Here is a 288,358-nt window from a genome sequence, read left to right as displayed (position 1 = left end):
CTGATTGCATTTTAACCTCTAAGGCTCTTGGGAGAGAAAATACAAAAGTTTTGATGGAAACTAAACCTAAAAATCATGTTAAGTTTAGAAAAAAACAGTATGGCACAAATATAATCTAGAGACTGTTCAATACATTTACATAGTGTTGCTATAATGTTTTACTCTTCAGCATTAGAGAATGTTCTATACATGAACACTCTTTCTTGAGGGATGGTGATTTTTGGTACCACAAAAAAATAGATGTATTCTATCTATTTATTCTTCACAAGTAAGCTTCAAGTTTAGCTTACTCATGCTGACATAGCATTCTACAGTATAATTAAAATATAGTTATTAAAATTTGCTAAGAGAAACAAAACAGCTGGCCCATGAAGCACACGGTGACCCTGGCCTTGGCCGCCCACCCTGGCCCTGACTCACCATGAGCCTCTTGTTCCACCAGCCTTGGGCGACGAAGGAGGCTGACTGACTACTCGCTGGCCCAGGGCTTTCTCCTGGCAACCAGGAGGGTCCCATTCGGCAGCCTCCCTCTGGTCCTGAAGGCTAGCCCCTGTCTGGGTCTTAGCTGCTCTCCTTGAAGGCCAGGGAACTCTTTACCTCTTGCCCCAAGCACTCCTGAGCACTACCTCCAGATGGCCCAGGGCACATCCACTAAAGGCCACTGTTCTGGCCACTGGCACTGGGCCACAACTGCCTCCAGAACACAGCAGCCTCTTCATTTCTGAGACCTGCAGACATGACTCCACCTGCTGGCATGCATAGCTGACCGGTCCCTAATGCCATGCCTCATGCTCACGGCTCCTGCTGCCTCTGTAGAAACACTAGTTAACAGTGACCTGGGCTACTCTGGGCACATCTGTGATCAATGAGGCATCTCATACCACAGGACGACACCCTCTGAACTCCATCCTCCTTGTCAGCATCCCCCACCACTCAAGTCCGGTCTCCAGTGAAGGCTGCACTTGGTGCGTCTCAGCCTAGCTGCCCCAGCACGCAAGCAAAATGCAGGATTCCCTCCTCCCGCTTCCTGAAAGGCCCACAGACTGACATTAAGCAGGAATTTAAAAAAACAGTCTGAAGCAAGTTTATCCAGTAGACGGTTGGGGGTGCTACTCGCGCTGTCTTTGAGGCTCTCCTTGGCAGACATCCTGACTGTAAGGCTTTTAGGGCCAGGATCTTCCCAGCTCCCTGTAGGTCACGAGGGGCCACTTCTCCCACTTCCTGGGGTCAGCACTGTCCTCTGTGGGCTGCAGAGCAGGCAGCTCAAGGCACTTGGTTTGGGAAGCCTGGTCTCCCTGCAAAGTCGGGAGGTGTCAGGCTCTAATTGTGGTGACCAGGCCCTCAGTCACAGCTGGGGCCACCAGAACAGAGGGGCCGCCCTTGCTCAGAGGGCGTCTGGAGTCACTGGGGGCTGGGGCTCTGGGGGCCTGTGGAAGTAGTAGGGCTGGAAGAGTCTCTCGTGGCTGCACAGCTCCATGGCCCGGTAGGTGTGTGCGAGGAGGTGGGGGAAGCGAGACGTGAAGTAGCACACGAAGTCGTCAGGGAGGGACCCCAGCGTCTCCCGCACCTCTGCAGGCAGTTCCCGGTAGTGGTGCTTCTGCAAAGAGAGTCGGAAAGCTTGAGAGGTTAGAAAGGGGTTAGAAGGCTTGGGAAATGTTGGCAAAACACCCTTTCATCATGCAAGGAAGAGAAAGAATATGAGTGTTGGTTGGTTTTTGGTAAAGAAAAGGAAAAAAGGTTTATGTATCCAACAATCCAGCCCCATCATCTCGCCTGCTTCCCTCACTCAGGAGGAGGCCTCGAAGCAAGCAAGGCACAGCTGGTCCAGCGGGGGCTCAGGCCTTCTGTGACAGTCAGGACCTGGAGACACTCCTGGTCACCTCAGGAGGAGTAAAGTCGCCTGAGATTGGAGTGTCTGTTCCAGTGGGGTCCCCGCATTCGAGGCATGTTTATATAAGTTTACACACAGTGGCTGTATCAGACAGGGAGAAGGCCCCACAAAAGTCAGTAACCAGAGACCATGAGGGACACGGGCCACAGAGCACTGCTTCTCAGAGCTTCATCTGCACCTACGTCCCTGAAGGGAAAACCAGCGTAAGAGAAGCAACAGTCTGCAGTTTGTCAAGTCCAGCTGAAGCTGCCTAGCTCCTGAGAGATGAGAATGCCAGCACGGATAGAAGATTTATCAAGAATGGATGAAAGGAGGAAGGTGTCGTGTCAGCGTGAGTAGCATCCCCAACCGTCTACTGGATAAACTTCCTCCCCAGTATTTACACACCGCTTACCTTATTTCTCATGGCTCGGAGGAGATCTCTGACAGAACCACCTTTATAGGTCCTGAATTTACGCAGGTCTAGAAAAACATTGAGGGATAAATGGGTAATCAAATTTAAAACTAATACATTTTAAAAGAAAACAATTCCTGGGGTTCTGGGGATTAGGGAGTTGGACTGAAAGGAGGGAGGGGAGTTGGACTGAAAGGTGAGGTCACTCCACACCCAGTCACAGGAGCAGATCCTCCCATTCAACCCAAGGGCGGTGTCCCCTTGAACCCCACCTGGTGATCGCACCCAGATCGGAAATGACCACCTAGAGCACGACACCATCACTCACCTGTCACTCTAGGGAACAAAAATGAAACACACATCAGTGTAACCAAACCATAGAGGACACACCCAAGAAAGTCTCAAACCGACAGGTGGGATCTGGGGCCTGAACAGCCTGGAGCGTCCATTTCCACGTTTACTTCTTGGAAAGGCGGCAGCGGCTTTTGCAACATGCCCTCTCACGCCGCAGTGTGCTCACCTGTCTGGAGGGGGACGGTGATGTTCTCCCGCCAGTCCATCTTCACCACGGCTCTCCCGCCTCTCTCTAACTGTTTCACAATCGGGCCATCCAGGGATTCCTTTTCTATTCTGTCACTCACGTCCTGTGAGAGAAACAAGGGCAGCAGATGATGGACAGTGCCGGAGATGCTGAGAGCTGTGCGACTGGGATTCTGAGTAACAGACGGTCACTGGCACATGAGCCATGAAGGGATGACGGCCCCTAGGCCCAGACTGCAGCCTGCCCCAGAGCTGGGCAGCAGGCACCCTGCCCTCTGCCTCCCTCATCCATGTCTTTCCCTGTGAGCTGCCCTGTGTGTTCCTCATGAAGGACAGGCCCACAGAGAGCTTCTCCATGACAGAGAGGCTTCACAGAGTACGCCTGCACATAGACCATGAACGCATACCCTGAATTTCACATGTGCACACACGTGCCATGTGTACGAAGCCGCAAGTGCAATCTATATCCAACGAACCAAAACCAAAAAGAAAAGGAAAGCTCAGATTTGATGTGCATCCTGTGCTTTGTCTACTCACTGAAACACAGTATGCTCAAGCCCATAACTGGTGGAGGGTCGCCACTCCTCCTTCCAACAGTAGAAAAGACCAGTGAAGCTGGGCCTTCTTCTCCAAGAGGAAACTTGGTGGCAAGAGTAATGGGCTCCAGGGGCTTCTGATGGGATTCAAACCTTGCTCTGCATTTGACTTTGGAAATAAGGAGAGGGTCAGGAAGCACCCAAGTACGGGCCTCTTGAAGTCCCATCAGTAAGACAGGTCGACAGCTGCGGACACAGGGAGTGGTGAGCCCTGCCTACATCAATGTTAAGTAGCCTTGGGAGACCGTTTTCTCAGAGCAGCCTTTTCTATGATGAAGATGAAGCCAGACTGGCTGAATTCCTACTTTACAATTGTCAGAGAAAAGCTGTGGAGAGGTCAGATTGTCAACTTGAGTGCACTGGGAACACACATGTCTGAGCTGCAAAGCTGTTACAGCTAAATGACCTGGGTGGAAGCCAGGTGTGTTTGACAGGCGTATACCTGGAGATACTAAGCATTTAAATCCTGTCCCATGGTGGGTGAAGGTCCCTTTGCATGGGTTTTATTCGTGTTCTGTATTTTGTGATCGAAATGACCTGGCTAGTTTTCACAAGTCCCTGGAAGACATACGGACTTGAGAATTTTCACATCATATCCATGGACACAGTGACCAATCCTTAGGCTATAACATGGAAGACAGCATTGAACTCTCCCCAGCCCGATCCATCTGAATGGTTTCTGAGCCCCCACCTTGGGCCAGGAGGCAGGGACACAGTAGTGAATGCAGTAGTAGTCAAGCACTCCTGCCCTCGAGGAGCTTACATTCTGGGGGCTTCCCTCTGGCCAAGGCCCCAGTCCGACCCCCAGAGAGCACGATGGTCACTTCTGAGTATGGTGCTCACCAAACTGCACTCTGCCTGGACCCAAGGGGAAAAGCACTGCCCCACAAGCCTGCTCTTCGGAGCCACGCACTGGGCAGGAGGCGATCTGGTGAGTTATGTTCAATTCATACATGGAAGACTTTGAAAAACACGTCACCTCTTCAAAAGTCACCTGACATTGTCACAAAGCTTTTAAACAGTCAAATCGCCAAAGGAGTTCTAACTGTGCAGAACCTATTTTAAGCAAAATGAGATCTGGGCAAAGACTGTGTAAAAGATGATAGAAACAAATACAATATAAGAAAGCATTTAAATTTATGACACTTGGGCTGGGCGTGGTGGCTCACGCCTGTAATCCCAGCACTTTGGGAGGCTGAAGCAGGCAGATCACCTGAGGTCTGGAGTTCAAGACCAGACTGGCCAAGATGGTGAAACCCCATATCTACTAAAAATACAAAAAAAGTTAGCCAGACGTGGTGGTGCATATCTGTAATCCCAGCTACTCAGGTAGCTGAGGCAGGAGAATCACTTGAACCCGGGAGGCAGAGGTTGCACTGAGCCAAGATTGTACCACTGTACTCCAGCCTGGGTAATGGAGTGAGACGCTGTCTCAAATAAATAAATAAATAAATAAACTTAAGACACTTGAATGAAATTATATGATGCCTGAGATTTGCTTTGAAATAACCTGGGGAGGGGAGAGGGTGAAGGTTAATACTTGTTGAACCTGAGGGATGAATAAAGGAGTGCTCGTTATAGCGTTTAAACATTTATGTAGTATATATTTGGAAATTCCATAATATAAAGCTTAACAATTATGGCACATCCATATGAAAGAATACTATGGTCATTGGAATTTTAGAACTTTAACATGAAAGATACTTAGAATATCATGTACAGTTGAAAAAAAAAAGCAGGTTCTGAAACTGTATATATGGTTAGATCCCAATTATAGTTTTATATATGAAGAAAACATTAAAACATCAGCCATGATTATCTCTCTGTTTTAGGGTAATAGGCAATTTGTTTTATTCTTTGTCCTTTTCTATATTTTCAAAATCTGAAAAACATTAAATGAAGACTCTGGATAAAGAGAACAAATGTCTCTACCTGGAAGAACTGCAGCTGCTTCTCTAGGCTCCAGAAGAACGGGTGTTTCAGCACGTGCTTCGCTGAGGGGCGTTTCTGAGGATCCATCGCAATCATCTTCTCTATCAATTCACGTGCAATGACGTCTTCTATAAAGCAGGAAAATAAGCAACTCACGATTACCAGTCCAAAGTCACAGGGAAATACCAAAACTTTAAAAAGCTGCATACCCTCTCATTTATGATTCTATTCACAGGAATTTATTCCAATCAAATAATTAGGAACAGACACAAAACCTCAGCCAATGAGGTGAGTCCTCACTGCATGGTTTGTGAAGGAAGTGACTGGGAACATCCAACATCAGAGGCCTGAGTGGATATATTACTGTGCCTCCCTACGCTGGGCCATGAGCTGTTAAAATGCGGCTGTGGCTAAATATGGATTGATGTGGAGAGACATTTAACGTGACGTTGCAAAACATGCATGTTGCAAAACAGGATGCAGGATTTAACCATATTTTTATAAAATATGCATACACGTCTAGATAAATGACTAGAATAACGTATATGCAAAGGTATTAATAGCCATCATTTATCCCTGTATAATGGGACTATATGGGCCTTTATGCTAATCTGTGTTTTCTACAATAAGGAAAATCAACCATAAACAAAACAATAATTTAGTTTAAATTTTTTCAAAAGGCAGCATTGGAGTGTCATGGGCCAATTACCAGTAAGGAAAATCTGAAGTCTGAAAGAAAGACTTGTTGCACCCACACCAGGAGACCAGCCCAGCAGGGTGAGGATAAAGCTTGTCTGTCCCCAGCCCAGCATGGACGCACCTGCTGACCACTGGCCCTCACAAGAGAGAAGACAATTTGTCTTCCCAAATGCCAGTGCAGGAAGGGACCACAGATTATTTAACCCTCATGTCACCAGGTAGAAAAAGAAGGTCTCCAAAAGGGGCTTTGCCTAGGTCACACAAGTAGTTGGTGACCTGGAGGAATCTTGGAGTGTCTCAGCTTTAGAAGGTGGTGCCCCAGGGATAACCCTGCCAACCCTCTACCAGATTTGGCACAAGTCTGCAGGTTCCTGAGGCCTGCGGGGTGAGCAGCTGGGGCGCCAGGGCCTCTGTGAGTGCAGAGGTGGCACCAGCCCAGCTCCGTGGGGCCACCTGAGGCAGCTGAGGAGCTGCTCCCAACCCCGACCCCTGGACTGCTCACCGTGCTTCTCTGGGTGCAAGCACTCGAGGCTGCAGGCACCCAGGAGGATGTTGGCCTGCCGCTGCAGGGACTTGCCAAAAGGGTGGCTGCCCTCAGAGATCACGTAGTAAAAGACGCAGCCTGCAGAAAAGATGTCCACCGTGTAGGTCTGAAAAGAGACATGAGGCGTGAGAGGTGTGGGAGCAGAGTTTTCATCCTCACTCACAGCCAGGGAGGGAGGAGCACTGCTGCTGCTTCTGCCACCTGGAAGGTGTTCTGGGATAATCAGCTGATATACGTGAACTGCGCAGAGCAGTGAGGGGTAACCTGCAGCACTGCATGGGTGTCAGAAGTCACAGTGGAGAAGCTGGGCTTGGAGCCACCTGGAAGCCCCTGGTTCCCTCTCATGTGAGATGTGGACACTGACAGCATGCTCCTCAGGGGTTGTTGTCAAGAGAGATGCATTAGTATGCAAAAATGGTTGCTTGCGACAGTGCTTGGCCCATCAAAAGCTCTCCGGGCTGTTATATATTCCTTACCCCCAACATGAAAGTGCTCACAGGCACAGCCCCAGAAACAAACTATCTGACAAGTTACCAAGGAGGTCATTTTTGATGCTAATCCGAGAAAGCCTCTCACTTATGCCATGAAACCATTCTGTGTCTACAGACGAGCTTCCTTCGAGGGAAATGTACGTTTGTATTTTTTAGCTCATGCTACCTGGGGTGTAACACCAGGGTGGTTCCTGAGCACAGCTCAGGTCCCTGCTACTAGGCCCCGCCTCTGAGATTCTCCACCAGGTGAACTGAGGGTCTAGTGAGAGGAACCAGGGGTTCATTGCCTCCCATGCTGGAGGAGACACACCTTGAACAACACAGCACTCTCAGCCTCACAACAACATCATGAGGTAAGCAGAGCAAATACTTTCATCCCCAGATGAGAATGTGGACAGAAAGGTTACATGACAAGCTCAGGGTCACTGCTGGATGTGACAAACCAGGATGAGACTCAGGTCTTCCAATCCCCAAACCTACCATGCTTTATTCCACCTCACCAGATTTTCCCTTAGGAAGGCGCTGGATTCGGGACAGGAGGAACATGGTCACCACAGCTGGAACTCGCCCCTGATTCCCAGAGCTCTCCGGGTCTCCCACGCCCCCTACACTCTGTGCAACCTGCTGTCCCCAACATAGTCAACACTAAGGTGAAGAGGCATCTTTCCAACCTCCCTGGCCCCAATTATGTTCTTTCCCAAACTTATTGTTGCCACTTGTCCTTGTAATTTGAATATTCCATAAGCTGTTAAACATGAGTGCCACGAATTCTGAGGTAAGCTGAATCTTTAGAAAGACTCCACAAAGGAAAGGGCATGGTTACAAGAGCTGTTGCGGCATTCGGTGTGGTGGATTCAGCTGTAAGGGACTGGGTCACGAAGCGTTAAAAACCAGGCTTCTGCTCTCAAATCGCTTAGGAAGCGTTTGAAGTGTCCAAGCCTCCATGCAGAAGTCATGGAAGTGGTACAGGAGTGTGCTTAATGCAAGGTGGAAAATGAGGACTCCAGTCAGTCAGACCCAAATCTGAAAAGACCTTAGCCTACAGTACAAGATTTCTATGACTTAAGGGCTTATATTACTTGAAGTTAAAATTAAGTGTTACGGCGTGTGTACATGTTTTTATGATTCTTCACTGTAACTGACTTCTTTGATGAACTGACCAGCTGCTGGTCCCCAGTGAGCTGGGTAAGAGAGGACCATATCTAATCCACTCAAGATGGCTGACCTATCCAGGTCTCCATCGGGCAGAGTCCAAGGTGAGCCTCGGCGACCTGTGCTAGAATAAGGTGCTCAAATGTGAGTGCACTCCTAGCAAATGGATGCAGAAGCCAGCTTGAAGGGGTTCCAGGTTGACCAAATTTCAAACAATTTGTGTATCAAAAGAAGTAAATAACAAAAAAAGGATGAAAATGGATTATAACATTAGTTTCAAAATCCTTGAGCCCATAGTGATCAAGAAAAAAAAAAAAAAGAGAGAGAGAGAGAAGAAAGTGAAAAGAAAGCTCTGCTTTACAGAAAAATGCCAGCTAATAATGCAGAAGAATTTCTACTGAACTAAGTACTTCAGGCAAGGGTGATCAACACATGCTAAACCACTGCGTGAGTGACTATCAGTAAACAGGATATCACATTGTGCTGAAGGATCACCCCAAATACTAACAACAGAGGAGGAAATGAACCCTTATGATAGAAAGATCAGCTGTAGCATCACTAAGAGGAGGTGATAACAATCTTACAGATATAATCTGCCATCACATGCTTGCTGATGCAGAGACCTGTGATCTATTCATGCCAAAAACATTTAACTTGAACCTAATCAAGCTTCTACACCTAACTTCTGGTTTCCAGGAAATACGAGGAATACAGAGAAATGTTCAATGTTGTCATGAAGAAACAAGTAAACAAATCAGAATGGGGTATTTTATAACCCACTGCCTGGACTCTTCAAAATGGAACTTCAACATGGAACAAAATATAGGTGGAAAGATGTGTAAATTCCAAGAGACAGAATCAAATGTAATGCAAGACACTTGATTCCATCCTGGTATACAAAACCCAGTAGGTGTCGAACCCAGTAGGTAGCTAAACACCCAGCTCTATAAAAGACATTTGGGGACTAATTGGGGAAACTTGAATATGGATTGAATATGAGATGATGGATAGAAACAGCATTAATTGTTGAGGTGGGATAATGGTATTGTGGTTGGAAACACAATGTATTCCTTAGGAGACACGTGCTGAGGTCTTCAGGGGTGAAGGGTCAGGATGCCTGCTACTTATATTCAAATGGTTCAGTAATAGGTAAAGATAAAGCAAATGTGGCAAAAGTTTTAACAAACGTTGAATCTAGGTGGAGGTACACAGGTATTCATGTTTAACATTAACATTCTTTCAGCCAGATGCTGTGGCTCACGTCTGTAATCCCAGCACTTTGGGAGGCTAAACCTGAGCCCAGGAGTTTAAGACCAGCCTGGGCAAAATAGTGCGATTTCACTTCTAAAAAATTTTTTTCTTTCAATTTTCTCTATGTCTAAAAATTATCAAAATAAGTTGAGAAAACAAAAACATTTAAAAATAATGAAAACTTGAAGTTTGCTCACGCTATGCAAGTCCTGACTTCCCAGTTTACCAAAATTAAAAAGGGGTTAAAAAGTGATTGATTTAGCTGGGTGTGGTGGCAGGTACCTGTAATCCCAGCTACTCAGGAGGCTGAGGCAGGAGAATCGCTTGAACCCGGGAGGTGGAGGTTGCAGTGAGCTGAGATCATGCCACTACACTCCAGCCTGGGTGACAGAGTAAGACTCTGTCTCAAAACAAAAACAAACAAAAAAACAAACAAACAGAAAACCAACCAACCAACAAAACAAACAAACAAAAAAACAAGTAATTGGAAGAATAGCGAAAAAAAGTAGGTAATTGCCCACATTTGCCCCTTTAATCACCTGAACATGAGATGACATAGAAAGTTCACACAGAAGCTCTTGGTGAAAGGACTGCCATTCTCCAGCTACAAGGGCACCAGCCCCCAAACCTGGAATTTAAAGGTTCTACTCCTGAAGATACAATGGGCTGGTTCTGTAGTTTTCAAAGGGCCATAGCCTATTACTCACAGGGTTCTCCTTACAGTCTTCGCTCAGCATCTCTGGAGCTATCCAGCCTTCTGTGCCAGGCACCCCAGATCGGCGGCTGAAGCTGTGCCTGCCCGCTGCCAGCTTCTTGCACAGGCCGAAGTCAGAGATCATGGCCTTGATCTTGCCATGTGCATTGGGCATGGATATGAGAATGTTGTGGGGCTTTAGGTCTCTGTGAACTAATAGAGAACTCCAGATTAGTCCAATGCTTACCAGGAGCCACCCCAGGCCTCCTCCTCCAATGGGGAGTATGTCCTCGTCAGACTCCCAGGATGCCTGCCGCCACCTCCAAAAGCTCTGGTATTCAACTATGTAGGATTCCTCCTCAAATTCTTACACCACTTATCTTTGCTACTGGCGATGTAGCCAAGAGATTGAACAGAAGCAAGGTCCACCCAAGCTACTGGTTAGCCCCACCTGGGCCACTGATTACCCCTACCCGGGCTGCTGGCCTGGTACAGCGCGGCCTCTCACCGATGTTGAGGGAGTGAAGGTGGGCCAGGCCCGAGGTGGTCTGCTGCAGCAAGGTGATGGGCTCCAGGCCGAGATGCGCAAAGTCCTTCTGCTCCACATACTGCAAAAGACATGACAATGAGGTCACGGCACACAGTCCTCAGGACTTGGCCCCTCAGCTCGTTTTCTTTGATACCATTTTAAGAAAGAAACGGGAAGTTTTACTGACAACATTCTGTCTAAATCTATATTTTCCAACAAGGAGCAAAGCTCCAATCTACTAATTTACAATGAGAAAGATAAGAAGGCAAGAAACTCAAGTTCATTGCCTCATATAGGTGAACCTACAAAGGAATCCAAATGATACTGATACAGTTTCAAGGTGAGCCTGGAAACTGAGCAAAAGGAATTTGCTGGATGATCTTAAAGCCTGGAGTTACCAACCGGCATCCTTCAGGCCCACACCAGCCACAACTGAAGATGGGAAGAGCAACTGTCCAGGTTTCCTGGAGGCAAAGAGGGAGAGACATGCCAACTGCAAGCAGACTGCCCAGGCATGCGAGGGGGACCACCTGTTACAACTAGGGGGATGAAAATGCTCCATATTTGACTGCGTATGTGGTTAAATGGGTATAGACATTTGTCAAAATTCATCAAGCTGTACATTTAAAATGAGTACAATTCACTGTAACTTTTTTTTTTTTTTCTGACGGGGTCTCACTCTGTTGTCTACGCTGGAGTGCAGTGGCACAATCACTGCTTACTGCAGCCTCGATCTCCCAGGCTCAAGCAATCTTCCCACCTCAGCCTCCTAAGTAGCTGGGGCTACAGGAGCACAGCGCTAGGCCTGGCTAATTTTTGGTTTCTTTGTAGAGATGGGGTTTCACCATGTTGTCCAGGCTGGTCTCAAACTCCTGAACTCAAGTGATCTGCTCACCTTGGCCTCCCAAAGTGCTATGACTTTATAAAGTTAACAAAATAAAAAAAATAAATAAATCCACCTCTTGCAGGGTGGCTGCACACAGCTCGATGGCAATGTACTGGAATTGCCGGTCCTTCTCCGTGCAGAAGTAGCGGATCACGTTCGGGTGCTCATCTGATTCTCGCAACAGCTGGACCTCACGGTCTGCGAAGCTAAAACACTCGGGGAGGATCCTCTTCACGGCCACATCACGGTTGTCAAACATGCCCCTGCAGGATGAGGAGCAGGAGTTGTGTCTGGTAAGCACGAGTCAGGCTGTGTCAACGAGGTGAGAACCTGGGTCCACAGCATTCAACTACTGCCTCCCAGCCTAGAGGGCCCCGACTGACTGCCTGGTGGCCCCGGAATCATGCTTCTCTCAGTGTGCAAGCTCCCTGGAGGTGGGACTCCAAATGCCTGGGTCACTGCTTTGACCCTGTTGTGCTCTGAGCCTGGCACCAGGCTCGCAACCTGACAGGCAACAACTTAGACACCAGGCGGTGAGGGCAGGGGGCTGGCTAATCCACTCACCGGTACACAATTGTGCCCTCAGCTCCATGGCCCAGGACGTCCTTGGGACAGAAGGAAATTTTCCCAACTATCACCATGCTGGTTTCCTCATCTGGGACAAAACAGGAAAAAGATTGTTTCAAACAGATTATCACCTAAAGAACCTTGAGGTTAACGTGGTGGCAAGCTTCCTGACCTCAGATTAAGAGATGAGATTTAAGAGGCACTGCACCCCAGACTGCTGCTCAGGAAGAGCCTGCCAGGCCCGCTCCCCATGTACACCCAGGGCTGCCCCTTCCCCCTGCCCCTGCATTCTGTTTCTGCCTTTACCTTACTGTGTGATTGCATATCTTAAAACCTTCTGGAAGGCAGGGATTCTCCATAGCGTTTCATATACTTATACATATTTATTGTGATATAGTTAGAATGGTTTAATTTAGTTAACAACAACCACGAAAGTCCACTGTAAAGATCCGCACTGAAACACTCAGGAGGCGGCGGTGGACATGTAAAATGAGGAGACTGCCTGGGACAGAGGGCTCTGAGGTCCCTGCACCAGCTCTGTGCCAATTCCCTCAGAACTGGGGCTCTGACAACTGGCTTGAGCCAACTTCCACAGAGGAAAGCAGATCAACTGTGACACTTTCACACTTGGCCACCGGCTGGCCCTGGGAACTCTCTCCAGCCCAATGGGCAGCTCACCTCTGGTCAGCCGCGACACCCAGCCCTTGTGGAGAAAGACAGAGGGATGGCCAGGGTGGTCCCCAGAAGGCCCTCTGAGGGGGAGATGCCAAGGGATGGGGCAGAAGCCTTCCTGCAGAGACCCCCAGAGTGCCAGTTAAGAGGAGAACACAGTGAATCCCTGAGAATGGCACTTTACAATCTTACGGAGACTCCTTGGACTTCTCAGGAGGTGCTCGAACGAAACACGAAATAGCATCAAGATGGCAGTTGGCTTTACCTCCGTCGTCTTGTTCCAGGGAGGGGCTGCTGCCAGCCTTGGAGGCAGAGCTGCCGGAGCAGAGCGAGTGGTTGGAGGCCCTGGGGGACGTGTTGGGGCTGCTGGTGCCCGAGCTCTCTGAGTATGGGCCAGATGTGTCCAGAAGCTCGCCGTCCTGAGCCGTGTCTCCAGGTGGGTGGAAGGGTAGCTGCTGCTGCTGCTGCTGCAGGAGCTGAATCTTCTCCAGTTCCTTCTGGAACTGCTGGTGCTGGAGTTGCTGCTGCTGATGCATGCTCTGGGAAGAGAGACCCACATCCAGACAAGGGCAGCTGTTCCCACAGGGAAACAAGCAGCTGGGAAGGGACAGGTCCCAGTGGTGGAGGGAGCATGTGTATTTTATGTGACCCCACAGGGCACAAAGAGACCAGTGAGAAGGCACCTGGAGGCAGAATTGCTTTGATGACTGGAGGTCTTTCTGCCGACTAGTTAGATCCTCGCTTGTACAACCCACTCCCCAACCCTAGGAGGGGCTGGATGGCCACCAGGGGAAGGACTGTGTCCTAGGTTGAGGGCTGTGCCAGTTTCATTTGGTTCTAAAATTCTGTGATTTTTATGAAAGTCTGAGAGTTGTTGCAAAGGTGAAACCAAACAGGAAGTACAGGTAGCACGGCTGAGCCGGTGGTGGGTGAAGGCAAGCCCCAGGTTTGCCATCTACCATGTCTGTGTGTTGGCTAGAGGCTAGCGCACAGATGCTCAGTAGTCCAGAGGGGCAGGTGAAGAAGCTGTGGTCTCCTGCACACACACTGCCAGGAGGTGGCAGTGGAGCTGACACATGGGGAGCCTGGCTAAGGTCCTGCTTTCCCCTTTCATCCCACTGCCTTCCCCGTGGCCACATGCCTCTCAAATACCTGAGGATTCATTCTGTAATTATCTGAAGTAGCAGCGATCTGTGATTATCCCTACCCATGTCCGGGAGGTGGACTGAAGGGACTTCTGTGAGCCACCAACCCACCAGAGAGTCATCTCTCCTTCCCTCCACCACGGGATGGAGTCCTGGAAATGCTGCCTACTAGCTGGGTACCCGTGGGGAAAGTAACTTAGCTTCTCAGGGTCTACTTGCTTCCTTTGTGGACAAAAGAAAATCATTATTGACCTAAGAGGTCAATAATGATGACCTCATAGGACTGAGTGAGGTGAAAAGTTAAACCATCAGGTGCGGACGTGCCAATGGGGAGTGCCGTAAAGGGTCTGTCATTCCCTATCCTGGGCGGGTCATTAGCTCCCTGAGCTCAGGTAACAGCATCTCTGAGCAACCTGCTGAAGGACCACTCCCCTCACATATTTCATCCCACCCACAGCCTGCTCCGCTGTGGAGCCTGCTCATTTCCAACTAGGAAGTAATGGAATGGCCATGCTGCCTTTTTCACACAAGCTGATCTCACAGGCAGCTTCTTTTTTCTTCTATTGGTTCTTCTCCCCAGCAGACGTTCTAATGGCAGTTTTTAAGAGAGGAAAGGTCTTCATCTATTATCCTTATTCTTTAAAAATACAGGTAACTATTCAAAATCATCTTTGAGCAAGGCTTATACATCAGCTCTTACTTGAAAAACACTAAGATTTAGGTATCAAATTGTCCTTTTCTGGGAGGCTAGTGTCTCTTTAATTATGTTTTTGAAGATAAACACTGACTTTTAAATGGGGAACGAAATGTGCTGGTTGTTTTTGTCTGGACCTCACTGACGTGAGGCGACAGGCAGAGAAGCCCCAGAAACAGGTGGAGGGCAAAGGGGAAGTGCTGAGCTTTACCAGGGGGTAGGTGATGATGAAGGCCACCCAGCCAATCAGCAGGAAGGTGCTCAGGATGATGGTGGCCACGTCCTTGAGCACGGAGTCCACGGGGGCCTCGGGCCGGGCAGGGGCATGGGCGGGCTTCTCCTCCACATCCCGAGACACGGTGGTAGGTGCGCTTTCTGAAGTCTGGTCAACCAGGTTGATAACCTTGCATGGGAGAGAGTTGCGACATCACTGCAAAATTTGTAGCCAGATACAGATGAGGCCAGCAATCAAGAGAGGCAATCACTGTTTACAAGGATATGGCTGTACTGCAGGGTGTTGTATTTGTTTTAAGCTCACCAAAGATCATGTAGGCAGATAATTGTTGCCTCCTTCAAAGCAATTGCTTTCAGAGACCATGCATCTTTGCAGTGAGGTTATCATTATTCAAAAATAGTTTTTGGAGCAATACTTTTGGCAGGTGTCTTCAGACCCTACATATTTTTTTGGAAAATCCTCAAAAAGGCAAACACTTCCTCCTTTGATGGTAGGTTCAGTATCCGGGAAAACTCTGAAGTCATCTGTAGCAAAGTCTGGTGAAAAATTGGTATTTGATTTAATAATACCATTTCTCATTAAAAGGAAATTCGCACGTATACGGAGACGCATGGCTAGAAAGTAATAAAGCAGTTTTGTGTTGCCTGTAAACTGTCAGTGCAATCCCAAAAATATAATTTATTCCAGTAGTCCACTATTTCTTCAAAGTTTTTAAGAAGCATCAGAAGCGTTTGTTAAAGAAAATTTAGAAGCCCAAAATTAAATCAGATAAAAATGGAGCTTCCCTAGAGTTCCTCAGAATCTCCAAGACTTCATGGAACATGCATTTAGAAAAATGCACTGATTCATTCTCAAATATCTAGTATTCCAGGTATGCAGTTATCATCTGCCCAACAAAACTAACACAGCCTCCCCAGCACATGCCGAATTTCCCACGTGCTTAATTTCCCACACACTCACACCATTTCACCCCTCCCCCAGATGGCTGCCTAGAATGTTCTTCTCTCCCCTTCCAGGTGTACCCTTCTTGTTCGCGTCTCTCCCACAGTGCCTCCCACATTTTGGGGGGTTTGTGGCCTGCAGAGTGTAGAGGAGGCATCTGGGCATGTGGCCAGGGACATCTGTGTGTCTCATCACCATACAGATGCACCTCAGAGTATTTTAATACTTACTTTTTCAAAGACTGTTATCCAAGACTAGATGGTTAAATGTAAAGATCTGACCTCTGGGTGTTAAATTAAGGGCACTGTCTTATTTTCTTCTGTATGTGTTTATTTTCTAAGTGTTCAATAATGAATACACAGGACTTTAATAAGATTATAGGACAATGCTGTTTTAGGAATCAACGTATTTCTCCAACCGGGCTCCCTCCATAGATGATGGTAAACAGATACTGGGCCCTGGAATCTTGAAAGTCCACAATTTCCTTTGTCTCTGGATAAAATCTAAATCTCTCAACCGAATTTGTTGTGCTTTTGGTCTCTGCATTAGTCAGCCATTCTCTTCTTCTTCTGACCCTGCTCATGTAGCCCAGGTGTGTCTCTGTCCCTGGGCCCTCCATGGCAGGGCTGCCGAAGCTGCCAAGCCTGAATAGCTCGCTAAGCCTCAGACGTCCCCTCTTCCCCTTCCCTGGCCATGTTGAGTTCCCTCCTACAGAGCCACCCTTCCACCTCCTCCACTGGCTCTGTGCCCCAGAATGCTGAACTGTATGGACCAAAGCAATGGCCTCCCCAACCCCCCGTCGTTTCTGACTGGGTAAAGCTAACAGGGGGTGCCAGCAGAGGAGAGAGAGGAAGGAGAATGAGGTTGACTTCTGTGGGGCTGCTGAATTCCTCAACTGATGCTTTCAGCTCCTGGTCTGGAGTCCTTTCTACTCCCTCTCCTCTGGCTTTAGGCCAAGGTGTGCTGAGAGAGCCCCTGGAACTCTGCGCAAATAGTCTCAGGCCACTCTCTGGCTGCTTCATAAAACTTCAGGTCTCATCACTTCTTCAACAATTTTTTTTTTTTTTTTTTTTTTTAGCAGTAAGGTCTTGGTATATTGCCCAGGCCGCTCTCAAACTCCTGGGCTCAAGCGATCCTCCTCCCTTGGCCTCCCAAAGCACTGGGATTACAGATGTGAGCCACCAACCCAGCCTTCAACAACTCATAACTCCTCCACAGGGCTTGTTCCAGGCCCTGTAACATGGTTCCTTTTTACCCATGTGAGCCCATTTCCTACTACTCCCTGCTTTGTAGCCTCGGGTCTGGCCTGAGAGCTGGGCACACCAGCATTCTTCCCACCCAGGCCTTTGCCCTTGCTCTACCATCCCTCCTGTGCCCCCTTGCTCCCTCCCCTCGGCCAAATCCTACCCATTCATCCAGGTCCAGGTCTAGCTTGGTCCTGCTGCCTTTCCTGCACCTTCCTTCACGAGCTGCTTCCTATTCCTCTCCACTAGCCCTTAACCACGTATGTTGTTTGCTCTGCATTCTGGTGCATTCCTCTTCCCTTCCAGACTAGGCTGCACGCTCAGAAGGCAAAGTCAAAGTCTAATGCCTCACCTCCCAACACCTAACACCAACAACCCCCTGACTCACTTCCTCAAAGCTCTTTTTCTCTGAATCAGCAGGAATCACATTTTCCCGATGTTTGGGCAGATTGTTGGGGAATCTCTCCAGCATCTTGGTAGACGCAGACAATGGGGTTTCATGGTGGCCTATGAGAGGAAACAAAACCTTGAGTGAGAACAGTTTCCCAGGCTGTGGTGGCACTCAATGCTAAACTTAGGCAACAGGTGCTACCCACTGAGGGGCCCGCAGTGCAAACTCTCAGCAGGACTGCGAGTCAGAGAAAATGAGTGGCAGTTACCAGAAAATTCCATCAAAGCAGGACCTTTACTACTTGATGGCAGAATACAGTATTCCGTGTCTCCTACTGAGGAGCAAAGAAGTGTCCTTGTCATGAGAGGGATCAGGACATTTGGGATGCACCAGACACAAGGCTCATGGGGCTGCATGGGTCCAATCCACAGGTGAAGTATTATGAGGCTTCATTAAAAGTTCAAGGAGTTCTCCTTTCAATGCTTTCCCCTATAACGTCACTCTTCTATGGCTGCCGAATTCCCATCTTGGTATTTAAATTGCTCAGGTGGAGTTCTAGTCCTACTATTACGTAAATGTGAGCTTCCATCTGGGAAAGTGGTACATTACTTGCAAGAGAGCAGTAGGACACACCTACTAGATGGATGGGGCCATAGCTCGCTCCACGTTCATTCGCTGTCCACTACACAACTATTGTATGGCTACTGAGTGAGCATTCATTACGCATTTATTGAGCATCTATTGTGTGCAATTACTGTAAGAGATACAAAGCTGACTAGAATAAGGAACTGGGATTTGATAGGGCTTGATAATCCATTCATCTCTAAAAATGAGTCCACATACTGCCCCAAAGAGCCAGGTCACTTTTTCAGATTAGGCTGCCAGCAGCCTGGCTGACTTTCCTCTCTGTTCTCTCGCCATGAGCAGATCTCACTCTGACTCACATCTCTTTCACCTTATGATCTTTCCATTGTTCCCCTAAACCTATCAAAGATTTCATGACATACATGCCAAGATGACAACAAACAGGAAATAGTCTAAGCAATGTACATTTCTTGATCTGGAAAATTCCTCTTTGATTCCCCATCTTTAGGTCAGTTCTCTATCTACAACATAATATCGTTCTTTAAGGGAAACCTACTTTTGTTTTGAGCCACCACTACTTTCTCTTGTGTACCAAGGAGCTCTGAGACATGCTTTGCTTGGGAGCAGGATTTCTCCATGTGTGGTCTGCCCATTTCAGACCTCTGAATCAGACTTGCTGGTAGGGCCCAGGAATCTGAACGTGAGTATGTGCGGATAACTCTGAGGCTCACTAACAAGAGACCTATGGTCTAAGAAAAGTGAGGTGTTCTTCCACATGCCACGCTGCGCAGCAGTGTTCTGCCCTTCCCACAATACCCACTCAGTGCTCAGAGTCCTACCTGTCTGGTAGGACACCTGCCAAGAGACTGCTATGGAAGGCATTAGCCTGAATCCCCCTAGTCCTCCTGTCAACCTTCTTGTAAACAGGCTTCTCCCGGAGCTGGGCCTTCACTAATATCACACTGCACATGCTGGACCAACCACTGTACAACTTTACTCATGAGACCGCTAAACATTTTGTACAAATACTACCTGGTCTTCTTGACGTATTCATCTATCATTATCTCTTAGGTCCAGACTCCAGAGCAAAAAGCAGATGGCTAGGCCCTGCCCCAGACCTACTGAATCAGGCTCTCCTGGGCTTATATATGCCTAGTTAACTAAGCTCTGATGCCGAAAGCACCCAAGGCCAGGGCCATGGCTCTGGGGCAACCCACAGACCATGCCTCTCAAGCTAATTGGATCCTTGTATTTTCAAGATTAATGACAACCTGGAATATCTTTAATGTTTTCCACAAAGAGAAAATGAAAGGACACATTTGGACACAGAAGGGTCCTCGTCAACAGGAGACACTGCCACAGTCTCAGTGCCATATTTTAAGATGATGAGCTTTGGAGCTCCTCCAAAGAGGCTTTCGAATTGTGGGATCCTTACACTTAATAGATTCCTTATACTTTGCTGTTTTTGCAGTTTTCTTACTTGGACAACCTTTCCATTTTAAAGGGATCTCATTTTACAAGTTAACCATGAAGACTCCCTGCCCCCATATTTTCTGTATTCTCATATATACACATTTCCTTATTCTCATATATACACATCTTCTTAATCACTGGTGGGCAGTCTGTGAGCCCCTTAACTGGCCCGTAATGCTGAGCAGCCTTGTAATTGCAATGGCCTCTGCTCATTAGTTATTTTTTTCTCACCATGGGCCTATTCATACATGCTCCTCCAACTACTTCTGTTAGTAAAAACATATTATTATTTTGTCATCTCCTTTACCTGTTATTTGGTAAAAATAAAATAAAAATGGCTACAAGGAATCAGGATGAAAAAAGAAATGGACCTTGACAATCTATAAAGAAAGGGATCAGGGCTCAAGGATATCTGGTTCCCCCCGTAACACCTGGTTACACACATCCCCACCCACACCACACTGCCTGGCAGATTCTACTGTTTCCTGGTCCCCACATGCTCCCGGCTGCCCCACATCTCTTTTCTAGAGCCCCAGCCCTGACCTCTTTCTCCCCTAGTATCTGTCAGCAGCAAGCACGAGAGGAAGAGAACAGAGAGAATAAACTGCATCGGCCCCTCGGTGCTCCAGCACCCGACTGACCTCCTGCCCTGCTCTGCCCCTACTGGGGCTGGGAGGTGGCAGAACAGTGGGGGGTGGGGCACAGGAAGGGCAGGTGCATTTCAAGAAAACTCCCTCCTGCTCTAATGACTTGGCACACTCGCTAGGAACACAGCTCTTCTCACCTCTGCCTTCGTTTGTCACACTCGCTGCCTTTGGGTGTCATCTCAACTTCTTATCTCTCTTGGGATAGGGCCTCTAGTTCAACCCCTGGCCATTACTGATGGCAGCAAAAACAAGAGAGAGAAGAAAAAAGGGACCTTCCCACACACCTGGGACGATACTGCCCTAGAACCACGACCAGCCCGACTCTGCTGCTCTCAACCCATCCTGGGAATTCATCCCTCCTGGGTCTTCAGCCCTTGCCTCTCAAACCCCTCACCCTCATGCCCACACGGACCCCAAGTTAATTCTTCCATAGAAACAGTCTCAGTTTTCTTAACTATAAAATGGAAATGACGAGGGTACCTACCTCACACAGGGTGGCTGTGAGGAATGAGGAAATGCATTCTGAAGGGCTTAAGGTCAGATAATCATACAAGGTTTACATGATTTAGTACCTGAGTTTTGGAACATTAAACAGTTTTCAAAAACTGACTCAGAAACACAGTTAACTTGTTGATTTTCCTTGGGAGTAAAAATGTCCCAAGGTCTCAGGGGCCAGCCGGGAAAGGCTCTGAGTATAAGGCCTTCCGAGCTGAGTACGGTGTAACTACCAGGGCCAGTGGTTGACCACCAGGAGGCAGCATGCTGTCACCTCTGGCTACTGTGGGAGACCCACTCTTACCTATCAGAAGCCAGTAATTCCTCAAGTAGTTGAGCTTGTTCTTGCTTTTGAGTCCGGGGTCAAACTTGAGGTCTGTGCTGGGCGTGATCACACACTCCCCCTTGTCCCCAATGGTGACGCCATCAGTCTGGGGCCCTTCCAGCAAAGGAAGTGTGCTGCCGCGGGGCTGTGGAGAGGGTGCAGTGAGGGTCAGGAGCCCTGAAGGGAGAGCCGGTCCCATAGCACACCATCCCAGCCACTGTCCTGAAAGGTGAGCGATTTCTAGTGCAGGGCTAGTCCAGGACAGAACCCAAAGGACAAGGACACAAAGGCCCAACTCTGGGCAAAGAAGCTCCTCTCTCAGGATGTGACAAGCTGCACTGATGTCTTTATGGACGTCTTTTCAGATTCTTATGTCTGGGTACTGGGGAACAAGAAGTGTGTGTGTAGAACTCCAAGACACTGTTATGAGAAGCAGACATAAGTGAAGGAGAACGAATGGATATCTCTGTTAGTCACAACTGATGCAACCAACGGGGTGGAATAAAGTCCACCCACACAGCCGGTGCTGGCTCAGGTGCTGCTGGAACTACGACAGAGGCAGGCGCTGTCTGCTCACAGGAGCAGTCACCCAACTCACTGAGAAGACAAGAGAGCCAACCACACAGCCCAAGCATTGCAGGGATCAAGACAAACTGCTAGGATTATGATGCCTCGGACTTTTAGAGACAGAATGTTCGAGGCAGGCTGGTGAGGCCCAAGGAGGCTTGGAGAGATTGCAAAAGCATGCAAAGGGTTTGAGTAGGGAAAAGGAAGAAGAAAGGGCACTTGAAGCGTGAGGTGAGGAGCAGCCTGAACAAATGCCCTGAGGAAAGATGAACAGGAAGCTTGTAGAAGTCAGGGAGAAGGTGTACTTGCTTGGGTCATGTAACTCACACAGAGAAACTAACAGGATGGCAGAACGGCATCGTGGGACTGGATTAAGGAGAGTCATGAACACCAGTCTGGGGAGTTTAGATTTGACCACAAAAGCAAAAGGAAATAATCAGGGATTCCTCAGCTTTAAGAAGCTGTTTCTGTCATGTATCTTTCTTTCAAAGTAGAATGTGTCATGTGCAGAAACTGTTTTTGAGAATTTAAGATTTGTATTTTGCATGCTTAACCCGCAGTATGCTTGTGCATAGCAAAGTCATTCTTTGCTAAAATGGAATAGAAGCAGTTAGGCAGCTGTGAGCCCTCCATAGTGGACTTACCACGACAGCAACTCCCTCGTGTACCATTGAGGGAGAGGCATAGAGGCTGGTAGAGTATTTCCCAACATACAGAGTGGGCCTAAGAGAAAAACAGATACATGCATTCCAGAGTCATTTAATTTCCAGATCCCACAGAAAGGAGGAATCATAACCCCAAATACCACCCACAGGGATGACTGCATTAACCCCCCAGACATGGAGGAAAGCAGTAGGGGTGTGAAGGTGGGGCACTGCCCTGGGAACAGGGCCACAGGACTTTAGTCCCAGCTGTCACTCACTGCAGAAACATGGACAAGCCACTTAATGGCAAGCCTCAGCAAAATTGCAGGGCTGGACTGGACAATGCCCATGATGCCTGCAGAAAGGACTACATCCAGTGGCCATCCACGAGACTGAGTGCTTACCACCACCGCCGAGGCCCCTCAGACGACCCTGTACAACACACTTGCACTCCAGCGACCACCAAAACTACCCCCATTCTGCCCCGTGCTTTCTAAGGATCCTGGAGGTCCTACAGAACTCCTGAGAAACGGTGCTCTACTCTGGATGCCGAGAGCAAAAGGGATGCATAAGAAATTCCAGACTTGGTGAGACTTCTGGTTCCTCAGCTATATAGTCTGTCCCCATGTGGGACATCAGGGAGATGGAAAACGAGGAGAGTTACACCCCCTGGCCCTTCTGCTTACTGTCAAGAGTCCACCTGATCGGTCATCCACTACATTATCTAAACCTCTCTCAATGAATATCTTACATTTGAATGGTGTTTTACAATCTAAATACTCTCTGGCACATTATCGTATTTGATCTTCCACACAACTCTATGAAGTAAGAAACTGAGGTTTGGTGAGTTTAAGTGACTCAGTGATAGGCTAATAACAGGGGGATGGAGAACAGAAGCCTGCTGAGTCTTGGACACACACTGTTAACTTTTTTTTTTCTGATTTTTAAAATGAATATAACCTAAAAATTTAGAAAATATAGAAAGTTAAAAAAATAAGTCTCTTGCATCCCTACCACCTAAGATAGATCCAAACTATACTTATACTGGCAGTCTCTTTCCTATCCCCACCTTTATTTGTGTGTGTGTGGCAGCAGGGGGAGGGTCTTGCCACGTTGCCCAGGTAGGCCTCAAACTCCTGTGCTCAAACAATCCTCCCACCTCAGCCTCCCAAGTAGCTGGAAGTACAGGTGTATGCCATGGTGCCTGGCACCTCCCACTCATGATTTTTATGTAATATTTAAGAATTCTGAAGCTTTAATGGGTGCCCCTCAGCTCTTCTGTTCTGAGGTTTCCGAACGAGGCAGTCGTGGCTCTGGATATTCCTCATGGCTTCAGAGACTGTCCTGTCTTTGGCCTCCCGTGCAGGGCCTGCTACATTGCAATAGCACCAAAACACAAAGGCCACGGCCGCCCTCTCCTTCCCCGAGCTCCCAACTCACGTCAGCTTGCTCTTGGCCTCTGTCTCCTTGGGGAACGGGTACTTCCACTTGGTGATGCGCCCCACCTCCCCAGACATGAAGGTCAGATAGCGCAGGGTCTCCACAGCGACATTGATGTGCATCACCTTCCTGAGACCCTCCCGCTGCCAGACATAAAAGGCCACCACAGGGGAGGCGTAGTTTTGGATCCACAGGACATCCCCAGATTCACTGTCCACGGTCACCACCAGCCCATCACCATTGGACACAAAGTGGGACATCTCTGTACAGATCAAATAAACAAAGCATGCTGAGTCTCACCCCATCTTGAAACCACATCCTCTACTCTTGTGGCAGGCTGTAGTCACTCAGTTAGAGGAAACAAGACTTCTGGAATATTCTCAGATCTCCTCTGAGCAATTTCACTTGTTTCCAATGAACTCACTTAGTCTCTATAATATCAAGACACTGGGAACTGGCTGGCTTATAAACACAGGATAGGATCACTCTCCCAAAGGCAATTTATTTGGTGATGTGCTTTACCATTCTATTCAATAAGTGAGAGTAAATATTGAGGAGAAAGGAGCCAATGGAGATGCCTATTAATCTGGCATTTCATAGCAGTCACTTGAAACCCATCGATCAAACTGAAAGTCAGGGACAGCTGTGGTGGCTCATGTCTGTAAGCCCAAGACTTTGGGAGGCTGAGGTGGGAAGATCACTTGAGTCCAGGAGTTCAAGACAAGCCTGGGCAACATAGTTAGACCCCCATCTCTACAAAAAAAAAAAAAAAAAAAAAAATTTAGCCAGGGGAGGTAGGGGAGTGGTGGTGCATGCTTGTGGTCCCAGCTACTTAGGAGGCTGAGGTGGGAAGATCGCTTGAGCCTAGGAGTTTGAGGCTACAGTGAGCCATGACTGCACCCCTACACACATCCCGGGCAACCTTGCCTCAAGAAAACCCCCCCAAAAACAAAAAAAAAAAACACCCTGAAAGTCAGACCTGAACCACTGACACTGTCCCATGAGATTCACAAAGGAGTCCTCAGAGAAAAACGAAAATATTCTAGGTCCTTGACCAGAAAAGGCAGAGTCCAACTTTGACACCAATGTTAAGGTGACAGAATTGGTTTTTAGTTTTCATTTGAGCGGGGTGAATGTTAACTGCAGAAATAACTAGGGATGAGTCACATTTGCAGAGAGGCCTTGACAGGGTTGTTAATGGCCTATGCTGATTTTACTTCTACTTTCCATGGGCTTGCAGTAAATTCCTTCTGTGACATAGAAAGACTTAACAAGGGGTGTCCTCCTTCCTCTCTGGCTAAGCTTGTCATCATTTTACTTCGGTTTCCCTTCAGACTTCACCAAGGTCCCTGCACATTGACTGTGGGAAGTATTTACGATAAGCCCATGAAAAATCCATGGAAAGAAAGAACCTGGTGACAAACAGTATCTTAAAAGAAAATCCTACTTTCTGGAGCAACTGATTCCACATAGGTCAAAAGTACTGGCCCAAGCTTGTGAAATCCAGCAGAGAGCACTTACTGTAGTCCATGTCGTCCTCGGGCAGCGAGGCTGCGTAGTCAAAGTAGGTGGCATTCCACCGGAGCTCTCGGGTTTTGGTGTCGTACATGGTGATGGTGTATTCTAAAGAACACAGACCAGCCAGCCCATTACCACAGAGGGGCCACAGTACATACTGAGGTGTGGTCCTTATCTAATTACAAACAAATCCTCCCTAAACTGTAGGCCAAAAAGTCCAGACTATCCATTTTGATACAGAAAGGCAATGTGAGGAGAACTGAAGTCCCAGACACATGAGTGAGCCTGGCCGACAGCATGTGGAAGCAGAGACGAGCCACCCCTGCTATGCCCTTGGACTCACGGCTCACAGAATCGTGAGCAATAGAATGGTTGTTGTTGTTAGCCATTAAGGTTTGGGGTGCCTTATTACATAGCAATGGATTGCTGAAAGTAAAAAACTGGCACCTTGAAGCAGGATGGCGCCATTAACAAACACCTAAAGCATGTGGCATTGACTTTGGGACCAGCTGGTAGGTGGAGGCTGGGAGGCTGACAAAAAGGTTGGTGGAGACTTGCTAGTGCAGAGGTGGCACTGCTATTCAAAGTGGAAACGGGGTGACCCAGCTTGTGGAAGGTGCCATGATGAGTATGACTATTGCTTGCAGTAACTTGGAAGACAGAAAAAATATCTAATCAACTCAGGGATCCAACTAAGGAGATTTCCAGACAGAAAGCAGAGAATGTTGGTTTCTCTTAGCTGTCTATGATACACTGTGAGACAAAAGAGCTGAGGAAGAAATTATTCAGCAGAATACAGAGGAAATATAAAGGGTCCAGGACTGAATACTGCTGGAAAAGATTCTCACTATAAAAAACAACTTTAGGGAAAAGATCAAATCCAGGGTACTGCCAGCAACAAAAAATGGGCTCAGGGTAAAGATCAATAAAATCAAAGGTTAAGCTGTAAGATCCTTCTTTGAGACCTCCAAAAGATTTTAAGGCGGCCCCTCATACACCCTCTGCATCAAAGGAGTTCTAAACTCACATTCCGAAGTCTAGAGACTTGTGGGTATGGTTTTTATCTAATGGAATAGACTATAATTTGACACATGGGAAGCTCACATAGTTTTTAAAGGAGTGGTATTAGCATAGACTAAAAGGATCAGAGATAGTCAAATTGAAAAAAAGGGCTTTTAGATCCCCAAATTTCAATGGACAAGGAACAGACTGAGAAAGTAACTGGCCATTTGTTACGGAAAAGAAAGGACTTCTCAGAGGGTAGAACCAAGAGCCACTGAGAGCACTATATTAATGAACTAATCCCAGAGGGCAAAACTGGGCCCTAATGAAGGAATATTCCCTACCCCTGGAGGAGGGGAACCTGAAAACATGTGCCTGGCTAGATTTCAGAATTACCAAGGTCCAATGTGTGATATGTGTTTCTCTTTCCTGCCCTTTTTTGAGTGAACATGTTTATTGCAGCTATCCTGTCTCCGTCTCACCACTGTATGTTGGGTGGGGGATGGGAAGGGGAGAAAGACCCTGTCTCTTTAATTCACAGGTCTCCAATCAAGAGGAGCTACACCTGAAGAACATCATCCACCTCCAGACCTGATGCAGATCACGAGACATGAGATTTTGGGACTGATGCTGGGATTGGATTTTGGGGGTCTTTGGAGGGCGTGGGAGGGTTGTAAACTACTGCAGCCTGAGGGAGGACTGAAGTAGAACATCTCTAAAGGTCACTACCACCAATTCTTCCCATTCCTGTAATATGCATGTTACTCTTCCCATCAAGAGGCCGAATCTGTATCTCTACCCTTGATTCTCAGTTGGCCTCGAGACTTGCTTTAACGAACAGACTGCAGTGGAAGGAAGGTTCTAGAACTTTTGAGCCTAGACCTTAGGAGGCACTGTAATATCCATTTTTACTCAAGAGGGAGCCCGGCTGCCATGTCAAGAGTCCAGGCTATCTATATGGAGAAAGGTCACACGGAAGTGAACTGAAATCTCAGATACATGAGTGAGGCCAACCAAGCATGTGGAGTAAAGATGATGGGTCCTTGCTGAGTCCTTCCTGAATTCCCTACAGAATCATTAACAATAAAACGCTTGTTTTAAGGCACTAAGTTGGGGTGGTTTGTCATGCGGCAATAGACAATGGAGGCAATGGATTTACACACCTATGCACACACATTCCACCTCATGCATATCCCAGCTCCTTTGAACACCACAATTTCACCTGAGAATGACACAAGTTTTATATCTGGATGAAGCGGGGGCCACTGTAAGAATTTACTTGATGGAAAAGGTAAACACATAAATCCTAAGCAGTCACTACAGTTAGAAGCTGGAATACGTGATTTTTACAGTCTAAGACCTTCCACCCATTCCCAGGAGAGCCCAGCCAGCTTCTGCAGGGTCCAAGATTAGTCTCACTGAGTTTTAGAAATGCAGTGCTTTCCCCAACACTTTCAGGAAGGTTCTCTTTTTTTCAAATCCTTGGCTGTCTGAAAGTTTAGACCTAAATGTAGTGCTCAATTGTAATGAATTCATCCTAGGTTTTTGGTATAATTTTTTCCTTCTAAATGTTTTTTGTTTCTCCTTTTAGCTTTAAGTATCGTTCAACAAGTTTATGGCATCCCCGACATGTGTGAGGTGCTGCACACATGATAATGAGTAAGGCAAGTCTCTGCAGTAATGGGGCTCACCCATTCATACATTCAAACATTGAGCCCCTGTTACACATCAGGCAATATGCCTGGTATAGAGAGACAGCAGGTGAGCAAAACAAAGTCGTACCCTCAGGGAACTGATATTCTAGTGAGGGAGGCAGGAAGTAGGCACATAGAATTTATAAATATGCAGTGCCAAGAGTTAAGAAGAAAGAGGCTGAAAAAGGAGGAAAAAGAAAATGGTGCGGTGAAGAGGGTGCAAGCCATGCCTGTAAAGGGACAATGACAAGGGGTGAGATGGCTGTCACAACAGGCTTGTTAACTGCTACGTGTGCCCCTAGAATGGGAGAGCCAGGTGTTCCTGAGCAGGGTGGAGGCCGAGAGGCTGGAGAAGAGGCTTCACAGAGAAGGTGACTTTCGAGCAGAGTTGTGCAAGAAAAGAGGATATTTGCCAGATAGGCAAAAACAGGCATACCTGGTGGAGAGGGCCACACCACTACAAGCCTTTAAAAATGGCACTGCCATTGTGGGAGCTGCAGGCAGTTCAGCTGAGGGAGGACTGAAGTAGAACATCTCTAAAGGTCACTACCACCAATTCTTCCCATTCCTGTAATATGCATGTTACTCTTCCCATCAAGAGGCCGAATCTGTATCTCTACCCTTGATTCTCAGCTGGCCTCGAGACTTGCTTTAACGAACAGACTGCAGTGGAAGGAAGGTTCTAGAACTTTGGGAAACTTTTTTCAGGAGGAGGTGGGGGGATGGAGTCTTACTCTTGTTGCCCAGACTGGAGTGCAATGGCTTGATCTTGGCTCACTGCAACCTCCGCCTCCCAGGTTCAGGCGATTCTCCTGCCTCAGCCTCCTGAGTAGCTGGGATTACAGGCACCCGCCACCACACCCAGCTAATTTTGTATTTTTTTAGTAGAGACGGCGTTTTGCCATGTTGGCCAGGCTGGTCTCGAACTCCTGACCTCACGTGATCTACCTGCCTCAGCCTCCCAAAATACTGGGATCACAGGCGTGAGCCACCACGCCCAGCTAGGAAACTTTGAAAGGAGTGAAATGAGGCGAGAGAGGTGGCAGTCGCATCACAGGGGTTTTTCTGGGCAGTGGTGCAGTTTGGACTGTATCCCTTGAGCAGTGGGGGACACTGAAGGGTCTTATAAAGGAAAATGACATGATCAGACCTGTGTTTGGAAAAAGGAAGCTCTGGCCACCTTCTAGGGAAAGAGGCTGGGAAGCTTCTTCTTATCCCTTTTGGAAACAGGCAGGCTGTAGAAGACAAAGGTTCATTTCTTACCTGTTCGCCCAAGATACAGAAGAGAGGTTGATGGGCAGAGACTATCTGCAAAGGCTGATGACAAGGTCTGCTGCTTCTCCCCAGTCAGGAGGTCAATAACATACCAAATGTCCTGCTTTTTACCTGAAAGGACACAAAAACACATCATCACTTATGCCATATGGAAAAAAGTATCACTGCCAAACTAGCAGCCAAGATGCTCTGTATTGAGAGAGATAGACCTGAAATTCTTAGGATGTCATTTCTAAGGTGATGATGCAAATGGTAATGCAGAGACGACAAAACTTCTTAGGCCCATAGGTCTTATAGTAATTTAATAACCTAATGATGGTATACAAATTCCTCCAAACCTAATAACATAATTACAGTTTCAAAAAGTTCCCCAAACTTTCAAGTTAGATTTTATTGCTTTGATGAGTGGCTTTAAATATGAAAAGTCTTTCCTGTGAAGGGCAACCCTTTTCCCATGGACTGGGATCTATAGAAATACAGAAATGTGCCCAGGGGTTTATCTCCCTAATAACCATCATTCACATTTCTCAACATCCCTACTAACTAGCCCCCACTGAGGGGTTTATCTCCCTAATAACCATCATTCACATTTCTCAACATCCCTACTAACTAGCCCCCATTGAGAAGGATCTACAGTTACTGTTTATGACTATAATTAACTAGTACCTGGGACTGGTCAGTGGAGTTGGTTGCAATCTGATGCTAAGGAGGTCAAAGTTGTCTCGGCCCCTGGTCTCAGCCAGTAAGTTATTCTCGGGCCTCGGACCATACCCCTAATCTTGGTCAGCTGATTATGACAGGCAGACAGCACGGTAAACAACACTATTAAGAAAATCCAAAGCATATGTATCAATGGTATACACCCAACAGCATCCTAGCAATAGACAGTCAGTAGCACCGGCCTCCAACATGAAGGTCAACACAGTCACTGTGACGTGTATATCTCTGTTTTGTAAAGCATGATCTCTGGTGGTCATTCGTATCTTCCTAACTCATTGGAAAAGTCTCCTATTTTGGAGCCTCTTAGAAGCAGAATATTGAGATGCTAAGGAAGGTCACAGAGCCTTTGAAATTTTTTTTTTTTTTTTTGAGGCAGGATCTTGCTCTGTCACTCAAGTACAGAGTACACAGGTGTGGTCATGGCTCACTGCAGCCTCGAACTCCTGGACTCAAGTGATCCTTTTTGCCTCAGCCTCCTCATAGTTGAGACTACAGGCATGTGCCACTATGCCTGGCTCTTTTTTTTTTTTTCTGAGATGGAGTCTCGCTCTGTCGCCCAGGCTGGAGTGCAGTGGCGCGATCTCGGCTCACTGCAACCTCTGCCTCCCAGGTTCAAACGATTCTCCTGCCTCAGCCTCTCAAATAGCTGGGACTACAGGCACGTGCTACCACACCCAGCTAATTTTCTGTATTTTTAGTAGAGACAGGGTTTCAACGTGTTAGCCAGAATGGTTTCGATCTCCTCACTTCATGATCCGCCTGACTCGGGCTGGGATTACAGATGTGAGCCACCACGCCCGGCTACCTGGCTAATTTTTATTTATTTTTAATTTTTTTGAGATAGAGTCTCGCTCTGTCACCCAGGTTGGAGTGCAGTGGCACGATCTTGGCTCACTGTAACTCTGCCTCAGGGGTTCAAGTGATTCTTCTGCCTCAGTCTCCCAAGTAGCTGGGACTACATGCGCCCGCCACCACATGAAGCTTAGTTTTTGTATTTTTAGTAGAGACTGGGTTTCACTGTGTTAGCCAGGATGGTCTCGATCTCCTGACCTTGTGATCTGCCCACTTCAGCCTCCCAAAGTGCTGGGATGACAGGTGTGAGCCACCAGGCTCCCGGGCTATACCTGGCTAATTTAAAAAAAATGTTTCTTCTGTAAAGACAGGGTCTCATTATGTTGACCAGGCTGGTTTCAAACTCCTGGCCTCAAGCAAACCTCCTGCCTCAGCCTCTCAAAGTATTGGGATTACAGTTGTAAGTCATTGTGCCCGGCCTAGAATTTGCTAAAGCTACACTTCTAAAGTTCTAACAGATGTTGCACACATGCCTGTTCTACATGTGTGCAACTTACCCGTGGATCACAACTCTGTTCTCAATGACAAAATCATAATATGAACATGATCTGAAGGTAGAGGGGAACAGAGCTAAGACCATGAACCTTTTCCATCTGGCATGACATAACTGGTTACTTCAAGGACCACTAGAGTTTACATAACTCAGCTATTACTTTAATGGATAGACTGGGCAACTACCATGCTCTTAAATATGTTTAATGAACTCGTTTAAGAGGGTACAGCACAAAGATGATGAGAAGACAACACCCTAAGCAGGCTATAAGTGAATCGCTGGCAGAAGCTGAAAGACCAGATAGGACACAGTGACATGGATGGTCAGAAGATTGTCAGATGTTCCCAGGGCATGGCCCACAGAGAGAAAAATCTGTGCTGATTGTTTCCTCCAAATTCCTAGGCTGGGAGTTCCTCATTCTGAAGGTGTGGAAGGAAGCAAGTGTCCCAGTGTCCTGAGCAAAACCTTAAAAGTCTGGCCTGCACTTGAGACCAGAAATACACATAAAGCTTCTCAAGGCATGAATAGGCAATAAGCACTTTCAGTTCCTCAAAAAGAAAGCTGCTGTATAAATACGCGCTATTATTACTACTATGATTTCAAGATAAATACAGCTCTCCTTTGTGTTGCAAATGTTTTATTGACATTTTGGCAGCAACATGGTAAAAGCAGGTGATCTGATGCTTTGAAAGCTGTGACCCCATAGGTATGAAGGCAGTTTATCTAGGCAAGCTATTAAGTGCTGTTTTATCAAATATTCTGATAGCAGGAAATACCAAGAAAGCCCTATAATTAACAGGCAGAGCCTGGCTTTCCTTTCTTGGCTTAGACGATTGTATTCACTTTAAATTTCATCCATTTGCCACTGGGTATGTTGCAATCTTGGAATCTCAGGACTAAGTCAACACAGCAACTAAAAGCTTGTTAAATGAGTAACCATATTAATGATGTCAGTTCTTCTCCCAAGTTGGGGGAACTCTTTCTTAATTGGTCAGCTGATCCTGGGGAGAACAGCACCTGAAGCACAACCCAGGAAAGAAAGGGTTGGCAAGGCGGTGTCTGTGCCCTCTCTCTCCACATGCCACTTTCCCAGATTCTGGGACTTACATCAAAGAGACACAAGTTTCAGGGTTGGAGACAGGAACTCTTACCCATGTAGAGGATTCCATCTGAACTTCGGCATGGAGATGCCTGCACCAATTCTGGGATGGTAAAAGGAAGTTTCTTCAAAAAAAAAAAAAAAAAAAAAGGAAAAAAGTTAACCAAGTCTTGTGCAATTATTATCATTTTACCAGGCAGTCTGTTTCTATTACCTAATTCTGCTAAAAAGAGAGAAGCACTTTGCAGATGGGAGTTTTCCTAACTGAATACCAAGGAGAAGGGGGCACCCTATGCTTCCACATCTACTTTGTTTTCATTTTTATTTTTTTGAGACAGGGTTTCACTCTGTTGACCAGGCTGGAGTGCAGTGGCGCCATCTTGGCTCACAGCAACCTCTGCCTCCTGAGTTCAAGTGATTCTCCCACCTCAGCCTCCCAAGTAGCTGGGATTACAGGCATGTTGCCACTACACCCAGCTAATTTTCCACGTCTATTTTGACAAGCTCCTAGGTCCCTGAGCTCCATAAACATCCACTCCTTTACTTGACACCATGTGCGGACGCCCCTCAAGGTCTCCTGTCCAGGGTGCTTCCCAGGGGTGACACAAACCTTTTATGAAAATATTTACACACATATGGAAAGTTATATATTCTTTGAAATTCTAAGAGTGGGAGAAAGAATTGTCCTGGCTTGGAATACAGAGCCAGAGCTGGCTAGACTGAGTAGAATGACAGTCCTCTGTAGAGCCCCATGGGAGAGAGCCACGACATTGATGCTGAAGGGATGCAACCTTGGTGCCAAGCTCAAGCTTCAAGGGAAAGGAGAAGTCGCCATTACAGGGGCAACACAAGAGTCTGAGGTGGAAAAGAGTTCTGATGTTTTCTTCAGTAAAAAATTCACTATTGAAAAACAAGAAAAATGGAGGCTTTTGGTTTTAAAGAGGAAGTTAAGATAGGTGCCAGGAAAAGAAACTCGAAGGAATCCAAATGTTTCAACTGCATTTCATCATAAAACTGATTCTTCTGAGTCTACAGCTGTCATCTGACGAGCTCTTTTGGTTAGTGCTCGTTTCAGTATACTTTATTTTTAGAACATTCTGTGTTCTTGAAATTGTTCTATAGATACCTGCTTTTATAGAAATGCCTCTACTGCATGGTCACCTTTTTCTCCAAGAAAGAAAAGATTTCTCTCTAGCTTTAATAAGCAGAGCTTTGCATGCTAAATAACTTGGATTTTCCCATCATCCCAACATTCAAACCAAGCCTCAGAGGAGGAAAAATGCTTCGGAGAGGCTGCAATGACTGGGTTTTGCCACGTGTTTCTGAGAATCAGAAAGGCACTGCAGATCGTCCAGTCTCCTGGAGTCCTGTGGTCTCTGCTTCAAGGCCCAAGCTTGGGAAACACTGTTTCTGGAGCTGCTAAACCACAACCCAGGAAGGAGCACAAGGGAGCGATGAAGGGAATCCTCTTTAAGAACCATCTCCAACACCAGAAGACTCGGCCCTGGACATATTCCTTCACTTCTCCAGGCTCAGTTTCCACACCTCTAAAATGGGGATATCACCCACAGGGCTGCTGAGAGATTCAAATGAGATAACTTATACAACTCACTCAGCCCAGTTTCTGGCAAACAAATTGCTTAAGAAATGAGGACTACAGAGCTGTGGAGAGAAACCCATGGAGAGCAGTGTTGAAGGTGAAATACACACAGCTCTACACAAGCTTGCCCTCCTCCCCTCTGTTTTGGTCACAAAATAATTTTAAAATACCCAAATAGAAGCCCACAATCCACTTACAGCCTAGACAAGTGGTTCTCATCCTCGGTTGCACATGAGAATTACTTGGAAGCTTTAAAAACTTCCTACTGATGCATAATACGCAAACAGTAAAGCACTCATCATCACACAGCTCAGTCAGTGTTCACAAAGTGAACATACCCACGGAACCAGCATCCAGGTGAAGAAACAGAAGCCCCCCTCTCTCTCAACCCCCTTTCTAGCCATAACTCTTCAGGGTAACTATTATCCTAACTTCAAAACAGCAGAGACTCGTTTTTCCTGTTTTTGGCTTTATATAAGTGAACGGCAGTGTGTGGCCTTTTTGGTCTGTCTTGTTTTGCTCAACATCGCGCTTGCGAGTCATTTGTGGTGTGTGTCATCAGACTGTTGGTCCTCATCACTGGACATGCCTCTTCTAGAGTTGATTTTTCCACTCCACTGTGGATGTTATTTGGCCACTCTGCTTATTATAAATGGTGCTGCTGTACATTCGGGCACGTGTCCATTGGTGAACAAACGTGCATTTCTCTTTTGTTTTTTGAGATGGAGTCTCGCTCTGTTGCCCAGGCTGGAGGGCAGTGGCGCGATCTCAGCTCACCGCAAGCTCCACCTCCTGGGTTCACGCTATTCTCCTGCCTCAGCCTTCTGAGTAGCTGGGACTACAGGTGTCCACCACCTCGCCCAGCTAATTTTTTGTATTTTTAGTAGAGATGGGGTCTCACCGTGGTCTCAATCCCTGGCCTCGTGATCCGCCCACCTCGGCCTCCCAAAGTGCTGGGATTACAGGTGTGAGCCACCGCGCCCAACCACAAACATGCATTTCTATTGGGTCTGTAACCTAGGAAGGCATTTCTGGGTCCTAAGGACTTTAGGACTTACTGCCAAACAGTTTTCCAAAACACTTGTGCCACACTGCACTTCCACCAGCAGTAGGTGAGAATCCTGGTTGCTCTATATTATCATGACGTTTTCTTTTTCTACTTCCCTTGTTTTGGCCATTCTGGTGAGTAGCAGTATGGCACTGTGACTTTAATTTGCATTTAATAATGACTAATAAAATGGGACGTCTTTTCATATGTTTATGACCATTTGGATATTCTCTTCTGTTATTTTTCCATTGGGCTGTCTTTTTTTAATGTACCATAGGATTTCTTCATATATTCTGAATATGAACTTTTGTTGGATGTGTTGGAAATACTTTCTGACCTCTTAAGAAGGAAAAGTTCTTAATTTTAATATAGTCAATATATTGATTTTTTGCTAAATTTATAGTGTTCTTTAATATCCTATTTAAGAAATCTCTACTCACTCTAAGATCATGAAGATGGTTCCATTACTTTTTTTCTTAAAGCTTTATTATTTTGCATTTCACATTTAGATGGGTGATCTATCTGGAACTGATTTTATATGTGTTGTGGGGTGTAGTAGTCAAGACTTTTATTCCTGTATGGATACCCCAATTGACCTATACCATTTATTGCAAAAACACTGTAAGCTGGGTGGTGGTGGCTCACGCCTGTAATCCTAGCACTTTGGAGGCCGAGGTGGGTGGATTACTTGAGCCCAGAAATTGGAGACCAGCCTAGGCAGTATGATGAAACCCCATTTCTACCAAAAATACAAAAAATTAGCTGGGCGTGGTGATGTGTGCCTGTGGTCCCAGCTACTCAGGAGGCTGAGGTGGGAGGCTGGCTCGAGCCTTTGAGACAGAGGTTGTAGTGAGCCAAGATTGTACCACTACATTCCAGCCTGGGTGACAAAGTGAGACTCCATCTCAAAAGAAAAGAAAAGAAAAGAAAAGAGAAAAGACAAGAAAGGACACTGTGGTGTCACCTTTGTCATAAATCAGGTGACCATATGTGTGGGCCTGTTTCTAAATTCTCGTATGTGAGGAGCTTTTAAAAAGTCCTGATGGTCAGGCGCGGTGGCTCACGCCTGTAATCCCAGCACTCTGGGAGGCCGAGGCGGGTGGATCACGAGGTCAGGAGATTGACACCATCCTGGCTAACATGGTGAAACCCCATCTCTACTAAAAATACAAAAATTAGCCAGGCGTAGTGTCGGGCGCCTGTAGTCCCAGCTACTCGGGAGGCTGAGGCAGGAGAATGGCGTGAATCTGGGAGGTGGAGCTTGCAGTGAGCCGAGATCGCGCCACTGCACTCCAGCCTGGGCTACAGAGCGAGACTCTGTCTCAAAAAAAAAAAAAAAAAAAAAAAGTCCTGATGACTTAGATCAATTAAATCGGGACCTTCTAGGATTGGGCTCTATGTTCTAGGTCCCAATGCTGTTTTTTCGAATTCCAGGTTATTACAATGTATAACTAAGGCTGAAAACCACTGGTTTAGATTCTCAAATGGAGATGAGGATGGAATAACACATGACTCCCCTAAGGAGTCATTGGAAGGTGGGGCAGGTGGAGACAGCATTTCCCTATATCCCTCCCTCCTAAGGTGAGGGTCACCAGTTAGAGCAAACCCTGTTCCTAACATTACATCCTCCAGTGTATGGGCTGGGCCATGAAAACCTGCTGATCTGCATCCATGTTTCTGAACTCTGGCACCACATTTAAAAGCTCATTTAGGAAGCTCTCTGAAAAGACTGATGCCCAGGCTCCCCTCTAGATCACCTGAATCAGAATCCCCAGGGGTTGTTTTTAAAAGCTCCGGGCGGGAGACACAGTAAGACACTGTGCAGACACACTTAAGGACTGCTGGTCTAGAACCCCTGGAGTACAAAAAGAAGCTAAATATACTCACCGTCAGGCCTTCATTATTCTTGCTTCCAAGTGTATACAGGCTGCCATCATTAGGATCTGGGAGAAAGGCAGGCCTAGAGATTAAATAATAAATATCAAAGATAAATTATAGTCCAGGGCACGGAACAATGTATCAAAGCCACGCGAACCCATGATGGAGGAATAGAGAGTGGGGGGTGGTTGTGTGGGGGTGTATAGGTGAGTATATAAGACAATTCCACCCACTATTCTCTCTCAATTCAACCACAGATAAATAAAATACCCCTATGGTGGTAAACACTATCCTCGACTGGAGAAAAGCAGCCTGAAAGGAAAAATCATACAAAACCATAGAAGACAAATCATCATTTGGTCAAAGCACTCTGGATGAAGGCAAAATATGTGAAAAGGACCCAACAAGTCCACTTTTCAATTTCTACATCAATTGTATACAGAACTTCAGCCATTAATATTTAATAGCATAGCATGGTACATAAACAGGTAGAACAAATCTGCTTTTAGTTTTCAAGAGATATTTTTTGTTTAACTGGAGGCAATAAAAGCAAACTCTAACGGCTGGACATCAGAGAGAACCCGCCAAGGGGACAAATCAAGGTCTCTCCGTCAGTAGCTTCCCTTGAAGCAGATGTAAAGTGGTCTTTTGTCAAGCTAATCTGCTAAAGACTGAACTATAACTACAGTCCCTCAGAAACTCTTGGCTGAATTGTTCCTTTACTTAGGTTGCGCCATCATTTAAGGCTCTTACAGGCGCTATCCAGCTTTTACTCCAACATACGCTCTGCAGTAGCAGGTCACATTCACCTTTTTTCTCCATGATATGACACAGCAAAGAGGAAGAGGTCCAGTCCCCCTGAGGACTTTGGAAGTTTAAGCTCAAAGCTCAACTTGAGTTTCATCTCAAATAAGCCTTTTTAAAACCACTACCCTTCTCCCCCAGGAAACTGACGACCTCCTCCTCAATACAGGCTTTCATCATAGCACCTGTAAGACTTTATATGTCACTCACTGTTATTCCTCAAACTTACACATATATGCACTCCCAGCAATTGGCCTCATAAACACTGATTGAATGAAGAAGACTGAATTTAAGGGAAGTACTGAGCAAATCAGAAAACTTACTCTTCCACATGCGTTGGGACCTGTAGGACTGGATCTGTGCAAAAGAACAACAAAGGCATCATCAGAAACATCCCAAAATGTCAAGATTCCCAGAGGCTTCCCAGGACCAGGTCAAGTTGTACTGGTAATAACTTTCTCCCCCATGTTAACCTACATGGTCTAGTGTACATGAAGGTTATATGCACGTCTGCATCATCATGCATATCTTTTAGAAAACATATCCACAGTGATGCAAATGTAAGCTCTTGGATAGTCACCGAGGCTGGATAGAGAACTGAGACCAGAGCAGAACTGCTTTCAAGAAACTTGCATATAACTGGGGAGATGAATGCAGAAGGAAGAACCAGCCACCACCCACAGTGGACAAGGGGTCAGAGCATCACTATCTGACACCTCAAGGACTTTTAAAACCTAAATCATTACCTTGTCCGATGCCTGGAGTAGCTCTACATATTCCCATTAGGAAAAGTAAAACTGGTTTAAGAACTGACTTTGACTGCATAGCAAATGGACACACCTCTTTGGAGCGGTAATCCTAGAGCCTCCAAGTGTTCGTTCCCTTTGGCCCACTCATTGCATTTCTATAAAATCTAATTTAAAGATAATATAAAGTATAGAAAATGGTTTTTGTACAACGATATGTATGTAGCAGCATTACAAATGACCTACCCAATAATATGGTTAAATTACAGAATGTCCCCTGGGCAAAAAATTAAGGCTTCTAAGAGGGCTAATAAAGTTTTAAGACATAAACAAACCTACGCTACTATGTTCAGGAGAAAAGATAACATTGTACATACAGTATTAATGCAACTATGGGGAAAGGCTTCAATGTACCTAACTAGATGGAAAGATCAAAAATGCTAATTGTATATGATCCTTGTTGGAAATGCAACTCCCCCCAACCTTTTCTATATCTTAAAATTTCTGCAAGAGCAGACATTACTTTTTAAATTGAGAATGTGTTTTTTTCTCTAAGTCAATTTTACATTTGCAGCAATTAATGGCAGAATTCTTCCCTCCCTAGATTTTCCTTGGCAGAAAGCAAGAGGAAGCTCCTGATTCCAGGGGCAGATGGTGGTGGCAGTGAGAGAGCATGAACACTGGCACAGCAGCACCATGTAGTGAGAGATCTGTAAGTCCGCAGGCAGGAGATTCACAGCCATGAGGTATTTCCAGCAACCACAACCCCACAGCCTTGCTGTACACAACTTAAGCTCTGGGGGCAAGAACAGCAAGTATTCTTATATGATTTTGTATGCAGAATTCCAGACTCTGTAGGCTCTGCTTGTGGTGACAGACAGCTGTCCAATCCATCCAATTATTGGATGAAGGAAAATCTTTTAAGCCTTATCATATGTTGACTTTGCTTAAAAGCCCAGCTCCTATACAAAGGCATATGGTGTTCACAATAACAGGTACACACACCATATGTGGTCTGTGGGCAGCAAACAAACAATTCACTAAACCAAAAACACTTTAGGAAACAGGAAGAACTTTCAGTCAGTAAGCATATGTTTATCTTCCCCATTAATCACCTCTCAGTACACTCTCACAAACAGACTGATGCAAGAGACAGGAAATAAAGGCACACCACACTCATCCTACTCAAACAAGCTAGTCAAGGTGCAGTAACCCAGTTACCTTAACACGGGCCTGAAGCCATGCAAGTCAAGAAGAGCAAGAATATCATATTCCGAAGAAAACATGGCAGTAAATGGCATCTTTTTTGTTTGTTTCAGCCACTTAAAGGTATCACAGATAAACACAGATTAAGAAGACGCAGCCAAATTCCAGCAATTCACCAGAAACAAGACATGGAGACCAATATGATTTAAATTCCTGTTCATAACCTGATCTTTGCTGTACAGTGTTTGCTCAGTCTCACAGACTTGTCTTCAGATGCAGATTTTCCTGGTTTTCTATAGTTTAGCCACTGGTCACCTGACACGGAGGCCTCAGGTCCCAGGATGTGCTCTGTACCAGGAAAGTTCCAGTTAAGATTCAGGACGTCGGCAGGAGACAGGGGAAGATTCCTGGGACAACTACATTGGTGTTTAAGAACTGTGATTTTTTTTGCTAGGCTTAGGAGAAGATAAACTCCAGTAGGAGGACCTTATGGTTGTCTTAGCATTTCCCATCCACTCAGTAAAGTAAGTACCTGGAATAAGCCTCTTCAAAGCTGCAGGCCAGGTAAAGACACAATTATTAAGACAGTTCTGACAGAGGCAGACACACTGCTGCTTGGCTTCTGAAATGTAACAATGACCTAATTCTGTAAATGTTTTTCTTTAAGAATCATCTGAATTCAAGATTTACTTAAAAATACTACAGAAAATAATTATGTGGGGGTGGGGAGGACAGATAAAAAAATGGCAGGCTGTTGATAACAGTTAAAGATGAGAAATGGGAACCCTGGGGTGTTATTTTACTACTCTCTGTACATACGCTTAAATTTTTTCATATTAAAAAAGGTTAAAGAGAAAAATCTTCGGAAAGTCAGCAAAAATAACAACAAAGAGCATTATCTGAAAATGTGCAATGAAAGAACAACATGAAAAAGTGGTTTTGATTTAATAATGAGAACGGGTATCAGGCAAGATTCTTGCTTTAAAAAAAAGTTTTCAGCCACGTGAAAAGAAACGCTGTCCTGCCTGTAGGGATGTAAACAAATACTGCTGTAAAATAAGCCACTATCTATATGGGGCCTGATAAGAATAAAAGCCAATGTCACCAAGTTGTTTTACTTTCAGAAAAAAAAAGTTGGGGGGAGTTACTTCACAAGTATAAAAAGTGGCTGTTATGTAAGGTAAAGGTAAAGGTAAGGTTATCTGGTAAAGGTACAGATATGGGAAAATGCAGCTGAAATAAAGGTTTGGTCTCCCGGGATTAACACGGGAAAGAAACAAACCTGCTCATTGATCCCCTGGGAGCAGTCACTGGCCTCAACTCTACTCCCCGGCCCCCATCGTGTGTCCAGCTGAGGCCTGGAATGGCACAAGCTTTATACCTGCAGGAACTGACATCCTGGGTGAGGTCAGGAGATGCTCATTGCTAGGCTATTGTGCTAATCTAAATCACCTCTTTAAGCTCAAATGACAAAACAGACATCCACATCTTTCCTTTGTCCAAGTTCATAAGGGTAAAGTTTTAAACATTTCTGTCCCCAAAAGCAGTGAATTTTGGTCCCCACTGCCTCCTCCACACAGGGAGGAACATTGCCAGCTTCTCCCTTCGGCCTTTCTTCTCACTCAGAGAGCACACGCCTCTCTTTAATTTCCACCCTAACCACAGTGGGGTTCTAGGCTTCCCTCTCCTGGGTCCTCTCTCCCGGGTCCTCTCTCTGGATCAACTGGACACATCCACTACTTCCCACCAACGCCTCAGCCTCTGCTTGCCCAAGTCACACCCTCTGTCTTTTGCCCCAGGCTGGCTTCTACTCCTGACTACCGTATTTTATTGACAGTACCACTATTCTCCTAGAAGACAGCCATGACTCAGACAACACTGTTGACATCTATTTCTCTCTAACACATGCTACCAGTTGCCAAACTCTGTGGTCTACTTCGATGCCAATCATAGTTCTGTGTCCTGTTCCCATTCCCTTCAACACCATTGGAACCCTTTGTCTTCCCTCCTCTCCTAATCTGTGTGGTCTTTGGAATCAGACAAACGAAGGCGTAAATCCTGGCTCTGCCAATCACCAGCTGAGTGACCTTAGCAAACTTACTTAAACTCGCGGAGCCTCAATTTCCTCATCAGTAAGGAAAAAAAAGATAGAGATAAATCAGCCTCACGGGGCATCTCTATGTGGATTAAATGTTTGTCAAGACTGTAAGTCAATGCTTTGACACTGAGAAGAGTGATCCTTTGAAAGGCATAAATCAGATTAAGCTTCTCTGTCACTCAAAATCCTTTGGTGGTTCCCCATCTCACTCAGTGAAGGTCAGTGTTTACACAGTAGCTCAAAAATCCCAAGCAGTCCCTCCCTTTCAACCTGTCACCCTCTAATAATCTCCCACTATTTCTCACACACTCCATTCCAGCCATGCCGGCCTCCAAGTATTCAATAAGCACTGCCAGGCCTGCCCCTGCCTCGGGACCTTTGATCAACTGTTGGCATCTCAGAGAGGTCTCCCATGATCACTTTCTACTGCCCAGGATTTCCAACCCTTCTTCCCTGCTTAATTTTTCTCTATGTCACTTACCACCTCTGTAGTTCTGCATATTTTATTGCTTACTTAATGCCTGACTCTGGCCACTGAGGGTTGGGATTTATTTTTTTGTTATCTGCATCTTCCCAGGGATCTAAAACAATACCTGACACACAGGTGGTAACCAATGTATTTGTTGAATGGAGTAATTAAGTGTCATTTCCTGTCTTAGTCTGTTTGTGTTCCTATAAAGGAATACCTGAGGCTGGGTAATTTATAAAGAAAAGAGGTTTATTTGTCTCACGGTTCTGCAGGCTGTACAAGAAGCATGGCACTAGCATCTGCCTCTGATGAAGGCTTCTGGCTGCTTCCACTAGTGGCAGAAGGCAAAGGGGAGCTGGCGTGCACAGAGATCACAGGGCAAGAGAAGCAGCAAGAGAGAGGGAAGAAGGTGCCAGGCTCTTTTTAACAACCAGCTCTCACAAGAACTAATAGGGTGAGGACTCACTACAGTGAGGACAGCGCCAAGCCATTCATGAGGGATCCACCTCCAAGACCCAAACACTTCCCATTAGGCTCCACCTCCATCACTGGGAATCAAATTTCAACATGAGGTTTGGAGGTTCAAATATTCAAACTAGAGCAGTTTTTTTCCTACTTCCACTCTTACCCAGCCTGGAAATCCATTGTTGATCACTTTTAATAATCCAGCAGATAAGCTCTACTCACCCTGAACCCAGGATCTGCATAGCAGTCCCTGTTCCTCCACCCAGGCTTCTGAGCACGGCTGTAGAAAATACTGTGATCATTTGTGGAGATACCATCATACACAGTATCTCCATGGTGTGGCCAGCTAGGCCCCTGCAACTAGGAGATCCTGGCTGACTTCTGTTCTCACCCCTGTAGCTGATATTTCAAACCACTCCTTGCCTCAAGGTCGCTGTCTCTCCACAAATGACTCTGCCTTCTGTGTTACAGGGGAAATTAAGGGAAACTGAGTGAGCTCGCTGAAACTTCCTACCCTTTGCCTTCTACATTTGCTCAGCTCCACCCTTCCTTTCACATCTCTATAAAGGGACGATGCTTTTGTCTTCTCACTCATAGGTATTTCACACTCACATTAGATCCTGTCTCCAAGGATCTTCAACTCCTCCTTTGCCTGTAAATACAAAAACCCCTTGGCTCTGCCCACTCTTCTGCACAGTCTCCTTTTCCTCCAAAATGCATCCATTTAAGTTTACAGTTCAATGAATCTTGAAAAACACACACAAGGCCGGGCGCGGTGGCTCAAGCCTGTAATCCCAGCACTTTGGGAGGCCGAGACAGGCGGATCACGAGGTCAGGAGATCGAGACCATCCTGGCTAACACGGTGAAACCCCGTCTCTACTAAAAATACAAAAACTAGCCGGGCGAAGTGGCGGGCGCCTGTAGTCCCAGCTACTCGGGAGGCTGAGGCAGGAGAATGGCGTAAACCCGGGAGGCGGAGCTTGCAGTGAGCTGAGATCCGGCCACTGCACTCCAGCCCTGGCGACAGAGTGAGACTCTGCCTCAAAAAAAAAAAAAAAAAAAAAGAAAAACACACACACCCATGTAACTATCCTTACCATCAAGATACAGAACATTTCCATCACCCTAAAACATTTTTTCATATCCCTTTGGATTCAACACTCCCAAATCCTGCTCCAGATAAGCACAAGTTCATTTTGTTTGTTCTAAAATTTCACAAATGACCACATCATAGACACTCATTTGTGCCTGGCCTCTTTATTTCACATCATGTCTTGGATATCCATCCATATTGTTGTGTGTATCATAGTTCACTCTTTTTTACTGCTGAATAGTATTCTACTGTAAGAATTTACCACAATCTGTTTACCTATTTACCTGCTGAGGGACATTTGAGTTGCTTCTATTTTTTTGGCTGGTGTGAATAAAGCTGCTGTGAACATTTGTGTACAAGTCTTTATTTGGACGTATTTTCATTTCTTTTCTTTTTCCTTTTTTTTTTTTTTTTTTGAGATGGAGTCTAGCTCTGTCGCCTAGGCTGGAGTGCAGTGGCACAATCTCAGCTCACTGCAACCTCCACCTCCTGGGTTCAAGTGATTCTCCTGCTTCAGCCTCCCAAGTAGCTGGGACTACAGCATGCACCACCACACCCAGCTAATTTTTGTATTTTTAGTAGAGACGGGGTTTCACCTATTGGTCAGGCTGGTCTTGAATTCCTGACCTCATGATTCACCCGCCCTGGCCTCCCAAAGTGCTGGGATTATAGGTGTGAGCCACCGTGCCCCGCCCTATTTTCATTTCTTAAAACACTTAAGGAGGAGGACTGGCTGTATCATATTGTTTACATTTGGCAAGAAACTGACAAACAGTTTGCAAAAGTGGTAGTACTGTTTTATATTTCCACCAGCAACGTATTAGAGATACCTGTGGAATTTTTAGAATGTTGATTCCTAGGTTCCTCCTCCAGGAAGCTGACTTTGTAGGCAGAGACAGGGAATTTACCTCTATAACCCAAGGTGGGTGACTGAGCCATGCAGGGAAACTACACTGCTCCGAATCCTCTGTTCCACTTTCCTGCCTTCTTACCTTCCTCCACTCACTGCCCTCTGGCCCCTACTCTCAGAATAAGATCAGAACTACCACTGTCAAGTTCCCGTGACCAAAACCAACACTTGCAAATCCTCCATATGGCATCTGACGATGTTCTCCCTTGGACTCCTGACCCAGTCCCACTTGCAACTGCTATGGCTGTCTCAACCCAACGCCACACCCCCAGGACCTGTTCCTCGGTTCACATTCCCCAGATTGGCTGGTGGGTTCCACTTCCACCCAGTCATACAATCTAGAAACTCAGAAAGTCCCCAAACCAGTCCCTTTTAAGTGCACCTCTAGCAGTGATTGCAAATGTTCTGGGTTGGCCCTTTTGAAAAGTATTTAAGGGAGAGGGATGGGGATTACCACGTGTTGATCATTACTGAAGCTGGGCACTGGGTACATGGTTTCATGATACTACTCTCCTTAATTTGGGGTATGTATAAAGTTTTTATAAAATGAAAAGTTAAAAGAAAAAAAGAAGCTAAAAACAGAAGCTATTTAAGGCAAGCATCTGCAATAGGTTGGAGAGAATGGCCTGTTCCTCCTGCTCTCACCTGTGGCATAATTCTGGAAAGCCTGCTCTTCCAGTTGCACAGGGCACAGAGACTGAAGGGAAACCTATGTTAAGAGCATGAAGGACCCCATCAGGACCATCTCAGGCTTCCCTAAATGCAGGGTTGGCAGAATTCGTGAGGGAATGGGGAAAACATGAGGTGATAAGTCAGCTGAACAGAAAAATGTCTTTAATGAAATCAACCAAAATTTAAATAATTGTTTCAAACCAGACTTCAAGATTGATGACCTCTCTCTGGAGGTAGCTCTGGGCACACTTCCTTCCATGTAGGAAGAAATAAGATCCCTTTGATTACAGAAGCCACAAGAACAGGTTGCTCACTTGACTGGAGCTCAAGGAGCCTTGTAAGACCCTTCTCTTCTCTCTCCCAGATGAGCACGGATATTTCTGGAACATACTGCTTTTGCTTTTTCGGTAGAATCTAGATGACCTCTGGCTTTACCACCCTCTTCCACCTTGTTCTTTCTGACCCCATCTGACCACCTTTCTAAGCCCCATAACGCAGCATTGGAAATCAGCTCTCTCTCCTGTACAGCTAAGATATCACCACACAGTTAGGAAGTCCCCAAACCAGTCCCTTCTAAGTGTACCCCTAGCAGTGATTTTAAGTGCTCTGGGTTGGTCCTTTGAAAGGTATTTAAGGACCCAAAGAGCAGAGATGAAGTTTCAACTGCTTTATAGTCTGTGTAATCCTCTGCACGCACGCACCCCCATTACCCACCCCCGCCAGGAGGAAGAGGACTGACATTCCCGCTACTAGTAACTTTCTGTTGAGATGCGCCAAACACATCTCAGAAACAATTGTCAGACATCTGCTTCAGCTGGGTTCTCCGTTAAGTGCCATGCAGGATCAAGAAGGGAGCTTATGGTTTGAGTTACAAAGCTAATATACAAGAACCATACATAACGAACTGCTAGAACATGGGGCATGCACCACAGGCTTTCCTAGGTGGGGACCAGAATACTCGGAGCAGAAAACCCTCATAAAGGCAGCCGGCCCCGAGCACAGGGATGACAAGAAAACATGAGTGAAAACCTGTCACTGTGTTCACGGGACAGAGGACGCAGGCTCAGCAAATGTGACATGTTCCTCCTGAGGAACAACACAAATGAGGCTGGCCTGTAGGCAGTGACACCATGGGGAAGAAAGCCTTGAAAACTTTGTGATGTGGAATAGTCCAACTGGAAGCCTCTAAGAAAAAGAAGAATGTGGGCTGGGCGCAGTGGCTCAGGCTTGTAATCCCAGAACTTTGGGAGGCCAAGGCAGGCAGATCATGAGGTCAGGAGATTGAAACCATCCTGGCTAACACGGTGAAACCTCATCTCTACTAAAAATACAAAAAAGTAGCCGGGCGTGGTAGCAGGCGCCTGTAATCCCAGCTACTCAGGAGGCTGAGGCAGGAGAATGGCGTGAACCCGGGAGGCAGAGCTTGCAGTGAGCCGAGATTGCGCCACTGCACTCCAGCCTGGGCGACAGAGTGAAACTCAGTCTCAAAAAAAAAAAAAAAAAGAAAGAAAAGAAAAAAGAGGAAAGTGACACAGGGTGAGCATCCCAAATCCAAAAATCCAAAATCTGAAATGTTCCAAAATCTGAAGCCTGAGCGCCAACGTGATGCACAAAGGAAATGCTCATTGGAACATTTTGGATTTCAGATTTTCAGATATGAGATGTTCAACTGGTAAATATAATGCAAATATTCCAAACCTGAAAATATCCAAAATCAGAAACACTTCAGGTCCCAAGCATTTCAGGTAAGGGATACTCAACCTGTACAAGCCTCTGAAGGCTAGTTAGACAGGCAGGCATCAAGGCACAAAATGAAGGAAAAAGGGGAGAAGGAATCACAAAGGTGCTACAACAGACAGACCCGAGTCGGGGAGGAGGGACGAGTGAGGAGGGGAGTCAGAAACAGATGGGAGGGAAAAGAGTGTCAGCAAAACGGAGCCCTGTCTAGATAAATGCAGTGGGAGAAAGGAAAGAGTTAAAGGTGACATGGAGATTTTAACCCTGGCTGACAGGTAACAGTGAAACTAGAAAGGCGTAGTCTGAATGAGGTAAACAACTGCTATTTTCTCAAGAATGTGTTTTAAGGTTCTGTTTTCTTATTTTTAAAAAAAAAATTACTGGCAGAAACAAACTCATTCACCCCTCCTTAATTCAAACCTTCAGTCTCCCAAATATGTTTCATACATTCGAGTGGCCCAATTAGGGAGTATTTCTCCCCAGTGGCAGCTCATTCCTTCCCTCCAGAGAAAAAGCACTTCATTAACCTAAGCCATAAACTCCCATTAAAGCTGTTAGGTCCAAATTGTAAGACAGAAAGTCTCAGACATTCTTTACAGTTCAGTTGTCATGAGGAAAGCATTTTTTTTTTAAAGACATCTAATCAAAAGCTACCCAAATTCTCATCTCAGCAGAACTGGAAAAGGATGTAACAAGTTTTCTTTGGAGGTAACCTCCATAAGTCATTAAATGTCACATTTGACAAAGATGATCATGTAGAAATGACCAAGTAATCCAGAAAACTGCCCATACTAAAAGCAGCTGAATTCTACTGTGTTCTCATTCATCTCCACCTTGGCAGAAGTAACTCAGGCCAAAAAACACACTGAACGTTATAATCAATCATGAAGGCACTGAAGACAATTCAACAGTACAGCCTGTGTCCAAGTGCCTCTCAGGATGTCATCACTTCACAGAATTCATTCCTGAGTGATGGGGTGCCATCGAACCAGATGCTCAAAAGTGAACAAAGGGACAGGTAACTAAGTCACAGACAAAATAAGGCACTTTATCCATGTACTTCAACAATCACAACCGTATTCCAACACACACCAACCAATGCTGCAAAGATGACTCATCGGAGCTGAGATCCACACTACTACATGTGTAGCAGCTGCTAAGAGGAGCCATCTGAAATGAGAAATGCATTACTTTGAAGCAAGTCCCAAAAATAAGGGAGGAAAGTGAGTGGGGCTGCAGGAGAACAAGGCTAGTTACAAGCCAGTCCCTGATGAAGCTGAGTGATGAGTACATGGGGGTTCTTTATATAATACTTCTACATTTGGGTATGTTTTAAACCTTCTATGTTTAAAAGTAAAATACGAAAAAAAGAAAGAACCAACACATTTTCAAGATGCTCAAAAGCAAAAACAGGTTTCTCTCACAGTCCCTCTCATAAAACTTAATTTTCAATCCTTCACAAGAATGGAGAGAAAACAAACACTTTCCTTATATTTAAGCAGTGAGGCAGAAAGGTAGATGATGCATATTGTAAGCCTAGAAAAGTCCTTGAGAGAAAACAGATTAGATCTGTTAACAAAACATCATCACTTTCCACAATTTCCCCTTCTCATGTTTCCATTGCACTTCAGAGGACGGATCTCCAACTCTTCCAGAGTCACACACACACTGCCTAAAGCGCAGGACAGAAAAACCAACCACCAAAAGCCATGCAAAACTCAAGATCAGAAACCACAACCGGAAACTGTCATGACTATGATACAAGCAACAAATGATTCATCCTGAGAAGGTAGTCAAGTCCCATCTGTTTCTCAGGACTCCCAAAAGATGTCCAGGCAGAAGAGTTTCTGGGACCCGAGACAGCATCAAGTGCCTTGGACATTTACTGAGCATCCTGGCTGCCCAAAGCCCCAGCAAGGAGGTAGAAATCCACTAGGAAGCAAATGAGAACAAAATTTACAATACAAGCCAGAAGTGCCACAACAGAGGGTGCAGAAAAGCACCTCCAGAACCCAGACAAAAAAGTGGCTCACCCTGCTTGAGAAGCCAGAGAGGCAATCTGGGAAGGGGTCTTCACAGATGAACAGGAGCTTGTCTAACACTGCAGGCTGCTGGTGGAAAAGGAGCATGAGTAAAGGCCAGAGGTCTCCAAGGCCTGGTAAGGAGTTACATGGCTGCAAGTAGGGCACCTGCTGGGCAAGGGAGGGAGCCCAGGGAGTTGGGGCAGGGGGCAGTGAGAGACTATGAACTGCCTTGCACATGCACTAAGGAGCTTAGACTTGACCCTGTGGAGCAGCACTTCTCAAACTAGCAGGGGTGAAGGGCCAGCTATTGAAATGGTCAACCTATCATGGATGATGCTCACACTCCCTATTTGTCCTTTCCTCATCATTCATAGGTAACACACCACACACACTGGCACAGGCACAATGCTACCACTATAGACAACACCAAGAGCATTTCAGCAGGTAGGGTACAGCTAGGTCCAATTGGTCTTTTTGGAGGGTACATCTGAGGGCAGTATGATGAGTGAACGAGAGGGTTAAGGTGGGGAGGGGGCATGGATGGTGGTCAGGGGCTGTTGCATTCACCTAGGAAATGAATGCCAAGAGCCTGGCTAAGGCACCAGCAATGGGGCCAGATAGGAGGAGTCAGGTTTGCAGGGTCCTTCCCAGTCTACATGACAGGGCTTGGTGACCACTGGGCATCAAGGGGGAGGTAGCACAGCATCATTCTATTTTCTCTAGTTTCTAGACTGCTTGGCCGTGATTTTGTCGGCACAGGGAGGAACTGTGGCAAGAGGCACAGGTTTAGAAAGAGACACTCATGTGAGAATCAAATTGTCTTCAAATTTCAAATAACTTTGTTCTGACTCTTCCCTCCAAAGAAATCTCCAGTATTATGTCCTGTTGTGTTCACCTGCTGTATACACAGAACCTAGAGTAGTATCTGGATAGCTTTATCATTTATCTAAATGTCCACTCAAGGGATATCTCCGGAGTCTGGGCCCAGCTGGCTAGGAGAGGAGTCATATTGCATATTTAGCAGATTTTTATGATTAGTAAAGAATGGTTCTAATTTGACCTAGCCCTTCATGCCTACTATTATTGGAAAGGAGACAGAAGATAACGGAGCATGGTTACTAAAGAATAACCTGTAATTTGATGGGGATTTGAGTGTTAAAAATCAGCATTAACTAGTATTTCAAGGTGAGCTCGAGAAGCCCTACATCAGCCCTGGACATACTGAAGAAAGTCCTCTCAACTCCATCAGGCCAAAGCAAGCTAATCTAAAACAAAACGTGATGGCAACATTCTCAGTTTGCATTTGGTCTAAAAGTACACAGATGAAATGTATTCAACTATATTCACTGGTGAGGTTTTAGAGAAAGACAGACTACAGTTACAAAATCACTGCTTAGAAGGATGGCCTCTAAAGCAAAATGTCACAACCCAAATGAGTTCCAGAAAACAAAACGCATTTTCTCTGTTAGGTATAATTTGCCACTACCGTGTAAGAAACCTCCATTTCTGGGAACCACAACACATTTGACTGAGGAACAAAAGCACCTGCCAAACCAACACAGAAAGCCAAAAAAAAAAAAAATGCCCAGTTTGTTGGCTCCTGAAAAAAGTAAACAGCAGAATGAAGTCGCAGGCCTCTATTCTGAAGAACCCCAGTGTGGTGAGTTAAAGGTATGTGTTTGCATCAGCAAGTTTATTCCATTCAACTCTGAAGCCCTCCTTGAGACTCAGACCCAGGCTAGTATCCTCTCTTGTGTGGACTAGTGCAATACACCCCTACCTGGTCTCCCAGCTTCTTCCTGGCCCCATCTGTTCAGTTTCAACACAGCACTTGTTGATCTTGTAAAGTGGAGGTCATGTGCCTTACTCGGCTCAGACTACTACAACAAAATATCATAGACTAGAGGGCTTGAACAACAGACATTTATTTCTTATGGTTCTGGAAGCTGGAAGTCTGAGATTGGTTTCTGGTGAGGGCTCTCTTCTTGGCTTGCAGACAGCCACCTTCTCACCATGTCCTCACATGGTGGAGAGAGAATGAACAAGCTCTGGTCTCTCCCTTCTCATAAGGACGCTCATCCATCCTAAGGGCCCCACCTTCATGATTATCTCCCAAAGGCCCCTTCTCCATGTACCATCACACCGAGGGCTAGGGCTTCAGCTTATGAATGGCAGTGGAAGGACGACACAAATATTCAGTCCAGAACAACAGGGCATGTGGCTCCCTGCCTCAGGTTCCTCCACTGGCTGAGAAAAAGCCAACGTCCTCACGCCAGTCGCTAGGCCCTACACCACCGGTATCCATAGGGAGGGCACAGCTCCCTAGGGAATGCTTGGGAAATCGACAAAGGTATTTTCTGGTGGTCACAGAGACTAGGGGACTGTATAGGCACTAAGTGTGGGGGACCAGGGATTCTAGTGGTCCTGCACAACCAAGGATTGCCCTGCATCTGCACGCCACTCTAATGTCCTGCCAGACATTCTCGCGGGTCAAAACCCTTTACTAATTATCTGAGCCTACAGTCTGTTTTACACATAAGCACAAATGTACTTTTTCATAATATACTGAATTTTCTCCGAACGTAACTACAGTGTAAGGCAGGTAAGGCTATACTTCTTTTGTTTGAATCACTACCAAGAACAGTTCACCATCTTGGAAATCCAGTTGCCATGGCTATGGTGGTAAACTGTCCTGCCCTTGTCTCCATCTGCATCAACAGGCACAGCATTTGCTCATGGGGGGAGTGTCAGTGTGTGCCCGAGCATTTACATGTTACATCCATGTGATTAAAAATTACTTTCCTATTATTTGTTTTAGATTACCCATTCGGTAATATGTTTATTTCTTTTTGAAACTGTGTATATGTAGTTTACTGACTATACATTTTGTTTCAGTAAGCATCTTTATAGTAAATGTTAAGTAAAGGAAGCGCGGGTCCCTCCTGCCCTGTATGGCTGGCCCATCTCTCTCTGAGCCGATCTCCTCCCGCTACATCAACTCTGTGCTCCTCCTCTACCATGCCAGGGACACTCCCACCCTTTTTTTTTTAAGGACACTCCGCCTTTGACCCACTATGCCTGCTGTCTACAAGACTCCCTTGCCTCCTTGAGCTCTTGTTCAAATGACACCTCCTCAGTGGTGCCCTCCCTGTTTAAAACTGCAGACTCGGCCGGGTGCGGTGGCTCAAGCCTGTAATCCTAGCACTTTGGGAGGCCGAGACGGGCGGATTACGAGGTCAGGAGATCGAGACCATCCTGGCTAACACGGTGAAACCCCGTCTCTACTAAAAATTACAAAAAAAACCTAGCCGGGTGAGGTGGCGGGCGCCTATAGTCCCAGCTACTCGGGAGGCTGAGGCAGGAGAATGGCGTAAACCCGGGAGGCGGAGCTTGCAGTGAGCTGAGATCCGGCCACTGCACTCCAGCCTGGGCGACAGAGTGAGACTCCGTCTCAAAAAAAAAAAAAAAAAAAAGAAAACTGCAGACTCCCACCCCAACCTGGCACTGCCCATTCCATGTCCCCACTTCATTTTTTCTCCAAACCTCTTGTCACTACTAAGTAACTGATTTCCTGTTTTCCCACTAGAATGAAAGTTCTATGATAAAAGGTTTTGCGTGTTTTGCTCACTTGCTGTATCCTCAGGACTTAGAGTAGCATCTGGATACCTTTATCATTTATCTGTATTTAACAATTTAGAAAGATGTTGAAATCTTTAGTTATAACCACAAGATTAAAATTAAACTGAAAACTCAGGGTATCTACACATTACTATCTTTAATCTTTGTATAGAAATGTAAGTTAAGGCCACTGGTATCCAGGGCTGAACTAAAACAAGCCAGTTTATTATTAGAAAAACAGACTTAGATCATCATGAATACTACTGGAAATTATTAGGCTGGGCACGGTGGCTCACATCTGTAATCCCAGCACTTTGGGAGGCAGATCACTTGAGGCCAGGAGTTTGAGTCCACCCTGACCAACATGGTGAAACTCTGTCTCTACTGAAAATACAAAAATTAGCCAAGCATAGTGGCGCATCCCTGTAATCCCAGCTACTCAGGAGGTGGAGGCACGAGAATCACTCAACCTGAGAGGCAAAGCTTACAGTGAGCCAAGATCACACCACTGCACTCCAGCCTGGGCAACAGAGGGAAACTCTGTCTCAAAAAAAAGAAAATAAATTATTAAACTTTAATTGGATTTCTCTAAATCTTCCTTTAAGTGTCTTGTAACTCCTCCTCCCTAATCAGTCACTGGATTCTACTGATTCTATTTCTGGCTTGCCTCTCACCCTTCCCATCCCTCCCTGCTTTCCAGGTCTGCTTCCTGTCTCTAGTCATCCCACACACAGCTGCTGGATTCATGGCAAAGCGAGCACCTGTTGAGTCACTCACCTGTTCAATCACATTAACAGCTCCCAATTTCCTGTTCAGTCAGATACAAATGCCTAAGTGCTCCCGTAAGGCTCAAGGTCCCCTTGTAATCCTCCCTCCCTGTACCTGGAGACGTTGCTAAGCTCCTGCTAAACGGGGTCAGCTCCTGCACCCTAGACCTGCTGCCTCCTTTGCTCTTCTCCAGGCCTCACTCCTGACTGAACTCAATTCACCCACCAGGGCTTACCTCCGACACCCTACTTCACAGAGCTTCCGGCCCTCCAAATGGATGTGGGCTTACAGCACATTACTGGTCCCTCTCATGAGTGGTTACAGGACTCCGCTGTGTTGAAGTCCTGTGTTCTTGTATTTTCACCAAGGGTTTAGACCACGGGGTTCTTGAGGACAAGGTCTGCCTTTTTCATTTTGGTGTCCTATACAACGGGGGTCCCCAACTCCCGGGCTGTGGACCCATACTGGTCTGTGGACGGGTCCGTGACCTGTTAGGAACTGGGCCACACAGCAAGAGGTGAGCAGTGGGTGAGCAAGCAAAGCTTCATCTGTATTTACAGCTGCTCCTCATCACTGGCATTACTGCCTAAGCTCCACCTCCTGTCAGATCGTTGGCGGCGTTAGATTTTCACAGGCGTGTGAACCCTATTGTGTACTGCGCATGCAAGCAATCTATGTGGCATGCTTCTTATGAGAATCTAATGCCTGATGATTTGTCACTGTTTCCCATCATGCCCAGATGGGGCCGTCTAGTTGCAGGAAAACAAGCTCACGGCTCCCACTGATTCTACGTTATGGTGAGTTGTAGAATTATTTCGTTCTACATTACAATGTAGTAATAACAACAGAAATAAAGTGCGCAATAAATGTAATGCACTTGAGTCATCCCCAAACATTCCCTGCCCCCGTTCCCCCAGTCCATGAAAAAACTGTCTTCCACGAAACTGGTCCTTGGTGTGAAAAAGGTTGGGGACTGCTGCAATACGGTCTCTCATATTCCAGGTTCTCTAAATACACATTCAATTGAGTTAAAAAGAGTCAAATTCGGGCGGGCGCGGTGGCTCATGCCTGTAATCCCAGCACTTTGGGAGGCTGAGACGGGCGGATCACGAGGTCAGGAGATCGAGACCATCCTGGCTAATGCGGTGAAACCCCGTCTCTACTAAAAATACAAAAAAATTAGCCGGGCCTGGTGGCGTGCGCCTGTAGTCCCCGCTACTCCGGAGGCTGAGGCAGGAGACCGGCGTGAACCCGGGAGGCGGAACTTGCAGTGAGCGGAGATCGCGCCACTGCACTCCAGGCTGGGCAACAGTGCAAGACTCCAACTCAAAAAAAAAAAAAAAAGAGTCAAATTCTTTCAACTCTAAGTTAGAGGAGAAAACAGGTTAACGCTGATGTTTGACTAAGTAACAGGACACAGTTTTGTTGGATACAGATGACGTTACTTGCAGAAATGAAGACTTGGAAAAAAACTACTTCAAGCATTATGTGCAGGGCAAAACAAAGCAGAATGAAGTGGCTCAGGGTGAAGATGCCCTGCCTGGGAACAATGAAACTGAAAAACATGCCCTAACATTCCATAGCCAAAGTGTTTCTCTCAATTCTTGTGTGATTTGCTGATTTTCATCTTTGGACAAAATAGGAAATCCTGAAGTTTGAAGGACTCTGTTTCATTTTAAAAACATTAAAAGGCTTAAATGCAATGGAGATACAGTACAGATGACATTCTTGGAAGCTGTCATAAAACACTCTACAGTCTTCCTGTGGCCACACACTCCTGAGAGAGCTGGTCTTTGGGCTGCCTTAAGTCCCTGCTGATCCAAGCAGGGCCCATGCAGGTGGGGCAGGACGGCCTGTGGTAACCTAGCTGCCATCATCTATGGATGGTAACGAGGTTTGTTGCTGAATTCACAAGACAATGTGTGACCTTCTGACATATGCCAACATTTTTCCATCTAGCATACTGTTTTGGAACATTTTATTAAGGAAGGAAAAACATTGGCTGTGCTCATGAAAGTAATGAGTCACAGAGTAGTGACGAAAGAGAATGATGCTGTTCAAACCCAAACCTCGGGCCAAATGAGATTTATTGCTAGACAGATTAAATAACATAGGTGACTCTGAAAGTCCCAAATCCTGGGATTTGCATGGCTTTATCTGGAAAAATTACTTTGGAAATCAAATACAATTTCCCAGCTATAGGGCTTGACTCTGCTAGTTACCATCAGTAAGAGCAGATCATAACATGGACGTATGGTATGTTAAGTAAGAAACAAGCTCAGTCTTTATTCCCCTCACCATAACAACCGAATAAAATGGTTAACTTGGATGAATGTCAAATCTTACAGCCCTCTGTTATTTCAGCCTCTATAAAAACAAATGAGTAATTTGAGGTGTTGAGAAGATACCTTCTTGTAATTATGATTACAAGATTCTAATCATGAGAACAAATTGAGTGCAGCATGTCTTCATAAAGACCAACCAGCCAGAGCTATTAATAGAAAAGCCTAGAGCCATTTTAACATGAAGTCTAAACAGAAGCAAAAAAGAAAAGCAGATAAAACGTGCTTCTTTAACTGATGCACTTAGTGGATAACCACAGCAAAACTACAAACATCCTTTGAGCAGAACACCTTTTCCTCTCTTGATCCCATTCTTCTTTATTTCTTATTTATTTTATTAGATAATGAGCAATGTTTTCTCTTTCTCCGAATATGTTTCTGTGGAACCAGCTAAGCAAATGTCCATGGTGCCCAAGGCCCAAATCCAAATTACCTTCTTTTAAAGTCCATTTGATTGAGCCTGTCCTCTTGCTGACAGCATGCAAACTTCCATCCAGCGTTGACACAAACAACAAGGTTTCAGGAAGCGTCACTGTGCTGGTACTTCCAAAAATCTGCAAGGAGATGTAGAAGAATCTTCATGTTGATATGATTCTTCACCTTGGGCATGTACAATCACAGAGCCCCCCACCCCCAAGGTTATCCAGCTAAAACCCTCCATTTTACAGATGAAGAAATGGAAGGTGGAGAGCCTAAATTCCCACTCACTCAGGACTAGAACCCAGGTCACCTCACTCTAAGCAGTGATCTTGCCTGCAGACAGGCAGGCTCATGACCTCACAGGACAAGGACAAGAATTCTGAAATAATCCATGGGCAGCCTCCGCTGAAATAAAGGGGCAAAGTATGCTCAGCTTTCTGACTTCCTTCTCTTGGATCTATTCTATTCTCGAAAACCTGATCATCTCATAAGACGTTATGATAAAAAAGAATGCCAACACCCATGCGCACACACACTATGAAATTTTAAAAAGCAAAGAATTAGGGGAAAATGCTTAAAGCAAAATAGGAAAAACAGCTTTCATCATACAAAGAATTTATAAAATAAAACACCAAGATTCCAATAAAGACATGTTATAAAAGTAAATGAATAAAAAGCATAACCCCAAACTGGTCCTCACTTAGAATAAAAATAAAATTTAAATTAAAATGGACCTTTTTTCTCAACAAACTTAAAACAAAACAAAAAACAAAAAAGCTATTTGAAAGGAAATAGCCAAAGGCTGTGAAATTTCTCATCCATCGCTAGTAGCACTGAGAATTACTAGGATCATCTTCCTGGAAAATATAAAAGTGCTCATAGTTTTTGATCCTGTAATTCCACTTCTATACTCTAAAGAAGTAACTCCAGAAATTCAAAAAGTTCTGTGCACAATGATACTCATGACATCCCATTTATAAACACAAAGACTGGAAAGACCCAAATTTCCAATAATATCTAAACAGCTAAGATAAATAAAGACATATGCTCAGTGAAATAATTATCACTAAAATAACACTTGGAAAAATCTACAATATAGAAAAATGCTGATATACATTATAAAGGAAATATAGAATCCAAGATTTGATATCCACTGTGGTTACAATTACACTGGACAGATATTTTTTGGCCTGCCTGTCCTCTGGCTTTGCTAGGAATTATACCCTCATTCCACAGGGTTTCCATGGGAGCAGGTGTGTGCGCACATGCACACACATGGACACATTTGCAGGTGACAGCTGGTAAGGTTTCCTGGATAAGATTTCCCTTTTGAGGTAGAGTCCCTTCAGCAACCCCACCCTTGGAATGAGATTTTCTCCTCCTTTGTCACTATACTATCCTGCAAATTAGCTTTTCCCCCGGGTCTTCAATTAAAAAAACACAGGCCAATGCAACTTGCCTATACTGCAACAGTTTGAATTCTGGCACAAATGCTATTTTTGAAACACAGAAGTATGGAGCATTAAATGTAAAAGGATTGGGGTTATTTGTGCATGGGAGCCTGTTCCCAGAAGGCCCAGCTACTCTCAGTAAGAGCCAGGATGCCTAATTAATCCTTCAAAGCCCACAGGCTCTCTCCAGGGCAGCCTGAGGTGGCAGGAGAAATACTCCGGGGTCCCGTATTCGTTTTCCATGGTGGAGACCCACCAGCGGAGGGAGTGAAATGGTTGCCAGAACTTTGCGCATCCTACCTCTTCGCTTTGCCCAGGGCCAGGGCCCACTCCCTGCAATGGGAGAAAGGATATCCAGCAAGCTGTGTTGCCAACTACCGAGTCTACTTTGTGCAAAGTCTCAAGTCTGAGGAAGAAGAATGCTTTTAATTCCACCTTTGGAACTAGGAAATTAATCTCTGAGTATGAATCGGCTAGGAAAACAGAAGCCTCAAGGGTGGTATCTGCCCTAGCTGGGGATGCAAAGGTCACTGTTTAGGAGTGGTTAGAATTATTTTGGCCCAGAGGGTCCAGATGGTGACAAGCCACCTGAACCAAAGGTACCTGGGCCTGGAGAACTGTGGCCCTATGACAAGGTCACCGGGAGTTCATGAGTAAACTGGCTAAGTGAATTGGGGCTGTCTGCCACCGAGGAGGGGGAATGGGTGTGCAGCTTGGTGTGGATGGCTGGATTATGTTAGGTGTGACAGTCTGGAGGATGAATAAGTGAAAGGGCAAATTATGCATACCTGGGGCCAAGAAGTGGAAATCCCTGCTGAGCCCTCCTCCACCCCTCAAAGTTACCACAGGAATAACCACTCTGTACAACAGGTCTTGTGGGGGCCACACAAAAAATGAGTTAAACTCTGGGTGGCTAAAATGGAAATAAGGCTGGGCATGGTGTCTCACCCCTGTAATCCCAACATTTTGGGAGGTCAAGGCAGGCAGATCACCTGAGGCCAGGAGTTCGAGACCAGCCTGGCCAGCATGGTGAAAAACCATCTCTACTAAACATATAAAAATTAGCCAGGCGTGGTGGCATGTGCCTGTAGTCCCAGCTATTCAGAAGGCTGAGGTAGGAGAATTGCTTGAACCTGGGAGGTGGAGTTGTTGCAGGGAGATTACACTGAGCCAAGGCTGCGCCACTGCACTCTAACCTGGGTGACAGAGTGAGACTCTGTCTCAAAGAATAAATAAATAAACAAGAATAAAGTGGAAATAAGACTTGAGAGAGCTCTGTGAATGTGTTTTCTGCCACATGGAAAAAGCTGAATGAGAAAGACACATAAACAGAAAGTAGCCTGAGAAGAAACATGGCTGAAAAGACTGGGAGAGCCCACCCTGGTTTCCACAGCTCCTCAGGCCTAGCTAAGTTCTTGCCCTTGGGCTCAGAGACACTCCAGTCCTTACAAAAACTTCCCCTCTTTGCTTAAGCCTGTTGGAATTAGGTTTCTGTCACTTGCAACCCAAAGAGTCCCTACCACACACCCAATGATGAAATATGCAGATAGAAAAAGGGAAAAAAAGGGCCAGGCACGGTGACTCATGTCTGTAATCCCAGCACTGTGGGAGGCCAAGGCAGGCAGATCACTTGAGGTCAGAGGTTCGAGACTAGCCTGGCCAACATGGTGAAACCTCGTCTCTACTAAAAACACAAAAATTAGCCGGGCGTGGTGGCAGGTGCCTACAATCCTAGTTACCCAAGAGGCTGAGGCAGAAGAATCACTTGAACCCAGGAGGTGGAGGTTGCAGTGAGCCTAGATCACGCCACTGTACTCCAGCCTGGGGGATACAGTGAGGCTCTGTCTCCAAAAAAAAAAAAAAAGAGAGAGAGAGAGAGAAAGGGAAAACAACACTGCAAAATTATAGCAATATTTCTTCTCTCATTTTTTAAACTTCCAATAATATGATTTGCTAATCTGTAGTGAATTTTTCACAAAGTAGAAAGAAGATGGACACGCTAGCAGGTAGCAGAGAAGCTTGAATTTAAAGAAGCTTCGGCAAGCGCCTAAGTTCCATGTGAAGCACTTTCCACCTCAGGACAGTAGGCAACTCAACCACCTTTGATCGTGAATCTCCACCAAACAAGGGATCAGAGTTTAGAAACACAGGGGTCTCCTAATAAGATTGTACGCGTCCAAGAATAAGAAGAGTTAGCTGTTATTAAAGCCAACAGTATAACCATAATGAACTAAATGCCCCAAATATATCTTATCACAGTATTAATATTTAAAAGGGTTAATATTTACTAAAAGATATCAGTGCTCCTTTGCTACTAGTGGAAGTACTAGTGGAAACAAAAGCCACCTGCCTTGTCTGAGCATCTTGGAAGCCACTGGAAGAGCAACTGTCTGCGGTTGGTTCGTGGATCAAAATAAAACACTAATCACGGCCGGGAGTGGTAGTTCACGCCTGTAATCTCAGCACTTTGGGAGGCCAAGGCGGGCAGATCACCTGAGGTCAGGAGTTTGAGACCAGCCTGGTCAACATGGTGAAACCCTGTCTGTACTAAAAAAAATACTAAAACATTAGCCAGACCTGGTGGCAGATGCCTGTAATCCCAGCTACTTGGGAGGCTGAGGCAGGAGAATTGCCTGAATCAGGAGGCGGAGGTTGCAGTGAGCTAAGATCACGCCATTGCACTCCAGTCTGGGTGACAGAACAAGACTCTGTCTCAAAAACAAAAACAACAACACCACCACTAATCACATGACTAATTCAGTCTTGGAAAAATCTCAAAAATACAAGGTTTAGAAAGAAGCTGAATTTGGCAACTGAGAATTCCGTCAATCACAATGTCTACAGAAATGTCACAAACTATTAAAATTGGCAGGTTGTTCTCCTCTCAAGGCTCTCAACGGTACCAAATCAAAACTCCTGGGAGCCACTCGGAACAGTGTTATTCTCTCATAAGGCAAATAAAAATTACAAATTTTCTGGCTTTTTGCCCTCTGGCATTTTTAAAAGCATGAACATGCCTGAGTTCAAATGTAGTTGCTATAGCTAACATGAATTAAACATGTTTCCAGATGCCTTGTGTGATACTGAGCACAGCTGAGAACTATTTGTACTTGAACAATGAAAAACGCTGCTTCACAAAGATGAACTTGCGCCTTGTTTTTGCCCAGCCATTTCAGTCCTCAGTGCTCACTTTTCTCTACAAGCAACATACCCTATGGCACATGCACTGGTTTCCAGAGAGCCTGAAAATGGAAAGAAAATGTCGAGTCTGCAGATCTGCGTCAAGTTAACAACTATTTGGAATTTGATTCAGTTTTAAAACTAGTAGTTGGGAGGTTAAAAAAAAAAAAAAAGTGGAACATATACTCCTGGCTTTGATGGTGACTTGTAGAAAGTAACCAACAGTAACTGTGGAGGGTGGGAAGGGTAATGGCAGGCATCTAGCTAGCATAGCCTAAAACTAAATATCCATTAGCTAATTGGTCCCCACAGACATCAGACTCTGTCCAACATGTGTCACTTAGCGCGGTCAAGACATCAGACTCTGTCCAACATGTGTCACTTAGCGCGGTCTTTGGTGGTATAAGAGTCCGCCCTGCAGCCCTACTGAGCTAAGACTGTAACAAGAGTCTCCCTCCCATGAAAGCCAACACAAGACCAGCACTGGATCCTGATGTTCAATGTTCTGATTATAAAGCAATGTTATGGCTGGACGTGGTGACCCATGCCTGTAATCCCAGCACTTTGAGAGGCCGAGGTGGGCGGATCACTTGAGGTCAGGAGTTTGAGACCAGACTGGCCAACATGGTGAAACTCTGTCTCTACTAAAAATACAAAAATTAGCTGGGCGTGGTAGCGGGTGCCTGTAATCCCAGGTACTCAGGAGGCTGAGGCAGGAGAATCGCTTGAACCCAGGAGGTGGAGGCTGCAGTGAGATGAGATCACGCCACTGCACTCCAGGCTGGGCGACAGAGTGAGACTCCATCTCCAAAAAAAAAAGCAATGTTACACAAAATCCAGCAGCTTCCCCATTCATAAAATCCACCACTCACTCTGCATTTACTGCAAGATGTAGAAGTGGCTATCAACTGCTTACGCAGAGATGATTGAAAGACACATCACCAACAATTAATCATTCCCTAATACTGTGAATTCAGCTGTTAATGCTCTTGCATTAATTAACTATTTAAATATATTTCAGGTAAGAAAAAAATATTTTCTTAAATGTCTTCTGAAATGACTTCATTTAGAAAAAGCCTTCAGTAAAGAGAATTATGGACACGGGGCACATAGGTGTTCAAACAGCACAAAAACAAATGAAATGGCCTCTAACAAAAAACCACCAGTTTCTAAACCAGCATTTGGGACTGACTGGTCAGGCAGGGAGGCAAGCTCATCAGTGGCTGGAGAACAACCAGCAAAAAACCCACAGCTTCCTGGGCATGGTGGCTCACACTTGTAATTCCAATACTTTGGGAGGCCCAGGCAGGAGGATTGCTTGAGCCCAGGAGTTTCAGGCCAGCCTGTGCAATATAGGGAGACCCCATCTTGACAAAAAAAAAAAATTAATTTGCCAGGTGTGGTGGTTTGTATATGCAGTTCCAGCTACTCAGGAGGCCAAGGAGGGAAGACTGCTTGAGCCTGGGAGGCAAAGGTTGCAGTGAGCCAAGACAGTGCTACTGCACTCTAACCTGAGCAACAGAGCCAGACCCTGTCTCAAAACAAACAAACAAAAAGCACCAGGGCTTGATCTCAGCAGCCTTATCACCGAAGTTTTGGCTTGTTTCCACTTACCACTGCACTGTTGCCCCATGCAATGGTAAGTACAGCAGGGAAGACCCTGCAAGCTCCTTTGAGATTCAGAACATATGAAAGCCGAATGTTCCTTATCAGGGGTTTCAGAAATGCTGCTTTTGCCAAAGAAATGCAGCTTGTCAATTTCAGACATACATTTCAAGAACTGATTCCCAGGTTAACTGACTACCTGATAACAAGGGACAGGGCCAGGCGTGGTGGCTCATGCCTGTAATCCCAGCACTTTGGGAGGCCCAGGCAGGTGGATCACCTGAGGTCAGGAGTTCAAGACCAGCCTGGCCAACATAGTGAAACCCTATCTCTACTAAAAATACAAAAATTAGCTAGGCGTGGTGGTGCACACCTGTAATCCCAACTACTCAGGAGACTGAGTCAGGAAAATTGCTTGAATCCAGGAGGCAGAGGTTGCAGTGAGCCAAGATCACGCCACTGCACTCCAGCCTGGGTGACAGAGAGAGACTCTGTCTCAAAAAAAAAAGGGGGTCAGAAATAAGAACATTAAAATGGCACAGCCTTTTCACCTCTAAGTCAGTGGGAGGATACAGTGTCATGCACACATGTTCCATACCCACAGTTTTCCAGTGATCTACACTTAACGAGGTTTAAAATCTCTGTTCCATTTACAAAACTGGAGCATCTTACCCCTGCAAAAAAAAAAAAAAAAGGCGTGTACACACAAACACACACACACACAGACACAGAAAACTTACGATTGTGAACTAGAGAGTCACACACTTCTCAGATGGCACGTAAATGGATCAAGTCCAACCCAACTGTACATCCCTGTCTCTTTTTTCTTCTTTTTTCTGAGACAAGATCTTGCTTTGTCACCCAGGTGGGAGCACAGTTGAGCGATCAGAGCTCACTGCAGCCTGACCTCCTAGACTCAAGCAATCCTCTCCCCTCAGTCTTCCAAGTAGCTGGAACTACAGGTGTGTGACACTAGCCTGGCCAATTTTTAAATGTTTTGTAGAGATGAGAGTCTCACTACATTGACCAGGCTGGTCCTGAACTCCTGGCCTCATGCAGTCCTCCCATCTCAGCCTTCTGAGTTGCTGAGATTACAGGCATAAGCTTAAAATAAAATAAAATAAAATAATTATCTGGCTGACTTACCTGATAATTAAAAAAAAAAAGACTTAACATAAAAATCTTTTCTACAAATCTCCCCATCCCACCTCCACTCCAACAGACCACAGAGTTTATACAATAATCCGGCTAATAACAAAAAAAAACTTTTTAGGAATATCACACCAATCTCTAGAATTTGTTCAGAGGCTGGTTTTTTTCTGTGTGTGTTTTTGTTTGTTTTGCTAATAGTCCTCTCTGTTCATTGGATTACTGTGTTATTGCATAATCCCAATGCTAGTTGTATTTATTTAAGGTTAAGAAAGCTGCCGGGCACAGTGGCTCACACCTGAAATCCCAGCACTTTGGGAGGCCGAGGTGGGTGTATCACCTGAGGTCAGGAGTTCGAGACCAGTCTGTCCAATGTGATGAAACCCCGTCTCGGCGGATCACGAGGTCAGGAGATCGAGACCATCCTGGCCAACACAGTGAAACTCCGTCTCTACTAAAAATACAAAAAAAAACTAGCCGGGTGAGGTGGCGGGCGCCTGTAGTCCCAGCTACTCGGGAGGCTGAGGCAGGAGAATGGCGTAAACCCGGGAGGCGGAGCTTGCAGTGAGCTGAGATCCGGCCACTGCACTCCAGTCCGGGCGACAGAGCGAGACTCCGCCTCAAAAAAAAAAAAAAAAAAAAGAAACCCCGTCTCTACTAAAAATACAAAAATTAGTTGGGCATGGTGGCAGGTGCCTGTAATCCCAGCTACTCGGGAGGCTGAGACAGGAGAATTGCTTGAACCTGGGAGGTGAAGGTTGCAGTGAGCCGAGATTGCGCCACTGCACTCTAGTCCAGCCTGGGCGGCAAGAGCAAAACTCCATCTCAAAAAAAGAAAGAAAGAAAGAAAGAAAACCATTCCTCCAAACTAAAAATACTTACATAATTTGAGCAAGGACAATAGAATATCATACAATACCACGTGTTCCTCAGTTCTTGGAACCTGCAACCTGCCAACAACAGCCAGGCTGCCTTTTGCAGCGCAGGGTTCATTGCCAGGACTCAAATCTACTGGATGGTTGGCACAGAGGTAAAACAATAAATTGGCATAAGGGTTCCTTTTAGTTGGCTAATGAATACACACTACAGTATTAAAGGTAAGACTTGAAACAGGTATGCAAGTGAGAGAAGGATTATATAACAAAGATTTCCAAGAAATTTTGTTTTACTGCCCAGTTAGGACATATGAAATCTTGAGAACAATTAAAAGTGCATGTCGCTAAATGTAGAATAATGATTTCAAGCGGATTAGAATGTGCTAAGGAATGAGAGCTTATAATTACTAACCTTGGCAATCATGCTTGGAGGTGGGAAGGGCACGCTACACAGGGGAATGTGCCTATGCCAAAGCACCTATCAAAAAAGGCAAGATAAAGTTGCCTGTACACACATGTGGATGTGGTGAGGGGTGCTGTCTAGATGGGTAAGAAAGTAGGGGCTAATAATGAGTAATGACAAATAGACTGGATTATTCTGCTGGCTATAACCGGCTGAAAGCCACAAGATGGATCAGCTGATTTTAAGAAACACCAGTGAGACACTTTCTGGCATGCCATAACAGGACACCAGTCCTACAGGGTTTCTTACACACACACACAAGTGCTCTCTCTCTCTCTCTCTCACTCAACCTGTGCAGTAACACCAATATAGCAGGAAGAAGTACCTCAAAATGGTATTCTATAACATAGACCCTTGAAAGGCACTAAAGGATATTCAAAACAAGGACATCTGTGTCTACAATTCTTCTACTTGCAGCAATATTATCTACCTCAGACGATAAACTCAAAGCCTGGCCATTTGTGATTCTCTGCTTTATAAAGGCAGCCAGCAGAGTACCACTTTCTAATACCATTTCATCACATGGTAGGAGACTGTCCCATCATGGCCAAAAAGACAAAAAAAAAAAAAAAAAATTCACCAAAGCAGTAGAACACTCAAATCAGTGCCCATAACATAAAGCTCTCTCAGTGATTAAAGCAAGCCCTCAGAGTAAAAGTCTCACAATGATCAGGAGGGGCTCAAGTCTCAGCTCACAAAGCACTATCTCTGAAGTTATGTTAAGTAAAGACCTAATTACGACAGATACAAAGAAAAATTGTTTTGTTTTGTTTGTTTGAGACAGGGTCTTGTTCTGTCACCCAGGCTGGAGTGCGGCAGCACAAATTACAGCTCACTGCAGCCTCGACCTCCTGGGCTCAAGCAATTCTCCCTCCTCAGCCTCCCAAGTAGCTGGGACTACAGGCATGCACCACCATGCCCGGCTTTTTATTTCATTTTTTGTATGTTGCCCAGGCTGGTGTTGAACTCCTGGGCTCAAGCAATCTTCCTGCCTCACCTCCCAAAGTGCTGGGATTATAGGCTTGAGCGGCTAGCCTACACAAAAGATTTTTATTCAAATCAAACCCTGTTCCCTGACCCTCATATCATTTACACATACAGCAGCAAAGCACTTATACCCAAATATGGAGATTTCTATACAGCCACCTGAACAGTGAGTAACAGAAATTTCACTACTTTTAGTCTCCTGTCTATGGAAGGACATTCAGAACAGAATTAAAACATCAGCCATAGACACAAACAAAAGTCTTACTGTTTTAAAGATTTCAGTCCACTACTAAGTCATTCCAAATTCTGTTATACTTCGTTTACCTGCTTGTAGGTCAGCAATAATCCATCAACCATACAGTTCCTTCTAACCAGTCTATCGGCTGTTGTGTTTCCTGATATTAAGTCAATAAAGGCAACCATGACATTTGCTTTGGATGGGAGTCAAGTGTCTAGCTGGGATGCAGTAAAGGCCAAGGCCTAACTAAATGGCACTGTGTGGTTTCCAAACTAAGCAGCTGAGAGAGTTAAACTTTCAGTGTTTGTGGCAAGTCTGGCATATGGTGTAATTAACCACCACCCAAGACAGTTAGGACTCTTCTTCAGTTTAGGCTACTATCCTCCTTTAATAGATCTGACAAAAAAAAAAAAAAAGTACCTCATAAATCCACCATATTCCTGAATGGAAAGGTATGCTAATTTCACAATAGGTGAATATAGTTCCCCCCACACTGGTTTTGGGGCCCTGGGCTGAGTGTCTGAGTTCAACCATTTGCAGTTCTGTTTATGTTCATGGTCGCTCTGCCATCCACTTATATTGCCATCATTGGAAGAAGAAATATATCTGGGCACGAAAGGTGCTACATGAAATCCTTTCCCCCGCCATGGTCAGGAAAACAAGCCCTTTTTCTCAGGGTGGTATCAAATCCCTAAGGTCCCTGAGGATCCCTGGGGAGCTAAGCCAAATCCCACATTTTACAGATATGAAAACTGAAACCCCAGGTTACACGATCATTTAGTGGTTGAGCTTTAGAATGCAGGTGTCGCTACTCTATTTTGTTGTCTTTGCTAAAGGGAAACAGCACCAACTGATATCTAGTAACAACCAAGAAATGTATTGGGCTAATTTACTTTAGTGGAGAAACATCCTAAACAAACTAAACTAATACAGGCCCAACAGATTATAAATTTGTATGTGCACCATCAGCCTTACAAAAAGTCAAATTTTATCCATTTGAGTATGTCTACTCATGCGTAGTTAAGAAGTCCTGGCCAGGCGCAGTGGCTCACACCTGTAATCCCAGCACTTTGGGAGGCAGACACGGGTGGATCACCTGAGGTCAGGAGTTCGCGACCAGCCTGGTCAACATGGTGAAACCTCGTGTCTACTAAAAATACAAAAAATTAGCTGGGCGTGGTGGCAGGCACCTGTAATCTCAATTACTTGGGAGGCTGAGGCAGAAGAATTGCTTGAACCCAGGAGGCAGAGGTTGCAGTGAATCGAGATTGCGTCATTGCACTCCAGCCTGGGTGACAAGAGATTCCAAAAAAAAAAAATCGAAGAAAAAAAAAGAAGTCCTCACAGAGAAACCCCAAGGGGAAAAAAAATAATAATAATTTAATTACATACCAACTTTTTCAGTCCTGGTAATAGCAACTAATCTGAAACTGTCAATTTTGCTCTTCACATTTAGTTAGGAATTTCTTGCAGGGGACAGTAGAGTAGATAGGGGAGTCAAGTAGAAAGTGGGAAAATACTCTAGTTAAAATAAAATTACCTACAAACAACTGTATTTATGACATAATTGCTACCCACACTGGCCAGATGTTGCCAAACTTTAGGCTAGAAGTACTAGGAAATACACCTCGAGTTGAGATATCTGGCTTGACTGACTTCTGCCAGCCACGATTCCCACTGTTTGAAGTTGATTTGAGGATCACACACGTCTCTACTGGCCCAGGCCACCATACCACCTTCCTCTCTCCAATTAGCAGGATAATCCTTTAAGTCCATGCGGCTGCACACAACGCAGATCCACCAGTAGGGACTGTTTACTGCTTCTGGGATGTGTAATTTTTGAGATGAAAAGGACCGAAGAGATTACCTTACCCAACCCTCTCATCTCACAGGAAAGGAAATCAAGGCTCAGAGAGGTGAAGTGACTTGCCCAGGGCACCACAGACAGTTAACCATAGACACTGGACTGGAACCAAGGCCTCCGCCTCCCCGTCTAGTCCTTTTGCCCACTATGCCACACTATAATTTCACTACTTTAAATCATGGTTCACTGGGAGCCAACGCCTAAATTACTTCAGGCCTGAAGCTCCCCCTCTGAATCCTGCTGGGGTAGATGAAGATCGGCACTCCACTTTGATATGAGGGTTGGATCTTTCGGATGAGACCAAAATGTAATATTTAGAGTCTCTATAGAAACCCAGTATACCAACTGGCACTGCAAATTATACAGGGAGGGGTCCTTAAAAAATGTTCAGCATGAAAATTCCTGAGATCCCACTGTTCGTCTAAGTGGGTGGGAATAACACACAAAAAAGTCAAAGGTCACAGCCTTAATCACCATAAAAAAAATTCCTACAATACACATTTACCCAAACCAGTCTTTTAAAAAAAGTTTGTTAATTTTTATTTTTCACATTGACATATAAAAATTATTTATACTTATGGTGTACAACATGATGTTCTGATATATGTATACGTTGTGGAATGGCTACATCAAGCTAATTAACATACCCATTACCTCACATATTTATCATGTTTTTGTGGTGAGAACATTTAAAATCTACTCTCTTAGCAATTTTCAAGTATATAATATGTTGTTATTAACTATAGTCACCATGTTATATAATAGATCTCCTGAACAGCCTAGTTCTAATGGTTTTTAAAAATGTCCTTTGATGAAGACGATGATAATGTGGCCACTGCCAACTCCTTTGATGAAGCCAACATTCTTTTAATGTCAGTGCCAAGGAAACGCGCATTACTGATCAGCACAGCACAACTCCTTTGAACTGTAAGGCCCATTTTAATGACCAACCATAAACTGATGGGCCTCACACAGTAAGCTATGACTGCTTCACTTGGTAGAAATAAGATGCTCACACAAAAGAAAGCATATTCTGATAACTGACTTTTTCTTGTCAATATTACATCAGATTTCTGTAATTTCAGCATAGGTTTTCTATTTTCTAGGCTTCTCTGACAGGAGATCTTTATGCATCCTCACACGTTTAAATAGAGATTGGAAAGCACAAGAAACTGCTAGGAAGACTGTGTTGGCACAACCAAACCTTCCGAGTTGAGGCTTGAAAACAGGACTCAGAAACAGGCGCAAAGCATGAGGAACCGGCTAAGAGCGAACAACGCTGCTTTCTCCTGCTTATCAAGTGGTTGGCAGGAAACAGAAGCAGGAAAGAAATACCAACGAGGAGACAGCAAACCTATGGGCTCAAAGAGGAGGACTTTCCAGACATCAAAGGAAGAACTCCCTTGTGAAAAGGGAAAAACGGCTGTCCCAGGCAGGAATGGGCAACGGACTATACTACAAAATATTTTTTAAAAGTTTGTTTTTATTTTTTACATTGACATATAAAATTTATATATACTTATGGTATACAACATCATGTTCTGATATATGTATACATTGTGGAATGGCTAATGGTCTTATCAATGTCCTATACATGTATACATTGTGGAATGTACAATGGTCCTATAAAGGACATTCTCTGCTGTCATTCTCAGTTTTCCCAGAAATCTCTCTTTCTGAAGTCATCACCCTGGTCAGCATTCTGCCTAGCCTGGAAGTCATCCAATCTTTTTTTTTTTTTGAGACGGAGTTTCATTCTTGTTGCCCAAGCTGGAGTGCAATGGCGCGATCTCGGCTCTCAGCAACCTCCACTTCCCGGGTTCAAGCGATTCTCCTGCCTCAGCCTCCCAAGCACCCGGGATTATAGGCACGCGCCACCACGTCCAGCTAATTTTTTTGTATTTTTAGTAGAAACAGGGTTTCACCATGTTAGCCAGGCTGGTCTCAAACTGCTGACCTCAGGTGATCTGTCCACCTCAGCCTCCCAAAGTGCTGGGATTACAGGCATGAGCCACCGTGCCGGGCCACGTCATCCAATCTTATTGACAACTTCTCTAGGTCCCAGAAGTGGACATGGGCATCTGGATTGTGGGGCAAGGTGGCTAAGTTTCCACATTTGTTTTTTCTTTTAAAAACTGAGGAATAACAACATCCCTCTAAACACTAAGAAAGCAAAATAAATATTGAGAATTTCAAAAGAGTTATACAAATATTAAGAGAGATTATTTAATACAGAAAAAATTTGTGGCAGCCAAAGAAATCATCAGGAAGTAAACAAAACTCAAAAACCTGACTACCCACTCTGTCTCAAACCTCCACTGCTCCTCATCTCTTACCCTCATGGGCAGACAGCAATAATGTAACAACTGATGCTAGGAGACAATCAGGAATAATTAAGGAAGAGTTAAAATACGTTTGGCTTGTGGTGTTCAAGAAGGAAGCAGTGGCCAGGCGCAGTAGCTCACGCCTATAATCCCAGCACTTTGGGAGGTCAAGGTGGGCAGATCACTTGAGGTCAGGAGTTCAAGACCAGCCTGGCCAACATGGTGAAACCCCATCTCTACTAAATACTCAAAAATTAGCTGGGCACAGTGGCACATCCTTGTAATCCCAGCTCCTCAAGAGGGTGAGGCAGGAGAATTACTTGAACCTGGGAGATGGACGGTGTAGTGGGCTGAGATTGCACCACTGGACTCCAGTTTGGGTGACAGAGCGAGACTCTGTCTCAAAAAAAAAAAAAAGAAGAAGAAGGAAGTAGAGTGTAACCGCTGAGGAGACTGTCAGTAAACATTACTACATTTTAAGTTATCGGATTGTATTTCAATCATTTGGATACTCACCTATGATGCTGCTACTAAACGAGTCAATAGACACTTATTAAGCTCAATGTAGCTCCTGAGCAGTATAATGTGGTTGTTAAAAGGGTAGATTCTGGAGCCAGACCACCTAAGGCAATCACTTACCTCTCTGGGCCTTGAGTTTCTCACCCATAAAATAGGGATAATGCTAACTAACTTTAAAAAGTTGTTGGGAAAAGCTTCTGGATAGCTGAACACATGGAGGTTCCTGATGGGTAGGGCATACCCCAAGGGCATGAGATGTCCATGCTCCTTCCTGCACGCCTTGCCCTATGAGTCTCTTCATCTGTATCCTTGATAATAAACTGGTAAATGCAAAAGTCACCAACTCTAGTCTAATTGGATTGGGCGACACGCAGACTCTGAGGCCTAGTGTGAGGCTCACACTGTCTGCTCTGGTAGACAAGAGATCATGAGTGCTGGAGAGCACAAACTTGGGTGTGCTCTGGAGGTGGAGGCTTAATCTAGCTGAAAGAAATCTCTGGGAATGGATATCAGAAGATCCGGCCTTAATGTATTTCCACGGTGACTAGCAGGCTTTTCTCCCAAGAAGGTGAGCCAAAGGATGATCTAAACAAAAGCTGTGTTTTAAATATTTAAACAGTTACTGGTTAGTTGGTTCCCTGGCTATCTAGTTGCCAGTGCGGCATCATGCAGTGACCTATATGTTTAAGCTGTTAAATGTGCTACCCCCACCAATAATGAGATAGACTTTCATGAAAACTGTGCAGTTGTGTGGATGTTTGTTTTCATGTTCCCTTAACCACTGCATATTGCCATTGAATGAGATAGATCAGTGGGTATTTTAGGATGAGGTTAAAAACATTTTATTAAATTCAACCATCATTCGAACTACTTTTGCTATCCTGTAACATTAAAAATTATGAAATAAAACAAGTATACATAATTAGTGGCTCCAAGTAGTTGCAGAGTTAAACATTTCCAGCTACAGCCAAATCTCCCTGGTATCTAACACTTTATTTTTCCAGAGCATTTTGCCCTTTATGTAAATCTTTTGCTTTTTTTTTTTTATTGAGACAGAGTCTCGCTCTGTCGCCCAGGCTGGAGTGCAGTGGCGTGATCCTGGCTCACTGCAACCTCTGCCTCCCAGGTTCCAGCAGTTCTCCTTCCTGCCTCAGCCTCTGGAGTAGCTGGGATTATAGGCATGAGCCACTATGCCAAGCTAACTGTTTTTTTTTTTTTTTTGAGACAGAGTCTCATTCTGTCACCCAGGCTGGAGTGCAGTGGTGCCATCTCGGCCCACTGCAACCTCTGCCTCCTGGTTTCAAGCAATTCTCTGCCTCAGCCTCCCGAGTAGCTGGGATTACAGGTGCCCACCACCACACCCAGCTAATTTTTGTATTTTTAGTAGAGATGAGGTTTCACCATCTTGGCCAGGCTGGTCTTGAACTCCTGACCTCGTGATCCACCTGCCTCTGCCTCCCAAAGTGCTGGGATTACAGCCATGAACCACCGCGCCTGGCGACCTTTACCTAAATCTATGCCACAAAGTCCTCTGTGTCCCTAGAATAATTCCATGAGCTTTTAATAAGAAGGTAAATGCTTAAAAAGAAAAAAGAAAAACTATTGCAAGGAGAGTTGAGTCAACATAAGTAAAGCTCTTAGAACGGGCCTAACATACAGTAAGCATCATGTGTCAGTTATTATTATTCATTAAGAACTGTATGAGACACTAGGATCTAATCACAACAAAAGAGATCTGATTCCTGCCTTCATGGAGCTTACAGTCCAATAGGAGACCCCAGTAATCGATAATGACACAAACATAAAATGACGAATTGTAGTAAGTGCCATGAAAGGGTCATACTGGAAACTGCAACAGCATAACAGAAGAAGAGGATCTGGTCTTGTGATGGTGGGGGAAGCACAGTGTTAAAGGAGATTTTCCTGAAGAAGTGATGTTTGAGTTAAGATCTATAGGAATGGAAAAAGGAAAGAAGAATTTCCTGGCAAAGGGAAGAGCCTATGCAAAATTCTGAGACTGCAGAGAATTTGTTGTGTTTTGAGGACCCAGTGGACCAGTGTAGCTGGAGAGAGAAAGCAGAGGGGATATGGGACACGGTGGGGTTAGGGGAGAAGTCCCAGCATGCACTCATACGGAGTGGGCCTCAAGGGTCAGAATCTTTTTTCACATGTCTTATTTGTTATCTGTGCGGCTGAAGGAAAGAACAGGAAGGCTGCTGTTCACATCGTTGTAAAGCCAACCTGGAAGAAAAAAAAGCGTTCCCCCTAAGGTGAGGTGTGTAATACACCAACCACAACCTGTTCACACTCTCGGTGAGTCTCCTCCACTGTTTTCATTTATACTAACATTAGACTGATGTTGCCTAGCTGGTTTACAGCTGAATATTAGCAGAACACATCAGAACTTCATAGGAGAGTGTAGTAAATATGGCTGTTTCTGTGATGAAATGTGGCCATCAGGACAAACCCCAATGCAGGTTTTCTTGCTTCCTGAGACTCCTCATTTGAAGTGGAGCCATTTATCTGGCTAGCCATCACGCATGGAATCAGAAAGCTCCCTCTGAAGGGCTGAGTTAAACCTGTACCTTCCTGTCTTTTTAATCTTCCAGGCTCCCCATCTCCACCGTACCTGCAGTCAGTGCCAGGACTATTTTCATTATAAGAGGCAGAAATCTTGGGGGTACTAAACTTACAGGACAAGGTAAATAATTGGCTCATGGTCTCACATTACTCAAGTAGGCTGGCAAGGACTTCAGGATTTGCCAGTCTCTTCCAGGCACTCCCTGCCTCATACTTCTTCCTGTTGGCTGACTCTTCTATTTCAACTCCTATGTGCTAGTTCACTTACTCCAACCCCGCCCCTAGGCTGGACTCTTATCCTGCATATATACAGAAAGAAGGGTCCTGTTACACACAAGGCAATGCCACCACAAGGCCTATAAAACTCCTGCCTTCAAGGGGTTTGCCGTCTAGCAAGAGAGCCGTGTAATGCAGAAAAAAAGACGGCAAGTTCCATGGCCGAGCTTCCCGAAAGCTGACTTGGCATCATCCCCAGGTCCTGCACAGAGCAGTTCCAAGAGTCTGGGCCCACTCTACCCTGCTCGGCTGTCTTCTTACTCCTTGCCCTAGCCTGTGTCCATATAGCTCCAAAACCTGTTATTTTATCCTCTCAAACTCTTTGGTTTAAAAAAAAAAAAAAGTTCCTCAGGTATCCTCATGAGTCTGGAACATATAGATGCTTTTGAGGTGAATGAAGCTGACAGAAGATGAGGTGGGCACACAGATGCGTGTTCTGGTTTGAGCTCTGGGCAAGTCATTAGATTTCTCTAGGCATGAGTTTCCAATTTTAGAAAGTAAGAAGCCTGAGGTGTGGATGGTGGCTGCAGCTCTGAAGCATGACGAGCCATGACTTACCAGACCCTCATCTCTCCTCAGGCTTTGCTGCAGCTTCTTCTGGCCCCAACCAACCGAAACATGCCCAAAATCCACATAAGAATTTGAGAGTTTAGAAGTCCTGATGCCTTTGAACACAGTCCTTTCCAATCCTGGTCTTGCAACATCTAAGTGTCTCCACTTACCTCAAAATATTGCAACATTAGAAATTAGTAATAATCTAAGTCATTTTAAGGTTCAGGATAGGGAAAAGAAATACCATGAAAATCAACTAATGTTACATGGGACCAGGTAGCTGACTCCTAGGCACACACACCTACTGTAGACTCTAAAACCAACCATCTCCTAAACTGAAAGGGCAATGCCTTTTCTTCTCCCAACCACAAAACAGATAAGTGATTGAACTTTTACCAGGCAATGAAAGCCCCAGAGATTTCCAAGCACTGAACCATCAAGATTAAGATAACTTAGGGTCAGTTTTACAAGCAACTGTGGCTTGGTTCCCAGTTAGCTGAGCACCAAAACTACAGATAAACTTGTTCTTAATCTCCACATATAAAGGAAACCGTTTTCTTCTTTGCAAAACCAGCTCATGGCAAGTGGAAAACGAACCCTAACAGAATTCTAGAATAAGGTCACTGGATTGCTCATAATGAGGCAGTACCTTTAAAGGTCACAGATTCCCCAAATTCGTTCTTACAACTTTCTTACAGCATTTGTTTATCTGGAGATGTTACAAATACTTCTACAATGGCAAAAACAATGTAATCTTATTTAATATAAAAAAAAATACACACACACATACCCATTTGTGTATCTGGAAGCACAGCCATCACAAAAATCAAAGAATGGCCGGTTCTTACCCCTCTGAGTTGTCGGGGCTTTCTGAGAGTTCCCTGACAGGACTTAATGTCTTATCATGTTATCCTTAAAAATCAACAATGTGGCTGGGCGCAGTGGCTCACACCTGTAATCCCAGCACTTTGGGAAGCCAAGGAGAGTGGATCACAAGGTCAGGAGATCGAGACCATCCTGGCTAATACGGTGAAACCCCCGTCTCTACTAAAAATACAAAAAAAAAAAATTAGCTGGGCGAGGTGGCAGGTGCCTGTAGTCCCAGCTACTCAGGAGGCTGAGGCAGGAGAATGGTGTGAACTCAGGAGGCGGAGCTTGCAGTGAGCCGAGATCTCACCACTGCACTCCAGCCTGAGCAACAGAGCGAGACTCCATCTCAAAATAAATAAATAAAAAATAAAAAATAACAACAACAACAACAACAGCAACAATGTGACCAGGTGCAGTGGCTCACGCCTGTAATCCCAGCACTTTGCGAGGCCAAAGCAGGCAGATCACTCGAGGCCAGGAGTTTGAGACCCACCTGAGCAACATGGCGAAACCCTGTCTCTACTAAAAATACAAAAATTAGCTGGGCGTGTTGGCACATGGCTGTAATCCCAGCCACTTGGGAGGCTGAAGCACGAAAATCCCTTGAACCCGGGAGGCAGAGGTTGCAGTGAGCCAAAATCATGCCACTGCACTCCAGTGTGGGCGACATAGCGAGACTCTATCTCAAAAAAAAAAAAAAGAAAAAAGAAAAAGAAAGTAAAGTCAACAATGTTCACACTCAGTCCCTCATATTTGCTCAGGATTTTCAGACACACCTGAGGACTATCAACACCCGTCCTCCAGAAGATTAGACAAGAAACAAACGAGAGTACCAACCTGTATATTACCCCAACACTAAGTGAGGTGGTGCTATTTGGAGTGCAGGAAGGGATCTAGTCTAGGAGAGTACAGTGGTCAGGGAAGGCCCTAGGCCCTATACAAGACAGGTGAGCAATAGCCAATGAAACCACTGTGGCAACTTACGAGGCCTCCGTTTCCGCGCTCTGCTCTGTTTCTCCCCTACAACCCCTGCAGAACTTTATCACCTTGCCACATTCTATATAATGCATTTACCATGCTATTGTCTATCCCAACCAACTAGGTAGAAGTTCCTTTAGGGCGAGGGTCTTTGTTTTGTTCATGTGTCCTAAGCATCTCGAACAGTGCTTGGCATAAAATATGTAGTCAAAAAGTTGATAAATAAATGAACAGACGAACAGATGAAATTCACTACATTCAAGAGCTAGGAAGCTGGGAGGCTCAGAGCAAAGCAGCCCTCCCATCTTCTACCTCCCCATTGAGAGTATGAGGCTGCACCAGAAAAAGAGGTGGCCGGGGGACTAATCACTTTCACCTAAATGGTGATCCTAATTTGGGAAGACATTTGGAAACAGGCTCACCAAAGAGATTTTCTGGTTCCATTGCTTTGTTTTACAGATGAGGAAGCAGAGGGGGAAATAACTCATTTGCCCAAAGTTGCACAGCTAGCTAGTACAGAACCTCCGGACTTTCCCTTATTGAAAGAATACATACAATGTCATCACATGGAGCAAAAACACATATAGAAACAAGATACTAACCCTGTGATTACATTTAAAAACAGCAAAAATGATAAACTCTGCCTATCTGCTCAAGGAGTGCAGAACTGGTCTGCCACTTGGGATTTCCTTTAAGCATTAAGTTAAATTAGGGAACAGCCCTGGTGCTAGAGTCCACATAGCGCTTTCAGGCCAGGTGCCAAGCCCCATTCCGAGGTTGTATTCAAAGAGCAGGCTCCCAATTCTACTGACATTTGTCAACCTGGTTCCAGCAGAGCTTTGGATTTGGTCCAGCCCACTCAATGTGATGCTTGGAAGCAAGTGTCCTCTTGTTTCTAAACCAGCTAATAAGGATCCTCTGAGAAACAACTGAGATGGGTCCATGGGCTGAGACAACTGACTGGTCCTCTCCTGTGTTTTACAGCTGGGCTTGTCAACTCGGCACCTGCTATAAAAACCCTTCCAGGGAACTCTGCCTGACTCAGGCAATGAGGCTAACAGCCAGTTCTCACATGAAAAGGGGAAGGGAGTGTCACAGCCTGCACCCTCCCACCATTTGCTTCCAAAACATACGTTCCCACCCTGATAGGAAAGTTCCTGTTTGTTCACAAGCTTCTTTTTGTGCTTTAACTAACTCACTCCTTCTACAAATCCCTTCTCCTCACTCCCACTGGCTACTTCACTTTTGTTATAGAAGGTTCTTTTAAAACCATGAAGATTATTTTACCCATCAGGGTACTGTGAAGGAACCTGGAAAACAGTATTGTTTTGATTTCTTAAGCCTCATAATATATGGAAAAGGCAATAAACAAATATATAAATAAACAAGCATAAGTTGGGTAACTTTAAATAAACATTTAAACATCTTACAATTCAGTAACTAAACATGTTTTAATATAAGGCCCATTAGTTAAAGCTGACAAAAGCAATTTCAACCATTTGTACTCAAAGAAAAAAATCTATTGGTCTTAAATTACTTGCTCTTTAAAAGTTGAATGATATAGTATAGTAAAGAAAATGTAATATTAGGTTCCTTTTTTTCTAGGCTTTTTTTTTTTTTTTTGAGATGGAGTTTCACTCTTGTTGCCCAGGCTAGAGTGCAGTGGTGGGATCTTGGCTCACTGCAACCTCTGCCTCCTGGGCTCAAGCGATTCTCCTGCCTCAGCTTCCCAAGTAGTTGGGACTATGGGCACACACCACCACGCCTGGCTAATTTTTGTAATTTTTTGAGTAGAGACGGGGTTTCACCATGTTGGACAGACTGATCTCTAACTCCTGACCTCAGGTGATGCCCTGCCTCAGCCTCCCAAAGTGCATGGACTACACACATGAGCCACCGTGCCTGGCACTTTTCTTCTAGTTCTAACACTAACTAGTGGACTCTGTCAATCCTACCCTCTCTGTAAAATGAGCCGAATGCTGTCTCTAGTCTGGTCCCGTGCTCTGCGACATGACTGGGAATTTGGGGAAGCATTTGTTCTTTCCAGGATTAAGCTACAAAAATTACTTGAAGGCCTCATCCTGGCTGCACACCTGAGTCACTTGGGCCTTAAAACATTTTTTATTGGTTCGTTTGGTAGAGATGGGGTCTCTCATTGTTGCCCAGTCTGGTCTCAAACTCCTGACTTCAAGTGATCTTCCTGTCTTGGCCTCCCAAAGTGCTGGGATTACAGGTGTGAGCCACTGCACCTCGCCTTAAACTTTTTTTTTTTTTAAAGAAAGAAAAGATGCTGGCCCCCACTCCCAGAGATTCCAATTTCATTCACCTAGGATGGGGCCTCAGCATAGGGTTTTTAAAAAGCCCCCCAGGTGACTGAGTCATGGCTGGGAAGCACTGCCTCAAGTAACACATTCCTAGCCACAACTGTGGCTCCCAGTACAGATGATTCTCTCACTCCTAGTGGCCTCTCAGGAGTCACGGGCCATTTGCTTTAAGAGAAGAGAGATCTGATTTACCTTGGTCAACAAACTCCTCTGATTCAACTGGAGATCAATGACGATGTTAGGTTCTAGGGGTGACAGCACTGTTTGTTCAGAGAATGTACAGAAAAATTTGGTTTCCATGACAGACACTCCTGCAGCCCAGACAAACAATTATTCCCTCATCTGACATAGAGGGGGGAAATGATCCACCGGAGAATGGTATGGTTTTGAATTATAATTATAAATTAGTCTACTAACAAAGGAAGTCATGTTTAACACATGAGAGGACAACTCTGGGCCAAGGTTCATTTTTTTAACAGTGAAACATCATGCTGAGTGAAAAATGAAACTGACATGGAATAATCACAAACCATTTACCTCATGGGGTTTGGCAATGGAAAAATTAATCTCACTCCTGATAAGAAGAGCCCACCAAAAGAACACTACACACTATGGGTCACGTCCACCCAAGCAAATATCCTGAAAGCTCCTCTAATTCTATAGAAAGACACACAACTGGTGCAATCCCATTAAAGAATATAAAATATAGCTGAAGCAACACCTCCCCCCCCCATCCATACCCACTTGATTGATGATAATACAGCCCCTTGTTTTATTGGTCTTCATCAGTCTCAAAAAGGAATTCAATAAATATCTGCTGAGTGCCCACTACAGTGGTTATAAGCAGCATGCCATGTTAAATGCCACAGAGGATACAACCAACAGCAAGCCAGGGTCCCTGCCTTCTAGGATGAACCAGCAAGGGAAGGGAGACACACTCCCAGGGGCACCTTCCTGGCCCCCTTGCTCCTTCCTTCCCTCATTAGTCTCTTCTGAGAGCTACCTAAGCTAACTTGAATCCCTCCATTGTGGTTTAGGAGCCACAGTCACGGCCACTGTCTCTCTCCTGTCATCATAGACCTGCTCCCTGGTGCCAGAACTGCTTGGCAGGTGGGGCCTCTGCAAAGGCAAATACCCAGAACCAGCATGGTAATGCAAAAGTTTCAGGATTTCTTAGTGAAGGCTGTGACTGAGCCAGACAAGAGAGGCTTTGGTTAAAAGCCTCTAAGGAAAGAACTTTCAGTTTTGTTCTTTCAGACATATGACTAGGCGAGATGTTACTGAAAACATGCACCTGCTTGGATATTATTAGACTCCAAGCAAAGAAATGAGCTTAAACTGTGAATTAGGCTTAGCAGGCTTTTTTTTTTTTTTGAGATGGAGTCTTGCTCTGTCGCCCAGGCTGGAGTGCAACGGCAGGATCTTGGTTCACTGCAACCTCCGCCTCCTAGGTTCAAGCAATTCTTCTGCCTCAGCCTCACAAGTGGCTGAGATTACAGGTGCCTGCCACAATGCCTGGCTAATTTTTGTATTTTTGTAGAGATGGGTTTCACCATGTTCGCTGGTCTTGAACTCCTGACCTTGTGATCTGCCTGCCTCAGCTTCCGAAAGTGCTGGGATTACAGGCGTGAGCCACCATGCCCAACCTAGCAGGCTGTTAATCCCTACTCTTTCCATGATTGCTGGATTTGACTCTACAGTTGAAAATGGTCAATTTTCCTTACGGAGACTCTCAGGTGAAGGCAGCCCATCTCAAAACGGCATCTTCGCACAACTGCAACAGAAGGCCATGATTCTTGACAGAGGAAAAAGAGCATTATCTGGGTATTTTCCTGAAGCTTACAAGAAAGCCTACTGGCCTAGACCGTCTCTAGATCCTTGTCTCATGGCCACGTAGCTTGGTCAGCTCCTCAGGGTATGACTGAGGGCAGCCAGACTGGTTTGTCCCAACATACACACCAGAACATAAGCACTGCAGGGACCGCTCTTCAAAGGGAAGTAGGAGGATCTAGTTTAAGGTTTGGTTCTGCCACTCACACATGACCTTGGACAGGTCACCAGCCCTTGCTGGTTGGCTTTTCCCATCTGTCTGTTCTGGAAGACAGAGGAGGGTAGTAATTTTTTTCAGCTTGGGAGAGGAGGGTAATGCCTGAGAGAGGGTGCCCCAAATACCACCCTCCTAGGTTCTGATGTGCTCATACTGTTACTGAGGGATGTGCATCATATTTCTTATGTGCAGCTGGAGGGGGAAAAAATTGAGACTCATTGGACTACATGGCTGAGAGCCCATCAAGCAGTCTAATGCACTCTGATTCCAGTTATCTTGGGAGGCTACACATCTATTTATACATGCTTCTAGGGTTCAAAATATTTCTGGAATTCTTTGGAAATTCCCTTCAAAGAATATACTTTTGAATCCCCTAAATGGTAAAAATCCTGCTCACTTTAGGATGGATTTCATTTTAATAAATAGTTGAAAATCAAATCCAAGTGTCCTCAATAAATCGTGTGATCAAACTGGGTAATAACTATTTTGATCAAAAGTGCAGTGTGAATCATGTAAAAGTCCTATTAAGCAAAGACTGGAAGGAACTGGAGAATGTTTTAACTTGTATAAGGATAACTGGCTTAAGAGCAAATATTTGTTTTTAAAGGTTCGTTTTTGTTTTAAAGTTGAATTATTAAATAGGTTAGACAAGTTATTAAATTTAACTGGAAATTCTTTTTTTTTTTTTTTTTTTTTTTTTTTTTTTTTTTTGAGACGGAGTCTCGCGCTGTCACCCAGGCTGGAGTGCTGTGGCCGGATCTCAGCTCACTGCAAGCTCCGCCTCCCGGGTTCACGCCATTCTCCTGCCTCAGCCTCCCGAGTAGCTGGGACTACAGGCGCCGCCACCTCGCCCGGCTAGTTTTTTGTAGTTTTTAGTAGAGACGGGGTTTCACCGTGTTAGTCAGGATGGTCTCGATCTCCTGACCTCGTGATCCGCCCGTCTCGGCCTCCCAAAGTGCTAGGATTACAGGCTTGAGCCACCGCGCCCGGCCCCAAATTCTTTTTTAAAGACTGATTTCCATAACATGCAAACTCATGCCAAAGGGTGATTATTTTGAAAGGGACATATTGTTTTAGAAGAATAAAGTCAGGTACATTTGTAGGAAAAGCAAAACAAAACAAAAAATAAACCACCACAGATATTACATTTATTTTTTTATTTTTCCAGGTAGCTAACCTCAGCAAAAGGTATTACTTTATTATCAAGTGGCACTTCAATATTCCTAGGAAGAACAGCCACATGTCTTAAGAACTGCAGCCTCCAAAAGGGACAATCAATGTATCAACTCTGATTTATGAACAGTCTTGAGGCAAAATTTTAAATGGCCTCACAACTGACCATACAAAGAATCTTATCTGCAGGAGGTGGGCAACCCTCAAAACCAGAGAATTATCCCAAGGTAGTTCAGGGTGCTCACGGGAGCCACATCTGCTAGAAAGCTGATCTGAAACCACTGCAAACCAAAGGACCCCACAAGTGAGTTATTTAACAAATCCAAATAAAACATTTTCTCAACAGCTTTTAGGTACAAAAGGTGTCATCCAGAGAACTGCCCTGGTTTATTTACATCTTTAAAATATAAACAAAATGTAAACATTCTGTTTTCATCCAACTTAAAGTCCACACTCCTAAAAGAAAGTGGCCACTGATAAAAGAAAATGGTATACTTGAAACTGCCTGTCATAAAAACAATTTAAGGTTAGTTTTGTGGTTTTTAAAACATTCAATATTGCTTAGGGGCTGGGGGAGAGGGCTGTAAAATACTACATACAATCAGCAAATTTCAATTCTAGGAATTTCCTTGAATTCAAGGAAATAACTAAGTAGTTAAAACTCATTCAAGAGTTTAGCAACAAGAAAGTTCATTACATTGTTACAATTTTTATAATGAAAATGAAAACATCTGTGTAGTGAAAAAAATTTAAAAAATAAAATAAAAACAGCCACAATACCTAAATGATTTGAGTGGTCAAATTATGGTACATCCATTCCATTCAGAGAAATACTATGCAGTCAATTAAGAATAATGTTGCAGAATTAAGTGTATTGACATAGATCTATATGTTTCAGTGTGGGGAAGAAAAGTATTACCTGTAAATATGTGCACAGAAAAAGCATCTGAAAGAACATATGTCAAGCTATTAGTAGATTAGTCACTAGAGAAATGCAAATCAAAGTTATAATGAGTTACCACTCCACATCCACCAGGATGGCTAAAATTAAAAAGATAGGTAATAATGGTTAGGGAATAAGAGACATTGTAACCCTCCTTTATTGCAGGTGGGAATGTAAAACAGTGCAGCTGCTTTGGAAAACAGGCAGTTCCTTGAAAGGTTAAACAAAAAGTTACCATATGACCCAGCAATCTCATTCCTAGACACATGCCCGAGAAGAGTGAAAATAAATGCCCACTCAAAAATTTGTACACGAATGTTCATGGCAGAATTATTAATGGTCCCAAAGCAGAAACAATTTAAATGTCCCTCAATGGATGGATGATATGGTTTGGCTCTGTGTCCCCACCCAAATCTCATCTTGTAGCTCCCATTATTCCCTGTGCTGTTGGAGGCAGCTGGTGGGAGATAACTGAATCACGGGGGTGGGTCTTTCCCGTGCTGTTCTTGTGATAGTGAATAAGTCTCGCGAGATCTGATGGTATTAAAAATGGGAGGCTCCCTGCACAAGATGTCTCGTTGCCTGCTGCCATCAATGTCAGTAAGATGTGACTTGCTCCTCCTTCATGATTGTGAGACCTCCCCAGCCACGTGGAACTGTAAGTCCATTAAACCTATTTCTTTTGTCAATTGCCCAGTCTCGGGTATGTCTTTATCAGCAGCATGAAAATGGACTAATACAATGGATAAATAAAATGTGGTATATTCATATAATGGAATATTATTCAGCAATAAAAAGGAACAAAGTACTGACACATGCTATTATACAACATGGATGAACCTTGAGAACATGATGGTAAGTTAAAGAGGCCAGTTACAAAAGACCACATAATGTATGATTCCATTTATATCTTATATAAAGATGTCCAGAATAGGCAAATTTATAGACAGAAAGTAGATTTGTGGTTGCCAAGGACTAGGAGGTTTGGGGGGAAACGGTATGTAACAGCTAATAGGTATGAAGTTTATTTCTGGGATGATGAAAATGTGTTAAAATGGACTGTGGTGATGACTGCAGAATTCTGGGAATATACTAAAACCCACTGAATTATACACTTTAAATGGGTGAATTGCGATGATAGGTGAATTATATCTCAATAAAATTGTTAAAAATCTACATAGAGGTAATGTTTGGAAAATAAGATAATAGAAGCCTTGTTTTTATTTTTTAATTTAGGCTTATCTATCCTTTCTAAGTTTTCTACAATGAATATGATTACTTTGAGACAATGCCTCAAAAAAAAAAAAAAAACTTCCCCTGTTATCATACAGAAAGCACCAAACCCAAAGTAATTGAAAAAATGAAAATACCCCTTTCCTTATGATCCCTATGGCCACAGCAAGATGACTGGCAGGCAAAGCTCGGCTTATTACCGCATCAACCCTGATCAGTTACAACCCCAGTCCCCAAATGGTTGGGCACAGAAGCTCAAGTTTTTTTTTTCTTTTTGAGACAAGAGTCTTGCTCTGTTGCCCAGGCTGCAGTGCAGTGGTGCGATCTCAGCTCACGGCAACCTCTACCTCCCAGGTTCAAGCAATTCTCCTGCCTCGGCCTCCTGAGTAGCTGGGATTACAGGTGCATGCCACTGTGCCCAGCCAATTTTTGTATTTTTAGTAGAGACAGAGCTTTGCCATGTTGGCCAGGCTGGTCTCGAACGCCTGACCTCAAGTGATGCGCCCGCCTTGGCCTCCTAAAGTGCTGGGATTACAGGCGCAAGCCACCACGCCCGGCTGAGAAGCTCAATGTTTTTCACATGGATGATGGTTTACTGAGGTGCTACTAAAATGACAAATGTGATGGTGTACTCAGAACATTTCCTATCGGGTTAGAGAAGACGTTCTGTGGGGAAAAAGTGAACAAAAATCGATCACATCATATTTTTATACTGTTGTATTTGCTGTATGTTTGTACATGAGCAAAGATCATAAGATAGTGATATAGAGACTGTCTAAAACCAGCTGTGTCGCTCTAAGGCAGGGAAGTTTGAAACCAAACATGGGATATAGGTAAAGATAGATAGAAAAAAAAAAAAAACTGCTTCTGGGAAATATTTCCAACCAGTATGTTTATTATTCACAAACTGTGATTCACCAGTCCTATTTTTTAAGCCAGCATCACACTCTAATCATATTCCTAGGTTACAAGCCCAGAGTTTGTGCATAATAAAAACTGAATCCATTACGATGATACATTAGGCTTTTCTCCCCTATGTCATCTCTTTAGGGAGAACATTTGATTATAAAACCTACAAAATATTGAACCTACGTATTACTTTGGATCCCGAAACCAAAGAGGTTTCCTATGAAAATGAAGCAGTTATCCAAGGATTCTTTCACCTGAAAAATGGAGTCCAAATCTGGGGCAGGCAAATAATGTAACCCTCAGACCCATGCAAGTGACACTATTCCATCCAGACACGAAGAAATTTTTATGTGGTTCACTGGATTTATGCTCGGAAACATGGTCTATTGTTGAACTCTCTCTCGAATAACTCTCAGATACATTTTTCTCCCGTGCTCTGAGAAGCTACATTACTGCAGAAGGCTGAGTAGGCAGGCAAGTTAATGAAGCAATACACATGTGCACAACTACAGTTTAATTTCATGATCAGCAGCCCTGATAACAAACTCAATGAAACATTCTACTTGTGGCCTCAGTATAAACACTTGATATCGCCTATTAGGATAATGAATGCAGGTGATCACTGTCAGAATAAATGATAAGCAAAGACATTGCTAGTTAAGACTCATCTATCAGATTACAGTGTTTCTGTACACATATGATCCTCAGTTCTTGGTGACTTTTTAAAAACCTTCCTCTAAAACCAAAATATTGGCTAAACGAAAGAAATTTGATATATTATAGCTTTTTTAAAAAAGGTACTTTGCCTCACATTGTACTGATCTCTTTGATAACTGAGAGATGTGGCACCTAAACACCATAAAATGAGGACTGCTGACAGTGATGATGTAACACTAACCAACTCTAGGAGAAAGATATAGGTCTAGGAAGAAAGGAGAAACTCACTGACTAAATAAGCACATTCTGGATTAACAAAAGACAGCCTCAAGTGCTTAATAATGCCAATGTTATTGCGTTTTGGATCTGGTAGCCTAAAGTCTCAACTCATAATGAGTCAATGTCTGGCTCAAAAAGACACACACTGAAAGAAAATCACAGTATTGCCTCCAATGCAACAGTTACTCCATCAATCAAAAAGAAACATCAAAAACTATTTCTTGCAGAGGCATAGTATAACATTCAAAAAATGATGACGTAGTGTAAAAAGCATCTTTGGAGGGTAAAGAGAATTTACATTTATTAAGTACGTGTGAAGGTGGTGCCTTCTTTCACGTGTTAGCTGTCCCAATTTCACCTATCAGGAAGCAGTCTCTAAGAAGTAAAATCACGGCCGGGCGCGGTGGCTCACACCTGTAATCCCAGCACTTTGGAAGGCCAAGGTGGGTGGATCACTTGAGGTCAGGAGTTCGAGACCAGCCTGGCCACCAGGGTGAAACCGCGTCTCTACTAAAAATACAAAAATTAGCTGGGTGTGGTGGCAGGCACCTGTAATCTCAGCTACTTGGGAGGCTGAGGCAGAAGAATCACTTGAACCCAGGAGGCGGAGGTTGCAGTGAGCCGAGACCACACCATTGCACTCCAGCCTGGGCAACAAGAGCGAAGAAACTCCATATCAAAAAAGAAAGAAAAAGAAGTAGTAGTAAAAGAATATGCCTAGGGCACAGCTAGCAAGTGACCAGTTAGAACTCAGGTTTGTCTGATTTTATACCCACTGTGTTCTGCACATCACTGTTGCCTGGTTTAACTGCAAACTTTGCTATGAGTTTCATTCACAATTTTAAAATAATAATTTTTACTATGTTAAAACTCTTGAGAGAAAATTCTAGGAGTGAAATTGTGACTTTTTTTTTTTTTTTTTTGAGACAGTCTTGCTCTGTCCCCCAGGCTGGAGCACAGTGGCTCCATCTCTGCAACCTCCGCCTCCCGGGTTTGGGTGCTTCTCCTACCTTAGCCTCCCCAGTAGTTGGGATTACTGGCCTGCGCTACCTGCGCATTAGTCTGGCTAATTTTCATTTTACTTACTTATTTATTTATTTATTTATTTATTTTGTATTTTTAGTAGAGACAAGGTTTCACCAAGCTGGCCAGGCTGGTCTTGAACTCCTGACCTCAAGTGATCCACCCACTGTGAGCCAACGCGCCCAGCCTGACTTTTCACCTAAATAGTAGTTACACTAAACTATAACCTTTTCATAAGGGTACAGAATATTTTATCATGAACTCTGAGAAGTTTGGATTTCTAAATACAAATTGGAAATATTTACACGAACTGAAACTATAGTTCCTACTAAAGCTAAATCGTTATTTTTGGCTCTTTAGCCTAAGTTATTCAATAACCAAACACTAGAATCCAGTGAAAAAGTAGCAAAAGGAAAGATGTGGCAAAGGAAACCATATACACCTATCCCTTGACGATATGAAATGATCGAATTCCATGTCTAACATTTGGTCATTCTACTTACACCCTCATTTGTGAACAGATGCCAGGCAGTAGTTACCAATCCAAAGTGAGATGCTCAAGTTCAAAACCTGACCTTAGTTGTAGAAGTGGGGTTTTTATTTTAAAGAAAAACTTAACTTCCACAAGTTCTATTATAAAGAAAGTATCTACAAATTTTCCTTTATTTAAAAAAAAAAACCACACCAAAAAAAACCCGAATTTGAAAAAGGTGACCTTATTTATTTACTTCGTCTGTTTCCAAATTCTTGTTACTCCAAGAGTACAGACAGTTATTTACCCAAAATGCAAAACCTCCAAAGAGTTCACGCGGTGGCTGGCACGCAGGCACACACATGTCAGTGTTCTACTGGGACACTTGGTACATGATATCCCTATTAAAGAGTACACAGTACGTTTAAAGAGGTCATTAAACAGAACACGGACAAATTTGCCACGCTCACATCCTGAACAATACATTTTGTAAAAAACACTCGCTAATTTAGGTTCTTCAACCAGGAAAAAAAAAAAAAAAAAAACCAAGTCTCCCACAAAATGTCTCCAAATCCACAGCTGAGTGAAGGTCATAAATAGTTAAATGAATGTAAACCAGGCCCTATCATTCGTCTCCTCCAGAAAAAAATGGAAAGACATTTCTGATGACCCCAGGTGCTCTCCCACGAGAAGAGAGTCTTTCATTTGAGGTTCTGAAATGGCCTCACCTCGAACCCATGTGGGATCTTCCAAGAGTGCTATTCCCACAGCTCCACTTGCTCAAGGAAGTCTTGGTGCACAGAAGGAAGCCTGCAGCCTCCCAGTACCAAGAAACCGGCAGGGCAAGTGGCAGAAGCCAGCTCTCGGGTGAGAGTCCTTACTCCCTGTTGCATTCGTTCCCCAAAGTTTTCGAATTTTTAAAAAGTTCAAACACGGATTCGAAGCGCAGGACAGACCCTTCCCCTGGATCCCAGCGCCCTTTCGGCTCCTCCTGCGGCCCCCGCCAGGCAGCGCCGGCGCCCACCCGCGAGGACGAGGGTCCCGCAGGTGGGCGGCCTCCCCAGGCCGGGGCCCTCTGGGACCTCCAGGTGCCGTCCAGGGCGCCACGAAGTTGCGCCCGAACCCGCGGGGTCCGGGAAGCCGCTGCCCCTAACAGCCGCGCTGGCTTAGGAGGCTCTTCGGGCGGCCGACACCTCGGTGGGGCCGCGACTCCAGTCAGGGAAGGTCTCCTGGCCCGGCGCCGCCTTCTACGCCCGGCCCGAGCCTCCCTCGGCGGGGCGCACGGGGCCTCTGGCCGCCGCCGCGCTCCCAGCTCGGACTCCAGCCCCGACGGCCGGCGCGACGCTGCCCCGGCCCCGACCCGGCCGTCGCGAGCTGTCCTCCACCCCACGCTCCCGGGTCACTCACCCCGAGGCCGGGCAGCAGCAGCGTCAGCAGCAGCAGCAGCAGCCGCCGGGCCGGCATGGCGAGGACTCGGCCCTGACTCCGGGGGCGGTACGGACAGAGGACGGGGCGGGGGCGCCGCGACGACAGCGAGGCGGCGACCTAGCCTCAGCGGACGCAGAGCTGACTAGGCGACGGCGGCACCCCCATTCCCGGCCCTATAAGCGCGGGTGCCTCGGCTTCTTCCGGTCGGGGCGGGGTTGGGGGCGGTGACGGGGGCGGGGCCAATCCAGGGGCGTGTTCAGGGCGGAGATGGGGGCGGGGACGAGGGCGGGACGAGGGCGTGACCCGGGGGGGTTGGGGGGGCTGGCTCGGGGCGGGGCCGAAGGCGGTGCTGGCATCTGGTTGGCTTCGCTCCTCAGGAGGCGGTGGCGGCTATGGAGGACCCGGCCTGGGCATCCAGCGTCTGGGGGCGCTGGGTGATCGAGGCGCGAAGCTTGTCTGTGGCTGGGAAAGACCTGCAATGCCCCCACCAGGTGGTCCCATTAACCCTGCCAAGGGACCTGCCGCGTCAGACTTCATCGGGGAAAAGGGCGGGACACGGGCGGTCCCGGGTGCCTAGAAGCCCCCTTTCCGTCTTTCCGCTGTGGTGGACTCATCGGCGAGGTTTACTGAGGCGACCTCCGGAGCGAAGGTTTCAGCAGCAACCGGAGGCTTCCAGCAAACACGGCTCAGCTGCCCCGCGCTGCAGTCGCAGTGTTCACAGCCGTAGGGTTCTCCAGCTGTGCCTCGTCTCCTCCAGTGCCTCTTTCTTCCTTTTCCTTGCCCTCAGGAATTCCCCTCAAGTCATATCCAACAGCCATCAGTTCCGTTTGGAATGAACCACGGCCAAGTCACTCACCAAAAATTATAAGGAGGAAACCAATTCGGCCACTTGTGTCACGTGCGTTGATGTGACACGTGTGGATGTGAAGTTTGAGATGGCCTGCGTCACAACTCGTTGGAGGGAGTGGGTGGGCTGAGGCCTCCTGCAAGGTCTGTGTGAGGGTGTGGACTACTAATTAGAGTTAAAGAGCTCGGCAGCTTTTTGGTCACTGGCACTGGCCTCCACTGAGAGGGACATGGGGACGGAGGACACGTCTTTTGCAAGGAAAGAGAGTAAATTGAGATTTGGAGCCCAAGGAAAGGTATCTAACTTATCCTAGGGGAAAAAGAAAACAGGCCTATGACATTCTCTAATTTTTCCTGACTTGCTCATATGAGAGCCTAAGATTTTTCGAATTTGAAGGAAAAGAATAAGCAGTTCTAGACAAAACAACAAAGTAGTAGTGGGGGACTGGCCAAATGTCCAGTCTGTGTGCATTGTGGTCAATGTTATCCAACTAAAACAGACCAAAATGATAGTAAGTCCAAATCGTGCAAATAGAACTCCCCATTCCTAACCCCCTAGGCCTGGATTACAATGAAGGAACTAATCCCTACCGCATGCTGGAGACTCCAACGCATCTCTGTAAGAGTGGGAAGAATCTTGGCAACTGCGAAAACAGTAGAAACATTTTGAAAAGTGTTACCTGCATGTCTAAGTGCAAACAGAGGTTTGGGATTGGCAGAGAGATGTACTGAGAGACCCAGCACTCCTGAGCAATGTAGCCAGGTGTCCAGAGAGGCCTACAGCCCTGAAACTGGGAGGAGCTCTTTATTTCTTGACCTTTTATCTTTTCTTTTTAGAGATGAGGTCTCACTATGTTGCCCAGGCTGCTCTTGAACTCCTGGGCTCAAGAGATCCTCCCCAGTAGCTGGGACTACAGGTGTGCCCCATGACACCTGGCTTGGGAGGACCTCTTTAATGATTACCTGTCCAGTTTGCCAGCTGACAACAGCATCTGTTAGACCCTGTATACTTAACTTAAAAGAGAAGCTTGACTGAAAAATGTCACTTTCACATCCCCCCGCCGGTGCTTTTTCTCAGAGTAAGTCTACGAGGGAAAAATTCGCTGTACTGGAACTCTGGCAGCCCTTTTACAATTCAAAATGTCACTGTGACCCTGTAACATCAGCAGATGAAACACAAAAGGGAATGCTGACCTCAATTTCACTCATAAATCAGTTTTAAAGATCTTAGAAAGAAAAAAAAAAATCTGTTCCAAGAAGCCTGGCCAGGTAGATATTATTTGTCTTACACTCAGTTGGACTAAATCCCCAGGGCTTAATTGCACTGTTACATGTTCTCTGATTTTTTTTTTTCTTTTGTTCTTTTTGAGATGGAATTTCACTCTTTTGCCCAGGCTGGAGTGCAGTGGCATGATCTTGGCTCACTGCAACCTCTGCCCTTTCGGTTTCAAGTGATTCTCCTGCCTGAGACTCCCAAGTAGCTGGCATTACAGGCGCCCACCACCATACCCGGCTAATTTTTGTATTTTTAGTAGAGACGGGGTTTCACCATGTTGGCCAGCCTGGTCTCGAACTCCTGACCTCGTGATCCGCCCACCCCTGCCTCCTAAAGTGCTGGGATTACAGGCATGAGCCACTGCACCCAGCCCCGTTCTCTGAATTTCTTATGCATCGTCCACATACTTCATGCACTTCTCCACTTGCTTGGCAATCCAGACTGATAAGCACTGGTTTTATTTATGGTGGCATTGCCCATAATCTTGCTCCACAGTCAAGTACTTCTTTTTTTTTTTTTTTTTTTTTGAGACGGAATCTGGCTCTGTCTCCCAGGCTGGATCTCAGCTCACTGCAAGCTCCGCCTCCCGGGTTTACACCATTCTCCTGCCTCAGCCTCCCGAGTAGCTGGGACTACAGGCGCCCGCCACCTCACCTGGCTAGTTTTTTGTATTTTTAGTAGAGACGGGGTTTCACCGTGTTAGCCAGGATGGTCTCGATCTCCTGACCTCGTGATCCGCCCGTCTCGGCCTCCCAAAGTGCTGGGATTACAGGCTTGAGTCACCGAGCCCGGCCAGTCAAGTACTTCTTTAGGCAGCTTTTTGCTTATGATAAAGTAAAAGCTGGCAGCACTGATAAACACAAACAGAAATGGAATATTTTGTAGGGTACCTTTGAAGTGGACCTGCCCATATAAAAGACCTGAAAATGGGCAGTAAATGACCTTTCTGCAAGTCACATTAAATAACATCCACTGAACAAAGCAAAGGTCATGGTCTTAGTGTAAAGATAAGCCCCCTTTTCCACCAGTGTAAAAAACATATATACATCAGATTCAACAAAGAACTGCAGCAGGACCTGACTATGGGGAGGTGGAAGAAAATCTTATTTTCACTTAACCTCTCTTTAAACCACTGGTTCCCAAACTCGGAGAGCCAAAAAAAAAGAAAAAAGAAAAAAAATACAAAAACAAAAACAAAACAAAATAAACCCCCCCACACACAAACAACAACAACAACAACAACAACAACAACAACAACAAAAATGGATTTCCAGGCCAGGCATGGTGGCTCGCGCCTGTAATCCCAGCACTTTGGAAGGCCAAGGCAGGAGGATTGCTTGAGAGCAAGACCAGCCTGGGGAACATAGTGAGACACTGATTCTGTAAAAAAAAAAAAAAAAAAAAAAAATTAGTCAGGCATGGTGGTTCACACCTGTAGTTCCAGTGACTTGGGAAGCTGAGGCAGGAGGATGGCTTGAGCCGGGAGGTCAAGGCTGCAGTGAGCTTTGATCGTGACATGGCACTCCGGCCTGGGCGACAGAGCAAGACCCTGTCTCCAAAAAATAGAAATAAAAAGCTGGGCATGGTGGCGCACACCTGTAATCCCAGCACTTTGGGAGGACAAGGCGGGTGGATCACGAGGTCAGGAGTTCAAGACCAGCCCGAGCAACATGGTGAAATTTTGTAATTTTGTAAAAATACAAAAATTAGCCAGGCGTGGTGGTGTGCGCCTGTAGTCTCAGCTGCTCGGGAGGCTGAGGCAGAAAAATCGCTTGAACCCAGGAGGCAGAGGTTGCAGTGAGCCGAGACTGCACCATTGCACTGCAGCCTGGGCGACAGAGTGAGACTGCACCTCAAAAAAAAAATAAAAGAAATAAACCTATTTCTAATAATTTCTTGTACCCCTTTCCCTGACTGATTCACAATGTCCAGGGGCAAAGCCCAGATACCTGTGCGATTTACAGTTTCCACTGTGCACTGAAGGCAGTCAAGATCCAGGGCTCCAGTTCAATCTTGATGTCCAGCCTCGATCCCTGCAGCCATGAATCCCTTTTAGTTTAGCAAATGTCGCCCTCTAGTGGAATAAATTATGACCCAAAAAGGAGTTTGTGCCTGTCTTATTTGTGTTTAAAACCCTTTAAAATCTCATTTAAAAATGCTTGTGAGGTTGATTTGCAGATAGCTAGTGAGAGGATAGATACCTTTGAAGGAGGAGACTTGAAAGAAAAATCTAGTAAAACCAGAAAGAAAGGTCATGGTTGAAAACTCCAGTAACATTTCAAAGGAACGGTATCTTTATCAGAATAAATCAAGTCAGATTTTTTTTTTTTTAAGTGATATCGCTGCTGCTGCTTCTAGAACTGAACTTACAGTGTGTGTGGAGTAGTTATGGGATAAATATTAATACAACAATAAAGGGCCCAGGCGCTGTGACTTACACCTATAATCCCAGCATTTTGGGAGGCTGAGGTGGCAGATATCTTGGAGCCTAAGAGTTTGAAACCAGTCTGGGCAACATAGTGACACCTTGTCCCTACAAAAAAATAAAATAATTAGTCAGGTGTGGTGGTGCACACCTGTAGTCCCAGCTACTCTGGAAGCTGAGGTGAGAGGATCACTCGAGCCTGAGAGGTGGAGGCTGCAGTGAGCTGTGATTGCACCACTGCACTCCAGCCTGGGCAGCAGAGTGAGACCCTGTCTCAAAACAAAATGAACAAACAAACAAACAAAAACAAACAACAATGAATCAAGAGTCTCTGATAGCAAGCTAAATTCTTATCTCCATCCTCCCCTCAAGTTTAACGGACATTTTAAAAGTTGTTCTCACTGTGAGCACTTTGGTTTTTAGGTAAATAGGACTTTGGCTCTTCCTGTTCTAGGATGACTGGATTAGAAAAGATTGTGACACTCATTCTAAGAACTTCCCTTTACCACAGAATCTCACTCACTACACACTTTCTTAGGTTGCAAAACTGATTTTTTTTTTTCACATTATACCATAAGGAGTAAAAAGTTATTATTTCTTTATTTTTTTTATTGGCTGTTTGATGTTTGGAAATATGCAACTACATGCTTTATGGCATTATCTTGTCTTATCTTTACTCTAAGATGATGACCTTTGCCTGATGTAGTGGGCGTTATTTAATTTTAAGAAACAAGGCCCCTCCCCCGCTACCTGGCACCCGTCACTCACCACCCCACTCCCAGGTTCTACCCTGTGGGGTAGCTTAGGCTAATCCTGACTCGTTATTTGTTCACTTGTCTCTGGGTGTTATATTTCACACCCACTTGTGCCAAGTCTATACGCGGCCACAGAAAGTTTCCAGTGTCCCCAGTTTACAGTACATGAATATTCTCAAAGGGCCAAGGCAGCACCAAGATGGAAATGGCCATCTCTCACAGTACCTCCACTTCCTCACTGGCCAGGCCGTCCTAATCCCCTGAGGTCTGGCTTAATTCCACAGAACTCTCTGGAAACTTCTCTCAAGCACCTCATAAACATTCTTCCTCTTTTAAAATCCCATTGGACTTAATTCCTGGGTTTGTTCCCCCCTCCCCACTGGGCTTCTTTTCAATTCAGGTATATTAAGGGTTCTTTCCTCTGGAACTTTTCCTCCTTGGATATTACCATTTTCTGGCTTTCTTCCTGTGTCTCTGCTTTTTATTTCCTCCTTCCAGATTCTGTGTTTTTTTTTTTTTTTTTTTGGTTGGGGGGAGGGCCGGGGGTGGGGTCCCAGCACTTTGGTAGACCAATGCAGGCAGATCACCTGAGGTCAGGCGTCTGAGATCAGCCTGGCCAACATGGTGAAATGTCTCTGTTAAAAACACAAAAATTATCCGGGCATGGTGGCAGACGCCTTTAGTCCCAGCTACTTGGGAGACTGAGGCAGGAGAATCACTTGAACCCCAGGAGGCAGAGGTTGCAGTGAGCCAAGATCGTACCACTGCACTCTAGCCTGGGTGACAAGAGCAAAACTTCATCTAAAAAAAAAATAATGATAATAAAGACTAACTGTGAAAAGCACAAGAGGGAGGGAATAAACTTAGAGAAACAGAACTTCGGTCATCGAGAGAGATCAGGAAGGAAGGTGGTGAATGGATATGGCAGGGAGGGCTTCATGGAAGAAGTGACGTCTGGAATGTGCCATCTGTCAGATCTGACTAGAAAGGACATTCTAGGGGAATAAAGAGGATCTGAACAAAGGCCTGAGGAAAGGAAAGCGCTGAGTAACTTCATGAAGGCCCTTTTCACAGTAATCGGTTCAGGGTGAGCCCATGACATGAAAAACCTTCAGGGGGAATGCATGTGAGGGAGCAGGGGGCCCAGGAGCTGCTGGGTTTTCCCTTAGGATGATGCTGTTAGCATGGTGGCTGAGTGGGGCCATGGGGCAAGTGTTGCCTGGAGTCTGGCTCCTTGGTTTTTTTGTTTGTTTGTTTTCTTAGACGGAGTCTTGCTCTGTCACCGTGGCTGGAGTGGAATGGCACAATCTCATCTGGCTGCAACCTCCGCCTCCTGGGTTCAAGTGATTCTCCTGCCTTAACCTCCCAAGTAGCTGGGACTACAGGTGTATGCCACCATGCCCAGCTAATTTGTGTGTTTAGTAGAGATGGGACTCCACCGTGTTGGTCAGGCTGGTCTCAAACTCCTGACCTCAAGTGATCCACCCACTTCAGTCTCCCAAAATGCTGGGATTACAGGTATGAGTCACTGCACCCGGCTGTGGTTCCTCTGGGTTTTCAAGTTGTGTGAGCTGGTTAGTTACTTTATGTTTTCCATTAAAATAAAAAGCATTCTGAAATTAGATATATAACTTATATATATATTACTAACAACACTAGAGAGAACTTAGAAAATTTTAAAAGGTGGCTTGATTACAAATTACTACAGAAGATGAAACAAAATGAAACAAAACATAGTCAGCATAGTAAATTACAAAAAAAAAATGAGGCCGGGCGCGGTGGCTCAAGCCTGTAATCCCAGCACTTTGGGAGGCCAAGTCGGGTGGATCACGAGGTCAGGAGATCGAGACCATCCTGGCTAACACGGTGAAACCCCGTCTCTACTAAAAAATACAAAAAACTAGCCGGGCGACGTGGTGGGCACCTGTAGTCCCAGCTGCTCGGGAGGCTGAGGCAGGAGAATGGCGTGAACCCAGGAGGCGGAGCTTGCAGTGAGCCGAGATCCGGCCACAGCACTCCAGCCTGGGCGACAGAGCGAGACTCCGTCTCAAAAAAAAATACTTCCCCAAGAGAAATGAAAATACACACCCATACAAAAACTTGTGCACAAATGTTCATGGCAGCATGGTTCATAATAGTCAAAAAGTGGAACCAACCCAAGTGTCCATCAACCAAAATGGATCAACAAAATATGGCATTATCTATTTAGTGGAATATTTGACAACTGAAAAGCAATGGAGTATTGATACATGCTCTAATAGGGATGAACCTTGAGGATATTATGCTTAGTGAAAGAAGCCAGTCACAAAAGACCACATGTTGTACCATTCTGTGTATACAAATCTCCAAATCTAGAAAGACAGAAAGTAGATGAGTGGTTGCTTAGGGTAGGGGAAGCATATGGGGAAGACTGGAGAGTGATGATAAAGAAGTGTGGATTTCTTTTTGGGTTAATGAAAATATTTTGAAGTCGATTGCAGTGATGGCTGCATAACTCCGTTAATACACCAAAGCCATTGAAGTTGTAGTTTATTTATTTTCTTTTCTTTTTTTTTTTTTTGAGACGGAGTCTTGCTCTGCCGCCCAGGCTGGAGTGCAGTGGCCGGGTCTCAGTTCACTGCAAGCTCCGCCTCCTGGGTTTACGCCATTCTCCTGCCTCAGCCTCCCAAGCAGCTGGGACTACAGGCGCCCGCCACGTCGCCCGGCTAGTTTTTTGTATTTTTTTTTTAGTAGAGACGGGGTTTCACCATGTTAGCCAGGATGGTCTCGATCTCCTGACCTCGTGATCCGCCCGTCTCGGCCTCCCAAAGTTTATTTATTTTCTTTGAGACGAAGTTTCACTTTGTTGCCCAGGCTAGAGTGCAGTGGTGCTCTCTATGAACACAATGATCATGGCTCATTACAGCCTCACCCTCCTGGGCTTAAGCAATTCTCCTGCTTCAGCCTTCCGAGTAGCTGGGACTACAGGTGCCCCGCCACCGTGCCTGGATAATTTTTTTTTATTATTATTTGTAGAGATGAGGTCTCGCTATGTTGCCCCGGTTGGTTTCCAACTCCTGGGCTCAAGCGATCCTCCCACCTTGGTCTCTCAAAGTGCTGGGATTACAGCCATGAGCCACGGTGCCCAGTCTGAATTTTTAACCTGAATGAGTTCATTGTACGGTATGTAAATTATTCTTCAATAAAGCTATTATAAAAATGTAAATGGTCTATACAGGCCAAGTAAAAGGCTGAAAATGACCAAGCTGAAAAAAATCAAGACCATTATATGATGACTACAAAAATTAAGCTTCAGATACAAAGGCATAGGTAGGCTAAAAGTGAAAAGATGGAGAAAAATAAGATAGACCTTGTGAAAATGATAAGACAGTTGGAAAGGTTATACTGACATTGGCCAAACTGACTTTAATACAAGGAATGTTACCAGAGATAAAAAGCGGCATTTCACAATGATAAAAGAGTCTACTCATGAACAAAATATAACGATCCTAAATGTGTAAACGCCTAAAAACAGTTTGAAAATACATGAAGCAAAAATTGAAGCAACTGATGGGTGAAAAAAAAAAACCCACAATTAGATTAGATTTCAACACTCATTTACTGATAGGATAAGTAGGCAAACACTAAATTATAAGACAAGATTTTCAGCCTCTGTGTTACTGACATTTTTGGCCAGATAATTTAAGTTTTATGTATGTATGTATGTATTTATTTATTTGAGATGGCGTCTCACTCTGTCGCCCAGGCTGGTGTGCAGTGGCGCGATCTCGGCTCACTGCGACCTCTGCCTCCTGGGTTCAAGTGATTTTTCTGCCTCAGCCTCCTGAGTAGCTGGGACTATAGGTGCGCCACCATGCCTGGCTAATTTTTGTATTTTTAGTAGAGACGGGGTTTCGCCATGTTGACCAGGCTGTTCTTGAATTCCTGACCTCAGGGGATCCGCCCACCTCAGCCTCCCAAAGTGCTGGGATTACAGGCATGAGCCACCGTGCCTGACAAGTTTTTAATTTTATTTGTACTTGTCCCAGCTCAGTCTTCGTTGTGGGGGGCTGTCTTGTGCATCGTGGAATGTTTAGCAGCAGGCCAGGTGTGGTGGCTCACGCCTGTAATCCTAGCACTTTGCGAGGCCAAGGAGAGGGAATCGCTTGAGTCCAGGAGTTTGAGACCAGCCTAGGCAACACGGTGAAACCTCGTCTCTACAAAAATAAAGAAATAAACAAACAAACGTATATATGCATGTTTAGCAGTATCCCTGGTCTTTATCTGTATGAGTTACCTAGGGCTGCCATATCAAAGTACTGCAAACTGGGTGATCAAAACAACAGAAATTTATTCTTTCACAGTTTTTGGGCTAGAAGTCTGAGATAAAAGTGTTGGCAGGACCACGCTGTCTCCGAATCCTCTAGAGAAGGGTCCTTCCGTGCGTCTTCCAGCTTCTGGGAGCCCCAGGTATCCTTGGCTTGTGCAGACTAACTCCAATCTCTACCTCTGTCCTCAAATGACTGTTTTCTCCTCAGGTGTCTCTGTGTCCAAATTTCCCGCTTCTTATAAGAACACCAATCAAATTAGATTAGGGCCCATCCTATGAACTCACCTTGATTATATCTATAAAGACCCTGTTTCCAAATAAGGTCACTTTCACAGGTGATGGGGGTTAGGGTTGCAACTTTTTTTTTTTTGACACAGAGTTTCACTCTGTCACCCAGGCTTGAGTGCAGTGGCACGATCATGGCTCACTGCAGCCTCCAACTCCTGGGTTCAAGCCATCCTCCTGCCTCAGCCTCCTGAGTAGCTGGGACTACAGGCACAAATCACTGTGGCTGACTAACTTTTTAAAATTTTTTGTAGAGATCGGGGTCTTGCTTGTTGCCCAGGCTGGTCTTGAAATCCTAGCCTCAAGCAATTCTCCTGCCTCGGCTTCCCAAAGTGCTGAGATTACAAGCATGAGCCACCATGCCTGGCCGGCTTCAGCATTTCCTTTTGGAGGACACAACCCATAACACCACCTAATAGGTGTCAGTGGCATCCCTCCTAGTTGTGAAAACCAAAAGTGTCTCCAGATATTGCCAAATGTCCCCTGGATGGCAAAATCGCCAGGCTCCATTGAGATTCGAATAACACTATCAACTACCTTGATCTCCTTTACACGTACAAAACATTATACCCAACAACAAAATAATACACATTCTGGAAACACTTATTCTATTTTATGGAATGAAGTGTTGCCCAATTAAAAAAAAAAAAGAAAGAGAAGAAAAAGAGGGTGGCGCAGTGGCTCACACCTGTAATCCCAGCACTTTGGAAGGCAGAGGTGGAAGGATTGTCTGAGACTGGGAGTTCAAGACCAGCATGACCAGCATAATGAGACTCTATCTCTAAAATAAAATTTAAAAACTTAGCCGGGCATGGTAGTGCACGCCTGTAGTCCCAGCTATTCAGGAGGCTGAGGCCCAGGGATCTCTCGAGTCCAGGAGGTTAAGGCTGCAGTGAGCCATGATTGCACCACTGCACTCCACTCCAGCCTGGGTGACAGAGTGAGACCCTCTCTCAAAAATAAAATAAAAACAAATAAATAAATCTTTAAAAATATAGGCCAGGTGCAGTGGCTCATGCCTATAATCCCAGCACTTGGGGAGTCCAAGGTGGGTGGATCACTTGAGGTCAGGAGTTCAAGACCAGCTTGGCCAACATGGTAAAATCCTGTCTTTACTAAAAATACAAAAAAAAAAAAAAATTAGCTGGGCGTGGTGGTGCGTGCCTGTAATAATCCCAACTACTTAGGAGGCTGAGGCATGAGAATTGCTTGAACCCAGGAGGCAGAAGTTGCAGTGAGCTGAGATTGCTTCATTGCACTCCAGCCTGGGCAATGGAGTAAGACTCTGTCTTAAATAAATAAATATATTCGAAATGAAAATTTCTTTTCAAGTGCAAGATAGACCACATGCTGGGCAATAAAATAAGTCTCAATATGATAGCCAGCCTCTAAGATGGCTCCCCCAAATCCCTAACCCCTGGTAGTCATGCCCTGGTGTAGTCCTTGCCCACGTGGTACCAGAGTTGGTCTAAGTGACCAACAGAATGTGGGAAGTGATGATGCCCCTTCCAAGATGGATTATAAAAGACATCACAGATCATGTTCCCCCCATCCTCCCCATCTCGCAGGAGCACTTACTCTGCGGGACACCGGCCAACTGCCATGTCACAAGTGGTGTGAAGGCGAGGCCCGCAGGGTGAGGGATGGGGGCCTCTTACCAACAGCATCTGAATGAGGCTGGAAGTAGATAATCTAGACAAGCCTACAGACCTGGGTGACATCCTGATTACCGCCTCATAAGAGACCCTAAGCCAGAATCACAGCACTAAGGTGCTCCCCAATTTCTGACTCACAGAAGCTGTGAGATAATAAATGCCTGTTGTTTTAAACCACACCAGGCTCCAGGGTAATTAATTTGTTATGCAGTAATAAAGAAGTTGATACACAAAATAATTAAAAGGACTGAAATTGTACAGAGCATATTCTCTGACCACAACAGAATTAAACTAGATATTACTAAAACATTCTATTGATATTAGTAAAACATTAGAAACTAGAAAATTCTAATATCTATTGATATTAGTAAAACATTAGAACTAGAGGGCCGGGCGCGGTGGCTCAAGCCTGTAATCCCAGCACTTTGGGAGGCCGAGACGGGCGGATCACAAGGTCAGGAGATCGAGACCATCCTGGCTAACACGGTGAAACCCCGTCTCTACTAAAAACTACAAAAAACTAGCCGGGCGAGGTGGCAGCGCCTGTAGTACCCGGGAGGCTGAGGCAGGAGAACGGCATGAACCCAGGAGGCGGAGCTTGCAGTGAGCTGAGATCTGGCCACTGCACTCCAGCCTGGGTGACAGAGTGAGACTCTGTCTCAAAAAAAAAACAAAAACAAAACATTAGAACTAGAAAATTCTATTTTTAATTTCTGTTTATTTTTTGAGACCGAGTCTCACTCTGTTGACCAGGCTGGAGAGCAGTGGTGCGATCTCAGCTCACTGCAATCTCTACCTCCTGGGTTCAAGCAATTCTCTGCTTCAGCCTCCTGAGTAGTGGAATTACAGGCACGCGCCACCACACTCAGCTAATGTTTGTATTTTTAGTAGAGATGGGTTTCACCATCTTGGCCAGGCAGGTCTTGAACTCCTAACCTCCTGATTCACTTGCCTAGGCCTCTCAAAAGTGCTGGGATTACAGGCATGAACCACCACACCCAGGCTATTTTTTTTTTTTTTTTTTGAGACGGAGTCTCGCTGTCACCCAGGCTGGAGTGCAGTGGCCAGATCTCAGCTCACTGCAAGCTCTGCCTCCCAGGTTCACGCCATTCTCCTGCCTCAGCCTCCCGAGTAGCTGGGACTACAGGCGCCGCCACCTCGCCCGGCTAGTTTTTTGTATTTTTAGTAGAGACGGGGTTTCACCGTGTTAGCCAGGATGGTCTCGATCTCCTGACCTCGTGATCCGCCTGTCTCGGCCTCCCAAAGTGCTGGGATTACAGGCTTGAGCCACCGCGCCCGGCCGCCCAGGCTATTTTTGTTTGTTTGTTTGTTTGAGACAGAGTCTCGCTCTGTCACCCAGGCTGGAGTGCAGTGGCACGATCTGGGCTCACTGCAACCTCTGCCTCCTGGGTTCAAGCGATTCTTCTGTCTCAGCCTCCCGAGTAGCTGGGATTACAGGTGTCTGTCACCATGCCCTGCTAATTTTTTGTATTTTTAGTAGAGATGGGGTTTCACCATATTGGCCAGGCTCGTCTCAAACTCCTGACCTTGTGGTCCGCCCACCTCGGCCTCCCAAAGTGCTGGGATGACAGGCATGAGCCACCACGCCCAGTTGCTATTTGGAAATTAAACATAATTCTTCTAAATAACCCATGGGCCTTTTCTGCCTCAACTGCTTCCAGGGCACCTGAGAACAAGCTTGTGGTGAGGTGGGGCAAAAAATAGAAGCCAGTTCTCAAGTTCACCCTTGATTGTACCCACCCTAGAGAAGATGGAATCAATTTACAAAAATTTACAAAATTACAAAATTTTATTAAAATAATTTTAGTAAAATTAGATTTAAATTAATATAAATTGCATTTCTATATACCAGCAATAAACTCTTAGAAATTGAAATTTAAAAATAGTATCTCTCATCTCAGAAGCTTGACTAAAAAAAAAGAATAAAAATAGTGTCATTCATAATAGCATTATAAATGAAATCCTGAGGGATAAATTTCACAAAATACACGCAAGATTGTACAATGAAAACTATGACATTGCTGAGGGAAATGAGTAAGACTTAAAATAAATGAAGAAATAGACTGTATTCATGGGACGACTGAGTGTTGTTAAGATGTCAATTATTCCCAAATTGATCTACAGATTCAATACAATTTCAGGCAAAATTCCAACAGGTCTTTTGTAGAAATTGACAAGCGGATTCTAAAATGTTTCTGGAAATCCAAACAACCTAAAATAGCCAAAATAATTTTGAGAAAGGACAAAGTTAGAGATCTTGTATATCTGATTTTAAGACGTACTATAAAGCAATAGTAATTAAGGGTATAGTATTGGCATAAGGATAGATAGATAACAGTGCAAATGAAGATATTGTTTAGAAACAAACCAACTCATATATGGTCAATTTTTTTTTTGACAAACATGACAAGGTAATTTAAGTGAAAGGATATTCTCTTCAACAAATGGTGCTGGAACAAGTGAATATCCATACACAAACAAATGAACCTAACTCTTGTCTCACACTGGACACAAAAATTAACTTGAAAAAGATAATAGACCTGAATGAGAGGGCAAACACTATAAAACTTCTAGAAAAGCGGGTGCAGTGGCTCACGCCTGTAATCCCAGCACTTTGGGAGGCCGAGGTGGGCGTAACATGAGGTCAAGAGATTGAGACCATCCTGGCTAACATGGTGAAACCCTGTCTCTATCAAAAATACAAAAATTAGCTGGGCATGGTGGCATGCACCTGCAATCCCAGCTACTTGGGAGGCTGAGGCAGGAGAATCACTTGAACCCAGGAGACAGAGGTTGTAGTGAGCTAAGATCGCACCACTGCACTCCAGTCTGGTGACAGAGTGAGACTTTGTCTCAAAAATTAAATTAAATTAGGCCAGGCGCGGTGGCTCAAGCCTGTAATCCCAGCACTTTGGGAGGCCAAGACAGGCGGATCACGAGGTCAGGAGATCGAGACCATCCTGGCTAACACGGTGAAAACCCGTCTCTACTAAAAAATACAAAAAAACTAGCCAGGCGAGGTGGCGGGCGCCTGTAGTCCCAGCTACTCAGGAGGCTGAGGCAGGAGAACGGCGTGAACCCAGGAGGCAGAGCTTGTAGTGAGCTGACATCCAGCCACTGCACTCCAGACTGGGCGACAGAGCAAGACCCCATCTCAAAAAAAAAAAAAAATTAAATTAAATTAAATTAAACTTCTAGAAGAAACCATATAAAAGAAAAATCTGTATTAGGCCAAGATTTCTTAGATATGAAACCAGAAGCACTACCTATAAAAAAATTGATAAATTAGATTTTCATCAAAATTAAAAACTTCTCCTCCTTGAAAGACACTGTCAAGAAAATAAAAAAGCAGTCTGGGCACGGTGGCTCACGCCTGTAATCCCCACTTTGGGAGGCCGAGGCAGTTGGATCACTTGAGGTCAGGAGTTCAAGACCAGCCTGGCCAACATGGTGAAACCCCGTCTCTACTAAAAATACAAAAATTAGTCAGGCATGGTGGTCCGTGCCTGTAGTCCCAGCTACTAGGGAGTCCGAGGCAGGAGAATCGCTTGAACCCAGGTGGCAGAGGTTGCAGTGAGCCGAGATACTGCCACTATACTCCAGCCTGGGCGACAGAGCCAGAGTGTCTCAAAAAAAGAAAAGAAAAGAAAGAGGAAAGAAAGGAAAGGGAAGGGGAAAGGGAAAGGGAAAGGGAAAGGGAAAGTGAAAGGGAAAGGGGAAAGGGAAGGGAAGGGAAGGAAGGGAAGGAAAGGAAGGGAAGGAAAGGAAGCAGGCCGGGCGCGGTGGCTCATGCCTGTAATCCCAGCACTTTGGGAGGCCGAGGTGGGAGAATCATGAGGAAAGGGAAGGGAAGGGAAGGGAAGGAAGGGAAGGAAAGGAAGGGAAGGGAAGGGTAGGGGAGGGGAGGGAGCAGGCCGGGCGCGGTGGCTCATGCCTGTAATCCCAGCACTTTGGGAGGCCGAGGTGGGAGAATCATGAGGTCAGGAGTTCGAGACCAGCCTGGCCAATATGGTGAAACGCTGTTTCTACTAAAAATACAAAAATTCGCCGGACGTGATTGTGCACAGCTGTAATTCCAGCTACTCGGGAGGCTGAGGCAGGAGAATCGCTTGAATTTGGGAGGCGGAGGTTGCAGTGAGCCAAGATTGTGCCACTGCATTCCAGCCTGGGCGACAGAGTGACACTGTCTCAAAAAACAAAACAAGACAAAACAAAAAAAGTAATGGAGCAAAGCTGTTGCTCCACATCCTCATTGGCATTTGGTATTTGAGGCCTAATCTTAACACATCACAATCAAAGCCAACCGCCAACTTCCAAGTAAGTACATAATACACAAAATAGAGCTATGGACCAAGTAATTACAACACAACTAAGGTTGAATTAATAAATAAATATTTTATACCATATTTGTACTTGATAGTGAAAACATCTTCATTTCAACAATCTGTGGAACACTTATAAAAACTGATACTTTAGATCACAAAGAAAACTTTCATACACTGCCCAATGTAGAAACTGTACCATAATGTAATAAATGTTGAATAACAAAAGTTAAAACAGCAACAAACATAAATAATCTAGACGGTACTAAACACTTGTCAAAGTCATTATTGCTTTGGATTAAAGAGGATTTTTTTTGAGACGGAGTCTTGCTCTGTTGCTCAGGTTAGAGTGCAGTGGCGTGATCTCAGCTCACTGCAACCTCCGCCTCCCGGGTTCAAGCGATTCTCCTGCCTCAGCCTCCCGAGTAGCTGGGATTACAGGCGCCCACCACCTCGCCCGGCTAATTTTTGTATTTTTAGTGGAGATGGTGTTTCGCCATGTTAGCCAGGCTGTTCTTGAACTCCTGACCCCAGGTGATCCATCCGCCTCGGTCTCCCAGAGTGCTGGGATTACAGGCGTGAGTCATCGCTCCCGGCCAAAGAGGAATTGTTTGAATTTAAAGTCTATATAGAAAATAATGAAAATAAGAGCCCATTCAACTACACACTCATAAGGTGAAATGGTTTCACTATCACACACACACACACACACACACACACAAAACAATAAATTTTCTGTATTAAGAGGAAAAAAAGGAAAAGAATTTCCAAGGAAAACAGGAAGGCAATAAAGATAACCAGCGACTGTGACTGCTGGTGTACTGTGTCCCCACCCAGTTAAGCAAACTCTCATTCAGCCACCTATATTTCCAGTGAATGGGCTCAATCAACTCTGCGAAACTTTCCCAAAGTTTCTGTCCTTTCTGTCCTTTGGGATTCTACAGTAGGCTGTTCATAGCTCTATTTTAGTATTTATTAACGTTTTGCAGTCCCAGGAAGTTTTCCACATCACCCTGCCCTTTGAAAACCTTTGTTTACCACTTAGAACGTGCCAGGCAATTGGAATTAATTCACCTAATCCCCTTGCAACTTTTTTTTTTCCCTCCGCGGTGTGTGTGCGGGGCGGGGGTGGGGTGGGGCGCGGGGTATTCCCTAATCTCCAGAAATTGAAGCTCAGAAAGGTTAACTGAGCAAGGTCACAGAGCGAACGCAACACAAAGTCAGGATGTGATGCATTTCGGTCCACTTTCAATACACGCTCTTTCTACCACAACACGTTACTTTGCACTGGGGGGCAGTTTTCAACTTTACATTCTCAACTCGTATCCTAGCTTCTGGCACAGAACATATCATCCAAGTTAGGCATCACTTGTCCCCTGCTCTTGGTAAAGTTTTCTTTCGCGTACTGCAGAGAAATGCGCTCATTAGCAGGTGGCGATCGAGACGCTGAAACGCAAAGGACTTGAGACTGAGCGGCTCTCATCTCTATGGTTGGTATGTGACCCATCTATCCTCTGGAGGATTCAGCAAGGACTACCAATCACCAGACAACTTTACATGCACGTGCTCGCAAGTTGAACTTGCTATTGGTTAATGGCAGTAAAGCCCGCCCACCAGCTCTGGTCGGCTCCTTTAAGAGAAAGCCATCACCGTTCCCCAGTCTTTCACCGCCTGCAGATTCCGGGAGGTGAGGTTGTTTGCCAGGCGGGCCGTGTGGCTGGGTGGGTACCAGGGCTCGGGGCCCGGGAGCAGGGAGGCGGGGGAGGCCGGCCTGCTGTGATGACATTCCAATTAAAGCACGTGTTAGACTGCTGACGCGGGTGATGCGAACTGGAGTCTGAGCCGGCCGGAGCGAAGCAGGGAGGGGGCCGGCGGGCGGGCGAGCGCACACCCGCTCATCCATCGCTCTCCTTTTCTTGTAGCTCCCAGCCGAAGACGTCGGGTCTTACCGTCCTTGCTGCTTTGCCACCCCATTCCCCTCAATAAAGTGTTTTGAACCCAACCCTGGTGTCGGTGTGTGTCGTTGGCGACGCGCTGTCTTTGAGCCCCCGCCGAGCTTCCTCGTGGCGCCGGGGGTCAATCTGCAGCGCTAGAGCATGTGCTTGCGCATAACTGGGGCCGCTTGGCCCCCCGCGGGCGGCCCTTTTAACCGCGAGCGACAATAAGTAACCTGACTGTCCGGCTGCTAGGCTGGGCAATTTTCCAGGGGTTTTGCCACGACAGGCCTCAACCCGTAATACCAAGGCTGGAATGGCGTGTGAGGGGGCGGTGACTGACGGGGACACGCGGACTCTGCTGCGTAGTGAGTGCCCCTCTGTGCTCCCCTGCGCTCCCCAGCCCCGCCCTCCCCGAGTGCATCGCTCGCGCTGTGCCTTTGCCATGAGTTCGACCTAAGTCCCAAGCTGTCGTGTCTGCCATCAGACGTGCAGATTTAGTTGAAGGCAGCTTGGAATGGCGTCTGCAGGGCTGCTGTGTACTTGACATAAACGGATTCAGTGTGGAACTGCGTGAGTTAACTCCTGACTAAAGGGGTAATCGACCTCTTTACAACCAACCACCATGCAGGAGTATGTGTGACAAGCATGGGACTAAAGCTTCGGGCAGGTTAATCTGTCACTCCTAAACAGTTCAAAATTATAGGGCGGTTGTGAAGATGAATTAGATTTTATATATAGTTGGGGACAACATAGACACCTAGTTACACAGTCCAGATTCTATGGTTGGTAAAAGATCTTGCACAAGGGCTCCAGTGAAATGTGCATCAGTTCTGAGTACAAGGCAGCAGTGGTGGGCAAGGATGCACCTACGCGTTCACTGCATGGGCATTCGATGAAGATGTCCCGAATGAAGACAACTAGAGGATGAAGGGTATAAACTGAAGCCCAGGAGCACCACTGTCCTACCCCCTCAGTTATGAACTTTCACTGGATTCTTTAAATGTGGGCTGAAGATAATGGCACATAATTTGAAGGGATGTGGTGCGGATGGCTTTGCAGCCTTAAGACTGGGCAGTGATCCAAACCAGTTAAGTGAACGCTGCCATTGCCAGGTGAGGACCCCGGTGCTCCATACTCACTTGTGCCCCTATCTGAACAGGATTCAGTAGAAATGACTTAGATGCTTATCTAGTATTTGACATGAGATATTTATTTTGTGAAACAATGCAAGCGATTTTAAATCCCCACATACTATTTGATTAAGTGCAACATGGTACAGTCATGTGTAATCTCTTTACACAATAGTGCATCTAGTCCTTAGCCTTTAGTTATTGCACAACAATTATAAAGACCAGTGACCAGGACACACAGACTGTGACAGGCAGATTGGCCTACACAATGAAAAATCAACAGTACACCAACTGGAATGGTCAAACAATTTAAGTCAAATGTTTTAATGGTGCAATTAAAATAATCAAGGATTCAAACATGTTTTCAATATATTAATTTCTTTAAAGTCATGTTCAGGCAAGGTGCTGTTTAAAAAACCACTATTAGCTTTGTCCACAGATGTAAGTTATCAAAAGTTACCCTAGGTAATTTTGACGTTGAATGCAACTTTAAACAAAAAATGGTATTAGGTTTACTTCTTGAAGCAAATTATACAATAAGAGAGCCCCCAACCTTGTAAACTAAGCATTCTGACACAAATGCACAAAATTAAGTTGGCAACATTAATTGTGAGATGTAGTGTGATGCTGAGCAAACTTTTGGTCTTGACTCTTGAAATAATTTAAGAGAGCAGTTCTCCGTTTTGGCCTTCAGGAAGGGAAATCTGCCCGTGGAACTCTCCCAATCAGATTAACAAACTTTCGATTCCCATATAAAACCTGGAGGATACAGGAAACGCCAGATGGAAAAGTTGTGGTTCTGGCTTTCTGGCCCCACCCATCTGTATGAGAGGACCCATCCTGTCATTCTGTGCAGTGTCTGATGTTTTCACATACGCTCCTGTCTCAGGAAAACATTCAAGATTAGCTAGCAGCCAGGTGGTTGTACCTCATTGGTAAAAGGCTTGGGATGGTTTGATCTCATGGCTTTTTTTGCCTGATGTTCCACATAAGTTCCACTGTCCTTACCCAAGCTGATAGCGTGTTATTGTGTGTGTATGTTCTATGGCTACTTGCTTCCCAAATGCACAATTTAATGTGAAAAAAAAGTAAGTTGCTCTGCCCATCTTTTCTGTCACCGAAATGAAAAGGCTCACAGAATTCCTCTCCCCACCCTCCAGACACATTGCACACTGACATTCTCTGGAAGCGTGGAAGGCTGCATACAAAGTGTAGAAGTGAAAAAGTCCCACTGTGCACCGGCTGCCTGAAGAAAAGCTTTGGAGGAGTAGAGGAGGCAAGTTGTTCAGCTTTGCTCTTACTGTGCTCATTTGCTGCCACAAAACTGGGTAGACTTAAAAGCCATGGTGTGGGTCACCTGTAACTTCTGGATCCACCATGATTCTTCCATGGTCTCCTTTGCCAAATCAAAGCTTTGCAGCAGGCAATCCAGACAATTGTCACTGGATGCGGGGAATGACACCTCACAGTGGAATGGGCACTGGCAGGCAGAGGGCAGAAGCAGTCCTTTAAGAAAGAGTAGCTGTGGCACAGAGGCCAGTGCTACAGTACAGATGACGGCCAAGAACCCCACACGTCCAGCTGGATGTCACAATACGGGGAACATCTGACATCACCCATCATGGCTGATCAGCAGCCTCCACAGGTGGGTCTTTCAGGAGGCAGGAAGTGGAGCGAGGGTCCATGGCTGAGTGCATTATAGTGATATAAACATCATCCATGTTTGGCATAACAAAAACTTTCTGTAGGAAGATATTAAAGAAGAGCTATGTGGAAGAATGCCTTGCCAGGCTGTCACCCTCCTTTGTTCTGATAAGTTTAGGCCTTAGACAAATTTTTAAAAATACATATAAAAACTTCCTACGCATTCCAAACTAATTCTCCCACCATACATACTTCAGAAAGAGTTGAGGAATCATACCAGTGCATGGCTACGAGAATCCTCTAATCTATCAGCTTGGAGGCAGAAGTGGCCTTTGATTTGGTGTACATTTAATGAGATTCCCCATATACACTGATACATATCCAACAATTTAAAAGAATTGGCTTAAGCTGTTCACAGCAGTTCCCAGCTACTATGTCTAGAACACATATTCCATGTAAATTATCCTTTTATTAATAAATCCTAGCAATAAAATGTAAGCTAATGGCCGGGCGCAATGGCTCACGCCTGTAATCCCAGTACTTTGGGAGGCCAAGGCAGGCGGATCACCTGAGGTCCAGAGTTCAAGACAAGCCTGGCCAACATGGTGAAACCCTGTCTCAACTAAAAATACAAAAAAATTAGGCCGGGCACAGTGGATCACGCCTGTAATCCCAGCACTTTGGGAGGCTGAAGTGGGCAGATCACAAGGTTAGGAGATGGAGACCATCCTGGCTAACACGATGAAACCCCATCTTTACTAAAAATACAAAAAATTAGCCGGGTGTGGTGGCGGGCACCTGTAGTCCCAGCTACTCGGGAGGCTGAGGCAGGAGAATGGTGTGAATCCAGTGGGGCAGAGTTTGCAGTGAGCTGAGATGGCGCCACTGCACTCCAGCCTGGGTGACACAGCAAGACTCTGTCTCAAAAAAAAAAAAAAAAAAAAAAAAAAAAAAAAGGAAGGGAGGGAGGGAGGGAGGAAGGAAGGAAGGAAAAGAAAAAGGGGAAACTATAAGGCATGATATTCTTTCCCCTCACTAGGTTCAAAGTACTTTTCTATTTGGTGATGACATTAAGCTTTTTCAGAAATTGGTTATCAGTTATGTTTAATCTCTAGTTTTTAAATAAGAGGATTTTTTTTTTAAGGCAGTAACTCAAAATACACCACTGCAAAAAGAACGTAGGTCTTCTTCAAAAGGTGAATTTCATTAAATAGTTTGCTAATCCATAAAACCCTGACAGACAACTGTGCTTCAAATATCTGATAAAAGTTTGATGGAAATAGCTCATCCCAGGGCCTCAGCTATACTGATATTACCTTTGGTGGCCAAATGCACAAAAACAAGCTGACAGAGTAAGCTCTGGCTTAAACTCCCAGACTACACTAGAAGCTACCCAGGGGAGGGAGAGGCCTGATTCATCTTTGGACTCCCAGGGCAGGCGGTACCTGGCACACAGAAGGGTTTCCAGGAAAGTTTGTTGAACTGATCAAAATGAGCAAGGTGAACAGCACACAAGAACAGGGGGGCAGCCTCCCTGCCCACAGGTGGGGTGCTAAAAGTTGGGCAAGGCCAGGCCTTGCGTAAGAGAAAACAAAGCCTGAGAGTCCCAGCAGGCTTGCTGGGAAAAGACGTCATCATTTTGCTCTGACCCATATCTTTTGGGTTTCCTCTGAAGATGACTTAGTAATGTTCTGTGGATAAGTTTCAGGGCTTTGACACTGTACCTAAAACTTTATTCCCATATTTGCTCAAATGTAATACTCTTCCAGGATGAAGGTCATCATCAGATTTTCAAAAGAGGATTCTGACCCAGCTGAAGTTCAGAACCTCGGTCCTACCCAGAGCTTCTGTACTTGGTGTGAAATACTAGATAACACCAGAGGTTTACCTGAAACTCTTGTTCCAGTTTCTTCTCTATCCAGTCTGTCACATGAACTAAAGTCACTTCTCTCTCTCCAAGTTTTGGCCGAGCTTTTAGCTCCACATGTGGTGGCTTTCGGAAACCATACCTTTTTGAAGATAATAACCACATTTAGAAGCAAAGCAAGGAATGAGGCACTGACAACACACGTTCCTCATTTACACGGGGCTTTATCACTACTTAAAATGTTATTTTCTTCTGAAAATGCCCTCTAAAAATATTCCACACACAAAGTTTGAATTGTGAACCCCCTGTGTTCCCTAGATGGTGTTAGGGCTGTGGTGGATTTAGAACAGTTCTGACAAACGGAAAGCCAGGAAGCACAATGGAAAAAGCCACGACCTGGGCACTGGTTTTTGTGTTTTTCTAAAATGGCAATAACCTTTCTTCTTTCAATTTTTACAAAAGTAGTATATGTACATTACAAAAACAAAACATACATTCAAGCAGATAAAGCAGAGAGTGAAAGATACACTGCCTCTCTCTGAATGTCACCCCCAAGAGAGGACCACAGACAGAAGTGGGGTCAACTCCCCTTACATTCTACTGTGCATATGTCGATCGGTAAGGTTCTAAACCTGTTTTTTCACCCTACACCCCAACAATATGCTCTTTATGACTTCCCGAGGGAGCAGACTGGCAATCAGAACTGTTGGCAAAGTATCCAGACAAGACCATGTGTGCTATCAACTAAAACCTTACATCTGTCATGGACCAGTGCTTTTGGAAATACAGCAAAAATGTCAAGTTGCCATAAATATTTCTAAACACTCAATATCTATACTTACCTTTATAGATCAATAACACATAGGTCAGCATTTGAGCATGCCTTGGGTAGCACTATCCTAGAGCCCTTTTATTTTGAGCAGAGCCATTTAAAACTGATAAATCTAAAGAACTGGCAGGAAGGAGAAGAAATGTATCAACTTTTACTATTAAATTTTTTTTTAAGGTTTGAAAGACCATACAATATATTAACAGTGGTTATTTCTGGATGGTGAGATTATGGGTATTTATTTATTTATTTATTTTTCACCTTCTCCCAATCTCTCTCTCTCTCTCTTTTTTTTTTTTTTTTAACAATGAAAATATTACTTTAAAAAAAGGTATGAAAAGGCATTTTAAAGTTTTATTGGGAAATACCAGCATTATCGTTAAATGGTTAGTCAATTCAAAAACCCTCGTCTGATCATTCCTGGAAATCCTTCTGAATACCAATGATATGTACTAGCACGTTAGTTTCATTCTATGATAGAACAGAGCTATATTTTTGTTATGAGTGTAGTTTATGGTACAATGAGATCTCTTATGCAATCACATTTACACTTATGCCCATTTTTTAGGACTTAGCATGTCAATTTTAAATTGAGACTCACAGACAGTGATGCTGAACTTATCAGTAATTTATTTCAGTGACTCTCAACCCTGGCTTCATCACCCCCCACCCCTGAAATCCCGGAGAATATGCCAGGCATATCTATATTTTTAGCAAGTCCCCAGGTGATTTTAACATGCAGCTGGTGCTGATAATCAAGTCCTCAGACACCAGAGGCACACGCTCCTGACTCCTCAGCATCGAGGCCTAACTCAGGAAGTCTCCCTAACTTCCCAGACTCTGTTGGATGTGTGATCCCCATCTTTATTTATTTATTTATTTTTTTTGAGACGGAGTCTTGCTCTGTCGCCGGGACTGGAGTGCAGTGGCCGGATCTCAGCTCACTGCAAGCTCCACCTCCCGGGTTCACGCCATTCTCCTGCCTCAGCCTCCCGAGTAGCTGGGACTACAGACGCCCGCCACCTCGCCCGGCTAGTTTTTTGTATTTTTTAGTAGAGACGGGGTTTCACAGTGTTCGCCAGGATGGTCTCGATCTCCTGACCTCGTGATCCGCCCGTCTCGGCCTCCCAAAGTGCTGGGATTACAGGCTTGAGCCACCGCGCCCGGCTCCCATCTTTAAAGTAGGGATAACAATGGCATCGACCTCAACAGGATGCTATGAGGACTAATCAGGTAATGCAATTACAACCAGGGCCAGGCAGAGAATAAAGGTGCTATCTACAAATGACAGCTGTTATTACTGGCAGAACAGTTGGCTTTCCAGAGGAGGAAGACCAAGAATAGAAACAGCTTATCTCATAAACTTCATGTATTAACTTTTCCTACCATGTGAAGATGAATTCTTGAACGTGAATTCACCACTCACAGAAGAAAGTACCATCAGATTTGCAACTAATATTAAGGTCCCATGAAAAATGTTTGGAAGTGCTTCTGCCCGGGAGACGGTACTTTCCATAACCTCAAGGTTAAGCAGTCTGGGATTTTTGTGGCCTTGCAATAAGAGGAATCACTTGTTGTCCCTGAGGGCCCTCTACGTACCATACTCGGTCAGTCGGGGGTGGTGGAATGTTGACCGCCAAGGTTCCTCTACATTCTTGTACTTCAACAGTGAGCAGCAGGGGTGTGTTGGAGACTTCTTCGATCTTCTTTTTAATAAACTCTGTCTCTGTTGCTTTTTGGAAATATTTTGACTTGGTAATTTTATCAACAAACCTCATAATCTTACTTGTTCGATGACCTCCAACGTACCTTCAAATGTGGAACACAAAGGGCGGTTAGCATGGACTTCACTCTTTCACAGACAAAAACCTGTGGCTCTTCGTTCCCCTTACTCGATGTTTTGGATAGGGTGATTCTGTGTTGGGGTGGGCGGCATCCTGTGCATTGCAGGGTGTTCAGCAGCCTCCCTGGTCTCTACCTAGCAGATGCCAGTAGCACTCCCCCTAGTTATGACAATAAAAAATGTCGCCAGACATCAGCAAATGTCCTCTGGGGGCCCAAATCACCCCCAGTTGAGAACTACTACTTTAGAGAAGGTGTAAATGTCTGAAACAGCCCAAATGTTGACAATGGAGAGCTGGACAAAGTCCTCATGCAGAGGTTTCTCACCTGTCCTCTTTTACACTACTCCAATACCAGACAGAAATCCAATGACATATCAATCTCATAATCTCCATGCAGCAAGTAATAAATCATGCTGCATCAATAGGAAACAAATCTGTAATTAACAGACTGTCTTTAGGTGGTGTCACGTGGCTACCCTGAGTGGCAATTACTTTTCAAAGGGCTTGGAACTTCTTAAAGAAAAATGCAGCCTGGGCAACACAGTGAGACCCCCATCTCTACAAAAAACAAACAGAAAATTAGCCAGGAGTGCTGGTGTGCACCTGTAGTCCCAGTTCCTCGGGAGGCTAAAGTGGGAGGATCACCTGAGCCAAGAAGGTTGAGGCTGCAGTAAGCTATGATCGTGCCACTGCACTCCAGGCCTGGGTGACAAAGCAAGACGCCATCTCAAGAAAACAAAATGCTACACCCAGCTGACGTGCTCACAGGCCAAGAAAATAAGCTGTGGTATCAGGTTACATGTACCATGAGGCTGCCCTCAGAAGAAAGGATATTTGCTTTTTAAAATCCCCCACAGTTCCAGAATATGAGGAATAGTATGTGTTCAGGGAACAGCAATCATTCTTAAGTAGGTCAAGCAGCTCGACGAAATAATACACACAAACGTTGGCACCAACTCCTCAAACATCTGAATTCTCATCTCCTGTAGGATTTCAAAAGTGAATAGGTTGGTTTTTTCTTATAAAAGTTTCTGAATTATTTGGTTCCTTATACTCTTAGTTTCTTCAAGTCACTTTATGTAATTAAAAGATCCTTGTGGATAGGCTGTTTAAGCACTTTGATCATTTCACAGCCCAAATAACAGGCAAAGAGTGCCCCTCTCCAAAGGAAGTTCATGATCCAAAAGATCAGCTTAGTTATCAGTGCTTTCAAAATTCGCCAAAGAAAATCATCTGAACGTTTCTGCTTTGCAGGAACTTGCAGCTCAACAGAGGCAAATGCACTCCAGCTGAAGCTGAGGGGAGGGAGGCTCTCCGCTGGCTCCAGGGGGAGGGGGCATGTGCTCCGCTCCTTCTAAAGGCTCAGGGCGATGCTTTTCATCATCAGCACGCCCTTCAACTTCTCTATTATTTAATCAAACAGCAACAGAAAGCCATTTTAGTAAGGAAAGCTATATGGGTCTTTTCACTTGGGGGCCTAGAATTTAAACAGACCACTGACCTGGGATGTTAATACAAAAACCATCTACTCAACATGAAAGAGGAAGGAAGATCACAGAGGAAGGAAGGGAAACAAGGCTCACTCCTAACTTGCTGTCCTGATCCATGGAGACTTAGAGACACAGAAGCACTGATCCACTCACCCTTCGGTCCCTGGGAGGAGCTGTTTGTCTCCCCCGCTGGGCTCTGGGGCATCGTCTTCCTCAGAGGAGCCAGCGCTGGAGGATTCCTCATCGCTGTCTGCCAGACAGAATGCCCGGGGCCTGCAACTGGACAGAGAGAGAGTCACCACCACTGCCTGCCGTCACCCAAGCTCTGCTTAGAAAGAGAATACACATACCCATGCACACACACTCAACCACAACAGGGTTGGGATGTAACTTACTATAGCTTGTCATTCTCTCCAACCCACCCAAAACAGAAGAGGCCCAATCCAAGAATCCTTGGATCAGTGCAGATGCTCAGGACACTCTTCAATGCCAACGCCTCTGACAGGACCACAGAGGACTTGGGCCCAGAAGAGGTTGCTTTTGAGCATGCGTCAGAGGACAGGTGGTGGGAGTGTGATGCACACATAAAATGCAGTGATTTCAATCCGTAGTGCAGCGGGAGCCACGTGGGAGGATGAACAGAAAGAGCAGATGGTTGCAAGGGTGAGGTGACAGCTTATACTGGTGACATGGCCACTTCTCACCGATGATGGGATGTTGAGGCAAGTCCCTTGGCTCTGGCTTAGTTCAGCAACTCTGATGCTTTCTGGCTTAGTTACCCTCCAAGTTAGTTTTGACTCATGCATCCTTTCCAGTGAAATTACATATTTCACTCCACACCTGCCCTATCTCCTGAAGGTCACAGAAAAAGCCAACAACCACACACACACACAAGTCTCAGGAGACTCTAGGAAGCAACTGACATGAGAACCCAGGAAATTTTCTGGAAAAGTACACAACTAAAGACCATTCCTTTGACTGAAGTAAGGGAAAGCCTCATGGGAGAGCAGTGTCCCTCACTCAACTCTCCAGGGCAGATGCTCAGTTCCAGAGTTGTGGGGTTGCTGGACTACCTGCAGAGGTGAGGGGTCCAGTTCCCCTTGGAGGGGACCTGGGGGCTTCTGGGCTGAGCCTTGGGCCTACAGAAAGCAGCTTCCTCCCTGGACTGTGGCTTTGCTTCAGAAAGTACTGGCAGGGCTGTGTCTGAGTCCAGAGACTTAAATGGGACAAAATGAACTAGGGACAGAGTAGTCTCTGAACACTATTACACAACCAAATGGTCACCAAGCAAAGGCTGCTCATTGGATTTTTGACGACACAATTACATGGACAAGGGAAGGCAGTGGGGCTTAGGGCCTATCTCCCTGCAGCTGCAGTCCTTTGGTTTTCCTGATGCTGTCCTTGGGCCACCAGAGGCCCACTGGGACAGTTATCTCCTGACCAACAGGAGCCAAAGGCACCCAAGGGCACAGCACACATGCCAGTGAAGAACTGAAGGCCCAGCAATGGCCCCAGCACTGTGTACTGGGAGGGCAGGACTGAAACCTCCACCCTGGAAACAGGAGCCGGCTGTAAGAGGACCCGGACTGTGTCCTCCCTGGTAGGACACACAGCTCCTCCTCAACACCACTCTGAAACATTAGAACCAGCGCTCCAGCCAACAGGCTGAATTTCCACATTAAAGGGAAACTACCTCTGCAGAAACAAAAGCCTCTTGTCCCTGGCCACAGGACAGCACCTAACTGGCTCTTCCTCCTTCCACCAAAGGCCTGGCTGGTCCAGGAAATGCTTATGTGTATCTGCTGGTTGCAGAGTCATATCAGAGTGTGCTGTGGTTAGGCAGCCCTCACAGGAATCTTATATTTAAAATGTATACAGCAAAATTTGATTCCCATGAAAGCCTAAACTGGGTCTTGGGTGAGGAAAGCCAGAGATGTAAATCCCCAAAGATCACACACCCCTCTCAGAAGAGCATCGGAGTTCTCCATCAGTAGGATGGCAGTGCCTGAGGCTCTCTGATCTCGTGCTGCCAGGCGTGGAATCTCCCCACAGCACAAGGAGCCTGCTCCTCACCCACAAAGCACAAAAGCCTGCCTGCAAGCTCTGGGACCCCAGTGAGATCTGCTGAGCCACCGCTCCTTGTGTCCCCACCGGGGCATATCATCTGGCAGCTCCAACCCTGGGCAGAAGATGCCAGAGGCTGAGCGCTGTGGCAAACTCTCAGGTTACCAAGTTAATCCTCTGCAGGTCACAGAACAGGACAAATTTTGTGGCTTGAAGTGAACACTTTAGGTAACGCTGTACACTTCAAGCAGATCAGATGATGTGAAATCTGATTTTGACCGAGTGGTACCTCTGCTCTCCACACTGGGGGCGGTATTATGCGGCACCCAATACTTAGGTAAGTGTAGCCCAGTGTTTGCCTGATATTCACTTTTATAATTGAACATGCATTTTATGATCTCAGCATGAACTTCAGAGAGATACACCGCACTTCCTTGTAGAAGACGTGCTGGAATGTAATCAGCCTACTTGTTTTAAACACACCTCAGAATTCCAGATGAGTGTGATATCCTTTCAAAGAGACACCTTAAAAGGCTTATTCCAGTTATGTTCCTTCTGCCAAAAATCTTTTGGAAATGTCAGATATATAAGAAAAAGTGAATTATTTTATCACTGATACTCTTAGACCAAATATTTTATTTCTTGGTCTCATAATCACCATCACCTCTGAGGACTTCTAGCAATTTCTCAAAGGTCCAAACCATCTACAAAGCAGGACAATTGGCTGTCACTCAGGTTAGCTAAAAGAACGTCACGGACTCTGGAGGCAGTTCTAAAAAGAAGCCCCCAAAATGCTTTAAATGAAGGATGCATAATTAAATTAAGAAGGCCTGTAAGATGTTTGCTTTGAGGGGGACCACACTCAAGAATGTACTAATTTTCTTTTGAGAAAATCAGTTCCATACACCTGCCACAGGCACACATGTGCATACACACCCACAAACTAGACAGAGTCACAGTGTAAACTGCAGGCACTCAGTGTGCAGAACACCAGGGGCCTGGGGGCAGAAGGGTGGTTTGGGGTAGATGTGGACTAGTGACCCAAAAGAGGTCAGATGGGGCCAACTTCTGACTTGGGGACTTGTACAAAGGGCCCAGACTGCGGTGGTGGAGCAGTAAGAGGCCAAGTGCCTCAGAGGAAACACTTCACTCCCATGCCACTTTTCATTTCAAGGCCACCCAAGAGGCAGAGCGCCCCCTTTCCTAACTCATTCTGGCCCTCTGCAGGGCAGTTCCTAAAGTAGATGCTGCTCAGCTCACTATCTCAATGCCATCTGAATGCCGTACTGCCCAAAAGTTATGTTACCTGCAGTGTGCGACAAAAGGACTATTTGGGAAATGAAAAGATTAAAGGAAAAATGCCCACGAAAATACAGCAGACACACATTTCAAAGGGAAGATACTTTGCTAGGGCAAAGCTACACAGGTTTCAATCTTAGTCTCACCCTCAGGGTGCTAACTAAAGGTGAACAAACTTCCTACCAGTAAGGAGGACATCTCACAGGTTGAGCAGCATCTCCTCAGAGACTCCGCAAGAGCACAATCATTTGCACACTTGAACAGGGACTGAAAAAAGCAGTGAGACGAAGCCGAGGCCCTGCCAGGCAGGACACCAGGAAGCAGAGCCTGATGCGCAGTGAGGCCCTGGACAGGCGGCCACAGGCTGAAGGGAGGGCCTGGAGGAAAGGGCTGCTGCTGGCCAATTCTTCAGACGTTCTGTGCTTTGGAGGTTTAATATTAAGGAAGATGTCAGTTCCAAAGATCACGCGCTTCAAACACCTACTACGTATGCTGACTCCTGTCCCTTCTCTGCTACTAAGCCCCATGGTGATTCCATAAACCTCACGACTGAGGAAGTGAAGTGGATTCTGGAATCACTTCTGGGACTAGGTTCTTAACCACAGATGGGCTTTCCGAGATTCACAATGCTCCTAGAAACTGTGAGCCAAATGGTGTATGTGGAAGCATTTTCAGAAAGAAGGACCCAGTGCTCTCAGGTTCCCGAAGGGATCCTTTCTGAAAAAAAGGGTAAGGGTCCATTTTTCCACCCTTTTTCTCCCAAATGAAGTGCTTTTGGCTTGTATTCCTCCTTACTTTTAAAACTAAATGACAGCCAATTACACATCAACATATAATTTAACACCCTCACAGGAAGAAGCAAAACATTTTATAACAGACTCTCACAGAAAAAAAAAAAGTACTTTAGAAATATAAGTGAAATATAATACCATCACATTCCTAAAGCAGAGGATTTTTTTTTTTTCACTCAGTCTAGAGAAGCACAGCTTTCCAGAAACACGTCCATCCTCTGATCGGCCAGAGTTTATGAACTTGAAACTAGGCCATGAGGGCTGCAGGAATAGCAGTGAATGTGGACGCCTATGTGGCAAGCACATCAGGGACCGGCCTGGTTGCCACCCCTGGTGCCCAAGACCCCCTTTGCAATGGAGTCCCTGCACCTCTGTGCCTACATGGGGCTGTTTCTAGAAAGGGCTCCTTGCACAAACACATCTGCCCGAGGTTGCTCTGCTACACTCCCTTTTTATTAGAACTCATTTTCAAGACTGCTTCTGCCTCAGGTGCTTCATGTTCTAGGCAGCTGGTACTGCAACTCTGTCGTCATGAGCTGGATTTACTGTGCTCAGCTATGCGTGGGGGTGGGGTGGGGACAGCAGGACCAGGAATTGAGTCTGACTAGATCAGGACTCCAGCAATTCAAATTGGGGAAGTCTGTAAGACTTTCCCTGTCAGGAAAGCCTCTTAACTATTCCTGGTCTGGGGTCTCTCAGGCTCACGAACTGTGCCTTTATGTCCAAGAATGTGATGAAAAGACAGGTTTCCTCATGGTTTCACATGGGATCAAACAAGACTCAGAAGTTACAGGGTATGAAATGCTATGTGGAGAGTTGACAAATACCACACTCACCAGAAAATATAAATCCACAGATTGCCGAATCCAAACATATTTTAACAAATAGAAAAATGAAAGGAAAATAGCACAGACACAGGTTAGATTGCATATAGCTGGTAAAATTCTCCAATTATTAAAATAGAAACATTTCATTAAGTAACTTGCATAAATCAGAATAATCGAAGTAAAAGAATATTCTCAAATGTATAACCCAGCTTTCCAATCTGCTATTACCACAAGCATGAATATAAGCATTAGGTCAGTACCAGAACCAAGCAAAAATCTAAGAGCCAGTATCTTATATTTAGACCCTGTGGAGGTAGCTCCTTGTGACATTTCGTGTCATCACACTGTTGATTCTATGCAAAGGGCTAAAGATGTGAGAAGTAGCCTCTAGTCAACATTTTTAATATGGTAAAAACAATAATATAATTTAAATTTATAGTCAGAGCAGTCATTTTTAAGTAGAGTAGGATGTAAAAGTTCCAGCTTATCTAGTCTACGCATTTAAGAGGGAAAAAAATTAAGCTTCATGAATTCCCTCACAATTTTGGAATATTTACCAAATCAGACAAACCCTAGGCAGCAGATACGCTATCTACAAAGAGAGGGATTTACTAGGCAAGTCAACTTTGTATTATTTAGGGAAAATGCTTCTCAAAACACTTTAGGAGCACCCTCTGTGCTACAAAATCAATCATCTAATTATAAGTAATTCTGACTTTGTGATTAAAGCAGGTAGATTCAGCCTGCTCCACATATTGCTGTTTATGACCGGAAGGATCTTAATGATGCCATTCGAGGATCATTTTATTGCTCCGATGAGTCTGCCCTGCTTGTCTGAGTCAGTGATGCTTTCTGGGTAATCAATTCCATGTGTACCACCACCAGCACTGAGGTCAAAGACACTGTCACAGCTGAGCTGGGTTGAGAACTCACAGGCCGCTGGGGATGAGACTAGGAAACCATTCCCTGAAACGCTTTGGTCCAGGAGCACTTACACAGAAGCTCACTCAACATCCAGGGGCCACTACACATCAAACCTGCTTCTCAAAGGCTGGAGGGAGAGGCTGGTGCCCCAGGATTGATTTAGTAAATTCATATATAGCCCCTTACCCTTCTTTGCCAATTTCTCCAACCTTCAGGGCTTCAACAAGAGGCTCTTTACCTAGTTTGGTCAAATTCATTTTGGTCTCGAGAGTCATCAGAAAGGACCCATTGTAGGACATTTCCAAATCAATCCAGAGTCCTGGAGAAATGGTGAAAAAACAGAAGGTTTTTTTCCCCCAAAAAAACACATGACTATAAATGACAGTATAAAAACTTGCATTTAAAAATATCTAAGTAGGCACCATATTGAACATCCATGTATCGTCTGTCTACTAATCTAGGTGAGAAGAGGACTGAGCGCACGCTATGCCATCGACACACACGAGTAAAGGTCATGGAATAGATCGAGCCCCTGGTAAACAGCCAGTATCTCAGGACCCATTAACACGGTCCTGGGGAATTCAGTGCACAAGTCAGCACTGGAAGGGTCCCATGCTCTGGCTTCTAAAATCTCCTTGTATTTAATAAGATATATGCCCAGCAGAAGAAAATGGCTTGACCCAGGGCAAAGCCAGGACAAGGCATGCTGATGCCCAGCCAGTTATGAGGCAGAAGGGAAGTGCTAAGACTTCACTGTAAGCTGGGTTATTCTTTAAAAACACATATAAGAACCACTCTTTCTTAAAATTCTCCAGTATTGGGAGTGGGACATAGAAATTGGCTCAGATTTAACAGGAAGAGTGACAAACGGGAACCAAAGAATTAACTTTCAATTCCCAGGATTATCCAGATACAATTGGTAATCACTTTGTACCTTAAGCTAAAAATCAGCTCCTTAGGAAAGATACTACGCCAATGAGATCATATCTAAAAGGCTTGTAGCTTCATGGAATTTTACTGGGATGGCCGCTGATCAATGGTTTAAAATGCAAACAGGGTTTATCTCATGACCCTCTTCTACTTGAGGATTCTATGATTTGTCAAGTATTTTTCTGTGATTTTTCAGACTCAGGGCTCCAGAAGACCTCATGGACTTTCTATCAAAATGTGATCCTTTAAGTGGGTGTTTAAATGTTAATAAACTTTTATAGATCCTCACATGACAAAAGACAACATCTAAAAGGAAATTAATCTAAAACCACTGTTCACATACAGTGTTGTTTTCAAGCTATTACAGTAAACAGCCCATCCCCTACACAGCCACCACTTCAGATAAAAGCACTGCTTAACCCCAACCAGCACTAATGGCATCATTCCTCACTAAAGGCAGGACGATTTCCATTTTGTGTTCAACAAATTCTTTTTACCATAATTGAAGGTAATTATTTTCCATGAATGACCTGGTTTAATTAAGTGATATGGAGATCAACTGTGATTATCTTCTTTGCAGCAACACTCACAAAACTGCTGTATTTCTTGTTTACATTAAGCAGTTAAAAAGAATTAATTAGCTTGCTCTTCAAAGGTACTATTACTGGAAATAAAGGGTATATCTGCTTTAATAAAGAAATTTAGTTTTTAAGCACTTCAGGAGAAAGGGGATTACAGCAAAAGGCTAATATTAACAGATTTAAACTCAATGTAAAAAAACAAGATATTTATTGTTGTACAGTATTTCCAGCTTTGAGAATTAATAGATTCAAACTACCTAGTTACTATATACATCCAAACATAATAGTTTCTTTTGAAAATTCTAGTCAAGTTTCCAATAAATATTAATAGTATGCGTTGCCTTTGCAAACTGACATATTAAAGACAACAGAATTATACTTCTTACAAAATGGAAAGTTTTGCTAGTCTGTTTTTTAAATGAAGAGATATGGATTTAGGCTTAGTAAACTGCTGGCTCATGCCTCAGTCACAGGGACATTCCACCCAATGATGTGTGGTCCAGTGTCCCTGCCACGAGCTGGGGGGCTAGAGGAAGGCCCAGGGAAGAGCAAGGAGCCCAGTCACATAGATTGGGGCTTACGTTTCACTGGAAGTTTCTTCACTTCTGTGGCATCAGTCCCCTCGTCTGCACCAAGGAGACCTATACTGACAGGGCACCTGCTGCTTGGGAGTAGTTAAGGGAACCAAAACCCTGCACACTTGAGCTTGGTCCTCACATTATTTTCTCCTCCATTTCCTTCTACCTGTAACTATAAATAGCTGATTTCACTATGAAAGTCAATATTTGGCATCCAAAGAACAAAACTTCTTAAAATGGAACATTTGATAACATATTATCAAGAACAGATGTTGGAGTTATTCAGCTCTGGGAAGAACACACCAGTGACTGTTGTGCTCCTGGCAAAGAGACTAGTGCCATATCGCTCATTTAGATACTACAGAAAATTAGCAGTTCCTTGTGTGTGGATGTGTCTTTGATGACAGACATCATTTTTAGCTTTATCTATCTGTAACTGTCCTCTGAAATAGAGCTCTACCCCTTCAAGGGCTGTGTACACCCTGGCACCTGGCACAGTCTGACCAGGTAGCCTCCCTTTTTCTGCCTTCACCAGCCCACCCTTACTTCTTGCTCCTGTCTCCTTTGCTGCTGTTGCCAGGGAAGAGACTGTACTGGGCAGCCACAGAGCCTGATATTTGAGGATGAGACTTGGGCATCTGACTGAGCCTCTGCCTGGGGGAGTGGTCTGTTTTAAACACTGAATATGCCTCATGAGACCCACCCACAGGGCCCTGCTCAGCACTGGCACTCATAAAAATATGAGTCAAGAATGCTTTAAGAACTTTTTTCTTCCCCCAGATGGGGTCTCACTCTCACCCAGGCTGGGTGCGTACCACCTGGTAAGATCTTGGCTCACTGCAACCTCTGCCTCCCAGGCTCAAGTGATCCTCCCACCACAGCCTCCTGAGTAGCTGGGACCACAGGGATGCGCCACCATGCCTGGCTAATATATATATACATATATTTTATTTTTGGTAGAGATGGCGTTTTGCCACATTGCCCAGGCTGATTTCAAACTCCTAAGCTCAAGTGATCCGCCTGCCTTGGCCTCCCAAAGTGCTGGGATTACTTTGGGAGGTGTGAGCCACTGCACCTGGCCTGGGAATGGTTTAAGAACTTTTAAAAGCAGACATGAATGGTAAATAAATATTCCAACAAATGACTCTAATATGAGGTGCTTGCATTCCGATGAGGGTAAGAAGACTATGTTAGCATTAAGTGTAAGAAAAATTTGCTTTTGTAACAGTGATTCAGCAGGCAGAACTTGACCTGAAAACCTGGAGACACGGGCAACTCCCAAAACTTGGAGCAAAGACCAACTGGTTATGTGACGGGTGAGTCAGGAGGCCCCTGCCTTGCAAGACTGAAAGATGAAATTAACAGTTACTAGAAAGGTTGTCTCCCCCTGGGGACTAACATAGCAACAATGAGCACATGGGGACACACTCGACCCCATGAGCAGCATCTCCCACTGTAACCCAGCTAAATGCTACTTAATCTAGAGCAATGCAGTTACACAGCCCTTTCTTTTGTACTCTTGACAAATGGTAAGACTTAGCTATAGGCATTTCACTGAAAATACTTTCTATAACCATGTGCCCTGGCTGGTGCTCAAGAACAAAACTAGAAATTGAGGAGCGGGACAATTTTTGATGCCTTTAAATAGGAGTAAGGCAGGCAGTCCTGAGAGGTTCTCTGGGAAAGGGGGCGGGAGGCACGCATACGAAGGGTCTCTTCCACATCATGTTGAGAGGTTGTCCAGTGGTAACCAGTGGCACCCAATTATTAACGGGCCCTATAAAACTGGCACTTCAGGCTGGGTACAATGGCTCCCGCCTGTAATCCCAGCACTTTGGGAAGCTGAGACAGGCGCATCACCTGAGGCCAGGAGTTCAAGACCAGCCTGGCCATCATGGTGAAACCTGTCTCTACTAAAACTACACAAATTAGCTAGGCATGGTGGTGCACACCTATAGTCCCAGCTGCTAGGGACGCTGAGGCACGAGAATGGCTTGAGCCTGGGAGGTGGAGGTGCAGTGAGCCACAATCGCTGTACTGCACTCTAGCCTCTGTCCCATAAGAAGAAAAACAAAACAAAACAAGAAAAACCCTGGCACTTCATGCAGCAACACGAGTGACAATGAAATAAGACTTAGTCTGTGTACAAGGACCTGGAAGGAGCTCAGGTGCTGCTTTTCCACTCCTCAGTTTCATGAGGGCAGGATCAATTACCACCACCACCGCTACGCAGAGACACTGTGGCAAAAATTACTGCTTATTCCACCAAAAAGCGTGTATGCATTCTTAATGTACGATATCAGAGCCAAAAGCACTGAGATGAACCCCTGCCCTCAGGAAGTGTATGTCTGAAGGAAAATCAAAGTGGCCTAGGCCAGCTGGTGCAGCTCAGACCATGATGCCAGATGATATCATAAAATGCCTTTGCATTCGTCCCCACAGGCAAGCAGTGGCCACAACTACAAGATGCTCTTCTGCCCTCGGCCTGGTTTTCTAGTTAACAGACCCCATGGCCTCAGTCCTCCTATGGCCAGGTGAATCTAATAATCTCACACAGCTGTTCATTGTTTTATTACTATTTAGGCATCTGTCTCACTGGAGTAGGCTTGACAGGGCACCTGCTGCTTGGGAGTAGTTAAGGGAACCAAAACCCTGCACACTTGAGCTTGGTCCTCACATTATTTTCTCCTCCATTTCCTTCTACCTGTAACTATAAATAGCTGATTTCACTATGAAAGCCAATATTTGGCATCCAAAGAACAAAGCTTCTTAAAATGGAACATTTGATAACATATTATCAAGAACAGATGTTGGAGTTATTCGGCTCTGGGAAGAACACACCAGTGACTGTTGTGCTCCTGGCAAAGAGACTAGTGCCATATCACTCATTCAGATACTACAGAAAATTAGCAGTTCCTTGTGTGTGGATGTGTCTTTGATGACAGACATCATTTTTAGCTTTATCTATCTGTAACTGTCCTCTGAAATAGAGCTCCACCCCTTCAAGGTTGACAAGCTGCAAATCAGGGTCCCCTGTCCCCTACCCGACCCATGTTCCACAAGAGGTATGATTTCCCCTTCCCACACTAAGCCCTTCCCACACTAAGTGTTTTTCTTCCCACAGCACGAGCTGGTCGGAGCCACTCCTATCAGCCCCATGCACTAGAGTATAGCCCTGCCTTGGTGCTCAGGCCCAGGCAGCCCCAGTGGCTGTAGCTGCCCTCTAATGTCGCTCTTGAAGCAGGTGTGGCAGGAGGAGTGGGCACGTCATGACTGGCTCTGGCTCCAGTTTTCTGTTATTACTCAGGTGGCAAAGTAGCATCAATCCCAACACTGGATGTGAAGGCACCGGGCACAGAGGTTAAGGTCTGGAACATCAGTCCAGATGACTAAGGGCAACTCTGGAGACAGATACGGTTTCTATTTCTGTGGGACATGGTAATATTTCCATAGAATCTGAGATATTCAGTCTAAATTTGGGCTGTTATTTGGGTATCCTGAAACAAGGCAAAACCCAATAGGGTCCTCTGTCTATGTGGACACTCAGTGGCTATTTTCAGTTTTAGATTCATGCTGCAAACATCCCGAAGACTAAATGAATTCATCTAAGCCTGAGGGGTTGTGGTCTGCATCCTTGGCTCATTCTGACCCTGCTGACACACCTGTGGGCACCTGTTCTGAAACCGCTGGTCTCAGGCACAGAAGATAAAAACCTACTGACAGAAGCAGCTCCCACCCACCCAGCCTCTTCAGGATGATTTTATTAATACTAACAAAGTGGCCGGAGGGCAGCAGCTAATGCTGATGCTTACTATGTGCCACGTGCTCCAAGTGCTTTACATGTAACATTGCATCTCTACCACACCCCAACGAGGCAGGCAGCACTGCCACCAGCACTTGAAAGATGAGGAAACTGAGGTATAGAGTGGTTAGTGGCTTCCCCACAGTTGTACCGCTGAATGGTGTATAAGCAGGACCCAAAACACAGGTGACCTGGCTGTAGAGCCAGTGCTCATGGGCAGCCTTTGACCGGGCCTAGACTCCATGGAACAGGCTGGAAGTGTGAGGCTGCTGCTGAACTGGGCAAGTCACACCTCTCTGGGCTTTGGCTCATACAAACATGGCAGGGTGGAGTGAGGCAAAGCTGACTGCCCTTTCAAGTCTGCCCAGTTCTTCAAGGGTTTTGAAAATGAGCCATGTTTTCTAAATTTTTAGCCGTAAAAAAAAGATTCGGAGAGCATACACCAAACATGTACTGAAAAGGCAACCCTGGTTCTCTCTGAATGGCGGGATGACGGGTAATATTTTCCTTTGACCTTTCCTGAATATTTCCATTTTTCCCACAATGAGTATTTGTTGAATGAATGAACAAACATTACCCTAAGGGAGTTAATAAAATAACTGGAAAGAGTTTGGCTCAGTGGCAGGCCCTGGAGGCGGCAGCCCAGGGTAGGGATGAAGGCTGGGTAGGAGGCGGCCAGTCTGGTGGGGGAAGGGTAACATACACAGGTTTCTGGTCTTTGCTGTGTGGCCTAAAGGAAAGAAAGGAAATCCATATATATCCCAAAGGTAGAGGGGCTAGTTCCAGGGTGTGTGTGGAGTGAGGAGGCGTCAGAGCTGAGGCAGGAGGAGCACAGTCAGTTTCTAAGGGACAGAGCTTGTCTATCGTCCAGCCATCTGCCTTTAGTGGGAAGTGAGGCTGCTCTGGAAAAGGTGGTCATTTAAACTCATTCACTTCACTTGAGACAGGTTGTGTGTGTTGAAACAGGGACAAGCCAACATGGCCATCGTGTGCTATTTCATTCAGAAGAACCACAGACTTTACTTCTCACAGCAGCAAGGCCATGAAAGCTAAGAATGCTGTTTTTTTATGTGTTTTGTTTTGTTTTGTTTTTCCTGTTTATCCTAGTAGGATCTGCCAGCTTTGATCTGTAGGATGGTCAACTGGACACCATGGCCACCTCCATGCTAAATGCCCTAATAGCAGCATCCAGGCAGCCATGATAATAACAATTCTTAGTTGGCACTCATAGAGCTCCTCCTTGCTCCAGATGCTGTTCTAGTGCCTTTTTTGTATTGACTCATTTAATCCTCACGACAAGGTTATGGAGTAGGTGCTGTAAGAATCCCTATTTGAGCCCGACGCAGTGGCTCATGCCTGTAATCCCAGCACTTTGAAAGGCTGAGGTGGGTGGATCAGCTGAGGTCAGGAGTTCAAGACCAGCCTAGCCAACCAGGAGAAACCCCCTCTCTACTAAAAATATAAAAATTAGCCAGTCATGGTGGTAGGTGCCTGTAATCCCAGCTACTTGGGAGGCTGAGACAGGAGAATCGCTTGAACCCAGGAGACGGAGGTTGCAGTGAGTCGAGATCGTGCCATTGCACTCCAGCCTGGACGACAAGAGTGAAATCCCATCTCAAAAAGAAAAAAAAAAAAGAATCCCTGTTTGAGAGATGAGGAAGTGAAGAGGTTCAGGGGCTTGCTTGAGGCCATGGTGCTGTGGACCAGGCAGTCAGGGGTCCAGAGCTGGTGCTCAAAACCAGTGCCGCCTCTTGCCTCAAGAAGAGCATCCCTAGGACGGGATAATCCAACCAGCTGTGGCCAAAATACCCCTTCTGAGCATGTGCCTCCAACAAACAAGCACAAGCCAGGAAATATTTTTAAAAAGAACATGAGGGGATCCCATAGGAGGTGGCGCTCCTTAGAGCTGTGAAGGCCTCCTTCACCTGGGTCGCATTTCCCTGGAAGGTGAGCTCTGCTTTTCAGAGTCAGTTTGCTTGTCACCCAGATTCAAATTTCACTAAAAGGAAAGATTTCCCCTTAGAGCACTGGAATCCAAAATGCTGATTTCTTTCATGGTCATTTCTATTTTATTATCATACATGCATCATTTGTGGACTTGGAAAAACCTGATTTGACCAAACTTTGAAAACGCTACTGGCTTTATGTCTTTATTGTTTCTCTAATACCATTTTCTCCCTTGTTACACAAGCAGGCAAATCTCTAAAAACATACCCTGAAAGGAGTTAAATAGCCTCAAATGGATTAAAAACTGGCAAAGCTTTGACCTATATAGTGAAATGTCTCACCATAGCTCCTGCTCTAGAAGAACAGTTAAGAAGCTTGACACTTAGGTGTTTGGTGAATTTTACTCAAAGCCTGACCAAGCTGCCCTGAGGGGCTGCAGAGTTCAAAGCCACAGGGGCCCGGTTGTGGCCTTGCTCCCCTCTCCTTGGAACTTTCTACAAATTCAGCAAAGGATAGTCCTGAGGTAAGAGGCTGCTAACACGTTAGAAAAAAGAGCATGCACACTTATTATTCACTTTCTTTAAGCCTCTCATGAGGTTTGTGTTAGCTGATCATTCACCAGCTTGTTATACATTTCTAAAGAGGCAAAGAGCAAAAAGGAATAGAGAGGCCACCTGAGTTAGAGGAAGAAAGGCAGTAGTTGTACACTGATGGAGTGAAGATGCTAGCTAGCTATGCAGTGAACACATCCATGATTTTTTTTTTTTTTTTGAGACAGAGTCTCGCTCTGGTGCCCAGGCCTCAGACTCCCGAGTAGCTGGGATTACTGGCCAGGGTGACGCTAGGGCCCGAGGTTACATCTTCATCTTATTTCTAAAGCTCTGTTATTCTTTCTTTTTTTTAAGACAGAGTCTCGCTCTGTTACTCAGGCTGGAGTGCAGGGGCACAATCTCGGCTCATTGCAACCTCTGCCTCCTGGGTTCAAGCTATTCTTGTGCCTTAGCCTCCTAAGTCGCTGGGATTACAGGCACGTACCACCATGCCCGGCTGACTTTTGTATTTTCAGTAGAGATGGGGTTTCACCATGTTGGCCAGGCTGGTCTCGAACTCCTGGCCTCAAGTGATCCACCTGCCTCGGCCTTTCAAAGTGCTAGGATTGCAGGCGTGAGCCACCGCACTCAGCCAATGCATCTTTTACAATTTTGCATGGGGTTAAAAACACTCTAGTTAGGCCATTTGCCAAGAATTGAAATGTTTTCTACTTTTACTTTCAGTGAACCAGAAATTACCAAACCTAGACACACCCAGATTCATCAAGATGTAGACATAATTGAGGCGTTACAGGTGAGCTCAACATGCAAGAATTAGGTGGACTTCTCTGGATGTGCAAATACTACCCTGGTCTATCTTTCTGAAATTGACATAATGCTAAAAACCTGGATGGGTTGTCAGCTGAAATATTGCTGGAGAGATATGCTAGAGTTGCTAACTACAGTGCTAGAAAAATCTCTTCATATTTACATCAAATACAACAGCAGAAAAACTGATTTCACTAAACACAATTCAAGAACCATCTGATACAGCCAGAGAGAAAAGTAGCTTCCATACTCTACAAATTTTATAAAATATTTATTTCAAAACAACTATCACTCTCTTGAAAAGCTATAATTATTTTTTCTCCTACCTTGTTCCTAAGCCATTTTAGGAAAAATGTAAATATGGTTGAAGTGGAAAGAGGCTTACTTGCCAAGGGAGGCTACAGTAAAAACGTCAGTGAGAATTCTCTCTGCATGCTAATGGGCTGTTCTGGCCTACCTGGCTCATTTCTTTTTCACCAAACTCCTGTGTACTACATTTTCCCTGTCAAGATCCTTTTAAAACCATATTTATGGTTTATGTGACATAAGAGATACAAATCTTCACATCATCATCATCATTTTACGCAAACTCTCTACAACCTGATCAGCTCTTTAACCCCCGACTCACAAAAGCAGACATAAATAATGTGTTAGTGACATGTTTAAAAACTCAAATCTGAGACCTTTCCTCCAGCAGGGAGCCCTACTCTCAAAATATTGCCTTTGATATACTGTATGTCTTCATTTCTCAAACATGTACTGAGCACCTACTAGAAGTAACAAGGAACGTAAAGACAGAAGACAAGAAACTCAAAAAATCTGGAAACTGCAAGTCAGGGGAGGTAAGAATGTGAACACAAGTGAGGAGAGGCAGCTCCTGGCAAGGGGCTGGGGCTGGGGCAGCTGCACCTGTGAGGGCCATGAGAGGTGAGTGGAACTGAAATCCAGCCACTGCCTCAAGCCCTGGCAAGGGCTGCATCCCCCACAAAAGCACAGGCCCCATCAGCTGGCATGTGGGCATCACTGGGCTGGAGGAGACCCTATAATAACCAAGAGACTAGAAGACTTAGGATGGGAGCTTAGATCTATTCCAAATCTTTTTTTTTTTTTTTGAGAGAGAGTCTCACTTTTGTCACCCAGGCTGGAGTCCAGTGGCACGATCTCGGCTCACTGCAACCTCCATCTCCTGGGTTCAAGCGATTCTCCTGCCTCAGCCTCCTGGGTAGCTGGGATTACAGGCACCTGCCACCACGCCTGGCTAATTTTTGTACTTTTTTAGTAGAAATGTTGTTTCACCATGTTGGCCAGGCTGGCCTCGAATTCCTGACCTCAGGTGATCATCCTGCCTTGGCCTCCCAAAATGCTGGGATTACAGGCATGAGCCACCATGCCCGGCCCCAAATCAGTTTTAAGGCCATGACTGGTAAGAACAAAAAGACACTCAACGTGAAACAGATGATTTAAAAAGTCCTAAACACCCTCCAAACACAAAGCCATCATGGTACTGAATCTGCAGCAAAGGATATATTTTAACACTCATAGAATGGTCAGTTCGGAGTTACCTTGGTGATCAACGTAAGGCTTGAAGGCCTGGAGGATTTTTGGCACAGCCACGCCCATGTCAAGTTCGGTCAGAGTGAGTTCATTCATAAAGTAGGGGAGCTAGAGGAAACAAGCAAACAACGAGTGAGACGCATAAGCAACCTACAAAACATGCTGTTGGAAGTCAACGTGCTTCCGGAGAGGATGGTGGCCAAGGTTTTGGGATATATCATTTATGTAACAAAAACGTAACGTGCACACATCATATACTAGGCTTCATAGTCCAGACAGAGCCATGAAGAGGTCAGGCCAGGGCCTGGCTCTCACGGGTTTATAACAGAAAGGCAGAAACAGGTAAATATGTAGACAGTATACTTCCAGAGTGATTAGTGCTGCAAAGAACATCAAGCAGGTAATGGGCAGAGGGAACACTGGGGTGGCTGTTTTGGCTGAGGAGGTCAGGGACAGGTTCCCTGAGGAGTGGCATTTGAGCAGAGACCACCTATGCAGAAGAAGCCAGTCATGCTCGTTAACAATACCCTACATTTGCTGACGTATGGGAAAATAGACCTCTCTCTGACTCTTGGTGGGGAGTAAGAAACTGCTACCACAAGACCAGGTACAGTGGCTCATGTCTGTAATCCCAGCACTTTGGAAGGCCAAGGTGGACAGATCACTTGAGGTCAGGAGTTCAAGACCAGCCTGGCCAACACGGTGAAACCCCGTCTCTATCAAAAAATACAAAAATCAGCCAGGCGTGGTGACATGCACTTGTAGTCCCAGCTACTCAGAGAGGCTGAGGTGGGAGGATCACTTGAACCTGAGGGCGGAGGTTGCACCACTGCACTCTAGCCTGGACAACAGAGCGAGACTCTGTGTCAAAAAAAAGAAAAGAAAGAAAGAAAAGAAATTGCTACATTTCCGATAGGCAAACTTACACGTGTATGAAAATCCTTGAAAAACAGCACATCCTGGCCGAGCGTGGTGGCTCACGCCTGTAATCCCAGCACTTTGGGAGGCCGAGGCGGGTGGATCATGAGGTCAGGAGATTGAGACCATCCTGGCTAACATGATGAAACCCCATCTCTACTAAAAATACAAAAAATTAGCAGGGTATGGTGGCACACACCTGTAGTCCCAGCTACTCAGGAGGCCAAGGCAGGAGAATTGCTTGAACCTGAGAGGCGGAGGTTGCAGCAAGCTGAGATCGTGCCACTGTACTCCAGCCTGGGTGACAGAGCGAGACTCCGTCTCAAAAAAAAAAAAAAAAGAAAAATAGCACATCCTTTGACCTCATGCTGGACATTTTCTGTTTGCCCTGCCAGATCTACACTCTACCCCCCCTCAGTGGTTGGTCAGTGTGAACTTTGCCAATGGTCTCCCTTACCCTCCAGCTTCTGGTTGGGCATGGCCAATGGGATACACCAATGGGCAGCGGATGGGGAGGCACGTGGAAAAGAGTGTTGTTGGGCATTTGTCCCCCCGATCTACTGAAGGCCACAGCTCCTGTAACACAGGCAGCCTCTCCACACAGCTGCCCTGCCCAAGTTCTGGAAACTGCTCCTTGCCTTTGCCACTCCAGGGAGAGTAATAGCTCCCACTTCTGCTAGCTTGGAGTGTAGCACTCTCCCTATGGGTTTTTCTCCATCTGCCCACACCTTTATAAATATTTCCTTCAGCAAACTCGCCCCAGAGTTACTTATCTGAGTGTGCCATCTGCTTCCTGCTGGGACCCTGACTAATACGCCCAAATCTATCCATAGGAATTTATCCTACAGGAAATAACGTAAGAATACTGGCATCATGCTTAAAAATTCCTACTTTATCTCAAGATTATAGAATTAATTCATCTATATTTTCTCTGCTTGCATTTGTGGATGTATATGTATTTCTTAAAAATATTTATTCCATTCATAATTTTAGTGTAAGATGTAAATTAGGGATCTAGCTTAATTTTTCCCCCAAACGGTTGGTCAGCAATCTCAACCTATTTATTCAGCAACGAACACTTGCCCTACTAATCTGTTCTGCCACCTTGAAGTACTAAATTCCCACTGCACTGGAGTCTGTACCAAATTTCCACCAGTATCAAACTGCTTGACTACTTTAGCTTTCTAATACACTTTAGCTTTACAATATACTTTTAAATCTGGCAAGTCCCTCTCCTTTTTTTTTCTCCCAGAATTCTCTTAGTTATTTTCATAAGTATTTTTCCAGTTGAATGTTACAACAGTTTTATAAAATGTAGAGTAAAATTAAGAGGTTTTTAAAAATTAAATGTAAACTAAATATTCCACATAAAACGAGGTAGCATCTTGTCAGGCATGGATTTAATACGTAACTTGGCTGGACCTCTTCAGCTGTTTCTCTGCCGAGAAACATAAACTTTCACGATTCACCAATCAGAGAATGTAATTTCTGAAAGAATGTAATCTGTGATTTTTTGTTGGGGCAATGGGTTACGTTAAAGAGGTTATAATGTCTATGATGAACAAAATGTGAGTAGAGACAGTGTTCAAAGGTGTAGTTTTGAACTGGTGTTTGCTATATTTGGAAAACCTTTTTCCAAAGCATTAATGTTGTAAGTGGTGTTGGCCTCTCTATCAACCTACAAAATGCTACTTGGCCAAGAATGTAACCAAAGTGTTGCACACTTGCCCTGTCCTTTTTGTCCACTGTTGTCATTCAAATGCCGTGCTTCAGGGAGCATGCCAAGTTAGAGAGACTCCCCAGGGAGAGCCAGGGAATACTGTCACCTCCAACAGCGTTTCTTTCCTTTTTTTTGAAACAGGATTTTGCTCTGTCACTCGGGCTGGAGTGCAGTGGTGCAATCATGGCTCACTGCAGTCACAACCTCTTAGGGTGAAGCAATCCTCCCACCTCAGCCTTCTGAGTAGCTGAGACTATAGGCATGTGCCACTATCATGCCTGGATAATTTTTTACTTTTTTGTAGAGACAGGGTCTCACTATGTTGCCTAGTCTAGTCTCATATTGTGCTCAAGATTTCCTCCACTTCGGCCTCCTGAAGTGCTGGATTACAGGCATAAGCCACCATGCCTGGACATCCAACGGTGTTTCTATGGGAATGTCAGTCTGACACTGATCCACAGGAGTGAGGGCAAGGCCAACAAAGAGTTCTCCATATGTCAGGCCTTCCAGGGAAACCAGGGGATCAGGGCGATCTGTGTCACAGGGGAAAGCTCAGGCTCCTCTAGACACCACTTTCCTATCCCCATTTTGGCTCTTGACGGGCTATTAACCAATACCCACTCACTACTAGGCTTAAGGCTTAGCTCCTCCCAGGGGTACTTGGATATTCGGCAGCAATCAGTTCTTCTGGTAGGGGTGGTGACAGCTTCAGAATTTGGTAATGTCCTTCTGCTTTCCTGTTTCTTCTGTTACCAGGGGCTCCTCTGGTCTGGAGGCACTTCACAGTGCAGCAGATCAGGAGGGGGTGCAGGGCATGGATGGACACACTGCCCACCTCTAGCCTCTGGCACTGCTGCATCTAGGCCACACTTTTCCACTCTAACCTTTTAGTACTTCTGACCTCAAAAAACAAAAGGAAGTTTAAGTCTGTGAACTACAAACGCCTCCATGATAATCAACAGGAGAAAATGAAAACAGTCTTTCCCTCAACTTTCTCCAGGATGAGGGGGGCACCTTCACAAACAGGGCAGAGGCTCTGGGGACTTCCAGCTCGAGAGAGAAGGGTGGGACCTCTCAAACCAGTTTGGTTTTGTTGTTGCTGCTGTTGTTGTTTTTACAGATGGGAGTCTTGCTCTGTCACCCAGGCTGGAGTTTGGTGGTGCGATCATAGCTCAGAACTCCTGGGTTCAAGTCATCCTCTTGCCTCAGCAACCCAAGTTTCTGGGACCATAGGTGTGCACCAGCACTCCTGGCTCAAGTCGGTTTTGGAATGCTTGTAGCAGGGGAGCAGCATCCCATCTGGAGTTCAAGTATGTCCTGCTTTCTTTTTGCACACTGCCAGGAACTGCAGCCCTCCTGCTCAGGGAAGGGCCCCTCTTGCTTAGGGAAGGGCTCGAGATAGACTCTGGGAAAAGAGCAGGGCCAGCCCTACCCATATGCCTTGACCTGGGAACTCAAGCCCTCCATCATTTCCAAAAACACGGAGAGGCTGAGTGAGCTCTAGACTGGCTACTAACACTGCATCTCCCAACACAGAGGGTAACTGCTACCTGTTGTCTCCTGCTATGGAACTGGCTAGCAGAAGCACATTCAACCCTCAAACTACCTCAGGAACACAAACAGGCTGACACTTGTCAACAGAGCCCTTGCCCAAAATCTGCCTTGAAATCCACCCTTCTGGCTCAGAAGGCAGCCCCTTCTTCCTCTTTCTCAGGAGCTGGGGAAGAAGGGACATTGGCCCACAGACAGCAGCCAGAGCTTGATGAGGCAGGAAAAGCTCTGTTCTTTACCCAAAGGAACAATAGAAATCAACCTGAAGCTCCTCTATGCCCATATTTTCCTTCTAATCTAGTTTATCGTAGTTCACAGTTTCTTAGTCTAGCGTCCTTGAACTTTCTGAGATAATGGGCAAAATTTTGTGTCAACGTGTTTTTCTAGTAAAAGGATCTCATAGGTTTCTGCTTCTCAAAAATATCTCTGATCCATACAACTTCAGAGCCACTGACTTAAGCTATTGACAGTGTTCGGTGAGGATTTGGGATCCAAAGTGACTCTTCCTTGGCTGGGTCTTCATTGGGTCAAAAACTTAATTTAAAAGAACCTCAAGATCCTCAATAAGGTCTCCTGATTGGCAAATGAGCCATTTAATGACAGCCATACTTACACAGTTCAATCTCACTTCCAACCGGGCCTGGATTAGCACCAGAGTGTTTCTTCAGCAAAGAGAGCCCAAAATAAAGTACCATCTGGCCAAAAAGTAAAGGTCAAACACAGACACACTTAAAGTGCAGTGCCAACTTTCCCAGCTTGAGAGGGAGCACAGCCTGGGAAAGAGCGCTTAAGTAGTCTGGTATTTTCCTCAGTCAGTTTACTAAGAGGCCTTAAGTAGTCTAGTGTTTTCTTCAGTGAGTATACTAAGAGGCCTTAAGTAATCTGTATTTTCCTCAGAGGATATACCATGTGGCCTAGACTGCTGTGGGGCTGGGTGGGCTCTGGATGTACAATTTAAGTTCTTTTCCAACATAAAAATAACAATTATATAAGACAAATTGGTTACAAGAGCTCACATTTTCCCAAACCAAATTCTGTTTATCACCTAGAGTGGATAACAACGAGGGCAACACAAGAAAACGAGTAAACATTAATGTTCACTAAGTCCCCAGTTAATCATAAGGTCAGTGTGTGGTCAAGGTCAGATGTGCTGTTTGAGAACTTACTACCCTCATATGTTATATGCTTAAACCAAGTTATTTTTCACTTAGGACATAAGGGTACAAAACTTGCAGAAATGAAGAAGTATAGGGGATTAGAAGCCTCTTGTGTGGAAAGTCATACCTTTATTTTGCTGAGTTTCATTTGGATCTTCTTAGACACCAGATCAGACCAGTATTTCTCTCCTAAGAAGTCCCAAAATATTCTTCCAAGCAAGGCATTCACCCAGGCTTCCTGTTCTTCCTCCTCAGAGGGTGGAGCCTCTGGCAACTGGCAAAAGAAAAGGGACCAAAATTAGCTAGAAAGCAACTGCAAAGTAAGACAGGTGCTTATTTTTATAAAGTCACTGAAGGTCCCTCCTTATAGAAACAGGAGATCACAGGAGTCATATTCCTTCCCTATAAATTACAAGTCACACATTATATTCGTGACTAGAAAAGGGGAGAAACGAAAGCTGCCATCACAGCTAAAACTTTCTCTGTCTGTTTTCTTTTTCTACCAGTCTTCCTGTACACCAGTTAATATTTCATACAATTAGCTTAGCCAAACCGCTCTGCCTCCAAATTAGCTTGGTATCAACATTATGCATCAGCGACACATCTGATAAAATGCCTGTCCATCTTTCTTCAAGCTAAGGCTTGGACATGTAATTGTCAAGCTGGTGCTCATTCAGGCAGACACCACAGTTTCCCAATGGTCAGGACTCAAGTTCAGCCTGAACCCTGTGAGGTCAAAATACTCCCAGGATGCTTAAAAATACTGATGCCTGGATCCTACCCCCAGAGTCACTGATTTCAGTGAGCATCAGGAGTTTCAGACACTCCCTTGTAATGTAATCAACAGGCAAGACAAAGAATCACAGATCTGGATCAGAGAGAGCTGCTCTCAGGGCTTCCATGAAACATCTATAGCTGTTCTCAGCAATCTAGGCCCAGTGAAATACCCCGATCCTTACTTCCATTTGATACAATCCATCTGAAGCATCTGCTGTGGCCCATGTGTGAGGTGGGGGAGAGAGCAAATCTGAGTCTCTGATTTCCTCGGCTAATCATTAGACTATGCACTCTGGCCTGGAGAGGGTCAGGGATGGAGATAAAGAAGGGGTAAACAGCCGCACCCACAGACGGTGTTGTAAGGTTTATGTGGTTGGCGCAGGCACGGGCTGAGAACTCAGTAACATAGCAGTTGTCCACTGACCACATGCCAGCCCTATGGGCACACTCCTGTCTCAGGTCCACTCATGTCTCACAATACCCTGGAAAGACAGGAACTTTACTTCCATTTTAGAAATGAGTGCAGCGCCTGACACAGAGTCCTGTTCTCCCGTCTATCTGCTCTGTCCTGTGTGTGGTGGTGGGGGTGGGGGAAGGGTAGCTGGCCCCCTGATATAGCAGACATTTTCCTGTGCTGAGGTCTCCAATTAGAGTGTTCCAGAAACAATGAGCTCTGGAAAGCAAAGATTAAGATTTAGAAATGCAGACTCTGTGAATTATTCCCCCTTTCCCCTTCCTCTATGGCGTCTATAAGTGCATCTGTTCTGCCCTCACGGGCTGGCTGCAGCTATAACACACACTAGACACTCTCATCACCTCCACGCTTTGTGTTTGTGTATTCATGCCAGTGCTATCCATTCTGGGCAGCTGTGACTGTGCCCACATTGCAGCTGTGTGCCTGGGTCAGTGGTATGGTGCACATGTTGTTGCTTGGTGTGCGTGGATTTGAATCTGCAGATCCAATTGTTTGTGAGTACTCCCAAGGCCTACAGCACACAGCTCCATGCAATCATTCTCAAGCTTGGTGCTCACCAGTCACTGAGCTGTGCCTGAGTCAGCACACTGCTCATCCCAGCTCTCCGCTAGTCTTGCTGAGAGGTGAGGCCAGCTGGACTTCCTGGGTTGAGTGGGGACCTAGAGAAATTTTCTTAGAAGAGGGTTGTAAAAACGCACCAATCAGCACTCTGTAGCTAGCAAGAGGATTGCAAAATGCACCAATGAGCGCTCTGTAAAAACGCACCAATCAGTGCTCTGTAAAATGCACCAATCAGCACTCTGGTGTAAAACACACCAATCAGCAGGATCCTAAAAGTAGCCAATTGCAGGGAGGATTGAAAAAAGGGCATTCTGATAGGACAAAAACGGAACATAGGTGGGGACAAAAAGGGAATAAAAGCTGGCCACCCCAGCCAGCAGCCATGGCAACCCACTTGTGCCCCGTTCCAGGCTGTGGAAGCTTTGTCCTTTTGTTCTTCACAATAAACCTTGCTACTGCTCACTCTTTGGGTCTGTGCCACCTTTAAGAGCTGCAACACTCACCACTAAGGTCCATGGCTTCATTCTTCAAGTCAGGGAGACCACGAACCCACTGGCAGGAAACAGCTCCGGACACACTTCCACAGCCTGTGCCCTCTCTTTCTGGGGGCCTAGGGTTCGCTTACATTTTTCAATCACATGTCACTGCATGACTTTATATTCTACAGGAGTCCTTCAAATTTGAGTTTTCAAAGGTCTCCCTTATGAACATTGGTGAGTCTCATTTAAAAAAAAAAAAAAAGATTTAAAAAAGAAGGCAGCCCATTTCAGAAGACATGGATCTGCCTCACTCTTCTTAATGGACACGGATTCTATCTGGGCTTTTCTAGTACTGTGACATTTTCTGTCTTTAACCAAGACATTTTCCATCACTAGGTCCTGGATGGAAGGGCAAGAGTCTGCAGCAGTGAAGGCTTGGCCATGCCACAACTTGTACATGTTTTTTTGAATCCCTTTTCTCTCTAACTGAATAGTCCCTTCCCAGCCTCCAGGGTAACTCGTTCAGCTTTTCTGAGGTTACTGTCTTTGAATCCCATCCGATTATTTATACAGATTTCTGCATAAACATTCATCCAAGGGCAATGCCCACCTGGCCCCTCAGACAGTACTAAGTTGCCACCCACGTAAGACACCACATGTCTTACTTTAGATTTGTAGGTTACACAAGAGAATAAGTTACTTTTTCCCTTCCCTAGAGGGACCATCTACCCTTTATTAGCCTTTCTTTACAACCCTAGTTACTCACAGGGAAACAGTTTTAGCACAAAATAGCAAGAAACAAAGGCTATTTCACAATGTATGTCCAAGCCAATGGCATATGATGTGGTAAACAAATTGCTGAAATAACCGACAAGCAAGTTTTTTTTCCAACAGTTCCTTTTTCCAATGCAAGCTTCTCTCCACAGACTCACTGGGAACAAAGAAAAATTCCAGAGCAGAACCTCAATAATGCATCAAAGAAGCTTCATGAGGGAAACCTGGATTCAACAGCCTGCTAGGAAGGCTCAACGAATGTCATAAAAATTTAAGAGCTTAAAGAATCAATGTGCATACATTTCCTAATATCACCATTTGGCTATAGGATGAAACGTGTGGAGGATATTCATTTCGCCATCTCAACTGTATACACACACTAGGAAATGGTAACTTTCCAAAAATGGCTTCCAAATAAGTGTAGAGAAAATTCAATGGTTTGAAGCTGAAGCAAGCCCAACAAAACTGCGTAGCTCTTGGGATATACGTTATTTAAAACTAACCTCTAAAACTAAAGTAGGACAGATTTACTGAAGTCTGTGGTGTAACATTTCCTATTAAAAATGGCCAGGAGGCCAGCCCAGTTTTTCTGTTACAAAGAGTGTGTAGTGCCCCTAGTCCTCTTTGGCCACACCCAGTGTACTGCGGGGGGGGGAGGGGGGTTGCATAAGGGACAGTGTGGTCCAGGAGATGACACGGCGGAGGACCCTACCCCTGTGTTTGTTTCCCTTGATTAAAAAAAAATGCATATGTACTATAGAAAACACCCATAATCCCGCTACTCAGATTTAAAACATTTTAAACATTATTTAAAACATTTTTACTATATTTTCTTTCAGTCTCTTTTCAGTGTATATAAACATTTAAGAATATAGAACTTTTAAAAAGCAAAATCAGGCCAGGCGTGGTGGCTCATGCCTGTAATCTCAGCACTTTGGGAGGCCGAGGCGGGCAAACCATGGAGTCAAGAGATTGAGACCATCCTGGCCAACATGGTGAAATCCCGTCTCTACCAAAAATACAAAAATTAGCTGGGCATGGTGGTGTGTGCCTATAGTCCCAGCTACTCAGTAGGCTGAGACAGGAGAATCGCTTGAGCCCAGGAGGTAGAGGTTGCAGTGAGCTGAGACCACGCCACTGCACTCCACCCTGGCAACAAAGCAAGACTCTGTCTCCAAAAAAAAAAAAAGGCAAAATTAGATCTAGCTACATGGTTTTGTATTCTTTTTTTTTTTTTTTTTTTTTGAGAAGGAGTCCTGCTCTGTCGCCCAGGCTGGAGTGCAGTGGTGCGATCTTGGCTCACTGCAAGCTCCGCCTCCGGGTTCAAGGATTCTGCTCCCTCAGCCTCCCAAGTAGCTGGTATTACAGGCATTCACCACCATGCCTGGCTAATTTTTCGTATTTTTAGTAGAGACAGGGTTTCTCCATGGTAGTCAGGCTGGTCTCAAACTCCCAAACTCAGGTGATCCGCCTGCCTTGGCCTTCCAAAGTGCTGGGATTACAGGCGTGAGCCACCACGCCTGGCTGGTTTTTTCTTTTTCTTTTTTCAGTTTTACTTAGATGTAATTCACAGATTATACAATTCGTCCATCTAAAGAGCACCCTTCCATAGCTTCTGTGGAAAACAGTATTACGGTTCCTTAAACAATTGAAACAGAATTACCCTTAAGATGCACTAATTTCACTTCTGGCTATATACCCCAACAAACTGAAAGCAGGGTCTCAAAATGAGATATGTGTACACTGATGTTCAGAGCAGCATCATTCAAAATAGCTAAAATGTGGAAGCAAGCCAAACACTCACCGATGGAGGAATGGATAAGCAAAATGGGGCACACACACAATGGAGCATGATTCAGTCTCAAAAAGGAAGGTGATTCTGACTTATGCTACCACGTGGGTGAATCTTGAGGGCATTAGGCTAAGTGAAATAAGTCAGTCACAAAAAGACAAATACTGTATAATTCTACTTATATGAGGTACTTAGGATAATCAAAATCCGAGAGACAGGGAGGGAATGGTTGTTGCCAGGGGCTGGGAGGAGGGGAACATGGGGAGTTACTGTTTAATGAGTACAGAGTTTCAGTGATACAAGTTGAAGAGAATGGTGGTGGTCAATGCATAACATTATGAATGTATTTAATTCTACTGAACTATACATTTTAAAATGATTAAGATGGCAAACTTTATGTATTTTACCACAAAAACAATTTTTAAAAATAGAATACAATTCAGCAGTTTTCAGTATATTGAGAGTTGTATAGCTATCACCACAGTCAATTTTAGAACATTTTCATCACCCCCCAAGGAAGTCCTGTACCCATTAGCAGTCACTCCCTATTCCTCCCCAATGCCTCCCCATCCCCCTGCCCACCAGTCTAGGAAACAACTAGTTTGTCTATATGAATTTGCCTATTCTAGACATTTCCTATAAATGAAGTCATACAATGTGTTCTTTTGTGACTGACTCCCTTCACTAACATTTTCAAGGTGTATCCATGTTGTAGCAGTGCCTCCTTTTTATTGCATAATAAACTTATTTTTATTGCATAAAATATTATCATCTATGCTATACCATACTTTATCCACTCACCCGTTAATGGAAATGTGGGTTGTTTACCACTTTTGTTTTGTTTTTCTAAACAGAGTCTTGCTGTGTCATCCAGGCTGGAGTGCAGTGGCATGATCTCGGCTCACTGCAATCTATGCCTCCTGAGTTCAAGCCATTCTTGTGCCTCAGTCTCCCGAGTAGCTGGGACTACAGGCGTGCACTACTATGCCTGGTCAATTTTTGTATTTTTAGCAGAGATGGGGTTTTGCCATATTGGCCAGGCTGGTCTCAAACTCCTGGCCTCAAGGGATCCACCCACCGCAGCCTTCCAAAGTGCTGGGATTACAGGTGTGAGCCACTGTGCCCCACCATTTTTCATTTTTGGCTATTGTGAATAATGCTACTATAAATATTTGTGTACAAGTGTTTGTGTAAACATGTATTTTCATTTCTCCCGGATATATATTTAGGAGTGGAACTGCTGGCTTATATGGTGACTCTGTTTAACTTTTTGAGGAAATACCAAACTATTTCCCACAGCGGCCAGACCATTTTACATTCCTGACAGCAACGTATGAGGACTCCAATTCCTTCCTTCCTTCCCTCCCTCCCTCCCTTCCTTCCCTTCCTTCCCTTCCTTCCCTTTTTCTTTTTCTTTTCTCTCTCGTTTTTTTTTGTTTGTTTGTTTATTTGTTTTGAGGCAGAGTCTCACTCTGTCGCCCAGGCTGGAGTGAAGTGGTGTGATTTCGGCTCCCTGCAACCTCTGCCTCCCAAGTTCAAGTGATTCTTGTGCCTCAGCCTCCCCAGTAGTTGGGATTACAGGCATGCGCCACCACGCCTGGCTAATTTTTTGTATTTTTAGTAGAGATGGGATTTTGCCATGTTGCCCAGGCTGGTCTCGAACTCCTGAGCTCAGGCAATCCACATACCTCGGCTTCCCAAAGTGCAAGGATTATAGGCGTGAGCCACCGTGCACAGCCGAGGACTGCGATTTCTCTACATCCTCACTAATACTTGTTATCTATCTTTTCAAAAATTTTTATTATTTATTTATTTATTTATTTGGTAGAGATGAAGTTTTGTCATCTTACCCAGGCTAGTCTCAAACTCCTGACTTCAAGTGGTCCATTCACCTCAGCCTCCCAAAGTGTTGGGATTACAAGTGTGAGCCACCACCATGCCTGGTCATCATGTCTTTTTCATTGTGGCCATCTGGGTGGGTGTGAAGTGACATCTGACTGTGGTTTTGATTCACATTTCCTTGATGACTAATGATACTGAGCATCTTTTCATGTGCCTGCTTATTTGGCCGTTAGTGTATTTTCTTTTTTTTTTTTTTTTTTTGAGACGGAGTCTTGCTCTGTCGCCCGGGCTGGAGTGCAGTGGCCAGATCTCAGCTCACTGCAAGCTCCGCCTCCCGGGTTTACGCCATTCTCCTGCCTCAGCCTCCGGAGTAGCTGGGACTACAGGCGCCCGCCACCTCGCCCGGCTAGTTTTTTTTTGTATTTTTAGTAGAGACGGGGTTTCACCGTGTTAGCCAGGATGGTCTCGATCTCCTGACCTCGTGATCCGCCCGTCTCAGCCTCCCAAAGTGCTGGGATTACAGGCTTGAGCCACCGCGCCCGGCCCTGTTAGTGTATTTTCTTTGGAGAAATGTCTATTCAGATCCTTTGCCCTTTTTTGTTGAGACAGGGTCTTGCTCTGTTGCTCAGGTTGGAGTGCAGTGGTGCAATCACTAATGACTGCCACTCTGACCTCCCTGACTCAAGCAATTCTCCTGATTCAGCCTTCTGAGTAGTTGGGACTGCAGGCACATGCCATTATGTCTGGCTAATTTTTTTTCTTCTTTTTTGTAAAGATGCAGTCTCAATATGTTGCCCAGACTGGTCTTGAACTCCTGAGCTCAAGTGATCCTCCTGCCTTGGCCTCCCAAAGTGCTCAGATTACAGGCGCGAGCCACTGCACCCAGCCCCGTTTCTTAATCTGGTTATTTATCTCTTTGTTATTTAGTTTTAAGAGTCCTTTATATTTCTAGGTACCAGACCCTTATCAGATAAATGACTTGTAAACATTTTCTCCCATCCTGTGGGTTATCTTTTCACTTTCTTGATGGTATTGTTGGCAGCACAAAAGTTTTTAATTTTGATGAAGTCCAATTTACCTATCTTTTCTTTGGTTGCTTATGCTTTTAGTATCTTAGCTAAGATAAGAAAGTTTACTGAACCGAAAGTCACAAAGATTCACTTCTGTTTTGAGAGTTTTATAGTTTCAGCTCTTATATTGAGGTCTAGGATCCATTCTGAGTTAATTTTTGTGTATGGTGTGAGGTAGAGGGCCAACTCCATTCTCTTGCCCGTAGATATCCAGTTGTTCCCGCACCATTTGTTGAAGAGACTATTCTTTCTTTCCACTGATTTGTTTTAGCACTCTTGTCTGTATTCTTTTTAAAGTTTATTTTTAAATTGGATATATAGCTTCATATTTTTACTTAGTGCAACATAAACATTTTCCTATTCTACTTCTAGGTGTTTAAAAAGCCTACTGGCCGGGCGCGGTGGCTCAAGCTGTAATCCCAGCACTTTGGGAGCCGAGACGGGTGAATCACGAGGTCAGGAGATCGAGACCATCCTGGCTGACACGGTGAAACCTCGTCTCTACTAAAAAAAATACAAAAACTAGCCAGGCGAGGTGGCGGGCGCCTATAGTCCCAGCTACTCGGGAGGCTGAGGCAGGAGAATGGCGTAAATCCGAGAGGCGGAGCTTGCAGTGAGCTGAGATCCGGCCACTGCACTCCAGCCGGGTGACAGAGCGAGACTCCGCCTCAAAAAAAAAAAAAAAAAAAAAAAAAAAAGCCTACTTTGTGGGGGCAGCAAGGGAAGTCCTGCAAAACAATTCTGCCAGTTACAGACTTCCTGGTTTCTATTGACTCCTATTTGCTTTGTAACATTTTCATCTCCTGATAACACGAAACAGGTAATAATATCTTGTAATCCAGTTTATAGACATGAGATGATGAGCACAGCTAGTAATAAAGAGGACAGGACTCTCCATACTGGGTGGCATATGTTAATATTATCTCTAACATTTTTTAAAGCTGTCTGTTGAAATGGAGAGTGGAAGTGCCTTATGCAACCCGAACACCAGAGCCTCACTACTGGAGGACAGGCACCATGGCCTCTCTCCCAGGCAGGCAATACAGGGCACACAGAACCAGCAGCTTCCTTGGACTCACACCCCTGAGCAAATCTGCAGCCGGCCTATGGGGTCTCTCTTCCTGATGTACCCATGCTGGAAGTAGTACTATTGTACTTGTAGACGTTTTTAAAAAGAGAGTTTCCTTGTTTCCTGAATTAAATCCCTCCCAAACCAGGCACTAAACATTTAGAAAACTAGGCCCTTGCCCCCTAAAATAGTGATATTTTCTAATTCAAATTTTGAGCTTAATAGCTCCAAAGCTATTATTTCAATATGAAGAATCCCCTAAACATTTTTAATTATCATAGGTAAGAATGACTGCCAAAAGGCCGGGTGCAATGGCTCATGCCTGTAATCCTAGCACTTTAGGAGGCTGAGGCAGGTTTGAGCTCAAGAGTTCGAGACCAGCCTGAGCAACATGGCGAAACTTCATCTCTACAAAAAATACAAAAATTAGCCAAGGGTAGTGGCGCACACCTGCAGCCCCAGGTACTTGGGGCGCTGAGGTGGGAAAATCGCTTGAGCGTGGGAAGTCAAGACTGCAGTGAGCTGTGATTGTGCCACTGCACTCCAGCCTGGGTGACAGAGTGAAATCCTGTCTCAAAAAAAAGGAGTAATTGCCAATAACGTTTAGCATCGTTTAATACAAATCTAGTCTATATTTACTAATTTTATCACTGCGTATGTTTAACATTGGTTTGGATCCTGAGTACCAGTGATCTAACAATGCTCCATTCACTTCCTGAACAGTGGTCGAACTCGTTTAGCCTTGAGCAACACGAGAAAAAGGAGACCAAGTATGTACAAGTGGCCAACAGGCCGTAGAGCTCTCAGGGTAAGAGATGCTTTAGCCATGACCTGTAAGAGGCAGAAGTAGGGTGAGTGTGGGGGTTAGAAAGAGGTTGGGGCAAAGGCTAGAGCTACATTCTAAGCCCCACCTCTGAAAGAGAAGGGATTAGGCCACTCAGGCAAGAGTCTCGGGAGTGGTGAGTGGCTGACATTGAAGATGTGACAGTACAACTTGAAGAGATGCCAAAGGCTCCTGTGTATCCCTCACCCCTCTGAGTCCTTCCTGGACTCATGATATCAGAGTCTATATGGACCCTAAAAAATAACTTGGCTTTGGCAAGGGAGATGAGTGCTAATGACTTCCAAATGGTCTGCATTTGGCAACACTGTGGGGAAATGGGCACTGCCATACCTTCCTGCTGGGAATAAACATTGGTGTCACCCTTATAGAATGGAATTTAGAAATATCTGACAAAATTATGTGTGCACTCACCATCTGACCTAGCAATCCTACTTCTAAGGTTTCACACTGAAGACACACCCCAAACAGCACAAAAATACAGTCACCAAGGTATTCTGCAGCATTGTTTATAATTGCAAAATATTGTAAACTTATATGCCCATAAAGGAGAGAGGCTGAATAAACTATGGAACATCCTCACAGTGAAGCACTTTGCAGCTGTTTAAAAAGAAAGGGGGTAGGGGTGGGGGCCTATGAGCCGATGGGGAGTGATTTCCAGAATGTATTGGTAAGTGAAAAAAACAACATACAAAAGAATATCCATAGCATGCTAGCCTCTTAGTAAGACAGAAGGGGAAATAAGAAATATAGAAAAGATAAGCCAGAGACTAAGGAGGCTGGTTCATTACAGGGGGTGAGTCAGAATGGCCTGGAGAGACAGAAGGAATAAGGCCGGGGAAATAAGTTGTACAGCTCTGATTTTTGGAACCATGCTGTTTCACATGCACAGAAAAGAAAATCAACAGGGATTGGGGAGAGGGCCTTCATTAGCTCAAATCACAAAATAAAGAAACGCAAAGAATAATCTCCACTGACTTGTAAAGGAAGGAATAAAAGTAGTATAAGAACACTGGAGCAGACCCCACTTTCCCAAAATGGTGCAATAACATTTCCCATCCCACAGGCTCTTCCGGGAATCTGCTACTCCCATGGTAAGAAGTAAAATCTATGCCCCTGTCCTTGAACCTGGGAGGGCTCTGTGGCTGCCTTGACTAATGGAGCGTGATGGAAGTGGCACCTTACTTATGAGAGTAGGTCACTGAGAGTAGGTAACACAGTTTCAGCCCAGCTCCTTCTTGGGATGCTTGCCCTGGGAACCCAGTTTCTGTGCTGAAGAAGGCCAGGCTACATGGAGAACTGAGGCCTCCCTAGCACTCAGCCCCAGAGGACTCCAGTCAACAACCAGCATCTACATATCCTCCATGTGGGTGAGCCATGCCAGAAGCAGATCCTCCAGCCCCCAGCCCAGCCTCCCCAAGTGAGTCTGTATGCAGCAGACAGAAGCCGTCCGCTAGGCCTTGTCTGAATCACAAATTCAGGAGGAAAATAATAGTTGTTATTGTTTGAAGCCACCACTTTGGGGGTTGCTTGTTCTGCACCAATAGGTAACTGGAACAAAAGTCAAGACCATCTCCACTGCCAGACCATCCCGGAGAGCCAGGACACAGCTCACGCACGCTCCAGGAAGGCTAAGGGGTTGTGGGAGGCCAGCACTAGAGCTCATGTACTTTCTTTCTTCAAAGAATTCACACAATTCTGGCTCTCAGTTTCCTAGCCCATGGCAGCTATCAGTCATTAAATTAACATTAGGGTTGAGGGTAGAAGATGGGGACAAGGGCTCAAGGAAAAGCTAACACAGCAACACCAGCCAACTGACAACTGGGAGAAAGTATCAAAAAGTCTCAGACTGGGGGTGACAGACAGGCCTTTTGACCTCTATACTCCCTGTATGACGACAGGCCTAAGTTTCTGTTTGTTGTATTGAGTCTTTAAAGTATCAAGAAAAGATGAAATTATTCCTTCCTACTCTGCCACAGGGGGCCAGGAAGTGCAATGTGGTTTTAAAAAATGTTCGGCCAGGCATAGCGGCTCAAGCCTGTAATCCCAGCACTTTGGGAGGCCGAGGCAGCGGATCACGAGGTCAGGAGATCGAGACCATCCTGGCTAACACGGTGAAACTCCGTCTCTACTAAAAAAAAAAAAAAAAAAAAAAAATTAGCCGGGCGTGGTGGCGGGCGCCTGTGGTCCCAGCTACTCCTGAGGCTGAGGCAGGAGAATGGTGTGAACCCAAGAGACAAAGCTCGCAGTGAGCCGAGATCGCGCCACTGCACTCCAGTCTGGGGCACAGAGCAAGACTCCGTCTAAAAAAAACAAAAACTTCAGCAGAGGCCAGGCGCAGTGGCTCACGCTGTAATCCCACCACTTTGGGAGGCCGAGGAGAGTGGATCACCCACAGGTCACGAGTTCAAGACCAGCCTGGCTAACACTGTGAAACTCCGTCTCTACTAAAAATACAAAATTAGCCAGGCATGGTAGCGTGTGACTGTAGTCTTGGCTACTCAGGAGGCTGAGGCATATGGTCTTTTATTGCCCTGACAAATTCAAACAGATCACGTGAGTGACCTCTTCCACACTGAAGAGGATCAATGGATAAAGAGCAATGGCTTGCTTCTCATTAAGAACAGAAATACACATGGTCATTGTAAGAGGTCAAACACAGCCAAGGGTGGTGGCTCACACCTGTAATCTCAGCACTTTGGGAGGCTGAGGCAGGTGGATCTCTTGAGCTCAGGAGTTCAAGACCAGACTGGGCAAAAAAAAAAAAAAAAAGAGGTCAAACACCTGGATGTGAAAGAGAGGCTAAGTGTCCTCCAGGCAGAGACTGTGCCTCTGAATAGCATGCAAAGTAGAGGCAGGAGGCCTCAGGCCAAGCAGGCTTTCAGAATAACCCAGCAAAATAGTCTCAGTGAGCCAAGGGGCCCTGGGGTCTCTGGTCAGGTTTTGCACACTCCATCACTCAGCAACTGTGTGACTAAGCTACCTAACTTCATCAAGCCTCACTTACAAAATGGAGACAATCTTGTCTAGTTTGCAGGACTGTTCAAGAGAGCAGAGTAATTCTATTAAAGTGTCTAACAGGGCCTGCCATCTGGCAGCTTACAGGAGTTATCTTATCACAGATGATCCTAAGTTTATGTCCCATTACACTTTGTAAAGTTCATGGTAAATCTTCAAAAGCACTGGGCATAGCCAAGGAGACTGAGAATTTGAAAATGCAATGGTTATGGAGGAATGAAACCTGAATCACCAGTGATTCTGTAACAACCCCTAATGATCATCCAGTTGCTTAGGTCAAAGTGCAAATCTTGGCCTCCGCATTCTCTACTGACAGCAAATCCAGCCAGCATCTCCTGACACGCACACCCCAGCCCAGCCTCTCCTCACCACCTACCGTCACCACCTTCACGTTGGTCCAGGCTTCACTATGACAGTCACCTCCCACTCCTTCTTTCCCTCTACAGCCAGTTCTCCACCAAGAGCCACTTATCTTTTTATATGTAGATCAGTCAACACCACACCCTGCTCAAAACCCTCCCATGGCCTCCCATCACTCCCCCACCTCAGAACAAAGCCAACATCCCTGTTGATCCTGCAGCCTCCCTACCTCCCCCTTTCCCTTGTTCACTGTCAGGCCAGGCCTCCTTGCTGTTCCTCGAATATTCCAAGCACATGCCTGCCATGGACCCTTGGGTTACTGCTTTTCCCACTGGGAGTGCTCCTCCCACACCCATCACCACAGCTCACTCCCCTGTGACCAACAGGTCTGTGCCCAAAAGTCACCTCCTCAAAGAGGCCCTTCCTGACCACCCATCCAAAATAGCAGAGAAAAACAGTATAAACTTTTTAAAATTAGGCCAGGCGCGGTGGCTCAAGCCTGTAATCCCAGCACTTTGGGAGGCCGAGACGGGTGGATCACGAGGTCAGGAGATCGAGACCATCCTGGCTAACACGGTGAAACCCCGTCTCTACTAAAAAAAATACAAAAAACAAAAACTAGCCAGGCGCGGTGGCGGGCACCTGTAGTCCCAGCTACTTGGGAGGCTGAGGCAGGAGAATGGTGTAAACCCGGGAGGTGGAGCTTGCAGTGAGCTGAGATCCGGCCACTGCACTCCAGCCTGGGCGACAGAGCAAGACTCTGTCTCAAAAAAAAAAAAAAAACTTTTTACAATTAAAAATAAATACATAAATAAATAAAATAGCAGTTCCGGCCACTTTCCCTCCTCCCTTGTCTGACTTTATTTTCATTCTTCCCACCACCTGGTGCTTGTTTCTCACTGTCTTCCTGAGTAGATTACAAGTTCCCCAAAGGCAGGGTCCTTCTGTCTTGTGTACCACTGTTATCCCAGTGCGCAGAACAGGGCTTCAGAGCATGAAGAAATGTGTCTAAGTCAAAAAGTGAAAAAGGCCCGGCCCAGCAGCCAGCTTTACCTTCTTCCCAGCTGTGGGGCTGCTCTCTGCACTCTGCAGGGGGCTCCTCTGGGGGCTTCGGCTTTCCTGGGGGACACACCTGCCCATGTACACGCTGTAGTCGAGAAGCATCTTCTGCCGCACGCTGCCCACCAGCTCCTTCTGCTTTGGCTGCGACATGATCTCCTCCACACTGCCTTTGCTGCTGCTGCGGCTGTGGGTCAGGTGCCCGGAGGGACTGTTGTGTCTGCTGTGTGCAGGCAAAAGCCCTGAAGCCAAGAAGAGGGGGCTATTCACACAATGAAGAAAACCACTGCAAAGTAAGCGGACTCCTGAGAAAACAGCTGCAATGCTATCAAATGACTGTTTAAAAATACTTATAAGGGGCCGGAGCAGTGGCTCACGCCTGTAATGCCTATAATCCCAGCACTTTGGGAGTCCAAAGTGGGTGGATCGCAAGGTCAGGAGATCAAAACCATTCTGGCTAACACGGTGAAACTCCGTCTCTACTAAAAATACAAAACAATTAGCCGGCCAGGGTGGCGGGCACCTGTAGTCTCAGCTGCTCGGGAGGCTGAGGCAGAAGAATGGTGCGAACCCGGGAGGCGGAGCTTGCAGTGAGCCGAGATCACACCACTGCACTCCAGCCTGGGCAACAGAGTGAGATTCTACCTCAAAAAAAAAAAAAAAAAAAAAACCGTTTATAAAGTTATTTCCCACCCTGAAAAGTACCTTTTTCCTCTAAGGTAATTTTTAAGAACAGTTTTTATTCCTCTCCAAGATAATTAGAGTAAAGAGAGTAAAGATACACAGTTGGTAGGTACTATTCTCTTTTCTCCTGATGATCCTTTGGGAAAATATCAAATATAGGATTAACACATCCCAAGGAGTGGTGAACTTGTCAGTGCTATCAGGGGTAAATGGAAAGTGGGCAGAGACCTAATTAATTGTTTATCCACAAGCTCACAGCAATTCCAAAGATGTCACCTTTCATTTGACCAATTATGCATCAAGCACTTTCAAGAAAACCATGCTAAAAAGAAGAAGACATAATCCCTGCCCTTGAACTCACGCACCTAAGCAGATAAATCACAATCTTCTGTAACAAGGGTCATAATTGCAGCATGACTAAGGGACTCCCTAGGCGAAAAGAAGGGGGTGACTACCTCTGCCCAAGAGAGTGGGGTGGTGCTTACCCTAGCTGACTTTCATAGCAGTGACATCTACGCTGTATCTTGAGGGAATAGTTGCCATTTTCCTGGCCCAGGTGGGGAAGAGCATTCCAGGTAGAGGAAACAGCATATGCAAAAAGCAGTGGCAGGGCACAGTATGTTTAGAGGCCAGTGAGAGATTCAGTGAAGTTCTAAGCATAGTACAGAGGGCAGAGGACAGGAAATAAGGATGGAGAGATTAGCCAGGAACAGACTGCAAAGTGCCTCAAAAGCCAGCCTTGGATTTAACATTGACCTTGTTGCACCAGAGACGTTTTAAGCATGGGATGTGCCTGACGCTAACAATTTCATTTAGATTTACTCTGATGGCCAGGTGAAATGTAGAGTGGTTAAAATCAAACCAGGCTGGGCATGGTGGCTCAAGCCTATAATCTCAGCACGTTGGGAGGCCAAGACAGGTGAATCACTTGAGGTCAGGAGTTTGAGACCAGCCTGGCCAACATGGTGAAACCCCATCTCTACTAAAAATACAAAACATTAGCCTGGCATGGTGGCCCATACCTGTAGTCCCAGCTACTGGGGAGGCTGACGCAGCAGAATCGCTTGAACCTGGGAGGTGGAGGTTGCAGTGAGCTAAGATTGTACCACTGCACTCCAGCTTGGGCAACAGAGCAAGACTCTATCTCAAAAAAAAAAGAAAAAAAAAAGAAAATCAAAAAATCAAATCAAACCATTTTCTTCTTGAGAGGCTCCAACCATCGGAACCATAATTCCCCAGAGCCTCACAAAGGGTCATACAAGCCATTTCTTAATTTAAATTTTAGCCAGATAGTTTCCAACACTTCAATATTTAGTATTTTACACTGCATAACTATAAAAATAAATTTTTTGTAACTTCTATTATCCTTATACCATTTTCATGTTTAGCATTATTTTTTTAAATACTAGGATAAAAGTTACTCCAAAAACATTAAAAAATAAATGTAAACTTATATTACATTTAATATCCTGGATTGGATCCTGGAAGAGAAAAGGGACATTAGTAGAAAAACTAGTGAAATCCAAATAAAGTTTAGAGTTTAGTTAATAGTAAAAAAGAGAAAAAAGATGAAATAAACAGGGCAGCATGACACCAACACTTCAAACCAAACTGGTCCCATTGTGACTGAGCCACACTCCATGTAGAGGAAGAAAGGAGACCCCTAGGAGGCCAGGCCTGTGCTCACTGCCCACAGAACAGCCTCTTCACATCACCTCACCCTTCCCTTGAGTGGGACAAAGCACAGAAGTCGTCACTGCACTGTGGGTCTCATGGACAACAGCCCCTGATAAAGTCAAGGATCTTCCTGTGCAGAGACCATACTGGAATTCTGCCAAGTGACCATGTGGCTTTCCTGCTGTCTCCAGACTCTTGTTTCTCCTGGAGGCCTTTCCTGACCTGCAGCCTGGGCACTGCTGGCTGGAGATGCAGACTCTCAGCCCCACCCATGACCTCGAGTCAGAACCTGCATCTTAAGATCCCCTCAAACATTCAAGTCTGAGAAGCACAATCCGTGTTGCTAGAGAAATCTAGGATTTTGGTGACAGCATCCCTGAGGGAGAGGACAGGGGCAGGTCGTCGAGCAGGAAGACTTCTAACTTCTTGGTACTGACAGATGTACCTGGCCTCAGAGAATCAGACCAGTCATACCTTCATGGCTGACCACCTGTGCAGTCACTGATTCAGAGATGGTTTTGAAGAACAGCACAGTCCTCACCAATTTACCTTGCTAATTAGTTTAATCACACTTTTGGTGGGTTAAACTTACCATAAAAATCTCAATTCATAGCTTTCAAAGGCAACCCAGACTTACAGATGTACAAAAAGACATTAGTGGTGTGTAAGCCTTACTTGATTTTAGTACAAGTGAGTGCACTGAAGGTTTTCCCACATCTCTGACTCTTATCATTATGTTTGTTGTGTGGTGAGTGGAACTTTTGGCAGGATTTCCAAAAATGTGAACTCATTAAAAATAATCAAATGCTTTATTTAAGTCCAAGAATAACATGCCTCTTTTGAAGGTGCTCTGGGGGGCCCCTGAGTACCTAAAGTGGTGTTTCCTGGTGGCCCCATAAACCCCCGTGGGTTACCTGATTCTGAGCTTCAGTACCTAGACCAGTAGACCTTTATATTTCCAGTAGGAATATAATCTGAGCCACACAAACAATTTAAAATGTTCTAGTAGTCACATTTAAAAAGGTAAAAAGAAGCTGGGCCCAGTGGCTCACGCCTGTAATCCCAGCACTTTGGGAGGCTGAGGCGGGCAGATCACTTCAGGTTGGGAGTTTGAGATCAGCCTGACCAAAGTGAAACCCCATCTCTACCAAAAACACAAAAATTAGCTGGGCGTGGTGGCAGGCACCTGTCATCTCAGCTACTCAGGAGGCTGAGGTGGAGAATTGCTTGAACCTGGGAGGTGGAGGTTGCAGTGAGCCAAGATCATGCCACCACACTCCAGCCTGGGTGACAAAGCTAGGCTCCATCTCGGGGGGGGGGGGGAAGAAATAACAAAATTAATTTGAATACATTTTTGAATATATTTTTAACCTAATATATCTAAAATATTATTTCAACATGTAACCAATATAAGAAGTTATTAATGAGATATTTTACGTTCTTTTATTGGACTAAGACTTTGAAATCCAATGTGCATCTTACACTTAGAGCACATCTCCATCTGGACTGGCCACACTTCGAGTGTTCAAAAGCCACATGGGGCAGGAGGCTACCATAAGCAGCAACATAGGTCTAGACCTACCAGGAGAGCTAGGCAGTGCCTGGTGCTGAGGAGTTCTCACCCACTTGAATTTTCTTTTACTCAGTGTTATGGGTTGAACTGCGTCCTCCAAAAAATATGTTAAAGTCCTAACCCCAGCATCTCAGAATGTGACCTTATTTGGAAATAGAGTCATTGTAGATGCCATTCATTAAACAGGGTAGGCTCTTAATCCCATATGACTGGTGTCCTTCCAAGAAGACACAGAGCCACTGAGAGACAATGCCATGTGATGATAGGCCAGTGTGGAGGGATGCAGCTGTGGGCCAAGGATTGATGGTCACTACCAGAAGCTGCAAACACGCAAGGAAGGATTCTACGCAGAGTCTCACAAGGAGCATGGCCCTGCTAACACCTTGACTTCAGACTTCCAGCCTCCAGTACTGGGAGAGAATACATTTCTGTTGTAAATCACCCAGCTTGTGGTATTTTGTCCCAGCAGCCCTAGGAAATAAATATATCTAGTAATCTCCCCATTCACCTTGATTCTTAAAAGGGACTTCTTGGATCTCAGTGCTGGGACTGGGATGGAATCTGGTGTTGAAGCTGACAGAATGGAAGGTTAGCAAGGGTGTTAGGGCAAAGGCTCAGATTAAGTTCCAGGGGAAGGAACCAAAGCACTTTGAAGCAAATGTGTGACACTCATGTGACCAGCATAACTCCCGGATCAACACAAACGCCTTGTTAGAGAAAGCCCCAGAGTGGCTCCATCCTAGTCTTTGTTCCAGATCCATGTAAGAAAGCTTTCCCTAATAACACCCACACTGGTCTTCTCCCAATTATTGGTTACACCATGCTCATTATAGCACGCCAATTTGTGAACACCTGACTCATACATGCCAGTTTTGCAAAACAGGCATAACACCTGAAGGACAGGGGAGCTGCTGCTTTTTACTGGTTTTGTGTCTCTGGCAGCTCCAAGCCCAGCCAAAGCTGAGCAAAGAGGTGCTGCATGGTTATCAATCCGAATGACCATGATCTGACCCGAATGCTCAGCAAGTGCAAGGATTCTGCATTCTATGGCAAGCTCAGGCTTGGAGGACATATTGAGGGTCAGGCGTTCGAAAGCACCAGCCTGAATGATCTCCCTGACTCACCTGCCATCTCAGAACTAGGGTTCTTCTGTTGCTACTTCTCTCAGGGGAGTCACATCATATACAAAGAAAACATAACCAGCAAAGGCTAATAAACAGCATCTGCAAATGGATCCACTGTTGGTTAAATGATTTGGGACTGAGTGTTGCAGTGATCAGCCTAGATGGTAAATGAGTCATGAGAATGCACATTAGGTGGCAGACAACCATCAAGTCAGGGTGGGCTTCCTTCCTTCCTTCCTACTGGGCATTCTTACTCTATTCTCCCTAGTGGCCCTTTAAAAATGCAAAAGCATTTAGCACAAACATCATTACCTGGTTTACTTCCAGAGACACCCGATGGCTTCTTGATTTCCGACTTTAGCTTAGATGCCAGAATAAATCTCCTAAACCATTCCTCTTTTTCTCGGCCAGTTCTCCCAAAAAGATAGAGTATCTGATCTCGCTGGGTAGATCTTGTTCCCTCCTGAGGGCGGGGTGGCTTCTTAGGGTCCTCGCTTCCCTCAGCTGGCGGCTTCTCTTCTGAAGTCTCCTTATCAGTCTGAGCTTTAGACATAAAGTCATCTTGTTGACCAAGCTCGATACAAATGGGGTACTTTTTATTCCAGATTCGCTTTCGAGCCAAAGTTTTAGGTACAAGATAAATCTACAGAGAAAGAAAAATGATGATTTATATACTAAAGATTGGCTACACTATGCATTAATATTATGCATAGCACAAGTGCAAACCTTGTAGACTTTTTGACTAAGATGATGAATATGAAATAACTTTTAACACTTGTTCGTAACATGACTACAGAAACTGGAATTTTTACAAGTGTCTTGTTATTCAAAATTATTCCAGAAAATAGACATTTAATAATTTTGCGAGAGTTATAAATATCCGTAATTTTCAGGTGGCAGTAGCTCGATAACAATGTTTAGCTGCTTATCATCAACTACGTTTGGCTATCAACTAAATTTAATGACCTTGGGCCAAACTTAAGTTGGAAGAAAAAAAAGATAGTTAAAATCTAGATGGGCAGCTCAAGTCAACCTTGAGTATCAAACTCAAGTCAAGAATAAACTTACGCCGGGCGCGGTGGCTCAAGCCTGTAATCCCAGCACTTTGGGAGGCCGAGACCGGCGGATCACGAGGTCAGGAGTGCGAGACCATCCTGGCTAACACGGTGAAACCCCGTCTCTACTAAAAAATACAAAAAGCTGGCCGGGCGCGGTGGCTCAAGCCTGTAATCCCAGCACTTTGGGAGGCCGAGACGGGCGGATCACGAGGTCAGGAGATCGAGACCATCCTGGCTAACACGGTGAAACCCCGTCTCTACTAAAAAAATACAAAAAATTAGCCGGGCGAGATGGCGGGCGCCTGTAGTCCCAGCTACTCGGGAGGCTGAGGCGAGAGAATGGCGTAAATCCGGGAGGCGGAGCTTGCAGTGAGCTGAGATCCGGCCACTGCACTCCAGCCTGGGAGACAGAGCGAGACTCCGTCTCAACAAAAAAAAAAAAAAAAATACAAAAAGCTAGCCGGGCGAGGTGGCTGGCGCCTGTAGTCCCAGCTACTCGGGAGGCTGAGGCAGGAGAATGGCGTAAACCCGGGAGGCGGAGCTTGCAGTGAGCTGAGATCCGGCCACTGCACTCCAGTCCGGGTGACAGAGCGAGGCTCCGTCTCAAAAAAAAAAAAAAAAAAAAAAAACTTATATAAAAACTATTTTAAGTACTTCTCTCCCTTTGGAGAAATCTAAAGATCATTCAGATGAACTGTAAGAAGAGAGAAACGACAGCTTTGTGGAAGAAATAATTTACATTTCTCACAAAAATACAAGTATATAATACTTAATCAAAATGTAGCTATTTTGCATATCTATCATTTTCACATGTACAAAGTCTTCAATAGTTAAGTACCCTACAATCACGACACAGAGCCACACAGCTTTTTGTTTGACTGAAATAATTAGCTTTTAAAGTCAGAATTCTGAGTGCACAACACTCTTGTTCCTCAAGTTGTAGTCTGTGGACCAGCAGCCTGAGTATCATCTGGGAGCTCATAACAATGCAGGCCCTTGGCCCTACCCATAGCTACTGAATCAGAATCTGCATTTAACAAGATGCCCAGGTGACGCGCATAAACATTAAAGTGTGAGAGGTACTGTCCTAAGGTATACTGATACTTCAACGACAACTAACCTTTTTAGGGAATAAAAAAATGCAGCTAAACATCCAAGATGCCATATGCTTTTCATTCATCTAAGCTATCCTTCCAAAATTGCTCAGGCTCACCTTGCTGTCTGAGAGGTCATAGATTTTCTGGCTGACGTAGGTGACCTCTGGCTTGGTTTCATTGTAGCTGGCCCTCCTGGATATATTTTTATTGGGCTTTGAAAGTCTTAAGGTTCCACCCTCAAGTCGAACAAAGACTGAATGTGTCAAAGTCGCATGGTAGGTTTCTGGATCATAGTTGTAAATCTCATTCATCCATCCCTGATGAAGAAAAACTTCCATTAGTAAAATCAGAATAAAAGCAAATCTGATTTAGTGTGAAATGATGAACACTGTGGTATTTGGGACACCGAAACCAAACTTGACCATGACGCAGATATCAGCTCACCAATGACTACAGGTTGCAAAGAGAAGTGCTTAGCTGGGAGGATAATTGGGACTGAGGAGGTTCTTGATAACCAAAAATCTGGATTTGGAGGAAAAATGGCAATGTTCATTATCCTAAATAAAAGGTTCTTTCTTTTTTTAAAGCTTATAAGCACATCAGGAAACTCAAAAGATTTGTTCATGTCACATGAACAATCTTCTCTGCCTGACCTCCTTTGGGGTGATTAACCCCCCCAGTCTGGCCTTCTTAATTAGTCAAACACATGCTCTTCCCAGCCCAGCTGCAATCTTTGAAATTTCAGGCATTAATTCATGTTACCACAGGACTCAGAGAACAACTACCTCTCTACTTCTATCGCACTGCAACATGTACCTCATTGAAACCATACAGTAAAGCAGATGATTTGAGAATTAGGCATTAAATAAATCGTAAATATAATCAATAATATATCAAAATTCAAAGATACATAGTAACTTACATGGGCAAAATTGTGCCCCAGGTCCTCCTGCCAAATTGGACATAAATGATTTTTTGTTACACATGTTGATTTTTTAAAAGAGCAAACATTGAAATGTACAGACAAAAAATACATACACAAAAGCCTGATCCACTATGCACTGTGTTAAAGCTAATCTCACAGCTGTCCTCATCATTCATCACTGAACACTTCTCCTGCCTCAAATACTTTTTCAGGTTATCAGTAGCCCAGATCTCACAAAAGAAGTTCTCTGGGGAGTTTTAATTGATATCTTCCTACTCTCCCCAACTTTTAAAAACTACATGTCTTTGTAATGAGCAGAGAGATGCTAAAGATCACTACATGGGAGTTGAGACTGTCATTCTTTTCAAGCAATAGCCATTTCCATGCTAAGTATTTGAGTCTCACACTAAAGTCTTGAACTGAAAGCCTGTGAAAATGAGGACTCCTTAGAATTCTTTTACTCATTCATCCTTTTATTAAAACACGCATTGAATCTATGTGCAAAGTAACAGGTTAGGAGCTGGGACAAAGATTTTTTAAAAGGACAGGATTCTTGATCCAAAGGTGCCTCCAAAAGAGTAGAAAATTAGGTCTTCATTTACCTATCCTGTGACCCCACTGGAGTAAACATAATAGAGAAAAGTTGTCACAAAAAGAGTACCTAAGTGTGAAGTGCAAGGAAAAATGGACAAACGTCTCTCTTTGTCATGGGGGGAAAGAGTGTGAAACTTGTGAGCCAATTATATGGATGCATAGACCTCAGTAGATGTTTTGGCCTGAGCTGGGAGGATCTCTCCCTCCTCCCAGTGAATCACTGAGCAGGAGCAGCATCAATTCAACAATATTGAGTGAGCAAGCAGTGGCCATGGGAAGAGGGGTTTGTGAGGAAACAGCACCAATTAGAACAATGAAGAGGAAAAGATGACAATTACAGATCACAGTGGGCCCTGAAGCGGACTGTATTGTCAGAGCATCCGTTTGGGTGGGTGTACTTTTGCTAAATGTAGAACTAAGTACTTTCTTTGGCTCACAGTTTGTCTTTTTCTTTAGGCTGTTCTTATGGCAAATTACCTTCATTGACTTTCAAATGTTGAACCAGTCTTGCATTCTCAGGATTAAGGATGTATGAGTCATGAGGTGCTGAAATTGGGCTGTATCAGCTCACAGGAACATATTCTACACATCCCTTCCCAACTCCATGTTCAGTGACTTTACGTTGGTAGCTTGCAACTGGCAATGGTGGGAGTTTCTACATCACAGGAATCAGGGAAGGGTATAAATCAAGATTTTTTTTTTTTTTTTTTTTTTCTGGAGAGCCAGTTTACCAGCATAACACTTTGCTGATATTTTGTTCATTTGTCCCTCTAAGTTCATGAGGGAAAATAGGCTACAGTTTTCTTGCAGTGTTTTTTGGTATTAATGAGCCTCAGAAAATGCAGGTAAGTGCATTTGGGAAGTGTTCCCTCTTCTCTATTTTCTGGAAGTTTGTGTAGAATGAATATTTCTTCCTTAAAGGTTTGATAACATTTGCCCATGAAACCGTCTGGGCCTAGAGTTTTCCTTGCAGAAAGGTTCCAAACTATGTATTCAACATCTTTACTTGCTATTGGACTATTTAGGTTATCTATTTCTTCTTGAGTGAGCTTTGGTTTGTGTCTTTCAAAGAGTTTATCTATTTTATCTGTGTTGTCCAATTTCTGGGCATAATGTTGTTTGCAATATTTCCCTATAATCCTGTGAATATCTGTAGTGTCTATGGTGATGCCCCTCTTTCAGTCCTGACACTGGTAATTTGTCCTTCTCTCAAATCTTTCTTTTCGTATGTATGTACGTATGTATGTATGTATATATGTAGGTATGTATCTATCTATCATCTATGTATTTGAGACAGGGTCTTTCTCTGTCATCCTGGCTGGAGTGCAGTGGCACAATCATAACTTACTGTAACCTCGAACTTCTGGGCTCAATTAATCCTTCCACCTCAGCCTCCCAAGCAGCAAGGGCTACAGGTATGTGCCACTACACCAAGCTAATTTTTAAAAAAAATTCTTTGTAGAAATGGAGTCTTGCTATGTTGCCCAGGCTGGTCTTTGAACTCTTGGTCTCAAGCAATTCTCCCAGCTTGGCCTCTCAAAGTGCTGGGATTACAGGCACGAACTACCACACCCATCCTCTAACAAGCTTTTAATACTATTAATCTCCCTCTAGGTACTGCATTACCTGCAATTTCTGACAGGTTGTATTTTCAGTTTCCTTCAGTTAAAAATATTTTCTATTTTCCCTTATGACTTTATCTTTGGGTCCACAGGCTGTTTAGAAGTATTTTGCTTAATTTCCAAATATTTGAGAAATTTTCAGATATCTTTCTTACTGTTTTTTAGTGTAATTTCGTAAAAAAGAATCGGCTTTGTGTAATTTCAATTCTTTTAAGCTTGTTATATGGTCTATCCTGGTTCCAAGTGCAGTCAAAAAAAATGCATTCTGCTGTTGAGTGGGGTTTTCTATAAATACATTTGTCTTTTTAAGCACAACCATTTTCACTAAAGATCTCCTGACACAGAATACACAGCTTTCTTCTTATCCAATTTGGTTGCAGAAAATACTGTCTTACATATATAACAGGTTTACTAGGGCTAAAGTTCTAAAGGTAACTAGATTAATAAAGAACTTGAAGCAGATATAATCATTTTTCTAAGATACTTCAGAGGTTGTTTGTGCTTGCAGAGCTATTAAAACTAAGAAGAATCCATGAAGCGGGGGAAGTCGGAGCTGATGAGAACTCTGTTAGATTAAAACGGCTACTTGCTATCAGTGTCATTTATGAGCCATTTGGCCATACAGTCCCTGCATGCAATTGCTCTTCTTGAATCATTTCACTCTGAGGATGTGTCTCCTGTCTAGAGTAGAGGCTACTTGAGAATACAGATTATGTGTGATACTTTCGTCCATCTTAATACCTAAGCTGAGATGCTCAACATTTATTTAATGACTGTTTTTGAATTGTGATAATCACAATTTGATATGATAGACATTACTGCAGCAAATCTCCATATAAAATATTTTTCATTATTTCCAGGTACATAAAATTACAGATACATGCAAAAAAAGCCAGTAGAGGCCGGGCGCGGTGGCTCAAGCCTGTAATCCCAGCACTTTGGGAGGCCGAGACGGGCGGATCACAAGGTCAGGAGATCGAGACCATCCTGGCTAATACGGTGAAACCCCGTCTCTACTAAAAGAATACAAAAAACTAGCCGGGCGACGAGGCGGGTGCCTGTAGTCCCAGCTACTTGGGAGGCGGAGGCAGGAGAATGGCGTGAACCTGGGAGGCGGAGCTTGCAGTGAGCTGAGATCCGGCCACCGCACTCCAGCCTGGGCGACAGAGCCAGACTCCGTCTCAAAAAAAAAAAAAAAAAAAAAAGCCAGTAGAATTAACATGATACTGGCACCAAAAGAGAAAAAAAGGACTAACATGATACTGGAATTTTGGACAAAAATCCCTGCATTATGTTTATCAACCACTCACCACCAGACTAAAAGGGCTAAAGGAGAAAAAAAAGACAAGTATTATATTATATGTAACTGTTCTCCAAGAAAAGGACAGTCTCTGAGAAATAGAGTAATATAAGCTGTGGGGATTTTTCCTATTTGAAACTCCTGGGATTGTACAGATAAATTATCTGATTTATGAATAAGAGAAAATTAGGGATAAAAGGTTGTTTCTCTCCAATTGCTTTCATTTTGTCTTTCCTAAGTCAGAAAATGCAGAATTGTCCAGGGAGGTGCTGTACAATGGAAATATTAATACAATGTGAGCTATAAATGTGAGTCATGAAAATATGTGATTTTATTTTTATTTTTTTGAGATGGAGTCTTGCTCTGTTGCCCAGGCTGGAGTGCAGTGGCATGATCTCAGCTCACTGCAACCTGCACCTCCTGGGTTCAAGTGATTCTCCTGCCTCAGCCTCCTGAATAGCTGGGATTACAGGCGTAAGCCACCGTGCCTTGCCAAAAATGTGTAATTTTAAATGGTCTAGGAGCCACATTAAAAAAGAAAAAGCAGGTAAAATTAATTTAAACAATGTATTTTATTTAAATTCATATCAAAATTATGATTTCAACATGTAATCAATATTAAAAATTATTACTGGAATTTTACATTCTGTCTCATACTAAGTCTTCAGAATCCAGTGTGTACTTTACACTTAGAACACATCTCGGTTCCAACTACCTACAGTTTTCAAGGGATTAACAGCTACACAGGGCTTAGGACTAGTGTATCAGAGACAGTACAGGGCCAGTTCTTGGGTTCAAGCTTTTTAGCCCTAGACCTTTGGCTCGACTATGAATAGAAATGGGCAAAGCCTTCCTTTCTCTTCTTGTGCATGCTTTCAACATACGCAGTCTTAGTGATAAGAGACAGTCATTCAGTACACGGCAGTTTTCTGCCATTTTATTAGATGCTTTCCACAATTAAATGAGAGAAGATAATCTAAGTAATCACCTAATGAAATCATCTATTGTAGAAATTCAAAATCTCTTTTAAAAGCTAACCTGCAGTATTAAAAACTCAGAAATATTCATAAGAGTATTCTACGTAAAGGCTTTTGAAAAACTCATAGTTCTATATGAAAATTAAGATAATTAATAAATAAACGTATCAATTTTTTTAGCTTACTCCTTTGATTTTTAGATTTAGAAAACAAAACGACATACAGGCACGTATGAGATACAAATACATCTGCTCATCTGTTCACAGGTCAGACAGTTTCAGGTGCTGAGCCATTACTCTGCCTCAGTCTAACCAACTGCTGCTTAATTATTATTCCTAGGAAAATTCCTGTCCCTGGATAACAACAGCAACCATTTCCGCAGTGCTTCAGGGATTTGGTTTTTAGCCACAAAGCCAGGCATTCAACCCAGGAGCCTGAGCTACCACCCTAGCTGAAGAACAGCCACTGTGGAGTTCTTGCTGGCTGCAGCCTGTGTGCTCACACATGGGCACAGTTCTGAGTTGAGCATGCAATTACCTTCTTTGCTGACAGCTCTGACAGATAAAGGTCATCCTCTACCACTTGCCAAATTCAGGAATCCCAGAACAACCTGATTCAGAGGAATGTGAGAGAGAGAAGGGAGTTTCAAGTCCTACCTACACAGTTCAAAAGCACAAAACCTTACCTGCTGTACTACAGGAGGTAAAGGTGAGAGGCAAGAAGTACGTAGGCATAGAAACAGAATCTAGGAGATGCTTTCCTTCTCTTGGGAAAGCCTGGAGGGGGCCCAGATTCCTTTACTCTGCTTGGACTTGGCTTGGCCCTTCTTCTCCCTACCCCCTTCTTTTCAGAATCACCAGCTGCTGTGGTTTCTCCTTCCCTTTTATCTTCAAATTTCCTCCTTCCTGAACTACCATGTTCCTGCCTTTGTGTTAAAGATTCATCAGATGCTAAAATCCACAGCTACTAAAAAACAAACACAGCACACAAATCAGGATTTGAATTACACGTTTACTGTGAACAATCATTTGTCAGCCTAAATGAGACCCTACACTGATCATATCCAATTACACAAAAGACTGCTGGTCAAAACACATGCACTGAAACCAACTCACCCACCTTAGAAGTACTGAGAATCTGACAGACCTGGGTTCCAAGCATGCCTGCACCACTTACCTCCTGCCAGGGTAGGTGATGCTTATCCCTCAGACACTTGCTTTGCTCACCTGTAAAAGGGTCCAGGTGGCTTACTGCCCAGTTTCATGCCTCCCTGGCCCCTACACCTCACCCTCTGCTCAAGCCATAATGATTTTTCCCCTACTGACAGTTTATTAAGGTACAATTTGTTTAGAGTTTATAAAGAAATCATAAGCATATGGTTTTTTAAAACACTAATATTACTATTCATAACAATGGCTGATATTTAAGCTCATCTTATGGCCCAGGTACCCCAGGTGCATTATCTCCTGTTATTTCTGTCAATTGCCTACGATTTTACAAGTAAGAAAAGTGGTGAGAGAGGGGATGTGATTTGCCTTCCAACATCTAGAGAGTGGCAAATCTGGGACTCAGACTCTAGGTGTGGGATGCTATCTCAGCTCCACAGCACGGCCCCACCTGCAGTCTGGCTTGTGCCTAGTCACCCCTCAGGTTATAGCAAAGATGACACTTCTTCTAGGAAGCCTCCCTCCTCACCTAGGCTCAGTTCTCTGGTACTCTCCCATCACTGTATCTGTTAACTGCCTGGTTTACTAAACTGAGTTACAAACTCCACAAGAGCAGGGATCATCATGTTTGCCAACCACAACTGTAACAAATGTTTGTTGACTGAATACATGAAGGAAGCCTAATTCAGAGATGGCTGTGAGGATTAAATGAAATCTATGGAAAGCAGGAGCAAGCTGGAAGGCTGGCGAGCCCCTCAGAGCCTGTAAGTACCATGCTAACTACGTGAGACGAACAAGCAAAGGAAGAAGCTGACACCCTATTAAGTGCAAGGAGCTGTAGAGATTACTTAGAAGACTTGGTCATTCTTCTCAAAAAGAAAAACCGAGGTAAAAATGCACAAAATAGCACAGAACAAGAAAATAACCCCAGAAACCAAAGATTTTCAGGACAGAAATGGGATGAGCTAAGTCTTATCTAGAGCAGAGACGGGTATTGTGACTGGAGCCCATGTTTCCTGCCCCCTGTCTAAGGCTCTTTCCAGAACATTACAGGCTTTGATAGGAAATCTTGAGAGGATCACAGGAGTTGCTACTTGACCCCATTGTCAGAAACCAGGTTGCACACTGGCCTTAGGGAGGTTCAGGACAAGAGGCTGAGGCACAACTTTCCTCCAAGCCTCCCTAATTCTGCCCCCCTCACTCACCTATGGACCTGAAACCAGGTAGCTCTTGAAGAAGGCAATTTCCCAGTGCAAACCTAATCACCTTTTGATACCATTAATCAGCCATTTTCCCCCACCCAGGATCTGACCAAGCCCCCGGATTAAGCTGCAAATGAAATTTCCAGATTTCAGCAATTGTCAAATCTTGAGAGCAGCACAGCAACTCCAAGGTCTTCACCCTGTTCTCCACATAGTGCCCAACTCTCCACTGCTCAGCTGTTCTAAAATTCTTAACCCTGAATTTCTTACCAAGTAAAGTATTTATCCCACCTCGTTACGAGACATGGGAATGGGTATAGAGAGATATAGCATACAGTTAGCAACATTCCCTTTCAACAGCTCAACCAAAAACACTCAGAGATGCTCTCAACCCACACCAAAGCGACTCAGACAAGCTTTGTTTCTTTCTGAAGCTGGAGCTGTTAAAATGGACACAGTGCACCCCGCTGGGGACAATGACCCAGTCAGCCAGGCTGCAGCTGTCTGGCCCACAGACTGGTCCTGTGATGGCATTTGTAAAAGGTCAGGGGTTTCTCTCCATTCTCTGCTGGATTTAGAAGCCATGTATGGCTGCAAGTACAAAACCACAATCTACAAAGGGGCCCATTTAATATTTTAAAAGATTAAAAGCTACAATTAACCTTTTGCAAATAATAAAGTCTGGAAGAACTACTACCGTGGTTTCAGTTACAGTGCCAATCAGAAGTTCAAGGCCAGCACTCTACTGCTCAGCTTGATGCTGAGCTGACCAGAGAAAAGTGCCAGCCCTATAGCCCGAGGAAGTGATGAGAATTCAGGCGCTGCATGCCTGGCTGACAGCAGTAACAATGCAGCATGTTTTCACCCCTGCTGACATGTGGCTGTGCTGGCATTTCAGTCCACCTGTCATTCAGATCCCTGTATCATTCCTTCATCAAGTGTATCAGGGAAGGAGCAAATCCTATACACAAGAACAGAGCCAGGGCCTGAGGACACTCCTGTTGAAAATCATCTCTGAAGCACATAAAAAGGTAATTACTTTCTGTCTCCAAAACTAAAACATAAGCAGGATTTTGTCTTTACCAGGCCTAAACCTTTTTTGATATATTAATGGTTTAGAACTGGCATCATCAGTATTATAAACACAGTATCATAGATCATGGAGTTTGAGAATATGGCAGGGGCAGCACAGTCTAATAAACTTTATAGGTCTTGAGATACAAATTTGATTTTACCCATGAAAGACAAGCAGACCCACAGACATCCAGAATGTATACTATAAATGATAGCCTTAAGCAGAGAGCCAGCACTGAAAATAAATGCTGCTCAAAGACACTATAAAGAACATCGAAAAGAGGGAAGGAAGGAAGGAAAGAAGGAAGGAAGGAAGGAAGGAAGGAGGGAGGAGGGAGGGAGGGAGGGAAGGAAGGAAGGAAGGAAGGAAGGAAGGAAGGCCGGCCATGAGGGGAGGGAAGTGCCATCAATACAGTCCACATCCTCCAACTGCCTGCTTCAAGGTCACCTTCCCAGCAGTGACACTAGAAGCACTGGAGTCAGGGCTAATACCACAGCTTTATCCTGCTCTCCTATCCTCCAGTGCAGACTCTCCCAAACTGAGGTGGCCACAGAACATTTGTGAAATTATAATGCACTGGCAGACAGTAACAGAACAGGAGATAAGGTGGACTCAAATTAGAAAGGTAAAATGATCTCAGATGAACCACTGAAATGACCAAGGTCTGAGTTATGTTAATCCATGATAAACATTAAATCATATTAACAAGGGTTAAAATTGTAAGATAAATAGATCAGCAAGCAAATAAATTAGTAGCCTCTGCCACTTTTCAGATCACACATTCTATCAAACAACTTTTTGGGTATGTACAAATACATACCTTTACTTATAAGTTATACACATGTTCCAATACATATAGCTTTTATAAAAAGTATACAGAATAGAAATAAAGAGCAAAAGATGAAATAATTATCCTTTTGATAATTTTTAGTTTTTCCAGTATGACAGCTATGTACTACCTTCAGCTGACACCTTAAGGCACAACACATACACTCAAGGTGAGGATCACTGTTGATGATCCTGAGTGTAAATCCGTATTTCAGAGTCTTACTAATAATTTCCAAGGTTTTTGGCCAAAAGTCAATATGTGGTCATCTGTATGTTAAATATCAGCAAGGCTTATTTACTTTCTTAGCTAGAAAGAGCAAAGACTGATACAGATAGAAACTTTACTATTTTCTTTTTTTTTTTTTTTTTTTTTTTTTTTTGAGGCAGAGTCTCGCTCTGTTGCCCGGACTGGAGTGCAGTGGCCAGATCTCAGCTCACTGCAAGCTCCGCCTCCCGGGTTTACGCCATTCTCCTGGCTCAGCCTCCCGAGTAGCTGGGACTACAGGCGCCCACCACCTCACCCAGCTAGTTTTTGTATTTTTAGTAGAGACGGGGTTTCACCGTGTTAGCCAGGATGGTCTCGAACTTCTGACCTCGTGATCCGCCCGTCTCGGCCTCCCTAAGTGCTGGGATTACAGGCTTGAGCCACCGCGCCCGGCCTACTATTTTCTTAATTAATGTCTTCTGCAACCCATTTGAATGCCACTGAAAGAAGCGATGGAATGAGAACAGTGAGTCAACAACTATGGCCTGGGCACCCACACAAAAACATGCTCATGCCCTAGAATCATCTTGCTGGCAAACTCATCTGTGGAGTACAGCAAACCTCTTCTTAACAGTTGATTATTCAACAATAATTACAATAAGAGTCTTCGATGTTTTTGGTACTTTTCTTACAGAGTTCAGAGGCATTTTCAGGATGCTAGAAACTGTACTTATACATAGGTAACCAGAATTACAATTTAGCTATGCTTACATAAGTTAATGAATTGAGTGAAAAACTGGCAAAATGTTGACAATAGTTGAAATTGGGTGTCAGGCACATGGGGAGTTCATTTTACTATTGCCTCTATTTTTGTCTGTATCTAATATTTTCTACAATAAAAAGTTTAAAAATGAAAGTTCAAAAAAGTAATTTTGGGACTACCTGACATCCTTAACCATATTGTTCCTATGGGATTCAGGAAGCATGTTCCACACAGCTGCCTCTCCAACTTCAACACAAGGAGTACCTTCTAGTAAGTGACGGCTGCCTGCATCAAAACATCTCGCCTGACTAGCCAGGCGTGGTGGTGCGCACATGTAATCCCAGCTACTCTGGAGGCTGAGGCAGGAGAACCGCTTGAACCCGGGAGGCAGAGGTTGCAGTGAGCCAAGATCGTGCCACTGCATTCCAGCCTGAGTGACAGAGCAAGGCAAAACAAACAAACATACAAACAAACATCTCACCTGAAAACGATTCTACAACAAGGGGCACTGGGAAATAGCCATATTTATAAAAACCATACATAAAAACTCAGGTAACTCATTATAAGGGCGGGATATTTTCAGTAAAGTATAATGTAGAAAGAAATGCACTCACATTTCTTGTCCTTATTCTACCGAGGGTTATGAGAGACCAACACAAAAAGCAATCCAAGCCTCTTTGGGCTGTATGTACTGGCCGTTTTCTCCTAAAGACTTGCTTACTCTAATTTCTTGAAAGAATTTCATGAAATTGAGATTAAATTTACAAACTGGAATTTCTTTGCAAAATTGATCATGTCCTCCCCCCAAAGTTATTCTTTTATATATCAAAACCAAAGCCTACATTCAGGGAACCTAATTATTTTTAAAAACTATCCCTCTTATTAAATATCTACATGTGACACAACCTAAAGAAAAAAATGTTCTCCAAAATTCATTTCTATTAGTTTCTGCAACGGCCTAAATATAATTTTAGTCAAACTTGCAGTCCGTATCTTTAAAAAAGAGACGGATTATCACTCTGGAAACCAATATGCTGCTGCTGGTTTATAAATCTGAGATAAAGAATTTGCTCAAGAATATAATTCAAAATTGCATCTGAGCCATATACTCAAACATAAATCCAAGACCTTTATGAAATCTTCAGGAAGCTTTTCGTTATAAACATGTACAAAGTTAGTGTGCAGCAGGAATGGCTCTGAATTAAAAATAATCCTGGGCAAGGGACCATCCGATTTGGCTAAGCAAACATGCCAAGTGTAGTATGCTGACTCTAAATGCCTCATTTTCCCCATGCTCAAACCCACCCCTTCCCAAGGTCCCCAGCTTAGGGCACCTAGCCAGTCACCTAACATAAGAATTCCAGAAGGCTACCACACAGGGGGTGTCACTACAGGGATGCTCTTGGTCTGTGGCACACATGAGCCTCTCTACCTTGAGTTAACTTGCCCAGCCCACCATGCTCTAAGTCCTGTGAGCTTCTTCTCACATTTTGGTATTGGCCTTTGGTTTCACGCATTCACATGCCACTTCCTGTCGAATGCCTGTGGCAACCTTTCTCCTATTTGCTGCTTCTCATCATCTCATCAGCTATGAACTCCAACATATTAAGAACAGCTTTGGAGGAGGTCCTAAGAGTTCTTCTGTGGACTTTGTGACAGCTCTTTGGCCACATAGAGGTCTTACTTTTTTTTTTTTTTCAGATGGAGTTTCGCTCTTGTTGCCCAGGCAATAAGAGTGTAGTGGTGCGATCTCAGCTCACTGCAACCTCCACCTTCCAGGTTCAAGCAATTCTCCTGCCTCAGCCTCCCAAGTAGCTAGGATTACAGGCACCCGCCACCACGCTCAGCTAATTTTGTATTTTTAGTACAGATGGGGGGTTCCACCATGTTGGCCAGGCTGGTCTTGAACTCCTGGCCTCAGGTGATCCACCCACCTCGGCCTCCTAAAGTGCTGGGATTACAGGTGTGAGCCACTACACCCAGCCTCTTTTTAACTTATATTCCAGACAGTACAGCTGCTGATCAGCTGGGTTCAGAGGGGGAGACGGTGGAGTACCATAGGGCCTAGACAACAATACAACAGTCTTTGAGATTAGCTACTACTTGGCTGCAAATTGGTCTTTTTGGTTTATCATCCCATAAATGCATCACTGCTGCAGCATCATATATAAATACATATGTCTGCAGTGAGGATAGAATAAAAAATTGCCCTGAAAAAGTACACAAAAGCTTTCCTTTTCTCCAGTCTTTCCTCATCATGTGAAGTTACACAGAAGAAAAACTGCAATGCTCCTTGAACTGTTCATGGAACCAGTAAAGCAGCAAGACTCTCAGTCCAGTCTGGCTGCAAGCAGTTCCTGGACCCATCAGTGAGAACTTACATGGCTCAGAGGTTCAACACCACATGGTCTCCTAAAACAGTCCCTGAGCACCCAGTTCCCGGCCTGACTGGTTCATGGCTCATACATGGAGTCCACTTAGGGCATAAAGTATATGGGATCTCGGTCCTGGGCTGGGCCTGTCTTAGAGATCTTGATCGCAGGAAGGTATTATAGTCTCCCATATTGGTGAGCCTTTTCTTCTGTTGTTTTTTTTTTCCTGTTTTTTGTTTTTGTTTTTGAGACGGAGTCTCGCTCTGTTGCCCAGGCTGGAGTGCAGTGGCACGATCTCGGCTCACTGCAAGTTCCGCCTCCCGGGATCACGCCACTCTCCTGCCTCAGCCTCCCGAGTAGCTGGGACTACAGGCGCCCGCCACCACGCCCGGCTAATTTTTTGTATTTTCAGTAGAGACAGGGTTTCACCGTGTTAGCCAGGATGCTCTCGATCTCCTGATCTCGTGATCCGCCCATCTCGGCCTCCCAAAGTGCTGGGATTACAGGCGTGAGCCACTGCACCCGGCCTTAGTGAGCTTTTTAAAAAGGCTTCCATACCTTCCCTCAAGAACTGCATCATCCTCTGTAAATACCAACTAAATTGGATCAGATGTACACAAAATAATTCAAACCAGCTCACTTATCCCCTGAAATCAAACTATTTTAAAGAAGTGGCTCTTTTGGCTTGCCCTAGAAACAGGTTCACAGGCCTGTTTCATAAAGAAGCCAAGGCCTATTTCCTGCATCACTTTAAAGCCATCAACCTGGAGGCAGAGTGGAAATCTAGAACTCATCACTGCCCATTTCTCCAATCCTCCACTTAGTGTTTGCCTTTTTTTTTTTTGGAGACGGAATCTCACTCTATAGCCCAGGCTGGAGGGCAGTGGCGCGATCACAGCTCACTGCAAGCTCTGCCTCCTGAGTTCATGCCATTCTCCTGTCTCAGCGAGTAGCTGGGACTACAGGCACCCGCCACCATGCCCGGCTAAATTTTTGTATTTTTAGTGGAGACAGGGTTTCACTGTGTTAGCCAGGATGGTCTCGATCTCTTGACCTCGTAATCCGCCCGCCTCAGCCTCCCAAAGTGCAGGGATTACAGGTGTGAGCCACCGCGCCTGGCCAGTATTTGCCTTTCTACTACTCCCTTTGCATTCAGGTGGGCAGCACTGTGTGAGCACTGGTGACAGGAGAGCAGACTTGTCACCAGTCGATTTCTAAGCAACAAATGTCAAGCTTCAAATCCTGTTAAAGATGGACTGTCTTGGCTTGTCCATTTTCAGGAAAAAAGCCTAGGAAAAGCTTTACTGGCTTTTTTTTTTTTTTTTTGAGACAGGGTCACACTCTATTGCCCAGGCTGGGGTATAGTGGCGTGATCACATCTCAATGCAGCCTTGAGCCCCTGAGATCAAGCGATCTTCCTGCCTCAGCCTCTCAAGTGGCTGGGACTGCAGGCTGCACCACTACACCTGGCTTTTTAAACAAAACTTTTATAGAGATGGTAGTCCCACTACGTTGCCCAGGCTGGTCTTGAACTCCTGGCTTCAAGCAATCCGCCTGCCTTGGCCTTCCGAAGTGCTGGGATTATAGGGATGAGCCACCATGCCCAGTCAAAAGCTTTACTTTTTAGTGATTATTTTCATTTTCTTAAAAGATCACAACTCCTCTCAAACCCTAACTTTTTTTTAAAGCAAGTATCAAGGATTTATTTTATTTTTTTAGAGACAGAGTCTCATTCTGTCACCCAGGCTGGAGTACAGTGGTGATATCATGGCTCACTGCAACTTCAAACTCCTGGACTCAAGTGATCCTCCCACCTCAGCCTCCTGAGTAGCTGGGACCACATGCATGCACCACCATACCTGACTAATTATTTTAAATTTTTTGTAGAGATGGGATCTTGCTATATTGCCCAGGCTGGTCTCAAACCCCTGGTTTCCGGTGATCCTTCTGCCTCAGCCTCCCAAAGCTCTGGGATTACAGGTGTGGGCCATCGTGCCCAGCCAGGAATTTATTTTAAAAAGCAATGTCACCAGGAGATGACAGGGTCAAAACCAACTCACTGCTTAAATTTTCTGATAAAGTCTCACTCCTTCATTCATCTACCCATTCATTCAGCCAACAATTACCTATCACATACCTAATACATGGCAGATGCTGAGGATACAAGATGAACAAGATAGACACGGCCTATGCATTCATGAAGCTTATAGCATACTAGGGAAGACAGGTAACAATAAACTTGGGTCCTAAAGTTAATGTCAATGCTGCTAAATATTTTAAAGTGCCATAGTTTAAAAATGGTTCCCAAGAGTATATTCTCCCATTCAGTAAAATTAACTAAGTCCGAAGAACATTTGCATTTGAAATTAGCTTGTAACAGACAGCATACCCTTCTAATTCAGAGTAGTGTCCCTTTTCTAAATAGAGAACGCATTCAGCCCAGTTTCTAAAAACAACACTGCATATCCAACAAGACTTCAGGCTAAAATATACTTTCCCTCTTTAGTAATGAAACCATTCTAAACAAGTTAAGGCTAAGAATGAAAAAAGAATTCCCAAAGAGATCAGAGTTGTCCAAACAGCAATCAGGAAGAATAAATGCTCAGTCTACGACAATTTGCTTGCATTAGGGGTGTCAGTCTATGAAAGCATTAAAGTACTTGTTCTCTACAAGGAAAATGCAAATACATTTACCCCAGCCACTGTGGGCAAAACACCTTCCTTAAAAGAAAACACTATCCTACATGGCTCCACCACTCACTAGCTGTGTGACCTTGGGCAGTAACTTAACTTCCGTGGGCCTCCATCTGCATGAGCACATATACATACGCTAACTGAATAGGGCTGTGATGAGGATTGGATAAGATAATACACCCAACACTTAGCCCATTGCAGTCCTCAGTATCACAGTGTTGCCTTTATTCTTCCAGTGATTGGATCAAAGCAACCAGGCCGTGCCGTAACATTAAAATCCCATTCCATCAGCACCCTGTGTAGTTAGTAAACTCTTGATATATTGCAGTGATTGGACTGACACTAAAGAATTTACATGTGAGAGGAGGGTAGGAAAAAAACACTAAAGATTGACTGGATTAAAATTAAAGTCTTCCTAAGACAAGTCAGTGCTCAAACCAGTTTAAACTGAATGCCACAGTCAGTCATTAGGTACTGGAGTTAGTATAAGTGCAATTTTTCCTTACTAAAGTTAGCACTAACTTACTCAGAGAGCATGTACTTCAGGTAGTCACAGCACCACCCTATCAAAAAAAGCTTAGTAACCACGCATGAGTCATTTTTGCTCCACTTCATTTATTAATGCTAAGCTTAAGGGTGTCACATCCACAAGACTCAACATCAGCTTCTCTCAAAGAAGAAAGTGTCATAACATATTGCCATGTGAAAGAAAGAAAAAAGGTCAGACTGCAAAATATATGATCCTATTAAATCAAAACAAAAAGAGTGGGTGAGTATGCATGTATGTGGTGTATATCTTCATATACGCAGAAATTTTTAAAACCCAAAAAACTAGGATATATACCAAATCATTAACTGTAATTCCCTTCCACTAGTGTGATCAAAACTATCTATTTTTTTCTTTGGGTTTCCTGTGTTTTTAAAACATTAACCGTGTATTTCCTTTGAACAAGGAAAAAAGTCAATGAAATTTAAAAACAAATATTATTTTGGATCCTAAAAGAGTTCTCCCCAACCCCTGGCTTTTTTTTTTCCCCAATAAAGAGAGATCATGCTGCCATTTTTAGAGCATTCTCACTTAAATAGATGGGAGAATAATACCTTTAATTTAACCAAGAAGCCAAACAAGCTTTGAACTTGAAAAGCTAAAGATTAAAACCAATAATTAAGGTTCAAAATTGCTCCGGGGAAACCAAGTTCTCCTTTTCATACATCTCCTATAACCCAAGGGATTCTCTAGGCAGGTCTAGGCATGAACTTTCCGCAGAGGTGTCGTGGGAAAAGCAGGAAGAGCACACACGAAGTCTCTAAATCCTCCCTCTATTACTTTTATTATTATTGTTATTATTATTATTATTTTTGAGACAGAGTCTCACTCTGTCACCCAGGCTGGAGTGCAGTGGCGAAATCTCAGCTCACTGCAGCCTCAGCCCCAGGCTCAAGCAATTCTTCTGCCTCAGCCTCCTAAGTAGTTGGGATTACAGGTGCAAGCCACCAAGCCCAGCTAATTTTTGTATTTTTAGTAGAGACATGGCTTCACCATGATGGCCAGGCTGGTCTTGACTTCCTGACCTCAAGTGATCCGCCTGCCTCAGCCTCCAAAAGTGCTGGAATTATAGGCGTGAGCTGCCGCGCCCGGCCTCTATTACTTATTAAGTACCAAGAAACCTTGGACAATGACCACCTCTCTCAGAGCCTGAATCTCCTCATGTGTAAAATTGGAAGCATCAAACCCCTAGATGGTTGTGAAGTTGAATTAGATAACTGTTATAAAGCAGTGATCTCTAAATTTTTCTGGCTCTCTACCTTATCTCTAAAAACATATACAGTCAGCCCTCTGTATCCATGGATTCAATCAACCTTGGATTGAAAATGAAACAAAAAAATAAAATAAAATAAAATAAAATAAAATAATCCAACAGTAAAAAAGATACAAATTTAAAAATACAGTATAATAACCATTCACATTATATTAGGTATTATAAGTAATCCAGAGATGATTTAAAAGTATACAGGAGAATGAACATAGGTTATATATTAATATAAATACTATGCCATTTTATATAAGGGACTTATACATTCATGGAGTTTGGTATCCTTGGAGGGTCCTGAAACCAATGCCCCCTTGGATACTGTACATAAATGTGTGCGTGCATATAACTTACAAACTATATAAGCTCTAATTGTGTACTTTTACAGTGTGTATACACATAACCAGAAATTTTGATATGCAAAATAATAATAATAAATAGAAGTTCTAGGCTGGACGCAGTGGCTCATACCTGTAATCCCAGCACTTTGGAGGGCTGAAGCAGGAGGATCACTTGAGCTCAGAAGTTTGAGACCAGCCTGGGCAACATAGTGAGACTCCATCTCAATTGATAAGATTAGACAACTAGATGAACGTTTTCACACTTTCTTCCTGCTTTCCAATGAATTGTCCCAGGTACCCCTTAGGAGGTCCAAAAGCCTGACATCTGATATGCAGTGAAAGGAGACATCTCTTTCTCCATCCCATTCCCCACTGTGCAGAGGAAGGAGCGCTAGCAAGGGCCGACAGCTGACATTAAATTGCCTTCTCTTCTTCCTTCTCTCCTCTTGCAATTCAGAGAGTATTTAACCCTTCTTCAAGGTCTCAAGAATAGTGAACCCTAACAGATTCAGCCATTACAAATGCTCAGCAAGTAGCACATTCCAAGCAAGTTTAGAGACAGACCAGAACAGGAACTGATGTAAACACTACTCTCCAGAGTCATAGAGATCTTTCAGCAACTACTCTGTGAATCTGCAAAGCTTGGGTTAGAATGAGGTTTACCAGATCAGTCGGCTGGGTGCCTGGAGACTGAAGTGGCCCCCAGGTCTTAAAAAGCATGGCTTGGGCCGGGCACGGTGGCTCAAGCCTGTAATCCCAGCACTTTGGGAGGCCGAGAGGGGTGTATCACGAGGTCAGGAGATCGAGACTATCCTGGCTAACACGGTGAAACCCCGTCTCTACTAAAAAATACAAAAAAACTAGCCGGGCGAGGTGGCGGGCGCCTGTAGTCCCAGCTACTCGGGAGGCTGAGGCAGAAGAATGGCGTGAACCCGGGAGGCGGAGCTTGCAGTGAGCTGAGATCCGGCCACTGCACTCCAACCTGGGCAACAGAGTGAGACTCCGTCTCAAAAAAAAAAAAAAAAAGCATGGCTTGTACAAAAATTTTTAACAGCTAACCAAAAAACAAGTCAGATCTAAAATACAGCTGTATGTGAGAAGTGTGTGTACTAGCCAGCTCCCGGGGAGGGGCTTACCTTCAGTATTTCAGGTTCTTTGATATCCAGAGATCTTGTGTTCCAGTGTCGCAGATTTTTATGTAACTTGTGATATTTATGAGCACTTGGTGGTGTAAAAAACCAAATCACGCAAACTGCAGTCATGAATCCAAGGCCAATTCCCAGAAAGAGTCCACTCACATAGTCGGGGAGAGGGAGGATGAGGTACACATAGACACACATTATAAAGAAGCCCAACGTCTTCACTGGCAATTCCGGGTGCTGCACAGCCGAGTCCGCCTCGTCCTCACTGTCAAGGACCACACCATCTTCCGCGAGCACCTCTGGCTTGAGAGGAACATCTGGGGGCTTATCAACTTTACTCTCCCCCTCTATTTCCAAATCGAAGTCCTCAGTGTACAGTTCACAAAACTCTTCATCTTCTTTGCTCACTAAGGCAGACAAAGAACATTTCTCCAGAACTAGAGAACTTGTCTTCAGGCCTAAATCCTTCAGACTGCTCCCCTGGGAACTTTTCAGTTCCATCTCTCTTGCGGGCTCATCAGTGGACTTTGGGTGGTCACTTTTGGGGATGTTGGAATCACTTCCGTAGCCATCCCCCTCAGAATCACACTCCTCCTCCTTGATGCTGTAGTTGTTATTGCTTTCCAAGTGCCCGTTCAAGCTGGACAGATTGGAGAGTTCTGAAGCACTTGAAGATAAGGCTTTGGGCCTATGGCTGCCACTTTCTTCCCCTATAATTTTACTAAGGAGCTGAAAAGGCTCATAGATGACTTCTGAAAGGCGTCGTTTAGTATCTTCAATTTTAGCCTCCATTTCGGGCACTTTAAAAAAGGAACGAGTATCAGAGGGAGAAGTCAGTGGGGAAGAAGGTGCAGTTTTGGAATCTCCACCTGTGTTTCGGGGCTGTGTGAACTGCTTGAACAGGTGTAAGTTTAGTTTGGAATCAGGTGGCTTATAGGACACTGTATCCGACTCCTGCCGGGAGGTGTCCGTGGACAGAGACTTGACTAATGTCTTCATCAAGTGCCTGTGCCTTGGGGGGTGTGGGGATTCTTTTGGCTCCACCTCGGTCGACAGGGACTTCACAAGGCTCATGAAGGGTTTTGCACTGGAAAGGGTGGAGGTTGAGGCACTGGATGAGAGGATGGGAGACTTAGAAGGAGAGGACAATGGGGAGGAGGAACTGGTTTTCTGCTCAGAAAGGGATGACACACTGGGAGAGCTAGCTAAGGGTCCCAACAAAGACGACCCTGGGGACAGAGCCAATGGCACTGTACTTAATACTTGTGCTGCTGGAAGAGGGGACTCCAACAGCTTTACAGTGTTCTTGGAGACGGGCAAAATGGCAGGGGCCTGGGACACAGACAGTCCATCTGCCAGAACAGGCGAGGCAGCCGGGCCGGCGGGGTCATGGCCAACCTGGGGTTCAAGATAGAGGTCTTCCTTGGCTTCCAGCCCTGTTACAATGCTTTGGTCATCCAGCCCCTCCTCAAACCACTCCCTGAACTCCTCCTCCTCTTCCTCCTCCTCCTCGCCGGATGCCGAGAAGTGAATGGCGATGGTATCTCGGGACACGGACCTCTGCACGTGCACTTTAGGGGCTGATGGTTTTGGCATGTCAGTGGTTTTCTCGGCATGGCGACCATTCAGACTTGTCATTGCCGGCTTCACAAGGGCTCAGGCTCTGTGAAAAGAGTGAGAAAGCCAGAAGTCAGAGAGCAGTTTCTCCACAGGAGACACTGTCATGTGTAGATAGGAGCCCAGATGAAGCTGTTTAAGTGGTGATTATGCTTTTACTTGGCAGATGTCCATCGGTTTTCACTTCAATGGGTTTAATGGTTTAATTTTCACTAAATTCCAGTTAGGCACTCTTTTACGAGCAAACTACATAACCAATGTTATAAATGCCATACAATCTGTCTTACTTCACAATACCTGAATAATCGTTTCCTCCCTTTTAACTGGTTAATTTTTACCAACAATTCTCTATCTTAAGCCTTGAAATACCTGAACAATATGATGTTACCAGCATTGCTTCAGAAGTCCAATAGGATAAAATGTAGCATCCTGTTGAGTTTGAGGATCTTGGAAGAAAAATTTCACTAGGGGTCTTCTAGCAGTAACAAGCTAACCCAGGAGGGGTATTGCTTTCACTGCAATTTTCACAGCAATCCTAACAATTATTTGGCTTGCATCTCCCAACTTCCTGCTATGGCAAATAAGTAGCAAAGTATCCAAATGTGGAAATCTGTAAACTAATTGCCATGACCTGTTGGCCTCCTCAAATGGTAGGGACCATTAAGACCAGAGTATTTAGGCAGCCATGAAGACATGGCCACATTCTGAGGCTTCAGGATAAAGCAAACATATTTTAAACTGAATGCAAGATTCCTGTGTCAGGAAAATGAAGTATCACTGCTGTAACCCACCACCAACCAAGAACTCTACCAAGGACCCTGGTGAGAGACATGGAAGCTATGCTTTCTGCCCTTCTGGAGCTTAATAGCTGATTGCTCCTTTCTGGAGCTTAGCTGGAACAAAGTCAGACACCTGAAAAGCTGGGCAGCAAAACGAGATGCCATGCCCACCTTGTGACATGGTACATTCCAACTCTCTTTATTCATGTATGGCCCATTTACTGGGCACGAGCCCTAATTACGTAAAAATTAAGACCACACCTGGACAGAGACACGTAAAAAGAGCCAAGACACAGGGCACACTTCAGGAGTTCTGAGGAGGATGACACCTGTGTGGGAGGTGGGACACCCAACAGGTCTTTGGAACTGATGGGTGAGTTGTAGTGGGATGAGCATGATTAGGCAGAGGGAAGGGACAAGGGCATGAGGATGGCAAAGGGCATGATGGGTGCAGCCACCTGGCTCTATCCTGTTTCCAGGACACAGGGTGGATGTGGGCAGCAGTGGGAGGCCACTGAGACAAGCGGGGCATCGTGGGGCAGTGGAAAGAGCACCCAGCTTGGACCCAGGACATAGGATCTCCAGTACTTGTCTTTCTAAGCTGACTCTGTGGGACGTTCAACAAGCCAGGGCCTCTCGATGTCCCAGTACCTTCGTCTGTAAAATGGAGCTAGATCTACAGTCCTTTCCAAATTTAAAACCCTACATGTTTATGTTTACAGGTGACTGTATCCAACCCAACACAACACACTTACAAGTAATCTACCGCAATCAACATTATGTGCCTTATTTCTTTAATTTGAAGAGCTCCTAATTTAAGCCTTCTGCTAAATATTCAGGTTCAAAATGCTGGCAACAGATACTATCAACAAAAGAAATCATAAAACGGGTAGGGGAATAGGGGGGTTTGGGAAACAGTGATCCTGGATCACTAGAAGGAGGAAATATTCCAAGGATGACAAGAATTACATTCGAGGGTCCAGGTGCACCATGGACTCAAGCTGAAACTACACAGTTTCAGTATCAAATATTTGAGAGAAGTTACTCATAGAAACATTCATACATAGTTTTGTCCAGGCTCATTTGTGACCCTCAGGCTTTCCTATCCTGAATCCAGGAAAACGGAATGAACTCTATCCACCAACAAAGCAATTTAAATCCAGGAACTGGCAGCAGCCAGAAAAACACAGTCTTGGGTGCAGGACAATCCTTCCCTGTTATCTTAAGCTAAGGAGTTTGTAGGCTTAGTGAGAAGAAAAATACCAGAAGCAACATATGTTTTTCATTTAACTATCACCTAGTTTTATAAGGGCAATTTAAAAAGAAAATTATAGAGGTAATTTAAAAAGAAAGTTTGGTATTTGATATTTCTCGGTGGGCTGAAAAACAAACTCATTTAAATTGCTTTCATAACATAAAAGGATGGTATATAACGCTCTGCTGTTCTGAGGCTGCTTCACCCGCAGCAGTGGCTGTAAATGAAGGTAACTGTGGGCATAAGCCCAAGTACAAAGTGCATGATTTTGAGGTTGAACAGAGTGAGTTGGTCCTTCAGGAACCAGGGCAAGAGTGGAGAGGCCCGTCTGCAGTTGAGGGTAGGAAGGCCTGGGAATCCAAGGGCAAAGTCAGGCCCAGTCTAGCGCCAAAGGGTGAAAACAGCAGTGTGTTCAGAAGCCTGCGGTCTCAGCAGTCAGGCCAGGTCCCAGGGAACAAAAAGCTGGCACTTGCTCAGGAAGCAGAGTTATTTTTTGTGTGGATGTCACCAGGGCCCTGCTTGCCTAATCCTCCACACATTTGGGCCCTCTGACTGGCCAGGTAAAGCGACCTCTGATCAGACTGGGCCGACAGAGCCAAAGGTGGGCCCCAGGGAGCGCTGGGTGTCAGGTGGCCAGATGGGGGCAGGCTCTGGCTCACTGTTGTTATTATCCTCCAGGGCTCACTCAGACAGTGGCCTCAGAGGTTCATAGTAAATGCTCCTAAACCCACACTGACCAAAGCCTGGCTCTACTTCTCTAGATTTTTACTAAAATAAGCCACACAGGGTCGGAGCATTACTACTGCTCTTTAAATACAATAAAATGTCCAGGCTTCTGTTTGCTCATCTGCAAAATGAGGGGATCAGGCTAGATAAACAAAGGCTGCTTCCAGGCCCCATACTGCTGAGTAATTGAGTGTACTAGAACCAGAGGCCGTGGTTTGGGCACTAGACAACCTATCAAGTGGTCAGTGTCTCTGCCTCCTCCTGGGGACCACTCCAAGCTTCCTTTTCTCTCTGTCCTCCCAATGGCTGGCTGCTAAGGCCAACTGAGCCGACCATCCCACAGCCACAGCCATGCAGGACAGCCGAGGCCAAGAGGAAGGACCTGATTGAGCCCAGGAAGACTACATGGCTTGTCCAAAGGCACAGCACTGACAACTTGGGCTTCCTGACACTGAGGCCTGATGCCCTTCTGCTGCGGCAGGGTGCCTTCTCAAACATGTCATACACGCTCTTTATTCCTGCTTTGTCCCAGCCTTTGTACCTGCCCTCTGTGCTCCGTCATGGACAGCTCGCTTACAAGCTAAGACCTCAGTTCTCAACCAGCAGCATGTGACTGGTCACACTGAGAAATGAAAGGTCTCATTATCCATCTGACAATCTGGTACCATATAAAATGGCTAGCCTCCTGCCCTCTACTCCTGAAACTCAATTATACCCAGGCTCAAAAAAAGAGACAAGCTTCTCTCCAGCCCTCAGGAACTGAAAGGCCAAAAAAGAAAGCTTCCTTCTCAACAGTCTCTTTTTCCCATAGTTCCAGCAGACTACAAGCCCTTGGGTTTTAACACTGACCCCTCATGCCTTGTGATGGGAAGGGGGGCTGTAGCTCATGTTGTCGACAGGCTCCCATAGGTATCATTTCCTGCTGGAGAGGTGTTTAAGCAAAAGTCTGACATGATCAAAGTGGTACGCAAAATTAATCACGTCCCGTCCCAGAATGGATGAGAGCGGCGGAGGCAACATGGAAAAACAGGACTGGAGTCTGGTGTCTGGGAAGGCAGGCTCCATTATCAGGCCCACAATTCTGCTGAACACAACTAACAATGAATACATTGAAAAAAAAATTTCTGAACGGCTGGGCACGGTGGCTCACGCCTGTAATTCCAGCTATTAGGGAGGCTGAGGCACAAGAACTGCTTGAACCCATGAAGCAGAGGTTTCAGTGAGCTGAGACTGTGGCACTGCACCCCAGCTTGGGTGACAGAGTAAAACTCTGTCTCAAGGAAAAAAAAAAATCCTCTGTGAGGCTTTGTAGCTTCAAGAACTGAGCAAGGAGTAACAGTGCAGAAACTAAAGAAAACAGGAACCCCAGGGATGAGCTCTAGAGAAGCCACCTTGCCCTCAAGCACAGCCCAGCCTGGCGAAGGACACTTTCACTTTTTTTTTTTTTTTTTTAAAGACAGACTCTGGCTCTGTCACCCAGGCTGGAGTGCAGTGGCACAATCTCGGCTCATTGCAACCTCCGCCTCACGGGTTCAAGTGATTCTCCTGCCTCTGGCTCCCAAGTAGCTGGGACTACAGGCACCCGCCACCACACCTGGCTAATTTTTGTATTTTTAGTAGAAATGGGGTTTCACCGTATTGGCCAGGCTGGTCTTGAACTCCTGACCTTGTGATCCACCCATCTTGGCCTCCCAAAGTGCTGGGATTACAGGCATGAGCCACCACACCTGGCGGCCTTTCACTTTAACAGCCTCCTGAGCAGAAGTCAACACCCAGGGCTGGCCAGCGTGGAACACCAACTGGAGACTCTTCCTCAAGGAGCCAGGACACCAAAGGACTACAACTACCTGGTAACAGCTGAACCAGAAGCAAACCAGGCCTCACTTAGACTGGAGGCCTAGGTTTGCTTCCTCTGAAAGAACCAGGGAATCTCAAACCATGAGCTTTCGAGGTGGTCTTGGACCAGAAATATCTCCAGGGACCTGGCAGAAGAAATTATCTCCCCACAAAAGCAAAGCACTTTCTTTTTTTTTTTTTTTTTTTTTGAGACGGAGTCTTGCTCTGCCGCCCAGGCTGGAGTGCAGTGGCCGGATCTCAGCTTACTGCAAGCTCCGCCTCCTGGGCTTACGCATTCTCCTGCCTCAGCCTCCCAAGCAGCTGGGACTACAGGCGCCCGCCTCGTCGCCCGGCTAGTTTTTTGTATTTTTAGTAGAGACGGGTTTCATCATGTTAGCCAGGATGGTCTCGATTTCCTGACCTCGTGATCCGCCCGTCTCGGCCTCCCAAAGTGCTGGGATTACAGGCTTGAGCCACCGCGCCCGGGCAAAAGCAAAGCACTTTCATCTGAAGCCTCAAGTTATTCCTAGAAATATTTTCTCCAATACAAGGAATGGTAAGAACATAACCAAAGGTAACCAAGCAGGTGAGGAAACAAGAATAAGGACCAGCAGAAATAGAACATGACAGAAAAATAAGGACTTCGGATAATGGAATTATCAGGCATAGACTTGTTTTTACAAGTATGCATCAAGATGAGTTTAAAATATCTACAGGGAGGCCAGGCATGGTGGCTCACGCCTGTAATCCCAGCATTTGGGAGGCTGAGGTGGGTGGATCTCTTGAGGTCAGGAGTTCGAGACCAGCCTGGCCAACATGGCAAAACCTCATCTCTACTAAAAATACAAAAATTAGCTTGGCGTGGTGGCACATGCCTGTAATTCAAGCTACTCAGGAGGCTGAGGCACAAGAATCACTTGAAACCGGGAAAAGGAGGTTGCGGTAAACTGAGATTGGGCCACTGCACTGCAGCCTGGGCAATAGAGTGAGACTCTGTCTCTAACATAACATAACATAACATAACATAACATAAAATATCTATAGGGAGAATCACAGGCAAGCAGACCAGTTTTAAGGCTATTCTGGCAGCCTGAGCATGAGGTAAGAAATGCCTAACCTAGAGGAGTGGATGTGGAGCTGGCAAGAAAAGGCAGATGGAAAGAGAAGGAAAAGAATGAAACAATAGGACCAGATGGAAGGTTGGAAAGGAAAAGAAAACATGAGCAACAGTCTAAATTGACTGAAGTCACTAAAGAGATAAGTCTAGTTCCCGTGAAGGCAGGCAGGGGAGATAAGGGACATGGTATGCAGGTAATGCTCCTCCCCTCCCCCACTCAGAGATGTCCACATCCTAGTCCCTAAAACCTGTGAATCTGATACTTTCCATGGCAACAGAGATTTTACAGATATGATTGAGATGGAAAGATTATCCTGGATTGCCTGGGTGGGCCCAATGTAGTCACAAGTGCCCTTAAAAGATAAGAGGAAGGTAGAAACTCAGAGAAGGCGATGTGAAGCAGAAGCAGACATCAAAATAATGAGAGGAAGGAGCATGAGCCAAGGAATGCGGGTGGCCTATGGAGGGGAAGAAAATATCTGCAAATCATTTATCTGATAAGGGGTTAATATCCAAAAACTATAAAGAACTTGAATAACAACTTGACACCTTATACGAAAATTAACTCAAGACGGATTAAAGACTTAAATGAAAAACCCCCAAACTATAAAAACCCTAGAAGAAAAACTAGGCAATACCATTCATGACATAGGCACAGACAAAGATTTCATGATGAAAACATCAAAAGCAATTGCAACAAAAGCAAAAACTGACAAATGGAATCTAATTAAACTAAAGAGCTTCTGCACAGCAAAAGAAACTATCATCAGAGTGAACAGGCAACCTACAGAATGGGAGAAAATTTTTGTGATCTATCCATCTGACAAAGGTCTAATATCCAGAATCTACAAGGAACTTAGACAAATGTACAAGAAAAAAAACCCATTAAAAAATGGGCAAAGGACATGAATAGACACTTCTCAAAGGACATTTATGCAGCCAAAAAACATATGAAAAAAGCTAAACACCATTGATCATTAGAGAAATGCAAATCAAAACCACAATGAGATACCATCTCACACCAGTCAGATGGCAATTACTAAAAAGTCGAGAGAAAACAGATGCTGGTGAGACTGTGGAGAACTAGGAACACTTATACCCTGTTGGTGGGAATATAAATTAGTTCAACCACTGTGGAAGATAGTGTGGCAATTTCTCAAAGACCTAGAACCAGAAATACCAGTTGACCCAGCAATGCCATTACTAGGTATATACCCAAAGGAATATAAATCATTCTCTTATAAAGATACATGCACACAAATGTTCACTGCAGCATTATTCACAATAGCAAAGACATAGAATCAACCCAAATGCCCATCAATGATAGACTGGACTAAAAAAAAATGCGGCACACGTACACCATGGAATACTATGCAGCCATCAAAGGAAATGAGATCATGTCCTTTGCAGGGACATGGATGGAGCTGGAAGCCACTATCCTCAGCAAACACAGGAACAGAAAACAAAACACCGCATGCTCTTACTTATAAGTAGGACCTGAACAATGAGAACACATGGACACAGAAAGGAATAACACACATTGGGGCCTGTCAGGGGGCAGGGGGCAGGGGACGGGGGTGGGAAGAGGGAGAGCATCAGGATAAATAGCTAATGCATGTGGGGGTTAACACCTAGGTTGATAGGTGCAGCAAACCAGCATGGCACACATTTATCTATGTTTGTTAACATAGGTACGTCCTGCACACGTATCCTGGAACTTAAAATTAAATTACATTTTTTTAAAAATGGGCAAAGGACTTGAAGAGACAATTCTCCAAAAAGACATACAAATGGCCAACAAGCACATGCACAGATGCTCCACATCACTAGTTATTAGGAAAATGCAATTAAAACCACAATGAGATATCACTCCACATCCAATAGGATGGCTACAATTAAAAAAGAAGAAGAGGCCGGGCGCGGTGGCTCAAGCCTGTAATCCCAGCACTTTGGGAGGCCGAGACGGGCGGATCACGAGGTCAGGAGATCGAGACCATCCTGGCTAACACGGTGAAACCCCGTCTCTACTAAAATACAAAAAACTAGCTGGCGAGGTGGCGGGCGCCTGTAGTCCCAGCTGCTCGGGAGGCTGAGGCAGGAGAATGGCGTGAACCCGGGAGGCGGAGCTTGCAGTGAGCTGAGATCCGGCCACTGCACTCCATCCGGGCGACAGAGCGAGACACCGCCTCAAAAAAAAAAAAAAAAGAAGAAGAAGAAAAGAAGTGTTGGCAAGGTTGTACAGAAATTAGAGCATTTGTGCACTATTGACAAGACTGTAAAATGGTACAACTGGTATGGAAGTTTCTCAAAAAGTTAAAAATAGAACTACCATATAATCCTCCAATCCCACTTCTGGGTATATTTAAAGGTGTCAAGTTGTTTGTTATATATCCAAAAGAATTGAAAGCAGTGTCTCAAAAAGATATTTGCACACCCATGTTCACGTGGCATTTTGGACAATAGCCAAGAGGTAGATGCCACCCAAGTGTCCACTAACAGATGAATGGACAAACACAAGGGAGTATTATTTGCCTTAAAAGGAAGGAAATCCTGTCACATGCTACTACATGGATGAACCTTGAGGACATTAGGCTAAGTGAAATAAGCTGACTAGTCACATAAAGACAAATACTGTATGATTCCACTTACAAGAGGTATCTGAAGTAGCCAAATTCATAGAAACAGAAACTGGAATGAAGATTACCACGGGCTGGCGGAGGAGGAAATGGGGAGATGTTGTTTAATGGATACAGAATTTCAGTTTTGTAAGATGAAGAAGTTCTGGAGATTGGTTGTACAACAATGTGAATATACTTAACACTACTGAACTTAAAAATGGTTAAAATGGTAAAATTTTGCTATATGCATTTTACCATAATTAAAACTAAAATTTGAAGGCCAGTATATGTGCAGGTTAGTTACATTTAAAAAAGCAAAAACTGGCCAGGTGCAGCGGCTCACGCCTGTAATCCCAGCACTTTGGGAGGCTGAGGTGGGCAGATCACGAGGTCAAGAGATTGAGACCATCCTGGCCAACCTGGGGAAACCCATCTCTACTAAAAATACAAAAATTAGCTGGGCGTGGTGGTGGGGGCCTGTAATCCCAGCTACTCGGGAGGCTGAGGCAGGAGAATCGCTTGAACCTGGGAGTCATAGGTTGCAGTAAGCTGAGATCGCGCCACTGCACTCCAGTCTGGCAACAGAGCGAGACTCCAACTCAAAAAAAAAAAAGGCAAAAATTGAGGTCAAGATGGGAGGACTGCTTAAGGCTAGGAGTTTGAGACCAGCCTGGTCACACAGGAGACCCATCACTATTTTTTTTTTTTTTTTTTTTTTTTTTTTTGAGGCGGAGTCTCGCTCTGTCGCCCGGACTGGAGTGCAGTGGCCGGATCTCAGCTCACTGCAAGCTCCGCCTCCCGGGTTTACGCCATTCTCCATTCTCCTGCCTCAGCCTCCCGAGTAGCTGGGACTACAGGCGCCCGCCACCTCGCCCGGCTAGTTTTTGTATTTTTAGTAGAGACGGGGTTTCACTGTGTTAGCCAGGATGGTCTCGATCTCCTGACCTCGTGATCCGCCCGTCTCGGCCTCCCAAAGTGCTGGGATTACAGGCTTGAGCCACCGCGCCCGGCCACTATTTTTTTTTAATAAATAATATAAAATTTTAAAAGATTTCGTTCTTCAAAACTATAAAGAAATAATACTCTGAACTACTTATGCCAACTAAAACAATTCTATTCAAAAACCTCACATTGTTCTTTAGAGTTTACACTACAGTGTGGTTAAGTTCTAAGATAATAGATGTAAATGTATTTATGCTCACATACATTTGGTGGGGAGGAGGGGGCTGGTGTGGGGGAGGCTATTTAGAGCCAAATGCTCTCTAAACCTTAGCCTTGCTCAGGTATGTTTCCAGAAAGCAGGATGTCTCAAACTCTTCTGCTGATGGGTCCTTCCTAAGGACACTGCCAGAATCCTCCCTTAAGGTTGCTAACCCTATGAAGAAGGTCATCTCTCCCACTAAGACTGAGAAAGCCTCTAACAAGGGCTTCTCTCTCCAGAATTTATGTAGGATTCTGTTCTGCCTAGTTTACAAATGAGTAGCTGCCTTCTAACTTGAACTCATACAAAACAAAGGCCTCAAATGGGAGCCAACTGCGCTCTCTATCAGTGGAGTCAGAGTGAGCATACAAAACATCAATGAAGTTGATTTGCTTTCTAGTCACCCAAAAAGGTCATCATCATTAATTAGGCCATGAAAAACCAATCGACAATAAATCAGACTGTATAATAAAAAAATGAAGAGCCATTTCAAGACACAATATTAGCATTGATTACTTCCAAGATAATAACCTCACCAAATCTGGCTTTTTTTTTTTTTTTTTGTTAACTTTTTTTCTTTGGTCTCATTTTCTACTAATAACTGCCCTTCCTAGCTCTATCTGTCCTTGAAACAATTCAATCCTGGGGTCCTAGAATCAGAGCCATAAAAAGAGAAGATGGTTCCTTCCAGGCCACTCAATTATCAACAACACCTGTTTGTTCATAGCAAACACACTAGGCCAAATAGTAGTGTGGCCATTAACATTATTTACTTCTAATTCATATACTAGATTAGAGGAAGTACTGGAGGAAGGAATGAGAGACAGAGTAAGGCAAGGAGGGAAGAAAGCAAATTTCATTAAAAATGGAACTAGCCTCCAGATACAGTAAGCATGGTAACACAGCATCTTTTTTTTTTTTTTTTTTTTTTTTTTTTTTTTTTTTTGAGATGGAGTTTCACTCTTATTGCCCAGGCTGGAGGGCAATGGCGCGATCTCAGCTCACTGCAACCTCCAGTTCCCAGGTTGAAGCAATTCTCCTGCCTCAGCCTCCAGAGGAGCTGGGATTACAAGCGCCTGCCACAACACCTGGCTAATGTTTTCTATTTTTAGTAGAGATGGGGTTTCACCATGTTGGCCAGGAGGCCAAGGCAGGTAACACAGCATCTGAAGGGGCAAGCCTGGTGTGGAGTGTGCTTCCTTTCTCGAGACCATTCCTAATCCTTCAAGGTCATTATTAACACTCTTTGTCTTTGTAAAATTCAGCCTGTTAGGCATTTGCTGCCTCTGAACAAGCTTGCATTTGGACATCTGATGTATGAGTACCATCTGCTAGCTTGGGCTATGTCAGTCAACAGTTTCAATCCAAAAGCTCCTGGCAGAGGAAAAAGGGCAAGCTGCATTCTATTGCAGAGGATGTCTTAATACCTCTTACCTGTGCATTTTTTAATAGGAGTTGGTTTTGTAAAAAGGAGGGAAAAGGCTACAAGATTCTGTATTTTTCTGCCTTGATGCCACAGAGCAAACAGTGAATCTGGTCAAAACCAACCAGGGCAGGAAGGTCTGATTTAGCTTACAAATCTCAAGTACATCTTAATAGCTATCCCTTGATTCATTTAAATTCAATGAAGCAGCTGGGAATTGCCAGCAGCCATTCTAATCTGTTAATACTCCACCTCACAAACAAAAATCAATAATACATTGTAGATAATGAACTAGCTCTAGCCTTAGTTTCATTTAAAGAAAAAAGACAAGACTCTATCTTCAGTACCGGCAAGAAACTTCGAAATCCTTTGCAATTAGTGTTTAGGTTCCCAGGCTCCTACTCACCATCTCTTCCAACCCAGCAGGGTCCTGCACCACCACCAACAGCACAGGGTTTAGACTAAGAAACTAGCATGTCCACTCTCTTCCACCACGGCACAGACCTTTTACCTGCCATGAAGAAAGCCCACTTTAGGAAGGGTGCCACATCCCAGAGGAAAAGGGGGTTTGAAAGCACCAACACAAGTAGAATTTTGCTTTATAGATTGCTAGACGGTTCAAATATCAAAATCAAATTCAATTCACATATAACTCATTGAAAACCAGGTTCAGCAAAACCATACAAGGCCTGTGGAGGTCTATAAAACATAATAATGGGCCGGGTGCGGTGACTAACATCTGTCATCTCAGTACTTTGGAAGGCTGAGGCGGACAGATCAGGAGGTCAAGAGATCGAGACCATCCTGGCTAACACGGTGAAACCCCGGCTCTACTAAAAATACAAAAAGTTGGCCGGGTGCGGTGGCTCAAGCCTGTAATCCCAGCACTTTGGGAGGCCGAGACGGGCGGATCACGAGGTCAGGAGATCGAGACCATCCTGGCTAACACGGTGAAACCCCGTCTCTACTGAAAAATACAAAAAACTAGCCGGGCGAGGTGGCGGCGCCTGTATTCCCAGCTACTCCGGAGGCTGAGGCAGGAGAATGGCGTAAACCAGGAGGCAGAGCTTGCAGTGAGCTGAGATCGGCCACTGCACTCCAGCCCGGGCGAGAGCGAGACTCCGTCTCAAAAAAAAAAAAAAAATACAAAAAGTTGGCTGGGCATGGTGGTGGGCACCTGTAGTCAAGAATGAATGACCAGTCTTGACCTCTGGTCAAGAATGAATATTATTAGGCCGGGCGCGGTGGCTCAAGCCTGTAATCCTAGCACTTTGGGAGGCCGAGACGGGCGGATCACGAAGTCAGGAGATCGAGACCATCCTGACTAACACGGTGAAACCCCGTCTCTACTAAAAACTACAAAAAACTAGCCGGGCGAGGTGGCGGCGCCTGTAGTCCCAGCTACTCGGGAGGCTGAGGCAGGAGAATGGCGTGAACCCGGGAGGCGGAGCTTGCAGTGAGCTGAGATCCGGCCACAGCACTCCAGCCTGGGTGACAGCGCGAGACTCCGTCTCAAAAAAAAAAAAAAAAAAAAAAATGAATATTATTTTAAATTTCTGCCCATTCAATGGGCAGAGAAAAGGTATCTCAATGCTTTGATAGTCACTTCATACTTTTCCTTCATTTGCTTCTCTTCTTCTGTTAACTGGTCATTCATATTTCTTGCCCAAGGACTTTTATTATTCACTTCTTTATCAAGGATAGTTAATACTTTGTCCATTGTGTGTGTTCCAGATATTTCCTTCCATCTCTGACTTGCCTTTTAATAGTATGGGTTTTTGCTTTTTCTAAATATACGAAGTTTTACATTTTGAGATGTTGAAGCTCTCTATCTTTTTCTTTATGGATTCTGGGTTTTATAGCTTCCTGAGGAAGCCTTCCCATTCCATCAGCATAAAAACATTTGTCTTTGAAATCTTTTTAGAAAACACTGACCAAAGGTATATAACAGACATATTGCTCTGTTTCCCATACAAGGATCTAAATTTTAACTTTGGAAAAACTGACTGATATGGACAATCATTTCTCTGTATTTTCTAGCTATAATAAACTGTAAAGCAATTGAATTTATTCCTTTCAAATCATATTAGTAAATTAGACAACCTAGCTTCCATCGAGGTTGATCACTGGCCATTCAGCTTCTCCATGTGAGGAAGGTATTTCAGATTAATTCTTCAAAAACTGAGAAAACTCTTTGCGAACTCAAAAAAATTAGCCATTTCCCCCAGCCAAAAACACTACTTTTCACACAGGCATCAGCAGACTTAACCTTGATATAGGGCAGTAAATTTGCCAAGTGTAATCTTACATCAGAATTTTATTTATAGGTAAGGCATCTGAGGCCCAAAGAAGATAATTTTTTAAAAACCAGGTTTAAGATGTGTGCATGCATGTGTGCACGTGTATATGTGCATGTACGTGTGCCACGTGTGTGTAGGGGAAAGAACGGGACTGAGGAAAATAGGAATTGATGGGAGAAATAAGAGAAGGCATGGTGGAAGGTTTCCCAGGGGCCCTGTGTGAGCTGGCCCATGGAGACCTGACAAAGTGCCCTGCCAAGACAAAGTAGAGAGTACCTTCTAAGTGGAAGACAGAGCAGAAGAAAAGGAACAGAGGCAAGAAAACCCAGAGCCATGTTTAAAACTGGCAAGGTTAAGAGATACCGGTTCCTTGGCACAGGCATGGTCCTGACCTGGCCGGCTGGGCTGGCCACCCCATGGTTCCCTGAGGAGAACCACTTGCCTATAGGCCCTGAGGGGGAACATTCCCCACTCAACTCTACCTCTGTTGTGGATCATGCCAAGAAAGGATTGCACAGTGATGAGATGATTGGGATTCAGACAATTGCTCAATTAGTAATCAGTCATTGAAAATACAGACCAAACGAGGCCATGAGGCAGCAGAGGGAGGAGCTCCACGGAGGACCACAGCCCTCAAATGGCCCTCAAATGACAGTGACGGAGCTCCCTACTTCACCTCCCTGAGCCTGGGGTTCTGCTGTAAACTGAGGGAATCTTTCTCTATTGTCTTCAAGGAATTTCCCAGAAGGCTCTAAATTCTATGAGTCTATGATTCAGTTTCCATGGAACAGAACATACTTAGAGTCCTACTTTTCTCTTTTGTAACAAGAGAAATTCTTGGCAACTGTTAAAGTCAAGCAAAGGAAACCAGAGTGCATGTCAGCTGACTACTGTGCCTAACGCAATTAAGTCAAAATATTTTTCAAATAGCATTAAAACAGCTCATCTCCCATTAACAAATACTTCTAGACTTTCCCGACTTGTCTGGCTTAGCCCAGCTGTAGAAACATCCCTTATGTTTGCTGGCCATTAGGTGGAGAGTTTCCAACCTACGAGAATGAGCTGCAGATCAGCCGCACCTGCCTGTGCTCGGGCAACAGAGGACAGGCGTCAACCCGTCCTCCTCAGCAGCCCCTATCCTTCCACCACCTACTGCCAAGCAGTACAGAAGGTGACTCCGAGGCTGCTCCTGCTCTGGCTGTGAGGGGGCTGAACTCCATGGGGCTCTCTATCCCAGGGCTTCATTAGTTCTCACTCTGCACAAACATCACTCCAAGCACCACCTCTCAGCCTCACTGAGAATCTTGAGTCTCCCACCAAGTACCATATATGTGCTTCAGGCAACCCTGTGTGGTCACTGTTGTGCCCATTCAAGTCTGAAGAACTTCGAGGATGACTAAAAGACAGAACCAAAGAAGAGATGAATGCAGGCTGGCCCTTCACACCACTCTGCCCTAGGAAAACTAACAAAGCCCCATGTGGACAGGACCGTCTCTGGGGCTCCTGTTCGCCAGCAGCATCCACTCTATCTTGTTTCAGTATTAAGCTTCTGTCACTTTAATGCATATTAATAGATGTATTTGTCATTATTAAGGTGGAAGGCGGTTAGATCTCTGAAGGGAGGTGACAACTGAATAGGTCCTGGGGTGCAACACAATTGCATAGAAAACCTGGTTAAGAAATCAAACTCTGAAATTAAACAGACCCAGCTTTGGATTCCAGTTCCACCTCTTATCAGTGTGTCACCCCGGACAAGTTATGGCAAAAGGCCTCTTTTTCCTCACATATAATGCAGATAATAGTGCCTATCTCATAGGGGCTGCTGGGAGAATTAAGACATAACACTTAACATATGTAAGTTACTATTATCGGCATCCACAGCAGGTGTGAGTACATCTTTTTATCCATGCCGACTCGGCCTGTGGACTCACCGGCATGTTATCTGGGATCAAACAGACAGCTTGTTTCCAGCCTTCTCTAATCACCAGCACCAGACTGTTCCTGACTGTCTGACTTTAGGTTTAGTTCAGGCAGCTGTTACCATTAAGAATGACAAACACAATGACAATGTAAAAATATGTATTGTACATATACATCGTAATATAAAATGAAAAGGCAGAATTTAGGATGATGTACATCACCTAGGTAAATGAACACAACAGGATCCTAGGAGGCTTAGAAAGACTAAGTATTAATAGTTGGTGTTTCGTGGTGAAAGAGTTGTTGTTGTTTGATTTCAGTGAAAAGCTGATTAAAAGGATCGTTTTTAAATGAGAGCTGTGGATAAGATCTGTAGTTTCATCAACCTCCTTTTTTTCTGTCCCCTCCCCATGTTGGCCACATGTTTTTGAACATTCTTATACTGTTTACCAGTAAACTGATTAATTCTGTGTATTATTCTTCCATTTCATTGCTGATCCAAATTTTAATCAACAATCCATATTTATAAGGGGTTCATAATGACATTATAAAAATCAAGTCACTGCCGCAGGTGTGATAATAAGCATAGCTGACAAGCAAGAAACAAACAGTGGCTTAATTTCGATAGTCAAGGGCACTCACATTCAAGATCAACCTCATTCTAAAGGTAGTGGAAAGTGAGACTGGTACCAGCTCTAGTAACAGTGTCTACAGTTAGACCAATCCTGTGTCAGAAACTCCTATTATGTCACCCACAGCCAATCAGAACATTGAGTCAGCATAAAACCTTCCATACAGAATTGCAATTCCAAACAAAAGCAAGGAAACTTGATGGTTTGGGTGGCTTTTGTATTCTCTTCCTGGGTAAATGCATAGTTTCTCTATTAAGCCTTTTCAAATGCTGAAAATGGCCCCTGGCTCCCATGGGTTCCTTTGCAGATGACAGGAGCCCAGGTCGGCTCCACCTAGCAGACTGCTGGTGAGACAAGTGATCATCCCTAATCATTACCTTCTTAATCACAGTTCTAAAAGGGCAGAGGCATTTGGGATTGAGGGAAGGGTTAGTGTACCAGAAAATCCTAGGAAACATCTTCAACACACAAATGACCCAGCCCACTCCTATCCATCTCCAGGTTTATCATGATTGAGGAGTTTCACAACTGATGGATTGGAAGACATTTTTTTTAATTCCCTAGTCATCATAAACCTATATGCGCACAACCACACCCACAGCTCCCCCACCCCCAAACACACACAGACACCATGCCCCAGGGCCCACCCTGGAACTGAGATTCACTGGTGTAAAACAACTTGGACCATTAAGAATGCATTACACTTCCTTTAAAAACACACATGCGGCTGGACGCGGTGGCTCACGCCTGTAATCCCAGCATTTTGGGAGGCCGAGGCAGGGGGATCACAAGGTCAGGAGTTCAAGACCAGCCTGGCCAAGATGGTAAAACCCCATCTCTACTAAAAAATACAAAAATTAGCCGGGTGTGGTGGCAGGTGCCTATAATCCCAGCCACTTGGGAGGCTGAGGCAGAAGAATCGCTTGAACTCGGAGGGTGGAGGTTGCAGTGAGCAGAGATCGCACCACTGCACTCCAGCCTGGGTGACAGAGTGAGACTCTATCTCAAAACAACAACAACAAAAAAAGACACACACGTGCATATGCAGAAAGAGACAATGGAATCACGAGGAACTCAGGTGGAGATATAGTATCAGTTATTCCCTGGCACCAATAACTAGTTAATATAGTCTACACCTACCTTACAAGGCACCATGTTAGACGCAAGTGCTTTCTAACAGGCTATTGCTATGTAACTACATCAAAGAAGGGCAAGTCTCCATCAAGGTCAATCAACTACTTCAGATATTTTAAATGAGGAATCAGAAATGGGCAGCTGCTTCCACAGACACAGGGCACAATCAGACCGTGTCCTGCTCCCGATCTTCATTACATGTGCCTGCACTGTTTGCCCTTTAGTTGTGGCCTTACCTCCTGGGACCTGGTCTTAACCCCCCAACTCAGATCCTAGGTACAGAGCTGGCCCCTGCCAGGGCCTCCATGGACGCCCATTCCTGAAGGTCTGTTCCACTGCTGTCTAAAGGCCAAAAGCAGAGCACAAGGCAGAAATGAGGGGTAAAGAAGAAAGGCAAGTGGAATAAAAAAGAAACGTGAATGCATAAAGGAACAAGAAAAAAGTGTTTCTCGGCAGATTGGGGAAAATAAGCACAAGGAGCATTTCATAACCAGAAATACAAGTACACAGCATGAAACCAAATTGCCTAATCTAATTCTGGAGGTGCTATAAACCTGATGGCTGTATTGGGGTTCCATTTCACATTTCAAAGAAACAAACGTTGTAAAATTGTGGTCTTGATGTTTTTCTGTTCACAGGTCTAATACCTGCCTAACAGCAGTATCCTGCCCTTTCCAGATATTAGTGTTGAGTTTGTTGTTGGGTTTTTTTTCTTTCAGCTTATGGGAGTCTCAGAGAGCACTGTCTGCCAAAGCAAAACACCAAAACAGGAGCAGAACTTTCTGGCCATCCATGTGCAATTAGGAGCCCATTAAATACCACTCAGATAACTCAACATCCGAAATCATCCTCCATGGTGCAGCTGACAGCTGAGGCTAACGGGAAAAAACACCAGCTCAGGAGCAGCCTCACTGGGTCTGCATCTGTCGAATGAGGACCATGATGTTTTGTAAAACTCCACCCCTCAGCTTGTTGGGAGAAAGAATAAATGGGATGGCACTTCATACACTGTCAATTTAGGCAGTGACAACACAGGAACATCATAATTAACCACACTGCTCTCTCCCCATGGATCTTTATGATGGAGTAAATTACACCAAGAAATATTACTACTTGTTCTCAAAAGATTCTATTGATTTCGCAGTTACTTGATTTAAATACAAAGATATAATGGTCATTTATTTCTTCAGAAAATACAGGTATTCTTTTTTCTCCAAAAACATTATGATTGCCATTTTAATTCCTGTGGTAAAGAACACCTTTAGGTACTGGGCAGCACATGACCCAGTTCAGTAAAGCGGCAGGAATTCTTCTTGGAAAAAAGGGCCATGGAGATCCAAGTCAAACGCAGTCCTGATCTGTGAAGATGTATCAGAGGGACCCTGAACCAACGAGAACAACCATCAATGTTTCTGACTGTCAGCCCTCTAGCTAAGCACTTTACCAACATCATAACACTATCCCATCTAAGCCTCACAATTCTGCCAGGTAGGTACTATCATCATTTCCACATTTAATACACAAAAAGAAAGTGGTTTAGGCAACTCACCAAGGTAACAAAGCTACTAACTAGCAAAGCTAGGACTCAGGCTCCAAGGCCATCCTCTTAACCACTGGGCAGCACTGCCTCATGTGGATATTTCCATTGCCAAACCAATCTGGAGGCAACAGAAGCTTTCTGCAGGTGCTCTGTGTTCTAAGAAAGTGTTCCATCTACTCAGTATTTACTGAGCACATCACTGGAAAGACAAAGACCTTCACCCTATTTACCCGGGGGGAACTCGATTCTGGGGGACCTTGAGTCTAAAGACAACTCAGGCAAGCACTGAGAGGTGCTTTTAAAAAGTCACGGTAATTCACAGACCAGGCTATAAAGCACTTTTGTCTATTGTGATAGGCCCCTCAAAACTTGTTTGGGGTAAAAAGCTGCCTATTAGTGAAGGGGTGGCCTGCCCCTCCACACCTATGGGCATTTCTCGTTAGGTGGAATGAGAGACTTGACAAAAGAAATGAGATACAGAGACAAAGTATAGAGAAAGAAAAAAGTGGGCCCAGGGGACCGGTGCTAGTATTTATTGATAATTATCTTTACCATCTTAAAGATAAGGGAGTGGCAGGACAATAGGATCATTGTAGGGAGAAAATTAGCAGTAAGACATATGGATAAAGATCTCTGTGACATGAATAAGTTCAAAGGAAAATGCTGTGTCTTGATGTGCATATGCAAACATCTCCATAAACCCCCCCCCTTTTTTTTTTTGAGACAGAGTCTTGCTCTGTCGCCCAGGCTGGAGTGCAGTGCACGATCTCGGCTCACTGCAAGCTCCGCCTCCCGGGTTTATGCCATTCTCCTGCCTCAGCCTCCCGAGTAGCTAGGACTACAGGCGCCCGCCACCTCGCCCAGCTAGTTTTTTGTATTTTTTTAGTAGAGATGGGGTTTCACCGTGTTCACCAGGATGGTCTCCTGACCTCGTGATCCGCCCGTCTCCGCCTCCCAAAGTGCTGGGATTACAGGCTTGAGCCACCGCGCCCAGCCTCCATAAACCTTTTAGCAGCATTGTTCCAGCAAGTCCCACCTTTTGCCGTAAGGCGGTTTTCCCCTATCTCAGTAAACAGAGCATACAATCGGGTTTTACACGGAGATGTTCCATTGCCCAGAAGGAGATGTTCCATTGCCCAGGAACGGGCAGGAGACAGATGCTTTTTTCTCTATCTTAACTGCCAACATCCGCCAAAAGCCTTCTTTCCTCTTGTACTAGTTCCTCCTCAGCACAGACCCTTCACGGGTGTCGGCTGGGGGACCATCAGGTCCTTCTCTTCCCACGGGCCCTATTTAGACTATCACTGGGAAGTAACCTTTGACAACACCTCTGCGACCTTGACCGTGTACTTGATGACCTTTAACCAGCAAGCTGCCTTCAGGCACTTGTTTAACAAAGCACATCCGGGGGGCGGAGCAGATGGCCGAATAGGAACAGCTCCAGTCTCCAACTCCCAGCGCGAGTAACACAGAAGACCGGTGATTTCTGCATTTTCAACTGAGGTACTGGGGTCATCTCTCTAGGGAGTGCCGGACAATCGGTTTGGTCAGCTGCTGCAGCCTGACCAGCGTGAGCTGAAGCAGGGCGAGGCATCGCCTCACCTGGAAGCGCAAGGGGAAGGAAATCCGTTTCCTAGCCAGGGGAACTGAGACACATAACACCTGGAAAATCGCGTAACTCCCACCCCAATACTGCGCTTTAAGGAAACAGGCACCCAGGAGAATATATCCCACACCTGGCCGGGAGGGTCCCACGCCCACGGAGCCTCCCTCACTGCTAACACAGCCGTCTGCGGCGATCTATCCGCAAGGCAGCAGCGAGGCTGGGGAGGGGCGCCCGCCATTGCTGAGGCTTAAGTAGGTAAACAAAGCCGCTGGGAAGCTCGAACTGGGTGGAGCTCACAGCAGCTCAAGGAAACCTGCCTGTCTCTGTAGACTCCACCTCTGGGGACAGCCCACAGCTGAGGTCCAATAGGGAAAGCAGCGGGGCGGTGCAGAGGCGAACGACTCTGTCTGACAGCTTTGGGGAGAGCTGTGGATCTCCCAACGCGGAGGTTGAGATCCGAGAACGGACAGACTGCCTGCTCAGGTGGGTCCCTGACCCCTGAGTAGCCTAGCTGGGAGACATCCCCCACTAGGGGCAGTCTGACACCCCACACCTCACAGGGTGGAGTCATCCCTGAGAGGAAACTTCCAAAGGAAGAATCAGACAGGTACACTCGCTGCTCAGCAATATTCTATCTTTGCAACCTCTGCTGCTGATACCCAGGCAAACAGGGTCTGGAGTGGACCTCAAGCAATCTCCAACAGACCAACAGACAGTCCTTCTGACTGTCAGACGGAAAACTATCAAACAGAAGGACACCTATACCAAAACCCCATCAGTACGTCACCATCATCAAAGACCAGAGACAGATAAAACCCAAAAGATGGGGAAAAAGCAGGGCAGAAAAGCTGGAAATTCAAAAATAAGAGCGCATCTCCCCCTGCAAAGGAGCGCAGCCCATCGCCAGCAACGGATCAAAGCTGGTCAGAGAATGACTTTGACGAGATGAGAGAAGAAGGCTTCAGTCCATCAAACTTCTCAGAGCTAAAGGAGGATTACGTACCCAGCGCAAAGAAACTAAAAATCTTGAAAAAAAAGTGGAAGAATTGACAGCTAGACTAATTAATGCAGAGAAGATCATAAACGAAATGACAGAGATGAAAACCATGACACGAGAAAACGTGACAAATGCACAAGCTTCAGTAACCGACTCGATCAACTGGAAGAAAGAGTATCAGCGATTGAGGATCAAATGAATGAAATGAAGCGAGAAGAGAAAACCAAAAGAAAAAGAAGAAAAAGAAATGAACAAAGCCTGCAAGAAGTATGGGATTATGTAAAAAGACCAAATCTACGTCTGATTGGGGTGCCTGAAAGTGAGGGGAAAATGGAACCAAGTTGGAAAACACTCTTCAGGATATCATCCAGGAGAACTTCCCCAACCTAGTAGGGCAGGCCAACATTCAAATTCAGGAAATACAGAGAATGCCACAAAGATACTCCTCAGAAGAGCAACTCCAAGACACATAATTGCCAGATTCACCAAAGTTGAAATGAAGGAAAAAATCTTAAGGGCAGCCAGAGAGAAGGTCGGGTTACCCACAAAGGGAAGCCCATCAGACTAACAGCAGATCTCTCGGCAGAAACTCTACAAGCCAGAAGAGAGTGGGGGCAATATTCAACGTTCTTAAAGAAAAGAATTTTAAACCCAGAATTTCATATCCAGCCAAACTAAGTTTCATCAGTGAAGGAGAAATAAAATCCTTTACAGATAAGCAAATGCTTAGAGATTTTGTCACCACCAGGCCTGCCTTACAAGAGACCCTGAAGGAAGCCCTAAACATGGAAAGGAACACCGGTACCAGCCATTGCAAAAACATGCCAAATGTAAAGACCATCGAGGCTAGGAAGAAACTGCATCAACTAATGAGCAAAATAACCAGTTAATATCATAATGACAGGATCAAGTTCACACATAACAATATTAACCTTAAATGTAAATGGACTAAATGCTCCAATTAAAAGACACAGACTGGCAAACTGGATAAAGAGTCAAGACCCATCAGTCTGCTGTATTCAGGAGACCCATCTCACATGCAGAGACATACATAGGCTCAAAATAAAGGGATGGAGAAAGATCTACCAAGCAATGGAGAACAAAAAAAGCAGGGGTGCAATCCTAGTCTCTGATAAAACAGACTTTAAACCATCAAAGATCAAAAGAGACAGAGAGGCCATTACATAATGGTAAAGGGATCAATTCAACAGGAAGAGCTAACTCTCCTAATATATATGCACCCAATACAGGAGCACCCAGATTCATAAAGCAAGTCCTTAGAGACCTACAAAGAGACTTAGACTCCCATACAATAATAATGGGAGATTTCAACACTCCACTGTCAACATTAGACAGATCAACGAGACAGAAAGTTAACAAGGATATCCAGGAATTGAACTCATCTCTGCACCAAGCGGACCTAATAGACATCTATAGAACTCTCCACCCCAAATCAACAGAATATACATTCTTCTCAGCACCACATCGCACTTATTCCAAAATTGACCACATAATTGGAAGTAAAGCACTCCTCAGCAAATGTACAAGAAAGAAATTATAACAAACTGTCTCTCAGACCAGTGCAATCAAACTAGAACTCAGGACTAAGAAACTCAATCAAAACCGCTCAACTACATGGAAACTGAATAACCTGCTCCTGAATGACTACTGGGTACATAACAAATGAAAGCAGAAATAAAGATGTTCTTTGAAACCAATGAGAACAAAGATACAACATACCAGAATCTCTGGGACACATTTAAAGCAGTGTGTAGAGGGAAATTTATAGCACTAAATGCCCACAGAGAAAGCAGGAAAGATCTAAAATTGACACTTTAACATCACAATTAAAAGAACTAGAGAGGCAAGAGCAACACATTCAAAAGCTAGCAGAAGGCAAGAAAACTAAGATCAGAGCAGAACTGAAGGAGATAGAGTCACAAAAACCCTCCAAAAAATCAATGAATCCAGGAGTTGGTTTTTGAAAAGATCAACAAAATTGACAGACCGCTAGCAAGACTAATAAAGAAGAAAAGAGAGAGGAATCAAATAGACGCAATAAAAAATGATAAAGGGGATATCACCACCGACCCCACAGAAATACAAACAACCATCAGAGAATACTATAAATGCCTCTACGCAAATCGACTAGAAAATCTAGAAGAAATGGATAATTTCCTCGAGACTTACACTCTCCCAAGACTGAACCAGAAGAAGTTGAATCCCTGAATAGACCAATAACAGGCTCTGAAATTGAGGCAACAATTAATAGCCTACCCACGAAAAAAAGTCCAGGACCAGATGGATTCACAGCTGAATTCTACCAGAGGTACAAGGAGGAGCTGGTACCATTCCTTCTGAAACTATTCCAATCAATAGAAAAAGAGGGAATCCTCCCTAACTCATTTTATGAGGCCAACATCATCCTGATACCAAAGCCTGGCAGAGACACAACAAAAAAAGAGAATTTTAGACCAATATCCCTGATGAACATCGATGCAAAAATTCTCAATAAAATACTGGCAAACCGATTCAGCAGCACATCAAAAAGCTTATCCACCACGATCAAGTGGGCTTCATCCCTGGGATGCAAGGCTGGTTCAACATTCGCAAATCAATAAATGTAATCCAGCATATAAACAGAACCAAAGACAAGACCACATGATTATCTCAATAGATGCAGAAAAGGCTTTTGACAAAATTCAACAGCCCTTTATGCTAAAAACGCTCAATAAATTCGGTATTGATGGAACGTACCTCAAAATAATAAGAGCTATTTACGACAAACCCACAGCTAATATCATACTGAATGGGCAAAAACTGGAAAAATTCCCTTTGAAAACTGGCACAAGACAGGGATGCCCTCTCTCACCACTCCTATTCAATAGTGTTGGAAGTTCTGGCTAGGGCAATCAGGCAAGAGAAAGAATCAAGGGTATCCAGTTAGGAAAAGAAGAAGTCAAATTGTCCCTGTTTGCAGATGACATGATTGTATATTTAGAAAAACCCATCGTCTCAGCCCAAAATCTCCTTAAGCTGATAAGCAACTTCAGCAAAGTCTCAGGATACAAAATTAATGTGCAAAAATCACAAGCATTCTTATACACCAGTAACAGACAAGCAGAGAGCCAAGTCAGGAATGAACTTCCATTCACAATTGCTTCAAAGAGAATAAAATACCTAGGAATCCAGCTTACAAGGGATGTAAAGGACCTCTTCAAGGAGAACTACAAACCACTGCTCAGTGAAATCAAAGAGGACACAAACAAATGGAAGAACATACCATGCTCATGGATAGGAAGAATCAATATCGTGAAAATGGCCATACTGCCCAAGGTTATTTATAGATTCAATGCCATCCCCATCAAGCTACCAATGAGTTTCTTCACAGAATTGGAAAAAACTGCTTTAAAGTTCATATGGAACCAAAAAAGAGCCCGCATTGCCAAGACAATCCTAGGTCAAAAGGACAAAGCTGGAGGCGTCACGCTACCTGACTTCAAACTATACTACAAGGCTACAGTAACCAAAACAGCATGGTACTGGTACCACAACAGAGAAATAGACCAGTGGAACAGAACAGAGTCCTCAGAAATAATACCACACATCTACAGCCATCTGATCTTTGACAAACCTGACAAAAACAAGAAATGGGGAAAGGATTCCCTATTTAATAAATGGTGCTGGGAAAATTGGCTAGCCACAAGTAGAAAGCTGAAACTGGATCCTTTCCTTACCCCTTATACGAAAATTAATTCAAGATGGATTAGAGACTTAAATGTTAGACCTAATACCATAAAAACCCTAGAAGAAAATCTAGGTAGTACCATTCAGGACATAGGCATGGGCAAGGACTTCATGTCTAAAACACCAAAAGCAACGGCAGCAAAAGCCAAAATTGACAAATGGGATCTAATTAAACTAAGAGCTTCTGCACAGCAAAAGAAACTACCATCAGAGTGAACAGGCAACCTACAGAATGGGAGAAAATTTTTGCAACCTACTCATCTGACAAAGGGCTAATATCCAGAATCTACAAAGAACTCAAACAAATATACAAGAAAAAAAACAACCCCATCAAAAAGTGGGAAAGGATATGAACAGACATTTCTCAAAAGAAGACATCCATACAGCCAACAGACACATGAAAAAATGCTCGTCATCACTCGCCATCAGAGAAATGCAAATCAAAACCACAATGAGATACCATCTCACACCAGTTAGAATGGCAATCATTAAGAGTCAGGAAACAATAGATGTTGGAGAGGATGTGGAGAAATAGGAACACTTTTACACTGTTGTGGGATTGTAAACTAGTTCAACCATTATGGAAAACAGTATGGCGATTCCTCAAGGATCTAGAACTAGATGTACCATATGACCCAGCCATCCCACTACTGGGTATACCCAAAGGATTATAAATTACTCTACTACAAAGACACATGCACACGCATGTTTATTGCGGCACTATTCACAATAGCAAAGACTTGGAATCAACCAAATGTCCATCTGTGACAGACTGGATTAAGAAAATGTGGCACATATACACCATGGAATACTATGCAGCCATCAAAAAGGATGAGTTTGCGTCCTTTGTAGGGACATGGATGCAGCTGGAAACCATCATTCTTAGCAAACTATCACAAGAAGAGAAAACCAAACACCGCATGTTCTCACTCATAGGTGGGAACTGAACAATGAGATCACTTGGACTCGGGAAGGGGAACATCACACACTGGGGCCTATCATGGGGGGGGGAGGAGGGAGGGATTGCACTGGGAGTTATACATGATATAACGTTATGCACATGTACCCTAGAACTTAAAGTATAATAAAAAATAAAAAACATAAAAAAAAAAATAAAGAAAAAAAAAAAAAAAACAAAAACAAAAAAACAAAGCACATCCTGCACAGCCAAAATCCATAAGCCTTGAGTCACCACAGCACAAGTCTCTTGCAAGGACAAGGTTGGGGGTGGGTCACAGATTAACGGCATCTCAAATACAGAACAAAATGGAGTCTCTTATGTCTACTTCTTTCTATATAGACACAGTAACAGGCTGATCTCTCTTTCTTTTCCCCACATTTTAGGGATATACATGTTCCATAGTGTGAATACTTTCTTACAAGATAGTAAACCACAGTTTACAGCAAAAAAAAAACCCAGCAGGCCTAAATCATCCCTGAGTACGACCCATTCTATTCTGCTCCTCTAATTCATTGCTATATGTAAGTAAATGTTCTACTACAAGTAATAAAATCGTAACTCCCAAATTCTGCACATCCCTTTTTGAGTGCTATGGGAACATATTTCCATCTTTAGGGAAGTTCGTTACATTAGCCTAGGACTTTACCGAGACACAAACAAGCTATATCAGATGAACTTTCTTATGAAATTCCATCTGTAGCAAATGTTCATCCACATTACTGTTATCTGGGGACTTTGTTGATGACTCTGTCTTCCCCTTTACACTGGCCACCTCAGGCAGCTGCTACACAGATTTTTCCCTATGTAAACTCCTCCTTGAAATAGCAATCTAAACGGCTCAAGGTGCAGCTGGCCCTCCATACCCACAGGTTCCACATCCACAGATTCAACTAACTACAGATCGAAAATATTCAGAAAAAAAAACTAAAAAAAAATACAAATTTAAAAAACAATACACAGTATAACAGCTATTTACACAGTATTTACATCCTGTTAGATATTACACGTAATCTAGAGATTATTTAAAGTATATATGAGGGCTGGGCCCAGTGTAATCCCAGCACTTTGGGAGGCTGAGGCAGGAGGATCGCTTAAACTCCAGGAGTTTGAGACCAGCCTGAGCAACACGGTAAGACCCCGTCTCTACAAAAAGTTTTAAAAATTAGCTGGGTGTGGTGGCTCATGCCTGTAGTCCCAGCTACCTGGAGGCTGAATGGGAAGGATCACCTGAGCCCAAGTTGGCACTGCACTCCAGGCTGAGCGACAGAGCAAGACCCTGTCTCAAAAAATTAATTAACTTAAAAATAAAGTATCTGGGAGGATGTGCGTAGGTTATATGCAAATACAACACCATTTTATACAAGAGACTTGAGCATTCTCCGATTTTGGTATACATGGGGGATCCTAGAACTAATCTATGGATACCAAAGAACAATTACACTACAATACAGGAATTAATTTTAAAATAACACCTAAAGATAAACTCTTATTTTTCCCTCAATTTATTATGCACACAAACATTTGGAGTTAGCTACAGATCTATGGCTCTCTTAATTTGACAATTTATTCACTGTTAAAGCTCTGTTTGCACAAACATTTTAATGTAAGCCAAATCTTGATAGTTGGACACATGGAATTTGAGCTCTGAGAGTGGAGGCAATGATTGAATATTCCGGACTTGTTTCCTGTCTTATAATTTGCAAAGTGGTGCAGTACTCAGATTGACCTCAGGGAGCTTAGAGAGGGGTGAGGAGCAAGAAAATCACATAATCAATGCAAGAACTAGGAAGTGATGTGAAGGGCATCAAGAGATCACAGCCAGCAGGGAAACCTGATCCGTTTTCGTATTAATCACAGAAGGGACCCCTGAGCAAGTGGGCATTGGGCTGACATCTCCAGGATGAGTCGAGCTGGCTAAGTAATGGCAGCGTGGGCATTCCAGAAAAGAGAAAGGAAGAAAAGAGAAAGGTAAGAGCAAGGGCCTGAGGCAGGCGCAGAGCCTCATGGGGGAATCTGAAACAGCTTCTGGGAGTGAGTATGACATACACAGTATGAGAGAGGAGTGGGGCAAGGGCCAGGTTGTGCAGGGCCTTGAAGGCCACATTGAAGATCTAGTCTTTATCCTAAGGGCAAGGAGGAACGAGTGAAGGCTTATTGTATGTGGTCTGCAGACAGGTATGAAGGTGACCAGATGCGTATTTTGAAAAGCTTATTCTGGCTGTAGTGTGGAAAATAAACTGGAAAGAGGCAAGAAGGGGTTCAGGAAGGTCAGTTAGACTCTAACAACATTTTAAGTGAGAAACAATGGTAGCAAGGACTAGGGGTGTAGCTGTGGAGATGGATGAAGGGATTTGAGATTAGGAGATGAAATGCATGGAACTTGATAGGCTGCACATGAGAGTAAGGAAGGTGTTCTTTTTTTTTTTTTTTTTGAGACGGAGTCTCGCTCAGTCGCCCAGGCTAGAGTGCAGTGGCACGATCCCAGCTCACTGCAAGCTCCGCCTCCTGGGTTCACACCATTCTCCTGCCTCAGCCTCCCAAGCAGCTGGGACTACAAGCGCTCGCCGCCACGCCCAGCTAATTTTTTTGCATTTTTATTAGAGACGGGGTTTCACCGTGTTAGCCAGGATGGTCTCGATCTCCTGACCTTGTGATCCGCCCGTCTCGGCCTCCCAAAGTGCTGGGATTACAGGCTTGAGCCACAGCGCCCGGCCTAGGAAGGTGTTCTTAAACCCTAGGCTTTGGGCTACAAGACTGCAAGGACAGGCTCCCATTCACCAAGTCTGGGAATTTGAGAAGGGCTGGGTTTCAGAGAACATGGTAGGTTCAGTTTGGGACATTTTATTCTGAGATACTTGGTGACCTCCCAGTGTATCAGAAAGGTGTTTAAAGTTCTAGTTCAGTAACTGAAACTACTACATGTCCACCCAGATAGGAGACTAACAGTTCCTTACAAATAACCTACAACCAGCAGAAAAAGAACTTGTTGAACGATGAAGTATTTTCATCATTGTTGAAAGTCATGAATTTCTAATAAAACTGCATAAGCAACATCTATAATAAAACAATTTCGGCTAGGCGCGGTGGTTCATGCCTGTAATCCTAACACTTTGGGAGGCCGAGGTGGGAGAAACATGACGTCAGGAGTTCGAGACCAGCCTGGTCAACATGGTGAAACCCTGTCTCTTCTAAAAACACAAAAATTAGCTGGGCATGGTAGCGGGTGCCTGTAATCCCAGCTACTCAAGAGGCTGAGGCAGGAAAATCGCTTGACCCTGGAGGTGGAGGGTGCAGTGAGCCATGATTGTGCCACTGCACTCCAGCCTGGGTGACAGTGCGAGACTCTGTCTCAAAATAAATAAATAAATAAATAAATATAAAATAAAAGAAGACCATTTCAAAACTATCTGTGTAAGTTCAACTTTTTAAAATATATCTTTCAAGAGAAAGTTAATTCCATCTACTATTCAAGATAAAAATTCTTTAAATTTTGGCATTCTAATTTAAACCAGTGTATTAGTCCGTTCTCATGCTGCTATGAAGGAATACGCAAGACTTGGTAATTTATAGAGAAGAGGTTTAATTGACTCACAGTTTCACATGGCTAGGGAGGCCTCAGGAAACTTACAATCACGGCAGGAGGCACCTCTTCACAGGGCAGCAGGAGAGAGAATGAGTGCCAAGCAAAGGGGGAAGCCCCTTATAAAACCATCAGCTCTTGTGAGAACTCACTATCACAAGAACAGCATGAGGGTAACCACCCCTATGATTCAATTACCTCCCACCAGGTCCCTCCCATGACATGTGGCGATTATGGGAACTACAATTCAAAATGAGATTTGGGTGGGGACAGAGCCAAATCATATCAACTAGGCAGCAAACAAGAAACTTCAAAATGGAGAAAGAAAAATAACTGTTCCTTAAAATGAGCAAAGCAGGGTCTTTGCATCACCTAAAAAGCATCACCTAAAAAGTGCACCAATTCACTAAAAGGTTTGAGTTAACTGTAAAAAAAAAAAAGGAATTAGATTTTATTGAAGATTTATGTCCTAGACACTTCAAGACACCCCTCATTTAATCTTCATGGCCCTATGAGGCAAGAATTACGCCTCCATTTTCTGAATAAGGAAACTGAGTCAGAGAAATTGAATAATTTGCCTAAGGCATAACTACTAATAAGGGCTGAAATGGAAATCAAACAGATCTAGGTAACTCCTTTTACCAATGCCCAAGACAGGAAAGGAACGAAGCTGCCATTTCCTTGGTGCCAGTCTTCTGCCTTGGAGGTCAAATTATGGGATGTTTATGTCTTGGTTTTTTCTGTTATTACCTGCAATTAAGCAATTATGTTCTTAGTCTCAAAATAACCTTAATTTTTAAAGAACTGTCTTTGTCAATTCAATCCTCTCTGCTTCATCTTCTTAAAAGAGTTTTACCTAGACATATAATCATACCCCAAAAAGCTTTGTAAGTCTGGTTATAACTATTCGCAGAATTTAGATCAAAACGTAAACTGAAACCTGGAAAATACAAATTTTTTTTCTATCAAATGCTCACCGCATGTTTCCAAACCAAATCCACTAAAACAATGATAAATAAACTAACCCTAACTTACAAAAAATTTTTCAAAAGCAACTTATTTTCCTAAGGAAATAATGCTGGCCAGTCATGGTGGCTCACACCTGTAATCCCAGCACTTTGGGAGGCAGAGGCAGGCAGATCACCTGAGGTCAGGAGTTCAAGACCAGGCTAGCCAACATGGCAAAACCCCCGTCTCCACTAAAAATACAAAAATTAGCCGGGCGTGGTGGCAGGTGCCGGTAATCCCAGCTACTCAGGAGGCTGAGGCAGGAGAATTGCTTGAACTTGGGAGGTAGAGGTTGCAGTGAGCCAAGATCATGCCACTTTACTCCAGCCTGGGCAACAGTGTAAGACTCTGTCTCAAAAAAAGGGGGGAGGGGAGAGGGGAAAGGGGAGAGGGGAGAGGGAAGAGGGGAGAGGGAGAGGAATGAGATGCTATCTGGTAAGGAACTTACCAGGCCACAAAAGGTTAACAACTTGAATTGTTAAATAAGGACTCTATGTGTGCTAACAGGAAATATTACAAGTCCTTACAGATGGTAAGTATGTGCACTGCCTAGAAATGTGTAAATGAAATCATGATAAATGAGGGGGAAAATGCAAACTAGTAAGTACACTGATTATACAATGTTTAAAAATGTAAATGAATGTCTGCTATGGCAGGGTCATATGAAGCTTAACTTTCCTCTATGATTTTTATATATACAGATGTATGTAAGTATGTGTATATGCAGGTGTGTAGGTGTAGGGGTGTGTGTGTGTGTGTCTGTGTGTGTGTAAAGCTCTTTGTTAAATGTTTAAAAGCCTATTCATTCTCCAGGAACCTAAGATAACAGCACTTGTCACTGCCCACCCACGGCCCAGCCCACGACACCCTGTCCTGGCTCAGACACCGGGCAAGGTAACTGAGGAGACACGGAAGAGGAAGAGGGTGGAGGTGGACTTATGAAGAGGAGGGAGCAAGCGGGGCTGTCCTCAGGCAGGTCAGATAGGTGCCTGGTGCAGCAGAAAGACTATACACTTCCAACTCAGACTGACCCACTGCAAACTCCAGCTCTGCCCCTCACCAGCTGTGTGACCTCAGGCAAGTTACACAATCTTTCTGAGCTTAAAATGAGAAAAATAAAGTCTACCTCCCAGCATCTGCATGGGAAATGAAAGGAATTCTACAAAATTCCTGGCACAGGTGTCTCTGGATGGCTAGTCCCTCTCCTTCCTTGATCGGTTTCGAGTCAGTTGCCTGGTCGGTGAAGGGAAAAGCAAGGCAAGAGTAACAATAGGGTATTGTGGGGATTAAAGGAAGATGTATGGCAATGGATCTGTCAACTGCAGCCCTATACAAATACTGATTATTAATGTACTCTGGGACTCTGGAGTTATTCCTGTTACTCCAGAGAAACAGGGCTGAGCACGTCACATGCAAAAAAATGTTTGAACAGCAGCAGCATCATTGGCAGTATTATACTGCTGCTTAAAAGACTTAGGATTTCGTGATTCAGTGTTTAAAATGACATTCAAAAGAAAAATCGCCTCAGGCCTACAGCTGCAATCCTTCACCCTACGCCCAGGCTCCTGTGTCTGGGATTCAGGGCCAAGCTGAAGCCAGCTGGCCTCCAGATGCAGTGACCACTCCAGGGAAAGCATTTGGGTTTGTCAGAGCTCATGAAGTGACTGCTGAGGGGTCGGTTCGTGCGTCTGGAACAGTTGGGAACTACTGTCTAATGTCTGGCAGCCAGGTTCAGCACTGAGCTCAGAAGCTGCCCAGCGAGCAGGAAGATGCTCAATTCTGCTTTGAACTGCAGCCAAGAGGCCAAGCGGTAACTTCATCGCTCCTCCAGTTCTTGCCGCAGGAAAACTGACAATAAGGAAAAAACAGATATAGTTGGGTCTCTCTCTCCGAGGGACACTGACACCAAAGTCCTCCTAACTCCTCAAGAGGTCCTTCAGACAAATCTATCAAAATCTCTGCAAAGAGGCCTCCTTGAATTCCAAGATCCCAAAGATAATTGTTACTCCTAAAATTTACTGTAGTAAAAATAAAAGCAGGTCTCAGCTCAAGTGTCACATCCTCAGAGAGACCTTCCTGACTACCTCATCCTAAAAGTGGGGCCTCCCCATCCCCTTATTATCTTTTTTAAATTATTATTATTTTTTAAAAGCAGGATCTCACTCTATCACCCAGGCTGGAGTGCAGTGGTGCAATCATAGCTCTTGCAGCCTCAAACTCCTGGGCTCAAGCGATCCTCCTACTCAGCCTGCTGAGTAACTAGGACTACAGGCACACGCCACTACGCCCAGTTAGTTTTTAAATTTTTTAAATAGAGACAGGGTCTCACTGTTGCCCAAACTGGTCTCAAACTCCTCAGCTCATGCAATCTTCCTGCCTCAGCCTCCCAAAGAGCTGGGATTACAGGTGTAAGCCACTGAACCTGGCCCTCTCTTTATTTTTGAGAATAGTACTGCCTGACATTGCCTACCTGTTACTTGTTGCCTCATAAGAAAATATGCTGTACGTGCAGAAAGTTAGGTTTATTCACTGCTGTGTCCCAATGCTGGCACTGAAATATTTATTAGTTTAATGAATGAATGAATGAACACTGCACATAATACCTAAGTAACCTGTTTGTGTCCTTTTTAGAAAATTCTATAGCTGGGCGTGGTGGCTCATGCCTGTAATCCCAGCACTGTGGGAGGCCGAGGCGGGCGGATCACCTGAGGTCGGGAGTTCAAGACCAGCCTGACCAACATGGAGAAACCCTGTCTCCACTAAAAAAATACAAAATTAGCTGGGCATGGTGGTGCATGCCTGTAATCCCAGCTACTTGGGAGGCTGAGGCAGGAGAATCGCTTGAGCTGAGGAAGCGGAGGTTGCTGTGAGCTGAGATCGCGCCATTGCACTCCAGCCTGGGCAACAAGAGTGAAACTCCGTTTCAAAAAAAAAGAAAAAAGAAAAAAAAGAAAATTCTATATAGTTCAGAAGAGGAATATTTATAGTTGAGTATATTTTACAAGTTGAGCATCAGGTTTTAGCTTCCATAATGTAACATTACATCACTGTTGCTATGAGAAAGTGAAATCTAACTTAAAACTCAGATGTCACTAATCAATGGTATCCTTTCCAGGAACAAAAGCCTTTCTAACTGAGGACTATAACATGGTAACTCTCTCTTCCATAGAACCACTTTGTACAACGTTGTTTCTGCTGGAAATATACCTTTCTTTTAGGAAACGGAAAATCCAATCCAGTTGCTGTATCAAAGAAAAGGATCCTTCCAGAAAAGGGAGGAATACTACTTCTGGGGGGTGGTCACTTCTCATATCTTGATCATACAAATAAAGGCTCCTCTGCAGGATGCAATCTACCAGGGGTTTGGAAGTAAAAATCAAAGGGCTGTTGCCACCAAGAGGACTGCAGTTTCAGACCTGTGGTGCCAGGACCTGCCTCTGAACCAGAATCATCCTCCTTCCAGCCTGTGGGAAAGTACAGCAAAGGACTTAAAAGCAGGACACATCAAACATATGCAGTTTTCATAAGGTACTTTGTTAAAAACATGTATTCTCAAAACATGTATTCTCAAATTGTATGACACATAATACAAGTATGCAATGCCTCCTTCATAACTAATATAAAAAACAATTTGGCCAGGTGCGGTGGCTCATACCTATAATCCCAACATGTTGGGAAGCCAAGGTGGGAGGATCACTTGAGGCCAGGAGTTTGAGACTAGCCTGGGCAACATAGCAAGATCCCATCTCTAAATTTTTTTTTTTTTGAGACAGAGTCTTGCTCTGTCACCCAGGCTGGAGTGCAGTGGCACGATCTCAGCTCACTGCAACCTCTGCCCTCTGGGTTCAAGGGATTCTTCTGCCTCAGCCTCCTGAGTAGCTGGGACTACAGGCACACGCCACCACGCCCTGCTAATTTTTGTATTTTTAGTAGAGACGGGATTTCACTACATTGGCCAGGCTGGTCTCGAACTCCTGACCTCATGATCTGCCTGCCTCGGCCTCCCAAAGTGCTGGATTACAGGTGTGAGTCACCGCGCCCGGCCAAAAATTTTTTTAAATATAAAGCAATTTCTCTAAAAAATTAATTTCAAGCTATAAAAACCCACAAGGTCAAAGGTTAAACCAGTCTTTTGACTCTCAGGGGGAAAAAGCATATGAATAACCAGGGAAATGAATACAGAGTTGGTACTGCTTTTTCAATAATAAAAACAATAAAACTGCTATTAAACAAAAATGTCTTCTTCAAAAAGACCCTTGGGGGAAACACTGGGCCTCAGTTCCTGATGTGAGTGGGAAGGTGCATCTTTTGGAAGCACTGCTGTCAGGCTGTACGAGTTTCAAAATGAGGCCTGGCTGGCAGGTTCCAGTTCTGCTAATCTTACTGAGGAACAACCAACAAAGGACATTCCCAGCCGAACGCTTTAACACTCAAGGGAAAATGGTGTCTGTAATAGCAGCAAGCTTTCTCTTCAAAACGTTGCATCTTACTTTAACTGAAGGGTTCTTAACATATGCATGCATGCAAGTTTTGGTCTGTGTGTACATGTGTGGATTTCTGCGGAGAGAGTTCATAGTGTTCAGAGTCCTAATGGCGACTATGTCCCAAAAGAAGTTAAAACACCACCTTTTTTTTTTTTGAGATGGAATCTCACTCTGTTGCCCAGGCTGGAGTGCAGTGGTGGGATCTTGGCTCACCACAACCTCCATCTCCCGGGTTCAAGCGATTCTCCTGCCTCAGCCTCCCAAGTAGCTGGGACTACAGGCATGCGCCACCATGCTCGGCTAATTTTTGTATTTTTAATAGAGACGGGGTTTCAATATGTTGGACAGGCTGGTCTCAAACTCCTGAACCTCGTGATCCGTCCATCTCGGCTTCCCAAAATGCTGGGATTACAAGCATGAGCTACTGTACCCAGCCAAAACACTACTCTTTTAAAGGGTGGCAGAACTTTAGCCTCTGGATTATTTTCGGAAACCAAAGTTTTTCTGAGCTGCCTCTAAAGAATTCTGTCAAGCTGGGAGCTACTTGGGGTTAAAAACCTTTTCCCAAGAAAAATCCTCGGAAGCCTGAGAACTAACACACAATCGTGTGGGTGTGGACCTCTCATATCCCTGGAATGCCTAAGAAAGGCCCTGCTGGACCTCATGGCTCAAACAGCCCCTGACATCCAGACAGCAAGTCAGTAAGGTCTTCACTTAGGGTTTGGATTCTTGAATTTGCCTCTCACTCATGGATGTTGACATTGTCCAGAGCAGGCTTTGATATTTCAGAAGTTACTATTTTTTTCTCAGAAATGCATTATTTTCTCCAGTTTCCCAAGAAAGATCAAAATTAATGCCGAGTCTTTGATGCTTCAGTACATCACTCAAAATGCAGGGCACATCTCCACAGAAACTCTCCTCCCAAGCAAGCTTTTTTCTTCAACTGGGCATTTCTGCATCAAAACGTAACCCTTTAGTCACTGTTCCCACTGTCCCCTGCCCCCTCAACAAACTGTATCGCAGCTATTTAAACATTTTTCAACATCTCGTAAGAATAACACGCACATTTCCCCCTCCCGTTTAAAAAATATTATTTTTTTTTTCTTTTGACAAAATCCTGTTCTCTGGGTGCTTTTTCAAATATGGAAATTTAAGCATGATCTAAATTATATGAACTCTCTACTCCCCACAACCCTGCCTGCTGGACCTGTTGTGATCACATATCTGTTTCTACAAGCCACAGAAGAAAGTGACCTTGTTACTCTGAAAATCTCACTTTCATTACAACTCTACCCCATTACCAATATTCCTTCAGACATATGGCAATTTTGGGCCTTTCTTAAAAATGTGGCCAAAGGTAAAATAAAATGAAAGGCTGGGCCGGGCGCGGTGGCTCAAGCCTGTAATCCCAGCACTTTGGGAGGCCGAGGCGGGCGGATCACGAGGTCAGGAGATCGAGACCATCCTGGCTAATACGGTGAAACCCCGTCTCTACTAAAAAAATACAAAAAACTAGCCGGGCGAGGTGGCGGGCGCCTGTAGTCCCAGCTACTGGGGAGGCTGGGGCAGGAGAATGGCGTGAACCCGGGAGGCGGAGCTTGCAGTGAGCTGAGATCTGGCCACTGCACTCCAGCCTGGGCGGCAGAGCGAGACTCCGTCTCAAAAAAAAAAAAAGAAAGGCTGAAAAATGACTGCTTTCTGCTTGCTCTCCTAAACTACAATCTTCTTCCATCATTTTTTTCTAAACCAAAAGGTACCAGTCTATTTGGAAAATAATCAGTTTTATAAAAGGTACCCTTACACTATTATTTTTACAATGACTACATGTATGGAAGGAGAAATTACAATCTGCTGAGAAAATTGCAAAATAATTTCTAACTCTATTTGCTATAATCTGACAATTCCATCTTACGAGTCTAGAAAATGTATCATTGCAAAATGTCTCAAACCCATTATCCTAATTGAAATCTACTTAAATGGAATAGTTAGTTCCTTTTCAAGTCACATAAAAGCACATATAGAGCAGAGATCCTTCCTATTAAATCAAGAAATGCTATACCTATAAAGTACATGACATCTAAGCAGTAAAGATTTTAGCCTCAAAATTCCTTAACCATTTATCATCGTGTATGTGCATGCTCATCTAGAGACCTTCACCTGCTGCCATAGATACAAAATCGAGGATTGAACAATGTTCCTTTAAAGATAATAATAATAAAGTCAAGAAAAGCAGACATATTATATTATGGTCATCTAGCTAGATTTCACTGCCCAGTTTTTGTTCTCCACATATTTTATTGCTTTCTTTTTAATACAATGAACCTTTTTCACTTTTCTGATCCTAAACCTTTGACTTTGGAATATACTGCATATTTTGGTGGCGTTCCATTAAAATGGGTCTCTGTCATAGGAATACGAACCAACTGGACAAGAGGGAAGGGAGCCCCCAGGTACAACAGACAGCAAAGGAAAGCCCGCAGACAGCTGAGAGCTAAAGCCATCACCGCCTCTGTATTTAATCCACAGTGCTGACTCTTCATTAATTTTAGATGAAATTCCACAGTAGGTTTTCTGTAATTACCAACAACTTGCATTACTTGCTCATGAGACAGCTCTATCAATAAAGAGATCCGGTTTCTTAAGCAGAGTCTCCCAGATCAAAAGCCCACCTTCATGTGAAGATGTGTGCTGCCAATGGTCTAAGGAGTCCTCAGAAGCAATACGGAAAGGAGGCCTTCCTCCAACACCCTTTAAGAGCCAGATCCCTGACCTCCTCCTGAGCACTAGAGGCTGAAATTCAGAGAAAGGAAGAAGCTTAAATGGCCAAAGGCAGAAGATGACCATTCTTGACTCGAATTTAAATTTCTGCTAACAGGGATCTACTGCAATCATGCATATTTGTCACCAGCGTTGTCCTGTTTTTTTCTGACAGAGTCTTGCTCTGTCACCCAGGCTGGAGTGCAGTGGCATGATCTTGGCTCACTGCAACCTCTGCCTCCCAGGTTCCAGCAATTCTCCTGCCTCAGCCTCCTGAGTAGCTGGGATTACAGGTGTGCGCCACCACGGCTGGCTAATTTTTGCATTTTTTAGTAGAGATGGGGTTTCACCATATTGGCCAGTCAGGTATCGAACTCCTGACCTCGTGATCTGCCCCCTCAGCCTCCCAAAGTGCTGGGATTACAGGTATGAGCCACCACGTCCAGCCTACCAGCATTGTCTTAAATATTAGGCCGCCCCCTGGAAGAATGCTTTCTGAAAGTAGCAACTTCTGTCTTTAAAAAAAGGTATATAAAACAATCATACTTTCACGAGCAGAGCCCACCATCACAGGACACGCATGAGGTTCGTGAGGAAAGGAAGGAGTCAGTAACTGCCAGCAGCAGATGTGTGTTCTCGACCAGCTAGAGGTTGCACGAGGAGAAGGCTGGACTTCTGGGCTAAAATGGGTGAGCTGAGGCCCTAAGGCCTTCCAGGGAAGGGCAGGATCCACCTTCCAGAGTCACAGTACTGGGAGGACCAGCCTCCTGGTGCTCTGTCTACCTCAGAGACCCCCTTTTCTTGCTGCAGATAAGAATCACGAGACCTAACAGAAAAGCCAATGACAGGGAACAGACTATTCAGAATACAGAAAAAGAAAGAAGGCGGCAGCTGGGTGTGGTGGCTCGCGCCTGTAATTCTGTAATCCCAGCACTTTGGGAGGCCGAGGCGGGCAGATCACCTGAGGTCAGGAGTTTGAGACCAGCCTGACCAACATGGTGAAATCCCATCTCTACTAAAATTACAAAAATTAGCTGGGCGTGGTGGCAGGCGCCAGCTACTTGGGAGGCTGAGGCAGGAGAATCGCTTAAACCCAGGAGGTGGAGGTTGCAGTGAGCCGAGATCGGGCCATTGTACTCTAGCCTGGGTGACAGAGTGAGACTCTGTCTCAAAAAAAAAAAGGAAAGAAAAGAAAAGAAAGAAAGAAGAAGGCAGAGGAAGAAGAGGAATAAAAAAGGCAAACCCAAGAAAAATAAAAAGAGACTCCCTGTGAAAACTCAGTAGGGTACTGGTCAGAACAAACTGACTAAGAAAACTGAAGGAGAAAATATCCTGGCACAGGATACCTGGATAGGAGGACATGTATCTCCAATTCTCTCCCACAAAGGTCTTCTAGGATTTGAGGGGAGAGGGACTAGCAGTGAGGAAAGAGAATCTCGGGGCTCCAGGGATGATCTGGTTTGAGCAGTGAGGAGGCAGCCAGACTTGTACACGGACCCCTGCGCGGGGAGCCTGCAGTTCGCTCACCGGTGTTGTCTGTGCTCCCGGTTCTTCTACTGTGAACTGGTCTCTCCGTTCTAAAAAGCTGACTTTAGAGCTTTTTAGATGAGAGGTATGAGAGATTTAGACCTGAAGTTCCTCCTTAACCTTTCTCAGTTGAGGGCTTTTTGAAAGCCTGATGAACATCAAAGATCCTTCCCCACCACACAAATATACATACGCAAATACCCACAAGAGTTTTGCACTCGATTTTCAAGGAGACACAGATATTTCTCTTCCCCCTCCCCAAGATTAAAAAACCCAGACGTACAGAATTCATTACACTGTTTTGAATAGGAGGAGTAGGGTTTTAATCTACACCCCTTTGGATGGTGAGTGTATGGTCCTAGGGCATTTGGGCAAGACAGAGATAGCACATGAAGTCTCACTCCAGGAAGAGGACAGCCTTCTGGTGCCTCCCAAAGCTTTGCCAGCAATTTTACTCCTGGAACCAAGACTGTAGTGGGAAAACAGCTGGTTACTTTCTAGACAATAAATAACCAATCTATTGAAAAACAAATTATAATTGCAAAACATACCTAAGTGCTTTATGTTAGTGAGAGAAAGAATTAGAAATAATCAAAGAACAAGAGAGAAAGAGAGAAAAGAAAAATTGGTACACTAATTTATTGGGAGAAAATAATCTATTTCATAAGAATTTCCCATGCTTAATGCTACTTAAAGAGTTAAAGGCCGGGCGCGGTGGCTCAAGCCTGTAATCCCAGCACTTTGGGAGGCCGAGACGGGCGGATCACGAGGTCAGGAGATCGAGACCATCCTGGCTAACACCGTGAAACCCCATCTCTACTAAAAAATACAAAAAAAAAAACTAGCCGGGCGAGGTGGCAGGCGCCTGTAGTCCCAGCTAGTCGGGAGGCTGAGGCAGGAGAATGGCGTAAACCTGGGAGGCGGAGATTGCAGTGAGCTGAGATCCGGCCACTGCACTCCAGCCTGGGCGACAGAGCCAGACTCCGTCTCAAAAAAAAAAAAGAGTTAAAATACTTGCTTTAAGATTCTTTAAAGACCTTCCCTAAAAGGAAACACAAGATGGGTAAGGACCTCATTTTAAAGATTCACAGGAGGCTGACTCTCACCAGTGTCTGGAACTGCCCACTGACAGTCCCCAAGAATAGCCACTGCCTTCTAAGCAGTGTCATTATCACCGGATAACCAGTCCACATTAACTAAATGCAGGTACAGCCTATTTTATAAGCCCTTTAGCAGGCCTCAAAGAATTTGGCTTGAAATCATCCCAGTGATTAGATGAGGGTTCCCATGCCAAATTCTGGGCTTCCTGCTTGTCTGTCAGGAACCCTCCCTCTCTTAGCAATAGCATCACACTTGAAAAGATGTCCCTGTGTACCCACATTGACAGAAATAAGAACTAAAGGGATGGCCGGGCGGGGCTCAACCCTGTAATCCCAGCACTTTAGGAGGCCAAAGAGGGTGGATTGCTCGAGATCAGGAGTTCGAGATGAGCCTGGCCAACATGACAAAACCCCATCTCTATTAAAAATACAAAAATTAACCGGGCATGGTGGCACATGCCTGTAATCCCAGCTACTTGGGAGGCTGAGGAAGGAGGATTACTTGAACCTGGAAGGTGGAGGTTGCAGTGAGATGACGTCACACCACTGCGCTTGAGACTGGGCAACAGAACAAGACTCTGTCTCAAAGAAAAAAAAAGAAAAGAGAAAAAATCTAAAGGGCTGACCCCAGGCACCTGCCCCTTACCTACTGTTTACTGCTGTAAGAACAGGAAACCAAAACCTCTCATTCCAACTTTAAATACCGACTTAAGCACTGGTATAAACCAGCTCCTAAAACAGAAAAACATCCTTTAAAAAAATTCCTTTTTTCCTTAGCTTGAATAAAGCACCCATCTCACTCAACATTAACCAATCGACAGTACAGCCTGCTCTGTGCTTACTCAGCAGTGTGTAGGGCGAGAGGCTAGGACACTCCACTGGAGCACTGTGGGAAGGAGCTCAGGAGGAGCTGGAAGGCAGTTCTGAGAGGGAAAACGGAGGCTAATGGTTCAGTTCTGTGGCAGAGCCCACAAAATGGCTAAAATTCTTACAGACCATAATAAGCTAGGTTTTAGAAATAGTGAAATTAGAAATTTCTGGAAGGCTTCTTCGGAGCTGTGGGTCAACAAATATATAGATATATTAAAATCGTTTTCAATTTTATTTTTTGAGATTAACACTTTGGCATTAAAAAATCATACAGACTTCTGGAAGGACCTCTTAACCATCCACCCCAGAAAATTCTGGGCCCTGCACTTGCTACATTTGCTGCCAAAACAATTCTATCACCTAACTCGAAAACTAAACTCAAGATGTGTTTTTTCCCTTCCCTAAGATTTTAGTGCCTCCTGAAATAAAATTCACTTCAGGCTATTAGGCCTCCTCTGAACCCACTCTCGATCACAGTCAGCCTTAAGACGAAAGCTAGGCTGACCAAATGAGTTTGGTTTCTGGCTCAGAGCATGATCAATAGCCATTTCTGCTGGGAGTTTTAGCCTTAAAAAAAAAAAAAAAAAAAAATTAATGTTCCTGCTTCACTATTAACCTACTCCATCAGGATCGAATACCACTCGCTGTATCCCCACAGACATTAGCCTACCCTGGGAAATTAAAACAAAAGCAATTCCTTTCCCACAGGTTTTCAGCTACTGACTTATTTTCCATTTCAATCTTGCCCCTGAACTTAGCCGGGCAAAGAGGCTCAATCTCTGAGGGCAGCTCCTGCCAGGCTTCCTACAGCAGTTTCTGCTCCTAACTGTAGGTGAGGTGGATGGGAAACTGGGATGGCCACATCAGATCAGCCACTGTCAGGGACTAACCATCAAGCAGTCACTTCTAACACCCATCCAGGCACTGAGGATACCAAGATGGCTCCTGCTCCAGGTTAAGTGGGAGCACTTCCATCATTTTTATCAAAGGAAACATTAATAGAAGGTAGGAAATGCTCAGCCGTTAGTGAGTAACTTTAGTGAGCAGGTGCCAGCCGGCCTGCCTGAACAAGATCTCTGTGCTTACTTCCCTGCCTCAGTCACAAGGTCCCTTGCCCTCTGGATGGCTTTTCCTCATTTGTCATCATTAAGTCCAACACACACACTTCCCTCTACCTGCTCTCAGATGTAATATTATCAGAAGGTAGGGTTAGAGTTTACCACATAGTCCACTTGTAATAGACTTCCACCTTATATAAACATCTGCACGGTCTACTACACTTGCCGGAGGCCTACTTTAAAATCTGTCTATGGAAAATAACACTGTCGTCTTGGTCTGGCAGGCAACATCCTACAACAACATAACTTGCTCCCCTCTCACTTTTTTTTTTTTTTTTTTTTGACAGGGTCTCGCTCTGTTGCCTGGGCTAGAGTGCAGTGGCACCACCTTGGCTCACTGCAACCTCTGCCTCCCAGGCTCAAGCAATCCTCCCACCTCAGCCTCCTAAGTAGCAGGGACCACAGGTGCACGTCACCATGCCCTGCTAATTTTTGTTTTTGTTTTTTATTTTGTAGAGACAGGGTTTCACCATGTTGCCCAGGCTGGTCTTGAACTCCTGAACTCAAGGGATCCACCTGCCTCAGCCTCCCAAAGTGCTGGGATTACAGACGTGAGCCACCAGGCCCAGCTTTCCCCTTTACATCATAAAAGGAAATGCTTTCCACCAGGTTTCCATGATCAGGGCACATAGAGTAAATCACTTACAGGATTTTCTTTTGGGGCTAGGTGTACCCCATAGTACTTTGCTCTAACTCCAGTCCTAACAACCATCAGATCATATTTGCCTGCCTGTGCTGTTAAGGTTTCCAGCACATGGGGGCATGAGCTGCTCACGTTCAGGCACAAGCTTACAGATACCGGAGCCCCTCCCTTAATGGTGTTCCCAATCAGCTTTGGTGCTAGTTTCCACTCGAGAGCTCCAAGGCACCACTTTGGTACCTAGAATGCTACTAAGTCACACAGGTCTCCTCATTATCCGATTCTGTGATTTTCCTGTAGACTTTTCTCTAATTACTATACATTAATACAAATTTCTAATTAATATAAAGCTTAAAGCCTTCTTAACTTGCAGTCTCCCAGAAAACACATCGCTTTAGCCTTCACAAAACATCTCTCTGGTTACCGGTGGTGCTGGTCTGGGGAACCAGTCCCTTCCTTCCAAAAGAACATTATCCCGGCATCAAGTCCTTCAATTTCCTATTCATAACCTCAAAGTTCCCGGGGAACACCTAGGTTTCTCCTTTTTCCTTATGACATGTCAGGTGGACCTGATGAGCACTGGCAGGCTCCCCCACTCATCTGGAAGCAGCCCTCAGGAAGACAGAGAAGGGGGAAGTCTCCCCATCTGCAGGATCAGGTCTAAACACAGCTGTCCAGCTTCTTTCCAACAGGGAATCTAGCAGCAGCAGGAAGCCTCCCCTGCGCAAGGCACAGCCAGAATTCCCTCTTATTACTGCCTAGAGCCCTTTTTAGTGTCCACCAGGTAGTACCGGGGCCTACTCAGAAACACGTGGCAAACACCCCCCACAGGCAAAGTACTCTAGTTTGCTGATGACAGTGAAGGAGGTCAGAGGGAGGAGAAAGGTGCAAATACGAGCAGGGCAGAACCCCCACCCTCCAGGAAGACAGGAAGACTACTGCACCCCTAGCTGTGGGCTGTATATGGAAGACTCCAACCTTAAGGTCTCAGAATGGAGCCTAATGTCAGCGCTTCCTGAGGCTGGGAGCAGAAAACTCATCCAGACAAGAGGGTCAGCCTCAAATCCCATCCTTGCAACATGATGGGCAAATGCCTTTCAAGTCTGGGACAAGGGCATGGAATATGCTTTCTCAGAACATGTTTTTGTAGGATGCTCTAAACCCTCTGTACCGTTTTGATCCCTGTGGACTCTTTCCCCCTCCATTTCCCTTCCTGAGTTATTCTCGAAAAACTACTTAACCTCTCCAATAAACCCAAGGTGTTTTTGTCTGTTTTTGAGGTGTCACCCAGGCTGGAGTGCAGTGGTGCAATGATGGCTCACTGCAGCCTGGACCTCCCAGATTCAAGCAATCCTCCCACCTCAGCATCCTGAGTAGGACTACAGCTGCACACCACCATGCCTAATTTTTAAATTTTTTGTAAATAATTTAAAGATGGGGAGGTCTCCCTATGTTGCCCAGGCTGGTCTGGAATCCTGGGCTCAAGCGATCCTCCCACCCTAGCCTCCCAAAGTGCTGAGATTACAGGCATGACCCACTGTGCTCAGCCATATAACCCAGTTTTCAAAAGAATTCCTCAGTTGAGTTTCCCCTTGTTTTCTAATGTGGTTTGCACTCTTTCATTCATTCACCCCGAAAATATTTAAGCAGCATGTCTAGTGGGTCAGATACGAAGCTAGGTACTGGGTAGATAATGCGGAGCAAAATCAACAAGGTCCCTGCCTTCCTGGAAGAAGGGGAAAAGCAGGTATCTACCACAGAATATGCAGTAACAAACTGTGATGAGCGCTACAAAGGAAGAGAGAAAATGGGGGTGGGGGTGAGGTGGGGAGTAGAGCTGTTTCCTGCAGAGGGTTCAGCTCCTAAAAAGTCTAGTTCCCTTCCAACTGGGAAGAGAAAAGCGGCCAGTGTGCCTAGAATACAATAAACCGGGAGAGAGAGAGGCCCAGGCTGGAGAAGGCAGGAGGGGCTAGATCACACAGCACCTAAACATGTTCAGAATGTAGATTTTATCCCACAAGTAACAAAGAAACCTTCAGAGAATTTGAGCAAGGATGTGACAGGATCATGTTAGAACTATTTGTTATTTATTTGAGACAGGGTCTCTGTCACCCAGGCTGGATGCAGTGGTGTGATCACAGATCACAGCGGCCTCAACCTCCTGGGTTCGAACAATCCTCCCACCTTAGCCTCCTGAGTAATTGGGACTACAGGCACAGGACACCACACCCAGTTAATTTTTCTTTTTTTTTTTTTTTGTAGACAGGGTCTCACTATGTTGCCCAGGCTGGTGTTGAACTCCTGGGCTCAGGCAATCCTCCCACCTCAGCCTCCCCAAGTGTTGAGATTACAGTTGTGAGCCACCATGCCCAGCCATGTTAGGAATTTTTTAAAGACCACTCAGACTGCCAGGTGGTGACGAGATTAGGAAGGAGTAGAAGTAGATGAGGGCAGGTCAGTGAGGGGCTGCCGGAGTATTCCAAGCAAAAAGATGGTTGTTTAGACCAGACTAGAACAGTGGCAGAGAAGCTTGAGAGAAAAGAACCATCCAAGAGACATTTATAAGATAAAAATCAGCAGTACTTGGTGCAGGACTGGATAAGGGTGAGTGGAGGGAGGTCGAGCTTGCATTTGCAGTGAGGAGAAATGTCAATTACCTCTGGCAGAAAGCACAGGCTGAGCAAACTCTGCAGTTCACTGGCACTGCACTTCCCTTGGCATCTATTTTTCAGAATTTCTAGAAAAAGTTCAAGCCCATCTCTTATTTACTCCTAAATCTATTCCAGAAACTGTCATCCATTTTTAACACATTTATCAAGCATCTACTATGCTCTGGGGATAGAGAGGTGACCAGCAGCTCATGCTCTCTACATCTGTCTTCTTTGAGCCCCTGGGTGTTGCCTAGAGGTGGCCTCTAAACCCTCCCGGCAGCAAACACAACTCCCAAAGCTGAAACTTCATACAAGTTACCTTCTGAAACCTTCATACAAGCTACTTAACAGACGCCTCTCTACCTCTTAGAGACATTCCGCAATGCAACAAGCAGCTTGAGTTCTTTTCACTCAGAGATTCACTCCTCATTTCATAATATTCTGAGCCCCAGGAGACATCACACCATCAAATCAAAACTCCCCAGGTCTTTCAGCCTTGCTCTTGAAGGAAGATCATGAGTCCCACCAGGCAGTTCTTCCTTCTACTACATAATCAAACTCCTTTTCTGTAAAATGTACTGAGTTTGGAACCTACATGCGACTTGTGCCCTTTGATTGGTTGCCCAGATTAGTTTGTGCTGGGTTCTATCTTATCACCGGGAATGGTGGTTTAATAAACCCTGGAGCTATACCGTCCAATATGGGCACATGGAACTATTTAAATTAATATTAAAGTTTTGGTTTCAGCTTAATTAAAATGAAAGCTTCCAGCTCTCAGTTGCACTAACCACCTTTTAAATGTTCAATGGTCTGTTGTACGTACCATGATGCACAGAGGCACTGCTACAGGGTTGTTTGCATGTTTGATATGAATTTCCCCTTTAAAAAATAAAAACAGAATTCAACATATAGAAACTTTCAACATATTAACTTGTGTCCTGTTTCATGCTACAAGTGAATACTATAAATTGAACTTAAAGTAACATACGCCACTAAAATACTGCTTCTTAATCAGTTTCACAGTTTGGGCTTTGTGTAAAATTCATTTGCTAAGAATTTTTGAAAATAATCTGTGACTTCATCGTGGGCTCATAATTTTATAAGCCACTGTGGACAAAGACTGTCCTTTTTTGTTTGTTTGATTTCTAGAGACAGGGTCTCACTCTGTCACCAAGACTGTGGTGCAGTGGTGCCATCATGGCTCACAGCAGCCTTGAATTCCCGGGCTCAAGCGATCCTCCTCCCAGCTCAGCCTGCCAAGTACCTAGGACTACAGGTGTGTGCCACTGTGTCTGGTTTTTTTTTTTTTTTTTTTTTTTGTAGAGGCAGGGTCTCACTATGTTGCCTAGGCTGGTCTCAAACTCCTGGCCTCAAGTGATCCTCCACTTCAGTCTACCAAAGTGCTGGGATTACAGGCATAAGCCACAGCACCTGGCCTTTTTTTTCTTTTTTTTAATGTATCTTGCACACTGCCCAATACAGTCACCACTTAGTAAACACATAGACTAACTGGTCATCTTGAAAGCACTCTTAATTTTATATGCCTACTTCTCATAGACAAGTCTATAAGAGGTGTCCACTAAATGTTCATTTCAGATTCTGAATTTCAACTACCTAACACCAGTCCTATGATTATACAGTATGCAGGCATTTTTTTCTCTAGAATATCTACCAAATGATTTTATAGTCCAAAGACACATTTATACTGTGACAGAAAATCCACCAACAATGCTTCATTGTGGAACTATCTTGGAACAAGATTAGCAAAAGTTGATAATTATCAAAATTCAGTAATAGATGCCTGAGATCCATTATATTATTCTTTACTTTTGTGTATTTTTTTAAAAAATGTTTCAGAGTAAAAGATTTTTTTTTTTTTTTTTTTTGAGACGGAGTCTTGCTCTGTGGCCCAGGCTGGAGTGCAGTGGCACCATCTCAGCTGACTGCAAGCTCCGCTTCCCGGGTTCAGGCCATTCTCCTGCCTCAGCCTCCCCAGTAGCTGGGACTACAGGCGCCCGCCAACACGCCCAGCTAATGTTTTTTTTTTTTGTATTTTTAGTAGAGACGGGGTTTCACCATGTTAGCCAGGATGGTCTCGATCTCCTGACCTCGTGATCCACCGGTCTTGGCCTCCCAAAATGCTGGGATTACAGGCGTGAGCCACTGCGCCTGGCCAAGATTTTTTGAAAAACTTAGTCAATTATATACAAATCTGATGAGGCCTCACACATACTTTACAAGATAATTATAACTTTAACATGGCTGGGTTCATAGCACTTTACTGACTATCCCAAGCCAGTGACCTGTTATATGAAGTCCTCTCCTTGTATAGTCCTGAAGTGTGGTTGTTCCTTTGAATGGGGAATCATCATCAAATCTCACTGGAGATGGGGTTCAGGCAGGTTTTGCACACAGCAACTCTGAGTTGTCATGTTTGACCACCTGGCTGTAAGGCCAGTAGTATCTGTCTCCTCTCATCAGGAAAAAAGGCTAAAGATCTCCTGCCCATATCCAAACACTAAAGCAGACAACTGCAGCAGAGGAACAGCTGCTTCCGGTCCATCTTGCTCCACACTGACCACTGCACCCACTGCAGAGATGCCTACAGGTAGGGCCAAGTCTTCCAGGTACGGGTACCGAATGCTTAGCACACCACAGAAAGCCCAACACAAGCTACCTTAGAATGCCTCCATGGATACACCTACTCAGCTGTCTTAGTTTTACCTTCTGCCCTATGGTTACACTACACATGGAATCATGAAAAATGCTGACTAAGAAGAGAAGCTCATCCACTCCAAGTCAAGTTCCCCACAGCCCTGAGAGTCAGCAAACCCTACCGACAGTCCTTTCTGTACATGCCAGGCATGGCTTTCAAGGCTCATTCAACCCTCATAGCTTCTTGGAGGTGGGAAAGTGAGGCAAAAGAGGTTAAGAAACTTCCCAAGGCCCCTTGAGCAGCGTCTGGATCCCAAACTCCTGCTCTCCCTGCTACACTATGCTGCCCTGTGACATATCCTCTGCAGCCTGGCACCTTCTGAGCCTGCCCTTCCTGTATTCCCCTCTCTGCCCCTCTTGACAGCTGCCAGACATCCACGTTGCTCCCTCTCTTGAAATGCTCTGCCCAAAACCCCCAGTTGCTGGTTTCTTCTTTTTCTTTCTTTCTTGGTGCCCTGTTCTTTTCCTTCAGAGGAAGGAGATTTTACACATATTACAATCCAATATATATGATGCATATGTCTACTGACTTGTTTGTTGTCTAGACTAGATAATGTGCTTTGTGCAGGAGGGAACCACATCTGTTTTGCTCCCCAACAGATTTCCAGTGCCATGCACAATGATTGGCCCTGGTAGATGCTCAAATATTTGATGAATGATGATCATTGTTCAGTCAATCCTTTCAGTAAAAAGATTTTTGAACTCTCTATTTTGAGCCTAAAATAATAAATATAACCATCTATAAGGATACAGCCTGAAAGACAGCATTACGTCCAAGAAAGGACTGAAAATTGAATAAGAAAACAAGCCAGCTTATGTCAGCTTTGAACAGCAAGAGAAATGAAACTTATAAAATGCATATTGGGATTCTGAAAGGTTATCTGCAGGAGCAATCCAACGGGTGGGTTTTAATCTCAAATCCTAAATAAGCTTATGACTGAAGCCAGCTCCTCTTGCCCAGTGCCGCTTTCAACTGTTAGAATAAGCTGGGGAGGCACTTAACGCGTTTGTCGCAATAATCTTCTTAGGGAAAAGCCCTTAGAACCGATATTCCAGGCAAATCCAGCAGACAAAGGTTACCTGGTTGTTTCAGAGCCCACCCACATTTCCCATTCTCCCAGCTTCCACACAGAAAGGTTAGATTCTTTTCTCAATAGTCCCATTTATGCTCACAGTGACCTGGCATATGGTTTTTGTTTACCAAAGAAAAGCCTTTCCTTTCAAGGACTTAAGTCTTCTGCAACTCCCGTAAGAGTTAATTCTTTAAATTTAATAAAGTTCTCCCAATACAAGTATTCCCCCACTTATCTGCAGTTTCAGTCACCCATAGCCAACCAAGTTCTGAAAATATCAAATGGAAAATTGCAGAAATCAACAATTCATAAGTTTTAAACTGCATGCCATTCTGGGTGCAGGAACAGCTGTGATGAAATTTCTCACTGTCCAATCCCATCCTGCCCAGGATGCGACTCTTCCCTTTGTCCAGCAGATCCACGCTGTAGGTGCTACCTACTCGTTAGTCACCTTTAGCTGTCTCAGTTATCAGATCAACTGTCACGATATTACAGCTCTTGTGTTCAAGTTACCCTTATTTTACTTAATAGCCCCAAAGCACAAGATTAATGATGCTGGCAATTTGGGTATGCCAAAGTGAAGCTGTCAAGTGCTTCCTTTAAGTGAAAAGGTCAAACTTCAAAACTCAGGAAAGGAAAAAAATCTTGTACTGAGATTGCTAAGATCTATGTTAAGGACGAATCTTCTATCTCCAAAATTGTGACCAATATGTGGTTGTTATAACTGTTCTTTCCTTTTTTTTTTTTTTTTTTTTGAGATGGAGTCTCGCTCTGTCGCCCAGTCTGGAGTGCAATGGCACACTCTTGGCTCACTGCAACCTCCGCCTCCCGGGTTCAAGCGATTCTCCTGCCTCAGCCTCCTGAGTAGCTGGAACTACAGGTGCACGCCGCGACACCTGGCTAATTTTTTGTATGTTGGTAGAGATGGGGTTTCACCATGTTGCCCAGGCTGGTCTGGAACTCCTGAGCTCAGGCAATCCACCCACCTCGGCCTCCCAAAGTGCTGGGATTACAGGTGTGAGCCACCACACCCGGCCCAACTGTTCTATTAGTTATTATTGTTAATCTCTTACTGGGTCTAATTTACAAATTAAACTTTATTATAGGTATATATGCACAGGAAAAAAATACGGCGTATATAGGGTTCAGTACTATCAATGATTTCAGGCATCCACTGGAGAGCAACATAAGTCAGCGTTCTAGGCCCAGCTACCAGTCCTTGACTTTGCTGTGTAATCTTGGCAAGTTATTTAACCTTTCTTTTTTTTTTTTTTTTTTTTGAGACGGAGTCTCGCTCTGTCACCCAGGCTGGAGTGCTGTGGCCAGATCTCAGCTCACTGCAAGCTCCGCCTCCCGGGTTCACGCCATTCTCCTGCCTCAGCCTCCCGAGTAGCTGGGACTACAGGCGCCCGCCACCTCGCCCGGCTAGTTTTTTGTATTTTTAGTAGAGACGGGGTTTCACCGTGTTAGCCAGGATGATCTCGATCTCCTGACCTCGTGATCCGCCCGTCTCGGCCTCCCAAAGTGCTGGGATTACAGGCTTGAGCCACCGCGCCCGGCCTAATTTTTGTATTTTTTTTTTTTTTTTGAGACGGAGTCTTGCTCTTTGCCCGGGCTGGAGTGCGGTGGCTGGATCTCAGCTCACTGCAAGCTCCGCCTCCCGGGTTTACGCCATTCTCCTGGCTCAGCCTCCCGAGTAGCTGGGACTACAGGCGCCCGCCACCTCGCCCGGCTAGTTTTTTGTATTTTTAGTAGAGACGGGGTTTCACCGTGTTAGCCAGGATGGTCTCGATCTCCTGACCTCGTGATCCGCCCGTCTCGGCCTCCCAAAGTGCTGGGATTACAGGCTTGAGCCACCGCGCCCGGCCTAATTTTTGTATTTTTAACAGAGACAAGTTTTCACCATGTTGGCCAGGCTGGTCTTGAACTCCTGACCTCAGGTGATCCGCCCGCCTCGGCCTCCCAAAGTGCTGGGATTACAAGCATGAGCCACTGCGTCCTGTCCTGAAAGAGAGACTTTTAAAAGTCCAAATTAGTGAAGTGATGTGCAGTTGGTATCCTGCCTCACTGCCCAGTGCAATTTTGGGTGATTCACGCAACCACTGGGAAATATGTCTCTGATGGCGAAGTGGGGATGACAGGTGAAACTGTCAGGACTGTAGCCTCCTGACTCCAAGTCTAGTGTTCTCTCCACCCCACCAATGCCAGTCAAGGGCTTCTGAACTTTCGTGACCTCCTAGCATCCCTCTCATTAATGGTGCTTCATGGACATTTCACACAGTGTAATTAAGCATTATAAGGAGTTTGGAAAGGAGCAACACAAAATCTTGTATAACCTATGAGTTGCTTTAAAACTCACATGTAAGAATATTCACAACAGCATGGACTTCCAGTCTTCTTATAACAATATTTACTTTAAACTTGGATCTAAAGTTGACAAAGACCTTAAGGAATAGGAAGACAAAGGGAGCTGTCTGTCTATGGCTTGTTAGCTCCTGAAGTTAATGCTTCTCACAGGGACAAGAGTCAGCCAAAGGATAGTGCTCTAGGCAAACTGGAAAATGTTCCTAAATGTTCCTCCATCCACAAATCACGGATTAATGCCTGGGCATTGAGTGGCAAATCTTACGAGATGCTTCTCTGCTTTTCCCAGTTAACCTTCATCCTGTCAGTGGACAGCATGACCTGTTATTGGGTGCTCACTAGAACCAGGGACATGAGTGATCTCATTTAATTCTTACAACTACCTATACATAATATACTCCCCTAGTTCATCTGAGAACATTGACTATTAGACACACTGTTATTTTATGTGCCAAAAAAGGAAGCCACTGCCGACTACAAGTCTAAGACCCCCATACGTTACAAGATGCTTTTTTTCCCTCAGGAATGTTAAGATTACATAAATTACACTGTCTTAGCATTGTTGAAATGGGAATATTTTCCCACTTTACAGACAAAGAAACTGAGGTACACAGAAAGAGAAAGTAATTTACCCTTAAGGTCACAGAGCTGGTAAGCAGAGCATAAGGATACAGACCCAGTCAGTCCAGTCACCTTTCCATGGCAGTAAAATATTTCCCAACAGCCTTGTGAATTACTCAAAACTGCAGTGGGCAGAGAGACAGACACTGGCATCTAACTCTGGTTCCAGCAGGAGCACAGGAGCTCATTAGTGCAGCAATTCTCGGACTATCTCTGAACCTGACCACTCTGAACATGTCCACTCAAGAGGGCACTGCAAGAGACACCTCTAATAAACTGTAATTTCTCTCCAGGGAAAAACAACGTGGTACAATGGAAAAAGCATGTTTTGTTTGCTTGGACACAGGGTCTTACTCTGTCATCTAGGATGGTCTCAAACTCCTGGCCTCAAGTAATCCTCTTGCCTTGGCCTCCCAAAGTACTGGGATTACAAGATGTGAGCCACTGTGCCTGGCCCAAAAAAGCACATTTTTTGATTCAATGTCCTAGACTGACATTCTTGCTCCACCATCTAACCAGCTTGTCACCTTAGGCAAGTTACTGATTTGCTCTGAGCCTCGGTTTCCTCTTCTGTAAAATGAGGCTATCACACACCTCCCTTAGAGGGCTGCTCTAGGACTGGAGAGGATATATACACAAGGGGCAGAAAACAGTACCTGGCTGAGGAGGAACTCAACAATGCTCTCTTTTCTATACTAGTCTTCTGCCTTGGGACAGAATCAAAGAATAATCATTCCCTGTGACCTCAGTGATTCCCAAGGAGACCTTCAGGAGATAAGGATCAGACAGAAGAAAGCAGACCCTGAGGGATATTCAGGCAAAGAAAATGAACCAGAAACACCTAGAGGACAAGAGAGAGTGTATGTTTAACGAACTTCCTAACTCTGAATGAATGAATTGATAAATGGAAAAAAAGAAAGAACAGGAATTTTCCGTCAAAAGATACCAGTCAACAGACGTGAGGATTAATATAATTTAATATTGAACCTGACACAGAAAACTGGTCTTTGAAGATTCAGTTTGATACTGAAAGTAATCTACAGTGAGGAGAATTTCCCCATTGCTCTGTTCTCATACTAAGTAATAAACTGTGCAGTTCTCCCCTCTCTTTCCTCAAGGGATTCAGAAAACCTTCCAGAAAACAGTAGCTTTTGACTTGAAGGAAAGGCAACTAATATGGCATACAGAAACAAACTCTTCCTCCTTTAAAAACAAACAAAAAAAACCCTCCATCATATCTATAATGCTAGCAGTTTCTGGCATACAGCAAAATTATTAATAAATAATTTCTTTTCTGACTCCAGGCAACTGCTTTTTGTCCAAAACATGCTATATATTTATTCTATCTAAAAGTCTAATCTTTCCTGCTTCTTCTCCAGAAGTACTCTAACATAATCTCTAGTAATGAACATTATATTTGGTATATGCTGTGTCTAATCTTCTCACACGATGACAACTCGCTCTTCAAAACTCCAACACTCAGCCCAAACCAAACTCGTGAATTTTTCCTCCCTCCTCGTCTGTCCCAGCCTCTGGGTTGCTTGTCAGTGGACTCAATTACCACCATCTTCTGATGTGAATCAATTTGTTAATCTCCTTCCTCTCAGGCACAGTGCCTTTTACTGGAGATAAACATGCAAGCAAGTTCAGTTCACCCAGACCCCTCCACATCCTCTCCCTCCAAGCCTTCACACTCCCAAAGGGGCCCAGAAAAAAAAGGAAGAAATGTTATGGCAAAATCCCACTCTATCCACATCACCTCAGGAGGCTGGTTTTCCATAACTTTAGACCAACTACCATGTTTGGGGAGACTCTGAAAGAATACTGTTTATGCTCTGGGTAAGAGCTAACAGAAATGGCAGTTTCATTCTTCCAATATGAGACAAGCGTCTCTGTGTGACCGAGCTCTAAAACTCACAAACCTAGACTCCTCAAACTCCCCATACTCCAGAGTTCAAGGATAACCTGCCCTCCATTTTTCCTTATTGTTTTCCATATAAAAGTCACTCGTTGTTTCCTCTCCAGCTTATACCTGGCTCCTGAAATGACTCCTCTGAATCCTCAAAACATGTAAAAGACTCATTCCTTTTAATGCATGTGCAGAGTGGTGATGGTGTGAAGACGCTGGCACTTTAAACGTGAATACGGCACGAGCCCTGCCCTCAAAGAGCCCACAATTTTCCCTCAGCTCTAAAAAAGGCTGTGCTCCCTGGGCAGTGTCTGTAAAACACAGTGACAAAGTACTTCATAGCTCTGGAGACAGAGCGAGGGTGGAAACAGACTTTGTCCTTACATTTGATGCCCTGTAACCATAACAACCGATGGTTTAAGTAACTATCAACCCACTGAGGGGTTAAGTTTTCCAAAAATCGTTTTCAAAAGGGGAAGACTCCCCTGCACCAACTCCCATGGCAGCCGTGCGCTCTGGGCAGCGTGTGGTGCAATGTGGCTAGCCGTTCCCCGCCTTCCCCGGTCCCATCGTATGGTTTCCGTGCTCAGCAGCCAGCAGCTACGGCGTCCACGGCCACACCGCCTCCCCGCAGGGCACCTGGCGCTAGGCCTCAGCCCAATGTCACTTGTTAACCTTCCGATCCCCCGGATTTCGGCACGCCGACGCCTCCCTGCTAAAGCACACAAACCACCCCACCGCCACCCGTGTTCTCCAGGAGTTGGAGAAAAACAACCCGGGCGCAGACAACCGTTGACAGATTCGAGTAAAAGTGACTGCGGTTCTCGACTTCCAAGCATTTCGCGTCGCAGGTGAGGGGGGCGGCAGGAACCCGGGGCCCCATTCATAAAATTGCAAGCCGTTTTCCTCTAGTTTGCGCGTGACGGTGCCTTCCTGCCCGGCGCCGGGGACCGCAGACTGAGGGGACGGGGCCGGCAGCTCCTCCGGCCGGAGTCGAGCCCGAGCCATCCGGCAGGGCCCTGAAGGAAGGGATCACCCAGGAGCGTCGCGGGTGGGCGTCCCTGTCAATACCCGGACCGTGACAGCGGGGTGGGGGGCCAAGCCCCGCCACGCCAAGGGCCGCCGGACCCGGCCGGTACTCTGAAGCCCGCGAGGTCGATCCGCGCCCAACCCGGGCCTTCTCCACGGGGCGCTCCCTCCACCGCCCCCGCCTGGCCCCAAGACTGCTCACCCCAGATCCGCTGGCTGCCTCATTGTACTGCGCCGGCGCCCGTGCTCCCGGCCGCCGCGACTCCGGCTTCGGCTGGGGCACCTGCCGCGGTCCTGCCGCCCTGCAGCCCGCCCGCCCCCGGGCGCACGCCGCCCCGCCCCGCCGGCGGACCCGCCCCGCGCTCGCGGCCGCCGCCGCCAACCAGAGGGCGCGGGGGCGGAGCAAACGGCACGCCAGGCCCAACCAATCCAGTTCTACCGCGCTCTGAGGTGAGGCCGCGGAAATGGGCGAGCGATGTGTCAGGTCTGTTAAAGGGGCCACCGCCCTTGGAGCGAGGGAGAGGAGGTGGGGAGGGTTACCTGGAAGAGCCCCAGGTGAGAGGGACAAGAGCTTCACTCTCCCCACACGGGGCTGCACGCTCTCCCCAGCTCTTTACACTTCTTAATTTCCTCTTCGTGCAGTCCAGCAGCAACAAGTGCCCTTGAGACGAGGGCTGGGGGGGTGAGGTGGGGTGACTGAGGCTCGGAGAACCAGGGGTATCCCCCTGGGCAGATTCACTCGATTTGCATTTTAGAGGGCCATCAGACACATCCATCCCCGTCCAACTGCAGAAGTTGATTTAAAAAGGCAAATTCCCAGTTTTCCCCAGTGTGTACTTCCCCCACCTAACTACCGCACTACCACATCCTATCCTGAACTAACTGTTACTAGTTTTTTGTTTGTTCGTTGTCTCGCTATGTCGCCCAGGCTGGAGTGCAGTGCCGTCATCTGGGCTCACTGCAACCTCCGCCTCCCGTGTTAAAGCGATTCTCCTGCCTCAGCCTGCCGAGTAGCTGGGACTACAGGCGCACGCCACCACGCCTGTCTAATTTTTGTATTTTTAGTAGAGACGGGGTTTCACCATTTTGGCCAGGATGGTCTCGATCTCTTGACCTCGTGATACGCCGCCCGGGCCTCCCAAAGTACTGGGATTACAGGCGTGAGCCACCGCGCCCGGCCACGAGTTCTTAGAGCTTAGAACTTACCTGGTATTAACTACTCTTTTTTACAGAGGCAATATCTGAGGCTTAGAGAGGTAAATTCTCACTTAGAATGAGCTTCCTGGGATGGCAGTGCCCATTGTGCATTTATCTTCTGTGAACCTGGGTTGGCTGGCAGAAGCACTGGCATATAGGGAGAGTTCCCTCTGCATATCCACATTGCCTGTCGGTGTGTCTCCTGCCTTAGTGGGTCCCAAACTTCAACGTCAGATCATCCTGGAGGGTTTAAACATGAAGATCTCTAAGTCCCACCCCAGAGCCTGTAATTCACTAAGTCTGGGATGGCCTTCAACACCCCTCCCTCCAGGTGATTCTAATGCAGGTGGTACAAGGACCACACTCAGGTGCATATTTTGAGTCTATCATAGTCATGAAATTCAAATTCAACTGGCAAAATGAAAGCCAAACTCCTTTCATCCTCAGAATTAGTAATATGGTTGCGAGACTTGCTAGTAAGGGTGGAGGTGACCTACTAAGACACTCAGAACAGAATAAGTCATGCCAAGAACTGAGTGTAGAAGGGCACTGGACCCAGATAAACAAAAGGTGAAAGTTTGAAATCCTCAAGCAGGAAGAAGATTTGGTGTCTCAAGCAAGGGGAAGCCAGGCTAGTTCTCTGACCCATGAGACAGTGCATAAATATCTTAATGGCAGACACACTCCTGCTCACCACCAGGCCCAGTCATAATTCCAGAAGAATGCCCTGCTACTCTGGTGCCTCATTCCAATGCCATCAAGCCCTGCTCACCATTCTGGCAACATTCCTCTCCCTAGTATCCCAGACACCTGTCTGACCCAGAAGTCACTGCCCTCAGACTTGGAGGTCAGATCTTGCAGGTCTAGACAACTGCCTGACCCAGAAGTCATTGTCCTCAGACTTGGAGGTCAGCCCCCGCCCACTAGATCTTGCGGGTCAGCCGTCTGCCACACAGATCTCGGGCTCTTGGAATGGCCTCCACACAATAACCCTGTTTGTGCTGTGATTTCTGATGGGTGTTGTGTTGCCAGGGGCGACTCTGCACAAGGATTGATCAGCCTCGTCAGAGTACAGTCTCTGGGCTGCAGGCATTACTGCCTGGGATCACCACTTGCTTCTATTGCTCTTCCCAAAGAAAAAGGAATTCATGTCCCAACAGGAGAGGTTTCCAGTTGTGGTTATCTGGAAATGTGCAACAAAGGCAGTTATCAATGGAGACACAGCCTGAAACTCTCCTTGGCCACAGCTTCAGCCCCCTAACAGGGAGAGAGAGAGAAAGGGTAGGGGCCCTGGAGCTGCCCCCTGCAAAGGTCCAAAGGCAATGTGCCTCTCAGAGTGCCCACCAACCTCCTTTCCCTACCAAGCTCCACGGAAGTGTTAAATTAATTAATACATTCCAACCAGATCTCAAGCTAGAAGCCAGTAAGATCCAGCATGAACACTTAGAAGAATTCCTTCTTTTTGAAATGTGAGGAATTTAGATGCATTGAAAAATAAGTGAACATATCATCACACAATAATGTTTTCTACCTTTTTTTTTTTTTTTTTTTTTTTTGAGATAGAGTCAGCCTCTGTCATGTCACCCAGGCGGAGTGCAGTGGCATGATCTTGGCTCACTTGTAACCTCTGCCTCCTGAGTTCAAGTAATTCTCCTGCCTCAGCCTCCCCGAGTAGCTGGGACTACAGGCACGTGCTACCACACCCAGCTAATTTTGTTTTTGTATTTTTAGTATAGACGAGGTTTCACCATGTTGGCCTGGCTGGTCTCGAACTCTTGACCTCAGGTGATCTGCCCGCCTCGGCCTCCCAAAGTGCTGGGATTACAGGCATGAGTCGCTGCGTCTGGTCTGTTTCCTAACTTAAGAGGTTACTATGTGCCAGGTACTATGCCAAGTCCCTTGCACATAGTAATTCACTGAAACCTTACAGTAACTCTTTAGGGTAGATATGACCATTATTTTCTCCATTTTATGGATGCAGAAACTGAAGTTCACAGATTAGTGAGGTGTCCGAGATAGCAGGGCTAGTTGAAGAAATAGCCAGCATTCATGACCCTAACCATCAGGCTTCTCCAGTGCCTGCCAAGATGCCCTGTCTTGCTACCAGAAACAGGATGGATAACTTCAAAAGGCAAAAGAGAAACAAATATCACTCGTCTTCATCAAAAGGAAGTATAATATAGGAGCACTGACTTGGAGTTCAAGTCCCATTGCTCTAACTTACCATCTGTTTGACCTTGAACAAGTTGAATAATTAAATCTCTGAGTCTTAGATCACTCATCTATAAAATGGGAACAATAACATATTCTGCCCGCTTGGACTGACAGGAAAATAAAATCAAATGAAGAATATGTATGAATACATATGAACTTTGAACTTATAAATCACATTTTGTTTTGCTTTGTTTTGTTCTGTTTGAGATGGAGTCTCGCCATGTTGCCCAGACTGGTCTCAAACTCCTGGGCTGAAGCAATATTCCTGCCTTAACCTCCCAAAGTACTGAGATTACAGGCATGAGCCACTGTGCCTGGCCCAAATCATGCTTAAAAGAGTGATTTTAGAGCGTGGCATCTGTGACTCAATGTAGTGACCTCTGAGAAAGGTTAGGGATTGTGATGCTAAATTCAGATATCAAGCAAGATTCCTTACTTTGTCCCCCAAATAACTACTCTATATGTATAGCATGTACAAAGTGATCTAAATTTTTTCACCTAGAGTAGGATCTTAAGTCACAGGAATGTGAGCCCAAGCTAATACTCTGCCCTCTTTCTCTACCCCAACCCCCTCAACCCTCATGCCAGGCACCTATCAGGTTAAGCCCACACAGGTTCTGATATACTTGAAAGATTCCCAATTATTGCATTTCAGGAGAATCCTTATTTTCTCACCAATCTCTAAACAAACCAAAAAATGCTCTAAGATTTTTGTTGTTGTTGTTTTGAAACAGGGTCTTTCTCTGTCGCCCAGGCTGGAGTGCAGTGGCACACTCATGGCTCATGCAGCCTTGACCTCCTGGGTTCCAGTGATCTTCCCACCTCAGCCTCCTGATTAGCTGGGACTACAGGCATGTGCCACTACACCTGGCTAATTTTTTTCTACTTTTTGTAGAGATGAGGTCTTGCTGTCTTCTTCCAAGCTGGTCATGAACCCCTGAGCTCAAATGATCCTCCTGCCTCGGTATCCCAAGTGCTGGATTAGGCATGAGCCACTATGCCCAGCCTAAGATTTTTTTTTTTTTTTTTTTTTTTTTTTTTGAGGCGGAGTCTCGCTCTGTCGCCGGGACTGGAGTGCAGTGGCCAGATCTCAGCTCACTGCAGCTCCGCCTCCCGGTTTACGCCATTCTCCTGCCTCAGCCTCCCGAGTAGCTGGACTACAGGCGCCGCCATCTCGCCCGGCTAGTTTTTGTATTTTTAGTAGAGACGGGGTTTCACCGTGTTAGCCAGGATGGTCTCGATCTCCTGACCTCGTGATCCGCCCGTCTCGGCCTCCCAAAGTGCTGGGATTACAGGCTTGAGCCACCGCGCCCGGCCCAGCCTAAGATTTTTAATTCTGTTTTTGACATTGCACACTTGGAGATAGAAATGGTTAAGAAGTACAGAAAAGCAAAACGTTGATCCACATGTACATCTAACAAAGATTAGGGATCATTATGCCACAAGCCACACCATTAATGAGCAATCACTGTGCACTCAGTACCAGGTGGTGGGCTCAGTACTGGGGATAGAGATCAAGGCACTTGTAGATGCTAGATCTAGTAGAGAAACTGACACGTTGATAGACCATTACAGGCTTCCTTAGAGGAAGCCCAGGACCTGTGGGGACACAGAATAGGCGCTTAGAACCCCTGGGGAACCGAATAATGTTTTTAGGGGTGACCAGATGAAGGTCATTATGAAGAGAAGCCAGGGCCGGGCACGGTGGCTCAAGCCTGTAATCCCAGCACTTTGGGAGGCGGAGGCGGGCGGATCACGAGGTCAGGAGATCGAGACCCTCCTGGCTAACACGGTGAAACCCCGTCTCTACTAAAAATACAAAAAACTAGCCGGGCGCGGTGGCGGGCGCCTGTAGTCCCAGCTACTCAGAGGCTGAGGCGGGAGAATGGCTGGAACCCAGGAGGCGGAGCTTGCAGTGAGCCGAGATCGTGCCACTGCACTCCAGCCTGGGTGACAGTGAGACTCTGTCTCAAAAAAAAAAAAAAAAAAAAAAAAAAGAAGAGAAGCCAGAAAGTTTACAAAAACCCAAGTAAGAGTCACCAAACCCAAGGGAGAAGACATTGAAAGAGAGAGCAACAGATGCCACAGCAACAGCAACAGATGCCACAGAAGGGTCAAATTAGAAGAGGCCTGAAAGGATGCTTTAGGATTTCAAAATTAGAAGAGTAGGGTCATTGACACATGCAGCATAGATGTGGCTGGAAATGTAGAGGCTCCCTAGAGCTGGGCTGAGGAGAAGAGTTAAGGAAAAAGAAGAATTGGCCAGGTGCAGTGGCTCACGCCTTTAATCCCAACACTTTGGGAGGCCAAGGCGGGTGGATCACTTGAGGTCAGGAGTTCAAGACCAGCATGGCCAACATGGTGAAACCCTGTCTCTACTAAAAATACAAAAATTAGCCAGATGTGGTGGTGCACGCCTGTAATCCCAGCTACTCGGGAGGCTGAAGCAGAAGAATCCCTTGAAACTGGGAGGTGGAGATTGCAGTGAGCTGAGATCACACCATTACACTCCAGCCTGGGCAAAAGAGTGAGACTCCATCTCAAAAAAAAAAAAAAAAAAGAAGAATGAAGAGACTGTGCAGTGATAGGGTCCAAGGAGGCCCAAGGGGACAAGAGAGTGGCCCTGGGTCGAGGTAGGAAGCAAAGTCATCTCTTGAGAATGGGTGGGGAGGGGATGACAAAGGGCTTTGAGGGGTACCGTGAGGGTCTGGAAAAGCCACCAAGAGGAATGGAAGTGGGAGCTGCCCGATGGAGAGGGAGGATTCTGGGAAACCCATGCGTTTGTGGTGGCACCAGGTCTGCAGAGTTGGGTAGATGACTCTCTAGGGCTTAGCCACAGAAGCCAGGTATGGAGAATCCCAGGGTTAGGGATGGACAGACAGGAGAAATACTAAACAGTTGAGGACACTGACAACAGGGTGGTTGAAAAGATAGGTCGTGGGTTCCATGCTGGATAGGAAATCCAAAGAGGGGATAGATGGGAGGAAATATGTGGTGGCAGGAAAGATGGGAGGAAACTGACTTTGTTTGTTGGTGAACCATTCCAAGTGATGACAAGGTCAGGTGTGGCCACAGAATCGGAGTTTCTAAAGATGCTCAACTCCTGGGTTTTCTCTTCCCCTGGTTCCTTTATGGGAAATAATCAATCTGAGGACTGGGCAAGGCTCCAGCACTTTCTTTCCACTCTGAACCAGCACTGGGAAGGCTCTGCAAGATCGGGGGCAGGGGGAGAGGCTCATTCATGACTGGTTTTCCTTCTGAAATGAAAACTTGTTTATAATCAGGACTCCCACCACCTTTGAGATACGAACATTTGTGGGAAGGGCTCCTTGAGGGACGTCATCAGGGGCTTTAGAGATGCCTCAAGTGGTGGATGCACTCACAAGAATAATTCCCTGCCATAATGGGGCAGCAGACAGTGGTGATGCCCATTATTTACTTTGCTAGTTAGCATGTGAGGCCTGAGGTTATTAAATATAAATGGCTCAAAGCTCTGTCATTCCAAGGCCTGCTGGGGAATGGTAGCTTCTAACGGATGTGGAGCAGTGCCAGGGTGGAATTTCTAAAGAGAAAGACTGACATTTTCCTCCCTTTCTGCCCTGATTCTGCGTGTTGTCTCTCAGGGCCTTCCCAACACTCTGCATAGAGAAGGAATGTGCCTTTCAGCACATACTCCCTTGCTCTCTTGATGACCTTGACATTGCCTGCCATCTTTGTTGCCTTCCAACCACAAGGTCCCCTGCTCGTGACTACTGTCCTCCTGCCTCCATTCCAGCATGGGAAATCCAATCTTGAGCTTGCCTGGAATCACCCCCGAACACGACTCTAACTCCAGGCACAGAGGGTCAGCAGCACAGCCAATGGATGACAGCCCCAGTCCTGCAGCTGGGACACCTCTCAGCCCCACCAGAACACACCACACCTAAAATAGCAGAAGTGGAAGGGCTCAACTGGCCATTTAATGACATATACATCCACCCAAACACAGAGGAAGGTTGGGTGTTTTTTGGTTCATAACCTTGAAAAGGTGATTTATATACCCAGCTATATATACCCAGGAATAAGCGGGAGATGCCGGCTCCCTCCTGGATTGTTCAACAGAATTGTGAGTGGAAATGGTGGAATTGTTAGCTTTCATCATTTCCATATGGTTACTTAGCACCCATTTTCTGATTCAGAAAACAAAGATATTTGGGTGAGAGTTTAGGCAAGGAAAATGTTTGGATCTGTGAGAGTTGCCCAGAAAGCAGAGCTTGCGACAAAAGCTTATATGTGAATACACTATTGGGGAGTGTGAGCCCAGGGAGCATAATTGAGGCTCCAGGAACTGACACAGGGAGGGAGGCAGAAGCACTTGAGTGTGTGTCACTGGGGTGGCCACATTCCTGGCTGCTTGATTTGGAGAGACTGTCTGAGGACTGTAAGAAGTGTCTCAGGACCCGCCCCTGGAGTAAAGGGGAGGGCACTTACCCACTGGCCTCTTCTCCAAAGGTAAAAGGCTCTGCACACCTGCCTTAGCCGAGTTTCCAGGATGCACTGGCTTGGCACTGAATGGGTTCCAGTGCTTTCTAAGCTGCAGTGTCAAAAGAGATGCCTTGGGCTGGGGCTGAGAGATGGCAGCTGCAGGCCTGAAGCAAGATACTGTCAGTTTACACCTGCCAGAGCTGCTGGGGACATTCACAGGTCTGACTGCCACAGCAGTGGCTGGAAGGATCTCAGAGGGTGTTTAAGAGGTGTGTGGTATAGACTATTTTCAAAAAGAAGGATAAATTTGGAGCCAAAAAAGATATCTTAAGTAAGATGGAAGGATATAAGATATCAAATGTCTTTTAATGTTACAGTATTCTTTTAGGGAGGCAGCATTAGGCTAGTGGCTTTGAGGTCATTTCAACCTGGGCTCAGATTTCAACCTGGGTTCAGTGTCCACCTCTATTGTTTCCGAGTTGTGTGACCTTGGAGAAGTTATTGAACTTCCCTGAGCCCCTCGTCTAGAAATTGCTGATGTCCACATCCTATGTTTTTGTAAAGATTGTGTATGTAAATTGCTTAGTATAGCATCTTTACATAATAGTTGCCCAACTAACGGAAGCTGATGCTTTTTACTATAGAGAAAATTACTGACCATGGAATGTAAGGCATGCAGGAAGATAATGGGGTGATGTGCTAAAGCCTCAAAAATCAAAAATAGAAGTGAAAGAAGATATCATATGGTTGCAGGAAACCAAAAAGACTTTTAAATGTTCTGAACAACCAAGCAGCTTCTATCTACAATGACTACGTATCCTGGTATTTCCAAGATAGCATCTATTTAAAATATTCTCTCTGGTTGTCCCAGTACATAAACTCATATTTGAGAGGCAGTCACCCTGATCTTGAACCAGAAAACAGCATTATAGGTCTACCCCACCCAGGAGGGAAAACATCAGCCTCTAGTTTTCTTTATTCCACCCACTCCTGCAGTGTCAGAAGCATAACCCTTCTTTTCTGAGATTCTTCCTCCAACACCTCGCCTGAAGGGACAGTTTTGTTTGCAGAAGTAAGTTAATTAATAGCCACAGGCCTTTCAGAAGAACCAGATACTTGCCTGGCAATGGATACCACACAGCAGAGGAGGAACCAAAATCCACAGGTGGAGAATCCCCCACCTTTAACCTCTGCGCCGTCCCCGCAGCCCTCTCCTGCTGAGCCTGTGGGATCCACCGCAGCAAGAAAATGGTTTGGGTTTCTCTGTTATGAACATGATAGAAGCTCATTTAGTATGTTTTTAAAATAAAGAAACATAGAAGAAGGAAGAAAAGACTCTTTTTTTTTGAGACAGAGTCTGGCTTTGTCACCCAGGCTGGAGTGCAGTGGCACGATCTCGGCTCACTGCAACTTCTGCCTCCCAGGCTCAAGCAATTCTCCCACCTCAGCCTCCCGAGTAGCTGGGATCACACAGACGCGCACCACCATGCACGACTAATTTTTGTATTTTTAGTAGAAAAGGGGTTTCACCATGTTGGCCAGGTTGGTCTCGAACTCCTGACCTCAAGTGATCCTCCCACCTCAGACTCCCAAAGTGTTGGGATTACAGGCGTGAGCCACTGTGCCCAGCCAATAACTCATTTTCTTACAACCTAATAACAACTGTCAACATTTTGTGTTTCCTTCTGTTCTTTTGTTTGTTTAATTTGTTTTTCGTAGCTGTTTTACACTATATATATATGATTTTATATTCTATATTTAAAATGCAACGTGGTCACACAATAAGCAGCAATATAACATAAGACAGAAAATGGCTTGGCTTGAAGTCAGAGGGTCTGAGTATGAATCCCCGCTATGACACTTACCATAAGACTTTGGACATACAATTTACCTTTTCTTAGACTCAGGTTTCTCATCTATATAATGCAGATTATAGACACATCCATTCTCTGCTGCCAGTTTTCTGTGTGGTCCTCTAGACTGGGAGCTCTGTGGGCAATGAGGGCCTTCTGACTGGTCCTCTGCTACGTCCTGACAGTTGGGCTCTGATTGGCTAAAGATGGCCACTTAGTCGTGACTATTCCTCCATCCACAGCTATAGCTTTTTTCTCCATCCCTTGGAATCTTGGGCTGGCCTTGTGAGGTAGCCAACTTCTAGAATGGCCCCCACAATTCTCACTTCCTGGTCATTCCTGCTCTTTCATAATCTCTCCTTCCACCATGAGTCAGGGGTCATGACAGATAGAGCATGGTGGAAATGACAATGTATGATTTCTCAGGTTAGCTTATAAAGGGCATTTGGGCTGCTGCCTTGGTCTCCTGGATTACTTGCTTGAGGAAAAGTACTCATCAGGTTGTGAAGATACTCAGGCAGCCTGTGGAGAGGCTGATGTGCAGAAAAACTGAGACTACCCGCTAACGACAAGCACCAGTTTGTCAACTATATGAGTAAGCCACCTTGGAAATTGATCCTTCAGCCTCAGTCAAGCCTTCAGATGAGTGCAACCTTGGCCAACATTTTCTCTGCAATCTCAGGGACATTCCCAACCTGAACTGCCCAGAAAAACTGCTCCATAATTCCTGACCCACAGAAACTGTGAGAGATAAATGTTTATCATCATTTTAAACCACATTTTGGGATTGTTATGCAACAATAAATAAAACACCCCATGACTGGCTTTGTCCAATAGAATGCAGTAGCAGTGACATTCTGGGATTTCTAAGCTCAGGCCTTAAGAGAACTGAAGCTTTTACTTCTTGACCTTAGGAATCCAGGCACCATGCTGTAAGAAGCACAGGACACATGGAGAAACCACATAGAAGAGAACTGAGGCACTCCAGGTGAAAGTCCCACTGAACCTCACAGCCAACAGTCAGCACTGGTTGCCATCTCTGTGCATGGACCATCTTGGAGGTTCCAGCCATGTCATGCCCTAGACACCTTAGCTATCACCACAGACAGCAAAACACACAGCTGAGCTCAGTCAACTCACAGAAATGTGACATAATAAAATGGCAATTGTTTTCAGCCCGAGTTTTGGAGTGATGTGTTGTACTGCAATATTTAATCATAAGCTGGCTCAGCTTCTGGCATCTAATTGACTCTTGAAAAATATCTGGTGGGCCGGGCGCAGTGGCTCACACCTGTAATCCTAGCACTTTGGGAGGCCAAGGTGGGCAGATTGCCTGAGCTCAGGAGTTTGAGACCAGCCTGGGCAGCACGATGAAACTCCGTCTTCACTAAAACACAAAAAATTAGCCAGGTGTGGTGGCATGTGCCTGTAATCCCAGCTACTTGGGAGGCTGAGGCAGGAGAATTGCTTGAATCCGGGAGGTAGAGGTTGCAGTGAACCGAGATTATGCCACTCGACTCCAGCCTGAGCAACAGAGTGAGACTCTGTCTCCAAAAAAAAAAAGAAAAGAAAAGAAAGAAAGAAAACAAAAGAAAAGAAGAGAAAAATATCTGGTGAACACATGGGTGACCCTTGTTGAGTCTCAGCTTCCTCTTCTATAACATCACAGAGGTTAGGCTATTCCATGCCTCACATTGTACTAGTCTCCATCTCTCTGTGGTGTTATGTCTCCTAGCCCAGCTGCCTGCTGCGGGGTCACACTTCATTCTTGCAGGAACTCCAGCATCTGTGGCGTCTCTGTCCTCCACCGCATGCTAGTTCCACCTCCCTTCTTTCTGAGGTGCTCACACACCCCAGGCACCCACTTCCTCCTGAAGCTCTCCTGGTATTTCGATCATGGGGCTGTGCGATTTGGCAGGAGGAGAGCAGTACAGGCCCTCTGCCTTTTGGGTTACACCTGCTCAGTTCAGCCAGAGGACACTAGAAACGTTCCCAACAGGGCCCTGTGACACACAGGTGACAAGAGGAACAAATGCGGACCATCTGCCATCTACCCTTCCTCAAGGCCAAGTCCTGGAGTCGTCTTTTTGCTAGAACATGACTGGCCTCTTTCACAGTGTCCAGGGCCCGGGCTACATTTCCTAGAGCAGAGATGAGAACCCGGCTTCTGAGGACGAATGCTCAGCCTTGGCTTTATTAGGTTCCCTTATTTGCCACAGAAACACCAGGATCAGCTGGGCCCGGTGGCTCATGCCTGTAATCCCAGCATTTTGGGAGGCCAGGGCAGGTGGATCGCCTGAGGAGTTCAAGACCAGCCTGGGCAACATGGCAAAACCCTGCCTCTACTAAAAATACAAAAACTAGCCTAGCATGGTGCCAGGCACGTTTAATCCCAGCTACTCAGGAGGCTGAGGCAGGATCACCTGAACCTGGGAGGCAGAGGTTGCAGTAAGCCAAGATAGTGCCACTGCACTCCAGCCTGGGTGACAGAGTGAGACTCCATCTCAAAAAAGGAAAAAAAGGAAAGAAACATCATGATCACTTTTACTAGCGGTGCCTGCGGCCATCTGGGGGCAGGGGGTAGATCCCTATCATTCCCATTAAAACAATAAATAAGTAAAAAGGCAACTGAGGGGCCAGGTGTGGTGGTTCACACCTGCAATCCCAGCACTTTGGGAGGCCGAGGCAGGCATATCACGAGGTCAGGAGTTCGAGACCAGCCTGGCCGACATGGTGAAACCTGTCTCTACTAAAAATATAAAAATGGCCAGGCGCGGTGGCTCAAGCCTCTAATCCCAGCACTTTGGGAGGCCAAGACGGGAGGATCACGAGGTCAGAAGATCGACACCATCCTGGCTAACACGGTGAAACCCCGTCTCTACTAAAAATACAAAAAAAAAACTAGCCGGGCTAGGTGGCGGGCGCCTGTAGTCCCAGCTACTCGGGAGGCTGAGGCAGGAGAATGGCGGGAACCGGGAGGCAGAGCTTGCAGTGAGCTGAGATCACGCCACTGCACTCCAGCCTGGGCGACAGAGCGAGACTCCGTCTCAAAAAAAAAAAAAAAAAAAAAAAAAAAAATATATATATATATATATATATATAAATTAGCCAGACGTGGTGGTGGGCACCTGTAATCCCAGCTACTCGAGAGGCTGAGACAGAAGAATCACTTGAACCTGGGAGGCGGTGGTTGCAGTGAGCTGAGATCATACCATTGTGTACTGGGCAACAGAGTGAGACTCCATCTCAAAAAAAAAAAAAAAAGGAAACTGAGGCCTGGAGAAGCCAAGTCTCTTGCCTAAGGTCACAAAACAAACTCAGTTTACTGGCAGAATTGGAACTGCCTTCTTTGTATATCCAATCACCCACTCCACCCTCCTACACCCACCTGACCTGCTGTGTCACTCTGAGCCATCATGGTGTGACCCACTTAAATCATTATTCAGAAGACCAGTTGGCCCTCCCTGACTATAAGTCATCCCCAAAGCATCATTGTCACCATTATAATTAGTAAGACCTCATTAAACTAAGAAGGTACCTGTCCCAGACTTTAGAAAGCCACCTGGTTTCCAGAGGCTGGGAGGACTATGACATTATTCATCTATCCAGCAGAAAATACTGAATGAGTGCCTGCTGGGTTCTGGGGTGCCCTACAAGGTGCTAGTGAACAAAATCCAGGCCCTTCTCACAAGGAGCTCGCAGTCTAGTGGGAAATTCAGAAGCGCTTCCTCTGCTTGTGTGCACATTATGATGGTGAATGTCACATACCCTGGCCCAGCCCATGGGATGTTTTAATACATTGCAGAGCAGAAGAGAAAACAGCAACCTTCCCCTTACACCCCAGACTTGCCCAACTGCCTGCTGGGTCTCGCCTGTTGGATGCTAATAATCATCTCAAATCATCTCACGTCAAAATGTATCAAACAGAGCTCTTAGGCTCTGCCCACCCTCTCTTCATCAATGGCACCCACCCATTCGTTCAAGCCAAGAACAATGAGTTGTCTCAGTTTCATCCTTGTCCTCGATTTTGTCCTTTCCCAGTCATATCAATCTATGAGCAAGTCCTGGGCTGGGCATGTCCAAATTCTGTCCCAAATCCAGCCCCACAGCCACCATCCTCTCTCACCTCATACCTCTGCTGTTACTCAATGATTCCACTTCAAAACAATCATCACAAATCTCAAATGGGCACTGGGCCCTGGCTGGCAAGCCTATATTACCTGGGTGAGTTCACTCTGCCACTCTCAGACCTCTATGACCGCCCTTTCCACAGAAGGCCTAATTTCTCTAGCTTCCTGAGACTTTACTATTGCAACCATTTCCCCCTTTCTCCTGCAAAATCAGTTTCTTCCTGTCTACCGGATTATTCCCATCAACATCCAAACATGTTCTCCTATCTCCCTTCTGAAAAATTCCCTTCCTTTTGCCCATCACCCCTCTCGCTGCTACTCCATTCCCAGCTGTCCTTTACAGCAAAACTTTTCCAAACAGTTCTCTTCCTCTCCTATCATCCTCTTTCACCTGCTCCAAAGTGGCTTCTGCCTCTTCTGCTCCCCTAAAACTGCTCTTGTCAGACCACTGATGATCTCCACTCTGCCAAATCCAGAGGTCACGTCTAGGTCTCTGTCTTACTTGGCCCTTTATACAATCCTTTTCAAAACATCTACTGAGACTGGGAGCAGTGGCTCACGCCTGTAATCCCAGCACTTTGGGAAGCCCAGGCAGGTGGATCACCTGAGGTCAGGAGTTCGAGACCAGCCTGGCCAACATGGTGAAACCTTGTCTCTGCTAAAAATACAAAAATTAGCCAGGTGTGTTGGCGCATACCTGCAATCCCAGCTACTGGAGAGACTGAGGCAGGAGAATCACTTGAACCCCGGAGGCAGAGGTTGCAGTGAGCTGAGATCACGCCACTGCACTCCATCTAGGAAAAAAAAAAATTAGAGATCAAAACATCCATTGGCCACCTCTCAGTCTATCTAAGCCTGATTCACTTACAATGAGCTCTTCTGTTCTCTCCAGGCCATGGTGGGATGGAGAGATGTCAAGTCTAAGCACTCAGGTCACACATTTGTGGTGGTCCAGCAGATGGGACTTAAGAAAGGACGTCAATCTGTCCACTGGTGCTGGAAAATGCAAGGGTGGAATGTTGGCCAGGGCAGGCCATGAGATGTCCACTAGGATCACCAGACAATGTCCCTGTGAACTTTTCTCTTTATCTTTTACACAGGGCTGGAAATAGAAAATGTAAAACATTGATACAGTCCAGGCACAGCAGCGCGTGCCTGTAATCCCAGCACTTTGGGAGGCCAAGGCAAGAGGATTGCTTGAACCCAGGAGTTTGAGACCAGCCTGGGCAACATAGTAAGACCTCATTTCTACAAAATAAAAAAACAACAAAATTAGCCAGGCATGGTGGCATGTGCCTGTAATTCTAGCTACTCAGGAGGCTGAGGCAGGGGGATCATTTGACCCTGGAAAGCCAAGGCTGCAATGTGCCATCATTGTGCCACTGCACTCCAGCTTGGGTGACAAACAGAGTAAGATCCTGTCAATCAATCTAAATAAATAAAAATAAAAATGAATAAATAAAACGTTGATACAGGAAGTGACAGGATCACTAGTGTTTCTTTTTCCCTTCTCAATTTCCATGATTGCTCTTAAAATGGTGTTTAGGGGCTGGGCACGGTGGCTTGTGCCTCTAATCCCAGCACTTTGGGAGGCTGAGGTGGGCAGATCACTTGAGTTCAGGAGTTCGAGACTAGCCTGGGCAACATGGTGAGACCCTGTCTCTACCAAAACCACAAAAAAATTAGCTGGGCATGGTGGCACATGCCAGTAGTCCCAGCTACTCGGGAGGCTGAGGCAGGAGGATTGCCTGAGCCCAGGAGACAGAGGTTGTAGTGAGTCAAGATCGTGCCACTGTACTCCAGCCTAGGTGAAAGAGCGAGATTCCTTCTGTCTCAAAACAAACAAACAAAAAATGGTGTTTAGGCAACAGAGAAAAGTTGAGTGCCAAAATGTACAATGCCTGATAAGAAGATTTGGCCCTCATCTGCACAGATCCTGCCTGTGGGCAGTGACCAGGGAAGAATCCCCCCACCACAGGCAGCAATTCATGGAGACCTGCTCACGGCAGCGGCAGCTCGGAAGGATGTGACGGCTGGAGCCTAGCTGGCATCACTCAGGATTCCTGTGCAGCAGGGATTGTGTCTCAGTGACCTTTTCAAGAACTTGGCTATAGAATCCATGTACCTGCTATATACTCTGTTGAACCTTTATGCTGACAAAGAATGCCCCAGGGAACCATTTGAAACTTTGCCTTTTCTCTCTTTCTGGAGATCAATCCATATTCAATCCCAATCTTTTGTATCAATACCGATCTCCTTCTCAGACCTCTTCACCTTTATTGGACTCAGAAGCTTCAGTTCTCCTTCCTCTAAAGATGAAATCAAAGCCTTGTCGTCCTGAAAACACATTTCCTTTGGCCTGGGGTTATAAACAAGAATGGCCTAGGTCCCTCCGGTCCTCTCCTGAGGCCCCTTGCATATCTCCCATGTGACACATCAAAAGAGCCATACACATAATTATTAGCATCTCTGCTCCTAAACTGTGGACTCCAGGAATACAGAAACTGGACCTTGTCCCCTCCCTCCTTTCCTAAGACCAGGCCCTTTAGAGGCCCTCCAGAAACACTTGGTTGCTGAAAGAGTGAAATCCACTAGGGGCCCGTAAAGGGCCGTCTCTGGGCCTGTTGAACTCGAGGAAACACTTCTCAGTTCTTCTCTGTCCTTCTCCCAGCTTTTCTAGACACAACATACTGTATCCAGCTAGCGTTTGGAAAGGTCCTGTCTGACTCTAGCCTCATCTGCCAGAAAGAGAGAGAGAAAAAAGTTACTGCATGCTGAGTTGAGATATTTTTAGGCTAACAGCTGCTGGGATGAACCAGAGTTTCTGTTTTTTTTTTTTTTTTTTTTTTTTTGAGACAGGGTCTGGCTTTGCCGCCCAGGCTGGAGTGCGGTGGCACCATCTCGGCTCACTGTAGCCTTCACCTCCTGGGCTCAAGTGATCCTCCCACCTTAGCCTCCTGAGTTGCTGGGACTACGGGCATGCACCACCACACCCAGTTAATTTTTGCATTTTTTGTAGAGATAGGGTCTCACTATGTTGCCCAGGCTAGTCTCCAACTTCTGGGCTCAAGCGATCCTCCCACCTCAGACCAAAGTGCTGGGATTACATGTGTGAGCCACCTGCCTGGCCCTGAGTTTCTGTTCTTGTTTCGCAAGGTGTGACAGACATTACTTCTTCCTAGGCCCCAGAAGCTTCAAACTGACAAGTCCCATCTAGGGAGCAGGGCAGTACCATGAGGAAATTCCTGTTTCTGTGGCTGAGTCTGGACAAAAAAGAGTGAGTGGGGTATGCTAAATTTTGCTCTCTCTTAAGGACTCCTAAAGACTGAAAAACCAAGATCTATTAAGAGGGGTGCGGTTTTGACTCTAGCCCACTGGGAACCAGCTGCATGAGTGCTGTGTGACAGGCCTAAGCCTGGCTGCTGATTCTGGCAGAGTTGGCCAGGTGAGGTGTGAGTGTCCTGGGAGAATAATGTGGGAGGGTGGACAGGAAGTGCCTGCCCAGACAGAGTAGGGGGAAGGATAGGGATGTGAGTAAAACTAAGGATGTGCACACACGTGCGTGTGTATGTGTATGTGTCTGTGTGTCTACAAACTGACAAGAGGTGTAACTCTCTTTCCTTTTGATGCTGTGACCTCCCCCAAGGGACTTTGTCCAATAACAGTTGGTGAGTTTCCTCACTGTAAAGGGGAACACTAGACGTTTCTAGAAATTTAACAAAGGCTGCATCAAATTACAGTTGGGAAATGTGTGTGTAAAATTGTCATAAGATTATTGATTATGGCTGGGCGCAATGGCTCATACTTGTAATCCCAGCAATTTTGGAGGGCAAGGCAGGTGGATTGCTTGAGCTCAGGAGTTCAAGACCAGCCTGGGCAACATGGTAAAACTCCATCTCTACAAAAAAAGTAAAATAATAATAATGATAATAATAATAGCTGGACTTGGTAGCATGCCAGTAGTCCCAGCTTCTTGAGAGACTAAGGTGAGAAGATCATTTGAACCCAGGGAGGCGCTGCAGTGAGCCGAAGTTGTGCCACTGCACTCCAGCCTAGATGACAGAGCAAGACTCCATTAAAAAAAAAAAAAAGGCCGGGCGCGGTGGCTCACGCCTGTAATCCCAGCACTTTGGGAGGCCGAGACGGGCGGATCACGAGGTCAGGAGATCGAGATCATCCTGGCTAATACGGTGAAACCCCGTCTCTACTAAAAAAAATACAAAAAACGGCCGGGCGCGGTGGCTCAAGCCTGTAATCCCAGCACTTTGGGAGGCCGAGACGGGCGGATCACGAGGTCAGGAGATCGAGACCATCCTGGCTAACACGGTGAAACCCCATCTCTACTAAAAAATATAAAAAATTAGCCGGGCGAGGTGGCGGGCGCCTGTAGTCCCAGCTACTCGGGAGGCTGAGGCAGGAGAATGGCGTGAACCCGGGAGGCGGAGCTTGCAGTGAGCTGAGATCTGGCCACAGCACTCTAGCCTGGGCGACAGAGCGAGACTCCGTCTCAAAAAAAAAAAAAAAAAAAAAAAAAATACAAAAAACTAGCCAGGCGCGGTGGCGGGCGCCTGTAGTCCCAGCTACTCCGGAGGCTGAGGCAGGAGAATGGCGGGAACCCGGGAGGCGGAGCTTGCAGTGAGCTGAGATCTGGCCACTGCACTCAGCCTGGGCGACAGAGCGACACTCCGTCTCAAAAAAAAAAAAAAAAAATCAGAAGTTTAAAAGAATAGGGACCAGACCTTTAAAATTCTGTCCAACTTTATAATCCTATTTTAAAATAAATGCAAGTTTTTGGCTGAGCACAGTGGCTCACACCTGTAATCCCACCACTTTGGAAGGCTGAGGCAGGTGGATCATGTGAGGTCAGGAGTTCGAGGCCAGCCTGGCCAACATGGTGAAACCCCATCTCTACTGAAAATACAAAAATTAGCCAGGTGTGGTGGCGGGTGCCTGTAATCCCAGCTACTTGGGAGGCTGAGGTAAGAGAATCACTTTAACCCAGGAGGCAGAGGTTGCAGTGAGCCAAGATTACACCACTGTACTCCAGCTTGGGCAACAAGAGTGAAACTCGTCTGGAAATAAATAAAATAAAATAAAATAAATACAAGTTTTTGAAAAACAAAATAGAGTGATGTGTTTTGGTTTTAGGGAAACCTTAACTTTTATTTGATGGGAGAGGAGGTTGAACAAAACTATTCTAGAAAGCTACCCCTTTCTTCTGTGTTTCTCACTAATTAGGCAGAAGAGGAATCATGGGGCTGGCTTGTCCTGTACACTGTCGGATCTTTTATTTTATAGCTATATTTTAAGCTTTTTTTTCTTTCATTAGTTTCCTCATCTGTATATTTTAAGCTTTTTAATCATAGAAAATTTCAAACACGGGAGGGTAAGACAGGAGAATTGCTTGAATCTGGGAGGTGGAGGTTGCAGTAACTGAGATCACTTCACTGCACTCTAGCCTGGGCAACAGAGCAAGTTTCTGTCTCAAAACAAAACAAAACAAAAAGACTGGGCGCTCACACCTGTAATCCTAGCACTTTGGGAGGCCGAGGTGGTGGATCACCTGAGGTCAGGAGTTCAAGACCAACCTGGCCAACATGGCAAAACCCTGTCTCTACTTAAAAATACAAAAATTAGCTGGGCATGGTGGTATGCATCTGTAAACCCAACTACTTGGGAGGCTGAGGCACGAGAATCGCTTGAACCCAGCAGGTGGAAATTGCCATGAGCAGAGATCCTGTCACTGCATTCCAGCCTCGGTGAAAGAACGAGACTCTGTCTCAAAAATAAAAAAATTTTAAAAAATTTAAAAAAGAAAGAAAAAGAAAATTTCAAACAGACACAAAAGCAGAGAGGATAGCAGCAGAATCAATGCCTATGTACCCATAACCCAATGAGCAACACATGCCTAATCTTTTTTCATCAACCCCCTACTCCTCTCTCAATTGTATTTTCAAACAAATTCCAAATATATTCTTTCATTTGTAAGTACTTCATGTATCTTTAAAAATACATGACCACAATAACATTAGCATGCCTAGAAAAAGTAACAATAATTCCTTAATATCATAAAATAGCCAGCCAGAGTTAAGTTTTCCTGATTTTTTCCTTCATATTTGGCATTGAATATTTATCAAGAGTCTTCAAAATGTTTAGGCTATCAAGTCCACTTCTGTAAATATTTCCTGAATGCAGAATAAATTTTCTACATAGAGATGTTTTCTGCAGTGCTATTGATAATGAACTGTGGCCAAATTAAATGGGCACACTAGGTAAATTAAGTCACGGTCATACCCAGTGAAATAGCATTGTGGTTAGAGAAAGGCAGTCACGTTAGAAAGACTCACTCCACCATTCATTTACTATTAAGTGACCTGCCTTCTCGAAGCATCATTTTACAGATAAAATATGGGTGATGATAATACCCACCTCATGGGTTAGGCCCTACCATTGTGAGGACTACACAAAAATGCACCTGAGACAGCAAAGTGCATGTTTCCAAGTGAGCCCTCAATATATGGTCACTATAAAATGTGCAGTAACAAATGTTCGTGAAGAACCTGTAGTAACATAAAAAATTATTATAACGTCAAGTTTAAAAATGATAAAACAGGCCAGTCCTGATGGTTCACACCTATAATCCTAGCACTTTGGGGGGCTGAGACTGGAGGATTGCTTGAGCCCGAGAGTTGGAGACCAACCTGGGCAACAAAGGGAGACCTCTACAAAAAAATAAAAACAGGCTGGGCGTGGTGGCTCACGCCTGTAATCCCAGCACTTTGGGAGGCCGAGATAGGTGGATCACTTGAGGTCAGGAGTTCGAGACCAGCTTGGCCAACATGGCGAAACCCTGTCTCTACTAAAAATGCAAAAATTAACCAGGCATGGTGGCATGCAGCTGTAGTCCCAGCTACTCGGGAGGCTGAGGTATGAGAATCGCTTGAACCTGAGAGGCAGAAGTTGCAGTGAGCCAAGATCGTATCACCACAACTCCAGCCTGGGTGACAGAGCAAGACCATCTCAAAACAAACAAAAAATTAAAAACAAAAAAATTACCTGGGCATGGTGGCACTCACCGGTAGTCCCACTGCTTGGGAGGCTGAGATGAGAGGATCACTTGAGCACAGGAGATCGAGGCTGCAGTGAGCTGTGATCATGCCACTGCACTCCAATAAAACAAATACACATATCCTATAACTACAGCCACATAAAGACAGTGTCTAAAGTTAATATGTCAAAATAACAGTTTATCATTGCGTAGTGATTCCCTGTCATCCCCCACCCCTGCCCTTATTCTGCTTCTGTAAAAACAATGCAAACTCATTACAGAAAATTTGGAAAGTGCAGAATGGGGGGAAAAAAATCCAAAGTTTGATTGATTAATAAGGGGGCAATGTTGAGATTTTCCTTTTAAGTCCACAAGGCTTACCACACCCCCCGCCCATTGGCTACCAAGCCCGTTAGCGCTACCTCGTGGTCAAACTAAGCAACTACTCTTAGACAAAAAAAAAAAAAAAAAAAATCCAAGGAAGGATTAAACGAGCAATGGTATATAGCTCCATAAGTAGCAAAAATGTTATGCTGGGTCTTTTATCTCGGGGCTTTCATGGACCCAGTGGGTATCCCAAGGGCCTCATGGAATTGACCTCAGGTGAACAAAAATAAGGCTCAAGTATTTTATATGACTGACTAGTCCGTGATACATTCTCCATGAATCTAGCCCACCCTTAGGGCTATCCTCTGTTCAGCCTAAGCCTTTCTGGAAATCTGTCTCCACTGTGTGCAATGTACAGAGAGGAGCAAGCCCACCCACCAGTGCAGAGAAAACCTGGCCCCTGCCCGCTGGAAGCCCACCTGAAAGAGGGTGGTCCGAGAGGAACCCACACCCGCATCCTCCACCCACATCGAATTCCCCCGGAGCCAACTGTTGTTCTGGAAGGACCCTAAACCAGCTGTGGGGCCATTTGGCTCTGAAGTGTTTGGGGCGCTTTGACATAATTTTGTTGTGTCCGCCCAGAAATCCTGACGCAGGCGGTCGGGGGTGGGGGGCCCTGGGGATCTGTAATTGACAAAGACTCAGTGGGTTTGGGGACCTGGGACTCCCGAGATGATGACATTTCCGGAATTGCCAGTCTCTGTCCTCTTCCGGAGGAGTCTGGAAAACTTCCTCCAGAGTGTGGCATTGTTTCAAGAGTGGCACATGTTATCGAAGCAGGGCTCTGGAGGCAGATGGCAGATTTCCTCCTGGCTCTGCCCGCAACCCTGCTGAGCCACAGCTTCTTCATCTGCGAAAAGAACATGGTACTCTTCATACCCACCTCTCAAGCTTGTTGTGAAGATTATTTAATGTAATAGTTTAATTACATTTATATTTACATTTAGTCATAATTATTTAATACAGGTAAAGCCCAAAGCCCTTATTATTATTTTTGAGACAGAGTCTTGCTCTCTTGCCCAAGCTGGAGTGCAGTGGTGTGATCTCTGCTCACAGCAACCTCTACTTCCCGGTTTCAAGCGATTCTCCTGCCTCAGTCTCCCCGAGTAGCTGGGACTACAGGCACACGTGCCACCACACCCAATTAATTTTTGTATTTTTAATAGAGATGGGGTTTCACCATATTAGCCAGGCTGGTCTTGAACTCCTGACCTCAAGTGATCTGCTCACCTCGGCCTCCCAAAGTACTGGGATTACAGACGTGAGCCACCGTGCCCAGCCCCCCTTATTATTATTACATACATGTGGGTGCCTTTAAATAATGTTTAAAAGGAACAACCCTACTATGGTTTGAATGTGTGTGTCTCTTCGAAATGTGTGTTGAAATTTCATTCCCAATGCATGAGGTGGGGCTTTTCGGAGGTGACTAGGTCAGAGAGTCCTGCCCTCATGAATGGGATTAGGGTTCTTATAAAAGGGCTTACGGGAGTCTGTCCTTTTCATCCCTTTCTCCCTTTCCACCATGTGAGGACACAGCATTCGTCTCTTCTGGAGGATGTAGCAACAAGGCACCGTCTCGAAAGCAGAGACGGAGCCCTCACCAGACACTGGATCTGCCAGTCCCTTGATCTTGTACTTTCCAGCCTCCAGAACTGTGAGGAATAAATTTCTACTATTTATAAATCACCCAGACTAAGGTATTTTGTTATAGCAGCAGGAACAGACTAAGACAAACCCCTAAAGGAATCTTGAAGAATCTCTTGGTGTAGTTAAAATACAGGGTTTGAGCCATTCCCCTAAGTAAATTCAGGTGGAATCCCCATGTCATGGATGATCTGTGTCATTTATAGAAGTGATCTGTCTAGGGAAGGATGAGTAGTGGGTGCCTGAGGGGGATTTAGGGACAGCCAAGGCCGGTTGTCATGACTAGGGCAGTGTCTCAAGGTTTATGACCAGTACGTGATGACATAGAATAGGGTTTTCCAAAGTGGGCACCACTGTGGTACTCAGATGCTTCTAGTAGTCCAGGGACCAAAGCTGGTGTATTAGGCCATTCTTGCATTGCTGTAAAGAAATACCTGAGACTGGGTAATTTACAAAAGAGGTTTAATTGGGTCATGGCTTTGCAGGCTGTCCAAGCGTGGTGCCAGCACCTGCTTGGCTTCTGGGGAGGCATTGGGGAGCTTTTATTCCTGGCTGAAGGTGAAGTGGGAGCAGGCATGTCATGTGGCCAGAGCAGGAGCAAGAGAGAGAGTGGTGGTTGTGAAGGGTGCCACAAACTTAACTAGATCTCTTGAGAACTCACTGTCACGAGGACAGCACCAAGCCATGAGGGATCCGCCCCCCATGACCCAAACATCTCCCACCAGGCCCCACCTCCAACACCGGGGTTTACAATTCAATATGGGATTTGGCCAGGATATATATTCACATTATATCAGTCTGTCATTAGGTCTGCTGCCCACACCTTTCCTGCTGATCCTATCTGTGGTGGGTTAGCTGACTTGAGCCCTCAGTGGTCTGGTCATTCAGTTTCTCACTGAAACCAATTAAACGCAGGTGGATTTGCCAGACTACAGCCCTGCAAGGGTGGGAACTTTGTCTTTTTCACCACTGTATGCCCAGCCCCTAGAATTGTGCCTGGAAAACAGTGTGTGCTCAAAAATGCATATTGAATAAGTGAATAAATGAATGACTGAATGAAATCGGCCTCCTGAATTATTTACCCAACTCCTGACAGCTTGATTAATGAAGTAAGCTGATAAAGAAGTTTCCCTGTAATCCCAGCACTTTGGGAGGCCGAGGCGGGCGGATCACGAGGTCAGGAGATCGAGACCATCCTGGCTAACACGGTGAAACCTCGTCTGTATTAAAAATACATAAAAATTAGCCGGGCACGGTGGCAGGCGCCTGTAGTCCCACCTACTCGGGAGGCTGAGGCAGGAGAATGGCGTGAACCCGGGAGACGGAGCTTGCAGTGAGCCAAGATTGTGCCACTGCACTCCAGCCTGGGCGACAGAGAAAGACTTGTCTCAAAAAAAAAAAAAAGTTCCAGAGGCTGAGGGCCGTGGCTCACGCCGGTAATTTCAGCACTTTGGGAGGCCAAGGTGGGAGAATCACTTGAGGTCAGGAGTTCAACCATCCTGGCCAATATGGTGAAACCCAGTCTCTACTAAAAATACCAACAATTAGCCAGGCGTGGTGGTGCACGCTTGTAGTTCCAGCTACTCGAGAGGCTGAGGCAGGAGAATCACTTGGACCCCTGGGGTGGAGGTTGCAGTGAGCCGAGATTGCGCCATTGCACTCTAGCCTGAGCAACAAGAGCGAAACTCCATCTCAAAACAAACAAACAAAAGAAGTTTTGGGAAACGTAAGGCCTGAACTAAAGCCCCACCTGGAAAGATGCTTTTTTTTTTTTTTTTTGAGATGGAGTCTCGCTCTAGCGCGGGCTGGAGTGCAGTGGCCGGATCTCGGCTCACTGCAAGCTCCGCCTCCCGGGTTCACGCCATTCTCCGGCCTCAGCCTCCGGAGTAGCTGGGACTACAGGCGCCCGCCACCTCGCCCGGCTAGTTTTTTGTATTTTTTAATAGAGACGGGGTTTCACCGTGTTAGCCAGGATGGTCTCGATCTCCTGACCTCGTGATCCGCCCGTCTCGGCCTCCCAAAGTGCTGGGATTACAGGCTTGAGCCACCGCGCCCGGCCGAAAGATGCTTTATTGACTGGCTGATGAATAAGAAAGACCGCTCCCAACCCTGCCCCTTGCTGCATGGAGCAAATTGTCAGGGACCAGACCCCTGGACTTCATGGTGCTGTGCCAGGAGGTCGTAGAGGGCCAGCTGCCCCTGCCTAACTCCTCTATCTCTGCTCCCAGATTATAAATACTCCTCTGGCACATCCAACAGGGCTCCTAGGTTGTTAAGTGGACTCAAGGCCCAGCCAGGCTCAGGCTGCAGAGTGGCTTCTGTCTGAAGTTCCATCAAAGAGAGAAGAGCAATATCTCAGAAACACGATGAAAGGCTCCTGGGAAGCAGGGTCTGACTTTCAAAAGGCCATCTACAGCCCACATCGAGAGTACCTGCTGTTCTCAAAGGACAGGGCTCGAAACAGAGACTGCAGCTATTTCCTTCTCTGACATTCAACACCATGACTAGAACCAGGCAAAGGCACCCAGAGGGCCATGGCAGCCCATCCTGGAGTTGAGAGGGCTGGACGATGCGGCCCTGGGGGAGAGACAGCACCGTCTTGGGCTATTAGAGTCAGGATCTGCCACATGTCCTAACGGGGCTGGAGGAAGGGTCCTGATAGGGTGTGGCTGTGTCCCCACCCAGATCTCATCTTGAACTGTAGCTCCCACAGTTCCCACGTGTTGGGAGTGACCCAATGGGAGGTAATTGAATCATGGGAACGGGTCTTTCCCATGCTATTCATGTGATAGTGAATAAGTCTCATGAGATCTGATGGTTTTTTCAAGGGCAGTTTCCCTGCACAAACTCTCTTCCCTCGTCTGCTGCCACGTGGGACGTGCCTTTCACTTTCTGCCATGATTGTGAGGCCTCCCCAGCCATGTGGAACTGTGAGTCCATTAAATCTCTTTCTTTTGTAAATTTCCTAGTCTCGGGTATGTGGGGTATGTTTTTTATTTTTATTTATTTGTTTATTTATTTTGAGACAGGGTCTCACTCTGTTGCCCGGGCTGGAGTGCAGTGGTGCTATTTTGCATCACTGCAGCCTCTGTCTCCCAGGTTCAAGCAATTTTCCTGCCTCAGCGTTCCAAGTAGCTGGGATTACAGGTGTCCGCCACCACGCCTGGCTAATTTTTGCATTTTTAGTAGAGACGGGGTTGCGCCATGTTGGCCAGGCTGGCCTCGAACTCCTGACCTCAGGTGATCTGCCTGCCTCAACCTCCCAAGATGCTGGGATTACAGGCGTGAGCCACCACGACCGGCCTTGGGTATGCGTTTATCAGCAGTGTGAACATGGATTAATACAAGTACCCTGCCTGTCTTGAGAGACAGTAGAAAGACACTGTCCTGGGAGTCCAAGGCAGGGCCTGTCCCCATAGGGTGAGCAGGAAGGAACCAATCTTCAGGGGGAACATTCCGGAGCCGTGGGTTGTTGGACTGACTGCTCCCCTGACTGAAGGAAGGTTCGAAGAAGGACTTCCAGCCTGAGGTGTGTCCTGAGTCAGGCCCTGGGGATCATAGCAAGAACCAGCAGGCCCTTTCATCAGAGCCCCACTCTTTTTTTTTTTTGAGACGGAGTCTCGCTCTGTCGCCCGGGGCTGGGATGCAGTGGCCAGATCTCAGCTCACTGCAAGCTCCGCCTCCCGGGTTTACGCCATTCTCCTGCCTCAGCCTCCCGAGTACCTGGGACTACAGGCGCCCTTCATCTCGCCCGGCTAGTTTTTTGTATTTTTTAGTAGAGACGGGGTTTCACCATGTTAGCCAGGATGGTCTCGATCTCCTGACCTCATGATCCGCCCGTCTCGGCCTCCCAAAGTGCTGGGATTACAGGCTTGAGCCACCGCGCCCGGCCCAGAGCCCCACTCTTTTGGCGTGTCACAGCTGGGCCCAGGAGGGCTCCCTCTCTCTCCTCCAGCGGGAACACAGCAGGGCAAGTAGGGCCTCCGGACTGGGCCCATCTTCCTCAAGCTCTGAGTTCGTCCATTTCCCCCAGCCCTGACTGAGATCCTTTTTCACACAAAGGAACTATACATAACATCTTTGAAATAACTGGGGAAATTTGGATATGAACTGGGCATTGGATTATCAAAGAAATATGACCTACATTTGGTGTGATAAAGGTATCCTATGTAGGAAATTATCTTTTTTTGTTTTGAGACAGAGTCTCGCTCTTATCCCCCAGGCTAAAGTGCAATGGTGCGATCTTGGCTCACTGCAACCTCCGCCTCCCGGGTTCAAGCGATTCTCCTGCCTCAGCCTCCTGAGTAGCTGGGATTATGGGCGTGTGCCACCATGTCTGGCTAATTTTTGTATTTTTAGTAGAGACTGGGTTTCACCATGTGGGCCAGGCTGGCCTCAAACTCCTGACCTCAGGCGATCTGCCTGCCTCCGCCTCTCAAAAGTGCTGGGATTACAGGCATGAGCCACCATGTCCAGCTATCTTTGTTTTTAAAAGGAGGCCGGGTGTGGAGGCTCACGCCTATAATCCCAGCACTTTGGGAGGCTAAGGCGGGCAGATCACAAAATCAGGAGACTGAGACCATCCTGGCCAACATGGTGAAGCCCGTCTCTACTAAAAATACAAAAATTAGCCTGGCGTGGTGGCACACTCCTGTAATCCTAGATTCTTGGGAGGCTGAGGCAGAAGAATTCCTTGAACTCCGGAGGCGGAGGTTGCAGTGAGCCAAGATTGCGCCACTGCACTCCAGCCTGGTGACAGAGTGAGACTCTGTATCAAAAAAAAAAAAAAAAAGGAACATTGAGGTATTTGGGGGTGAACTGCTGCAACGTCTGAAGTTTACTTTAAAATCCTTCAGAAGGAAGTTAGAAATAAATCTAGCAAGATGCTAATAACTGTTAAGCCTGGGTGGTGAGCGTGTAAAGCTTTCTGTATGTTTGGAAATGTATATAATATAATGTCGGAAGAACAAAGGTCGCCACCTCTGAGGGACGTTCCCTGATTCCCCAGAACTGGGTTGGGTGTCCCTCTCATGGGCGACCCTAGTTGCTGTCCTGGCCCAACATCAGTCACCAGGGCACTTACAATTCTGAATTCAACTGCCTGCATTTTAAATTAGGTTAAGACCCTTGGGGGTACCCCCAGAGAGTCTGACAGAGAGTAGATGCTAATACAGGAATGCTGGAAAGAAGGAAGGAGGAAGAGGGAGCAGGGAGGGAGGCTACAGCCTCCAGCTCCCATCTCAGAACCAGGCACACAGCAAGTCCTCAACTCTTGTTTATTAGGCTGAATTTTCTTTTCTTTTTGAAACGGAGTCTTGCTCTGTTACCCGGGTTGGAGTGCAGTGGTGCAATCTCGGCTCCCTACAACTTCCTCCTCCAGGGTTTAAGTAATTCTTGTGCCTCAGCCTCCTGTGTAGCTGGGATTACAGGCATCCATCACCATGCCTGGCTAATTTTTGTATCTTCTTTTTAGTAGAGACAGGGTTTTGTCATGTTGGCCAGGCTGGTCTTGAACTCCTGACCGCAAGTGATCTGCCTGCCTCAGCCTCCCAAAGTGTTAGGATTACAGGCATGAGCCAGCGCGCCCAGCCTAGGCTGAGTTTTCTTTTTTTTTTTTTTTTTAAGGCAGAGTCTCGCTCTGTCGCCCGGACTGGAGTGCAGTGGCCAGATCTCAGCTCACTGCAAGCTCCGCCTCTCGGGTTCCCGCCATTCTCCTGCCTCAGCCTCCCGAGTAGCTGGGACTACAGGCGCCCGCCACCTCGCCCGGCTAGTTTTTTTGTATTTTTAGTAGAGACGGGGTTTCACCGTGTTAGCCAGGATGGTCTCGATCTCCTGACCTCGTGATCCGCCCGTCTCGGCCTCCCAAAGTGCTGGGATTACAGGCTTGAGCCACCGCGCCTGGCCTAGGCTGAGTTTTCTAGGAGGAAGCCAGCTCTCCTGTCTTCCTTTTCCTTGAGGGCTCTATCAGTGTCAGTCAGAAGACAGGCTGGGTTTTGTGGCCGCCTTCATTTTCTGTGTCCCAAGCCCACCCTCAGCCAAAATGCTGTTGGAAATTGAGGCTAAATATTTATGCCCACCACACAGAAATGTGTACATGAATTTTTGTTTTTGTTTTTTTTTGTACAGAGTCTCGCTTTGTTGCCCAGGCTGGAGTGCAGTGGCGTGATCTTGGCTCACTGCAACCTCTGCCTCCCGGGTTCAAGAAATTCTTCTGCCTCAGCCTCCCGAGTAGCTGGGACTATAGGCATGCGCCACCACGCCTGGCTAATTGATGAATGTTTTTAGCAGCAGTATTCATTATAGCAAAAAAGGTAAAATAATCCAAATGTCCACCAACTGACGAATGGATAAAATGTGGTGTATCCATACAACGAAATATTATTGGCGATAAAAGGGAACAAAGTTCTGATGGATATCACATGTTTGAACCTCAAAAACATTATGCTAAGTGGAAGAAGCCAGTCACGAAGGGTCACATATTATGATTGCATTTATATGAAAGGTCCAGTGGAGGCAAATCCACAGAGGCAGAAGACTGATACATAGTTTCCTAGGACTATGAGAGTCCTGCTCTGTCACCCAGGCTGGAGTGCAGTGGTGTGATCATGGCTCATTGTAGCCTTGACCTCCTGGGCTCCAGCAATCCTCACACATTAGCCTCCTGAATAGCTGGGACTGTAGGTGCACCCTGCTACGCCTGGCTAATTTTTGTATTTTTTATTGAGATGGGTTCTTGCTCTGTTGCCCTGGCTGGTCTTGAACTCCTGGGCTCAAGTGATCCTCCCACCTCCGCCCCCAAAGTGCTGGGATTGTAGGTGTGAGCTACTGTGCCCAGCCAGTAGGGGTTTCTTTTTGGGGATGATGAAAATGTTCTAAAATTGATTGTCATGTTGGTTGCAGGACTCTGGATATACCAAAAACCTCTGAAGCATCACTTTAAAAGCATGAATTTTATGGCATATGAATTATATCTCAATCAAGCTGTTATTAAAAAAAAAATATATATATATATCCATTATCCAACCTGTGCTGCAGGGTGATAAGGCAGAAAGAGATGGACGTGGGGTTGGCTGTCTTCCCAATTTAAAATAGAACAATAAAAGATGAGCTGGGGGTGTGGGGCAAGTATGTAACAGGGCCTATAAATAAGACCTTGGCTTGTAGTTGTCAGATGCAAGGTGCTGATGAGGGCTGCTTATCTGTGACCTTGCAAGGAGCAAAGTTTGATCTCAATCTATTCACTAAAGAGCCAACTGTGATGCTGTGGAGATGGGGAAGAGGAAAACTCCTCCTGTGATGCCAGAAAGATATAATTAAAAATATAAATCACACTTTCCAGGCTTGGAAGACATTTATCATGTAGCTTTCCAGAGGCATTGCACAGACAAGGCAGTTTGAATAATTCCATGAATTACCTTGGAAAAGAGGAGGAGGGGGCACCTCCAGGGTGGTGGGCATGGTGGAGGAGGGGAAGGAAGGAAGGAAAGAGTAGCAATGAGGGGAAGGGGGTATGGTTGTGGATTCCCAGCCTGGTGGTCCAGGCCAGGACATAAGCGGTGAGCACAAACAGCATTAGACATTTTCTTAATCTGTTGCCATAAGAATGCGAGCTCCAGGAGGGCAGAAATTTCTGTTTGTTTTCTCCATTGCTGCATCCCCATGGCTGGTGTGCCACAATTTTTTGTATGTACACGTTGAGTAAATGAATATTTTAAAATTAGACTTGACTTCCACCTCTGGTGAAGATGGAATGACAGGGACCAGCCTGAAACAAGGAAAAAATTGGACAAAAGATTTCAGTGAATCAAAAAAAAAAAAAAGCTGGACAAAATATAAAACAATGGTTTTCAAGACATTTGATGTCAGGCAACGGAATCTCAAGGACAACAATCCTTGAGAGAAAAGAAATAGACCGGGTGCGGTGGCTCACACCTATAATCCCAGCACTTTGGGAGGCTGAGGTGGGAGGATCGATCACCTGAGGTCAAGAGTTCAATATCAGCCTGGCCAACATGGTGAAACCCCATCTCTACTTAAAATGCAAAAATTAGCCAGGCATGGTGGCACATACCTGTAATCCTAGCTACCTGGGAAGCTGAGGCAGGAGAATCACTTGAACCTGGGAGGCAGAGGTTGCAGTGAGCCAAGATTGCGCTACTGCACTCCGAGCTGGGCAACAGAGCAAGACTCCATCTCAAAAATAAACAAACAAATAAAGAATATCCTACGGCTAAGGGAGAAGACCCACAGCTGGAATTCAGACTTTGTGGGGCAAAGTGAAATTACAGACCACTGGATAATGAAGTTGACTGTGTTGTTCCAGGCCACAGCTGGTCCACAGTTGCTGGACAAACAGAAACTCCCATCTGGGGTGCAAGCAGGTGGAGACTGGTGGGCACAGACCCATGGCTAAGACTGGCAAGCAAGAAATCTCCCCACCAGGGTGCAGATGGGCTAAAGCTGGAAAGTGAACTGCCATGGGGCCTGTGGGACTCACTAAGAATCTGCCCATGGGGACTGCTGAAACCTGATGACAAGCTGTCAGTGGGGATACTTCTAAAATTTGGTGAGGGTAAGTACCACTGGATGTCCCTCATACTCCCCTGGCAGCCATGAACTAAGAGCAACAAACCCGTAGAAGTGCACGAAAACAATAAAGAGAAGCAAGCAACTTTTTACCTACAGTGCTCCTCCAGCTCCCTCTACTGACAAAGTTTAGCATCGTGCTCACGGCAAGGGAGAAATTCTTACAGGGTCCAGCTCAGTTATCACAGGGCACGCAAGGAAGGGTAGATTTGAAGCTGAGCGAGAATAGATTGATAGCTGGTACAGACACAGTCCGACTTTCAATAAAAAATGATCAGTCATGCAAAGAAGACAAAATATGACTCATAATGAGGAGAAACATCAATCAATAGAAATAACCTTTAAAGGTACACAGATGAGGCTGGGTACAGTGGTCCATGCCTGTAATCCCAACACTTTGGGAGGCTGAGGTGGGAGGATGGCTTGAGGCAGGAGTTTGAGACCAGCCTGGGCAATTATAAGACATTGTCTCTACTAAAAATTTAAAAATTAGCTGGGCATTGTGGTATGCACCTGTAGTTCCAGCTACTTGGTGCGCTGAGGTGGAGGATAGCTTCAGCTAAGAAGTTCGAGGTTGCAGCGAGCAATGCTGGTGCCACTGTACTCCAGCCTGGGTGATGGAGTGAGACCCTGTCTCTTAAAAAAACAAAACACAGATGATAGAATTAGTAGACAAAACAAAACAGTTCTTATAACAGCTATTACATATCCTGTATTCAAGAAGGTAGAGGGAGGATTGAGCATGTTTGAGATATAGAAAATATTATTTATTTATTTATTTTGAGATGGGGTCTCGCTTTGTTGCCCTGGCTGGAGAGCAGTGGCGTGGTCTCAACTCACTGCAAGCTCTGTCTCCCGGGTTCACACCATTCTCCTGCCTCAGCCTCCTGAGTAGCTGGGACTACAGGCACCCGCCACCATGTCCACCTAATTTTTTTTTGTATTTTTAGTAGAGACGGGGTTTCACCGTGTTAGCCAGGATGGTCTCTATCTCCTGACCTCATGATCCGCCCATCTCGGCCTCCCAAAGTGCTGGGATTACAGGCATGAGCCATCATGCCCGGCTGAAAATATTTTTTAAAAGATCCAAACTGAACTTCTAGAAATGAAAAATATAATGCCTGTGGTGGGAAAATACACTGGATGGGCTAATTCCAGATTAGATATCACAGAAGAAAATGCCAGTAAACTTGAAGACATAACCTTTACAAATATTCAAAATGAAACATGAAGGGAAAAAGACTAAAAAAATGAACTTGGAAATAGTCCCTGGTAGGGGAGGGGGGAAATAAACAGAGCATTATCTTTCTGTTCCCATATTTCTGTAGTGTAGAGATAGGCAAACTTTTACTTAAAGGAACAGATAGTGGGTGTTTTAGGCTTGTGGGCCATATGGTTCCTTTCTTTTTTCTTTTTTTGAGATGGAGTTTCACTCTGTTGCCTGGGCTGGAGTGCAGCGGTGCAATCTTGGCTCACTGCAACCTCTGCTTCCCGGGTTCAAGCAATTCTCCTGCCTCAGCCTCCCGAGTAGCTGGGACTACAGGTGCTCACCACCACAGGGTTTCACCATGTTTTCCAGGGTGGTCTTGAACTCCCAACCTCAGGTGATCTGCCTGCTTTGGCCTCCCAAAGTGCTGGGATTATAGGCGTGAGCCACCGTGCCTGGCCAGGGCCATATGGTTTATATTGCAACTTGTCGACTCAGCCTATTTAACTCTGCTCAGAAGCCATCATAGACAATATATAAGCAAATGGGCATGACTGTCGTCCAGTAAAACTTTATTTATAAAAACAGGCAGCCAACCCGTGGTCTATAGTTTGCCAATCTCTCCCCGAGAGCATCCAGTGAGTACCCTGAGTGCTCATTCAGCATCCCCAAAACCCAGAGGGCCTACCTAAGCCTGGTAGATGAGAGCTCACCCCAGGCCCCAGACCTGTCTTCCTCTTCTTCTCTCCATTTAACTGGCATTCTCCATCCAGATTTCATTCCCCCAGAGCCTTGAAGGTTAGTTAGTAGATAAGTGAATCTATTTAGCACTCGTGGTATGCTAAAATATGGTTCCCCAGAAAGATATTCACATCCTAATCCCTGGAAACTGGACTGGCTTTTGTTTTTTTTTTTTGAGACAGGGTCTCAGTCTCTCATTCAGGTTGGAGTGCAGTGGTGCAATTTCAGCTCACTGCAGCCTCCACCTCCAAGGCTCAAGTGATCCTCCCACCTCAGTCTCCCAAGTAGCTGGGACTACAGGTATGCACCATCACCCCTGGCTAACTTTTTGTATTTTTGTAGGGATGGGGGTTTGCCATGTTGCCTAGGCTGGTCTCGAACTTCTGTGCTCAAGTGATCTACCTCCTTTGGCCTCCCAAAGTGCTGGGATTACAGGCATGAGCTACCATACTTGCTAACTGTTACTTTATATGGAAAAAGGAGCTGAGAGCAGTGGCTCACATCTGTAATCTCAGTACTTTGGGAGGCTGAGGCAGGTGGATTGCTTGAGGCCGGGAGTTTGACACCAGCCTAGGCAACATAGTGAGTTCCTGCTTCTACAAAAATAAAAGATTAGCCAGGCCAACATGGCAAGACCCTGTCAAGAAAGAAAAGAAAGAATAAAGAAAAAGAGAGTGTGAGAGAAAGAGGGAAGAGGAAGAGGAAAGAGAAGGAGGAAAGGAAGGAAGGCAGGGAGGGAGGGAGGAAGGAAAGAAGGAAGGAAAGGAAGGAAAGAAGGAAGGAAAGGAAGGAAAGGAAGGAAAGGAAGGAAAGGAAGGAAAGGAAGGAAGGAAGGAATCTTTGCAGATGTGATTAAGAATGTTGCATTGGCCGGGCGCGGTGGCTCAAGCCTGTAATCCCAGCACTTTGGGAGGCCGAGATGGGCGGATCACGAGGTCAGGAGATCGAGACCATCCTGGCTAACACGGTGAAACCCCATCTCTACTAAAAAATACAAAAAACTAGCCGGGCGAGGTGGCAGATGCCTGTAGTCCCAGCTACTTGGAGGCTGAGGCAGGAGAATGGCATAAACCCGGGAGGCGGAGCTTGCAGTGAGCTGAGAACCGGCCACTGCACTCCAGCCCGGGCGACAGAGCGAGACTCCGTCTCAAAAAAAAAAAAAAAAAAAAAAAAAAAAGAATGTTGCATTGGGCACTTTGGGAGGCCAAGGCGGATGAATCACCTGAGGTCAGGAGCTCGAGACCAGCCTGACCAATATGATGAAACCCCGTCTCTACTAAAAATACAAAAAAAATTAGCCGGGCGTGGTGGCATGCACTTGTAATCCCAGCTACTGGGAGGCTGAGACAGGAGAATCGTTTGAACCTGGGAGGCAGAGGTTGCAGTGAACTGAGATCGTATCATTGCACTCCAGCCTGGGCAACAAGAGCAAAACTCCATCTAAAAAAAAAAAAAAAAAGAGAGAATCTTGCACTGGGGAGAGTATGCTAGATTATCCAGGTAGGCTCACAATGCAATCACAGGTGTTCTTTTAAGGGAGAAGCAGAGAAATGTTTGACACACAGGAGAGGCTATCTGAAGATAGAACAGAGAATGGTTTGAAGATGCTGGCCTTGATGCTTGGAGTGAAGGATGCCAGCAGCCACCAGAAGCTGGAAGAGATAAGGAATCCACTCTCCACTAGAGCCTCTGGAGGGGGCACGTCCCTGACTACACCTTGACTTCAGCGCAGTGATACTGATTTTGGACTGCTGGTCTCTAGAACTGAGAGAAAAAATGTGTATTTCTTTAAGCCACCTATTCTGTGCTAAGTTGTTGCAGTAGCACTAGAAAGCTAATACAGTCATTAATTATTTACAGTAATTATCTGCAATCATCAATAAAGTCAAATGACCTTCCCCCATACTGCTTTCAGAGCTAGTGGTTTTTTTTTTTTTTTTTGAGACCAGGTCTCACTCTGTCACCCAGGCTGGTGTACAGTGGTGCAATCTCGGCTCACTGCAACCTCTACCTCCCAGGTTCAAGTGATTCTTGTGCCTCAGCCTCCCAAGTAATTGGGACTATGGGCACATGCCACCATGCCTGGCTAATTTTTTTGTATTTTTTGGTAGAGATGGGGTTTCACAATGTTTGCCAGGCTGATCGTGAACTCCTGACCTCAAGTGATCCACCCACCTCAGCCTCCCAAAGTATAGGGATTACAGACGTGAGCCACTGCACCTGGTCAGAGCTAGGTTAAAGAGGCTTTCTGTACCTCTGCCTTAACACAAAGCAGGCTTCACGGGAATGGGCGGGCAGCCCAGCCAAGGAATCAATGTGTTGATGTGGGAATCAGGAGATTTGGGTTCAAGTCCCATTCTGCCTTCCTCACTGAGTGATCCTAGGCCTTTGGTTTCCCTGGCTGTGAAACTCCCACATGGGGTAGAAGAGGAGGCTTCCCTCCTGCTGCAAATGCTGTTAAGCTTAAAGGGAATGCTGCACAAACATGGTCTATCCTTGCCTTTGGGGCTGTGGGACCCTTAGATTCAATCCCCTGACAGCCACCCGGCTCTGAGTTTTTGGAATAGCAAGAATGATAACAGGAGTGGCTAACCTTTACTGCGTGCCAGGTGCTGTGTTAAGCAGTTGACTTGTTCTCCAGAGTGTCCATGTTCTCCAGAAATAACATGGAAATAGGCTAGTGGAGTTTGCACTTGGAATCAGTAAGACCTGAGTTGGAGTCTCAGATCTGCCACAATTAGCTGTGTGACCTTGGACAAGTGACTCAATCTCTCTGAGCATCATAAGCCTCACTTACAAAATGGTGCTGTCTTTGCCTGTTTCCTGGGATGTTGTGAGGATCAGGTTTACCTTGAGCGAAATGCCTGGCACAGTTCTCTTGCTACCATTTGTTGTGACTAGGATTCCTGAACATACAAAGGGGGTGTTCACAAAGGCGGGTGAGCTGTTGTCTCTCAGTAGAAAACCATCTAAGCGCTACCACATCCATTCAAAGGGTAACAGTACAGTCCCGGTGCGGTGGCTCACGCCTGTAATCCCAGCACTATGGGAGGCTGAGGTGGGTGAATCACTAGAGGTTAGGAGTTCAAGACCAGCCTGGCCAACATAGTGAAACCCCGTCTCTACTAAATATACAAAAATTAGCCAGGCATGGTGGCAGGTGCCTGTAATCCCAGCTATTCGGGAGACTGAGGCATGAGAATCACTTGAACCCAGGAGGTGGAGGTTGCAGTGAGCCGAGATTGCACCACTGCATTCCAGCCTGGGCAACAGAGTGAGACTCTGTCTCAAAAGAAAAAAAAGAAAAGAAAAAGAAAAAAGAAATGGGCACCGCTACCATCTGTGGAATATTTCTTCTAAGACAGCACCTAGACTCCCGCATCCATGGTAATTTTCATGCTGAGGGCTGAGTGACTAATTTTCCCACCTAAAATTGATTCTTCCTTCTTTTGTTATTATAGTCTGGAGAAAGGACATAATAAAAACCCTGAGTCTGGCAAAGAAAGCAACGTGAAATGCAATTTGACATTGGAAGTATTGTGTCAACAATTCTAAAAAAAAAAGTAAACAAATCAAGGAGTAGCTTTTAGAGCTAGTCTCAAGTCGTGCCAGAAAGATCTGAGTTAGAGAGAGGAGGCTACATGCAACAATTTGTTTCTGTACCTGAAATGCTGCTCAGTCTGGACTTTCTGTGCTGGTTAAAAGCCCCTCCAACTCCCTGATCCACTGGCCCTAGCCCCACAGGTGTCCTCAATATTGATCTCACGCTTGACTCCATCCAGCGTCGCCCTAGCCCCACAGGTGTCCTCAATATTGATCTCACTCTTGACTCCATCCAGCCTCCCAGTCCTGTGGATTTCACGCCTCTCACAGCTGTGGGATATTCCCCTTAGCCTCCCTCCTGGGGTGGTTGCATAGCTGGTTCTCTAGTCTCGCTGTGTCCAGGCCTTACCTGGGCAGAGCAACCCCCCAAGCCAGCTGCCATGAGATCCTTCTGATCATGAGGACGAAAAGATTGTAAAGGTGACTGCCAGTTATGTACCAAGAACATATTGAGTGTCTACCATATTGCTTGGTTCTTTCATTTAATTTCCAAAAGCCTACAGAGTAGCTTCTGCGGGTCCCACTTTACTGATGAGGCAACTTGCCCAAGGTTGGTCGAGGGCACTGAGCTGGTAAACAGTGAAATGCATTTGAACTCAGGACCGTGGGACTCCAAAGTTTATGTTCTTCTCACTTTACTAGTTTCCTTCACTGGCTTCCCATTGCCCAACAGCTGAGTTTCTGAAACTTGTGCCCTGGGGACATCACTGTATAAGATGTTAATAAGTTTTCTTTTTTTTGGAGACAGGGTCTCTGTCACCCACGCTGGAGTCCAGTGTCATGATCACAGCTCACCGCAGCCTCAACCCCCTGGACTCAAACAATCCTCCCACCTCAGCCTCCTGAGTAACTGGGACTACAGGAGTGCACCGCCACACCCAACTAATTTATTTTTCTCTCTGTAGAGATGGAGTTTTGCTTGTTGCCGAGGCTGGTCTCAAACTCTCGGGCTCAAGTGATCCTCCTGCCTGAGCCTCCCAAAGTGCTGAGATTACAGGCATGAGCCACTGTACCTGGCCAGAAATTTTCCCTAAACAACAAAGTGTGTGGGATGGGCATGGGAGGCCTGTGGTTAAATCCATTTGGGACTAGCTCCCTGTGCTGCCCCTTCTTGGAGAATTCCTCTCATATTAGTATAGTAAAGGCTTTGATGCGTCTGCAATTAAAGAACAAAACCAAAACCCTTTAACCCAGAGTTTGCCAAGGGCACTTTGCCATGGAACCCTTTTGCACAGAGCATCTGTCAGTCTGAAGGAGGACTGGTATTCCTCGGCACACAGTCTGGGAACCACTGGGCTTCTGGCTCAAGTTGCAGGCCCTTAGCCCAGTTGGTACACAGGCCCCAGTGCTGCTTCTCTGGTTTCACCTCCTCTTGTGCCCTGGTCAAGCTTCTGTTCTGGCCACAGATCACTGCTCTTAATTCCTCCAGCAAGAGGGGGTGTTCATGCCTCCATGAGAGTCTCCCTCTGCCTGGCATTCTGTTTCCTCCCTGCCTCCTCTATGTGCTTTCAGGAATGTACTAGCTGGAATGTCCCCTGCTCAGAAGCATTTTCCCAAACTTTTTTTTTGAGACAGAGTCTTGCTCTGTTGCCCAGGCTTGAGTGCAGTCACGCAATCTTGGCTCACTGCAACCTCCGCCTCCCAGGTTGAAGTGATTCTCATTCTTCAGCCTCCCAAGTAGCTGGGACTACAGGTGCACTCCACCACACCTGGTTACTTTTTTTTTTTGTTTTGCAATTATAGTAGACGGGGTTTCACCATGTTGGCCAGGCTGGTCTTGAACTCCTGGCCTCAAGTGATACTCCTGCCTTGGCCTCCCAAAAGTGCTGGGATTACAGGCATGAGCCACCGTGCCTGGCCTGCATTTTCCCGAGCATTCTAACCAGAGCTAATCACCTCCCCCATGATTGCATCATCTCTATACCTAGCACTTACTTTTAGTACAGCTTGTCTCTCTGTGTATATTGAATAATATTTATTTTTATGTGGCTGTTTTCTATTGTAGACCATGAACTTCTTTTTTTTTTTTTGAGACAGAGTCTCCCTCTGTTGCCCAGGCTGGAGTGCAAAGGCACAATCTCAGCTCACTGCAACCTCCAGTACCTGGGTTCAAGCAATTCTCCTTGCCTCAGCCTCCCAAGTAGCTGGGATTATAGGCACCTGCCACCATTCCCAGCTAATTTCTTGTATTTTTAATAGAGATGGGGTTTCGCCATATTGGCCAGGCTGGTCTTGAACTCCTCACCTCAGGCAATTCGCCCACCTTGGCCTCCCAAAATACTGGGATTACAGGCATGAGCTACCATGCCAGGCTGACTGTGAACTTCTTAAAACTTCTTCTTTATTTCAGAATCTTCAACACCAAGCACAGCGGCCTGATATGCAACAGGTATTTGCCAGCTCAACTTCCTACTGTATTTCAGTGTATTTTCTTTATATATATATATGTCTATAATTCATGACAGGTGCATTGGCTTATGCCTATAATCCCAGCACTTTGGGAGTCTGAGGCCAGACCATTGCTTGAGGCCAGGAATTTGAGACTAGCCTGGGTAACATAGTGAGACCTCATCTCTATAAAAAAAAAAAAAAAAAAAAAAAAATAAATTAAATTAGCCAGGTGTGGTGGTGCATGTCTATAGTCCCAGTTACTCAGGGGGCTGAGGCAGGAGGATCACTTGCTCAAGAGTTTGAGGCTGCAGTGAGCTATGAGCTCCCAGGCTTGAATGCTATGCCACTGCACTCCAGCCTGGGTGACAGAGTGAGACCCTGTCTCTAAAAAAGAAAGAAAGAAAAAAAAAAAAAAAGCAATTCATGCCCATTGTGGGATGTTAAAAAAAATACACTCAAAGAAGAAAAACGCATAATCCTAGAGGGATCAGGCAAATGATTTTCCACCTGGTGTTAACACAAGAACTGGCCAGGCGCTGTGTTACATGCCTGTAATCCCAGCACTTTGGGAGGCCAAGCCAGGAGGATCACTTGAAGCCAGGAGTTCAAGACCAGCCTGGGCAGCATGGAAAAACCCAGTCTGTACTAAAATATACAAAAATTAGCCAGGTGTGGTGGTGCATGCCTGTAATCCCAGCTACTTGGGAGGCTGAGGCATATGAATCATTTGAACCCAGGAGGCAGAGGTTGTAGTCAGCTAAGATCATGCCACTGCACTCCAGCCTGGGCAACAGAACGAGACCCTGTCTCAAAAAAAAAAAAAAAGAATTACCTGGGTGAGCTTGTTAAAACTAGAGATGCTCACACTGAACCTAGGCCACCCAGCTGCTGTCTCAGAGTGTGTGTGTGTGTGTGTGTATACGTGTATGTATACATGTGTGCATACATGTGTTTAATGAAATTCCAGCTGATTCTAAAACTCATCCATCCCTGTACTTACTTTTAGTACAACATCATCCATCATTAAGGGTCTGGTGATTCAAATATTTTTGTACTATAAACAAAGTTGTGATAAATATCTTTGTATATAATTCTTTGTCTCTGGGTCTATTTATTGCCTTAGAACAGATTCCTACAAGTGGAGTTACTGAGCCAAAGGGCAGGCAGGTTTTTAAGGCTCCCAGGACAGATCATCAATTACTCTGCAGAAAGATTGCACCACTTCCCTCTCCCACCGGAGCCTCCGAGGGTGCTTGTCTCATCAAACCCCCACAATTATGGCCACTTTTGACAAGAAAGAATACGAGAATAGTTGGTATTAAATGTGAAAGAAAAATTGCCTGGCTGGGTGGTTTTTAAAGAGAGGCATTTAGCAAGCTTTTGAAGCCTAATTACTGTTTAATCAGCCTAGGAACACACAGGCTCATTATTTTCTTTTTGCAGAGACTGAGAATTGCAATGCATGGTTGGTAATTTTGCCAACGCTGTAAACACCCATCACTTCATTTTCCTAGAAAAGCTTTGCTCTCTCTATGTGTGAAGGATGAAGCCTGTGTGTTTCGTCTTCCCCAGACACTCAGCTAACGGGCAGGTCCACTCAGCTGACAGCATCTCACCCGAGATACTTACACCTACAGTGTGGGCAGGGGACTGGCCGTCCACCGCGCAGAATGTTGCCCAAAGCTCAGTGTTCTTAGCTGTCATATTTCATGTTTTCACCCTTTCCTCCTCCATCTGTGGCAAGCAAGGGCACCCCGGCAGAGTTTCTTGAAGTTTGCCTAGACAGCTCATTCCTGCCTTAGAATGGAAAAGGCCATTATTCCCTCCCCTGTGCTCCAGGATCTACAATGTATCTGGGAAAGAGAAGTTTCCAGGAGGGAAGAATGCCATGACCAAGTCCAAAGGAGGACAATGTTCATTCAATTGTTCAATATGCTCATATTCTGACCCACAGCTACTGGAAATCGATCCCAGAGAATGCTTACACATGTGCATAACGCTATTTGCAAGGACTTTCCCTGCTGTTAGACAACAAACAAACAAACACCTACTAACAGGCAACTGGTTAAGTAATTGAGGGTCCTTCCATACAGTGGGATACCAGGCAGTTAAAAATAATGAGGCTAAACACACAAAACAATGACAGACCTGTATAGACAGTAAGTAAATATCTGCTGTTAAATGAGAATAGCAAGTGAAGAAAAAATATCCCTGTACAAAACAATCCGGTTTCTGTAAAAGGAAATAATTTATTCAATCAACATTCAGTGAGGATCTACTACATGCCAGGTACTGTGGATAAAAAGGCAAACCACACAGAGCCCCTGCCCTCATGGAACACACATAGCCAGGGTGGATAAATAAATAGCAAAAAGACTGAGGCTGGGCACAGTGGCTCACGCCTGTAATCCCATCATTTTGGGAGGCCAAGGCAGGTGGATCACGTGAGGTCAGGAGTTCGAGACCAGCCTGGCCAACATGGTGAAACCCCCGTCACTACTATAAATTCAAAAAATTAGCCGGGCGTGGTGGTGGGCGCCTGTAATCCCAGCTACTCAGGAGGCTGAGGCAGGAGAACAGCTTGAACCCGGGAGGTGGAGATTGCAGTGAGCTGAGACCATGCTGTTGTACTCCAGCCTGGGCAACAATAGTGAAACTCCATCTAAAAAAAAAAAAAAAAGAAAGAAAGGACACACACATACATACACACATACACATACATACACACACACACACGGAAACTCACTATTCAACGTTCCTTTGATTCCTGAAGAGCTTTGGTATTAAACAGTTTCCCATGAAAGGTCTGGACAGTCTTGGAGCAGCCATGCTTAGTAGTGGTTCTTGGCCCTGGCTAAACATTAGAATCACCTGGGCAGCTTTAAAAACCTCCCAGTGTCCAAATTCACCCCAGACCAATTAAAGAGAATCTTTGGGGGTGGGACCCAGGCATCAGCTTTTTAATGATCTCCAGGTGATTCTAATATGCAGCTGAAATTTGTAAACTTCTGCTCTAAGTGGTTGGATAGTAGGGGGAAGTGGGCTAGTTGTGAAACCTCTGTCAACCAGCTGTGTGATCATGGGCAAGTTGCTTGACCTCTCTGAACTTTATTTTCCCTGCTCTAAAATGGGATCATACCTTCTTCACATGATAGAATGAGGCTTATTGAGAACATTATCTGAAAGAGCTCAGTCAATTGTAAAGCATGATATAAATATAAGATATTTTATTTTCTGACTTGGTTATCAGCTCAGAAAGAAGTAATAGGTGGAGCTGGGGGTCAGGCAGAGCAATGTTGAGTTAATGGTTAACAGAGAGAAAAGAAAAGAAGCTGATTGACTGGAATAGGAAGGGCAGAGAGAAGGTCAAAGGGTCCCCTAAACCATTTGCACTAAGGTGGGATCTACCCCTGCAGGATTCCAGGGTGATGCTAAGGCCCGAAGTTACGTCTTCATCTTATTCCTAAAGCTGTTATTTTCTGTCTTTTTTTTTGAGACAGAATCTCGCTCTGTTGCCCAGGCTGGAGTGTAGTGGTGCAATCTTAGCTTGCTTCAATCTCCGCCTCCTGGGTTCAAGCTATTCTTGTGCCTCAGCCTTCTGAGTCGCTGGAATTAGAGGCGCGCACCACCATGCTCAACTAATTTCTGTAATTTTGGTAGAGACAGGGTTTCACCATGTTGGCCAGGCTGGTCTTGAACTCCTGGCCTCAAGCGATCCACCTGTCTCGGCCTCCCAAAGTGCTGAGATTACAGACATGAGCCATTAAGCCAGGCCAAGCTCTGTTATTTTCTCACTGGGTACTGCCAGTATGAAGAGCCGGGGATGGCAACTGTCTGGGTGAGAGGTCCGATGACCAGATGGGATGGAGCTGAAGGGGTTCTTCAGGCTCTGCTGGGAAGCTTTCAGCCAGACAGGGTCCCTTCCCTGGAGTCACCCTCACCAGCAACTTAAAGAGTGGGAAATTCTCCTGGGCTTGTACACATGGGCCCATCAGACCAGGCTGCTGGCCCTGGAGACTTTGTGAGGGGCTGAGCCTGCCCTGGTCAGGAGGCCAAGGGGTAGGAGGCCAAGGGGGCTGTGAGCCTAGACATTTCCTGCCCTTCCTTGACAAACACCATCGCCCCCCCACCCTTAGAGTAAGGAGGTCAACACACAATTGTGCATCAGTGAGCAGAGTGGAAATGCTTCTGTCTGACTCAGTCTACCTCCAGCTGAGTGCCCTCTTCCACTCAGACTTTCCCTTTCAACCCACCAACCTTCGTCCTTCCATAGTGTGCTCAGTAATGGATGTTGAGTGACTGAGAAAGTCTTAACTTGCAATGAGCTCCATTTGCTGATAGATCTTGATATTTCATGATGACAGGTTTCTTTTTTTTTTGAGACAGAGTCTCACTCTGTCACCCAGGTTGGAGTGCAGTGACATGATCTCAGCTCACTGCAACCCCCACCTCCCAGGCTCAAGTGATCCTCCTACCTCAGCCTCCCAAGTAGCTGGGACCACAGGTGCACACCACCACGCCCAGCTAATTTTTGTATTGTTTGTAGAGACAAAGTTTTGCCATGTTGCCCAGGCTAGTCTCAAACTGCTGAGCTCAAGCAACCCACCCACCTCGGCCTTCCAAAGGGCTGGGATTACAGGTGTAAGCCATCTTTTTTTTTTTCTTAAAAAAAAATTATCTTTTGCTGGGCATGGTGGCTCACGCCTGTAATCCCAGCACTTTGGGCAGCAAAGGCAGGCGAATCACCTGAAGTCGGGAGTTCGAGATCAGCCTGACCAACATGGTCTCTACTAAAAATATAAAAATTAGCCAGGCGTGGTGGCTCACACCTGTAATCCTAGCTACTCGGGAGGCTGAGGCAGGGGAATCATTTGAACCCGGGAGGCGGAGGTTGCAGTGAGATGAAATCACGCCACTGTACTCCAGCCCATGTGACAGTGTGAGACTCCTTCTCAAAAAAAAAAAAAGAAAGAAAAGAAAAGAAAAAAAAAATCTTTTTTTTGAGGCAGGGTCTTGAACTCCTGAGCTCAGTGATTGTCCTCCCTCAGCCTCCCAAGCATCTGGGATTGCAGGCAAATGCCACCACACCTGGCCGTTTCCTTTTTTAAACAGGTGTCTGATTTCCCACCTCCATTCCTTCCATAGCCCAGAGAGGTAGGACGTCATCTCTTCAGTTTTCTATCTACTCACAGGTTTGATCTTTAACCTCTCAAGAACAGTAAGCCAGAGGAACAGAGATAAGCGTTGAGTTGGGATTCAAGTTTACTTCAGCTGTTGCTGCCTGATCCGCACATCCCAGGGCTTCTTCTTAAGTAGTTCCTTGTAACTGAAAGTGTATCCAAAAGTGATACTCCTTTCTTTTTTTTTGAGACTGAGTCTCTCTCTCTGTCACCCAGGCTGGAGTGCAGTGGCGTGATCTCGGCTCACTGCAACCTCCGCCTCCTGGATTCAAGTGATTCTCGTGCCTCAGCCTCTCGAGTAGCTGGGATTACAGGTGCCCACCACCACACTCTGCTAATTTTTGTATTTTTAGTAGAGATGGGGGTTTCACCATGTTGGCCAGGCTGGTCTTCAACTCCTGACCTTAGGTAATCCACCCACCTCAGCCTCCCAAAGTGTTGGAATGACAGGCGTGAGCCACTGTGCCTGCCTCCTTTTTTTAATTTTGAAAATTTCAAGCTTTCAGAAAAGTTACAAGAAATAGGACAATGAACACTTGTATATTCTTCACCTAGATTCATTTGTTGCTAGCATTTTGCCCATTTGCCCGTTTATCTCTCCCCCTCTGTGTCTGTACACACACACACACACACACACACACACATTTAAAAAAATTATTTTAATTTATGGCCGGGTGTGGTGGCTCGTGGTTATAATTCCAACACTTTGGGAGCCCGAGGTAGGCAGGTCACTTGAGGCCAGGAGTTCGAGACCAGCCTGGGCAGCCTGGGCGAAACCTTATCTCTATAAAATATACAAAAATTAGCCGGGCATGGTGGTATGTGCCTGTGGTCCCAGCTACTCAGGAGGCTGAGGTGGGAGGATCACCTGAGCCTGGGAGGTTGAAATTGCAGTAAGCCAAGATCTCACCACTGTGCTCCAGTCTAGGCAACAGAGTGAGATCCTGTCTCAAAGAAATTATTCTGGCCAGCCACAATGGCTCACGCCTATAATCCCAGCACTTTGGGAGGCCGAGGCAGGTGGATCATTTGAGGTCAGGAGTTCAAGATCAGCCTGACCAACACAGTGAAACCCCATCTCTACTAAAAATACAAATTTAGCCAGGTGTGGTGGTGTGCACCTGTAATCCCAGCTACTCAGGAGGCTGAGGCAGGAGAATTGCTTGAACCCAGGAGGCGGAGATTGCAGTGAACCGAGAACACACCACTGCACCCCAGCCTGTGTGGCAGAGTGAGACTCTGTCTCAATAAAAAAAAAAAAGAAAAATTATTTCAATGTTTGCTAAACATTTTGAAAGTTAGTTGCAGGCATCATTGATATTTTATTTCTAATATTACTTCAGCATGTATCCCCTAAGAATGAGGACATTCTATATAACCACAGTATATTGTCATGCTTAAGAAATTTAACATTAGGCTGAACACAGTGGCTCATGCCTGTAATCCCAGCACTTTGGCAGGCTGAGGCAGGTGGATCACTTGAACCCAGGAGTTTGAGACCAGCCTGGGCATATGGCGAAATTTCGTCTCTACAAAAATCACAAAAAATTAGCCAGACATAGTGATGCACCTGTGGTCCCAGCTACACGGAGGCTGAGGTGGAAAGATTGCTTGAGCCAAGGAGGTTGAGGCTGCAGTGAGCCATGATCATGCCACTGCGCTCCAGCCTGGGTGACAGAGCAAAACACTGTTTCCAAAAAAAAAAAAAAAAAGAAAGAAATTTAACATTAATACTATATTGTGATATATATATTCCACATTCAATTTTTCCAATTGGCCCAATTATGTACTTGACTAGCTTTTTTTTGAGATGGAGTCTTGCTCTGTCACCCAGGCTAGAATGCAACGGTGTGATCTTGGCTCACTCCAACCTCTGCCTCCCGGGTTCAAGCAATTCTCCTGCCTCGGCCTCCTGAGTAGCTGGGATTACAGGCACCTGTCACCATGCCCGGCTAATTTTTGTATTTTTAGCAGAGTTGGGGTGTCACTATGTTGGCCAGGCTGGTCTTGAACGCCTGACCTCAGGTAATCCACCCACCTCGGCCGCCCGAAGTGCGGGGATTACAGAGGTGAGCCACAGCGCCTGCCCTTGAATAGCTTTTTGTTGTTAAGGTCCAATCCAGGATCGCAGATTGCATTTAGTGGTTCAGACCCTTTGGCATCCTCTAATCTAGAGCTGTTTTTTCAGACCATTTTGATCTCTTCTGACACGGACATTTTTGAAAAGTCCAAGCCAATTGTGTTAAAATTACAATTACTTTATGCTATTTGAATTCTACACGTGATCTTGGGCCTAAAGATATAAATTTTATCTATGCTGCCACCAGGTGGCGCACTCGGTAGGTCCTGGTCCTTAGAAACCCTTGAGAAAGGGCAATCAATTTAAGGCAAGCAAACTTGTCTCAATCAACTAAAGCTGTTATTTGGTAAAGCATATGATGTTGGCAGTGCCCATGTTTATAAAGGCACGTGGTGTCTTTTCCATGACCTGGGGATCTTGCTAATTAGGATTATAGTTTGGTTAGACCTGTAATGGGTCCCAAGATTCTACCTTTCTTTCTTTTTTTTTTTTTTTGGAGACAGGGTCTCACTCTGCTGCCCAGGCTGAAGTGCTGTGGTATGATCACGGCTGACTGCAGCCTCAAACTCCTGGGTTCAAGCGATCCTCCCACCTCAGCCTCCCAAAGTGCTGGTATTACAGGCATGAGCCATTGTCCTGGCCAAGGTTCTGCATTTCTAACAATGGCCAAGTGATTGTGATGCTGCTGATTTGAAGACCACGCTTTGAGTAGCAGGGGTTTAGAACAAGCCTATGAAGAATTATAATCTATTTACAATTAGCGGCTTCTATTCTTGAGACAAAGTCTCACTCTGTTGCCCAGGCTGGAGTGCAGTGGAGCCATCACAGCTCACTGCAGCCTTGACCCCTGAGGCTCAGGTGATCCTCCTGCTTCAGCCTCCTGAGTAACTGGGACCACAAGCATGCACCACTACACCTGGCTAATTTAAAAAAATATTTTGGAGACAGGGTCTCTGTATCTTCCCCTGGCTGGTCTCAAACTCCTGGGCTCAAGGGATCCTCCCATCTTGCCCTCCCAAAGTGCTAGGAGGATTAAGGCATGAGCCATCATGCCTGGCCACTATATATATATATTTAAACAATGTTGGCCCCCACAATGGTTCATGCTTGTAATCCCAGTGCTTTGGGAGGCCGAGGCAGACAGATCACTTGAGGTCAGGAGTTTGAGGCCAACCTGGCCAACATGGCGAAACCCCATCTGTACTAAAAACACAAAAATTAGCTGGGCATGCTGGTGCATGCCTGTAGTCCCAGCTACCAGGGACGCTGAGGTAGGAGAATTGCTTGAACCCAGGAGGTGGAGGTTGCAGTGAGCCAAAATCACGCCACTGTGGTCCAGCCTGGGCGACAGAGCAAGATTCCATCTCTTAAAAAAAAAAAAACAATTTGATAACTTTATTTGGGATTTTCGATGATTAGTGGTTAGTTCTCATTCACACCGACTGTAGATTTTTTTTAAAGCGGTAACAGGTGCATAGGCAACCGAAGTATAGAGCTTGTTTGGTAAATCTTTATCTTCATTACATTTTCTGGACAAGCGATCATGGATACAGTATGAGACATTCCTTATTCCTTTGGCCCAGACAGCTTTGTTGAGCCTGGTATCAAAGTGCGCATCTGGAGTTCCCATCTCTTTCGTGGCAAGTTTCCAGAGCTCTTTGAGTGCCTGAGGAGCACAAGCTTCTTGAAGCCCACTCCATGAATGCACTTGTGAATGTGGTGGGGTATTCTCGGGGCACCATCTCATTGATGGCAGAATGGCCCTTCTTCTTCTCATCACCCTTCTTTGCAGGAGCCATTCTGCTGGGCCCACGTTGGAAAGGAAACTGGCTGCTATTCTTATATCATAATTAGCAGTAAAGCTAGTCTCATCTTCCACTACTTCCCCTCTTCCTCCCTCTACTCCAGCCCCTTGGCCTTGCTTCTTTCCCAGAGGGCCTCCACCCTAGCTTTCCCCTCTGCCTCGCATGCAATTCCCCCAGATATCCTCCTGCTTGACTAATTTCCTTGTCTCCTGCAAGTTCTTAGCTCAAACCTTTCTCTCTCTTTTTGTGTTTTTGAGACAGGGTCTTGCTCTGTCGCCCAGGCTGCCATGCAGTGGCATGATCATGGCTCACTGTAGCCTCGACCTCCTGGGTTCAATTGATCCTCCCAAGTCTCCACAGTAGCTGGGACTACAGGCATGCATCACCACGCCCGGCTAATTTTTGTATTTTTTGTAGAGACGGGGTTTCGCCATGTTGCTGAGGCTGGTTTCGAACTCCTGAGCTTAAGCGATCCGCCCACCTTGGCCTCCCAAAGTGAAACTTCACTTTCTTGATGAGGCTCACCCAGACCTCCTTATTAAACACTGCTGCCTCCCCCATCCCCTCACACCCTCCCTTAACTTGCTTGATTCTTTGTTTCCTCCAGCCTTCTCCACCTTCTCACATACCATATAATCTACCTCCCGTGTTTATTGTTTATTTCTGTCTCCCCCTTCTAGAATCTAAGTTCCACGAGGGAAGGGATCTTTGTCTGTCTGTTGTCTTCACTGATATATTCTGAGCACCTAAACAGTGTCTGCACATAGTAGGTGCACAAGAACTATTTGCTGAATGAATGAAGCTTAATAGGACCTTCAAGATAACAGAGTCCAATCCCCTCATTTAATTGATGAAGAAAGGAGCCCTGGGTCTTTGGGCAAGACGAAGGTTTGCCCAGGGTCACATAGACTGTGGGAATATTCTTATTCTTCTAAATGAATATAATCTAAAAGCCGGACTTGTTTCTATCAGTTAATTTTCTAAGCTCTAATTTTGTTTTATTTTTTAATTTGTGTTAGGTATTTTCCCCAAGGGATCTGAAGCAGTGGACAAGATGAGAGGCAATATAGAATGGAACAGTTAGGAGTCCAAATGGAGGAGATATCATCTAAAGGAAGAGGGAGTCAGCCTAACAGGCACTAGATGGTAGTTAATTACTCTAAGGGGGGCAGAATTTGGCTTTGAGTCCTCTGGCAGCTGAGGTTAAACGGGAAGCACGTGGGACTCCATGACGTTGCTTGTCTGAGCTAAGGAAGACTGAGTGCTCCACAGAGACTCACATCCAGAAGGAACCAGGTCCTGGAGAACCCTGTGTAATATCCCTTTGGCCCCACATTGGACAATGTTTACCAAAAAAACCCAAAGTCATGGTTGAAGAACATAGTCGTTTTATCTGCAAAGACTAAGGGTGTAATATTAAATCACATTATAGGCTGGGCATGGTGGCTTATGCCTGTAATCTCAGCACTTTAGCAGGCCAAGGAAGGTGGATCATTTGAGGCCAGGAATTCAAGACCAGCCTGGCCAACATGGTGAAACCCCGTGTCTGCTAAAATTACAAAAATTAGCCAGGGCTGGCTGGGTGCGGTGGCTCACGCCTGTAATCCCAGCACTTTGGGAGGCTGAGATGGGTGGATCACAAGGTTGGGAGATCGAGACCATTCTGGCTAATACAGTGAAACCCTGTCTCTACTAAAAATACAAAAAAAAAAAATTGCTGGGTGTGGTGGTGGGCGCCTGTAGTCTCAGCCACTCGAGAGGCTGAGGCAGGAGAATGGCGTGAACCTGGGAGGTGGAGCTCGCAGTGAGCCGAGATCATGCTACTGCACTCCAGCCTGGGTGACAGAGTGAGACTCTGTCTCAAAAAAAAAAAAAAAAAAAAAATTAGCCAGGCCTGGTAGTATGAGCCTGTGATCCCAGCTACCTGGAAAGCTGAGGCATGAGAGTCGCTTGAACCCAGGAGGCGGACATTGCAATGAGCCAAGATCACACCACTGAACTCCAGCCTGGGCGACGGAACGAGACCCTATCTCAAACAAAAACAAACAAACAAAACACATTATAGTTCTTGTGGTTCAGGTGAATTATATTGTGATGATCCAACTGAAAATGAAGATGAAAACTAAGGAATCTGGAATAAACCTGTCTAGGAATATCTTCTATTATTATCCACCAACGTCTCAAATCTTTGATAAACATTAAACCACAGGGAACTCATGGTTTGGATTTGTTGAATACATCAACAAATGTTTATTGAGTTTCTACTATAAACCTTCTCCTCTTTCCTTTGCCGACTCTCTGCCTGGGACTCCCCAGGCCCAGCTATCTCTAAGGCAGAGAGGAAGAGCACAGAGATGAGAGGGAAAGCCAGCTCTATTTCTTCAAGTTACATAAAGTCTTTTTTGTGTTTCTGAGATAGAGTCTCGCTCTGTCACCCAGGCTGGAGTGCAGTGGTATCATCTCGGCTCACTGCAAGCTCTGCCTCCCGGGTTCAAGTGATTCTTCCCCCTCAGTCTTCTGAGTAGCTGGGATTACAGGCATGCACCATCATGCCCGGCTAATTTTTATATTTTTAGTAGAGACTGGGTTTTGCCACATTGGCCAAGCTGGTCTCAAACTCCTGACCTCAAGTGATCTGCCCACCTCGGCCTCCCAAAATGCTGGGATTACAGGTGTGAGCCACCACACCCAGCCAAGTTTCATAAAGCCTTTGCCAGAGTTTATCTTAAACTCTGACTGCACATCCAGCAAATTCACCTTTTCTGGCCACTAGGACGTTGTCCTCCACTACACAGCAGGGACAGTTACTGACTTCTGCTGATGCCTTTTCAAAACCCTAGTTCTTTTATAGAGCCTCAGAACATCCTATGAATATTAACTAATATATTTTAATAAATGTGAATGCAATTTTTCTTTTAGACCCCTCATCTTTTATTCTTTTTTCAATTTTGAAGATTTTCTAGGGCATGTTTTTCTGTCTGGTACACTTGTTACAAGTAGAGGTCACCATGGTCATCTTCAACTGTCACTCCCCACCAACCCCTCCACCCCCCCTCACTCTGCCAAGTTCTGCCTCTCTCTGTCACAGATGTGGCACACACATGAAATATTTTTTCTCCACCTGGCATTGGTTCTCCATTTTGACAATCCTTGGCTGTGAGAGGGCCCAGGGGCTTGAATCTGCAACAAACCAAGTGGCTTCAGCTACCAACTGAGCAACTTCCCCCTTGACAGGCATGACTGGAAAACCTGACTTCTCTGGGCAAAGCCTCACACACTCCAGGGACCATGTCTGTCTGGTTCTCTGATGTATCCCCTGTATTTAGCCTAGGATCTAGACCCTTCATAGGCACTTAAGAATTTCTTGCAAACAGGTCAGGTGCAGTGGCTCATGTCTGTGATCCCAGCACTTTGGGAGACTGAAGCAGGTGGATCACTTGAGGTCAGGAGTTCAAGACCAGCCTGGCCAACATGGCGAAACCCTGTCTCTACTGAAAATACAAAAATTAGCTGGGCATGGTGGTGCATGCCTGTAATCCCAGGCTGGGTTCTGCTCCAATCAAACCCCAGGCTTTTGCCTGAATGGCCTGGATTAGTCTGTTTCAACCACATGGATCAGTTGGTTCCATCTTGAAAAAAGGGACTGTTCGGGGGCTGCCATGATCCTGCTGTGTGCAAAGCACTGTGGGAAGGGCCTGGGTAGGCCTATGGTAGGCTTTGCAGAAGAGCTTTTAGTCTGTATCAGTTCTTTGGGGTATCTGCTTGCCTGGCATCTTCCATACAGCCACGGAATTGCAGAGCTTAGCACAAACCAGACGCTTGCTGTTTGTTGAATAAACTCTGATAAGCAAAGGCGGCGTGTTCAACTATGTGGAGTCATGCTGTCTTAATTTTCACTTTTTGATTCAGCTATCACAGCCTATATGCCAACACCTCCACAAAACAGAGAGAAGCACCTGTGTTAGTCTTGGCACAAGATCTGCTGCGAGGGCAGGATGGGGGCATCCTTTTTCTCCAGTGTGCTGTGCACATGCGTGTGTGCATGTGTCTCAGTGCATGGACATGTGTGTTTATGCACATGTCTACTTGTGTATACTCGGGGACTGAGGTCTTCACAGTCACATAACCTCGAGATGGTGCTGCGAGGCTGGGCGTGGCGGCTCATGCCTATAATCCCAGCACTTTGGGAGGGCGAGGCAGGTGGATCACGAGGTCAGGAGTTCAAGACCAGCCTGGCTAACATGGTAAAACCCCATCTCTACTAAAAGTACAAAAATTAGCTGGGTATGGTGGTGCACACCTGTAATCTCAGCTACTCAGGAGGTCGAGGCAGGAGAATCACTTGAACCCAGGAGGTGGAGGTTGCAGTGAGCCCAGATTGTGCCACTGCACTCTAGCTTGGGTGACAGAGTGAGACTCCATCTCAAAAAACAAACAAACAAAACTATTGCAAAGACCCTCGCAAAAGGACAAAAGTGTCCTTTTAGCACTGTAAGTTGGTAAAGAATATGCCCTCATGCCCTCGAGGACCTTTTGCAATGACTACGGGGTCTTCTAGATGTCGGATCCACTTCCTGAGTAGATCTGTAACACTGGAAAGGGAAGACTCCTACAAACATCTCACAATCTAGCAACTTCCCCTTGAGAGGCATGACCGGAAAACCTGACTTTTCTGAGTAAAGCCTTGCAAGCTCCAGGGACCATGTCTGTCTGGTTCTCTGATGTATCCCCTATACATAGCATAGGATCCAGACCCTTAGTAGGCACTTAAGAATTTCTTGCAAACGGGCCAGGCCTGGTGGCTCATGTCCATAATCCCAGCACTTTGGGAGGCTGAAGCAGGTGGATCATGAGGTCAGGAGTTTGAGACCAGCCTGGCCAACATGGTGAAACCCTGTCTCTACTAAAAATACAAAAATTAGCTGGGTATGGTGGTACATGCCTGTAATCCCAGCTACTTGGGAGGCTGAGGCAGGAGAATCGCTTGAACCCAAGAGGTGGAAGTTGCAGTAAGCTGAGATTGCACTGCTGCACTCCAGCCTGGGCAACAGAGGGAGATTCTGTCAAAAAAAAAAAAAAAATTCTTGCAAATATAGTCAATAAGATGAGGCCACTGAGTGGCTGGTTAGGCTCATTCACCAGCTATGCTATCCATTCCTGCTTGCCAGCCTCAAAGAACGTGATTGAAAGTTTTATATAGAGGGCATGACTTATCAATCCCAAACTTGGTTTCGCAACAAACATCACATTACTTCATTGTCATTAAATGAAAGAGAATCTGCCTCTGATCTCCCATTCTGCCAGACTGTTGGGAAAGTTAATGTTTGTCTCAATTGGAAAATCCCTTCTTCCCTCTAGGGTGGCACAGGAATCT

General features: G+C 45.3%; 2 protein-coding genes, 3 long non-coding RNA genes and 2 other non-coding genes across 12 annotated transcripts in view; 5 read left to right on the top strand and 2 right to left on the bottom strand.

The window, feature by feature from the left end:
- Window positions 1-88,791, bottom strand: part of ERN1 (endoplasmic reticulum to nucleus signaling 1) — a 92,222-nt gene extending 3,431 nt beyond the window's left edge. The window contains exons 1-22 of one of the 2 annotated variants that reach the window (XM_033183979.1): window positions 88,596-88,791; window positions 56,231-56,351; window positions 37,972-38,005; window positions 36,854-36,926; window positions 32,371-32,443; window positions 29,143-29,265; window positions 25,187-25,288; window positions 23,666-23,927; window positions 22,226-22,304; window positions 20,994-21,159; window positions 17,487-17,605; window positions 14,889-15,080; window positions 13,104-13,377; window positions 12,164-12,254; window positions 11,673-11,862; window positions 10,693-10,792; window positions 10,198-10,397; window positions 6,555-6,702; window positions 5,354-5,481; window positions 2,806-2,929; window positions 2,286-2,353; window positions 1-1,597 (exon numbers count right to left, since the gene is read on the bottom strand). The exon at window positions 1-1,597 is cut by the window's left edge and continues 3,431 nt beyond it. In XM_033183979.1, the coding sequence (XP_033039870.1) occupies window positions 1,385-1,597; window positions 2,286-2,353; window positions 2,806-2,929; window positions 5,354-5,481; window positions 6,555-6,702; window positions 10,198-10,397; window positions 10,693-10,792; window positions 11,673-11,862; window positions 12,164-12,254; window positions 13,104-13,377; window positions 14,889-15,080; window positions 17,487-17,605; window positions 20,994-21,159; window positions 22,226-22,304; window positions 23,666-23,927; window positions 25,187-25,288; window positions 29,143-29,265; window positions 32,371-32,443; window positions 36,854-36,926; window positions 37,972-38,005; window positions 56,231-56,351; window positions 88,596-88,652 (2,937 nt within the window). In that variant the 5' untranslated portion in view covers window positions 88,653-88,791 and the 3' untranslated portion in view covers window positions 1-1,384. Of the gene's footprint in view, window positions 1,598-2,285; window positions 2,354-2,805; window positions 2,930-5,353; window positions 5,482-6,554; window positions 6,703-10,197; window positions 10,398-10,692; window positions 10,793-11,672; window positions 11,863-12,163; window positions 12,255-13,103; window positions 13,378-14,888; window positions 15,081-17,486; window positions 17,606-20,993; window positions 21,160-22,225; window positions 22,305-23,665; window positions 23,928-25,186; window positions 25,289-29,142; window positions 29,266-32,370; window positions 32,444-36,853; window positions 36,927-37,971; window positions 38,006-56,230; window positions 56,352-60,778; window positions 60,900-88,595 lie in introns of those variants that run through there. The other variant, XM_033183980.1, reaches the window with a different exon arrangement.
- Window positions 88,792-105,990: 17,199 nt separating this feature from the next.
- Window positions 105,991-106,512, top strand: LOC117067421. Its single transcript, XR_004430738.1, has 2 exons — window positions 105,991-106,197; window positions 106,433-106,512. It is a non-coding gene; the product is annotated as an uncharacterized LOC117067421 (long non-coding RNA).
- LOC117068092 lies at window positions 106,284-106,353 on the top strand. The gene has a single exon (XR_004430959.1). It is a non-coding gene; the product is annotated as a small nucleolar RNA SNORD104 (small nucleolar RNA).
- A 29-nt stretch (window positions 106,513-106,541) lies between the features above and the next one.
- On the top strand, window positions 106,542-106,674 carry LOC117068109. Its single transcript, XR_004430971.1, has one exon. It is a non-coding gene; the product is annotated as a small nucleolar RNA SNORA76 (small nucleolar RNA).
- Window positions 106,675-107,636: 962 nt separating this feature from the next.
- On the bottom strand, window positions 107,637-234,786 carry TEX2 (testis expressed 2). Of its 5 annotated transcripts, none has more exons than XM_033183974.1 (12): window positions 234,657-234,786; window positions 177,594-179,262; window positions 158,699-158,899; window positions 156,740-157,070; window positions 151,364-151,611; window positions 137,380-137,526; window positions 131,915-132,014; window positions 121,343-121,475; window positions 115,405-115,530; window positions 113,517-113,726; window positions 111,110-111,230; window positions 107,637-109,319 (listed from the first exon to the last, which is right to left on the bottom strand). In XM_033183974.1, the coding sequence occupies exons 2-12, from the start codon at window positions 179,235-179,237 to the stop codon at window positions 109,197-109,199; spliced, it is 3,384 nt and encodes a 1,127-aa protein (XP_033039865.1). In that variant the 5' UTR covers window positions 179,238-179,262; window positions 234,657-234,786; the 3' UTR covers window positions 107,637-109,196. The 5 variants fall into 5 exon arrangements, 4 of the variants coding, with proteins under 4 accessions (XP_033039865.1, XP_033039868.1, XP_033039866.1 ...); XM_033183977.1 differs by having other exon boundaries at window positions 115,405-115,524; window positions 234,657-234,779; XM_033183975.1 differs by lacking the exon at window positions 234,657-234,786 and adding an exon at window positions 209,231-209,338.
- Window positions 128,616-131,423, top strand: LOC117067423. Its single transcript, XR_004430740.1, has 3 exons — window positions 128,616-129,517; window positions 130,269-130,338; window positions 131,127-131,423. It is a non-coding gene; the product is annotated as an uncharacterized LOC117067423 (long non-coding RNA).
- On the top strand, window positions 135,702-140,648 carry LOC117067422. The gene is made up of 2 exons (XR_004430739.1): window positions 135,702-135,854; window positions 140,471-140,648. It is a non-coding gene; the product is annotated as an uncharacterized LOC117067422 (long non-coding RNA).
- Window positions 234,787-288,358: the final 53,572 nt, after the last annotated feature.

The sequence above is a fragment of the Trachypithecus francoisi genome, unplaced genomic scaffold (assembly GCF_009764315.1).
Source record: "Trachypithecus francoisi isolate TF-2019V2 unplaced genomic scaffold, Tfra_2.0 Lachesis_group20, whole genome shotgun sequence".
Lineage (NCBI taxonomy): Eukaryota > Metazoa > Chordata > Mammalia > Primates > Cercopithecidae > Trachypithecus > Trachypithecus francoisi.
This window is presented reverse-complemented; position numbering and strand designations above follow the sequence as displayed.

Bases quoted from the DNA above. Each gene is read 5' to 3' on its own strand.
- TEX2 (XM_033183974.1), bottom strand. From the start codon at position 179,237: ATGACAAGTCTGAATGGTCGCCATGCCGAGAAAACCACTGACATGCCA. The intron at 158,900-177,593 runs GTAAGCCCCTCC...TTTCTTCATCAG, and splicing joins AAGAACCTGAAATACTGAAG to GGATGGATGAATGAGATTTA. The intron at 113,727-115,404 runs GTGAGTGGATCA...CCACATTTGAAG, and splicing joins CTCCTCCCAGGGACCGAAGG to GTACGTTGGAGGTCATCGAA.